Source organism: Lissotriton helveticus, chromosome 12 (genome assembly GCF_964261635.1).
Source record: "Lissotriton helveticus chromosome 12, aLisHel1.1, whole genome shotgun sequence".
In the NCBI taxonomy this organism is placed as follows: Eukaryota; Metazoa; Chordata; class Amphibia; order Caudata; family Salamandridae; genus Lissotriton; species Lissotriton helveticus.
The window spans coordinates 474,745,975-475,034,332 of record NC_136073.1 but is presented as its reverse complement, the minus strand read 5'-3'; the positions used below and the strand labels follow the sequence as shown (position 1 = coordinate 475,034,332).

At 46.2% G+C, this 288,358-nt stretch overlaps 2 protein-coding genes across 4 annotated transcripts; one reads left to right on the top strand and one right to left on the bottom strand.

The window, feature by feature from the left end:
* Nucleotides 1–68,293: 68,293 nt before the first annotated feature.
* On the bottom strand, nt 68,294–129,044 carry CCNE1 (cyclin E1). Its single transcript, XM_078670305.1, has 12 exons — nt 128,242–129,044; nt 127,414–127,496; nt 127,143–127,215; nt 124,450–124,515; nt 113,426–113,577; nt 107,015–107,150; nt 71,339–71,485; nt 71,108–71,203; nt 70,073–70,210; nt 69,884–69,995; nt 69,646–69,803; nt 68,294–68,909 (listed from the first exon to the last, which is right to left on the bottom strand). Exons 2-12 carry the CDS (start codon nt 127,425–127,427, stop codon nt 68,784–68,786), a joined length of 1,218 nt encoding a protein of 405 aa, XP_078526431.1. The 5' UTR covers nt 127,428–127,496; nt 128,242–129,044; the 3' UTR covers nt 68,294–68,783.
* Nucleotides 127,634–270,400, top strand: LOC144799112 (uncharacterized protein F13E9.13, mitochondrial-like). Of its 3 annotated transcripts, none has more exons than XM_078670308.1 (7): nt 127,634–127,642; nt 129,557–129,643; nt 129,727–129,809; nt 165,311–165,491; nt 199,003–199,153; nt 252,929–253,056; nt 269,571–270,400. In XM_078670308.1, exons 2-7 carry the CDS (start codon nt 129,571–129,573, stop codon nt 269,759–269,761), a joined length of 807 nt encoding a protein of 268 aa, XP_078526434.1. In that variant the 5' UTR covers nt 127,634–127,642; nt 129,557–129,570; the 3' UTR covers nt 269,762–270,400. The 3 variants fall into 3 exon arrangements, with proteins under 3 accessions (XP_078526434.1, XP_078526433.1, XP_078526432.1); XM_078670307.1 differs by lacking the exon at nt 127,634–127,642 and adding an exon at nt 129,093–129,167; XM_078670306.1 differs by lacking the exon at nt 127,634–127,642 and having other exon boundaries at nt 129,490–129,643.
* The last annotated feature ends 17,958 nt before the right edge of the window (nt 270,401–288,358 follow it).

Sequence of the window (288,358 nt, the reverse complement as noted above, 5' to 3'; positions counted from 1 at the left end):
CTCTTTATCAGGCAATGTCCCTAAAATCTTGAACTCTCTCCCAATACATATCAGAACCAACCTCTTTATCAAAGCTTCAAGAGACAACTAAAAGAATGTCTCCTCAACCGTCATCTCTATCCCTCTGGGCAATAGCCATTCTATATTACCTTAAACAAACTCCTGCGCTCTGACTGAATGGAATCCTTCACTACATGCTACTGAATTGGATTCCATCTAGAATCTCTTATTATTAATGTACTGCTCACTGTTTAAGACTCTGTTGTATATGTTGCTGTAAAGCGCTCCGATACACCTTGGGTCATGCCAGCGCTACATAAAACTCCTAAAATAAATTACATTAAATAAAATACTTAGTCCGTAAAGTAGAGTTAATCCTCAAACTCTGTGACTCACCCAGAAGTTGATCAGCTAACACACTTAATTCAATTTCTGACTAATCATCCTCCTCCTCCTTCTCCTGTGCTGTTTCAGGAATGGTGTAATTGTGTACTATAGAATGTTGGTTCAGTTTGATCATAGTCAATATCTCCACATTTTGAGGTGAGAAACTGATCCTTCTCACTGTAACAATCAGACCAGCTGCATTGAACATATACTCAGCAGACAAATTGGCTACAGGACAAGCCAGATACTTTATTGCCAGCCTGCTGAGCTCTGGCCATTGGCACATCTTCCCAAATCAATACATCAATGTGGCACAGATGTACTCTTTGGACACGATGTCATGTTGCAGCCTTGTATTACAAGTCAAGCTAGCTCTGGATCAGTCGAAGAGCCAGGTCTTGAGGTCCTTCTTGAACGTATGCAGGGTCGGCGAGCGTCTGATGTTCACATGGCGATCGTTCCAGGTCTGGGCCGCTATGCAGGAGAAGGCTCTTCCGCCAGTTCTGTTTCTGCGGATGTGTGGTACCTCTGCCAGGGTGAGTTCGGTGGAGCGGAGGTCCCTCCTGGGTACGTGGAAGTATACTCTCTTGTTGAGGTAATTGGGCCCAATGTTGTTGAGGAATTTGTAGGCGTGGGTGAGGCGTTTAAAGGTGACCCGCTGCTCCACGGGGAGCCAGTGGAGGTCTCGTAGGTGTTGGGTCATCTGTTAGTGGCGCGGGACCCAAGGATGAGCCTGCCTGCGGCATTCTGGATGGTTTGGATTCTGTGTAGAAGGGTTCGGTTGATTCCAGTGTATAGGGCATTGCCATAGTCGAGTCTGCTGGTAATGAGTGTGTTGATGACAGTCCTTCTGCAGTCAACAGGGATTCATTTGAAGGTCTTGCGGAGGATGAGGAGGCAGTTGAAACTGGTGGAGGCGACGGCGTTGATCTGGGGGTTCATGGGGAGGGTGGAGTCGAGGATGATGCTGAGGTTTTATGCGTGGTCTGTAGGGTAGGGTGGTGTGTCGAGGGCGTGGGCCACCAGGTGTTGTCCCAGGCGGAAGAGCAGGGTCGGAGGACGAGGACTTTGGTCTTCTCTGAGTTGAGCTTCAAACAGCTGTCTTTCATCCAGGCTGCAACGTTCTTCATTCCTTCCTGGTCTGGTGTCTTCTGACTTTTTCATGAGTAAGAGGATGATCTGGGTGTCGTTGGTGTAGGATACAATGCTGCGCCCATGCTGTCCAACGATAGCAGTGAGGGGGTCATGTAGATGTTGAAGAGCGTGGGGCTGAGCGATGATCCTTGGGGTACTCTCACTGAGCACGATGGCTTTTTCAGCATGCTCAGTTCTCACGGTATATTGACTTCCTAGAGGACTCACAGAGATTTTGTTACAACTACATCATTTACCTTTTTTAACATATACAATGTTTTATACTCATTTTTAAAAAAAATTATGTTTTTAAAAAGGCACATTTTAGCATTTATCATTATATTGTCCAGTCAGATGAGGAGTGTGTTTTATGAACCCCAATATAGGCCTAGGAAGTTACATTAGCTTTTACCTACATATGGCCTACCATTGTTTTACATGACGGGTCTGGCAGTTACCTTTTACCTAGTTAGGTGCTACATGACTTGTGTGGCTATCTCCGAAAACGAGCCTCATGTATTATGCATGAGGATTCTCAGTATCACAGCAGGATTACCATCTTCTACATAACTCTGTAAAAAAGGTCACCTCTATCGTCATCCTTGCCCGACATGCTCATAGTACACTTCTAGGTAGAACCCCTGAGGGTACCTTTCGGATATATAAGCACTACATCTTCAATTGGCAAAAGAGAGGAGGAAAAGACTTCCATGCCGAGACGCTGATGCGAGATGCTGAGGTTCCTGCATGCAGCCACTACAGCACGCAGTGGTCTGACATCCCTCACATGGTGTCCTTCTTGAGACCAAGACGGGGTCCTTCGCTCTCACACTTCAGGTAATGGGGACGGCTTTATCGTAAGGGGATTCTTGGCTATACACCTACATCCATGCTAGGTACACTTAGGTACATCTAGGTAGGGTTGCACAGCCAGAGTACCCATTATTACGGTCATATCTAAATGCCTGCATATATTCATGGTTTAGCACTATGGTAGACCTGGGGGGCATTACCCTTTCCCTTTTATAGTGATGTTCTGTACTCCACCACTATTTACTCAGGGAACATACTGCCCTCTCGGTTATCATAGCAGTGTGTGCCTAATCTGATCAACTTCCAGAAATTTTGGAGATCTGTTGCTAAAATTACAGGCTTAATTTCCTCCCAGTTTTCCTTATAATTTAAAGCCTTATTACGCTTGATCGTAGCTTTATACTGTTTAAGCAGTTCACAGTAAACAGGAATAACCTTTGTGAGCTTTTCAGATTGCCGTAGCTTCCTTAGATATTTTTTGCTTTCAGAGTCAAATCATCTGGTCTTTTTTTGTCCTTTGGAACGGGGGGGGGGGGACTGAACTTCTGCAAGGGTTCTTCTGCCAATCTCAAGCCACTGAATTAACCACTGGTTTTATAGCGCCCACATGCTTATTAATCAAGCGATTTATTCAGGTTTTTTTTTGTAGGTCCACCAGCATCTGTGTATGCTGTACACTTATTAGAGTGGTAATGCGCCTATGTAATTCAATGTCCAGTGTCATGACTGCATCGCTTGGTGTCATTCCTAATGAAATTTTCATTCTCAAGTGAAAGTGGTCACCAATTTGGTACACAAGTACTTGGAAAGCCTTTAATTGGGAAATGCTAGGCTTGCTTGCAAATATCATTTATAAGCATAGACGAGTTACTTTAACCAAGGGTCCGACTTGCAGGTATATCTGAGATGAAACTACCATTAGGCAAAAAAAACTCCAGTTCTCGAAAAGTCTATTTTCAAAGCTAGCTTATAATTTTGACACGGGGGAAAAATAGCAGGAGGTAAGCTTGACCACTGTAAGCAATTCTCAAGAGCATACATCTTGATACGGTTTTAGGTGCATGTTAGAATTACTTAGGTTTAGCATCAGGATGCTTAGAACAATGTGAATATGTGGCCAAAATCTAATTCCAGAAATTAGTATGATCTTAAGTGTACGCATTTCCACTCAGATTTATATACACAATTACTAGTTACCATGCTCCTTACTATCTATCTATTATACAGATCTGTGTTGACAGTGCAGCCACTCACTTTTCAAAGGCACCCGCATAACCCTTTTAGCAAGTTGAGTAGCGATCAAAGTAATTAATCCACTTGAGTTGCACCCAGATCCATTTGGGGTTGCTTCAGTATAGATCTGGTTGAAAAACAACTCTCCACCCCCCTTCCCCCAACACCCAAGTTTCCTGAAAACGTAAGATTTTCTATTCTTCTACAATTATTTCCAAGTCGGATTACAAAATACATCTTAGCCCATGTATATTTCATACCAAACGTAGAAGGCTGTTGGGGGAGATGTTATCCTAGTTTATGACGCTTCGCGTGCAGAATTCCTTCTGTTCTATTTCATCAGGATTAATATCTGCAAATCTATTGTGCTCATTCACTGAAAATGTAATTCCTAAGTTTCTTAATTAGAGCCAACTGCTCTTTTGAATTCATTCATATTGCATTATTGTGTTCAAGTACCAGATGTATTGTTTAATGCCAAGGTTTATGGGACAGTTTAAAAAGATACTTATATGCAGATTTGTTTATTTTTTACGGGGGCGGAACCAAACTAATCCCATTAAAGACAGTTCTTAATATGCTTCCTCAATGGTTTTATTAACCGGGAAAATAAGATGACCTCTGTTGTTTTCATTTTGGCATCCACTGGCAAAAAAATACCACTTGTTTAAGGCCACTCTAGGTTATATACTTTAGAGAGTGGCAGGTTTTGAATATCTTAGCAGCCATGTCCAATTGAGTTGTCTCACCTTATTAGCGCTCTTCCTTTTCTTGACAAAATCCAAGTATACTACTTCTTACTTATATGCATTCCCACAGGTTGCTTTTTGTTGAAAAGCGTCCTTTTTTGGTATGGTCACCCACACACTTTTTGATCCAATGCTGATGGTTATGACTTTAAACACCGAAGCCTGCTAACCAGGCCCCAGTGCGCTCTCCCTAAAACTGATGTATATGAATCGGTAACCCCAATTGGAAAGGATGTTAACCCCCTTTAAAGTCCCTAGGTAAGTGGTATGCAGGGGATGGGAGTTAAAGGGGTCACCGGTGCTTGAAGCACTGATAGTGCCACCCTGAGTGACGCAAGTAAACGATGACCCATTTTGGAGTATTGTGAGCATTGCGTAGAGAAGCGTACCCAGCCTCAATGCAGGGGGGGTGGGGTAGCTTGTCCAGGTGTGAGATGGCCGCACGTTGAGATGGCTCTGCCAGCTGGGCTAGCTATCTGGCATTAATCCAAATGACACGGACTGCAGGACTTGGTTGTAAGTCGCACTAATTCATGGCTCACTAAAGTACACAGTGGGACACACTGAATACCCGCGAAGCATGCAGCACTAGCGGCGGAGGAAACGTCAAGAGTGAGACAGCGACTGTTTAGTCAGGCTTGTGAGCAGAGCTAGGACCGCAGGCTGTGGTGATGGGAGGCGGCCATGCTGGTGCAGTACGGGGCATCGGACTCCCAGAATTTGAGTGATGGAGACGTGCAGGCTGCCAGAGCTGTGGTCTCCTCCGTCTCAATTGAGGAGCACATCAGGACCCATGAGGGGTGCATGCAGGTTGCAGGTGAGGGGGTGCACAGTGATGGGATGTGCAATGTGGCATGAGGTGCCTGGGCCTGGCCGGTTCTGATGAATACCTGCACTCCCCTGCTGCTTGGTGGAGTTGACTGCGGGCGGAGAGGAGGGTTGACATCAGATGTGCCGAGGGGGGCACCCAGCTCTTGCATATTCTCCTGGATCACCCAGCATAGAGGCTGTGGCAGCATCACCACTGCTTTGATGTGCTGCAGGAGTTGAGAGTGGTCTGCCTTTGGGACTATGCCTGAGGATGTTTAGCAGCTACCAGAAGTTGGTGGAGCATGTGGCTCTGAGCCCGCCCCCCCACCCCCGGTGTCGGGGCACCCAGGACAACCCGCAAGGTGAAGTGGCGAAAGGGGGAGTGGATCGGCATTCTTTGGTGCCTTCCTGCCTCCCCGATCCTTCTGTTGGAAGTGTCCTGGCCTTATACCCACCTGAGCAGTCACATGGCCTTGGTCTTGGGGGCCATTGCTGCTGATGGAACTCTGTCCTCCCTACACATGGGGAGGGAAGAAGGGATGCCGACCCTGGTGCCTACATGCAGGTGTGAGTCCTTTGGCTTCACTGGCAGTTGGGCTGCTGACTGGGACTCAGTCAGACTGCCCACAAGGGGGTTTTGAAATGTTAGCCCCCCCCCCGCCCGATCTGGCGCTGAGGGAACAAGGTCGAGACCATGCTGATCTTTGCTGCTGCTAGTGCCAAGAGACACCACAGTAGATCAGCCCCACAGGAAAAGGACTCACCATGGGGAAAAAGCGACGGCAAAAATAAATGAAGCTCCAATTTGAGAGCAAGCGTAGAACCAGGCAGGGAGGGCCCTCCATGCATTCTGAGGTATTACCAGAGTGCACTGGTTGCCAGCTGCAGCCCAATGTGGATATAAAGGTGATTCTGGCCAAGGTCCGCTCCTGTTTTAAGGTTATTGACACAAAGTTAGATCTGAAAACTAACCGACTGGAACATGTCATGGAAAGAGTAGACAAACCGGTTAACCGCATTGACCAGCTTGAACAACAGATATCCGACACCGAGTATGGGCAAGCCTTAGTAAGGGAACAACTGTTGAAAATAGACAAGGTTTTGCAGGTTATGAGAGCTAAGAAAGAGGACCTCGAAGCATGCTTGCGTCGAAATAATCTCAGAATCACAGGCCTCCCAGAGTCATCCAACATCAAACAAATGGAGGACTTCATCAAGAACATGCTTCAGAACCTTTTAGGGGATGGACTATCAGCCATGTTTGCAGTAGAGCAGCCACACAGTTCACTTGGGCCCAGGCCCCCCCTGGGGGGCCCCTGCTAGGACAATAGTGGCACTGCTGCTGAATTATCAGGACACAGTACTGCACATAGCCTGAGAGTGGGTGTGATTCAATATCAGGGCAATGCCATTTCTTTCTACCCCAACTTAACTATTTCTGTACAGGCAGCCCATGTAAGTTCCCCCTAGCTAAAAAGATCTTGCAAAAGGCTGAGGTCCCCTATGCAATGATTTATCCAGTGCGCCTGAAGGTGACCTGGGAGGTCACACAGCAATTGTTTAACTACGCTAAAGCTGTATTAATATTTGCCAAACAAGTTGCAGCACACAGGTGCTCCCCTAGATCTTCCCCAGCAAAGCAGCTAATTATATATCGAATGATGATTGATTCCAAGTAACCTGCCATAAGGAAAATGCTTAATTGTATGCTTTGCACTAATGTGTTGTCAACTGTGAGGCTTCGCAATTACGGACTGGCCATATTGTTCTTCGGGCAACCGCCCATTCAGCTGCTACCCAAAACGTTTGTATGTGCTGAATAGTCAGTATGCTTACATGGTATGCTATTAACAGTCTGTCTGTTGTAGCTGATCTCGGCTACTCTGGAAGGGGTATATGATTGGATTCGCTCTGCCCCACGAGATGATCGACTTTGATTTTCATTGTGGGTTATTGGGTTTGCGCACGGCCAAGTTTGGTAGTTGGTGTGGGTGGGGAAGGGTGTTGATTGTTTCAGCATTGGTTGATGCAGATACTAAAATATCTTGGTGCGCTTCTTGTGAGTGGGGAGCAACAGATCACTTACACCATTGCACATCACTGCGACTTGATGCCGTGTTCAATTTCTCACATGGAACACCCGGAGTCTTAATGACCATCGTAAGGCCTGTCAAGTCTTTGCCTATAATCAGCAACACTGAATATACATACATGTATGACTTTGGGAATGGGGCACAGCAGTTGGATTGAGGCAGACACGCTTTCCGGAGCTCGTGTAGAGTCGGAAATTAGCAGCAATATTTGAGCGCAACAATTCTGGTAAATATTTTTGGACTTCACCTCCCAGCATCCAATGTGAAGCACTCATTCAAAGCCGTTCAAACAGGACTCACAATATGGTTAAATGTGCAAAGGTGTAGCTGCATTTGCGCTTAAAGGACTGCAATTATCCCTTTGGGAAAGAAAGACAGACATTCAAAACACGTAAGGGCTGCAGTCCGCTGGTTTTGATTGCTGGATAGCGTGTATGCTGTACCAAATAAAGCGATGGGGAAAGCTCTACTTTGTCGAGTGCTGCCCAACTTGTTGAACAATCCCCAAGGAGCTGGGGGAAAAAATATATATATATATATATATATAAATATATTTTGCAGGAACTACACCTCACGAGGGCTCAGACTCCAGGATTAAATCCAATTGGTTGGTGGAGAAACACTCTGTATTTTAACTAGTCGGGTGGCAATAATCTTCAGAATGGAGTGGCAGGCACACAGGGCTAAGTATGACATGCAGTGCAGGTATGTGATTATCACTGGCAACATCCTGGGACACCCTATCAGAATAGCAGTCTATGGACCGAACACAGATGACCCACAATTTTTAGGTCTCGCATGCGCTGCTCACTCTGCAAGGCTTTTTGTAATCCGGATATTTTAGAAGTGGAGTTGAAGCCACACCCATCATTTTGATTGGCTGACGTCACGGATTATGCTAAATGCTGGGAAGTGATTGAGAATGAGGCTTTTTTGTTACCGCCCTGTCTCCTTCTTAGACAACCCATTCGGACTGTATATTTTACTTGCGGCGTTATACATTCTCCTTTAGGGGTAAGCGCGATTTGTTTTAATTTGCGTAATGGAGACCGCTTGTTTCAGTCGTTTTTGGCAAGGGCAGCCGCGTGTTTATATTGCATCGAGTTTTCACTTAAAGTGAAATTGCGGTGCAAATAAACAATCAGCTGTTTGCCTAATGGCAACAGCTTGTTTTTTGTAATGTGTTCCTAACCTCAGACTGTCTTGCAGCCTTACATATTCCCAGAACCACATGACAGGCCAGCGCTGTTTCGTCTTTTTGGAGGAAAAAGGAAGTGCCAGTTCTCGGCCTGCGATCTGAAGCAAGATTGGGAGATCGGAGACCGCAGCCCGAGCGCCTCGAGTGGCCACCGGAAAGGTACAAGATCACGAGGTCCAGGAGTTCCAAAACAGAGGCCCCTGTGACGTTCACCCTGAGCCCCTCATTCTTTTGTCACTCCGGTAAATAGTTAACTCTGGTGGTCCCGGGTTTTACACCGCTATATCTCCTACCTTTATGAGGAGCTCTCAAGAGTGAATGCGCCTGCTTGAGGTTCTGTCTCTGAAAATTACTTTGCAGGTTAATTTGCCTACTACAGATATCGGTTTAGCCCGCGCCTTGTATTCCGGTGCAAACTGGCTCTGAGGAGTTATGCCTTTGTTGCTGCAAACAATATTTTAGCCAGGAGGCTCCAACTTCCAGTCGTGGTACAGTAGTTCAGGTGGGGAACGCACGTTATGCACTGCTCTGTGTAAGGTGGAGGCAAGTTATAGTTCAGTTTAGATATATCTTATATGATAATTTGTTCGTCCTCCGTCGATATTTGGATTACTTACACAGGTCTGTAGATTTTGGCGCTGTGAATCCGGGTTAGAGTCTCGATGGCAGCGAAAAGTTAGTGATTTTTGGGCAAATCACTTAATCTCCCCGTGCCTACCTTCCCAAAAATGAATCTGTCCTTGTGTAACATAACTGGTGCTCATGTAAAGCGCTCCAGTACCTTCAGGTCGAGTTTGCACTACATAAAACTCCCAAAAAAAAGAGATAGCTTCGTAGGGTTAGCTGGTCCGTAGCAACTAATTGGGGGTGAGCCACCCCCACCCCAGCAAAATAAGTCTCACAACAAATTAATGTTCTACTTCCATCATCAAAATTTAATGGGGCTGAGCTCCTACTACATAATTTTTGGGATACAGTTGTTGCGATAAAATGAGCATTTATTTTCATCTAAGAACTCGCGAAATGTTGATGAAATGGGTGCACAGCTCTAAAAGTCCGACAAGATAGAGGTGACTGAGGGGGGCGTGGCTGGCAGCCGAACATGGCGGCAGCGTAACGTAGGAGCTCCGTGGACGAGGCGACATCCACTATAAATCCGGCACATTAATCCGCCCTGAAACGTTCCCCGACGGGGCCCACCGGGTCTGGGTGGCGACCAATGGAGCGACTTTCAAGGCCGACAGACACCGGAATCAGCAGCGGCGGCGCCCGGCGAGGTGAGGCCTGTGGTAGGAGACTAGCAGCGGACTATCCTGAAACTGTGGCCCGACCGGAAGTGAGGGGTCAGCAGGGACCCAGCACCGGAACCAGTCGCCGACGGAGAAAGACGGAAGTTCGTCGGAGGCGGAGAAAGCAGCGAACTGGCCCAAGGCAGCGGATCCTACACCGGTGAGAGCGCTCCCGCATGCGGAACCGGTGAGGAAAAGGGCTGCTGCAGCGGAGGTGGCAAATATCCGCCGGGCGGCGGGGGAGGCACAGCACACGTGTGTACAGGGGGGTGACCGAGAGGAGAGCCAGTGACTACAGGCAGTGGGGTACAAAGTTGGATAGCCCCGCGCGCCCCTTACATTGGACTCGGAGCCCGGGTGGAAGGCTACGCTGGGACTCACGGCGCACTACTGTGACCGGGCGCACTTTGGGGGCAAGGCACGTCCGGGTGGCGGCAATCCGTCCCTACGCCTGACTCTGGGAGCACGAGAATCGGGCACCCCCACCCGACACCTGAAGAACTGTACGGGTCTTTCCCCCCCCCCCCTTAGACACAGAAAGCGAAACACACGGACCCCGCGCCACATCCGTGAGGGTCCCTGAGGCCATATTCGAATACTAGAAGTCCCGGAATCAGAAGGTAAAGGGGCAATGGACCTCTATGTGGAGGACCTGGTTAAAACCCACCTACAACCCAAGGGCCTCTCACATTTCTTTTCAGTGGAAAGGGCCCACCGAGTGCCAGGTGGGACACCGAAACCGGGGGCTACTCCAAGACCGATCCTGGCACGATTGTTCAATTTTCGCGACCGGGACGTCATCCTCCAGGCAGCGAAGGCATCTCCAGCTATCCGTATCCAAAACTCAACTGTTGCCTTTTTCCCGGACTATACTGCTGAAGTGGTGTGCCGGAGGAAAACCTTCCTGGATGTTAAAAGGCGCTGAGGGCGAAGGGATTGCCGTATTCCATGCTTTTCCCGGCGCGTCTTAGAGTGGTGGCTGAGGACAAGGTCTGGTTTTTCGACACACCGGAGATGGCCCAGGACTGGTTGGAGGGATGGCGACCCGCTGGCCGCCCTCGGCACGCAAATAGGCATGAACGGAATCAGCGAGAAAATGTTCGCGAGGACTCCGGTACATCTGGAAGAGGGGAGATGAATAAGTCACCAACGCCAGAAAGCCGAGGAGCAGAAGGAGGAATTGAATGATAAATCGGAGGTGTCACTCACGTCATTGATTACCAAGAGACTCTGCTGGGTGGACGTTCCTGGACACTGGACCTGGGGGGACCGGAAGAAGGCAGGGATGTCGCCTGCTCCGGAGGATACTCCACCCCAGCGCGCAAGTACAATGTTTAAGGGAAGGGCTATGCACTCTGCTAAGTTGGGGTGGCGGGCAGTTGAATGCCCGTTGAGCAGGGAGGCAGGGAGGGGGGCGGTGGGAAGGGGTTGTTCAAAAGTTACTACAGTTCTATGGTTGGGGTCTACACACGTAACAGAACACACTGATGGTCTAGGCCAGGATCGAGGGAGATATGCCCCGGAATTCCCGCCCAATATGCACTATCGAAGCTACACACTACAACATGCAAGACACGCAAACGCAAACACCTGAGGAGGTGATGCCGAAAACACGAGTGGTTCCACTTCGCCTCATGTCATGGAATGCGAGAGGGCTGGGGGATAAGATCAAGAGGGGTTTGGTGATGAATGCGGTTAGACGGCAGGGGCCAGCCCTGGTGTTACTCCAGGAAACACACCTCTCGGGAAGCACGACCAAGGCCCTTGATAGGAAGGGGTACAAAATGGCGGTACACTCGGAGTTTACTGCAGGATCCAGGGGCACGGTCATTTTAATGAAGAAGTCAACTTCATTCATCACACTGAGCACTAAGACAGACACGCAGGGATGCTTCGCAGCACTCCAAGGACAGTGGGAGGGGAAACTCCTGAACATGGTGTCGGTGTATGCTCCTCCGGCGCTGCACTCGGTTACGCTTCCAGCGTTGGGAGAATTCTTGTTGACCCTGCCCGAGGGAGACATTATCATCGGAGGAGACTTTAATGCAGCGATAGATCCTCTCATGGATAGGTTCCCAATAGTCACCCAAGCGGGAGGCCCCTCGCAGATCCAGAGGTTCATGACCGCCATGGGATTAATCGATCTCTGGCGATATACACACCCCGCCACAAAACAGTATACCTACCATTCCACAGTGCACAATAGCTTATCAAGAATTGACTATTTCTTAGCTCTGGGTAACGGCGTACAACATGTAGACACAGTAGACATCCACCCTAGAGGGATATCAGATCACTTGTGATGTATTTACTATGGGTACTGTATCGATCCCCCTATTTCTGACCCTTGTCTGGTTAATAATTAACTAGCAGCCATTCAACGGCACAAAAACCCGTTATCTGATTAGCCATACAACGGCACAGAAGCCCGTTATCTGATTAGGTCATAGCGCATGCCATCTCATTAGGCGAGCACTATTTCTCCAGCCCCCTAATAGGCATACGGAGTTCTCAAAACAAATCAAACCTACAGCGACCTGGGAAATCCCCGCAGCCATTGTTTTGATTTAGCCGAGAACTTCAGTAAAGAATGTGCGAATGACCAGTTCTTATGACATCCTTATTGACGTATTTATGTCCATCCTTACGTCAATCTCGGCACCTTTCAGGTATAAATAATACCGACATTGCCTTAAGCAAACACACGGTGGTGGTGACAAGATTGGAGCAGCGAGACTTGCCGAGGAGCCCAGCTGACAGCGAAGCCCACAGACGCTGCCCCTCCCTTCTGACGCGCTGAGAGAGAGACGCTGCCTTTTCTCCTGCCGAGAAATCCAGCCCGGCGCTTCCAGCCGCCCTCGCAGGCAGCTGGGATATCAAGCCCTGAGATAGAGATACCACCCCTCCAGCCTTCTAAATCCCAGGTACAGAACTGAATAACCCCTTGCAGAGAATTCTTGAAGCAGATCCTTGGCAAAGCAAACTTAACTTAAACTGCTACTTATCTACTCCCTCCCACGTATTAGGCTTAGGTCAGGTACACTGGGGTAGGCGTAGTTAGAAGCACCAGTTGAGTACGATTAGTCAATGTATATATGTATGTATCTATTTTATCCATTTTAAAGTATCATATGGCTAAGAAACCATATCAATGCTTTTACAGTATTATTTTATAATTCTGTTTTTACTGTATGCACTTTACTTAACTATAAGTATTGCCATAATAGCGATTCATTTCTCTTGTACGAGAAAAGAGACTGATCAATAAATAACATCTTTTATTGAACACGCCCGTCTCTTCCTTTTCTCTACAAACTGGTGAAACTAAGAATGCACGTACTGACTGAGTAAAATAAGTTGTCTTTTGTTTTCACACGACTCTAGAGATATACTCTTGATTAGGGGAGAGCAAAGTTGTCATGTTCTATGGTTGTCAGAAACTAAATCCCTTCTTGTCTATCCAGGGAGGTTAAACTCCTCCTTGTCTATTCGAGAAAGTTTCTAGTGAACTCTGAGCTAGCTGGCAAACACATAACTTTAAGTCTAATATCGTCAGTAGAAGACCTAGTTAACCTCAGCCCTACGTCTATACTATTGAAGGTATTATTCCAATGCGCAGAGCCTATTGGGATAATAGGAACTACACTACACACTCCCCGGTCACGCTCACACTCATACTCACCACACAGGAAAAATCACGTAGGCGAGTCTTCCCATTGCACGCATCATATCTCAAAATACCCAAGTTCCGCAAAACACTTCGAACAACAACATCACACTACTTTGCAGAAAACACCGAGTCAGTGCAGTCATCAGCCACACTGTGGGAAGCGTATAAGACGGTGCTGAGGGGGCAGGCCACTGCCTCCGTAACGGGCCATAAGAAAGACATACAGCGTGAGATTTCGGAATTGGAACTAGCACTGCACACTGCTACAGTAGAACACGAGGCGAACCCAACACCTGATACGGCACTGGCCCTGCTCCTAAAGCAGCAGCTACTTAGGGAACACGTACAACAACAGACGGTGTCTCAGGTGAGAGATACGGCACACAGTTTACGATGTCGGAGATAAAGCGGGGAAAATGCTGGCATGGCTGGACAGGGGGGGGAGGTAGCACCAGGGGAATTCAACGTATTAACAACGGCCAAGGAACGGTACTCACAAGCCCAGAGGAGATAGTGGAGGCACTAGCAGACCACTTTGAAGAGGTATACACGCCTGACAATATAGTATCAGCGGAATCAGCACGGGTGGCGCTGGGAAACGTCCCACTCCGGACGCTCTCACCGGAAGCGGCTGCGGAGCTGGAGGCGGATATATCAGAAGAAGACATACAAAGGGCGATCCATGACATTAAGCCGGGAAAGGCGTCTGGACCGAATGGTATTCCGATAGAAAGGTACCAGGCAGCGGCGGAGGCACTTGGTGGTCCCATGTTAGCCATGTACCTAGAAAGCCTCGACCGGGGCGTCCTTCCGCTTGATCAAAGGGAGGCGACCATTGTTGCAATCCCCAAGCCTGGGAAAGACCCGGGAGAATGTGCGTCGTATCGACCTATCTCTCTCCTCAACGCAGAGGTTAAAATCTTAGCTAAACTCCTCGCCACCCGGCTAATGGCCTGCCTACCGAACATTATTCACCCTGATCAGTCTGGCTTCATGCCACATAGAAATACCGCCCTCAATTTACGCAGGGTGCATAACGTGTTGGCTAGAGCGGACAAATTGAAGGAAAAGGCGGTGATACTGGCACTCGACGCCAAAATGGCGTTCGATATGGTAGAATGGCAGTACCTGTTCGAAGTCCTCGCACACATGGGGATTGGCCCGAAATTCGTGGCCTGGGTCCGGCTACTATATACTGAGCCAGTGGCGCGGGTGGTGGCAAATGGCCACATATCCCGAGCGTTCCGGCTGGGGAGGGGTACCCGTCAAGGATGCCCCTTGTCGCCATTGCTATTTGCGATCGCGCTGGAACCGCTGGCGACCCGAATACGCTCCACCCCGCTGTTGAAGGGAATCACCTGGTCAGAAGGATGGGAAGACCGCTTGTCGCTGTACGCATACGACATGCTGGTGTACTTGACGGACCCGGAACGGAGTATACCTGCACTACTGACACTATGTGACAAACAGGGGAGAATATCAGGGTATACTTTGAACTGGAGCAAATCTGAAATGTATGTACTACACGGTCCAGATCCCATTCTGGATGCCAACTGCCCTCTTAAACTAGCGGGATCCGCTTTTCGATACCTGGGGATACACGTCACAAGAAACCCAGTGGAATTCTTTCAGAAAAACCTACTACCGCTGCTTGACTGCCTGAAACAGGACGTCAAGTTCTGGGCGGCGCTACCGCTGACACTCTTGGGCAGAGCGGCACTCTACAAGATGGTGTCCTTGCCCCGGTTCTTGTATGTACTGGAAAATACACCGTACCCGGTAGACACGAGATACTTTGGAAAAGTATCCGCCCTGATGGCAGGCCTCATGTGGAATAACCGACCAGCACGGATAGCGCAGGCCAAATTGCAGAGGGGATGGTATGACGGCGGGATTGCTTTACCGAACCTGGAACTTTACTATTGGGCCGCCTAGCTAAAACCCATCAATCAATGGCTACATGTACACCAGGAGGACCCAGCCTATAGGGCGGACAGGGAACAACTAGGCACCACTACTTTACTGGCGCCTTTATACGATCAAGGGAAGATGCGCTCACTCGTGGGGCCCACAAAACTTACTGTGTCGTTGTGGCACAGGGCACAGGCCAAACTGGGGTGGAAGGGGAAACTCACACGACTCACCCCTCTGTGGGACACAAAGGCCCTGGGTACCCTGCGGTGCAGCAAAGGGTTCACATCATGGGACAACATAGGTCTGTCCACAGTGGGAGACCTGTGGGACAAAGATACGGTGATCCCATTCGAACAGCTGCAACAACAATACGAGCTCAGGCCCACAGAGCTATACAGATATATACAAGTACGGCACGCCCTGCTATCGGCCATCCCTAGCGGCACGAAAGTCCCGGAGGCGTCACCCATGGAAGACCGCCTCCTCACAGACTTTATGCAGGAAAAAGCGACATCGCTTACATATCGCAAACTCTTAAATAATTTGATAGATCCCACCCTAAAACTGAAAACCAAATGGGAGGAGCATGTCGGAGAACTAGACGACTCTGAATGGAATGAGGCCCTGGCCTCACCTAAAGAGGTGGGAAGATCAGCAAAAAGATCAGCAGGAATTCTGGAGGCAGGTCATGCGTACTGTATCACAAACACTAGAATTGTCCTTGGTTCCCGACCCACGTCAATGCTTACTTAACGTATGGGGGCCTAACGACCTCTCCAGACACGGACGGCAGTGGGCAGTGATAGGAATGTCAATAGCCAAACGCGACATAGCACAGAAGTGGGGAGCGCCGACTATCCCGACGCTAACACAATGGTGCACAAATATGGACACGATCATGGTAATAGAAAGGTCAGTATACACTGTTAGGGTGTGCCCACGTCAATGGAACAAAATATGGACCCCATGGAATACATTCAGGGGGGACATATGTGAACCATTAGATGAGGAAGAGCAGTTGACGTCAGATGAAGAGGGGGAGGAAGACTGAAGTAGTGAAGAGGGGTGGAGGAGGTAGAGGTTCTAGATTGCGCCTTGGTACAGATAGAGGAGTGGGTGACGGAGGGGCGACAACTCTGTACCAGTAAACACGGTGAGGGACTACTCTAATGTATATGACTGCAGGGGCAGCAAGCCAATTGGTAGGGTGGCTGAGTGCACACACTAGACATAAGGTACCCCACACCGGACTAGAACTATCACAACCGTTGCTTGTATTACCACTAACCGTGTGAAATGACTCCATGTTCATGTTGTTCACGTCTGCATAAGTGTATGATATTGCCGCCGCACCTCCGGGTTGGCGGCTTCTGGGCTGTGTTAAGTCTAATCATGAAAAATACGTGCGATATGATGGCGGCCGGCCCATGAGGTTGTAGGCCAAAAGCTGTGTGACTGTGCAGTAACAAAATAAAGGTCTTTAAAAAAAAAAAAAAAAGATAGCGGTGACTGACTAGTGTTTCTTTGTCTGCCTTTAACTTTCTGATCACCTCCCCCAGGCCCCCCTGCGGCACACCTTCCTTGCTATTCGGCACCTGGTTGGAATTATATGGTGGTGTGATAGCTGAACCAGCCAGAGGCTCAACGTTGGGGAATTGGCTCCGCTTTTTTATTTCCACATTTTTCTATTTCATGAAGTCTCACTAAGTTTGCAACATTCCATTGTTCCAATGTAATCTTAGACCCCATGATGTACAGGGATAGTGCCTCCAGACAACCTTTCCCACAGGCGGCTGCTCAACTAGGCCTACTCATGAGGGGCTGACTTACATGACATTTGGAGAGCCAATAACAGCACTCAGGGAAGGCGCATGAATACATTCTGTACACTTACCTGGTCACATCTGTATTACTGGCTAGTGTGATGTGGTAGCATGGGCAGCATGGTCCTCACACTTTTAGAATTGAAGGTACAGGGTGCTCCGTCCCGGGCATTAAAGTGGCAACTGCCGCCGTGACCATTACAAGACCAGGTATTTTGGGAAGATATTAGGATAGCCATCACCGCATACTTGGAATACAACGATAAGGATCCAGTAACGAGGGCCACCATATGGGAGGCCTTCAAGGTGGTCATCCATGGGGAAGGCATAGCCAAACAGGCCGATATGGGGTAAACTGGTAGAATACGAGGAGGCAGTTCAGCGGGAGATGCACTACAGGGGGCACAAATTATGGATGCACCGCTTCAAGGAGGGTGAACGCCTGAGCAGGTCTCTGTCACGGTTACTGAGAAATCCATGGGTGAGCGACTACATCACTAAATTGTGAGACGAGGAAGCATGTATACACTCCGGCAATGAGACTGTCCAGGCATTAAGGTTATTTGGTTTTGCCTTGCTTTACCACTCACAACAGGATAACCCTCTAGCAAACCTTCCGGACTACTTAGACTCGATCCAGCATCTGGACGAAGGCGACAGGCACCATCTGGATGAGCCATTCACAATAAAGGAGATTATGGGTGGGGGGGGGGGGGTGCTTTGCTGTATGCCGGCAGAAAAGGCACCGGGTATTGAGTGACTCAGGCAGAATTCTATAAAGAATTTGCCCCAATAGTCGCACCCCACTTGTTGGAAGTGTATGTGGAGGCATCGGGTACAGGAGTGCTCCCAGCTTCCGAGAGAGGCCCTCATTGTAATGGTCCTCAAACCAGGTAAGAACTACACCCGCCGACTCATATAGGCCACTCTCCTTAATAAATGCAGACAACAAAATATTTACCAAGCTGCACACCTTGTGCCAACTCCCGCTGCTTCCATCTCTTGTAAGGCTGGATCAAGCTGGATTTACCCCCAGCAGATCCACTCCGCACAATCTTCGTGCCATTCTCATTCCATTGATCCCTCACTAAATGTAGTTTGGTTTTTTATGCCACTAAAGCATTTGAATCCTACGAATGGCTGTGTCTCTTTGCCCTCTTGAAGCACCTGGATCGGAGCCCATCCTACATCATGTCCATCAGACTGCTATATTCCCAGTTCACAACAGCATATTAAAGGGAATGTGTCGGAGCCCTTCGCTGTCACCGGGGCTGCCCATTATAGCTGATCCTCTTTGCAATAGCTATGGAACCCCTTGCAGCCCATCTGCATCAACACCATGCGCAGAGAGGATTGGCCTTCCCCCGCATGTGCTGGTGTCCCTGTACACAGCCGATGTTACTTTATATGCGCGAGTCACATGTCAATTTAGATTCCCTCATTAGGTAATTCAGTAAACTTTAGGGGGGGGAGTGGAGGGTGCCGGGGATGGTCAACTGGGTGAAGTCTATAGTATTTCCCTTGATTAATGACACTCCTATGTCAGGCTCTGAATTCCTTTTGGTGTGGGTCAAGGGCGCAGTCAAATATCTTGGTATTTGGCTCAGCAGAAATATTGAACTGTAGGAGAATAACTATGGTAGATTGCTTGACTGGTCAGAAGAGAAGCTTGCTGGTGGGTTGCGGCTCCCATTGTGAACTACGAGTCGGTTGGCCATTGCCAAAATGATTATCCTACTGAAGTTTTTATACCTATTCCTACATATTCCATTTCACTTATCCCTCAGCTTCGGCAACCAGCTCCACTTGCGCCTCATTTCACTCAAAGGGGCAGGATCACATACCCATATTGCCTGGGAGATGTGGATGCTTCCCTATGAGCAGGGTGGCCTCGGAGATACAGACTTAAATCCCTATTATCACGCCCAGGCTTAATTTGCGCTCCATTAGCTGTTCCCTACCCAGCTTATGGGCGCATATGGCCCCCGAGGGCAATTGGGTGGCATCCTGTCCACCGCAGAGGGCCATGTTCATGACTTGCAAGTGTGCCGGGCGAGAATGAGGCAGTGGTGGTATTTATAACGCTGGAGAGTGCAAGGAGGGTAAACCGCATGTACAGGAGACAGCTGTAACTGCTATTTGCGATGCGCTGTAAGTACTTATGACCGGGAGTGCTACAAGAGAGGGGGCGCACCTCCGGTACACGGAGCAAGTGGAATGTACTTATACCGCGCTACCTGGACTGTGAAACTGTTCCTCACGCTGACGATGTTTAGAAACCACAACAAGCTGAATGCTGCTTGGGGTCGAGTTATCTGCCATCTGAGGTAAGCGCATGACTGCATAGGGACCCTCCACCTCTACCCGGGTTTCTATGGAAGATCTTGCTTCACTAGGGATAAGGTGGGTACCCCGCACGGGAGAGGCCGGACTTCTAATTGGCGCAGCGTTCAGTGCAGGATGCCCCTTAACCTGTTCCCCAGCCTGTGACTCTCATACCAATGTCCAGCGCAACGAGTCTACTACTAGTGGGGATAAAACTCAGCCCTAGTTGTTATGCTGGCCACTCGTTGATTCCTATTGCCTGAAAAAAGCCCATGTCATTTCATGAATGCCTGACCTTAAGATGGCGGAATTAGAGACTGCTCTCTACATTGCCATTATCAGTGCTCCTCGCTCGAGCTTGTGCCTTTGGAGCAACTAATTGCACCCCCATTGCTATTTGCAGGGGCCCCTGGCACATTATAATCACTGTCTCTGTCTGATCTTTCATGGACACGAGCGTGCCCTTCAACACGGTGGAGAGCTGGGAGCAGACCCGAGAGCAGGTGAGAGCCTCGATGCCGCGCACAGCGCGCACCTGCACGCCTAATTACTGAGCTACATCAAGTGAGCTCACAGACTGTCTTCCAAATGTGTCATCCTCACGGCCAGTGCTTCCTGCAGCAACCGGACAGCCCTGCGGGCATCTGCGAGAAATACATTCCTCCTTTTAGGCCTTCTACAGCTGCGCAGCAAGTAGTGCCAGCTGCACCATTTAGGCCTCCTACAGCTGCGCAGCAAGTAGTGCCAGCTGCATCGTTTAGGCCGTTCTTACAGCTGCGCAGCAAGTAGTGCCAGCTGCACCGTTTAGGCCTCCTACAGCTGCGCAGCAAGTAGTGCCAGCTGCATCGTTTAGGCCTTTCTTACAGCTGCGCAGCAAGTAGTGCCAGCTGCACCGTTTAGGCATTTTACAGCTGCGCAGCAAGTAGTGCCAGCTGCATCGTTTAGGCCATCAATCAATCAGATTTACAGCCAGCTGCATTGTCTAGACCTTCTCACAGGTGCACATCTAGTAGTGCCTGCTGCACCTATTGAGCAACTTTCGCCGTGGGGACAGTTCTAATTAAGTCGTGACTCCTGCTGCATCACAGGTGGTCTGAAGATGACGAGGCTGCTGTGCATTTTCTAGCCATTGCTAATTCAATTTGTGATCCACCGTATGCTTTTTGCCCTAACGTTAGTGTCTCATAGGAGATTAAGGTCATATAGTAGTCTGTTGAGAATTTGGGCATACATGGCGGTTGGTACAGAATATGGTTCTATCAGCAGGCTGGGGCTAAGTTCAGTGTTTTCCAATGGACACTGGGTGGTCATTCTTATTCTGTTCTACTTTGTCTTTACTTGCTTTGGGTTGGGTCCCTACTATTTACAAATACTTCCCTTGTAACTTTTTCCTAGTGCTAGGTGGCACCTCATACCCCTAGATGAAGGGCCTAACAAATTCCCACCTCACTTCCCTGACGGCACATTAACTCGGTTATCTCACCATAAACGTTTGGATTATGCGCCGCCTTTTTGCCCTTTTATTTCTCCTCACCACCGCCTTCCCAATAACACCCCTCTCATCTCTCATCCCTCCCCCACCCTTCTTCGCCTCATCTTCTCAACACGGCCACCTCTCGAGTTAAGTCTGGAGCCAATAGCTACAAAATCATTTATCCTCCCGACCAGACTAAAGCTACAATAAAACGACTGAAGCATAACACTATTGAACGTTTCCCGGACTGCCTTTTTGTTGATCAATTTTACAATGGTTGTCTTGGGAGGCTCAAAAACGATTTCATTTTCTTCACTCGCGACACCCCCTCTTGGTCCAACAGTTTTTACAATTCCCTTAACGTCACCTCCTCCTCCTCTATCCCTTATGGGAAACAACTACAAATTTCCCCCTCTGAGTGCTTCAATGGCTACCTCACTATCTCACTCTATAACAACGGTACTGACATGATCCAAGGCAAAGACACATGCCTCTCGCTCTTTGACCACCTCTTCCCCTCCTTACTCCCCTCATCTGCAACCGGGCTTCCCCCCGTCTCTCCTTCTAGCTCCACCCAATACTCCCTTTCTCCCCCGCCGACCCCTCCCCACTCCAATTGGCTGCACTCTCGAGAAGCACAGGTCGGCCCTCTACCCTCCCTGCCCCAACTTACCTCACCTCCCCCCTCACAGTATGTCCCCTCCCACATTACTTCAGCCTTACCACTGGCTAATACGCTCCTCGTCCCATCTGCACTATCACGATACTCCAATCTCCTATCCTCCCCCATAATTCTTCCTATCACCCGCCTTTTTAGTCCACCTCTCCTCCAACCCTCTCCCCCAATTAACTTTCCCTATGTTCCCCTTATCTCTCCTTCCTTCCATCCCTCCTCTCCACCCCTTCATCCCCTCGTCATTCATCCCGTTTTCGCCACATTCCCACTGCATCTCTCTCCACCCTCCTACTCCTCCAGTACTGAAGCACTACCCCCTTTCCCCTCCTAGTAACCCCTTCCATCTCCCTCCCTCGGGCCCAGCAGGACCACTTCCTTTCCTCAACTTCCCTTTCTCTCAACCCCCCTCACCCTGCCAGATGACCGTTCCCTCACTGCCACCTCTCCTAACTGACAGGACCTCCACAACCACTGCACCTCTTTTCCTCCCAAACCTCCTACATTCCCATGACGCCACTCAGGCCTCCCCACTCCTACTTCCCTACCGCCGTGTTCCGCACCTCTCTCCCTCTAAATGTTTCCCCAATTCCTCTCCCTCTTGCAACACCAACAATGACAACTCTCCCTTAACGCCCAATTCACCTACTCCACCTGTGAACCCCACACCCCAACTTACCTCCTGTCCCCCCACCTCTCCCCAACGTACCTCCTGTCCCCCCACCTCTCCCTGCCTTCCACCACCAATTCCACCCCCCACTGTCTCAATAGAGCCACCCAACCTTCCATGCTCTGCCTCATTCCCACTGGAAAATACGCTAGGCTCTCTGATCACCTCCATCTCCCAGCTTACAGCTGCCATTTCACTTCTATGCTCCAAGATCTCCACCCATATATGCACCTCTACTCCCTCCCAACTTCCAATGAGATGCTCCTCGCCCCCTCACTCCATTACAGCCAAGCTCAACCTATCGTCTACAAACGTCGTTAACTCACACAAGCCCTTGAACGCCACCCTTCTTCAACAGACATACCCTAGCAACCCCCCCAGCAACCCCACTATCTACACTATTCCGATCATCACCTCTGTCAGAACAAAGCACCCACCTAAACATTCCCGAGCACCCCCACATAAGTACAACATCCCGATCACCCTTTGGAGCCCAAGTGCCACCGTCACCAAAACAGTCTTGACAGAGCTGCGCTGTATGCTTCACAACTGCAGATCTGCAGTAAAACAAACTTGAAATCTCCGATACCATCACCCTTCACAAACTTGACATGCTCTTCCTCACAGAGACCTGGTTCAAAGATACCTCTCACTCTATGTTTGATCTCCTATTACCCACAGGTTATTCCATATTTAGGAATGACAGAACTGAAAACACGGGGGGAGGTGTTGCAGTCATCTTTAGAAACGCCCTCCAACTTAAGGCTTCTCCAAGCAGTTCCTCCCTCACCTTTGAATGCCTTTCTCTGGAGCTTCAATTGTAACACCGTTCACCGCTCAGATTCCATATCATCTACCGCCCGCCTCATAGTGGCCCTTCGTTCATAGAAGATCTCACTGACTTCATCAGCGACCAATACACACAAAGTGACAATCAGACCTTCGTGGGTGACTTCAATCTCCACTGGGGCGTACAGCAAGACTCCTCTGCGAGCTCTCTGGCCACCTTCCTCTCCACAAACGATCTTATCCAACACTGCATTGAACCAACCCACTCTAAGGGCGCAATCCTGGACCTTGTTATTTCTAAAGCAGGCATACTGTCTACCACTACCCCAATTCATGTAGATTGGTCTGACCACCACCTCATCCCATTCTCTCTCCAACTTTCACACTCTATAACTCTCGGCCAACCCAAGAAGGCCATCTCCTGGTTCCGTGATGCCAAAAATATTGATGTCGGTCCCCTCTGTGAATCAGCTTTGCTATCACTCCCAAAGCTAGACCCGAACATAGCTGTTGACGATCTCACCTCCCAATGCCTCACAGTTCTTGCAGCTGAAATCAATAACGTCGCTCCACTCAAAAGCAAAAGGATCAGGCCCACTCCCTCAGCACCTTGGTTCAACAAATCCCTTTATGAGGAAAGGAAGCAGCTAAGATTCCTGGAGAAGCAATGGAGGCAAGTGCCCTCCACAGACAATTTAGCCATGCTTCGCACAGCAAGATCAAAGTACCACAAGCATATCTTCCTTGAGAAAGCGGCGCATTTCAAAGCCCTCCTTGACTCCGCCAAAAATAGACCCAAAAAACTATTCGATCTCATCAAGATTCCGAGCTGCTCTCCCACATCCTCCGAGGTGGAGGATTCTACTAAGAGCAGCGGATTTCGTTACTTTCTTCAATGAAAAAGTGAAATCACTTGTGGATCAGGTCGCTCATCCTACACCTCCAGAGGAGCGCAAATCCTTAGCCATTTGGCAGAGCTTTGACCCCATATCTGAAGATGCCCTTCTCAAGTGCATACGCGAAACAAAGCCCTCCAACCATTCTCTTGACCCTATCCCCAGTGCCATTGACTTCTATACCCATTCCCTTTCCTATTGGACCACTCTGATCAACCTCTCCCTATGGCAAGGCTCCCTTCCTGTCGCCTTCAAAACTGGGCAGGTCACCCCTCTGCTTAAAAAGCCCACTGCTGATGCGAAGGACCTCAACAACTTCCGCCCCATCACTAACCTTCCCTTTCTTGCGAAGATCACAGAAAGATGTGTAGCAAAACAACTCTCTCGTCATATCAAGGACAATGATCTTCTTGACAATTGTCAGTCCGGCTTCATCCAAAACTGCAGCACTGAAACAGCCCTACTGCAAGTGGTTGATGATGCGCTGAGGATACTCGACTGCTAATTCTCCTTGACCTTTCTGCAGCCTTTGACACTGTCAATCACAACACCCTCCTCAATATCCTTCAACAGAGAATGGGCATGGAGGGCACTGTGCTTAAATGGTTTGCATCCTTCCTCTCTGACAGATCTCAAATGATCAAAATAGCGAATAGTCTCTCTTCTCCTGTGGCGGTGGGTCAAGGTGTTCCCCAAGGCTCTATACTTGCACCCAAAATGTTCAATCTCTACTTAGAACCACTGGGAAACCTCCTAAGCAAATCCGGGATTCACTATCATCTCTATGCAGACGACACCCAACTCTACCTCAAGGTTACCTCCACTCATGATCTCTCCATCCTAAGCTCCACTCTCGACTCCATCCAAAACTGGATGTCAACTCATCAATTGATTCTGAATCCCTCCAAAACTGAATTCCTCCTCTTCTCCTCCTCACTCTCTCCTCCCCCGGTTCAATCATGGATGAGATGAATCTACTAAACAATAAACCCATCATTGTCGACAGCGCAAAATCCCTTGGTGTCATTCTCGACAAAAAACTCATTCTAACTCCCCACATCAATTCTACTGCAAAATCTGCGCGTTACCAACTGCGCCTTCTTTGGGGAATACGACGCTTCTTCCCGGAGCAGGACCTTATAACCCTGGTGCAATCACTGGTCCTCTCCAGACTAGACTTCTGCAATTCTCTTCTTACTGGCCTCCCCAAATCTCACCTGTCCCCACTTAAGTCTGTTTTCCATTCAGCAGCTCGTTTCATTTATGGGGCCAAAAGAAGCGATCACATCACACCGTTGTTATCTACCCTCCGCTGGCTTCCCTTCGAGGCTAGAGCTATCTACAAGACCGCTTGTATCACCCACAAAGCCTTGCACTCCTCCTCTCCTCGCTACCTGGCGAAGAAACAAACTCTGGAGGCTCTAGACCCTCACGCAATGCGGAAAATCTTCTGCTTGAACCTCCCACTTTCAAGAAGGAGAGAACAATGGCCCAATCCTTTTCAGGCAACGCAGTGAGAATCTGGAACTCTTTTCCGCCTCAGCTCCGGACCACCGCCTCCTCCCAGGCCTTTAAAAGGGACCTCAAAGTTCTCCTCCTCCAGAGACACCTCCAAAAGTAATTCACGTCCTCATGTTATTTGGAGGAAGACTTCCCACTACTGAAAATTTCTACCTCACATTACCATGGAAGTGCCTTCCCCGTGTATTCTTGTGGTTGGTGTGTCTGCCTGTTTGTAGTGTTCTCCATGTACTTGTGTTTGGTGCCCTTTTGTAACATGCACACACCACTTTGCCCTGGTAACACACGGTTTGCTACCTCTCACATGTTCTACCTTTGTTACCTGCACAAGTGCCACCTTTGCCTACGTAACGCTTTTTGTGCATGAGTGTCTAGCACCTTTTGCAGTATTATACCTCAAATGATACTGGTTTTCTCTTGTAACCGCACACTTGTCACTTTTTCCTCTTGTGCACTTTTTACTACCTCATGTATTTTTGGTTGCTCACAATTTTTACTACCTCATGTATTTTGTTTGCTCACAATTGTCACTATTACCTTATGTAACGTAACGTATGCTTTTGTAATTTGTTAATGTGTAATGTTTCTCATTATGTTTAATTTCTGTTCCTATTGTGAAGCGCTCTGACGCCTTCGGGTAAAGTCCGCGCTATATAAAAATGCATAAATGAATAAATAAAAAATGGGATAGCATAAACACGGTGGCTTGCACAGTGTGGGCATGGGATGCTCTCCGCCACAGGGCTAGACTGGACCATCTTTTTGCTCCTTCAGTGCCCATCATTGAACACCCCGCACTGCCAAATAAATCGGACCCTGGTACTTGCACTATACTGCACAAAATTCGATTTTAGTCCATAGGTATACTAATCCCCTAATGACACCATCTCTGCACAGGAAGCCCTTCAAAACAGCGCCGCTAATTTTCTTGACACCTTTACATATTTCAAAGGGCGCACATCAGCCTGCACATTATTTGCAGGATTCCCTGACCCTCACCCACCTAACATTTCAAGTGCTGGAGAGGTTTCTCACATCCCCCTCGCCCTGGAAACTTATCACGAGACTGTATGCTGACATGCAACATACCAATCCAGTGCCCATGCCCAACATTAAGGCAACGTGGGATGCAGACTTTACACCCACATTTACAGGCGTTCAATGGCAGTACTACTGCACGCAGTCACCCGCACTATCCCCAAACTACCATCTTTGACTCACTTCAAATGTTTGCACTTTATGCATCATACCCTGGTGAGGAAGTCAAAATGGGGAGGGACTCTAGATTTGGCAGGTGCTACACCCGACGCAGACTTCCTCCACTTCTCTTGGACATGCCCAAGAATTTCCACATAATGGGAGATTTTTGATAGACTGGGTAATACACTAGGGCTCCCGCTAGAGTGTTCTTCCCTAGTAGCGCTACTGGGATTTGAGAGAGCGGTGCTTTTGTTGCTGCTAACTAAAGGTAGGGTGACCATGATATTGAGGGGGGGGGGGGGGGGGGAGAATTGAGCCTTGCCCCGGGTGGCGGACTGGCTTAAAGATGCTGCCTATTGCAAGGAAGTTTGCTGCCTACAAGGAACTCATGCGAGTACAATCATGACAAAAGATATATAGGCTCCATTTGAGGACTATCTGCGTAGTCGGATGCCTGCTGAGCCAGGAGATGGCGGGTTGGAATCATTTTAATCATACTGAGCTATAGAGTACTGGTCCTTGGGACTAACGAAAAGACCATACCACTGGGAAGATCGCGCACCCTCAAATATCTAAGAGGGTTGCTCTCATTTGCTGTTGCCAGGTTCAATTTGTGCGCCTGTCCTGTTTGTTATGTATTATATTTGTTATTAATGTTCTTGTACACCTAAGGGACTTCTCCCGACAGTGGAGTGGACCGGCATGCTGTTTTTTTAAGCGATGGGCATACTATACGCTCATACATGTATATTGGATGCATTTGCTGTTTGACCAGGTTACTATAAGATTGTGTACAGAGAAGGTCTTTAAAAGTGATGTACATATTGTATGCTTCTACATGGGTATTGGAAGCATAGGGAACAACGCATTGCAATGCTTGCTGTCTGACCAGGTTACTATAAGATTGTCTATGAAGTCAACAAATTAAAAAATAAAACAGCATCACTGCACAATACTCAACGTTTCCTAATTACTTATTAGGGTTTTTGTACTGATAACCCAATCTGACTTTACTTGTCCTTGCTGGGTTGGATCCTAGTAAGATTATTCAGATTATACCCGTTGAATTAAACTTTGAAAGGGGATGCCTTTATTAGTAGCATCTCCATTCACTGAAGACTGATTAGCTCCAACACCAAATACATTAACAGGATTACCAGGCGTTCTACTGGAGTTACCTACTCTTGATAACCAGTGTGGAGCGGATTTACTGCGTTTCCTACTCAAATGATTAGGGGTTTTTTGCTTTCTTTTTATTAATTGCTGTATCTTTTCCCATTGTAATCAGGTAGTTGGCCCAGGGCTTTACCAACTTGATTATTAGTCTCCCCCAATGAGCCAGAATCCTTTTAAAAAATACATAATCAGCTATGTTTTTTTTCTTTACAGGGGAGGGGGCAGGGGGGGGGGGGAAGAGAGAAGATATATGCATATATGAAGTAGCCATACATTTATTAAAGAAATAGGAATCCCTATGATTTTTCACCATTAATAACTTGACAAATCTCCGCACATTCTCCCTTCTACACAGGCTAATGATGTACACTTTGTGGCGATTGGTCAAAGGCGTGCTGAGATAAAGCGGGGGGACCCACTATATGTTTTTCCACCAATGCATTTTTCATAGACTTGTATCTTGTGTAACACGAAAACAGCTGAACCGATTTTCTTGAAATGTGGTAGGATTAGACATAGTAGGCAGATTATTCTTTTGAATACTACAGGTAAGTATTTTTTAAGTTTCAAAACATTTAAACCTAGTAATATCTGTAGCCACGGTATTTTCGCTGGACTACCAGGGTACATAGTGATGATAGGTTATTATGTGATTGGCTAAGGACTGCATTTGCAAAAAAGTTAAAGATAACTATGTTTTAGGTACACTTTGCCTGTGTTCTGTATTTCACCCTTAGATGTAGTTATGTATTAGGTTTGATATTTTTACATTAACTATTACCACGGTAGAGAAAAATATTTATAAGAGTCTATATATTTATTTTAAACTAGGTAAAGAAAAGTAAAGTTCTTTCTCAGGAGCACTGTTGTACCAAAAGGTAAAACATGCAAAAAACCAAACACGGTACTACCCTTCATTTTACAAATAGTGTATTTTTCATTTTTACACTTACATTTTCAGTAGTCTACAGCGCACCGGAGTAATACATACAAATTGTTAAACTACAAAAAACTGCGCAGTCCTCCCTATACTACTATAAAAATATATAGAAAATGATAAACACATTTCTCTACCTTAAGTGGTAAAAGGTAGGGAACAATAATAGCTACTACATACCTAGAACGAAAACACTAACCCAGAACACAAAATATGTGCTGAAAACTACATGGCTGCCTTTTACCTCTGGTAAACAGCCATTAGCCAACCACATACTGCCTTAAATGCACAAACTTACCACAGCACAATATATAACAAGGCACTTTAACAAATTGACTTTAAAACTACTTACACTATTCATACACAATACAAAAAAACACATTTACACTAATATTGCCACATTACATCCGTTAGAACACGTACACAGTGTTTCAATTACCACACCCACACACTGTATGCTATTACAATGTACATCACTCCATTGTATTCCACTGTAAGCCAATCCACTACTGTACAAAATCGACAAAATGGCACCACACTGTACGGCAGCAATGCATTTCCACTCTACATCACCCCACTGTAGGATTAAATTCTACCCCACTACACTATCTTTTTCATAACATTACACCTCACTCTACACTACTAGTCTACACCATTACTCTGTCACTCCAGTGTATGCTATTCCACTCTGCCACTCGTTTAAACCACTCAAATATAAGCCACTGTACTGTACCTCACTCCATGCCAGTCCACTCCAACTATATAACTCCACTGTAAAGCACTTAACACTATTCCACTGTATGCGGTTCAACTTTATCACTATGCTACTACAGTATACACCAATACTCTACACTATTTTTACTGTATGCTTTTCCACTCTAATATATGCTATTCCACTGTACCCCACAACACTGCACGCTAGTCTAGCCTACTACACTCCGTTCTACAGAGTTCCACTATATGCCTCTCAACTCGGTCACTACTGTACACCAGCAGGTCAACGTTATTCCACTATACTTTTTCCTGAGCACGGATTCAAATAAAGGTCCAATCTCAGAAATCCACAAAGCTAAGCTTTTTACCCCCTTTTTATTTTGGAAGTATTCAACTGCATTCAAAACAGAGTTGCCTCATCCTGGACTCTATGCCACCATGTCCGATACAAATTACACAGTAGTAACCAATATCCAACTCTTGTTTCGTCGTGGCAGGGATTCCACCAATGACATTCTCAAGGCCTTATTCTTAACAATCAATTTCATCCAAAATACAGCACTGCTCATTAAAATACTGACGTGGGGGCGTGGCCAAGATGGCGGAGTGAGCGGACGTGTCTCGCCACAGCTCATGCCAACGGCCTGATTTTAGCACCGGTTCCGGTGCCTTTTCCGACCGAAGTCGGTGCCCAAGCCTGTCGGAACCGTCCCAGCAGTAGAGCGGACCCGGTGGGGGCGTCTGATGGAGCCGCGAATGGCGGCGGCGGTCTGAAGCGGCCCGGAGGCGCGAGGTGCCCCTCCCCCCTCCTGCCTGGAAACGAGGCCGGCGTGGTGCAGCGGCCGCGGCCGGGCAGAGCGGCCCTGACGCGGCGCCTCTGCGTGGCCTGAGGCGGGACTCGCCCGCGTACATCTGGAGGCTGCCCCGGGACCCGCGACACCAGCGGGAGGCGCCTGAAGTCGGGCGGAGGCCGATAGCCGGTCCGACAGGCGGAGGGGGCACACGAAGACACCGCGAGGCGCGGACGACGACGGAGGCTGACAACAGAGAGAAAGGAGGTGAGAGCGGATCCTGGGCGCCGCGGGCGGCACTGTGACTGGTCCTGGACGACTGTGGCGGCGGACCTCTCGGCAGGCACACCGGCCCAGAGTCAGTCAAACCCTGCATGCCTGCCTCTCGTCGAATTGACTAGCCCACGCCTGAGGCCTAGAAGGAAGGTGTCCCCACCCCCCACTAGCAGAGACTGTACAAAGAGGACTGCTTGCTAGCGGCTAGCGTGGCCGCGATCCCGGGGACACCCAGGCCCACGTCCCTCCCTGCAAAGTAAGTGGCATCTGTCGAGGGACAGCGTTAGGGGTCCCTCCCAGATACAAGAGGTGTCCACATCCAAGGCTGCCGTGCCCCCCCTGGTCCTAGGGAGCTGAAGACGGCCGTCGTAGAGGCCGCAGAACCCGACCGAGCTACGCGGTATCCATACCACGTGGCCTACAATACCACCCGACGGCACATCCGCACAGAGTCCGGCGGCTCGCAGAACGCCGTCTGTGGCGTGCAGTGACAGTGAGCGTGGGCCCTCAGACACGGACATTTCCATACCCCGAAGCCCCCGACTCCCGCAGCTTGGACACTGCGAAAGGCGTAGTACATCCCGTTGGGCGAAGGGTGAGAGGGGCGCGCTGCAACACAAGTCCAGGATCTACAGTGGGGCGCTCGTGCAGGGGGGGCCTGGAGTGCACATTGGCTGCGGTGGGGCCCATCGCCCGTTTGCAAGCTCACTGAGACGCACGACCGGTCGCCCTGAAGGAGGCCACAGGATTAGGAGTAATCGGCCCGCCGGGGAAGAGGGATGTCCACGGGCAGGCCACCCCGAGGCAAAACAGTGAAGGAGATGTTTGCTAAGTCTCACTCCCCTCCGCAGAAGGACGCCATGGCCCCGGCGCCGAAAAAAGCAGAACGGGCCCCAGACGAGGGCACGCAGCCCATAACGAAGGCCTTCTTAGAGTCCCTCTTTGCCTCCCTGCGTGATGATATCCAGACCTTCAAGACTGAGTTCACCAGTGAGATTCGGGAGGTGCGGCGCGAAATGGATGGCATAGGAGAACGGGTGGCGGACCTGGAGGCCAAGGGCGACGAACGGGAGACAGAACTCTCAGCTCAGCAACAGGAGATTCTCCGACTGCACGACCATCATGTGGATCTGCAACTCCACCTGGAAGACCTAGAAAGTCGCTCCAGGCGACATAACATCCGCATTCGCAATGTTGCCACGTCTGATGCCACTCAGGATGTATTTCCCTATGCCAGGGAGCTCTTCAACCTCGTGCTGGGGAGGCCGCTGGACTCTTCCCTGCAGCTTGATAGGGCCCACAGGACTGGCCCACCCCGCGCGGCAACGGCGCCTCCTCCCGACATCTTAGTGTGCGTTCAAGACTACCGCACCAAGGAGGAAATACTACAGAGGGCACGCCAGAAGCACCCGGTAACGTTTCAGGGCACCTCGCCGCTGCTGTTTCAGGATCTGGCGGCGCTCACGTTACACAAGCGCCGGCTCTTCAAGCCGGTCACCTCCTTCCTACAACAGAAGGGCATTCCGTACAGTTGGGGCCACCCCTTTCGCCTCGTCTTCAGACTAGAGAATAAGCAGTACCAGCTCCGATCGGTCACTGAAGCTTGCTCTCTGCTTGGTATAGAAGCGTCGAAAGAGGATGCGGAGGCCCAGGGGTCGACGCCAGAGACCGCAGGGAGGAGGCCGCAATGGAGCCAACAGCGACGGCGGAAGCGAGTCAAGAAGCCGCCGGCGACGGAGATCGCAGCAGGACAACGCGCCGTGGTGGATGCAGTAGCCACGGACAGCGGCACCGGCCCCACGGGATGAAAGTCTCAAGACATCGATTGATTTGAATGTCTGCTCTGGCCACCAGGCCATTGGCGGGAGGAAGACTCCCGGACAGACTAGTAAGACTACCTTATTTTACTCCTTTTTTCCTTTTCGTCCTTGGCTGAGAGACAATGACACTTTTCAGGAAAGACATTGACAGTTTGCAGTTGGGGGGGAGGGGGGTTGGGGATGGGGTGAGTTCCTAGGGGTTGGGCAGTGGGAGGGAGGGGGGGGGGGATTGTGGTCCATGGTCAGCTGGCAGTGTGGTGTGTCGGCCCCTCTGGGGGAGGGATGGCGGCAATGCGATGAGGTGGGTGAGTCTGCCGGACGGGGCGCTCTGGGCACAGCGCTAATGGCTATTTGTCAGACTCTTTCTCCCTAGATGGCACCGGATGACTTTGTTGTTCTCACTCTGAATGTGAGAGGGCTGAATAACCCGGTGAAACGCAAAGCAGTACTCTTGCTCCTAGAGCAATCTAAGGCAGACATCTGCCTCTTGCAAGAGAAGCACCTCCTGGCTAGGGACTGCCACCGCCTCCACTCTAGCAAGTTCCCGGTGCAATTTTTTTCCTCCTGCACGGAGAAAAAAGCCGGGGTGGTAATCCTGGTGGCACGCACATTCAAGGGTAAGGGAATGGGTAAGATGGCAGAAATTAGGGGACGATTGCTGGTTTACAGATTCACACTGGGAGACCTGAACTACACGATTGGCTCGATCTACGGGCCAAATGAAGGCCAGGAGAAGTTCCTGCACACTGCACTTACAGAAGCGACTGACACAATAGACCGTCACATTCTGCTTGGGGGTGATTTGAATTTAGTCCTAGATAATTCACTGGACCGATCCTGCCAGCGCGCTAGCCAGGTGGGTGCTTTGTCAGCGTCGGGATTGGCCCACTTGAAAGACCTTGGGCTTGTGGATGCTTGGCGCGAGCTTCACCCAGGTGAAACTGACTGCACGCACTTCTCAGCAGCGCGCAGAACATATGCACGCTTAGATTACCTGCTTGTCTCCACAGCGGCGCATTCGCTGGTCACCAGTGCAGAAATCGGTACAGCGTCCCTCCATGATCACGCCCCAGTCACAGTCACTCTGGCAGGGCCGAAGGCACCGCGTGTGGGCAGGGTATGGCGGCTCAGGGACTCGTTGCTATACAAGAAAGACGCGGTCACCAGAATTCAGGGAGCTATAAAGGACTATCTGTCCCATAACAGTAACGGGGACACCGCACTGGCTACTCAATGGGCTGCACTCAAAGCCGTGCTAAGGGGTGAATTTATATCGATTTCGTCTGCAGAGAACGTGGAGCGCCAAGCCAAGAGGGACGAGCTCACCCAAAAGACCAGGGAGCTAGAGCAAATTCACAGGAGGACGGGAGCCCCGAGGATCTGGCGTCAATTAAGAGCTGCCCGTCAACAGTTGGCGGCATTGGACATTGACAGAGCCGAGTACGCAGCTTTACGGCTGAAGCACGCATACTACACCGGGGGGGATAGATGCGGGCGTCTACTAGCACATAAGTTATGAACGGTTGCTCAGAAACGTGAGGTTAAGGAACTGAAAAGAAACAATGGTACAAGTATCACCGGAGATCGAGCAATAGCAGGGGCCTTTAGCGACTTCTATGCTACTCTATACGGAGCTGCCCCACCCAACTCGGAGGCGGAAACAGCCTTTCTCGAGGGGATCCCGTTACCGGCCCTAACCCAGGAGCAAATAGATGGCTTGGAGAAAGACATGCGCCCGGAGGTTATCTCGGCGATTTCCCGGCTCAAACTCGGGAAGGCGCCGGGGCCGGATGGCTTCCCGGCGTGCTTCTACAAAACCTTTTGTATTCAGCTCGCTCCGCTGCTGGCCAGACTCTTTACCTCGTTCGCGGAAGACAGGGCGATCTCCCGGGACCTACTTGAGGCCTCCATTGCAGTTATACCCAAGCCGGACAAAGACCACACTGACAGTGGGGCGTACAGGCCCATCTCCCTTTTAAATGTCGACCTTAAACTCTATACAGGGATCCTTGCCTCCAGACTGGGCCCCTGCATGGGAGGTCTCATTCAGCCAGACCAGTCGGGCTTCATCCCGGAGCGCCAGACCTCCGATAACACCAAACAGGCCCTCCATCTCATTGAGAAAGCATCCCGCACACAGGGCGAATACATGATGCTGGCCATCGATGCAGAGAAGGCCTTTGACAGGGTGCACTGGCCCTATCTTGAGAAGGTGCTGCTGAAGGCGGGAATGGGACCCAAGTTCCGGATCAGAGTGCTGAACTGCTATAAATTTCCCTCTGCCACGGTCCGGGTTAATCGCTTGTCCTCCCCCCGCTTCCAGATTGAAAGAGGCACCAGGCAGGGGTGCCCACTATCCCCTCTCATTTGCCCTCTACATGGAGCCGCTGGCACAGCTAATCCGAACTGACCCGGAAGTTAAAGGCATTACATTTGGGGGGACGTCCATGTTATAAGTCTCTACGCTGACGACGTTTTGTCGTCACTTGCGGAGCCCCGGAGCTCTCTCCCTGCCTGCATGGCCGACCGTGACAGGTTTGGCAGTGTCGGGCTTTAAGGTCAACATGACGAAGTCAGTGGCCCTCGATCTATCCCTGACCATGAACACGCGTGCCGAGTTACAGGTCCAATTTCCTCTGCAGTGGGCTACGGAAGCGGTTCCATATCTGGGCATCAGACTGGCGGCCTCCTTCAGACCACGGTAGAAGTCAACTATACCCACCTACGACATAAGGTTAGACAGGAGCTGGGACAATGGAAACACTATCCGCGGTCCTGGTTAGGCAGGGTAGCGGCGATCAAGATGACGATTCTTCCCCAGATTCTTTACATTTTTCGCACTATACCTCTCGCTCCTCCTAGAGGTTGGATTAAATTGATGCAGTCAGAGCTTTCTCAATTTATTTGGAACGGGAGGAAGCCGCATCTGAAAGCTCAGATAGCGATGCTTGCCCCCGAACAAGGAGGGATCGGGATTCCGAATCTAGCCTCCTACTTCCAAGCGGCACAATTACGCTTCATGGCGGAATGGGTCCAATGGGAGTCCGGGAAGCATTGGTTATTCTAGGACAAGGCGGTGGCAGGGCGCACACTGCAAGAGATCCCGTTTATGCGCAAGATACACAGGCCCCACAACCTGTACGCGTCACACATCACGCGAGTCCCGCTGGAGATTTGGGATCAGGTTGGAGTGGAGCTTGGTCTCACCACCATCCCTTCACCTCTCACCCCCCTCCTTGATAACCCTGACTTCCACCCGGGGCTGGATGGGAAGGCCTTCGAACGATGGAAGTCTGCTGGTTGTCGCTCCCTTTGCCAGGTGTATGGTCCCGAAGGGATAGTCCCCTTTCCACAACTACGCCAGGACTTCGGCCTCCCGGAGTCCGAGCGACTCCACTACTTCCAAATCAGGCACTGGGCCCTTAGCAAGACGGTGAGAGCGGAAGTGGCTAGGCGGCTGGCGGATTTCGAATACTGGCTGATCACGTGCAAGTCAGACAAGCAGCTAATCTCGGACCTATACAAAATGCTCACACACAAGTACAAGTACACCTACAGCGCGAGAAGGGCTCGATGGGAGAGAGAGGTGGGGAGGTCCTTTACACATAAGGAGTGGGAAGGAATATACTATAGAGCACGACACTCGGCGTACCATATGGGGCTCACTGACACTCTCACAAAGGTGGTGACATACTGGTACTATACCCCAGAACGGCTATATCAAATGGACAGTAGCAAGGACCCCTTGTACTGGCGGGGTTGTGGACAACTGGGCACTCTCACGCACACACTATGGGAATGTAGACTTCTGCAGGACTACTGGTGTCAAGTTCTGTATGACGTAGATAAACATTTTGATACCGAAATTCCACGCTTCCCTTCCTACGTCATTCTGGGGCTCCCGAATGCACTGACCTACCCATTAAGATCACGAAGGGGCGCCTGATAGCTATAGCTCTGGGTTCGGCGCTACAAAACATCATAGCACACTGGCACACGACCCTTATCCCCACATATCAGGGTTGGCTCCACAGACTGTGGATGGTCCTGGGTATGGAAAGACTTTCTTTGTATAAGGCAGGGGAGGGGGCAAAGTATGCTGAGCTTTGGCAGCCGTTTCTGGCCCTCCTGTCCTCGGAGTTCATAGAGGTCACCTGCCCGAGGTATTTAAGATTGTTGAGGCTGACAGACTGCCCTGGAGGAGAAGGGCACCAAACCCGCCCTCCGGATGGGAGAGTGACGATGTACCACCAGCTGAACTGAGACTGTGGACCGCGGGGGAGGGTAATGGGGTATGGGGGGGGTTTGGACTGTTGGGGTTGGGGTATGGGGCGGTGGGGTTTTGGGCACGGGAGGGATAGATTGGTTAAGGCAGGGGGGGTTGGGGATGATTGTTCAAGAGTGTGTTGACAAACTGCACAACCATGTAATAAGGGCGGGCTATATTACACGCCAGCGACAGTGGGTGCGGGTCGGCGGAAGAAGCTAGAGCGGCCTTGAATAGCACTGCAATGTTTGAAACGCGGCCAGCCCGTGTTGGGTTGTAGGCGGCTTGCTGTGTATAATCACGATCTTCTACATGCTGCATAGTCCTGACCCCTCTGATGTTAACGAAACCCAGCCCTTATTGAAACGATTGGCAATCGCTCTTGATTGTTGGTGCCTGTACTTTGTGGACTTACTCAATAAAAATATTTAATACTAAAATACTGACGTATAGTCACATCCAACGTAATAGTGAACTGTAGCATGTACTGGTAAATGCAAAGATAGCAGACTGAGTACTCCTCCGCAACCCTTTGTACCGGCGTTCTAGTGCATTCTATCTGCCATGGTGTCAAAGTCAAGAATGAAAGAACAAACTCTGTTGAATGCAGTTGTCAAAATTTAACACAGTCTAAATAAAAAAGGACTTCTAGGAGATTGGACATTTATCCGAGTATCAGTGCTCAGGAAATTGTAAGTTTATAAGCGATTTATTCCTGATTTGAAGGCTTTGGTGGCTGCTTTCATTACTTTGAAGCACTGATCAGAATTGTTTTTTGAGATTCAGGGTACAACAATTTTTTTTTACAAAGCAATACAACCATGCCGCTTATCTGTTTTGGTTATTCCACTCTACACCACTCCACTGTATGCCACTACAGTCTACCCCAGAGTATTCCACTGAACACCACTCCACACAATCAGTCTGCTATTTCACTGTACCTCCCTCCACCGTATGACAATTTTACTTTTTCTAACCAAACCAAATTTAAAATAAACAAATTCTTCAGTTCTAATTAGAACGTCAATTTATAATTTACGCACCACCTTTACATAACTTTATTTAGCTACAAACCAAAAAGTTAAACAAAAATGTAAATTTCTAAACATACTTTTAATTTACGCAACACCTACAAATTATTTTAACTCTAACATCTTCATAGACAGTGTTTTCAACTAGGTATCCTCTGTAGGTGGGAGCTTCCTATATAGGTCAGGGGCATTTGCCGGCCATATTATTGGAGGATAATCGTGGCTCTAATAGGTATGAGAATTCAGCGATGGTTTTTATGAGGGTAAGAAGCCACTCCTCAACAACTTGCTAAATCTACAAAACAGGGTGAGCCTTCATACATTTTTGCTATTCCTGCAAGTGTCTGCGTCCTATTAACTTGTGCTGGAGCTGTACCCTCAGGGGGGCTAAACCAGAAACCCATCAGTTCCTGGCTCATCTTGTGATGTACAGGAGGGTAAGCCTTTTCTCTCATCAAGCCTCCCTACCCCTAGTCTACCACACACTGTCTGGGGAAGAAGTGTGTCTGATCCAAGTAGGATTCAGTTGAAGAAGACGTGTACCTATGCTGCAGTGTCTTTTTTTTTGTAAATATATTTTTATTGCAGGAAACAGATATAATCACAGTATTGGCACCTGGAAAGTGATCTAAATCAGTGCCGTCGGCATTGATACAAACTCTATACACGGCCATTCAGCCCACAACCCAGGGGTCAGGCGGCGTGAGCCAGTCTTTTGCAGTGTATATACCCCCCCGTTCTGGTAGGATATCTCAGGTGGTAGAAATAAATCTCTTCTGCTTTGCCAAAACATCCCAAACGAAGTGCTCTCCCTCCTTTAAACTGTCGCACCCCCCCCCCAGAGGATTGAATTGTCATTCACCATGGTGTATAACTAATGCTTGATGGAAGCGAATGATGCTCCCTTTCCTCTAACCCCCACCCTCCTCCCCTCTCGTCATCGGTAGTCTATCTTGTGGTCGAATAGCATGAGATAGAAGACGTAGTTCTCTTTATTGGGTACAATCCAGCAACAGCATGTTATTGGGAACCAGGCTGTCCCTCATCTGTACTGTCTGAGTCAGTATGTGTGTTATGGTTGCGCAGGGCCTGCACTAATGTCTCCCAGGCTTGCGCCGCCTCTAGGGCCCGCTCATCTCGTCGCCGCCTCGCCTGTTGGAATCTCAAAGTGCTCTCACTCCCCGCCCACTTGAGAAGTTCATTGCGCCACTTAGTGCCTGTTGGACCAACTCGCGCCTTCCAGTGTCTGGTGATTTCACGTTTGGCCAGAAGCAATCCTAAAAATCAATAAATTTACTAGTAATTTTATTTTTAGGGGTATGTGGAAACCAGTGTAGAATCCCTACAGCCGCATCCATCTGCAACGATCTTCCAGTCACTTCGGTCAGCGTGTCTCCCACAATCAACCAATAGGAGGTCAGCACAGAACAGGACCACAACATGTGAAAAAGGTCCGCTCTGGCTGTCCTGCATCTAGGACAGGCTGCCGTCTCCAGGTCAAAATATTTCTGTAACTTCTCCGGGGTCAGATAGGCTCCATGCAATATATAGAAGTGGACCAGTTGGAATCGAGCACTACGCGTTCCCTTCCAGGCCCTCTGCAGTAGCTGGGACCACGTGGGTTCCGGAATTTCCTTCCCTATGTCAGCCTCCCATCGGGCTTTAAGGACCGCTAGGGGGGTCAATCTCTCTCGTCAATCATTCTGGAATATAAGCATGACACTGCTTTAATCGTCCCCGCGGACATCATGACATTGACATGCCGCCGACAGCTGTGGTTCCTCGTGACCAGTTTGCCACTGTGCCTGGAGTGCCCTTGTGACCGCCGCGTGGAGCAAAAAGTCGCCTCGAGGGACGTCGTAGCGGTCCAGTAGCGCCTGGAAGGGCAGCAACTCTCCGTCCTCGTAGAGGTCACCTACTGTCTGTACACCTACCTCTTCCCAAACACCCAGCCGAGACCAGTCTCCGCCATGGGGCAATGCAGTAAGCATTCCCAGCGGGATCTCCGGGGCATAGTAGGCGGGGTAGTGCCACCATCTTTAATAGTGCTATTCGTCCCGCCACTGAGAGGGGTAGGGTGGACCAAAAGGACATGCTACCCTTGAGCGCCCGGATGCCTCTGGAGATGTTACCCTCGAGTACGTCAACAGGGCGATGGTAAACATGCACCCCCAGGTACCTAAAACAGCCGGCTCCCATCTGATCTCTCTGTGAGTGTCCGGCTGGGGGCTATCCCCGTGGACTGGAAATAGGCAGGTCTTAGCCCAGTTCACTCGGAGTCCCGACACCTCACCAAAAGTCGTGAGCACTGAATCCGCTCCGGTCAAGGCCGTTCTAGCGTCTTCGAGGAAAAGCAGTAGGTCGTCAGCATATAGGGAAATGTACTGGTGGCCCGTCGGAGAATTCAACCCTCTGTAGTGGGCCCCCGTACGGATCGAGATAGCCAGCGGCTCCACTGCAAGGGCGAATAGCAACGGGGAGAGCGAGCAGCCTTGCCTCGTTCTACGGGGTATTGCTGAGAAATCATCGGGCCCGACTTCACCCTAGCTACCGCCGAGGTGTACAGCACCGTGGTCCATCTCAGGAATCCCTCACCTAGGCCAAACCGCTCAAGGACCCTGTGAAGATAAATCCATTCTAGGCTGTCGAAGGCTTTCTCCAGGTCTATCGAGAGGATCGGGAGCATTTGTGTGATCACCCTCTAAAAGTCTAAATAAGCGTCGGATGTTCATCGTAGTGTTGCGCTTGGGGATAAAGCCCGCCTGGTCGGTATGTACTAGAGAGCTCATGTGTTCCAGCAATCGTGCGGCCAGTATGCTGCTCAGGATCTTATAGTCGACCGTGAGCATTGAGAGCGGTCTATAAGAGGCTGGGTCCGCTCCCTCTCGATCTGGTTTGAGTAGAGGTATCACCAGGGCCTCTCGCATCGAGCCCGGTAGTCGTCCCAAAGTCTTCGCCTCTTTGTAAACCCGCAGGAGTTTGGGGGCCAGGATGTCTATGTATGTGGAATAAAACTCCACAGGGAGGCCGTCAAGGCCCGGCGTTTTATTCCGTGCCATTTTTTTAATTGCACTTCTGATCTCTCCCAGCTCCACATCTCGTCCTAGGTCTTTCGCCTGTGTCGATTCCAGAGTGGGGATCGGCAGATCGCTCAGGAAGGCGTCCGTCGGGGTAGCATCCGGCGGTAACCGACTGCGATACAGCATCTTGTAGTAACTCCAGAAACAATTAAGAATCTCGGGTTGAGTATAGACCTCTTCATTCTCTACAGTCCTCATTGCCACAGTGGGCGAGGTTCGTCTCGTTGTGTTAGCAAGCCAAGCCAGCAGCGTACCCGATCTGTCGCCCTCAGCCAACGATCTAGTCAGGTAAGCTTTGTGGTCATAGCTGCGTAGTCGCTCAACCTCTACAGCCACCGCCTCCTTTGCCGCCAGGGTCTGCTTCAATTTTTTCCGGAAGGCCTACTATCCGAATGTTATTTCTCCTGTTGCGCCCTTCCGCGTCCTCCGCCCGCTTCTCCAGTGCTTCTATGCGTGATAGAGCGTCCTTCATTGTTGCGTCCAAAGCTTTTTGCGCTGGTTCCAGGTGTCGCACCGAGCCCTCCACCTCCTTCACTCTGTCGGAGAGCTTACCATGATCCGCTCGGAGCAGTCCCAAGCCCGTCGCAACTTGAGCAATGTCCTCTCGGAGGGCTGATCTAGTCTCAGTGATCGCCAGCAGGATTTTATCAAGTTGTTCCGGGATTTGTGGATTCCCTGGTCCTTCTATGTGTAGGCGCTCTTCGTTGTCAGGCGGTTCCGCGTCAGATGCGGTCTGGGCGCCTCCTTTAGGCCCTCTTGTTTTTCCCATGGTTTTCAGGGTCTGCAGGAGGGTCACAGCAGGAGCGGGGGACGATCAATCCGGGGGTCGACTTCAACGTGGCGTAGCCTCCAGAAACGTCGCCGCTCAACAGCCTGTTCCCTCGTGACCCCCAGCAACCCCCCGAGAAGAGCAGGTCCCCAGGTGGTGGTCAAGGCGACTGCCTGCCGGTAGGCCAGTCCAGGACCAAAGACGGTGGGTCAGGAGCTCCTCGCTTCTCCAAAGCTCTGGTCAGACGTGTGCTCTCAGCCTCAGCAGTGGGGGCAGGAAAGCCCCGGATGGGCGTGGGGAAAGTCCGGGGAGCAGCGTGCCTCCAATGCGCTCCAGGTCGTCTCCTCGTCGCTCGGCTTCCCCGTGTGTCTTTGCAGCCGTGGGACGATGGGGCCGCACCACAGAGCTCAGCAGCGACCTCCCTTCAGCAAGTCTGGGGCCAGCGCTGGAGTGACGGGCCGCTTCGCCAGGCACTTCACTGCAGTGAATGAGCCGCTACTCCCTCTCCCCCCGCAGCTCCGCCGCCTTGATTTGTGGTCGCGGATCAGGGTCTTCCGCGGCCGGATATCGGGCGTCCACAGTCCCCCCAGCGGTCGCTCCTCACTCAAGCATGACGCCATTCGTTTCGGCCTCACCGCGGGGGGTGGTGAGGGCGCCTCACAGTTTCCCCCCCGCTTCCCCAGAGCAGCTCGTTCACCCCCAAGCCGGGAGTTAGGCCAGTGTCGCGGGCCGCTGCGGCAGCCTCTGCCCGGTAATGAGCAGGGCGCCCCGCTCCTCCCCCACTCCGCTCCTCACCAGCGTCTCCCAGACGCAGGCCGGGTCCTCCCCGCCCGGCCGCCGGACGTAGTCAGCCCCCCTCGGGGGTCGCCAGGGGACAGGCCGCGGGGTGTCTCCCCAGTGGGGGAAGGATCGCTTGGCTCGCTGGGGGTGTCGGGGCGTCCGTCTCTCCTGAGTCTCCGGCCGTCTTCAGCTCCGAGGCGGTGAAAGGGAAGCGGCGCCATCTTGGGCTCCGTCTCGCAATCCTCTCTCTTAGTCGTTTCCCCGGTCCCGAGGCCGCCGCGGGCCTCTAATCGCAGTAAGAGGTGTCCGGGTCACCCAGAGATTCCTTTTCAGGGTTCGGGTCTCTCAGGGAACTCCCGAGAGCAGGATTAATGAAGGCTCGGCCGCGGAGCAGAGACGCTAGTCGACCTCAGCCATCGGCGCTCAATCCACGACCCCCCTATGCTGCAGTGTCTTATCTTCATTTTTGTTTGACTTTCACTCATTTTGGATGTCTGCACACTCTCCTGTTTCTGCCAAGTGTCGCAGTGAGAGTTCTTCCACCAAATGCACAAGCCCTGCAAGTACAGTACAAGTACAGTAAGCTTTTTCATTTGTTTTGTGGATGCTGCGCAGTGACCATACATGTACCGTGCGTCTCTTCATTTACCAGTTGTGCTGTGCTGACTCTCAGAGCAGTGTGTCATCTCGTGTACATTTTATCGCGAGTCAGGCAAACTATGTACTTTCAAATCTTTGCTTTTGCCAATGCTTACTTCTAGTGTGCAGCGCTCTATTCAACTGTCAATTTGAAACTCAACCCCTTCCATGCTTATGACGAGCTGAGCTCGTCATGAGTTGCGCCGCTCGCATGCTCATGACGAGCTCAGCTCGTCATGTAACGCGTTTTTTCCAAAAAAGCCGCACAGCGCGAAAATCGCGGCTGCACGCATGCGGTTAAGAGACTTTGCTCGTGCTCAACTCGGAGCAGCTCAAGGGTCCTGTTCAGTCTGGTATCTTATTCATCTAATCAACGATCTTCTTTGTGACGCATCAGCTGCACCTCTGCACTATAGCGTTTTGGTGCACTGTTGCCTTGAGCTTCCCGGCGGGGCGTCAATTTACGTGTCGCCATTTTGCTGAAGACGAGATGGTTTTACCTTTGACTTGTTTCACATGACCATTTGCCAACCCCTCTAATTTTGTCTGCGTAATGAACAGGGGTTCTGCCCATATTACCCTCCCATACCTGGGCAAGGAACATCGAATGGATGAGAAAATAGAACAAAAAGGTATTGAGGGATAAATTAAGCAAACGCTACTTCGCAACAGGAAACAATTTATTAACCTTTTTTTTATGTACTCTTTTTTAACAATAAATGATTATAATTTTCACGAAGGACAAAATATTGGATCAAAAGACCAGGGCGGAAGAACCAGACTATATACAGTAATCAAAAAAGAAGTAATTACAATATATACAAATATACAACTATGTACCCTAAACAAAGAAAAACAGGGGGGTAAAGCAAACACTGTTAGTTATCTGTCGACGCAGTCGCGTTTCCGCCAGTTGTTTCTTCTGGCTTCATCAGGACAAGGGTACTGCAAAATGGTAGTGTACGTGACCCCCCCAACAGGGAGTGCCAAGGCACCACCCTGAGGGGTATAAACAACTTCTTCCCACAGGGAAAAGGGTTCACGTTTTCCTTCAAAAGTATCCAAAAGAGGGGGAAGATTATATCGTTCGTGTGTGGAGCACCACAATTAGTTACACGCCCTCACTAAGGAGTCACCGGGATTACCTCTGGTGATATGGTTTCCCCTAGTCACACGCGGTAAACGGGGACCTTCAATCTGAGTTTACAAAGGCTCCGCCGACCGTTCGTCAACCGCTTTTTTTCCGAGCAAGATGAAACATTATTGGAAGCAGCATGTTCCTGTCATCTGCAGTATTTCCTTGTAAGAGATGAATTTTGCGGTTGCATGGACATTTCAATATTTTGAGAATACGCTTGACTGAGTTTACTTTCATCTTCTGTTTCACATTCAAATCACAATGTGATTGGTAACTATTTTGGATGCCTGTTTCCACAAAGACTATGGAATTAAGACGCTACGCAGTTTACGTCTTTTTAGCTCCAGGATTTCAAGAATGTGCAACTATCATATTTTCGTTGTCATGATGGGGAAAGCCACTTTTCTTCTCGAGTACAATCCACGATCGTCAAATTGAAATATAGTTTTCCTGAATTTCTTCAGTTTTCATTGCGCTGTACCATACTGCCATCTTCTGGGCCAAGTTGGATTTTTTTTTGCTCACTTATATGCGTTTTAATATGGGGAAATATGTATAATCTTTTACTCAGATTAACATTATTAGATGTGCTTCTTTCTGATGTGTTGTAACTATGTTTACCACTGTTTTACTCCAATTTTTTGTTCTACAAGAACAAAAGTTGTCCACACACAGACCTCTCTATTTTTGTTTTTATCCTATGTAGGGTGTGCGCATTTCCACTTCCTCCTTGGAGCTATGCAAGGGTGCAAGTCCCTGTGCATTGAGTTTATGGGTTCCTACCCAAACGCCGTCAAACTATACTAAGGTTTTAGTCCTTTAGCTTTAACAAGGGTTTATAACCCTATATTCCATTCTTAGTTTGGAATATGTTATGAGCACACATCTATTTATGCCCATAATTTATTTGTCTCTTGTCCTCTCCGTGAGGTGCGTTTTTCCTCTCCAATGTTATGTGCATTTCAAGTGACCTCCACTAGAAGTGTTGCATGGACGTGTGTCCCGCACCTTTTAAGTACCCTATCTAGATCTCTCCGGAGTGATAGATTTTTATTTGGTTTTGTGCAAGGTACTTAAATTCTTATGCAGTGCACTAGTTTCCCATTGCCACATGGGGTCTGTTTCCTGGGTGTTGTCCCTTCTGTACTGTGCACAACATTTACCCATGTATACATTATTTACCCTAAAGGGTGTATAGTTTTAATTACCATAGTACATGGGCTGTTCTACTCTGGGCGTTCTTATTTATGATATTATAGTTCTGTTTTCTTACACTGTAGCCCGGTTGTTTTTTCAATTTGTTATGTATTCTTCAATTCAGATGGGGAAGTTTGAGTTTATTCACTCCTATTCTTCTGTCGTCTTGATTTCTCCTGATGTGAGTTGTCTCTTTGCTTACTTACCTGGCCAGTGGGTTTGCGGAGGGCTGCCGTTGATGGTTTCTCCTTCTATTCTTTGGTTTTTTCTTTTTGGGAAAGGATGATGTGTGTTCTACTATTTTATTCTTCTTTGTTGTTCATTTCCACTTTTTCTTCTAACATTTAACAAAGGAGGCTATGTTGTATGTTTCTTTCCGCTTCTATTGCGTTCTTGTCCTGATCACACCATCACTGGTGTTCTACTTTATTATTACTATTCTTTCCTCTCTTGCGTTCTTGTTTTAGTCACATTTTCACTTGTATTCTACTTTTCCTCTGGTTTTTCATTTTTCCTTGTTCCTCTAGTCTGCGTCCATTTCTTCTCTTTTGAACATTGTGTTCCTAATATGGGCGCTCCTTTTTGTTTTCATTTGGAGCAAAGGAGGATATGTAGTATCCTGGGTTGCTATTATTTATGCTGTGCCAGTGAAACCCTGCTTGAGTGATGTAAGATGGAATGTTGGGAGTGGGAACTCAGTTGGAGAAGGGCTGAGTGCCTAGCTGGGTGCTCCTGGTGGAGCTAATATCTACTGTACAACTATGCTGTAACCAACCTGAATAAATCCTCATGAAATACTACTACCAGCGTGGACTTGGTTACTACACACTAGCTGAGACAGCCGTTTTTTCTGAGAGCCCCCAACTTTGAGCACTATTATCTGGCAGCCTGTAGAAGACTGACCCTTTGGCATGGTCACCCCACCTTTTGCCTGGCATTTGATGTAATTTCTACTGAAGTGCACTGGGTCCCTGCTAACTAGGTCCCCAGTGCCAGATCTTTCACCAACCTGCACAATTGATTCCCCCAATTGCCAATATCTTTAGCACTCTGCAAGTCCCTAGTAAATGGTAACCCCGGTACCTAGGGCATGAGGTACTAAATAGGGTCCCCAAGGGCAGTAGTTCAAATTGTGCCACCTAAACAGACCCCTCGCCAAACACATGCAAGACTGACAGCAGGCTGAATGTTTTGGTACAGACAACAGTAAAAACAAGAGATGGCACTCATTCCTGGTTATGAACAAAAGGTGGAATGCATACCAACATTTTGTATCCATCAAAATAAGCTCAAGGCAAGTTTTGGCCATGCTGAATAGCGCTCCTACGTGTGTCTTTATACACCAATAATACCACTGGAGCCATGTCAGGGGCTCCAACCTAGGATCCAAGTAATCCAACATTTAAGCTTCCCTCTTCTCATAAGTTCAACTGGTGCCACTGTGGCTGTACTCCAACACAGAGGTAAATGTTTTCCTCACGATTCAACGTGAAGACGATATAACCAATGCATTTCGGGGACTGAACTGCCCTTCAATGGGAAATAAAACACGAACAAATGAGAACCAAGAGTTGCCAGCGAAAACTGTAAACCAAGCTTGTCGAAAATGGGACCACATTAATCCAAAATTAATACAAAAATAATGTCGCCAATATACACTGTGCGGTCAAAACATGCTTTTTCGCTAACATCCATAGGAAATTAAAATGGTGACTATGTTGGTCTTCACCTTTCAAAAAATATATACACCAAGTTCTCTCACTCATCCCAGGGTGCCATGTCCTCTTACACTGCATGTAATATTTGTAAGTTACCCATACAGCAGACCATAAAGCTCTAATGCAGGGTGCATTAGATTATATGCGAGGAAACATCTGCCTGAACAGATATACCCCCTGTGCTGGGTAGTCCCATTACAACCAGTGAGCAGGGAAGCCCTTTTAAAACATGTGCTGAACACTGGTGAAAATAAATTCCTGAGCTACATGAGGGATTCATTAAAAAGAGGGATGCTTGTTATCAAACACCTTGTATTAAAAAAGCAACACAGATTCCTCCAGGGTGAGGGCATTTGCTCTCAGGTCAGAAACATAGCCTGCTCGGGAACAAGGTGCTCCTACCCACTCCCACAGGATGACCAGCTGATTAGCATTCCCAGGCAGAGAAGACAGCAAGACTAAGAAAAACTAGGCACTTTAGGATACCACTGCACTTGTCGCTCAAAACGAGAGTTGAAGCAGGCCAAAGTGTGCCCCAAGCCCTCAAGAGACCGAGACCTCTGTAGTTTTACCCCTCCTGAACACCAGACATCGCCTGCAGCCACTGTGCACAGGGCTCCTCCACCACGACTACGCCCGGTAAGACAAATCTGACATTCAAGGTCACCTTTGCCCCATGGAGAAGGACCCAAGGTGTCCCTACGTCCCAGAGAATCATGAGGCCCAAGTTCCCCATTGGCTCAGCATGACTAGCCTCCATCATAGCCTGCAGACTCTATGCAAGAAGTTACCTGATCAGATTCATTCTGGTGCCTAAACATATATATATATATATATATATATATATATATATATATAATGATGTGTTCTTTTCATAAATTGGTGTGGAATATGGCTGCACAACCACATTACTCCCTAGAAGAGCACCTTGGGAATGCCAGAGCAAGCCCCTATCCACTCATAATGGAATACATGGACTCTGCACTATACATCTCATTTTGATATATCATAAATAGCCAGCTTCCTACAGAGCCCATTAGCAGTCTTGTTGGCTGGTGTGCCGCTTTGGGGGCGGTATGGGTCCCTCAACTCTACCGTATTGGGCGACAGCCTCCTTCGCCATACCCGTGCTAAGTTCCACCTCCCCAAGAACCTATCCCCCCCACCCTCCACCCTCCACCCTCCACAAGTGGCACTCCCTTAAGAGGAGTGCTTCATCTTATGTGATGCATATACCCATACGCCGAGCAAATCCACCGCTGGGCTTTTCAACCGGGTTGGGGGGGGATTTTAGATCACCACTCTAGTGGCTGGCTGTAGGTGTGGGAAGAGACTGGTATTTCCACTCTTCTTTTTGGGGACGGACACCTATTGATGTTCTAGGTGCTGAACAAACATGCACTCCTTGAGGGACAGTTTTTCTACGCCTCCAAAAAAGAAGCAATAACTGATGCTTGGGCAACACAGGGTGAAGAAACGGTCACCTCAACTTAACCAGACCCAGCACACAATGGGCTTGTGGGTGCGGACTCATTACATGGCCTCCATATGTGTCCACATATGGAGGCAGCATGTAAGCATGGATTGCGAGCTGAATGTATGCCCCATAGGTGTACGATCTCTATATAACCCAAAGGAAAGTCTGGGGCTGAAGATTAAGGATGAGACAATTAGCCTGTTACAGTTGAACTGTCGCTCTTTAAAGAAGGATACATTTGAAATCTTTGATCTTTTAATTGACCACCAGCCAGACGCACTCTTTTTAAACGGAGACCTGGTTGGATGGAGAGTCTGCACCTGAAATTCTGGAAGCACTCCCCCACGAATATGGTATGCTGAGATTAGAACGCGGCATACAACGAGGGTGGTATTGCTCTGGTGCATAAACTGGAGGTCTTATGCACCCGGGAAGCAGTGGACATTAATAACATTGAAGCAGGCTTCTTCTCAATTAAAACCTTGCCCAACCTGACCATAAATGGGCATTTGATTTACAGCCCACCGGGGGGGGGGGGGGCATCGCAATTCATGGATAGCCTGTTGGAGGTGGTCGCGCAACCGGCCCTACGCTACAACAGGCTCCTAATTTTAGGGGACCTTAACTTGCACTTGAAGGAGGAAGGTAATAGAGAAACTCAAGGGATGATTGCCGCGCTGGAGTTACTCAAGCTGAAACTCCAGTCTCTAATGCCGACCCATCAGGCAGGCCACCTTCTTGATCCTATTTTTGCTAATTCGGAGGATGGGGAGGTTCAGCTCCCGATTAGGGCACCATGGCCAGACCATTATTTGATTCAGTTCTCTATACTAGGCCTTCCTAAAAGCCCCGTGCAAGTTAGGCCGGTGGCACATAAACGCAGGCAATGTGGGAAACTCAATCAGGCAGACTTGGAGCTTGCCTTGAGGCTAGGTTGTCCCTCGTTGAGAGGGAACCTAGATGAAGCTTGGAAGGAATAGGAGGACTGGTTGACCAGGGCCCTAGATAGTGTCGCGCCGTGGATGAATAACGTCCCAGTGAGATGCACTGAGACTATTTATCTGTCCTTTCCAACGGGAGTGGATGAGATACCCTTCGGACAAGCCGGAGAAACAAGGCTAGGGGTAGATAAGTGCCTTAACCAGTTTGTGGTTCCTGACCTGCCAGAACTGTGGAAAATAGCCCGTAGTATTCAGTTGGACTCACAAACCGACGCGGCTCAACCTAAGATCTTTAAGAACCAGTTGGAACTTCTCATAAGTCATATAGGACGTCTGGCAGAGCTATCCTTTCAGGCAAGCTATGTGCCTCAAGATTGGAAGACAGCGCAGGTTTCCCAATAAAGAAAAAGGCCAACCTTGATCTGTTCCATTTGGATCATTTTCGCCCTATTTCGCTCTTACCTTTCTGTGCTAGAGTGGTGGAGAAAATTGTTAATGCCCAGCTGGGTAAACATATGGAGGAGGGCCAATTTCTCCACCACTCGCAGTCAGGCTTTAGAGCCAACCACCCCACGGAATCTGCTCTCTTCTCCACAGAACTGCTCCGCAGGAAAGTAGACGAAGGGCGGACGGCCGCTTTGCTGCTGCTAGACCTTAGTGCGGCATTCGATACCGTCTCACATCCCTTATTACTCGCCCGCCTCAGGGAGGCAGGGGTTGTAGGGCCGGTTCATGATTGGCTGTGCTCGTTCCTTGCGGACAGAAGGTTTCAAGTACACTGTCCCTCCCTTCAAATCGGAGGTACGTTCCTTAAAGCAAAGGGTTCCTCAGGGCTCTATTTTGAGCCCTACTTTATTCAATCTCTATATGGAACCCTTGCGAAGATTGTAGAAGCCTATGGGGTGGAGATTGTGTCCTACGCTGACGACGCACAGGTGGTGACTTTATCCCAACCCCCGGAAGAGGCGGCGGCTAATTTCTCCACCTGTCATGGGGAACTGGCAGGTTGGATGAACAACTACCTGCGCCTCAACGGGAACAAAACAGAGCTTTTAATGTTGGGAAAAGCGCCGTCCATCTGGTCTTCAGCGTGGTGGCTGCCCGAATTAGGGCCCACTCCCATCCCCTCTGAGCAGGTGAAAAACCTGGGAGTACGACTGGACGTTAATATGTCCTTTGAACACCTTATCAGAGTGGTTGCAGGTTACGGCCCAACCCGAATCTTTCGTGAACTTGAAACCCTAACCAGACGCCTATTTTGGAACAAGGGGCGCCCTCGGGTAGCGTTGAAAACCCTCTATGCTGCGGCGGAAGCTGGTGGATTGGCAGTCCCTAACCAGGAATTGTATTATTTAGCGGCACAACTGCAATGGGTCACCTACTGGCTAAGTGGTAGGAACTTAAATGATCTGGCCACGATGGATTCAGTGATGACTGACACAAATACATGCTCTGTTCCATCCTCTAGCCAAGGGCCGCTGCCCCGACCAAATACACTTAGCAGTGGCGAGGCAATGCTTTGTGAGGAGCCTTAAAATCACGCGTTCTATAAAACCCTATGCCCCAAATCTGCCACTCTTGGGTACCCCCTGGGAGGGAGGAACACTGACGGAGACCGCACTGACCTGCTGGACGTCTGTGGACCTTGAGGGCTTGGGTGACCTGTACGAGGAGGGTGCTCTTCTCTCCTTCGAAACCCTGGCAGCCAATACGGACTTGCCGCCAGGACAATTCTTGGTCCACGCAAAACTCCTTTACGTACCGACAAGGGCCTGGGGCGACCTCTCTGGGGAGCTGCCCACGCACCTACAGGTGCAATATCTGCATGTAATGGGAAACGGTTCCCATGTAGTGCACTGGCTTGCCCAAGCACTGCACTACCACACGCAATTTTCGTCCCAAAACTGAGAGACAAGAGGAAGGCGGATAGGGGTCACGACTGGTCCGATAAGCAGTGGGCAATGGTATTAGCTGGGGCGGGCAATGTTCTGCGAAACTCACGGTTTAGGTTAATCAAATATTATATAGTGCACTGGGCATATTTGACTCCGGATAAACTGAATTGCTATTTCGGCCTCACCACCTCGGCATGCCCCAGGTGTAGACTATTGGGTGCGAATCTGTTGCATGTCCTCTGGGGGTGCCCTCCCCTCTGTAGCTACTGGGTAGCGATATCGGCCTCATTGTCAGCAGCGACGGGGGGCTCCCTGCCACACACGTGGGAAGCCTGTCTTCTGGGACTATTTCAGCGAACTAAACAAACGAAAGTTCAGGAGCGATTCTGGGATCTGGGACTGATAACAGCGAAGCGCCTCATTACCAAACGCTGGAAGAATAGTGCCCCTCCCCAAGCGATAGACTGGCGCAATTCCTTTAACTGGGCCGGGGCGGAGAGTGTGGCGCTACATAGAGAAGAAACAGCAGGGCTTCGCATGTACCCTATAGCACAGGACTGGGACGCCGCCCTGTCCGCACATCGCCAATCGTGTCAGCAACTGGGCATTACTTAGACGCCCAACTGACGTTGATCACTCTGTTGCCAGCGACTTCCCTGCGAACCGCACCTTGCTCCCCCCCAGAGCCCCTTCTCCCTTTCCCCCCTCCCTGCTGTCCTCCCCACTGCCCTTGTTCTTGCTCCGTCCCCCACCCCTCTGCACTGACCTTCCCCCCCCCCCCACCCCCGACACTTTTCCGATATGCAATTCCGGTCAACCCCTGTGTTGGTATAACACCGGACAAACTTGCTTCCACCGCCTCAAACCGCCTTTCCTTAGAGTGGTGCATGTACACGTATATTCTGCTCATTTGTGGGTATTTGGTCTCCTGTTTCTAGGTCTCTATGATTTGTTAAATATGGTCACTCATTGTTTTATTGAGTTTAGAAGTAAGATTTGAATATGTAACATACCAAGGGTACACGTGTGAAACTTTGCAATTACCTGTCTGATGTAACGAGTGCTCTCACGATGCCACTCTGGAGAAGAGATATGTAGAAGCCGGTAATGGTTCCTGTGGATTAGCGACCGCTGTTGCTTCTGTTATCTGTTGTACTATGGACAGTATCTGTAACTATTGCCAAGTGGACTAATTTGATTTGTTATTAAGACAGATATGACTGTTTCTTTTACGATATGCACTTCCAGGAGAACAGACATGACACACGTTCAGTTGAATTCCTAAGTCACTGTACAAGCAGTCTAATGGCTTGATGTCTGCATTTTGTAACAATAAAAATATTCAAACAAAAAAAAAAAAAGAGTGGTTGCAGGCAAGTGCTATGGCATTCTAAAAAGTTTGCGTAAAACCTTGGACCTACTCCCCATGGCGGGGAGGAAAACGCTAATTCATACCCTTGTTACTCCCCACCAAGACTATGGGAACTCACTGTACATTGGCTTGAGCAAAAAAGGAGTGCATCAACTTCAGTGCGTGCAAAATGCGGCCGCTAGGTTGGCACTGAATCTTCCCCGGAAGTCATCCGGGAGTTGTGCTTTAGCCACCTTACACTGGCTCCCTGTCCGCGAACGTGTTATGTGCAAAACTATGTACCTGACACAGCGCATCGCACAGGGGAAGGGTCCTATCTACCTACAAAATCTGCTGACCATGTATCACCCTAGGAGGCTACTGAGATCCCTAGGTAGTATGCTCTTTAGGGTTCCGCGCATTTATAAAGCAAGGAAGGACGGTCGCTCTTTTAGATACCTGGCAAGTAAACAATGGAATGCTCTTCTGATCGAGCTCCGTATGGAACCGTCCGAGATGAGGTTTAGTCAGAAACTGAAGACGTACCCATTTCCTAAATAGTTGAGGTTTCTGATTTTCCTTGGCCCTTCTGTTCTCTCTATCCGACACTTCTTGTAGCTTTCTTGGTCTGTATCCACAGCGCAGGGACACACTGTACTAGGTGTAGCCAGGCGCTTTATAAGGAGTAGTTTGTCCTGTAACTCCAGTTCTGTAGTAGGGGTATCTCTGTTATAGTCATAATCTAGTGAATAGTCCCGCCCATGTGCGAGGACCCGGGCAATCAAAAATAATCTCTTAAGTTGTCAGAAAATTGCAGAACTGCAAAGACACTTAAGAGAAAATTTAAAGACAAATAATGCAGCCTATATCCACAGGCTACACTGTCCAGTACTTCAACTAGAAAATTCCACCAAAAATCCACAAACAGCAAAGCCTGTCCAGATTTCCCTTGCTTTAACCACTTCCACGCTAATGACAAAGCCAGCTCGTCATGGGAGTTACCTGCCCTGCGCTCATGACGAGCTGGCTTTGTCATGTAAAGTGGGATTTATGTGCTTTCAGCGCACAGCGGGAAAACGCGGTAGCACTGTAGTGGTTAGATGCAAAAACCCCTCAGAATGATAGAGAGGAAGGCATGGACAGACAAGCCCCATAGGCTGCCATTATGTGGCTTAAATAGGATACTGTGCCTTTAAGAGAACCTTCCAGAACTTTCTCCCAGTATCCCAGAATGCATAGCAGGTCCAACTTACTTTGTTCTTTTTGAAGGCGTAACACGCCAGATCGGTCGCATTCCTTACGGAACATTTCTCTCCACCGGGAAGGCGCCTATAACAGATACCCCTACTATAGAACTGGAGTTACAGGACAGAAACTACTCCTTCTGTAGTACGGGATCTGTGTATAGTCATAATCTAGTGAATAGAATGGCAAGCCCATCCCCACACCAAGCGGCGGTGGAGAAAAGAAAACCAACATCACTATTGTGCGAACAGATTTCGCAGCGAAGCCTGTCCAACCTGAGCGTCTGCCCTGGCATCAGTGTCCAGGCAGAAATGCTTAGCAAAGGTATGAACCGACTTCCAAGTGGCCGCCTTGCAGATTTCTGCAATCGGAACATTACGGAGCAAGGCTGTCGTGGCAGCTTTGCCCCTGGTGGAATGAGCCTTAGGCTTACCTCCTAAGGTCTTATTAGCTTTTTGGTAACATAGCTGTATGCAGGACACAATCCACCTAGAGATAGACTGCTTAGAGGTCGCAAGACCCGTCCTGACAGATCCATAATTGATTAACAATTGGTCAGACCTACGAATATCTTTGGTCTTATCCAGATAAAATGTCAATACCCTCCTAACATCCAGGGAACGTAACGATCTTTCCACTGGAGACGAAGGATTCTGAAAAAACATAGGCAAAGTTATGGTCTGGTTAACATGAAAATCAGAAATAACCTTGGGAAGAAATTTAGGGTGAGTACGCATAACAACCTTAGCAGCATGAAATACAGTATAAGGTTCTTGGCAACAACGCCTGAATTTCACTCACCCTGCGGGCCGATGCAATGGCCAAGAGGAACGCCGCCTTCCAGGACAGGTGCTGCAACGAAGCCTTATGAATAGGTTCAAAAGGCTCCTTCATCAATCTGGACAGCACCACATTCAATTCCCATGAAGGCGAAGGAAGCTTGACAGGAGGGAACACTTTCTTCAAGCCTTCCAAAAAATCTTTGATCACAGGGATCTGGAAGAAGGAAGTCTGCGAAGGGCATTTCCTGTAGGCAGTCAAAGCAGCAAGATGAACCTTAATAGAATGGACATTAAAGCCAGACTGCGCCAACTGAAGATAAGTAAGGATGACATCTTCCTTACATGTCGTCCGGTCATAGTTCTTGGACTTGCACCAGATACAAAACCTCTTCCACTTGTACGCATAAGAAGTCCTAGTGGAGGGTCTCTTAGACTCCTTCAGTATGTCCATACAATCTGCAGGAAGATTCAAATGGCCATATTGCACTCTCTCAGGAGCCATGCTGCCAAACTCAAAGACGAGCGGTTGGGGTGCAACATCAGCCCCCCGAACTTCGAGAGAAGGTCCGGCCTGCACGGCAGCCGGATGTGAGGAAGGGGAGACCGGTGAAGCAGGTCCGTGAACCACCACTGTCTGGGCCATTCCGGGGCAATCAGTATCATCCGCGCCCTGGACTGGGACAGCTTGATGAGAACCGTCGGAATCAGGGGAATGGGTGGAAAAGCGTACAGAAAGCTGTTCGACCAGTTGATCCATAACGCATTCCCCAGTGTCCCCGGCTGGTAGTACCTGGAGGCGAAGTCTCGGCATTTGCTGTTTTCGGCGGTGGCGAACAGATCTACGTCCGGAGTCCCCCACCTTGCGAAGACTTCTCCTAGTACTTAGTCGTTTATGACCCATTCGTGGTTTTCCTGAATCAGTCTGCTCAGTGCGTCTGCCCGAACATTCTGCACACCTGGCAGATGGGTAGCCGTTATCGTCGGTCCTCGAGCCAGAAGCCAGTGCCAGATCGCCTGCGCCTCCTGCGACAGGGTGCGTGATCTCGAGCCCCCCTGCTTGTTGAGGTAATACATCGTGGTCGTATTGTCCGTCTGTACAAGCAGAGAGTTGGTCTGGAAGGACGGGTGAAAGGCCTTCAGTGCCAAGTGAACAGCTCTGAGTTCCAGGAAATTTATGTGGTACGTGCACTCCGTCGGGGACCACGTCCCTTGAATTTGCAGGTCTCCGGAGTGCGCTCACCAGCCCAGGAGAGAAGCATCCGTCACGATAGTCTGAGTGGGAATGTCCTAGTGGAAGGGAACCCCTCTGAGGAGATTCTCCGCTGAACACCACTTCAGAGACTGAAGAGCATGCAGAGAGTCGTATCTTGTCGTCCCAAGATCCTCTCTTCTGATCCCACTGATCCTCCAAGCACTCCTGCAGCGGTCTCATGTGCAGCCGCGCATGTGGCGTCAGGAAGATGCAAGAGGCCATCGATCCCAGTAGAGAAGACACCATCCTCACTGTCGTGGACGGAGAGGTCATAAGAGCCTGAGCCTTCCGAAGCAGTGATAACCGTCGCTCCTCCGAAGGAGACACGCTTGCTGACAGCATATCGATGGAGGCTCCCAAGTACTGAATGCACTGGACCGGAGTCGGAACAGACTTGGACATGTTGATGTGCAACCCCAGCTTGTTCATTAGAACGCACGTCTTCTGGAAGTGTGCTTGCGCTTCCGTGAAGGAGGAGGCCTTGATCAACTAGTCGTCCAGGTACGGATAGACAAACACCCTGTTCTTCCTTAGGTGTGCGGCTACCACTGCCATGCACTTTGAGAATGTCCTCGGCGCAGACTTCAGTCCGAAGGGCAGTACTGTGTATTGATAGTGATTGGCGCCGACTTGGAACCGCAGGAACTTCCTGTGTTTGTGTGCAATGGGCACATGGAAGTACGCACCCTGGAGGTCTATGGCACACAGCCAGTCTCCCCGTTGCAGCCGAGGATAAATCTGATGCGACAGCATGCAAAACTTTTCTCTGCGAATCCACTTGTTTGCTTGTCGCAAATCCAGAATGGGCCTGAACTCGTTCTTGTCCTTTTTGCGAACCAGAAAGAACCTCGAGTACAGACCTCTTCCTCTTTGAGACAGAGGTACATCTTCTAGCGCCCTTTTCCTTAACAGGATATCGGCCTCCGCCTGGAGCTCGAGCAGTTGATACTGTGAGCTGACCGGAGGAATCGATGGAGGCGGGCTGGTGAACCCAAGACTGTATCCATTGCAAACAATACTCAGCACCCACTTGTCCTGAGTAATTTTTCTCCACTCTGCCAGAAAAGATTGAATGCTTCCCCCCCACCGGAGCGGGTAACAGTCGCAGGGGAAGTAAGTGCTCAGGGCCTAGACCCGGCCTGGCCTTTAGTCGCTGGGGTCGACTGATGGCCGCCTCTGCCCCTCTGGCGCTTTTGGAACGGTCTTCTGAACTGCTGCTGTTGCTGCTGCTGTTGCCCAGAAGACTGGCCACGTCCTCTGCCTTGACCACCGAATCGACGTTGGAACGGACAGTACGACTTCTGTCTCCTTGGGTTTCTCCAAACCCACCGCTGTGAGAGTTTCGGCCTCCGCTTTCATGCGGGCCATTTCATAGTCAGCGTGCTTCCCGAACAGGGTCTCGCCAGAGAATGGAAGATTGGCAACCCTTTGTTGAGCGTCCGGTTTCAGAGACGTGAGATGGAGCCATGCATGTCTCCGCTGGTTAATTCCGTGGCAGAAACCATGTGCCGCCAGCAGTGAAGAGTCGGCTGCAGCGCTGATGACTTGATTCGCCACCAACATCCCTTCATTCAGCACCTCTTGAAAGTCTTCCCGCTTGTCCCGCGGTAGAAGTTCCACAAACTGTTGAAGGGATTCCCAAAGGGCTCTGTCATACCGACCCAAGAAGGCAGTGGCACTAGCAGCCTTCATTGAGGTCGCTGAAGTCCCACAAACTCTCCTCCCAGATGAATCCAACCACCTGGATTCCTTATCTGGTGGAACCGTGGAGGAAGGCGTGGTGGCATGCTGTTTGCGCGCCGCCGTCACAATCACCGAATCGGGAGGGGGTTCCACCCTCAGAAAGGCCGGGTCCGAGTCCGGAGCCCGGTACTTCTTCTGTAGTCTAGAGGGTGCCGCCTTAGTCACCGCTGGGGTGAGAAAAAGATCCATGGCTGGTTCTTCCAGACCCGGCACCAGTGGCAATAACGGCCGAGACAAATGCTTCTGGTGTAGCGTCTCGAAGATGACTGATGTCTTGGGAGTGGGCACAGTCAAAGTAATGCCCAATTTCGCCACACCATGTAACAGTACGTCCTGGAATGACACCAAATCGTCAATCGGTGAAACCCTCGTATCTGGTGAATCCGACATGGTCGGGGAGTAGTCCCTGGTCCCTGACGACCTGGTCCGGGAGCAAGACCTGTGCCTCCTGTGGCGCCGTCTAGATCGTGTGGAGGACCTGTGGCGCGAACATTCCCTTCTTCTGGAACGGGAGCGCGACCTCCCCGCGCTTGGGCGCTCCACCGGTTTCCGTGGAGGCGTCTTCCGTGGCCTATCCTGGGGTTTCGGAGTAGGAGTCCCCTTAGGAGGTGTCGGAAGCAGAGGCAGGGACACCGACCTCGGTGGCCTGACAGGAGGCCTCTCCGGCAAAGGCGCTGGCCCATGAGGTGGGACCGGCGGCGGAGGTTGCCCCGTAGGTGGAAGTGGAGGATTAACCGGAGGAGCCTCCTTCGGCAGAGGTGGAGGAGTTGCAGGCCTTGGCGGTGTATATACACCACAGAGTACAACGAGCCCGGTGACTTCTTCGGGGGAGGGGCCCGAGACCCAGACCCTCCAGAGCGTGAGCAACGCCTCCGACGTCCTTCACCAGGTCCAGCGTGACTTTTCGCGCCAGAATCCCTCCTGCGCCGCTTAGGGGAGGTTGAGATCCTCGGGGACGCTGATCTCTTCCTGCTAGACGTCGAGCGTCGTTTTTCAGGCGTGGAGCGGCGATCCCTCAACTCTGGTGTCGAACGCCATCTCCGCGACGTCGAGTGCTTCTTCCTCGACGACGACCGGTCAGACCTCGACGGCGAGCGTCGACTCTTCCTCCTCGTCAACCGTTTCCTCACAGTCCTCGACGGCGATCTGGTCGACGGCGACCGGCGGTGTCGCTTCTACGGCGAGCGCCGGTGTCTCCTTCGCCGACGGCGATGCCTCGACGTCGGCGGCGATCTCGACAACGGCCTACCCATGCCTCTCGACGTCGATCTTCCACGCTGTCTCGACCCGGGGCCCCGGGGAGAAGGGGAACACACAGTCGTCATCCCTCTCGGAGACCGGGACCTTTTGCTGGTCTTCCTGCCTCTGGAGAGCCCCCCAGAGGCCTCAGCAGGGGCAGAGGGAGCCTTCCCAGACCCACCTGCAGCCGCCTCTCTTCTAGGCCTTGGAGCCTAATTCTCAGCCTTTCCCTCAGGGTCCTTGTAGAAAAGGTCTGGCAGATGTCACAATCTTCAGGGACATGCTCTTCAGGGAGGCAAAGAATGCAGACGTCGTGTGGATCAGTCTTGGCCTTCATCCTTCCACATGCTGGGCACTTGTCGAATAAAGCAGGCATTTTAGATCCCTAAAAGCCTGAACAAACACACAGAAGTGAGAAGGAAACACCAAGAATCAATTGAGAACACTTTTAAATCCAAAAAGTGTACAAAAACTCCAATAAACCCTTGAAAAAGGGAGAGCTCAATGCACCAGGGTCCTGTAAGCAGGAGCCGGAAAAAAGAACTGAAAGTAAGTTGGACCTGCTATGCATTCTGGGATACTGGGAGTAAGTTCTGGAAGGTTCTCCTAAAGGCACAGTATCCTATTTAAGCCACATAATGGCAGCCTATGGGGCTTGTCTGTCCATGCCTTCCTCTCTATCATTCTGAGGGGTTTTTGCATTTAAAGCAAGGGAAATCTGGACAGGCTTTGCTATTTGTGGTGGAATTTTCTAGTTGAAGTACTGGACAGTGTAGCCTGTCGATATAGGCTGCATTATTTGTCTTTACATTTTCTCTTCAGTGTCTTTGCAGTTCTGCAATTTTCTGACAATTTAAGAGATTATTATGGCTCACTAGAGCTCTTACATCACACCCAGCGTTCACTTCAACCCCTGTGAGAACGGTGCCTAGCAAAATTCAACTGGATCACCTTATCACCAATAGCTCTTCCTGGGAGATAGAGGTCACTGGGACTTTGTTACAGCAGGAGGTGTAAGCATAGAGCAGCTGCTAGATTTCTAGACGTGGCCCTGATCTTGAATGAGAAGCAGTACAGCATGCTTGAAGTCATCTACACCGTCCCCTCCAAACCCAGACCATGGATGGCTGATGTTCAGTTGGACCACTGCAGAGGCGACAGCACTTCACCACGGAGGCATCAAGGGGGTCCATCGCTGCCTAGTGTTGGCGGGGGGGGGGGGAGGCTGCTTTTCTGGCCGATTACCCCACTACTGAGATGATCCTCAGATGATGCACCCATTAATAGTAATACATGCCATACACCAATCACAGCTGCCCCCCTTACCTTCCCTGGATGGCATGCAAGCCAACTCACGGACATAAAAACACAGAATTACCTCATGTTCTGCTCCTTCGCCCCTTACTTCCTTCCTACCACTCTTCTTCCAGGCACTTATCCTCTTTGCCCATTGCGCCTCCTCCCCATGCCGTGACCTCTTTACATCGTCTGCATGGCTATTTATGTCACCACTTACACATGCATCTGATTGCAGTATTTCATCTTATGGAAAATGTAATTAAAGAAAGTAGTTTTTAAAATAAAAAAATGCAGCTTCAGAAATCTTAACAGTCAGGCCCTAATAAACCCTACTCTTAACACTGTATGCGTGCAAGTTTTGCTTTGCAGTAAAATTAGAATTGCACTCTATTCCCCTCAAAAGGCTGCAGAACTCGGGGTGCATGTCATTCTGTAATGAAAATCTGGTGCCTTAACCCTGTCAGTCGTCACCTAACCCAGGGGTTTTTTAGCAAGGTCACTAACCATAAAAATAAGCTTGGGGCTCATCAGGGGCACGCTAAAAACTTTTTTTTAATGACAATATCACGGAGGGAATGACCCTGTTGGATTTTTATATAACCATTGATCCCTATAGGTGTAAAAATGCAAAAGGGCGGTAACACAATATTTTAACTTTTTTATTGAAGTTTTAAATGGACATAAAGTAGTAAATAGAGCCCATGTAGCCACGGTGCTATTTTAAATCTGAATAGCAGGTTGTTCCTAGGGGGAAGGGTGGTTGGGAGGGGGGCGCTGTTAATGTGTTTTATAGTGGAAAGATGTTAAGTAATCGCACAGTTAATAAAGAAATGAAAATGAAATGGCTTTGCCGTATTCCAGGTGCAGACCAACATCACCCCATGAGATCGGAACAATTAAGAACTCAAGCACTTTCAAACAGAAAGTGTTAAGAGTGTCATGTTATTACTGAGTGCATCACAGCTCAACATAGGCAACAAATGTCAGATTTTCTTCACTGAATGGTAATATTGGGAACCTAACTAAAGGCTGATGTGGGATGTTTGCATCTACAAATAAAACTTCTTTAAGCTCATCTCCTTAAGAGCAGCTCATCCTGATGTTCTTGTGCAGAATGCTACCTTCTTGGGCACCGTGCACCTCTGGCTATGTACTGAGCTTAGGATTTGCAACTGCTTCTGAAAATTCATACAATGTGTATCTCACATGGTCTATTGACAATATGGAAAACGGTTAGCTCAACCACACCAATACTGCCTCAAAACATCTTAGAATGTGTTAATTTAATACATGCATTTAGGTAATTATTTACCCCCTCACTGTTAAACATATGAACTCTTCAAAAGTTAACAAACCTCCTAAAACCCAGAAGCACATAATTACGTTTTTGAAACCACCACCCCAAAACTGGGCAGCGGATAACCGAATAAGTCAGTACAGTAAAACTATGTGCTGCACCACAAAGATCAACGATTCTGGACAATAATGCACTGCACACAACGATCCATTAAAAACTCATAACCGGCTACAACTGTCAATATATAAATCCTAAGTCATGTGTTACTATACTCCAACCCTTCAGACCATTCACTCTCCAATACAACAAAAGTGAACACTTGATTGAGTAACCAGGATTCCAGAACCGTACAGGTGCCCATATTTCACAAGTCATTCTAAAACTTTTTACTGTACACATGCACCTTTTACACCCAAGTTAAACAATCTATTGCCAATGCACAGATATAAGTTAGGATCCTTGGCTCAGTGCATTCCACCACTGCCTCAGAATTTCTGATTTGTGGAAGTCTGCATCCACCAAAAGGGCTTTGCTGAAGGACTAAAAAGCATCTGAAAAGTCTACACAAAAAGGGTTACCAAGGTTGCAAAACAAATGGAATATGCTACTTACCAGTATGCATCTGTTCTTGGCATAGAGGGCTGCAGAGTGGTACATTTATGAATAGATCGCCATCTGGTGTTGGGCTCGGATGATTGCACTTTGTTTTTCTTCTGGAGAAGTCTTTGTCGTCATAGGTGACTCCTCCTCTCGGTGTTAGTGCGCATGGGCATCGGCTCCATCCTTAGATTGTTTTGCCATAGTAGGGTTAGATGGAGTAGTGTAGTATAGTACATAAAGATATGCCCATGTAAATGTATCTAAATAAGAATGTTGGGACAGACACAGGTTTCCGGGGAGGCAGGGAGGGCATGTACCACTCTGCAGCCCTCTATGCCAAGAACAGATGCATACTGGTAAGTAGCATATTCCGTTCGAGGCATATGGGCTGCAGATGGTACATTTATGAATAGATTGTAAAGCAGTTACCTCCCTAGCGGTGGTCACCAGTGTCTGTCGCAACTGTTTGAAATAGAGTTTTTAATACAGCTTGGCCCACTCTGGCTTGTTGTGCAGCCTGTACATCAACACAGTAGTGCTTTGTGAATGTATGTGGTGTAGACCAAGTTGCTGCTCTACATATGTCATCTAGGGGAATGTTCCCTAAGAATGCCATAGATGCTCCTAGTTTTCTTGTGGAATGAGCTCTAGGAGGAACAGTTAATGTTCTCTTTGCTTTAATGTAACATATTTGTATACATCTTACAATCCATCTTGCGATGCCTGCTTTAGAGATAGGATTGCCCTTATGTGTTGGGGAAAATGCTACAAATAGTTGTTGAGTTTTCCTGAAGTTGTGTGTTCTTTCTATGTAGTACAGAATGGCTCTTTTGACATCTAGTGTATGTAGAGCCCTTTCTGCCACCGTCTGTGGTTTTGGAAAGAAGACTGGTAGTTCCACTGGCTGATTGATGTGGAATGCTGAAATTACTTTAGGCAAGAACTTTGGGTTTGTTCTAAGAACCACTTTATTCTGGTGTAACTGTAGGAATGGTTCTTGTATTGTCAATGCCTGTAATTCACTTACTCTCCTGAGTGAGGTAATGGCTATAAGGAAGGCCACCTTCCATGTAAGGAATTGTATTTCGCACCTATGCATAGGTTCGAAGGGTGGCCCCATTAGTCTGGTGAGTACTACGTTGAGGTTCCAGACTGGGGAAGGTGGTAATCTTGGTGGAATGACTCTTTTAAGACCTTCCATGAATGCTTTTATCGCTGGTACTCTGAACAGTGATATGCGCTGCCTGTTTTGTAGGTATGCTGCTATAGCTGCTAGATGTACTCTGATAGATGTGTACGCTAGATTACATTGCTGTAAGTGTAATAAGTAGCAAATAATCTCCCTTGTTGATACGTCCAGAGGGTTGATATTGTTATTAGTACAGTGTATAGCAAACCTCTTCCACTTAGCTGCATAGCATGCTCTGGTGGTTGGACGTCTCGCTTGTTTAATTATCTCCATGCAATTTGGGGGGAGATCTAAGTATCCAAATTCTAGGATTTCAGGAGCCAGATCGCTAAGTTCAATTGAGTTGGATCTGGGTGCATTATTTCTCCATGGTTCTGTGTAAGGTGCATGGGTAGAATTCGTAGCTTTTGATGTGGCACTTGTGAGAGTTGCAAGAGCGTGGTGAACCACGGCTGTCTTGCCCGCGTGGGTGCTACTAGTATCATGGTCATTGAATGTTGTTGCAGCTTCCTGACCACTAATGGGATTAGTGGGAGAGGGGGAAAAGCGTATGCAAATTTGTTGGACCAATTTATCCATAACGCATTGCCCTGCGACAGGTGATGTGGGTACCTGGACGCGAAGCTTTGGCATTTTGCGTTCTGATGAGTGGCAAAGAGGTCTATCTCTGGTTGTCCCCATCTTTGGAAGAATGGCTGCAGTATTTGTTGGTGCAGTTCCCATTCGTGTATTTGTTCCAACTGTCTGCTTAAGATGTCTGCTATCTGGTTTTGGACTCCTGGTAGGTGTTCGGCTAACAGATAGATGTTTTGAGGAATGGCCCATCTCCAAATTTCCTGTGCTAGTCTGGATAATTGGAGAGAGTGCGTCCCCCCCTGTTTTTGAATATAATACATTGCTGTCATGTTGTCTGTTCTGATCAGGACTGCTTTGTTGGTAACATGTATCTGGAAGGCTTTCAATGCTAGAAACACTGCCAGTAGTTCTAGATAGTTGATGTGCAGTGTTCTTTCCTGCACACTCCATCTTCCTTGTACTGTGTACTTGTCCATATGTGCTCCCCATCCGGTGAGCGATGCGTCTGCTGTTATTGTCACCTGTGGAATTGGCTCTAGGAACGACCGCCCCTTGGTAATGTTTGTTCTGTTCCACCACTTCAGAGAGCGGTGTGTGCGGTCGTCTACCAACACCAGATCCGTAATCTGCCCTTGAGCCTGATTCCACTGTGTCGCTAAGCATTCTTGTAGCGGACGCATTTGTAGTTTGGCATATGGTATTAGCAGTATGCAGGATGACATCATGCCTAATAGCTGCATGAACACTCTTGCTGTTAGTGAGTGTTGTGGCTGAAATCTTTGAATGATTGTAAGCATTGTTTGTATCCTGACTGGGTTGGGGTACACTTTGGCTTTTTCTGTGTCTATAGTAGCCCCCAGATATTGTTGAACCTTGTTTGGTTGTAGGTGTGACTTTGTGTAGTTCACCGTGAACCCTAGCTGGTGTAGTAGCTGAATTGTCTTTTGTGTGTTTTGCAGACACTCCTCTTGGGACCTGGCTTTTATTAGCCAGTCGTCCAAGTATGGGAAGACATGAATTTGTTGTCTTCTTAGGTGAGCTGCTACCACTGCCAGGCATTTTATGAACACCCTTGGTGCCGTTGTGACACCAAATGGAAGGACTTTGAACTGATAATGTTGTCCTTCTACCACAAACCTGAGGTATTTCCTGTGGGCTTTGTGAATAGGGATATGAAAGTAAGCGTCTTTTAGATCCAGTGTAGAAAGAAAGTCCCCTTTCTTCAGTGAAGGAAGTACTTGTTGGAGCGTGACCATGTGGAAATGTTCCGAATTTATGTATGCGTTGAGAGGTCTTAGGTCCAGTATTGGCCTTAGAGACCCGTCCTTTTTGGGAATTAGGAAGTATAGGGAGTATACTCCTGTTCCTTGTTGGTGCTGTGGAACCTTCTCTATGGCATGCTTTTCTAGCAGTGATATTACTTCTTGTTTTAATAGTGTCAGGTGATCTTGTTTCATTGGACGCTGTTTGGTGGGGGATGTTTGGTGGGGTAGCTGTGAGTTCTAGGCAATAACCATGTTGGATAATTTGTCTTACCCACTTGTCTGATGTGATGTTTTCCCAGACAGGTAGGAACTGTGATAGGCGTCCCCCGACCGGTGTTATATGGTCTGGGGGAAGCTCTATGAAGTCACTGTTTTGGGGTTGGAGAGTTGCGGTTGTTGTTCCCGCGACCTCTACCCTTGTTGTTGTTACCCCTGTATCCACCTCTAGAATTACCTCTGGGTGATGTAGGTGTAAAAGAGGTTTGCTGCTGGTTTGTACCTGTATTTTTGGATCCTCCTCTATAGGTGGATCTACGAAAGGAACCTCTTTGTGTCGGCTGTTGCAATGCTCCCATTGATTTAGCCGTTTCTGTATCCTTCTTCATCTTTTCTAGGGCCTCATCTGTCCCTGTGCCGAAAAGTGTTTTCCCATCAAAAGGTTGGTTCAGTAACGATGTTTGTACCTCTTGTTTGAACCCTGATACTCTGAGCCATGCATGTCTCCTTAACATGATGCTTGTCGACCTTGCCGCAGTTTCTGCCGCGTCTAGGGCGCACTTTATTGAAGTGTTAGTAATTAACTTCCCTTCTTGTATAAGTTGATCTGCCCTCTTTTGATGTTCTTTAGGGAGATGTGTGATGAGTTTTTCTAACTCATCATAATGCGCTCTGTCATACCTTGCAAGTAGTGCTTGCGTATTAGCTATGCGCCAACTGTTTGCCGCTTGAGATGCTACTCTTGCCAGAGGCATCTATTAGTTTAGACTCTTTGTCAGGAGGTGGAGCTTCTCCTGTAGATAAAGAGTTTGCTCTCTTGCAAGCGTTTGTGACCACTAGTGAGTCTAGAGGAATTTGCCCCTTAATGTATATTGCGTCTTTTGGAGCTGCCCTATATTTTTTATCAATTCTTGGGTTCAATACCCTAGCCCTCACTGGGTCTTTGAATATCTCTGATGTATGACTGAGAAGGCCCTTAAGCATTGGTAGTGTTCCTGATGTTCTTTGTGCAGTAGGTAGTGTTTCTAATAAGAAGTCCTGTACTTGAGGTTCTGTATGTAGGTCTACCTTACGAAATGTTGCTGCTCTAGTAATTAGTTGTGCAAACCCAGTATTGTCATCAGGAGGTGAAGGTTTTGAGGGATATGACTCTGGGTCGGTATCATTACCTGACCCCACATTATACTCTTCCCATGGGTCTGCCTCCTCTGGGATTGTGTCCTCATCATCCCCAGGATGTCCCCCCTCCCCTGTGTCACTCTCTCCATCTGTTGTAGGTGTAGATGGGCGTGTGGGAGGAATATCTGGCCTATTGTGAGGAAGAGGAGAAGATGGTGTGTGAGGTTTGGGAGAAGGGGGAGGAGTTGTATTCGTCCCCATTGTTCTCTTCTTCGGATGAGTCTTGTCGTCCGAATGTTCATGTTTCCTCTTTTTAGGTAGTTCTGTGGCTACCTTGCCAGTCTTTGGGTCAATAAACAAAGTCTTTTGTTTAGGATCCGTTCCGTGTTCCTGTGTCGGTACCGCAGTTTTCGGTTCCGAAAGGTGTTTTTTCTTTTGAATGTCCATTTGTATTTTCGGTGCCGAAGTTGTTCGGATCCGATTTCTTCGGTATCGAAGATGTCCCCGGTGTCGAGGGTGTTTTCGGCGCCGAAGCGTGCTTCGGTGTCGACATGGACTGCTTCGACTTCGAGCTTTCCTTGACTTGGTGCTTCGGTGTCGATATGGTCCGTTTATCGGAACCGGAACCACTATGATGGGGGACCGAGTGTTTTGGTTTCTGTTTCGTTGCCGGGCTCGAAGGCGGGGCGTTGGAAACTTTTTTCGGTTGTCTGACCGGGCTCGAGGGCGGGGTCGATACCGTGTGGGGTCTGTTTTTCGGTAAAGGGACGTCGTCACTCACGGTTTGTTGGACGTCGATTTCCTCGACGTCGGACTCGTCCGCTTCTGACCCCGCCTCGTCGGCCTCTTCTTCCTCGTCCTCTGGTTGCTGGTCCTCAAACAGCTCCGGGATTGCTTGTGACTGCATTCTCGATACCTCGTGTCTTCGGGCTCGACTGTTTCTAATCGTCGATTTTGACGAGAACGCTGCACAGGCCTCAGTCCCTGGATTCGTGTTCAGGGGACAAGCAGAGGTTGCACACCTCGTGTAGGTCCTGGTGTGGGAACTTAGCACCACACGTTGGACATTTTTTGAATGGAGTCCTTTCCATGGACCCCGGGCTGGACTACGTCGAGTTTCTCGTAGTCGTCGTCCTTCGAACCGCGTCGGTATGGAGTGAAGTCGCGTTCGGTAACGATACCGTCGATTTGGAAAGGAACACGCGCCGGTTATAACCTTCTTTGTTGAAGTCGGTCCGGAGCGCTTCGATCCTCATCCGAACCCGATGGCGGAAAAAAACAATCTAAGGATGGAGCCGATGCCCATGCGCACTAACACCGAGAGGAGGAGTCACCTATGACGACAAAGACTTCTCCAGAAGAAAAACAAAGTGCAATCATCCGAGCCCAACACCAGATGGCGATCTATTCATAAATGTACCATCTGCAGCCCATATGCCTCGAACACACAATTAAAGATTAACACTACATTGTTTTTTTCTCTCTCCAGGTAACTGGTGCAAGATTTACTGACCATTGACCTATGCCGTACATACCAGGACCAAAAACACTTTGCAGTTTGCAAACGTTTGCGCTTGAACTACTTTGTTTCCTATCTCCAGATTAACTTCAGTACTTATATTGAGGCCGCAGGCCTAAAGCCATGGTGATAATCATTGTAGGCAGCCTCAGAGGCAATCCAATTCAACCGCCAACTCCCGTTAACATCCTACATTTTCATTCATTTACTCTGTGGATGCAATGTGCGTGAAAGAAGGAGTATTGTGCACAGCACGCACAATTACAGAAAATGAGATTGCCAACAAGGCTAGAATTAAAACTTGAAGACCAAATTTTATTTAAAAACATAGCAGCACTTACAGAAAAGTTTAAAACAAGGGTTGAAAACCAATGCTTCGGTTAAAAAAAAAAAATACATGTCAACCACAGTTGTCTTGTGCCTCCAGAGTCAGTTGGGTGGACACTCACTGATGAAACTGTTACCAATGGGTGTTGCTTAGAGACACCCGAATGGTACATTTTGTTATCGGCTTTTAATAGTTAATCGAATCAAGTATCACCTGCCATAGCAGCATTGTGAACGCTTCAGTGTTCCATAAAAGGCTGGTGTACTAGATCAATTGACGCCGAAGGTTTCTTTAAACACTTCAATAAAAGCCTCCCCTTCCCAAAGTGTTCTTGCAGTTCATTTAAGCTTATTAAAAATCTCACTTGCAGCATTCAAGAAAGGATCATTTTTGATCAAGAAAGGAGGAATTCCAACATAGTCCACGATGTGGCCTGCAGCACCTTTTTAACAACTTTCACGCTACTTCCAGCATCCCGAGTCTCCGTTTTTTGTCACTTTGTGGCGGTGTAAGTATACCAGAAGGGACAGGAGTAGTCCTATTTGCTTCAGCCAATATGGCCTGTTTTGCTTGAGCTTTGTCCTGTGAAAGAGTAATACTGAATTATCACAACAACAAAAAATACTTTCAAAACTCCAAGTTCTAAACTTGGAAACGTTCTACAAACACCACAAACCTAACCAACTAACAAATGCCAAGCTTCCTGTAATCTAACACAAGCCTAGCCACGTTGCCAGGTAACAAAACATGTTGGCAATAGTTACCAGGTATCATAACTAAGAAACCTACTGGGCCCCTTTATTAACGCAAAACACACAAGATGGACGGAATATTGCACAATGGCAAAACATTCACCCCCAGTCACAGATCTGGGTTTAATCCATCGTTATTTTGCTCACCAAGCCACCCCAGTTCATAACGATTGATTAAACCCAGATCTGTGATTGGGGGTGAATGTTTTGCCATTGTGCAACATTCCGTCCATCAATTGTTTGTCTTTTTTAATGCCATCATTCAATGAAGCTTCACATTAATTAAGTCAATAAAAGACTGCTGTCTTTTTGAAAGGGGTGGGTTCTACTGCACTGCAAGTCTTGCAAGCGACCCATTAAAGATAAAACAGAAAGCATGCACCTAATCTGGTTACCAAACATAAATCTCACTCACTCCCACGTACACACCATTGCAAACTTAAGGCAATGTTACAAAAACATCTGTGATAGACAAATATGCTTTACTGAATAACTTGGCCCCACCCAATCAAAAGTTAAGAAAGCTAGTCAAACATATTGAAATGAAAAATTACATCACGCCATACCAGCAAATCCAAGCTGTTTATATGAGTCTGTATGTTGTGAATATCTTCAGAGGCTACATCACGGAAATTACGAAGTGGCGCGCATCCAGCTTCTTTTATAGTGAGGGCAAAAGGACTCATCCACTTTGTGCACTCCGCCAACTCGTTCCAGCTATAGCCTGTAAACCGACAACTTGTTGAGGGAGGGCAAAAAACTTCTGTACTCTATACCATATAGACCACCATGCCCAACACTTACCAGAAACTTTGGCCACTAATTCCATGGAAGAAAAGTAGTACAAAGCAGAAGCAGCAAGGGCACCATACGTGAACTCCAAACACCCAAGATCCAGCACACAAATGTCCAAAAGCTAACAGAAAAAAAAAAAATTAGCATCTGCAAAGTCCCCAAAATATATACTTTAAACACCTATTAAAGCATACCCACCTCGGTTATTTGCACAAAGATCTGCTGTGGATATTGTGGCAATAGCACTTCGCAGGCCTCTTCTTTTAAATATGCTACCTGCATATAAATGTTCAACCAGGACACCATTGTCAGAGGACTTAAACTCCACCCTAGGCTCTAAAGGAAAGGGGGGAAAACAATACAAGTTTTACCATTCATTTGTTTTCCACATTATTCTCTGCGAACTTGCCAGTTTGTTAGAGATGGGGGATTTTTAAAGCAGGCAAACAAGTTACCAAAAATGTCCACATTAAGGTATGCCACACAGAAAAGCAGCATCCAATTAGAAGGCAGCCGTCCAATGCCACAAGTCACTTGGCACCACTCTTGCCATCTCTTCCAGGAGCTGTGCTCCCTGGTTTCCAGCACTGCTCGGCCAGGCTGTTAACCCCTTCGGCGCTGATGACGAGCTCAGCTCGTCATCAGTTGCGCCGCTCGCACGCTGATGACGAGCTGAGCTTGTCATCTAACACGGCTTTTTGAAAAAAGCCGCGTAGCGCGAAAATCGCCGCAGCGCGCCTGCGGTTGAGAGAGCCTAGCCAGAGCAGTTTGCAACGTCTTTCTGACGTAGCAACAGCAGGCAATAACTTCACTACTGCTCTGAGTCATAGCAGTTAACGGTTTTGAATCCAGCTTTTCATACTGGAGGCCCTCTACTAGAGGAATGCATAACCCAAATAAATCATCCAATAATGGATCAACTGGCAGTTCTTTTAATGTTCAATGAGAATACTCAACACATCATGATTAACGAAGGAAGGTACCATACTATTAAATTGTTCGTCATTTGCAAATGTAAACCGAGGATAGGCTTTACTCAATTAAAAATCTAATTCAATACTTTGAAGTATTTCCTACAATAATTAGCACACGTTCGTTTTATTAATCCTTTTATGGTAGGAAAACCGAATAAAGCGGAGGATTATTAATCCTGCCATAAGCATAATTTTTTGTAATACTTCTTTGGGATGCAAAAAGTGTTAGGACGTCAATTAAAATGTAATATGCAGCTACCTTCAAAATAATTAGTTCCATCTGCAGAATGTCATCATCTGTACATGCACCGTCCGTAACATATGCAAACTGGAAAAGTTTTGGTGGATATATTTCCTGTAACAAAGCCATAATATATAAATTTTTACCATCACAAAATTAACAAGCAGGACAATTTCAAAAAGGATATTCAAGAAGTCTCAGATGAGAATCTAGAGCCCATTTCAATCAATCTAGTTCCTAAGAATTTACCTCTAGCTTTGCAGCGATGAATAGAGCTGAAATTCCAATCAGCTGTAACCTTGTTTTGAGAACGTCCTGTTCTGTTGACATGAACCGATCAAAGAAGTCTTGTGCCAAGTAAAAAGTTTCTCTGTGTAACTTGTACACCTCACATACCTGCAAAATAAATTAGACACGTTCTACTGAGCTGTGAGCAAAGCAGGTACCACAGTAATACCAGTTATTTATAGCTTTAATTCTCAACTGAATCATGGGAACTGAATAGTCCTGTGCTCGTGCAGGGTCCTGGATCACTTACACAGAGAACACGCGTCACATTCGCATCTCTTTAGAAAAGCCATATTTTTTCAATTGAAATAATTTATTTAGCAGCTTGCAAAAAAGGCAATTTTGACAAATCCAATATATTTATTCAATAAATGGAATATACACATATATATATATATATATATACACACATATATACATATATAGATATATATATATATACATACACACATATATATACACATATATAAACACACACATATATATATTATACATAATAAATAAGTCTGTAATGTAGGTGACTAGGAAATAAAATCTCACAAATTTATTTTAAAGGAAATTAAAGTAAAAACAGGAGTGGCCACATGGGCTGCAGCTATGCAAGGCTGAAAAACAGACAGCGACGCCCAGCCCTCCATTATTCCATCATGTCCCGTAAGTGGCAGTTACTCTGGTTTTTAGGTCTCGCCTGGTGTTAGCAGCGCGCATGCACTGCTCTCACCAATGCAAGGGCTTCTTGGAATTAATATGGATCCCAAAGCTTTCAGAGGCTGACTTGAAGCCCTACCCATCTTTTTCATTCGCTGGCGTCATCCTCCATGCTAAACACTGGCTCACGATTAAAAGGAGGCTTTAGTCCCTCCTGGTTACCACCCCGTCCACTTTTAGCCCCGCCCACCGGGACTGGATGCTTAACTTGCAGCGTGTTACTATCTCTTTTAATTAGAAGGTGAGGACTTTGTCATTCCGGCTGGAACGCGGCGCACGTTGTTTACATTGTCATTCCGGCTTGTTATTAATTTTAGCTTTAAATCAGAGCATGGCGCCAACTTGAGGGACACCGCGCTCAGTTTATTTTATACCGGGTGCCCGCACTCAATTAAATATTGCTCCTGTGGGGGATCATTTTGAATGCTAATGAGCTGCAGTATGTTGCCATAACTCTTAACAACAAAAGTGATGACATGGTTTACACGACCACATGGCAGTGGTGCACTGATATCCATGCACAGCCCATGGGCCTCCCACCAGAGGCATGAGAAACCCACACATGTCCATTTGCTCTGACTATACCCGCACCTGCTCCCCGTGTAGCTCGCTCTGCCAACCTCTGAAACAATGCCACGCTCTGGGGGCTCCCGCACCATCTTGATTTATTCTTTCCCCTCGCAGCTTCCTGTCCAGATGGCTTTATTTGGGTGGGTAAGGGAAGGGGCTTGTCGGAGCATGTGTTGCTTCAACGCCGGGCTAGCTCCAGCAAGGTGCAGCATCAGATGCAAAAAGCACAGCTGAGAGCATTCGTTTGGGAACCACCATTGGGGCCGATCTCAGACGCTAATGTGATCAGTGAAGCTAGTCATGTAGCGATTGTCCGCATACTTTTGCAGCTGAAGTTAAGGCGCACCTTCATGAGAGGATGGGTAAAGAAGCAGGCATACTGCTGCCACTATTTCCTCTCATTAGTAGCAGATGACTATTTCGCTATCATTCTCGGCGAGCAAGCTGCATCAACCATGAAGCGCCTAGTCGAACCAGCCTGAGGAGGAAACGTTCCGCATTTCAGGTAAAGGCCCCAGTAATAATGTTCCTAGACATGGCTACCTCGTTCATTTTCCAATATAGTGTCAGCCCTCCCACAATGCCTGCTCGCAATAATGTATACACTCGAGAATCATTTAAATAAAACTCAAAGAAACCAAAGCGAATATAACCCAGTTAAGTCCAAAATGATTGCTGCTAGTAAGAACAATGAAAAAACACTAATATTAGTGATGTTTTATTTGTTTTTCAAATATTAAGGCTCAGAGCTTTCAACTGCAGTTATTTTTAAACAGTGATGATGAAAAACTTAGCCAATAACGCTATAACACACAAAAACAAAGAAATGCTTGTATTCGGAGACGTAATTTACAGACTGACCACAGTTCTGTAGAACTGATGCACTGCCGACCACACTATCTTCCCGGCGCAAATTTAAATCTCTCATCCAAACGGAGGCCTCTCAAAGTACATGAATGCAAATCACTATAATCTTTATATTTCAAAACGAGCGCATCTTGTACGACCCGTACAAATGTGCTTTATACATCAAATAAAGCACGTTAGGACCACTAGGTTGCAGGAAACTGACATTTCATATAATTGCAGTAAATAAATAAAAAGAATCAAAAAAAGGTATTAAAAAAACCTCAACTGCAATACACACTAGTACAGAGGTCTTCAAACTTTTGATGCCGAGACCCCCTTGTAAAACTTTTAGGCGTAAGGACCCCCTTCCGACAAAAGATTCTAGAAACTGGTACTCATCATAAACAACTATCGACAACCATAAATGCGCTGGTTAGACCTCATCACATCCATCCATCCATCCATCCATCCATCCATCCATCCTTTCATCCATCCATCCATCCATCCTTCCATACATCCATCCTTTACCCATCCAGCAGTCCATCCACCCGTCCATCCACCCATCCATGCAACCTTTCATCCATGCACCCTTTCATTATTCCATCCTTCATCCACCCACTTTCATCCATCCACCCATCATTAATCCCCCCACCTTTTCACATCCATCCATGCAACCTTTTATCCACCCATCCTTCATCCATCCTCACTTTCATCCTTCCATCCATACATCCATCTTTCATCCATCCACCCATCATTCATCCATGCAACCGTTTATCCATCCTTCATCCATCCCTTTCATCCATCCATCCACCCTTTCATCCTCCCATCCATCCATCCACCCTTTCATCCATCCATCCATCCTTTCATTATTCCATCCATACATCCATCCATCCACCCTTTCATCCATACAGCCATCCTTCATCCCCCACATTTTCACACATCCATCCATGCATCCATCATTCCTCCATGCAACCTTCTATCCATACATCTATCCACCCTTTCATCCATCCATTCACCCATCATTCATCCACCAACCTTTTCACACATCCATCCATCCCTCATTCATCCATGCAACCTTTTATCCATCCATACATCCATCCTTCATCCATCCATCCATCTACCCTTTCATCCTTCCATCCATACATCCTCCATCCACCCACCTTTTCACATCCATCCATCCTTCATCCATCCACCCTTTCATCTTTACATCCACCCTTTCATCTTTACATCCATCCACTCCTCATTCATCCACCCACCTTTTCACACATCCATCCACCCTTCATCCATACATCCATCCACTCATCATTCATCCACCCACCTTTTCACTCATCCATCCGTCCTTCATCCTTCCATCCATACATCCATGCACCCACCCTTTCATCCTTCCATCAAAACATCTTTCACCCATCCACTCATCATTCATCCACTCCACCTACCTTTTCACACATCCATCCATCCTTTCATCCATCCATCCTTCACCCCCACCTTTTCACACATCCATACATGCATCCATCATTTCACCATGCAACCTTTTATCCATCCATACATCCATCCATCCTTCATCCACCCTTTCATCCATCCATTCACCCATCATTCATCCACCCACTTTTTCACACATCCATCCCTCGTTCATCCATGCAACCTTTTATCCATCCATACATACATACATCCTTCATCCATCTACCCTTCCATCCTTCCATCCATCCATACTCCATCCACCCACCTTTTCACACATCCATCCTTCTTCCTTCCTTCCATCCATTCATCCTTAATGCATGCACCCTTTCATCAATCCATGCACCCATCATTCATCCACCCACCTTTTCTGTGCCTCTCATGGGAGGTGGTCATTATCTCTGCGTCTTCCTCTCTCATGGGAGGACATCTCTGTGCCTCCCTGCTTTTTGGGGGGGGGGGGCAGACAGGCTCCAACAACATCTCATGGTGAAGAACCGACTCAGGCACATTTCTCCCGCACAGGCGCCAGGTAGGAGGGCTCCTGGGACTTGAACCAACGATTGTAATGTCCTTCTGCTGTTTATAAAGCGCTCCGACACCTACGGGTTAAGCTAGCGCTATATAAAATGTTAAAAATAAAAAGAACCCCCACAGCTCCAGGTGCGCAACGTCCACTGAATTCAAAGGGCTACAGCCTCCTCCCCCAGCCCCCCTCACCCCTCCCTTGTATGTGAGCCCGGGGCTGAAACGCTTCAGGGACACACAAAAAGGCACACCAGAGTACTTGACAGGTCTTTAAAAGAACTTTTACTTGTTAGAGGCTTTGATGTTTTTCACCCCTTAGGCCTCTGCCGTGAGCACTGTCAATCATCCCGACCTGCGACCCCCTCCCAGGACTCTACGACCCCCCCTGGGGGTCGAGCCCCACAGATTGAAGACCTCTGCACTAGTAGGATCTTACTCAATTGTTAAATATTGCTCCTGTGTGGAATCTATTACTTTAACATTGGCAACGAGTGGGAGGCAGTTGAAGGTTGGTGAGCAACACAGGCCCAGATCTGCACTTATTGGATCAGTGTGGTGTCTAAGCCATGCAAAGGGGAAGGCGGGGTGCAGCAGTCACCATGGTTTGTTGACGCCTGTGGTGGAATTAGCATGGCGGGGTCTCAATCAGTGAGTCTGAGTGAACTGAGCTACACTGGTGACGCGATTACAAAGAGCGACGCTCAGAGACCGAGCCAAATACACTACCGGAAGGAGTGCAGCAAAGGGACACATCCTGGGCGTACTCACCCACAGACACAAAGAGGCAGGCTGTGCCTCACTAGATGCCGGGGTAGATTGCTGTCGGTGCTTCTGAATGCTGGGGCACCCCATGAATCCAGGGCACTGGTAGAGTGATGCTCACCGTACACCCAGTGCTGCAGAGAGGGCTGGTGGAAGTCCGGGAGTCTCTGGATGCCGATAGGTGCAGGAGTTTGTATTCGCCATTAACTGATTCCCCCCACCACTTCCTTATCTCCACTCCTCCATCTGATCCTCCGCACAGCTATTTCCCCCTTATCTGCACACCAGCCCTTCTCATGATGCCTTCTCCTTCCTCCTTGACTTTCTCCACCCTCCAGCTCCATTCCTCGCACCCATCTCCAGATTCTCTACTCCTCCGCCAAGCCCCTTCCTTCCCCCAACCAGCCCTTTCCACATGCTTTCAGAGACATGAGGAAGGAGGGGGAGCAGCGTCCTTGCTGTCATGGAGGGGCACCCCAGGCCTTTGCAGCCTCTTTATCCTTCAAGAAATGGCGAACTCTGACTGGCTCTATGAGGTAAGGCAGAGGGGCTGGGGAGGCGGCAGGGGCTGCAGAGGTCCCAGCATTGCATGAGAGGGAGAGAAGGGGCGAGGTGGGGGAGAGAAAGAGTACAGCAGATGGGAAACCAGCGGAAGAGGTTTGAATGTGGTAGCGAAAGAACGCGAGATGGTCATAGAGCAGGAGAAACAGAGGCAGCCGAGGGAACGGAGATATGAAGAGTGGTGGGCGAAAGCCAGAGAGATACAATAACACCTAAAATAAAAAAATAAAAGCACAAGGGCCAGGAGGAAAGTCTATAAAAGAGCAGCAGACAGGAAGAGAGGAGAGAAGAGAGCACGGGACAGAGTTACAATTGGGGAGGGAGGCGAGCAGACAGCGCAATGGTAAGAGTAACAAGCATTTGCAATGCAATAGGTCTCGCATTTACGCGCGTTTCAGCCATTGACATTGCAAATGACAATGCCTTTTATTTTTGTTTTTAAAACATAAATAAAAGGCAGCCATCTACAATGCCAATAGCTTAAACTCACCTAAAGGGGAGACCTATTGCATTGTAAATGCTTGTTCTTTCCAGCTGCTGAGGACGGGAACTGGAATCACAGAGCTTACCCTTTTCCCCCTCTTGAAAGTCTTGCCAAACCTTCTTTAAACCGGTGTTACTCAACACCAAGTACTTGGGAGTACTTTTCTGGTATTTTGCGACCCAAAAACCAGCTCAGTGAAGTGCCCTTCGTGTGTGTAACATGGAGAAGCCGGCCCCCCAATGTCTTGGGGTGTGCCGACCCCGGCCGGATATTCATCTTGTGACACCCCCCCCCCTCTTTTCTTCACAGACTATGTACTGGGGGCCTACCCTAGAATCCGATGAACCGCAGGAGAAGGATGACTAGGACGACGGTCCCTTTAACTGGCTGCACTTTGGTGAGGAGGAGGAGCCCACACAGACGTCAAATACGCCAGCTAACAGCACCCAGGTGTGCTTGTACACCGGAGGCGTAGGAGTCGGAGCAGAGTTGAGAGAGGATTCGAACGGAGAAGCAACCAAAGAGGCAGAGAGGAGGAGTGACCCGTCGGCGGTGCGGGAGCCAGGAGGCCATCGGCATCACGAGCCGCCCAGCCGCACGCCAGGAGGTGTGTAGCTAAACGAGGTACGGAGCCATATCACGGGCTGGGTAGATAAGAGGTGTAGACCCGTCCCCTGACCAGCAGACCCTTGCTCCGTTCACTCCCCGTTCCCTCACAGCCCCATGTATAGAGCACGAGCGGTGATTCCCTCACTCCCTTCCCTGGTACCACTGTATCCCAGTTGGACGTGACACTGATACTTGCCTCTCTTTCCTTCTCTCCTGAGCGGCGTTCCTGGAGACACCACGGAGACGGATGAGCCTCCGCCCGGCAGGAGTCCCCGAAGGCGAGCTCCGGAGGAAGAATCAAGACCGCGGAGACGAACCCAGAGGAGTCGATCGCCCAGGAGATATCCCTTGCGCCAAACCTGCACAGATATTCTGTTCAGACAAATAAAACCCTTAACCACAAAAACCCGCCTCCTGCCTTTGCCTGCCCCTCCCGCTACAGTGTGGTAGAAAAAGGTCAAACAGATGCTCCTTACCTGTGAAGGCTGTCTACGGATTCCCACATGCCCGACAAGTTGAAACACTACAGGGCCGTATCCAGGAACACTCTGAAGGATGGATAGAAGATGCACCTTCATAGATGGAGTTTGATGCTTATTTTTAAAATAGTTTTAAGTAGGAACCAACACTTGTGAATGGTGAAGCAGAATAGGCGCAGGTCTTGAGATAAATAGAAGTGGAAAAAGACAGACATGTGCAATAATTCAGTGAAGTAATAAAGCAGGAGAATGAGGTCTTCAGAGGGTGTAAGGAGGTGTGAGCGGCTCCACAGATGTCTGACTTGGGGAGTCTAAAATTGGATTTAGGGAGTACCCGGTCATCTCCGCTTCCTCCGAGTGCCTATGATCTGCAAGGTGCCTAGGAACGTTCCAGAGCTCTGCTTCTTCCGTGGCTTGCCCAGTTCACCGCAAATCTCAGGCCCAGTTCACCGCCATGATGCTGGATACAGATGTCCCGACTGCCCGACCAACATCGGATTGTGCGAGGATCCCCCACCGGATAAAATTGCTATTGGTGTGTTGATCCCACACCGACACATGGTGAGACCTGCATCCCCTGCGCTGCCTTGTCACAGCTCAGCGCCTCATAACCGGCATTGCTCCGGCTCTCCCCAACAAGCCTCAGCTTATTTGACTGAGTTAGGACTCACGAGATCGGCGGACTGGTTTCCAAGCGGAGATTGCAGGCTGAGCTTCGAAACTCGGCACCAGCACCTAGCGAGGCCTTCCTCGCCAAGCCCTGAAAAGCCTTAGCTGTTTTGGCAATCGAATTGTTTAAATCAAGAGAAGACTTTCTGGGAGTGCTGATTTTAAATTGGGATATATATATATATATATATATATATATATATATATATATATATATATATATATATATATATATATATATATATATATATATATATATATATATATATATATATTACCTACTGGCGGTCGCCAGTAGGTATATATAGTTAGGATTTTTTCTCTATGGGTTTTTTGAAAATTCTATGTCTAATAACTTTGGCGTTTGTGGACGGAATTGGCTGAAATTTTCAGGAAAATGGCACATTTTGTTTCTGAGCAGCCCTTGAAAATTTGGGGGGGGTTCGTCAAGGGGGGGCCGAGAAAAAAGGGGGGTCCCAAAACGTGTTTTTAACATTGAGTTTTCCATAGGGCGGTTGGCCTCACTTTTAGCCCGAACGGCTGAATGGATTTGCACGAAACTTGGCAAAATTGTAGGGACTGGTAGCCCGATGTGCCTTTTGTAGGTCTCAATATATGTGCTCCAGTGGATTTTGAGAAATTAACGTTTAAAAAAAGATATATATCTGTAACAGCGGACCGGGCAGCGTCCTAGGACGCGTACTTTTCGCGCAACGGAGCTTTGTGAAGCGAAGCTGATTGGTTCTCCGGCGTCTGTCAACATTCCAAACAGTCCGTAGCGGCCGCCATCTTGTCTCTCGGTAGGATCGAGAGACAAGAGGAGGCCAAAGCGAAGGGGCAAATGACCATAAGGGGGAATAGTAGATCCTCGCTGACCCCCTAGGTTTGATGTGGAGGTTTTAAAAGGGCCCCGCGGGGCAAAAAAAAATAATAATAATAATAATCGAACACCTGAATGGATTTGCACGAAACTTGGCAAAATATTAGGGACTGGTAGCCCGATGTGCCTTTGCTAGGTCTCAATATATGTGCTCCAGTGGATTTTGAGAAATTAACGTTCAAAAAAAGATATATATCTGTAACAGCGCTCCGCGTACTTTTCGCGTTACGGAGCTTTGCGAAGCTGATTGGTTCTCCGGCGTCTGTCAACATTCCAAACAGTCCGTAGCGGCCGCCATCTTGTCTCTCGGTAGGATTGAGAGACAAGAGGAGGCCAAAGCGAAGGGGGAAATGACCATAAGGGGTCATAGTAGATCCTTCCTGACCTCTTAGGTTTGATGTACCATTTTGCCAAGTTTGGTGTAATTCCGTTCAGCCATTCAGGCTGTAGACGTATGTAAATGTCCTATGGAAAATTGCATGGGGAAAACACATTTGAAAGTGTTGAAATTTAGAACCAATTAAAATGTTACTTTGGTTTTGTATTTGTGTGTGATGAAAGTTAATTGGTTATGTATATATGTCAAATGAGAGGAAACCACAGCCATTTTGTGATACTACTGTCTGAGGTACATTTGTGAGGAATTTTTGGTGGTGAATTTCTGGTGTTTGATTTACACAGTACTAACACTTCTGCTACTTTTAAAAAGGTGAGTTGTTAATTTGTAAGGGGAACTATGTTGTACACTTGAAGATAATTTGAAAAATGTTTTCTGTTATTTATTTGCAGTCCTTCTGTTATACTAAATAGTTGATGAAGTTAGTTTTATATTATGTATTACTAAAAACGATAAATGAAAGTGATTATTTTTTTCTGCAATTTACAGCAAGCAATTTCAAAATAAAATGGCTCACAATGAAGAGACCGTGGCAATTTCTTTTGAATTGTCCACTACATTGATTGAAATTGAGAGCACCAATAATGAAATATTGTCACAAGGAGGACATGACTTGTATGATTCCATTAGATTGATTGAAATGGACAGCACCAAGAATGAAATATTGTCACAAGGAGATGACTTGAATGATTCCACTACATTGATTGAAATTGAGAGCACCAATAATGAAATATTGTCACAAGGAGGAGATGGCTTGTATGATTCCATTAGATTGATTGAAATGGACAGGACCAATAATGAAATATTGTCACAAGGAGGAGATGACTTGAATGATTCCACTACATTGATTGAAATTGAGAGCACCAATAATGAAATATTGTCACGAGGAGATGACTTGAATGATTCCACTACATTGATTGAAATGGACAGCACCAATAATGAAATATTGTCAGAAGGAGGAGATGACTTGAATGATTTTTTTGATCAATCTCTTGATGGCGAATTTATCGAGTGTTTGGAGACCATAGAGTTACAAGAATCATCATTGCAGACTTTTAATGAGGAGATTCCAGATGAGATGATTGAAGAGGAAATTACTGATGAGGACATGTTACTAGTTGTTTCAAATGTAGAAAATTTTGAAGAATAAATTTATATTTAGAAATCAAAAATTGTTTGAGACATTATTTATTTTTATTTTTAATTTATGAGGTTGTAGCGAAGTGATTGTAGTATAAAATGAGACTTATAGTATAGAGTGCAACATTTTTATGTTACATGGTAAGTTTACTCATATTTACTTCCCTTCTGCCACTATATTATCTCCAATGTGTATTTGACATGTCTTCTTCATCTCCGGCCTCCTTTCTCTCACTGTGTGTCTCCGATGCATCTTATCGCTGGTATTTTGTGTAATTACAGAAGAGAGTAAAATAAAATAGTTCGGAACGTGAAAAGGGGGCAAAGTAGAGTACTCCTCACCCCCTAGGCCTTTTTAGGCGGTCCCAAAAGGATCAGTTTCTGCTTTCCTGAGAGATTATGGTATGAGTTCCATATACCACAATAACTTGCATTACAACATGCAAGATATCTATCTCCTATTACCAACTTTTGGAGATATTCGCGCTAAGCGCGAATATCTCCAAAAAGTAACACCTGCCCTGAGCAGTTCTTAGCCATGTTATCCAATGGGAGGTGGATAACATGGCTAAGAGTATTAGCTCGGTAATGCATGAATATCGCTGAGTTTTTAGCGATATTCATGCATTGCGGCCGTTTATTATCGCATTTGCGATAAACCTTGATAATAGTAAGGTTTATCTTCGATAATTTCTGACGATGCTTAGTGGTAAAAAATTGGTTGGTAAGCATCGTTAGCGATAAATATCGCTTAACTTTGGTAATATGCCCCAACGTCTGTTAACGTTCGATTCGAAGGAAATGAGGAAGTGTTGAAAAACATTGTCTGCGCCATCTTGCCTTTTTTGAAATGCCACACTTTTGTCGTGCACGGCAGCCATTTTAGATGTCTTGACCAGACCCACTCTCTGCACGCTGTCGATTCGTAGCATGGCTCCTCACCCTCGCAAGCATCTTCCCCAGGCACTGGTCACCCCCGCTCTCTGTCTTATGCATGGGCAATAAACCTCCCCCCATCTGCGCTGCTCTTCCCTGAGAATCACACTGTGCCCGCCCGACACCTCCCTTTCGCCCTATTCACTACCGCACCCTGTGACACTCCTCTTCCTCTGTGTCCGATTGTCCAGGCTATCAGCTAGCCCTGCAGATGTAGTTTATGGCCCCAGCTGTAAAGAATCACCCCTCTTCAAAGGAGTTATAGTAGATCAAGGCCCACACCCGATGAGATCCGTCACACCACACGTGTTCCTACTATCTGAAAACTATCCTGTATTGTGATTGGGGAGGGGACCGAGCCTGAAGCGGAAGATTCCAGGAATGACTCTTTGTACATCAAAGTTTTTACAATTATGTGTCACATAAAAAATATATAGCACTCCAACAAAGTAGTAGGAATATAAAACTTTAATAACATATAAATATATACAACAAAACAAAAACAGTAATAGATTTATTGAAATTGACAGCACCAATAATGAAATATTCTTGTCAGTAGCGGTCTGTTGTGCGAATAGTTCCAAGGCAGCAGAACGCGCTGAAATCTGGATGTCACGAAGGTGATGTCTAGCAAGTTGCCGCCCAGCAAATAACGGCGTGGGGCGCCGCGGGGGTGAGTGAGTCCAGTAGGCACCACAGCTATTCTTACCGGCATTGCAGAATTACTGCTGGGGACAATGCCTGTGCTGGAGCAGGGTCACAGCAGAAACAAAAAGGATTCTGTTGAAGATGTTGTTGGTTTTCAATTTGAAAACAGTTCTGGTGTCAACTGCTATGCTAATGTAGTGGTTAATGTTTTGTTTTCTCTAGAAAATGTAAAAGAGGGGGAGGCAGTCCAAAGTTCCGTTAAAAGGGCAAAGGAAAGGATCGGTGGTTTGAACTATCAGTCAAAAAGGGGAGGGGGTGCAACAATTTTTCCTACCGGGTCACACTGTGCTTTCACCGGAAGTGAGGTCTGCAGGATTCTAGTAATTCAAAGTGAGGCTGGCGCCGACGTCCCGCGGATACAGTTTCGTCACTCCACGGGTGATCATGGCAGTCATTCCCCATCGGGGGTGGGAGACTCCCGCGGCTCCTCTAGAATCTTCAAGGTCGTGGAGGACTACGGTGGTGGAGTCAACCAGTGACCGGGCCATTTCTTTATGCTGGGCCCGCTCTTGCCAGGTCGACCGCCATTTTGAGAGTTCGGTAGCTACTGGCGATCGCGGGGTCAAATGAACGGACGGGCTCCACCCTGCCGGGCGAGACGTTGCAGCATGGCCACAGTGGAAGAACTCTTTTCCGGGCGCCTGGACCGCTGAGGGTGCAGCTGGGAAGCCTACACTGGGGAGGCGGGAGAGGCCTGTTCGCACCGTCTCTCCCTCCCAGTGCACCCCACGGCGTCTCGCTTGAGATTTGTTATGGCCGGACCAGGCGATGAGGACGAGGGGGGGGTCGGAGGCATGTGCAAGACATCCCCCCCCAGTGTTGTCGCAGCCATTATAAAAGAAAGAAGTGTCCCGTCCGTCTTCGGGCCGGGCTTCCGGTGGATGTCGGCCGGACGCCCCTGGCTCTGGCCCCATGAACGGGTTTCTTGGTTTATCGGCTGCAGCCGGATTCCGTCGGCCTCGGCCCCCCGACCGTTGGTGGCCGGACCGGAAGAGCATGTGGCGGGACTACCTGCAACTCTCAAGGGCCACCGCGGCCGGACTGGGAGAGAGAGGGGAGGGTCGAGGAGACATTCCCCCCCCCCTGCAACTGTTCAGCGTTGTAAAGGCAATCCCCTGGCCGGGTCCCGTTGGTCTCTGCCTCTCCTCCGGCTACACCCTACGTTAGGATCTCCTGGCCGAGGCGTGGCAGCAGGACCTGCCTTATATGGGCTGCTCCCGGCTGGGCGTAGCCGGAACCCTGCCCCACCTTGGAAGTTTCCAGAGTGGGGGCGGATGTTCTACTGACTTGCATTTTCCCTAGTCTATCGATTTTTTTGGCGTGGCAGGCGGTGGGACAGCGAGGGGTGATTTGGTTTCTCTTACTGTTTTTCTGGTCTCTCACCACTGGCATATTTTAACGTTTTCTTGTTTCTAGGACATTAATAGGTTTTATCATTACGTTATGTTATCGTTTCTTTGTTCGTTGTTTAATAAAAGTTCATGTTCATCAGTGGCCTACTGATTTTCGTTTTCCTATTCTTTTCTTTCCAGGTTGTTTCATGCTAAAGTTTCTGTTAACAGGATACAGTGATCACTTCGTTATTATTGCATATGTCCTTTTCACTAGGGGTGCTCTCTGGTCGGGCCAGATGACGTATGTCTAGTAAATGGTCCGGGTGAAACAGGTGCATCAATCAGTGGGGATAGGCATGATAGATTACAACGGGGGAGAAAGGTCCGCATTACGTACCCTTTCACTACTTGCAAAGATTTTCCTACGTTTATTTGCAAACAGGGAATACCTCCAAAAAGAACTAATTCCCAAACAGTCAATGTTCGGACAATCAATCAATCAATGAGGAATGAAATAGGTACGACGTGTTAAAGGCTTGCGTTACCTACCCTTCACTATCTGCAAAGGGAGAGAGAATATTCCTATTCTTCCTCGTTTGCAGGTAGAGAAGATCCTTAAGAGAATTAACATCGAACAATTCAATGCTCGATTGAAACAATCAACAAGGGGTACTGTGAACACAAATGAACGCCGCTTATGTACATACGCATTGCTATTTTCAACAGGTTGTTCCTAATGTTTCTATTTTAGCGAGGTCAAAAAGAGATCCCATTAGTGGCCTACTGATTTTGCTCGATTCCTTTTGTTTTTTTACACGATTTTTCGCTATCTGCAAAGACTAAACAGAGTATTGCGACTCTGTGCTTGTTTGTAAATAGAGAATGAACCAAAGAGAACAATCAATCAAATGGAGAGAGAAGCAGGCACGACGGATTACAAAGGGGGAAAGGGCTGCGTTAACTACCCTTCACTATCTGCAAAGAGAGAGTACTCCTAATAGAAATGAGGGGTGGGGGGCAGCAATCAAAGCAGATCAGTGTGCATAAACACGAAAAAAAAAATTCTTACCACGTACTTGACATTCGACAGCTTATGATATTTGCTATTAAAAAACCATTGAAATTCACTGAAAAAACCATAGGTTATAGACCATATATAGTTAGGAATTAGCATTTACAAAACCTTGAAAATTCACTGAAAAAACCATAGGTTATAGACCATATATAGTTAGGAATTAGCATTTAAAAAACCTTATTTTACTCACACAAAACCATTGAAATTCCATATATAGTTAGTTGCACTAACTATATATTGCGCACCCGCAATCCACTGCTGATGATGTCACATATTACATCATTCATGACATGGTCAGTGACATCACTGATGACATCACTGATGACATCTCAAATGACATCACTGATGACATCTCATTTGACATCAATGACCACATCACTGATGATATCATTCATGTGACAATACAATGCATCTCCTCACATTTTAATATAACCTCTGTTTCACCCAGTGTTAAAAACAGAGTATAATTTTTGAAACCATTGACACACCAATACTAGTTACTACATACGTACTCACTGATTCCTACGTCTACACACACATTCACTCATTCACCCATACAATCATTCATACATACAATCACTCATGTTTACAACACAATCATATGCACTCATACACCTATACAGACACTCACACTCTGCCACTCATCCATGGAGTTACTCACACACCTAGTCAGTCCTGTAAAGAATCAATCACACTTCCATTTTCTACTCTATACAGTTAAACATAGAGCACCTTACGTTTTCAACCATATACTAACACATACTTACTCTCTTATACAATCATTGATACAAGTACACATTGATCTGTACAGAGTCACACACCTCCCATCCAGCCACACACACACTCAGTCTCCCATGCAAATACTTGGGCAATCAATCAATAACCCATATAGTTACTCATATAGCTACTGATCAACACATGCAGCAGTTTACAGAACAACAGACATAATGATGCACAAATTAAGACAGTTTAGTCACTAACCCATGCACTCAGTGAGACACATTTAATCACTCACTCATACATTCAGTCATGCACCTACTAAATCCTTCGTCCAGACACTTATACATCCACTCATTCTTCAATATGTAAGACATATTTTAACTTTACAGAAACAGTCACTGGATGTTGTCATCAGTGATGTCACTGACCATGTCATGAATGATGTAATATGTGACATCATCAGCAGTGGATTGCGGGTGCGCAATATATAGTTAGTGCAACTAACTATATATGGAATTTCAATGGTTTTGTGTGAGTAAAATAAGGTTTTTTAAATGCTAATTCCTAACTATATATGGTCTATAACCTATGGTTTTTTCAGTGAATTTTCAAGGTTTTGTAAATGCTAATTCCTAACTATATATGGTCTATAACCTATGGTTTTTTCAGTGAATATATATATATATATAGTGGCAGGCCAGGGGGAATTCCAGGAGCGAAACAATACTGACTTTAATGGACTAGTTACAACTACACCGAAATTGCGTGACCCAATCTAGTCGTACAAAATGGTGCCAAATCCTAGATTGACGACTTCGAGGCCCCTCAAGATGGACGCGTTGCCATTAGAACAACAACACCACTTTTTCAACAGAAACACTCCTGATCTATTTTTCCTTTGAATTCTAAACTGCTCCCTTCCTTTAGCCTGGAGCTCCACCTTGTGGCCTAATCCTGAACTTCGTCCCCCTTTATTTAATTTTATCCTACATGTCCGGTTAATTTTTCGATCTGCCCCTCATATGCTTTTTATGGTTTTACTTTTGATGCTTCTAACAAGCGCCAGTTACAATATGTCTTATATGTTGTGTGTTTTTTTTCCTCCACCCTTTAGTTATCTTTCACTGCCTATCTTGTAGTGATTTTTGTGTCAACCTCGATACAACCTCCTATTCAATTGCCTTCCTAGCCCCCTTTTTTACACTATGGCCCATGACCTCCCTTTGTGTATTTGTGCTATGATTATTTGATTTGCTGGACTGTTTTTAACAATGCACCCAACTTGAGAATATGTGCAGTTTGATGACCCGGTACTTTTGTTCCTGAGCCTAGCGATCCTCACCTTGTGTAGCTTTGCGGGGATTAATTGTTTGCTTTGCTGGGGATATTTCAACATTGCTTTCATTTTGCTCCCCCCATATGTAGCGGTGATGGGATTTGTTTTGATGCACTTTATTCTGCTCACTTCCTTCGTACTTCACTTAACTCATATTCTCTTGACTCCTGCCCCTTTCTTTCATATCATCTCACTTTCCCTTTCTTTGTTCTTTTCCTCTGCCGAATTCTCCCCTTACCCTTTACCAATACTGCGTCCTTCCACTCTTCCCTTCCCAAGTCTCTCCCCCCACAGCCTCAACCCACTGCCTCTCCCTTGACTACGCACGCGATTATCTGACTCTCCTCTCCCCTACTTTTCCTTTGCCTATTATGCCTCCTCAATATCAATTCCCCCTCCCAGGATCGCTCCCTATCTAAACATGGTCCCAACTCCTGGTCCATCCCGTACCCCCCCAATCTTTCTAAACACGCTAGAAAAAAACTCAAACACAACCTCCTTATTCGAAATCCGGAAACACTTATTGTTGACAACTATTACAGCCCTACTGCCCCCATTAAAACGAATTACATCTTCTACTCCAAACTCTCCTCTAAATGGAAAAGAATCTTCACACAACATCTCCCAGTCACTAAAACCTCCAAAATACCCCATGGCGACAAACTTTCCACCATGCCATCTCCAACCTTTTGTGGGGAAATCAACATCTCCATTTTCAAAACTGGTAACATCCTCATGCAAGCGTCCGTACCCCATCTGAACACCTTCAAACTCCATTTCAGATCCTTGGCCATCCAACTTTCCAATTCCACCAACAGCCCCCCCATACCCTCCACCTCCTCTCTACCCACCGACCCTGCCCCACCAGCCCACCTCTTCCGCCCCTGACCTTTCAACATCCAATGACACTATGCATCAGTTGTCACCTATCCCCTCTTTCCGCACTAGGACCTCCACTCTCACCTTGATCCTCCCCTCAACCCCTCACTCCCAATCCCCTTGCTCCCAACCAGCCCACCCATTCCCCTACCTATTACTCCACCCTCCTGGCCCTCTTTCTCAGTCTCCCCTTCCATTCCTCCTCCAACCCCCCCTCACTCCTCCTCTCCCAACTCATCCTCACTCACGCAGAATCTCAATACTCCTCACCCAGATTCCCCTTCCATTCCTCCTCCATCCCCCCTCATTCCTCCCCTCCCAATTCAGCCTCACACCCTCTGAATCACACTACCCCCACACCCTTCTCCCAACTCATCCTCTCCATCCCTGAACTATACTCTTCCCATTAGCTCCCCCTCACTCCTACACCATTCCGCAACTGTACCTCCTTGCTATCCCCAAACTTCTCTTCCACAGAGGTCTCATCTCCCCTCTACCCCGACATGCCACTCCTTCTCCCTTTTAACTACAGCCCTCCCTGCTCTCCTGCCTGCCTCGGCTCTTCCCCTCCTCAGAACAGGCCTCCTGCCTGCATCTGCTCACTGCCTCCTCAGAGCAGACACCCTCTGAAGCTAACTCCGAACCCCATTTGTCCTCCTCCCCCCACACTCTATTTACTCCCTCACTCTTATCTCAAACTCCCTTCGCAACATCGAACTTAACATCTCCACTCTTAACAGAGATCTTTCTCGTCTTAGGAACGATTTCCTCAACCTCAAATCCAGCGATCCTCGTCCCCGAAGAAACACCTCTAGCCCCGGCCTAATAAACCCCACCACCTCCAAACCGTGGAAAACGACTCCCTTGCTTTGCCGGGCTCAAAGACCACTCCGCACTACTTGCACCCTCTCTCACCGGGAGATCTCCGACCTTCAAAATTCCTACCCTCCATACTCCTCAACCATGAACACACCTCCCCCCTTCTCAAGCATCCCCGTCATATTGGGGACTAGTCTTATTCCTCTTTCACCTGTCTCACCTAGACCCCCTCATCTCACCTCCATCCATGCCCTCCCATCTACTAATCCCACTCCCAAACCCCCTCACCTGCATGCTTGTTAACTGCCGCTCCGCTGCCCGACATGCCATAGAAATCTCTGAAACCATCCTTAGCGAATCCATCGACATTGCGTTCCTTACAGAAACCTGGCTTAATGACCACTCTACAAGCATTCTTGACATACTCTCACCCCCGGGCTACTCCATCATTAGGAAAGATAGACCCATCCGAAAAGGCGGTGGTGTAGCGATCATCTTAAAAGAAGAATTACAGCTCTCCCTTTTCAATAACGACGAATATGCCTCCTTTGAATACCTCATAGCCGAACTCAAAATACAGGGTTCTCCCCCCATCCGCCTTCACAATATATATAATCCGCCTGGAAATCACTACCCATTGAGCTATCTAACCTTCTTACCCAATCCTCAATTTCCAAATCTAAAAACATCTTCCTGGGAGACTAATTTCCATTGGAATGATATTAAAGATCCCTCAATCTCCCTCCTCTCTGACCTTCTCGAAATTAATGACCTCAATCAAATCTGTCAGTCGCCAACCCATTCCAAAGGAGCCACCCTTGACGCTATCATAACCAGCAAAGATATAGCCCTCCTATCTAACATCATTCCCATTGACTGGTCCGACCATCACCTTATCCTGTTCACCATAACCACCTCTGCCTCCCCCCCCCCCTCCTTCCAAAACTATTAAACCCATGAAACTGATCAGAAATCTCTGTCTTATCCCTCCCGACTTACTTGATTCCAAACTTCATGCCCAGCTTTGCTATCCCACCCTCCCTTAACACGAATGAACTAACCGAATATAACAAAGCGGTCACTGCTACCCTTGACCTTCTTGCCCCTCTCAAACTCAAAAAGCAAAGAAATATCCCCTCCAAATCGTGGTTTGACAGACCTTAATAATGGAAAGACGTAGACCCAGACTGAAAGATTATGGAGACAGCACCCCTCTCCTAACCTGACCCGCCTCAGACTTGCTAGATCGTCCTATAAAAAACACATCTTTAGACAAAAAACCTCCTTCAGATCACAACTAGATCGAGCTCAAAATAGGCCAAGAGAACTATTCAACATTGTGCGCAATAAAACTACTTCCGCCCCCCCCCCCGTCCCATTGGCCTCGACGACTAGATGTGCAGAAATAGCTCTTTTTTTCCAGACAAAATTAAACTTATTGAGCAATCCTTCTCTACTGTGATCCCTCCCACCAATCCAAACATCTCTTAATATCCCACCCTCCACCATAACTCCCCCTACACCCACTATTGCCCATCAAAACTCTGATCTCCCTCACCCCCCCCTTGCCCTCCAATTTCCTTGACTCTAAATCATCCTAACTCTTACTAAAAATAATGCCACGTGGCTTAACTTCCAACCAGTCACTGAAAGAGACGTCTTTAACATCATTTCCAAACTCAAGCCTTCCTCCCACACCAAAGACCCTCTCCCCTCCAAACTTGTCCAAAACCTCAAACACATCATCACCCCTTACTGGACCTCTATTATCAACAGCTCCCTTGCCACCGGCTGTGTCCACTTCATTGCAACTAGGCCAAATCACCCCCCATTATCAAAAACCCTTTGGCAGACCCAAACGACCTCAACCTTCGTCCCATCTCCAACCTTCCCCTTCTTTCTAAAGCCCTGGAAAAATGTGTCCTTCAACTAGATAGACACATTGAACACTTCAACTTACTAGACCCCCTCCAATCTGGCTTTAGGAAAGGATGCAGCACTGAAACCGCCATGCTAAACATTGACGACATCCACCACTCACTTGACAATGGTGAATCTAGCCTGCTGATCCTCCTTGATCTCTCTGCAGCGTTTGATACTGTTAACCACTCTGCTCTACTAAATGTTCTTAGAGATCGATTCGGCCTGAATGGTACGACACACAAATGGTTTGTCTCATACCTACAACACCGTTCTCAACAAATCAAAATCCAAAATTGCCTATCTAACCCTACCTCCATCTCCTTAGGAGTTCCGCAAGGATCCATCCTCTCTCCCACTCTTTAACCTTTTCATGGAACCCCTCACACTCATTCTTAAACAAGCCGGGATCAACTACCATTTTTACGCTGACGACACCCAACTCTATTATAAGATTAAAACTCATGCTGACATCCTTCAACTCAACAACACTCTCATCAAGATCCAATCCTGGTTCCACAGTACACCTCAAACTCAACCCTAAACAAGCATTGGAAATGCAATAGGTCTCGCATTAGGAAAGTTTGAGCAATTGGTATTGTAAAAGACACTATGTGTTGGTTTTGAAAATAGCAAAAGTAATAGCTTTGCCAGTTACAATGTCAATAGTTTTAACTTTTGCAAATGTGACACCTATAGCATTTGTAATGCAATGTGTGTTGTATTTAAGTAACTTAGATGTATTGATATTGCAAACAACAATGGCTTAATTTTGTAAATAATTAAAACTTAAATAAAATGTATTGTAATTTATAATGGCAATAGCTTAAACGTTTGTAAATAACTTGTGAAGATTATGTTCAGTGTATTTTATTGTGACGAAAATCCAAGAACATTGCATTTGCACCTACACACAGCCACACACACACACACAGATGTGGTGGGGGTGGATGTGGGGGTGGATGTGGGGGTGGATGTGGGGGTGGAAGTGAAGGCGGTGGGTGTGGTGGAGGTGGATGCGGTGGTGGATGAGGTGGTGGTGGTGGAGGTGATGCATGTGGCGGTGGATGTGATGGTGGATGTGGAGGTGATGGTGGATGTGGAGGTGATGGTGGATGCGGTGGTGGATGCGGCGGTGGATGCGGCGGTGGATGCGGCGGTGGATGCTAAAAGATATGCCGCAGAGGATCGGCAAGAGCCGAAAAAGGGAGATAAAGGGGCCACACCAGCAAGTTCAAACACACAACAGCTGATGTTTAAATGTAAATAAACGAGGAGCAAAACGAAGATGAAAGGGAGAGATTCAGAATGTGAAACAACGGCAGCGGAGAGTGAGAGGCAGACAGAGGGAGGTGGCGTGGGAGAAAGAGGGAGTGAGAAGGTTAACCAGGAGACCAAAAGGCGGCCGGGCTGTACAATGCGGTCACGTTTTGAAGGCATGAGTTTGGCCTGGGCTGGAAGCAATGAGCATGGCAAGCAGGGAGGGGCTGGAGAGGTGAGGGCACAGAGAACAAGCATTTGCAATGCAATAGGTCTCGGATTTACGCGAGTTTAAGCTATTGGCATTGTAAACTGCAATGCCTTTTATTTATGTTTTAAAATGCAAAACAAAAATAAAAGGCATTGTGTTTTGCAATGTCAATAGCTCAAACTGGCGTATGAGAAGAATGGTCCTGTGCTAAGTTATCCAGGATGGTATGGGGAAATGGTTGAGAAGAAGTTTGTGAGTCCCAAGGAGACTAGATGCCAATCTAGTATTAGATATTACGTGGCCTGAAAGACTATGATGCTATTAAAATAAAACAAGAACAGAGAAGCAGCACAACTTTAATTGTCCTCAGTAATAATATGCAACTAACAGCCATTGACAAAGCCAATAGTCCTGGCTTGTTGTAGGTGTAATGTTACTTGTTGTATCATATATGTGGATGCTATAACAGAAGCAACAAAATAGCAGTAGTGTGGCACACTATGCTAAGTAAAGATGTTTAGCCCTTTATTAGATTGGCTATGGCCATTTGAGAGACCTCCCCCCAGTTTCTTCATCTTACTAGTTAGAAGTGGGCAGAACATCCGAGTAGGAGGGAACAGTGCCGAACACAAAAACGCAGCACAGAAGTGGCCAGAACAGGGCAGCGCAAAACTGGATAGAACAGAACAGCGCCCAAAAGAAAAAGCCAGCAGAGACGTGGGCAGAACAGGGCAGCACAGAACAATGCAAAATAGAGCAGGGCAGCATATAACTGAACAGAACATTGGAAAATAGAACAGGGCAGAACAGAATAGTACACAGAGCACGGCAGAAGGGAGCAGAGCAGAACAGGAAAGCACAGTGAAGACCAGCAGAGAGCAGAGCGGAATAGAACAACGAACAAACGGGAGAGCTAGCATTGGGAACAGAAAGGAGGAGACGCGGTTTGTGAAGAAAGAAATGAAAAGGGAAATGGGGAAAGTGAAGGACAGAGACGGGACAATAAAGAAGTGAGAGGAAGGGAGTCAGTGCGTTGAACTGCGAAAACAAAAGAAAATAGTGAATAAAAGAACCTCGTTAGACGGCAAATCTATTTTGGAAAGACAATGCGCATATTATGGACAGGGGATGCGAATATAAACAGAAGCTGCTGCATCTTTGACAAACCAAAACACAGTAATTCTTGGTAATAAACAGTGAAAGAACAGAGCCAAGTCAGAGTGAAGGCCTCTTATGAAGCCGATACCACAAAGTGCTCCGAGATTGTGCACATAATAACAGATGTTATTATACACGAATCAACGGATTCACCTGAACAAACGCAAACACACTCAGGAGGCCCCAGCAGACTCAACGTGTGACCTGAGGGTACACTGAAATCTCTGCAGCAGGATCATTAATCCGATTAGGTTTTTTTTATGCAGAGTTTTATATAGTGCGAACTAGACCCGAACCGAATCAGGTATCAGAGCGCTTTACATGGTCTCCTTTTTAGGTGTTTTAAGAACCTGATGTGTAACCCTTAAATGTCCTGCACTCTGAGGGGAGGTATAGCGCGGGTTACAGTGGGGAGGCATTTTGTGGGATTACCGAGAGAAAGAGCCCTTCATCCGTTCCTAGAGTTCCTTCTTCACCGGTAAAATGAAAGGAGGAGCCTGAGGTAAATGAAGCTAGACCGGAATATGTAAGATTGTTTATGTAGAGCCGAGGAGGGCTGCTCTGTAGCATAACGAGAGTCTTTGGAGAGAGGATGTGTTCACACGAGGAGATAGCTCTTGCTGCTGACTATTGAAATATGTTATTAATACCCAAAGGAGAGGGAGAGAGGTGTGGCGCCGCGGCCAGGGTGACTGCCGCTGGAATCTGGGGATCACTGTTCGATCCCCGGTGCCGGCGGCAGGTTAGCCCAGCACCATGCGACTCTGGGCAATAGCTTGCTTAATCTTCCCGACGGCCCCCAGCGCCTAGAGACCCTAACGGGTGATTGTGCGCTATACAAATGTGGATTATTATTATTATAAAATCAGACACTTATTTCATCAACATTTAAAGGATGAAAGGCAGAGCGACCCTGTCAGTATTTGAACCCATTGTGAACAGGGGTTATCAGATGTGTATGTCTGCAAGACCATTGGGAGACTATTACACAAAGTGCCTCAAAAAGGCAGCAGAGTCTAAGACAAGTCAGTCACGTGTCAAGAACAATATTAGCTAACATCTAAGCCCATCATTAGCAACCAAAAGTCCGCACACACGCATTTTGGGGCAAATTGTAAGTTTTTCCTTTCTTGAATTCTTGCCCCTTCACTTTAATGCCCTTTTTTCACAGTGAAATCTATAGTTCATCTAAAGTTCTCTCCCTCCAGACCCACAAGCTTTCTGCTACATTCTGCTGGTCTATTTTAGGGACTCAGATTATCATTTAAAGTTCACACTAAGGTGCGAGTTGACCAAATGCAAATAAATATTGAAAAAATATATAAATTGACTACACTCGAGCAGCAAGGTACAGTGCTGCGCGAAAGTGAAAGGATTGCTCACAAAGGGGTCTCAGTCCACAGAAGAGGCATCCCACTGAGGCATTTCTTTGCTCGGATGCGTTGCTGACGGGAGCTTCCTCCCAAGCAGTGTAAAAATCCTGGAGGCTAGCGGTCACTAGTGTGCAGGTTCCAACACCATGTGAAAGGAAGGCCAGCACAAAAGTAAGGTCCATTACATTAGTAACATTTAAAATACACACTGCACACAGGGCAAAGTAGGCTTGCATCCGGGTTCTTTCATTACAGGGCCAAATGGTACTTACGTCATTAGCATAAATAGATGCTGCGACCAGGCGGATGTCTAAGCACCCAGGACCCTTACCGGTGGTAAACTCCAAGCTTCTTTTGCAGATCACAGATATATGCACATTTCTCACGAGCTTATGTCGAATATCTGCAAGAGATAGGCTCTCCTGGATCTATGTTGGGCACCCTCTACCACAGCTTCAGTGTTTGCTCGTACAGATAGTACCAGGCTTTGAAGCGCCCTAATGATTGGTTCCTGCTCCTTACAATAAAAGATATTGAACGCAGCCCTGGGCATTCAATGTGTCCGTGGACATAGTGAAATAACAGCAGTGACTGGGCCACTATAAAAAAAATTATATAATAAGACACAAAGGGCAGCAAGGTTTGCCGTTTAACCCCTCGTGGGCAATGTTTGATCCAGACGATCGACGCCAGGCCATCTGGCAAAGTTTACAAGACATTACAGGTGCCTCTCCCAATTCTTGGTACATGTTTGCAATACTTTCACAGTTAGAATAAATACTAACGCATCCATAATGTAGGTTTCAAGATTGCAGCCTTGTTATCGCCAGAGACGGAGGCATAGCATATATAGACAGCTGTTTGTATGTCACAGTTGCATGCTGCCTGGAATGGTTTGTTTCCATCTGTGCTCATGGCATGTTTATTCTAATTGAGGCGACGCTGAAAATGTCTGGAGCTCGTGAAACAGCACTGCCAATGTGAGCGACTAACATTTGTGATGGTGGTGTAATGGAGGGTTCATTGCCAGTGCATGGAAAACACGTGTGGTGAGACTCAGCGTTACTACTAGGCATGGGCGCCGGTAAACTCCACTCCACTGCAGTTGGCAGAGTTCTTGCTGAATTGCGGAGTGGAAAAACTCTGCGCCTGTTCTCCGGGTTATGAAACCTTCTAAAGTTTGCAGAAAGTTTCCCCCAGAGTCTGGCGCGGGAGGGCAGCACTCCGGGGGATGGTGATTCTCATGTCCCAGGACTGACTGCTGTTCTGTCCCGGGGACTCGGCTCTGCTGTGAGATTCCGGGACGTTGCTGCTCTGCCCTCCACGCGGCTCTTTCCATTAAGGAAGGCCGTCACTTCCTCCAGCCCTGTCAGCCAGCTCCCTGCTGTTACAGCCCCACCCCTCGCTGTTAATCTGCTGTAACTGCTGCGGACTGATCGCTGGACAATAAATCAGGCACTTTGTACATGAAAAACAAATAAATTACCCTACAAATCCAATGGACTCTGGAAAATGTGACACATCTGTGTCGGATTTATGAAATGCTAGAAAAGGGAGTTAAAGTTAATAACCCTGCGACGGTGACAGTTTCAGAGGACTAAGAATGCTGGGAGCTAAGCACTGAATCCAGCAGGCCACTCAACTCCTTGTCCGTCCCGATAACAGCCAACCGCTGATGCTGGGAATTCATGTCAGCCGCTCCGAGAGGACCCTGCACACAGCAAGACGGGGGACACTTAGGGTGCTCTCGGGCACCGCCTACACACTGTAGCTAAACACAGCCAGAGCCGAGGGATGGACTGAGGCACCGACGCCCTCGTTCCCTTCCCCAGCCCCAGAGGCCTCTGCACGCAGTGACAGAGTGGGGCATTTACAGGTACTGCCATACTGCGCCTCTCGTTCCGTCGTCCTAAGCCCACACCAGACACTTCAAGGCACCCGCGGACCCCAGGTGCAACCGAACGCACGAGTGGGGGTGCGGGGAGGGGGTTCGGCAGGGTCGCAAGCACGCAATGCACCCCTCATTCCTGCCACTCACTACATAGCCACAGGCAGAGGGGGGGGTCGGCTTTTCCTGTATTGTTATACACCCACGAACGGCACCTAACAATAGGGGTGCAGGGACAGGCAGGCGCAGACCACGGGAGAGACCTGGAGTGCGCCGGGGGGGGGGGGAGAGAAAGAGAGGGGGGGAACAATACACAGCGGCTCGGACTCCGCAGAATGAGCGAGGAATAAGGGAGCGTAACTGGCAGTCTCCGCGCACAGGCCCCCACTCAAACCTGAACGTGTATTGTTCTTCGAGCATTTGCTCACACACAGCTTGGAAAGCGCTGGGAAGGCTGCCCGGCGCCATCTCTCCACGCGCAGGCGATGGCACCGCAAGGATGCTGCGGGCGAGTGAGGCCTCTCCGAGGTCATTACAGTCCCCATACATGGGAAGAAAATAAACAGACAACGGGAGGGGGGGAATTAAACAACAAGGGTCAGGGGCCTGGCAGGGTTCAACAGTCAAAGAGCCGAGTCACAAAAACATAACATGTAAAGGAGAGGCTTTAGAGTGGACCAGGACCGAGCTGGCACAGACTGACGAAAAAACATCCGTGTAAAAAAAAAAGAAGAAAAAAAAAAAAGGAAACACCCACAATGGCCCACCTTTGAATGACGAAACAAAGGGGCGGGGCTTAAAAAACCACAGAAACGCCCACGAATCGCTCCCAGAATGATTACCACATCTCTCTTCCAATGGCTAGCCTCCATTTACGGAGCTAGCCAATGAAAGAGAGGTGGGTTAAAGCCCCACTGTAGAAGACATAAAATCTCGGACTCCGCCCACTTTGTGGGACGCTAGTCCGAGACCTAAAAACAAGACGGAGGGCATTGCTGTGGGGAGGGGGGGGGGAGAAATGCGACACGGGGAGAGCAGCGAGTGTGAAGCAGCAGGGGCCTTTGAAGTGAAGCCAAGCTTCACTTCAAAGGAGTGGGAGGAGTGCTGCTGGGGAAAAGATGGCGATTTGATGATGTGCACGCGCATTTTAGGTCAATGCGCTTGCTCATTGACCTAAAAGCGCACGGGCACAGCATCAAATCGCCAGTGTAGGTAAACCTTGTTTAAGCCTCTATAGTCTCGCTCAATGCGCATGCGCATTGAGAGGCGAGACCTAAAAAACTGAAATCATTCATTTTTCCCCTAAAAATAACCAGCTCCCCATTGAGAAGTGGATCTCTGACCTTAACGCCCTCAACTGCTCCTTATCTTTGTCCTCCTCAGTCAAATCACTAGGGATCTCCCTGGACAACCTCCTAACCCTCAAGGTACACATCAATAATTCTGCCAAAGGAGCCCTCTTCACTCTCCGCCACCTTAAGAAAATCAAGCCCTTCATCCCGATCGATGATTTCAAACTAGCAGTCCAATCCCTTGTTCTCTCGCATCGACTATGGCAATGCCATGCTCACCGGAATTCCCAAGATCCACCTAGCACCTCTTAAATCTGTGCTTAAGCTGGCAGCTAGGCTTACCTCAGACTGCAACCGATTCGACCACTTATCCCCTGCCCTTAAAACCCTTAAATGGCTCCCCATTGAAGGTAGATCCATTTACAAAACGGCCTGCATTACACACAAAATTCTCCATCAGAATACACCGACCTACCTCGCTAGCAAACTCACTAAAGCTGGTTGCTCCAGCTCCTTGAGAAGTACCAACACCCTCCTTATTATCCCCCCCCCTTCTAAAAAAGAAAACCACCCAGTCTGAGCCTTTTCTGGCAACGCTCCTTGCATTTGGAATGCCCTTCCAACTGACCTTCGCTGCAACCCTTCCTACTCGTTTAAAAAAAGAACTCAAACTACATCTCCTCAACAAATACTGGGGACCCTAATCCATATCTGTTCTCTTCCACTGGCTACATCTGTCCGACCCTAGTGGCATTCCCCTCCCTTGTTTTTCGCCTTACTCGCCCTTTCTCCTCGTCACTTCCCCCTCCCTGTTTACCACCTTCACTCCTCCTTGCTCCCCCCTTCCCTTGTCCACCCTCAGCCCGCATCCCCTTCAACCCCCTCCCATTTCTGCCCCTCCCGCTTCTCTTCCTTACCAACCTAACGGACCACTAACCTTCCTATCCTGACCCCGCAATTTTCCGCTTTTTTTTCAATTTGTGCCTTTTGATACGTTTGATTTATCACATCTTACACATTTTGTTGTGCTTATTTCCCATATTTATCTTTTTGAAATCTGTCAGACGGAGACCTTTATGTTGTATATTTACATTGATGCTATGTATGTCCCCTGTTTTATTGACCTTTGTCTCTAAAATGTAAAGAGCTCCGATAAACCCGGGTCCAGCCAGCGCTATATAAAACCTCTAAAATAAATAAATATGGAGAGGAGGGCTGTGCGCCCGCACACTAAAATGAGAATACATACATATTTAATTAAGCGCCGGCAGATTATAATTCAGGGATAAATATTTCCCTTATTAGGTTATTCTATTTGATTGATAAAGATGATTATGGATTAATTGATCAGAACAGGACTACAGCGCAGTGTACAATTAGCACTTTTTGCATAGGACTGAACAGTAAATGGACGGGTGAGACGAAGCGAGGTGAAGTTTGGCCGATTGGATATCAGAAACTTTAGCAAGGCTGGAAGACAAGAAGTGGCCGCAGAAAATATACTGGGATTTTATTGAATTGGATATAGCTGATTAGAATAAAGATAGTTTGCGGCAAAATGATCCGAATGAGACTGCTAGGCAAGGCAATAGAAAGCGGCAGCATAAAAGAAACTGACATGACAGGATTCGACATAGCGGACCGGATAGAGAAAATCTGAGGGTAGATTGGAGCGTAGTGCGCAATCTGATTTTTTTCGACTGTTTCTGGTCTTTGGAAATCTGATTGGTTATGGGTAGATTGGAACACAATGATTGGTGGGGTAAATACCAGAAACTAATGCGGGGCCAGGAAGAGAACGGATGGCCGCCTGGTTTAAGATACCGTAATTTGATTGAAGGAGGCAATGCAGACCTGAACGCACCGACAAATGTAAGTCACAGAAGCCATTTACTTAGATTTTGAGGAGAATAAAGAGTCTAAGATTGTCTCTTTACGTCTTTATCTTTTTGGTCATTAGATTAAGAAATTCAAGAGTAATATGTGGATTGGAAAGGAAGATTAAACATAACGACTGAGAAAGAAGATTGTTTGAAACTTGTTTCTGGAAGAATACGTCTAATTACACATGGTTTGTACCACCACCACGTATAATTTGTAGTAAATTAATACCCATGGAGGATCACGGGTGATTGACCACAACACAAATTCTTCTCAATTATAGTTTTAAAGAGCAGTAAGGAAAACATTGAAAAAAATTGTTGTAAGGGCCACGCTGAACTCACAAAGTGTGAAGAGAAACGGGGAGAACAGAAATATAAACTGAATGATACGCCACAATAGGTGGGTGTTGGTTTACAACAACAAGGGAATCAAGAAGGATAGGGATAAAAAGAATAGATGGTTAATGGTTGACAAGAGTGATTGATCTGAAATATAGGTATGTCCTATACAATACACATTGCGTTTGATTTGGAGTGTATTCGAATTCGTTAATGAGGACAATTTTGTGGAAGTAACTGATCGTTATTATCCTGGGCTATCAACTATAGAATGGATTTAGGCAGATCATTGTACAATAATGTATTTGAATAGCTTCTGATAGATAAGAGTTATGTAGTTAAATTGTTAAGTAGTCATAATAGTAATATTGATTTGTACATTTATATTTTTGCAGCCCTGATGACGTCCAGCAAAGGGACGAAACGCGTTGGCTGTCAAGATCTTTGCTTAGTAGCTGTCAAGACATTTGTATAATGAATATGTATTGTTGAATACATTGTGATTGACTGTCAAAATCATTGTACAGGGTAGATGAGTACATGTTTGGAAGCATATTGAAATAAAAAATGAAATAAGTGGACTTTAAATTCACAAACTGGCCTGGAGACTGTTCTTGGGACTTCTGTAATTAAAACATTTACATAGTATATAGATAAGATGCTCCTTTCTCTTTCTTAAATGTGCACCTTCATAGAACTCTAGACTAAGTGCATGAGAGCGAGAGTACCCATCAAGACAAACTGAAAGAACAGAGGCATCAGGGGAAGGGGAATTCCCTGAGCCTCCTTTTACCATCTCAAAGTATCCTCCAAGGATAGATTCAAGGAGAGAGACTCGCATGAAGAATAGCTCCAGCCCTAGTTGACTTTGAGGAAAGATACAGTGGCCACTGATTTGCCATCAAAGAACCAATATTCGGTGCCTGTTTGCTAGAAAGAAGTGTACCATTTGACAGAAGTAAACATAAACTTTATTTTCCACAGACTTCTGAATAGAAGGTGAAGCCTCAGAAGCTGCTGCCCATGATATCAGATTCAGAGTAATCAAGCTCACTATTTCCAGGCCAGCAACACCAGCACTGGAAAAACCAAATTCTCCATCACCAGTACGTCATGTGGACTTTTCACCTACTAGACCTCCACTTGCAGAAAATCAGCCACCTTCAAGACTGCAAATCACACCAGACAGTTTCTCACGGAGATCCAGAACGGCTCTGCGTCACATTCCATGTAGAGCGCTCAAGGTACCAAACACCCATGCCGTTACAGGCACTCAAAAAGATATCTACTATAGGTGATCATCAAGATGTTATGCCATACATATTCAGGTCCTTCCACGTTTACGGTCTTCATCTAGATCAGGCTTCTCGGTGCATTGGAGATGAAAATTTATTTTCAGAATTCCTAAACTGAGGTTTTAAAAAAATGGCTGAAATGCAAAAATATTTTCAAGTTGATATTTGAGAGATCAATCGTGCAGCATGAGAGACTGGTCACTAATTTCATTACTTTGGTGCCAGGGTGTCTGCAGCTATAGCACTTCTGTATTAACCGAGCATTTATAGTCCTTGCACGCAGGCAAAGCATTTACATTACTGTTAGCAACAATACGTGATGAACTGAAGTGATCTCTGAACTCCCATATAGCAGACAATGTCATCTTGTCTGATGTGGTCACTATGTTAAACTAATAGTAGGGCGGAATGATTTTCATTGCATGCAAGTGCTCTCATTTAAAAAAAGGTTGGAAACCCTTAAAGCACTGGTAAGGGTTCAACTTTAACTGACTTGCCTAAACAATTGTGAAGCCTTTTAGGAGATCCACGGGTGTATGATTGCCATTAAATTATTAGAGCTGCTTCAGGCCCGTACGATCTTGCTGCACATTGCTAGTGTCATGGTCTAGCATAATGACTATCGTAGTCAGTGCTATTAGTCTTAAAGCAAAGGCACAGCAAAGAACGTAACCTTCCCTTCTTGGGAAAACCTTTATTCAGCTCTCATGTTTATAACAAATTGCACAAATGAAAGTGTCAATAGAGAATTTCAAAACCGTAAATTTAGAAAAGATGAAGTATTAGAGGAAGCAGTCCTACGGGTCCTTTGGCCATAGATATTATGATCAGAGAATTCATGGTCCTCAGTGGATTCAAAGGCAATCTTACTACCAACAATGGCATCCACCCAGAGGGAACGAGGGCAATGTCAAACTACCTCCTCACTCTGCAATTCTAATACCCAATCCAGTGTGCACACGAGAGGGGGCGGAGTTAAGCACATAAACATTTCCTGAAGAATAAAACCATTATACATGGACAAATGGATTCTAGCTATTGAATAAAATGGCCATTGCCTCAGATTCAGGTCACCACCTCCAACAATACTCTAAAAACATTGTTCAAACGCCATCTGAAAAAACTACAAGAGCTAGACATCCTTTTACAAAAACAGATCATGGAAAGAATTCCTCCTCTAATGAACAGATTTGTTCATTCAACTTTTTTATGAAGGGCCCTAGGAACAAGCTTAGGTCCATTCTAGATCTGAAACTTGCAAACAAGAGGATAAAGAGAGAGAGCACTACAGGAAGCAAACACTCCAAAACTACCTACAAATACAATAGGACGGATTTTTTACCGTAGGTGGTCAGGGTTCATTATTTTAAATTCTTGATCATTGTGGTTGTGAATGAATATTACCAGCACACAATGCTTCTGTTCATCAGCCTTAAGTCGACACTAAGGACTCCCAAAACACATGGCTGTAGTCGCAGCTCATCTCAGGACGCGGAAAGTCTTCCATGTCTAAAAGACAGGTTGATCACGGCTACAGGATCACAACAAGCTCCTCAACATTTTTAGCACACAGTGGCTGCTCTCGGCTGGAGGTCAATGAAACAAAATCATCTACCTCAGTACAGTCCCTGTACTATCTCGGAGGTGTATTGGATACTCTTAAGGTAAATGTGTACCCTTCAAAAGAGACTACTTTCCACTTGAAAGGCCACGATCTTCTGAAAACAAAATGCAAGAAAACAAGGCAGACCTAATCTCTTCTGGGCATAACACCTAGCATTTTCCAGGTAACAAATGCCTGTCTTCATACAAGTCTGGAAAGCCAGTGGTTTAAATTCACAGACAAATATGAGAACCAACTCATCCTTTATTTCCATGCAGCCCATTGCTTCCTACAGTGGTGTAGTCCACAGAATCAACTTTGTGCAAAGAATTTCAATGTGGACATTTCAACTCAAAAGACTAACCAACACCTTTGACTGGTTAGAGGATCATATGGTTCCGAATACGGGGACTCAAGGAAAAGTTATAGCATTTTGCTGAACTAAAGGCTGTGTGTTTAGCCCTGAAAGCTTTTTTTCTGCTTCAGATAAAGATTCTCTACTTGTTCAGATGGGCAACAAAACAAAGCTCTAGCAAAGGGGGGGAAATGAGATCCAGAGATCTCTCTGGAAACGTATTCAGCAAGGGGTTGATAATTCCATATATAAATATTGCAGGGATCCGAACTGCTCAAGTTGGATCCCTGAGCAGGACATTTCAGGAAGGTTACCAAGCAGAGTTCAGACACCGCATCCTACATTACCAATATCTTTGGTGACCAAGGCTTTCCTTCATTAGAGCTCTGTACAAAATTAGAGGACAAGAAAAAATAAACCCATGGCAGACATTTTGCCGCCAGATTGTACCAACCGAGGACTAAAGAGAATACCATATGGATAGACTGGCCTAGGAAAGGCTACACCTGTACAGATTTCCCAGATACCCGTGATAATCAAACTGACATACTCTGGGCCAGGGTGATTTTGGTAGCACCAGATTTGCCCCGAAAGTGGTGGTTCACAGACTCACTTGAGAGTTAACACAAGAGGTGGCTGTGCAGACCAGATAGTCACATGTTCAGACGACAAGTTCACAATCAAAACCTCCCATCTTTGAATTTGGTCTAACTCATACAATATTAACACCGGAGTCTCCAGCATGAGTGCATTGACATTCTAAATTAGTCCAACTATCCACAAGAGCTTTGTACTATTTAAAATGGAAGAGATTTGGCACCCAGTATACACAAAATGACTTTAATCCCACTACCTGTTAAGAATAAGCACTATTACATTAGGTTCTTTACTTGGTCAGGCTTATAATTGTCCTTCCTTTAGGCAGCAATAGCTGCAAAATGGACCTTAATGAAATGTTCTTCCAAAGCACCCATGCCCCCCCCCCCGCCCCCCAATCAAGAACTTCCATGAAGATAAAAAAGTTCTTGTGCAACCTCTTCAACTTCCACGGAAAGTCGATTTCCTTGTAGCTTTAACACAATCGCACATGGTTCGTGAAATCCAGGCATTGGGCTCCCACGAACACTGGACAGTGTTCCAACAAAGTAGCCAAGTGGACTCAGGGTTTCATACCCAAGGTAATCTCTGGTTTTCATGTAAATCTATTTCTCTTAAGACTTCCTTTCAGAATAAAGATACCCCAACTACAAGATCTTATGAGTCTTTTGGCTAAACCAGTTACATAAAACTAAACACTAAGCAGACATACACCATCTTGATTCAGTCTAGAGCAGATGCCCAAATAGGACAGAACACAATGCGCATATAATTTTTCCGCCCTACCACTGCTTGTTTTTAGTGTTTGTATTCCTGTTCTATTCAGTGCTAAGGATTATCAATGAAGATCCTGTGATAGAATGGTTGCTACCTATAATCCTAGTAGTTCAGGGGAATCACCATCGACATAAGCAAGCCAACTTCCTTCTCAGTGGACAGAAGTCAGAATTTCTTTTGCATGTTTATATAGCACAAACTCTGTCCCGGGGCATCCGATCACTTGACGAAAGCAGCAGGCTTTTTTTACTAAGATTAATTTATCCAAAATCACAGGATGTTGATCAGAGGCTGGACGTCATAACTAGTTCCAAAGTCAGCAGCTCGAGCCACATCTAGTCCACATACTTTTTTTATAAGCTACTGGAAAACACTGCAGTGTTTTACAGCCTTGCAGGGGCACTGCCTACATGCTCCATTATCCTCCGTTTATCCTCATAGTTTACAATTAAAAAAGTTGTGAAAGGCATGTGACATTAAGTATTATAGCAGGGTGACAAAAGGCATAGGCGCAAACCTGAAACCGGTTTTGAATTGGTAGTTAGAGGCTCACCGCTTGTAAACTGAGTGCTTGGTAAGTGCGAGCAGCCACTCTTATGCTGTAAGGTTGGGAGATCAAGCCCAATACATTAAATATGTAGCAAGCACTCCAAATTAAGCAAACTATATGTTCAGTCCTTCAGGCAACTTCTCCATTCACAGTATACAAACTGAATTCTAACCAGTCAACCACGAGTACCACCATCTGGGCTTCACCCTATGACGTCATCGGGGTTTCAGGAATGGGTCAACGAAAGAATTCCTTGAAAAAACGTATTGCCTGGCTAGAATACGACAAGCTTGGAAACTAAAGAATAAGTTGTGTGAAGGGCTGAAATACAATTTGTTGCTTGATTTGTGGACCTTGCAATCTAATTTTATAGAATTCTTGAAATGTGTTATTTCTTTAAAGTAAACGTAACTGGGCAATACAACCAGTTTTATAGACTGCTAAACAATTTTTCAAATAAGAAAACATGGCTTTACTAAACACGGGTGACATTTTCTTTAAAAACTGTTCCTGGATCCCACACGTGTACAAGAACATTCCGCGCTAACATTTCAATATTGAACTTTAGTTTCATGTTCCACTGATCATGTGACATTGGTCATAACACTGGTTTACCATGCGATATTTCCCGCCCCAGTGAAAGGTTTTCCAGCAGAATATATTATCTGTCTAAAATCTGATATTGCGGCAAATGGCCAGATACCAGACATGGACATGGATTATTAAAACGTGGTTGCAGAAAAAAACGGTCCTTGTCAGATTTTTAGGGTATCCACACTTTATAGGATATAAATGAAGATTAGCTACGTACAAACATTTTGAAAACTGACGCAACACTTGCACATAAAGACAGCACATAGATTATATTGCCAGTGTGCATGATTATATCAGTTTTCTGTTGGTATATACTAGAAAACAGATCCCCTCCGTTCACGATGACAAACCTTTTCATAACATTCCAATGCATTAACACACAAACAAGGTTTTCTGCAAAACTAAACTCTAAGAATCCCCAATCAATACCATCCCAGATACATGGGATGCAAGAGATCGCAATATTTGACAATTCCAACCTGTTTGATGGTTTATGGTCAGTTCCTTCAACTTGCACAGTCTGCTCTTACACCCATGGAGCTTAACCAGACATGCACCAAAAGCTTCAGGCCATCTCCTATTCGGTTCACATTTAAACTTGGCATGTTTGTAGGTGTTGCTGCTGCCATTAACTCAAGGCTCACCTCCATCAACCAGTCCAGGAGAATTGCCCTCATTTTTGGCTGCAGGTGAGGGTGTCGCTGCATAAAGTGTTTATCCCTCACGTAGGTATGTTCTTTGAGCACCATATTCTTCCAAACAACATCTTTGCTTCCAAACCTTAAGAAAAGAAAAAAAATGTATAACCCTGCTGGAAAGTATAGTGTGCAGAATAGCATTGGGTGAATGAGTCTCTCTACAATGCTGGCCAACCAATCGAGATTTAATCAACTAATGTCCAATTCATAATAAATCACCTGAGAATTTACATGAACCAATGAAACCGGTTCCTTGGTAATGGGTAACTGCAGATCCAAGAAAAACGGTGTCCATACTATGTATGGTACAATTTCCTCGAGGACTATTCATGAAAAAATAGAAAAACTTTTGAAAAATATATTCATCTAGGAACAATCTTAAAAATAACAAAGTCAGACGCACCAATCCCATTACTTGTTGCTTGGTTCGAGTGAGGCAAAGAGCAATTAAACTATAAATCAGGCAAGTCCCTGTCTTTAACAAGGAATCACAAAAGCCCAATTTTGTTGCAGACTTGAGCAATTGCTAAGATTAGTGCACAAGATGGAAAGCTTCACAACGGTAATACTAATACTACTACTAATACTACTACCAATACTACCAATACTACCAATACTACCAATACTACCAATACTAATACTAATAATACTAATAATACTAATACTAATAATACTAATAATAGCATCTTATATAGCGCCTGATTACACTAGGAAACAGTGTTCCCCGCGCTGTGTGAACAAAGGACTGGGCAGCTACTGGGAGAGGGGGGAATAGGAGAATGGAAGGCAAAGAGGGGGAACTCATAGCTTCGGGAGCAGATAGGTTTTTAGATTGACTGAAGATCTTCTCTGATGGCTCCATCCTGAGTTCAATGGGTAGAGAGTTCCATTGTTAACTGGCCAGGTATTTGGAGGACCGACCGCCCATACGTGCCCGGTAAATTCTGGGCACTTGGAAAAGCATACAGCCTAGAGATCTTAAATGGCGTTTGGGTTGATACTTGGTCAATAATTTTTGGAGATATTGGTCCTTTCGCTTGGGCAATGCGGTGAGTCAGGCACATTGTTTTAAATACAATACACTCTCGTATGGGCAGCCAATGAAGGGTGGCTAAGGTGCGTTTCCCGGATGACTTTCTAGACCAGCTAAGTGCCAATCTAGCAGCTGCGTTCTGCACGCATTGTAGACGCTAAAGACTTTTTTTTGCTCAGACCCATATACAGTGAATTACTGTAGTCAAGATGGGGGGTTACGAGGGCATGGATCAGAGTTTTCCTACTAGTTGCAGGGAGAGAGTCCAGAGTCTTACGTAGAGTCTTGAGGATGCCGTAGCATTTGCCTGCAATCCCTCTAGTGTGGTGTTCAAAGGACAGAGTTGTCTAATCTGACCTCCAAGTTTTTCACCTGCTCGGAGGGCTTTGGAATGGCGCAGAGTTCTAATGGCCACCATGCAGACGACCAGATGGATGGAGTCTTCCCCCGACATGAGAAGCTCTGTTTTATTCTCATTGAGGCACAGACAGTTGGTATTCATCCATCCAGCTAGATCACTAAGACATACCGAAAAGCTAGCCGAGGCTTCCTCGGGCGGCCGAGAGAGTGTCACTATCAGCTGAGTGTCATCCGCGTATGACACTCTCGACCCCGTACGCCTAAACTATCTTGGCCAGGGGTGCCATATAAAGATTGAATAGTGTAGGGCTCAGGATTGAGCCCTGCGGTACCCCGTGCCTGAGTGATCGTACTTCCAATTTAAATGGTGGGCAATGGACTTGAAATTGCCTATTTGCCAAGAACGCGTGCATCCATTCGTGAGCCAGGCCCTCAATTCCAACCTAGCCAAGACGCGAGAGTAGTAGGGGGTGTGAGACGGTATCGAATGCCGCGCTCAGATCTAACAAAAGGAGCGCAGCTGTCAGCCCCTCATCTACTCTACTTCTTAATAGCTCTGTGGAAAAGAGAAGAGCTGATTCTGTAGAGTGATACACTCTAAACCCCGACTGCGTGGGGTGGAGATAATGACCCTCTTCTAAGTGTTTTATCAGCTGGGCATTAACTATCTTTTCCACCACCTTAGCGCAGAAGCGATATAGGACGATAGTTGTCCAGCTGGGTTACACGGAGGTTATCCTTTTTCTTGATAGGGATAACCTGCGCTGTTTTTCAGTCTTGTGGTACGTGGCTCGTCTGAAAGGACAATTTAGCCATATGGCTTATATGATTTACAAGAAGTTCAGCCTGATTTCTGAAGATCTTGGGGCGAGCTATGTCTTTAGGGGAGCCAGATTGGATACTAAGAATGATTCTCAGCAGCTCAGTGTTATCTGGCACTGTAAACTGGTTGAGGTGACAAATATTTGTCTGCTCAGCGGTAGTGGCATGGTCTGAATGAACCATCCGTGACCTCTGGATAGGTTTTGTAGATATTCTCAACTTTTTGTACGAAGAAGACCGCAATCGCTTCACAAGTTGCTATAGAGTGAATATCTGGGGCTATAGTCCTCTCCGATGAGGTGAGTTCCTTGTATATGACAAAGAGTTCCTTAGTAGAATTATCAGCTGATTCATTTCTTTTATTTAGAAAGTTTCTTTTGGCTATTCTAATCCTCCTATGGTAATTAATGCTATTTTTATATTGGAGCTTGGCTGTTTCTTCATATTTACTGCGCAAGATGCGCTCTAGCTTTTTGCACTTTGATAGCTTTTAAGTCAGCGTCAAACCATTGTGCCGATTTAGAGCCTCTTACTGGCGCCTTGGTAGTCCATGGTGCAGCTGCGTCCAGCGCTCTCGTTAGCCAACTCTCATAATCCGTCCAGGCTTCCTCAACACTTTCTTTCAATGGGGGGCTACCTGCCTTCAGGGCAAGCTCTAAATCAGCTTGCTTAAGTTTCCCCCATTGCCTGCGCTTGGATGCCATCGGCTTGGTTCGTAGGGGTTGTTTAGGCCCTCCTGGGATAGTAAACTTGATCAGAAAGTGGTCCGACCATAGTACCTGGATAGGAGGTTGAACCGCCACTCCCTCCCAGTTAGCAAAGATCGGATCAAGGAGGTGACCCGCCTTATGGGTGGAACTCAGGAATTGTAGTTTGAGATTAAACATTTCTAGGGATGCAAGTAATCCTCGGGCTTCTCTATTATTTTCATCTTCAAGATGGAGGCTTAGGTCCCCTAGGATAATAGCTTATTGTCCCCTAGGATAATAGCTTATTGTATCGCAAAGCTGATTGAGCAATTACCTCTGTCAGACTGTCTATAAAATTTGTAGACCCTCCAGGCGGGCGGTAAATTAGATAGCCATTAAAGGTTATATTAGGCCTGTATTTAATCGCAAAGAAAGCAGCTTCACTATCCTTGATCGTAACAGCTTCCAGGGTGCATGTCAATTCGAGTTTATGAATAATAGCAATACCCCCTCCCCTGTGTCTCGGTCCAATTTTAGTATACCATAATCTTGGGGTAGAGCCTCCAGAATATCTGGGGTGGACTCATCTAGCTACGTCTCGGTCAGGAAAAGAACTTCTGGTTTTATTAAAAGGTCAAATATTTCGAATTTATGTTTCCTAAGCGATCGACAATTGATCTGCAACATAATCAGAGACTTCATCTTGTATTAAAGTTCATTTCTGTTCTTGGGGTTGTAAGGGCAAGTCCTACAGCTCAGGGGCATCATTTCAGCTTTCAATGAACGCCTGCATGCTTTCATGGTAGGTGGACAGAGGCGTTCTAGCTGGTCTTTGGAGTATGTAATCACTTTAAGGGAGTCTGAAGGAATTTGAGCAGGGGTTTGTGCCCCTGGCCCCGTCCGGCCACAGACTGGCTTGCCTCTGGCGCGCCCGCTGCGCGGACGGGAGAGGGCGTTCATTTTATAGCGTCTAGGCCCAAATCGCCCAAACACTAGAGCGCTGTCCTCGTCCTCCCCCAAGATGGCACCCAAAGTCTGCGCCTGGAGGGGTTGAGGCCGAGGAACAACAGGAGCCCGAAAACTGCGCCGAGGTCACAGGAGATTCTGGAGGTAAGATGCAGCAAGGGGGGCAATAAAAACAGCAATAATGCACTTGTGCGAATTAAAGAAATAATTAGCTCTAGTAAAATAAACAGAGCTAAGTTTTTAAAAATGAAAGCCCTAAACTCCCGGCTTCCGCCTAAAGAGTCCTAGTTCGAAGAGGTCAAATAACCGGTCTAAATATATATCAAAGTGGAAAGGGATCTGCACACAGGTGAATCAATGGGACCCATGACATCACATGGATAGGTTAGCTGGATCATCACCCACTAGTACCACCATTGGCATGCTTCATCATTGGATCCTCACCCACTGCACCGAGTGGGTGGGCTCAGCATGGTTTTTAAGGGGAGCTCTTACTAAAACAATTGTGCAAGTTAAAAAAGCCTTCAGGGTCCCAATTCCTGTTTATTAATAAGGTCCTTTAGCTGGGATAAAAACAGTGTGATATTCAAAGTGGGCAATGACCCCAACGCCTATAGCTCAGTAAGATAGTCATGCAAGTGTATTCTTTAAAATAGCAGTACTTTTTATGCATCCAAGATGTAGCACCATTGTCACCCTTTAAGTGATCTGCAAAATATCTGCAGTCCGGGATGGTTCTCTTATTGCACTTTAAAAGATTCACGACACTTCTTGCATGCTTAGAGTAACTGTGGCAAACAAAAGCATGCACGTTTTTGTGGGCAAAGAAACAATGAATATCCAGCCACTCATGGCTGTACGTGCTATTAAGGGCATACAAAGCTGGATTAGGAAATTAGGTCTATGAACGCAATAATTGTGTTACCACAAAAGTGTATTAATAGAATACTAAATGGCTTTCTATAGTATGAGAAACGGAAAAGATGAATTTGAGTGCAATGGAACATTAACCCCTGGTAAGTGACTTTCGGAATTGTCTGTTAAAGTCTTCACATCAAAATTGTAGTAGTGTTTAGTAGCACATATGGCCTCAGTTTTAACAATTTTGTTTTTTGGAGGGAAAAAAGGATTTGCTTTCTCAACCAGGTAACAGACCCATACTACAAGTCCAGGATACAGAAAGGTACTCTGCAGGGAGAGTTAGGCTTATCAGAAAGCCAAGTCTAGTGCATGAAGGATATGCAAGCAGAACTAGGATTGTTCTAGTTTCCAAAGCATCGAAAAACTATAGCAATCGGTCGGCAAAGGAGGGGGGTATAACACAACAGTGGGGTGAGAAAAAATAAGTCCAGTCGATATCATGCCGGGTAGGAAGGGAAAAGGTTGTAAGTGTGCTATTCCTCGCTTATTAGGCAATCTAGGTGGAGCCCAGCAGGTCCCTCAAAATTGGGGCCCTCTGAGACGAGCATCACCGGGAGGGGTGACTCCTGGGTAGCACCCAGGAAAAGTGACAGTAGCTGGTTCCAAAATGGGTCTCTAGGACGTCGGCAAAGACCCATGGCTTCATCCCTATTGAGCGCAGACGCCTCAGACCAACGGGTCACTGCAGCCCCCCAGGTCATGCTGTTATGGGTGGCACGGTTTACCAGCAGTCAAAAGTGCGCTTGGCCATGGCGAAGGCCTAATCAGTGAAACGGGCTGCTGTTTTATACTTTTACACTTTTATATGCTTGGGGGGGCCTGCCTCCCAGGTGTCTTTGGGCAGGCGATTTACTTCTCCTTCCTTATTGTGTATTGGACTAGTTTCCCTCGCTATAGTAGTTGGCGCAATTCTGTTTGAGTATTTAAATTAATTGGTGCTATCATTACCATACTTCTGATTACAACTACCGCACGTGCTTCTAACAAAAAACTATAGAATCTACTGATAACTATAAAATCTCAGTTAGGAAAGGCTGGTTAAATGAAAGGCAGAGGAAGAAATGTTGAACCCTGTTTCAAGGTAATCTGTTGTACTACGAATAGCAATCTGAGTTCCTGCTAGGTGGATGGCTAGTATACCACTCAGATTCTTAGCGGGCATTTATACACACTTCAAACTTTATTTTATAAACTCTCAGATTATACATTATGAACTCAGGAGTACCAGTCATGGGTTACAGCAATTACTTCTATTCAGTCCAGTTACAAAAATAATCTGACCTATTGATAAAGGGGGTAGTCCAAGTGGGCATTCATAAAAACATAACTATGGGTTCCAACCATCACTTTTAGAGTACAGCAATGCCTGAACTGTTTCACTGAATTTCTACATAAAAGTGAGCATCAAAGTAGGTTTTAATAAATATGAACAGAAAGGCTTTAGCATTTTTAGTTTAGTCTCCGGATACGTCAATATATCAACGATTCACTAACGTCACACTGGTATACAAGCTGGAGGAAATGCAGTAACTACTTTGGAGGAGGAAAAAAACTGAAAAGTCATACCCAAGGATCGGCAGAGGAGATGCCCTCACTGGAGTGAACCGGTGAATATCAAATGGAGAGAAACCACTCCTGCATTCGCCATCATCTTTTTCAGGAGTAGGAATAAGCAGGTGTGGACTTCTACAAGAGCCTCTCTCACAGGCACAGGAATCCTATACAAAGGAAATAAAGATTTCAAAGCATCTGCATTCCAATTATCCTTTCATGTCAGTAGCATTGAATAAACAGATTTATGGAACGAAGTCTGGCAAACCCCTCAGTCATGAAAAAGGGTAAGGTCTTAAATAAGACCAGTATGGTAGAACTTTAGTTTGGAATTAATTAGAGATTGGACAGTTATTTGAATGTATGAATTATCACTAAATATATATAAAAAAGCGCCATCCCACAACTAAAGAGACTTTACTACCAAAACCTGGTGCAACCACATTACAGGTCTGACAGAAAACACCACGAGAGCTCTAAATTGTGGCAACCTCCTAAAATCAATTTTACTAAATTAAACATTGCAATCATTATCTACATCAAACTGACCTGCACAGCAGGCTTGCAATCAAAAGTAAGATGTAAATATCCATGTCCACATTTACAGGCAGCATAGCAAATCAATCTACAGCACACAACTCGCATGCAATTAGAAAGGTACTGAAATGAAGGGTTTAGTGTAGGAAAAATGACTGCAACTGACTAATCAGTGCTTTGAACAAAGTTCTGTAGCAGTGAGGGAGAACCAATGATACGGCAGGATTAATTTGGATGCAAAGTTATTTTAAAAATAAAAATTCCCGTTTAGCAGAATAAAGGATTTCATTGCACAGATCATATTCCTCAAATTGAGATCCTGAAATTGAATAGAACGCTTTGGAATTAAACCACTACAGAGATTTAGTTTAATAAAATATTAAGAATGCAAGACAACAGGCCAATCTTTATTCTTGAGGGATTAAAGTCATGGAATCCTGGCCAATCATGGCCCTGTGAAAATAATGTAGAACCTCCTTAGCCTTTTCTACGATTTGACAGGTATTGTATCATGGGTGCTGGTAAAACTTTAATAAGAGGGCCACAAACCCAAAAAATGGATTCTTACAATTAGGGCAATATTTCGTTTTGCCAAACCAGGACTTGAATGTTTAATTCTTAAATGAGGTGGTAAGTCGTCTCCAAAATTGTGTCAAATGTTTTACAAGACAGCACATTAATGGACTGACTACATAGCATAATTTGAATCTTTAACATTGAAACTAAAGTCAAAAAGAGTTTGGACATTAGTTCTAGTTAGTTTATAATATACACTGCCAACGCTTTCAGCAAAGCTGCAAACCGTGATCTGCAATTTTTCATAGACTACCAAAACAGAAAGCGAGCGCATACTAATAATTTGAGATTTTAGTAACTTTAGACAAGACATGAAAATGGTGGATATTTGAGGGGGGCGTGGCCAAGAGCCGAGCATGGCGGACGCTTGTTGAATTAGCTCCGGCCTCTGCCCGGTTAAACTAGCATAATATCCTGCTATCCAGACGGCCCGCCCGGGCGTGCATAAGGTGGAGATAGCGGTGGGCAGACCGGTCAGAGTCCAGTGCCCGGCAAAACAGCTTACACGACGACGAAGCGTCTGCGGCGGGAGAGGCCTGTTGCCAGCCCGGAAGCCGCGACCTTGAGTGCAGTGTGGGCCCGCAGAGAGATTGACCTGCCAGGGGACGCCGAGTTGTAGAGAGGCAGAGCCTCTGGAGGATCGCCTACAGAGGTGGGAGGGTGCCAACGCTGACCCCCAGAACACTGCCGGAACACCAGGCGTGCACCGCCGGAAAGCCACTGAGCTGCCCTGCCGAGCGAGGCCCGGCGGGGACCGGGGGACGGCAGCCGTGCCTGCGGCGTAGTGGAGTGAGAAGAGCCTAGACGGGGTCAACTTGCAGCAGAGCGACGGAGCACAGCGAAGGCCGAACTTTTGAGGTCCACGCTATAACCGGTCCTCACGGCGGCCCAGGAGGTGAGGACTGAGGGCCGTTGCAGCGGCGCGCATTACCGCCGGGGATACAGAGGCGCGTGTGGCCGGCCGACGCTGCAGGAGAGCTGCGTCGGCAGAATAAGGCGGCTACCGAGTGGTACCACGCCCTTGCTGACCACCTGAGGGGGGCAGAGCGGATATAGCCGAGAAAAAAACTGAATCGCCTGAAGAGGACTCAGTCCCTGTGTTTTCTGCCCGGAGGCCGGCATCTAGAAGCCCCCCCCCCCTCCCCCCTGGAGATACAACTGGTGCCGGAGGCCGTGTGGCTGACGCCGGGAATACTGTCGGACATTGGGCCTGGTGAGGTAGGAGTGGCTCTCGACGCGGCTGCAGAGCCCCACAGGTCTGCGGGCGGTGAAGACACGCTGCCGCATAAGCCGCAGGGCGCCAGACGGAGGGACATTGGCCTTCCTGATTAAGAGGGGTGGACTCCATTGAGGTGCGGAGGGCCCGCACGGACACGAGCGTAGAGAGGACGGCGGGGGTACGCGGGGCCGGCCGTGCCCGCCCCGGGCGGCGCCTGCACAAGAGACAAGAAGTAGTATAACGATTTTGACTGGGTGCGGTGTAGCTGGCCACTGCTGGGACTCAGGCCGGAGTTACTGTGACGAGCTCAATATCGCCATAGGCGCGCCAAGAGCGGCTTGAAGATACCACACCACTCCGCCCACGCACGGAACATCAGCGGTAGGTGAGCCGGGATCGGCGCAAGCGGGATATCTGTGGCACGACCTGCTGATTACTGAAACGTGGTCCCCGGGGGCATAAGCACCGCCATCCTGTCGTCGAGAAACATGGGCAGGAACAGGGCCAAGATACCGGACAGGGGCACTGAACTGACGCAGCAATCCACGGGATCAGACGACCCTCTGGCCTCTTCCAATGTTGAGATGGTGCCTCCAACGGGCCTGACCTCACAAGAGGCTAAACTGGACCTTATCCTGACGGAGATACGTGCTTCCAGGGAAGCGATGGAAACACGCATGGACCAGATGGCAACTGGTATGTCTCTACTGCGCGCGGATCATAACAAGTTGGCGGAGAGGGTCACGGAACATAAATTGGCCCTGGACGATCTGATTCCGCAGCAGACAGAGCAATCCACGAAAATGGAAAACATGGAGAAGCAGCTGAAACTCATGGGAGAGGATGGACGACGCGGAAGGGCGCGCGTGCCGCAATAATGTGCGAATCCTAGGCATTCCGGAGCGAAGTGAGGGGAGGAATCCGACGCAGTTCGTGGAGGATTGGCTGAAGAAACTGGCAGGACCGCAGGAGCTTACGCCCCTCTACAGCGTGGAGAGGGCGCACAGGATACCAGGTAGGCCGCCTAGGGCCGGAGCGGCACCCCGTCCTCTAATAGCTCGCCTGCTCAACTACAAAGATAGAGATATAGTCGAGAGTGGCACGGGAGAAGGCGCCCATACGCTTTGAGGACAAAACTACATCGATCTACCCAGACTTCACCCCGACGGTGCAAAGAGCCAGGGCTACGTTTCTGAATGTGAAGAGACGCTTACGGGACAGGAACCTGAAATACGCTTTGCTGTTCCCAGCCCGCCTGAAAATTATTCACCACAACAAATCGCTTTTCTTTGACACGGCCACAGAGGCGGTGGACTGGATGGAGGTGACATTGTTTTTAATAGCGATTTGCTTTTTTAATTGTTTATTCATGTATGAATTGTGTGTGCACCATTGACCTATTGGTAGGGTGCTGACAAAAACCGTAAACATTCTGTTTTTTACATTTTTTGCACTGTGGTACTGTATTTGACATTTGTCTTTGTATATTTTAAAATAAATTGTGTATAACTCTGATTTTATTGTTGGCTTATTATGTATTAATGTCTGGAGTGGATATAAATGCAAAGATCTCTTGAGCTATGGTAGTATAGTTGAGGATAATTGTATCCTTGTTTTATAGGCAATAATAGGGACTGTTCTGATTTCCTGTTTCTTCTCTCTCCTCGTCCCGTCATTGGATATGTGAGGAGACCTCCCTTTTTAAATACTTACAGGAAACGCATTTGAATAGGGATGAAGGTGCGAAAATGCTCAAGAAATGGAAGGGGCAACTGTTTGCTACTACTTACTCGGTGTTCTCTCGGGGGGCGGCAATATGGGTCAGGAACTCAGTCCCCTTTAAGGTGTTGGAAGAGAGGCTGGACCCGGAGGGCAGGTATGTGCTTCTTAGGGGATTGTTGGATGGCTCCCCTGTTGTGCTTGGCTGTGTGTATGCGCCAAATGTGGGTCAGGGAGGTTTTTTAACCGCGCTTAACAGAGCGATAGCTGACTGGTCGGGGCATGTGTGGATTATTGGCGGGGGCTTTAATGCAGTTCTGGACGTATCTCTGGACAGGTCACACCCACCACTGCAGGCTACTGAAAGCAGGAGGCAGGCAGAAGCGCTTTCTCAATGGGCAGCGGGTTGGCGGATATCTGGAGGTGCATGCATTTGACGGATAGGGAGTACACCTTCTTTTCCCCTCCCCATGGTTTACACACGAGAATAGATCACATGTTTTGCAACACAGAATTGCTGGGGGAGATGGTAGTCTCGGAACACATGGGTAAGACCTTTTCGGATCACAATCCAGTTTAAGTCACGCTGAGATGGGGCAGGATACCCACGCCGATACCGACATGGCGTATGTCCCCGGAACTGCTGGAGGATACTGTTTTCAAAGCCACTATGGCAGACTGCATCGCACAACACTTCCGCATAAATGATTGCACGGCTAGCACGCGCCAAATTGAGTGGGATGCCTTTAAGGTGTATATAAGGGGGGAAGCAATGAACACGCGATCGGGTATGAGGCGTATGGTTATGGAGAAGCTCAGCGATGTAGAGGGCCGTTTGGCCATGCTAGAGAGGGAGGCTGCGGGAACGATTTTGCCTTTTACACCATTGCAGGAGGCGCACATTCACCACGCTGAGCTGTTGCAGGAACTGTGTCCCCTGGATTACAGGGAATATACCTGTAGACAACATACTCACGCGGACAAATCTGGGCCCCTGCTAGCTCGATTACTGCGAGATGCCCCGGCCCCAACTCCGGTGTTAGAACCAATTGTAAACCCACTACATACGATGATGTACCTGATGGGCTCAGGGAGCAATTTAACAAAATGGATTACGAGTGGTGTCCGCGCAGGGAGGGCGATATCATTGCAGCCTCTGCGTGAAGTGTGGGAGAGGGAGGCAGGCCGGGTGTTTCGGGATAAGGAGTGGGAGCGTGTTCTTAAGTTTCCCAAGAGAGTTTCGAGGAACCCCAAGTTTAAATTCATTCAACTTATGATCCTAAACCGCGCATACCTCACGCCTCACCGTCTACATGTAATGTTCCCTGCCACGCCAGACTCCTGCCCCCGGTGTGGAATGGAGGACGCTGGGTTAATACATATGCTATGGGATTGCCCGAAATTGGGATTTTTTTGGGCAACCATTCACGCCACATTACACAGAGCGTCCCCTAACAGACAATACGACACTATATCCTCTAGCCTGCTGGGGCTGGGACCCACTGAACGTAGGAAAAGTGTGGCCACGAGGTTCATCGATTTGGCGCTGCTGCTGCCCAAGCGTACTATTACCATGTGGTGGAAATCGAGCAGGCCACCTGACCCAGACGTGTGGAATGCAGACGTGGTGAGGTGGGGTAGGGCCGAAGGTATGGCACTACAGACCGAAGAACGAAAAGGCTTGAGAAGGGTTCCCATATCACTCGAATGGAACACTACTGATATCCTTTGAAATGGCTGATGCGGACACTGCCACCGGGAGCGCGTCTGTGGATGATTGAAATGGATTGGATTGAATGCTTTAGAAACACCGCTTATTCGGACTCCCTTGTGCTCCCTTGTGCTTCCGAATGACAAGGGTTAGCAGCTCATGCATAGACACAGGTGCACTGTATAGGAAGACATTCAGCCACGGCTGAATTGAGGACTGTAGGGACCTAAGGGGCTTTGTGACAGGGATATGGTGAAATTAAGGGACGGTTGAAGACTGTATTGCCATGTATAGATTACACACTGCTTCGATAGAAGTGTCCGGGGAGGGAAGATGGGTGGGGGTGGGGGTGGGGGGGGGGGGGGGGGGGGGGAGTTGGGTGGGGAAAGTTGGGGGTTGAGAGCAATTATGACAAAGAGAAAAGTAACTCGAGCTACTACAGTATTGCTGAAATGTATCACTGGAACATATGTCACACTGAGCTGCACTGTAATGTAATATCTGTTCACTGTTATCCTGCAAATAAAAAAAAAATTTTAAAAAAAAGAATGGTGGATATTTGTTCATGGGAGACTCCCATTTACCCAACTTGACAAAAAGTGTTTTTAACCAAAAGCTAGCCTACCTTGGTGGTGGTCTTTCGATTAGGATAAAGAGGAATGTTCTAGATCCTAGATGACAATTCTCATTTTTAACCCCTTCAATGCTGATGACGAGCTCAGCTCGTCATCAGCTACGACGCTCGTATGCTGATGACTAGCTGAGCTCGTCATGTAACGCGGTTTTTTGAAATTTCCAGCATACAGCGGGAAAATGCACCGCATCGATGCGGTTAAGTGTTTAGGTTATGTCACGTGAATGACAGGCTTTAAAAACATTTGGGATAAACAACTTGTTTTTTGCTAACATACATTTTGTTCTGAAACACACCCTCCTTAAACGAGAGAGGGTTTTTTTGTAGTACAAGAAGGAGCCCTCTAGTCCTTACGAAATACAATCAAAATAAAAGAGTGCACTTTCCTTGCGAGAGGAGCAAGTGGGAAAAATCACAGTAAATTCTTTAGAAAGCCCACTCACCAACCAGTTGGTGACATGCTTCATCATCGGGTCCCACCAGGAAGGTTTAATTCACCCTCAGTTCCCGGACGGTTACAAGGCCCAGGGGTTAGTCTGAGGCACTGGCTCGGGGATCCGTTTCTGCTGTCATGACAGGTTTTTCCAGGCAGTGGAGCAAGCAATCTTGGTGAGCTGATGGATCCACAACCCTAATGTTGGTGCCATGAACCTCTTAAATTCCAAGCGAACCAGAGAGGGAAGCACCCTTCCTTCTTTCTACAATATACTATTCTGCTGCGGTTAGCTATGCATATTCCCCGAATACAGATCCCCAGAGTGGTGATGGAATATATGTCGCAGGTTTTCTGCCCCGCGCTTTCTTACATAAGAGACTGGCGGTGCATGATATTACGCTGGTTTGATCGCCAATACTTCTCACCTACGGTTGGGAAGAAGGCAGGTGTAGCAATAATTGTGGTGACACTTTGCAGGTAGAGTTCCCCACGCACAAGCAGAAATTCCCAGCTGCCTTTTATCCCTTCGTATAGCAATGGGGTCCTACACATTGACTCTCGCCACTAGCTACACCCCCAATGACGGTCAGGAACACTTCCATCTTAGAAGCTGCGAGTCAGGTAATGGCAAGCATAGATGCAGACATTCTCCTCTGAGATCTTAATTTAGTAATGGATACCGCCCTGGACCTGTCTGAACAGAGGGTGGGACAAACTGGTACATTTTCACCGCAGGGTGACTCAACTTTCTGAATATGAACCCAGACATTTGGAGCAAGCGCAATCAGAAAAAAAAACTTTCTGCAGCCTACCAATCCTATGTACGGATAGATTTTTTCACGGCAACCCACGGATTAGTGGCCTCTATCAAGGATGCCGGCATGGGAGTAGTTTCACCATCAGATCTCTCACCCATATATACATATTATACTCTATGTGCCTAATCTCCCCCAACAGGGTTGGACATGGTACCTGAATCTCAAACTTCTTAAACATGCAACAGTAGTAAAGGAAATTACAGCAATTGTGGCCTTTCTGGAGACAAGTGATATCCAGTGGTGCTTCTGTGGGGCGCGCTAAAAGCAGTGCTGCAAGGTCATTTCATTGCAACCGCAGCTTATTTTAACCGTGAGAAGCAGGATAAACTGGCTACTTGAGAAATGCTAGTTATTATTAATTAAATGTATAATGCGCACAGCTACCCTAGACAGGGTTTCCCGGCGCAGGCATGTCCACTGCTGCAGACTGAGTAAATGACAAACTAATTACTGAGAGAAAAACCAGGTCTTAAGTTCTCGCCGAAACTTAAGATAGAGAGATTCCGGTTTAATGGAACTGGGGAGGGAATTCCATAGTCTGGGACCAAGAAATGAAAAGGTTGCGACCACCCATTCTAGTAAATCTACAACTGGGTGTTACATAATTACCTTGAGTTGATGAGCGTAAGGACCGGGAAGGGACATAAGGATGGATGAGCTCCTGAAGATAGAGTGGAGTGCTCCCTTGTTTGATTGTAAAGACAAAACAAAGGGTCTTAAATTTGTTGCGGCTGTCAATGCGGAGCCAATGCAGGTCCCGAAGGAAGTGAGAGATGGATGTTTTCCTTGGGATGCGACATAGGAGGCGGGCTGCAGAATTCTGGACCACCTGGAGCTTCTTCAGTACCTCCTGACTTCCACCCACATAAAGAACGTTTCCGTAGTCCATGCGAGAGGTGGCAAGTGCCTGGACTAGAGTTATTTTAGTGGAGTCTGAAAGCATCCAGATGATTTTCAGCAACCACCTTAAGATGGTAAAACAGATGGCAGCCACGATAACCACCTGTTGCCGCATTGAGAGATTGTTATCAATAATAAACCAAAGATTACGAACTTTGGTAGCGGGTTGAGGAAGAGGACCCCATTTACTGGGGCCAAGTTGGGGGACCCCAGAGATGCTTGTGTTTGCCTAAAATAACAACCTCGGCCTTGTCTCAGTTTAGTTTCAACAGATTAGAACACATCCACTCAGACACCCGCTGTAAACCAAGCTGAAGGGAAGATATAGAACCGGCCTTAGTGGAGGACAGGGAGAAGATAATTTGAGTGTCATCAGCTTACGATTAAAGGGATAGACCCGAGTCCTTCAAAATAGACGCCAGGGGTCTCACATAGATGTTAAAGAGCACAGGGCTCAAAGTGGAACCCTGGGGAACTCTGTATGCAGATGACCGGATGGTATAAGCGGATTTGGAAGAAAAGACCTGGAATGTGCGGTCACTGAGAAAGGAGGCCAACCAAGTTAGGGCGGGGCCCTCAACTCCTGCCGACTGGAGGGACTTTAAAAAGGAAGGTATGTGACAGTGTCAAATGCGGCGCTCAAATCAAGTAGAATGAGCGCCGTAGTCTCCCCTCGATCCAGGCAGGAGCGCAGATTCTCAGTGACCCCCAGCAAAGTGGACTCTGTAGAGAAATGAGTTCTAAAGCCTGATTGGGAAGGGTGTTGAAAGCTGGCAGCTAACAGGCTTTCCAAAACTTTGCAAAGCACCAGCAACAGAGATTGGATGGAAATTTGACGTAATCGTGGGTCAGCTCCGGGCTTTTTTAGCAAAGGAACAACCATTCCACGCTTCCAATCCAGAGGGGCGCATGATTGTCGTAAGGAGGCGTTTAGAAGTGCTTTAAGAACTCCAAGGGCATCTGGTGAAAGCTGTTGCAGGATGTTAACAGGTAGAAGGTCTAAAGGAGAGCCAGACTTTACCCTAGCTAGACAGTCAGAAAAAGTTCTATCATCGAAAGGGGACCATGTGGAGATCTTGGCTGCCGAGGAATGATGCCTCCCACAGGTCATGTCAGACAGGAGACTCTCCAAAATCACAGGAATGGAGGATTTTAATGAGCTATATATCGTCTCAACTTTGGTAATGAAATAATTTGATATTATTGCATTGTTAGAAGAGCTACATAAACAAAATGGGCACCCATCGGACAAGTTGTCAACTCACCGCCGCGAGAAAGGAGCTTAAAGCCATCTACATAGATAGGAAAGAATGTGCCCTCCTATGGACCAAACAAATACTACATAGAAGGGGAGAAAACAGGGTGCTTATTAGCTCAAAGACTTAGTGCACAGGCCAGCAGACAGAGTGAGACACATTGAGGGAATATCGGGGCGACAGGCTAGCCCAGGACAAACATTGTACAAGCATTTTGCAGATTTTATGCAGACCTGTACTATGCTGAAATCTTACCAGTGGATCTCACTACATACACATAAGAGCCCCCACTAGAACAACTGGACCTGCAACATAGTCTTGGTCTAGAGCAGTGATACGGCCCAGGTGCTGCATTCGGTACTCTTGACCTTTACATGCGGCCCCATGATAAACAGCCACACTGGGCTGCTTTTCACTGAACTCCGCACTAACATTTAAAAAACGGTACATATACAAGTAAGCCTTTATTTAAGCTAGGAATGGATAAGCACCAAATCAACCCGCAGCACATGTAACAGCCAACTTTGTTATTTCATCTCAATATAAAATGTCTAACTCAGACTTCCCCCTCCAAAATAACTAGCACTGCAGGATTTCATAGCTATCCTACTAAACAGAGGACACTTTCAGTCATGTCTAGGCTCCCATTACTGGCCCATACAACTACAAACTAAATGGTGGTTGGTAAGCAGTACTACCTGATTAGAGTTGGGTTGAATTGCATTTACCTGGAGGTTCAACCATTTGTCTGTATGTTTTTGATAAAACTGGTGGGTTGTCTTGGTTCTTAAAGCTGGATATGATTCAGTCCAACTGCAGGTTTGGGAAATCTTGAAAACTAATGACCAAGTTAAGTCTGCAAAGACTCATTTCCACTCAGGTCAGAAATTAAATCAAGATTTGCTCTTGATATACAAGAGTATAAATTAATCTGCTCCGCCTAGCAGATTCATTAAGGTCTCTAGAGGACAAAAAGGGCTTTGTAGCAAAAGACTGCTGCACCTAGAAGAACAAAAGTTTAAATCCCCCCTTTCACAACACTAAATAGTCCCTGGAGGAGTAAATACACTACCTCGCAGCTAAGCACCCCCGCCCTACTCCTGAAGTGTGCACCAAAACTGAAAGTACACATCACTCATGGCACAATACTACATGAAGCATCCATTATCTTTGGGCAAGAATTTACCAACTACACCTCTTCAGTAAGTGTAGAGAACAAAGAAAAGAATATACCTGTTCATACTGCTTCTTCCTGGACATCTCTATTTGAGCCACCTCTTCATCTGGGTCCTGCAAGTGCTAATTGGGAGAAAACAATAATTAGAAAAACAGTGGTGCATGCCGAGATGGCCAGGCACTGCCAGCAGCAGGTGCTACTTTTGCGCAGATGAAAAAGGCAAGGAAAATATAATTGGCTAGCTGTAAAGCACAAGTTGTTCAAAGAATATGGACTTGCAGAGCAAATTCGTGGATACAAGATAGTTGGTTGCAGTACAAATTTAACTGGGGTATATAGAACATGACATATCCCAAGAAGGAACACCAGAGCAGCTGTAACCAAAAGGACATCCAGGAATGGTAATTTCAAATTTGCCTAATAGTACTGCCAAACACTGGCTGCAGGGAACAGATGGTTTAGAGCAGAGTGAGTTTAAGCAGGTAGCATGACAGCAGTTGCAGTGCAGAACAAAGTTAGCATTGGGTTGGGGAAAAGAGGCACTTCACATAGCCACAAAAGGCCTCCATGTGAAGCGATCTATGCAGAGGGTCCGAAAAAAGGCCTGGCACATAGTGCCAAAAATGCACTAGGTCCCTATGAGGGCGCAGATACCCTAGAGCAGTGTTTCTTAACCCCTTCGGGGCTGATGACGAGCTCAGCTCGCCATGGGCGTAACCTGCCCTACGCTGATGACGAGCTGAGCTCGTCGTGTAACGCGGGTTTTTTAAAAAATGCAGCGCGCAGCGGGAAAACCGCTAGCCGCATGCGGTTAAACTGTGGTCCGCGGACCCCCAGGAGTCCTTGACATTCCCATGGGGTCCGCAGGCAGCAGTTTTAAAAAGCACTGCAAAGTTTCTTGTATAATTAGCAGTTTTCAAGCAACAATAAACGTATCAAGATCACACCAGTGATTAATGTACCTTCTGGAGAGAGGAGAGTTTTGTCCAGTGGCAGCTTTAACTTATCTAATTTAGCACATAGGGTTAATGTGTACTGCAAAGAACATGTACCATGCATTTAAAAAAATATGGTATTTTATGTGCATAGGTCAGTGGGTTACTGCTTTTGTCAGTAACTTATTTTTCCTCCCAGATTAATTTACCATGATGCATAGTATGGTCTTAATTTACTATTCATTATCAGCTAAAAAAAATGTAAGGTAATGATAAATGTGTTTGGAGACTGCACCTTTGTTTCCCAAAAACTTTTGGGGAGAGCCTTTCAAAGCCCCCTTGGTAGTGGCCAGGCTCACTCACTGCACTTGGTATGCACTGTATGGGCACTTGTCTGAAAACATTATCTAGGGCTGATTTTGGTTTTCAGTCTGGCCCTGGCAAAGGGCAGGAGCCTCGTACTGCAAAATAAAACCAGCCATTTAAAAGTTAAGTCACTGGGATGCAGCAACAATCTTCCGATTAAATTTTGTTTTTTTTTAAGTTTCAATATAAAATATTAAGAGGGATATTTACAACAGAAGTGGAGAAGCGTGTCATTAGCCTCCTTGGCTTAACGACACGCTCCGCCACTACTGAAACACAGGGCTGCACCATATTTACAAGAATATGGTGCAGCCCTGCGTTTGCGCTACACTTAATAGGATTTGCCAATGTAGGCACCCTTGCACCATAGTGCAAGGATGTCTGCGTGCACGGGAAGATTGTTTATGTACAGGAAGGTCCTCCTTCCTGCACATAAACCGTCTTGAAATGCTGTTTTGTCACTTTATGTGTTCTGCGTAATGCAGCACACGTGAAGTTACAAATTTTAATTTTTTTAAAGATTGTGTATGTGCAGGAAGGGTCACCTTCCTGAACATAAACAATTCATGGCGTTTTGCTTTTTCATGTGTACTGCATAAGGCAGCACACATGGAAAAAGTAAAATCGAAGAGAAATAAAGCATTTCTCCTCGTTTTGCCAAGTTAAGAACAAGTGTATCCTGGTTTTAATTTTGGCGCAGCCTCCTATTTACGTTGCACTTGTAAATAGGAGGCAGCGTCAAAATCAATGGGTGTTGCAGTGGAACGCCCACCGCAACAGCCAATGCCCACCTCTTTCACTTAAGTATTGCATGAAAGGGGGGCTTTATTTGCAAGGCAATGTTAAGCCACGGTAAGTGGCTCAACGCTGCCTTGTAAATAAGGTGAAGCCCCTATCGCCACAGGAACATCGCAAAAAGTGACGTTCCCATGGGGATAAAATATACCCCTAAAATCCCTGGTAATTAGAGTTTCTTTTGTGTGCACGTGTGTTTTGTTTGAATTACTGTTTTTTGTTTGAAGTGTAATCCTACAAATTGTTTGGGGGTCCCCGGCTTCCAGTGGTGACTCAGTGGGGGTCCACAGGAGTCAAGAAAGTTTGAGAACCACTGCCCTAGAGCAAAGTGCTTCCACCATCATCAGCTGAGAAAAGCGGTGCAGAGTAGAGGAAATTGAAACAATTGGCACCCAAGAGGGCTCATAGTTGGGAACAGGTAAAAGGACAGACTCGGCGGGCCTCATGAGGGCTTGGCACAGAGGACTCAGACTACATGGGCCAGGAGCGAATCTGTCAAGTTGGACTCAGTCTTTGGGCCGATGGTCGCAATGGATTGGCTTGTAGCACCCAGAGGATGCAGGGAACACTCAGCAGGGTGATCCAAGAAGGGGGTAGAGCTATGCCATGCTCTTAACACTGCAGAGAAGTGAGGGCATTATAGCATAACTCACGATTGCCACATCTGCCTTCCTCTTTCTGGATCGAAAGCTGCAGTCTGTTTTCATGTTGCCCCCTTCCGGAGACCTGTGGCACAAAAAAAAGTTTTAAATAATCAACACTGTATAACTAGATTTCTTCTAGGCACTCCAGAAAGGTACTATAGAGGGCGCATGGTCGAGGTTACACTGACAGGCAGGGAAATGTGGTCTTTCTGTATGCCATCATGCTGTGGGACGGCAGCTGGTACAGTTGGCATTAAGATACTGGAAAAGGTTCCCTTACCTGCCATTGGGCATTCTCGGTCAGAGGCTGGTTCAGAATGTGGCGGCAGGTCGTATATGGAGGTCCACGGAGAGAACGACAACCTTGAGAGGATACAAAAATATATATATTATCTTGTCGGAAGTGGGTGGTTCTGAGCCGCCATCTATCTTTCCGCGTCCCGGGAAAATCCGTAGCCCCAGCAGGGTGGAGGGGCTTAGCTACCATGGCTCCTGCACCCCTACACACGGTGACCGCAGGACCCGGAAGGTCTATGGAGGGCGCGCTCTGTGGGGCTTCAGTAATGAAGGAAAGGCGAGAGCTCCCGCCAGCTCCGAAGATGGCGCGGAGGGGGAGGGAGCTGGGAAGGCGCGCTTTCTGCTGAGACCGGCTATAGCGCCCGGCAAAAGGGAACACCCAATTCTACACTACAGCACTTGTTAGGGGGCAGAAGACACTAACAGGCCAACCAAGAAAACTTGGTACGAACCGTCCCCACCACTCGCAGCAAAAGTGTTCGACAAAAATTGGGGTACTCCAAGAAAGGGGGAGGGGGGCACGGTAACAAACACATTACACTAAATATACGTCACCAAAATCCGTACACACACCTATGCTGATATGAAAGGATTTGGGAGGTAATTCAACTCTATGAGGAGGTGTGCAAAACGGCCAGTATCGTATTAGGGTTTCACTTTATTTTATTCTTGGGGGGCGAGCTGATCTAGAACATTCTAAGACCTATTTGATAGGATAATTAACACTACAATGCCCACCGACTGGAGCTCTTAGGACAGTATCTGTAATATTGAATGTCCTTCCACTGAATGTGGTTGGGGAAAGACTTACCTGTAGTGCAGTTAGTTGTTCGTCCTCTTTAAGTTGGGGTTTCTGTCTGCCCGACACCCCCGCCCAACCACTGGTGCTGGAGATCCGGTATCGTGGCAGACAGGGCTGGAAACTTCTACCGTCTCCCAGTCTGGAGGGCAAAATGGACTATAGTTCCCTGTGGTGGGGCGGCGTGGCTTAGTCTAGAGTTGGCCGGGTGATAGCCTCGGTAGGTGTTTGCTCCAACCGGGCCTGGTGAGCTGCTACTCCACGGTACTTTTGCTGGAGGCGAGAGAAAGTCCCGTTTCTTTTTCTTAAGAGGGTGGAATGTGCCTTCCAGACCAGTTACAGTGGCTGCAAAAGTGTCCTGGTTTGTACAGGGCTAGGATGCTTTGTTGGGGTTTACTTCTCTTACTGTATAATGAGGGAGAGAATCCTGTACAATGCCGTGTCTTCCGCACAGTGTAGTTTGCAGGTGGATACGGTGTCCTGTGGGAATGATTCTGTTGCTTACGGCGGGGGAAGGGTGCCCTTGTTGGTGGTGTTTCTCCGGCTTGTCTCGGAGCTCCTGCAGGACACCCTCGCTGGTCGCAGGGTAGGGCTGGACTGAAGCGGCGGGCGCGCCACCTCCTGTCTTTATAGCGCGTCGGGCGGGGGCCGCGTCCAGCGGGGCTCGCCGGTCCGGGGAGCCGCCCGCCCTGCACCCCCGGGAGCCCCGAGACTGGGGGCACCCTATCCGAGGGTACGACGGCCCCCCGGGCCCGTTTTCAGTCCGGTTAACCGAACAGCGAAGGACTTCCGGGAGCAGAGGAGGGAGGAGAATCGTCCCGGAGGGGGCGTGTCCGCGAGACGGGAGGAGGGGCCAGAGGACGTGGGCGTGTTTTCAGGGGCAGGTTCGAAGGGGGCTGGTTCTCCGTGGCGCGGTCTGCCCTCCTTCTGCGTGTAAAGTAAACAAGCAGAGGGAGAATATGGGATGATTCAGTCCTCTGAACCCTGATTTATTTTATTTATTTATTTTTTAAATTAATTAATTAATTAATTTAATTATTTATTGCGTTTTTATATAGCGCGGACTTTACCCGAAGGTGTCAGAGCGCAATGTGTGATGGTGGATGATTGGGAGCATGGGTGTGAGATGTAGAGTTTAGGTTACATCACTTTTCTGCACTGTGCAGTTTTTAAGAGATTGTAATTTAAATATACACTTAAATTTCCGAAGGAGGTAATGATTGACCAGGCTGTCTGTGAAAACCCGAGCTGCCCAAAGGACAAAGTCCACGCTCCCATTAACAGTTAATGCTATTTCTTTCCCATCTTTCTTTCCCTCTCGGTCTAGGAGTTTTTGCAGCCATGAATTTCTTCCAGCTCTTCGGAAAGGCTAAGCCTGCTGTCATTGGCATGGTGCACGCGCAGGCACTACCAGGTAAGGGTTCTTCCTAATACAAACTAATAGATCTCAGTAGCACCTTTTACCTTGTTAATCATTTTGAAATGTATGGCTTGCAGGGTCACCTGGCAGTCGTTTGCCCATGTCCCGTATTGTGGAAAACGCTTGTGAGGAAGCTGAAATTTATAAGAATGCTGGAGTTGTAAGTACCACTGCAAACAATTTTTTTAGTGCCCTAATGGCCAGCCATTTGATATACGTTTTTTTCGTATGTTCGTTGCATGAATACATATCTAAGTCCATTGCTGCGGAATTCTAAACTTTGGCAAGCTGTTTTCCTTTCATTGCATTTGAGAACTTAAACCTGGTCACCAGTTCGCATTTGCCCAGTGTCTTTGGAAGTTGCCCATCAGTTACTCTTCACATTTATTGGAGTCAGTTTGTATGATTCTGAGGTGGGTGTTGTGGAGCAGATGTGCATGCTTAATGGCCACAAACCTATACGACTCGACTGTAAAGCTTTTGTGGAAGAGATTTAAAAAAAAGTTATGCTCTAGATGCTGCTTCTATTTTCTGTGCACTTTTCTTCTTCTCTAATGCACATTTTTCACTCGTCATGCGATTATAAAGGAGGCTGCTCAAGTATGAGCTTCTGGAAAGTGAGCCTCCCCTTGATTTCCTAAGGACAATGGAAGGATTATTCTTTTTTGATGTGCTGGTCAGTTTCTTCAGTTGAATTCCAAAAAGTGGATGTTGCTCCTCAGACATCTTCATCTTCTGTACCTCATTGTAGTTGTCTGCTGAAGTAAAACTCAAACAGTTCCTGCCTCTGTGTTTTAATTTTTTGATCCCTTTTTCTCGGTGCCTGGGGTTGTTCTTGCTCTGGCTGCATTTTTCTATCTTTAGTGGGAAATTTTCCTCATCACGATTCTAGAGTAACCACTATTTAAGATTTTTAGTCATTCATTTCAAAGAATGCGGTCAATCACAAATGTAATATTGTTTTGCCCTTCTGGAGAGTCAGATTTTCAAAAGCTCTTGTTTAGCTTACCTCTTCATCGTTCTCCTGCTGTCTTTTTCAACTGTGCCTTAAGGACCAACTTCTAGTCTGTCCTCTTAGTTTAGACTTTTGTGTATTTTTAGATGAGGTCTGGAAAAAACTATCCTGTTTTTTACCATTGAAGAAGCTAGATAAACCTCAGGTTAAGCTGATTACCGTTTACTTGACTTCCCTAACTTTGAAAATAAGAAATGGGAAAAATACATCATTGAGTCTTATCTGAAAAGTGTTAGTGTATTGACCGCTGTTAAGAATACAATTAATGTACATTTGCTTCTCACTATTTAGAGCAGCCTTGCAGGGTCTTCTCCAGCCTGGCTACCCATTAAAGACTACGCCACGCAGAGAGTTTATTATTACACGTCTTTATTCGTCTGCGTGTAACTGCAAACTCAATATTCTAAACCAGCCTTCTTTACTTTCTGCACTAGCATTTACGTCACAGTTCTACAGAGTCCATCAGGAGTCAAAAGAGTTCCACCATTTCTAACTCGCAAGACATTACATCTCCCCTCTGTTAAATAAAAAAATGCTTTTTTAAACAAAATATTTGGATAGATGACTAGACATATACAATTAAATCTCTTCAATTAATCCTTTTGGCGCTTTAACTGTTCAACCAGATCTTGTTCTTGGAGACTAGGAACTGTCATCACCAGTGTCCAGGATTTGCGTCAACGGTGTAGAGGCAACAGCAGCCACTGATGTTGCAGACCCAGTCTCTCCTTCAGTTAGATTTGATGAACAATAAGTACCTAAAACGAGAAGGGTGTCCGGTAATAGACTTCTGAGGGTGCTGGGCAGTCACTATGTATCCCTTGGTAGACACCACTTAAAATGGTTCTGCATCAAATGGAGAATCCGATTTTCTTTGCATATGTTTTCATCTTCTGTTTGTTCAACAAGTCATTCTCCTGAGTTGCTTTCCCATCTATCTTTCTCTGATTGTTCCATTAACGTAACGTGGTGTTCATTGCTCTCCTGAACATCAATGTTACAGGACTTCCACCTGTGGTCGAGTGTGGTGTTGATCGATAAGCTCCCAAGGTAGAATTCAACACAGTTTTCAAATCGAGCTTCTCAAGAGTAGGACACTGCACTGCTTTCTTTAGTGTACTCATAAAACGCTCAACAAGTCTGATGGCCTGTGTAGGAAGGTGGATATCTGACTATATGGTTACCCCCACTTTTTGCCTCGTGTTTTGCTGGTTCTCGACTTAGTTGGCCTGGGACCCTGCTATTCAGGGCCCCAGTCTATCTGCTTTCTCTATGAAATGGACTCCATGTACTTTAGGTACATACCAGATTGGTTACTGGGTCACCCTTGTGAGCCCCTGTATAGTGTACCATAGGTACCCAGGGTATAGGTGCACACTAGGCCTACCAGGGGTTGCAGCATGTATTGTGCCACACCTGGTTTGCCTTCTAAACTGACACCACAGGTCCGTTCACATAGCCTGGGTAAGGTGGTGTAATCACCCCTTACGTAGATATAGTATACCTATATCTATATATACATATAGACACATATACACCTATAAATCACTCCTATGGCAGGCCTTGACAGTCCTGGAGGCAGAGTCCTTGGTATTATGTGGGAGGGTGCCCTAGCATGAGCTGAGCCCCTCTGCACCTTCCGGAACCATCTTCTTATAGCTGTTCTATGATATAGCCATACCATATACTCTTAAGTGCATTATAATCCTCGCGTTTAATGCTAACTTTGGTTTGGCTTTATCAAAACATGTCATGTAAGGTGTCAAACACTTTGGAATACTACCCCCCCCCCTTGCCTGTCATGGCGGCGGGGGTAGCATTCCACCCTTCTAGAGGGAGAAGACATGTAGTTACTGGTTTACCCTGTTAAAGTTAAACAGAGCCTCAGCATCACAAAATGGATGCTGCTGCCACAGACACGAGTCTGACCTCCTGTTTCTGGATGAAACTCCAGCAGGGGAGGCCTGGACAATAGGTTTCCTGTCCAAGGAGGTGCTGGCACCACCCCAGACAGGCTTTTGTGTATTGGGGCAGGGAGGGCTGCATTCAGTGAATGCTTTCTAGACACTGCCTGGGGCACACTAGGTGCTCAATGCATTTCCCAGTTCAAACCGGTTGCTGGGGCACTCTTCCCCAGCTCTGGTACGAAACTGGACAAAGGGAAAGGGGTGTAACCACCCCCTTCTCAGGTCCACCCATAGGAGGGACCTTATGGGTAGTCCAGCCCCTAAACTTAGTATAAGTATAGGAACCCAGTCACTAGGACTTTAGATTACCCTGGACGAAACTTTGAAACATATATCCTGGACCTTCGACTTCCATTTCGACTGGAAGATGAAGACATCTCCCTTGTTGTCAAGGAGTGACCACCCTGTTTAAACAGGCACCAACAGCAACTTTGCCTGTCTGCATTTTCGAGGCTCCCGCCGGATCCCGAAGAATCTGCGACACAGGACACGGATTTCCAGACATCTCTGACCCGACCTTCGCTCACAGCAAAGCTGACACCCGTGGCGGACACGAGAGACGTGGGACCGGAACTTCTGGGCATCCTGCAGTTTGCAAGCTGCACTCACGACACGCAGTAACTCAAAGTCGTGCATTGGGGTGCTTGAAGCCCCGGACCCGAGCGCCATTTGCACCGAAGCTCAGAGGCCCCCACTCCATGAGTGACCCGTGGGCCCCGCTTTTGAATTTCAGCTCGACGTGCCTTCGTGGTTCCTTGTCCGTTGGCTAGATAGCCCCCCGAAGACTTTCTTGTGAATCTAACTTGCTTTTCTGGTTGCTCCAGGCTTGCTTCAACTTCCCTACAAAGGAGAAGTTCCTCAGATCTTGCTGGTCTGCACTGAAGCCAATCTCAACATCCTGCGTGGGTTGCGTTTGCCAAGGCTTGTTGGGTCCAGTCCGGATACCGACACTGCAGTCAACTAGATCCTTCGTGGGACAGCTCGAATCCAGCTCCTGGTCGTTGTCGACACCTCCTGGTTCTCGTGGCTGAAGAGACAAACTTCACATCTTCACCTGAAATCACCCGACATCTGGTGGCATCTTTCTATCGCCACCCTGATCACTGGCAAGTGATCCAGACTCTGTTGCTTCTGCGTTCAGGTTCTACAGATCTTCGGTCCACTCTTGGATACACCCGGACACTTTTCCTCTGTTCGCCTGCAGCACTTCTTTGCAGCTCTCCATTGAAAACGACAACGAAACTCGACACGAAAAGACACCTATGCACCCGGCTTCCCTGGGTGAGGTAACATGAGTACTCCGGTGCTCCCGTGGGTCTTGACTCTCGAAGTGTCCTAGTTTAAAAGGGTTCCATCGTAGTCCATCCGGAGTGTCCTTAAATTGTAAATTTGTAACTTGTTTTTTTCCCATAGAAAGTCAAAGGTAACCCGCAGCTGTGTTTAGACACTGCACGCGTCTCCCTTGGGCCACCTACTTCCTAACCTTTGGTTGTTTAGAGTAGCCCCAGCGATTTCACAGGCCCCAGGCCTGCTGTCTAATTCTCTTGTGGTTCTTATACCACTATTTTAGCATATGGTTTGTGAGACCCCTAGGGCATAACGTATACTGTGCAACTTATCGAATGCTAATTGTGTAACTTGTATTGTACTTTTACCTCTGACCTCATAAAGAGTGCAGAGGGGTTGTGTTTAGAATAAATACATATATATTTGATATATACCTTGTGTGGTGTCCTTTCATTTGTACTCAAGGGATTATGATTGGTAAAACAACTTGCTTAAGACGCTCTCACAAGTCTTAGCCTGATGACTGCTGGTCCATGCTACCACTAGGATAGCTTTCTATAAGGTTGACTTTACAACCACCATCAATAAGGGTTGATTAAACTGGTGCAAGGTGCCCTCTAGAACTAGTGGACATCATATGCCAGGCTAACTTCTCACAGCCTGCGGCCACAAAGGTGTGCACTTCTGATGCTTTATATTCATATGCTCCAAGAAATCTTTAACCTCTGTCTGTTGAAGGGGGAGATATTATAAGACTTCACTACTGCTGGAACACCCCATGTTGCAAAGATGCCATCTAGTCTTTCAGTGACTCGTTCTTGAGTAGTAGATACAATATCTTAAATTAATGGAAATCATGAGTATTCATCCATCATCACCAGCAGGTGATGTCCATTGTTGAGTGGACAGAAAAAGTCAATGACAATTTCCTCCCATGCATGCTTTGGGAGATCTGACATGTTCAAGGTGTGGTGAGTAGTTTTTGTAGAAAGACAGTTGCATAGATGAAAGACCTTTAATTCCTTTTCAAACTTGTCATCAAGATAAGGAAACCAGACATGTTCTCAGAGAGCTTGTTTTGTGGCAACGATTACATGTTGTCCTTCATGGGTCATTTGAATTATTTTCTGTCTAAGTCTCTCCGTAATCACAATTCTCGACCCTCGCAGTATAACTCCTTCCTGAGTTATGGACAGTTCATCCATGACATTTTTATATTTTTGAGATTCACCATCACTGGTGAGTGGTTGAGTGTGTTGGTTCCAGGACTGATGTGTAATTATATCCTTCCACTTTAACACATCACTATCATGGCTTGTGGCAGTGATAATCTGGGCCAACGAAATGGCAGCTGCTTTGTTTAACTTTTTTTCAATGAAGTTAATATAGGCATCAGCCATCTTGGATGCAGTACCATAACATTGTTGTATAGCCACTCTGGAAAAGTAGTCAGCAGGGTTCTTATCTTTACCTGGACGATGCACAATGGTATAATTATACTCTTGTAACCGTAGTCATTATCGTTCAATGCGAGAAAGCATTTTGGCCCGTGGCTTGCCAAATCTAGTCAGTAAAGCTTGATAATCAGTTACCAGCATAAAAGGTTTTCCATACAGAAATACATGGAAATATTCACAAGCCCATACCACGGTTAAGCTTTCTTTTTTAAGTTTTGAGTAAGCACGTTTTGTTTGGGCCAAACTTCTACTTGCATATGCCACAATATGCCTTCTGGCATTCAGGTTTCCGCTGTGCTGTGCAAGTATAGCGCTTAACCCAACGTGGTTTGTGTTGACAACAACTTCTGTATGAAGCTTCGGATTGAAGTATGCTATTTCAGTAGCATTCTCAAAAGCTTGTTTAATTCTTTTAAAGCTTCTCTCACAGTCATGTGACCAATGAAATGAAACATTATTTTTTGTCAAGTCTCTCAAGAGAGCACTTACAGAGGCAAAGTCTTGTATGTATCTGAAACAGTAGCTGCCCATGCAAAGAAATGAATGCACCATAGAAACATCTTGTTTGGGATCAGCGTTTTTACTTTATCAGGATGTGGTATCATACACCCATCAGAAAAATATGGGCAAAGAATTTTAGCTCACACTTGTCTGCATTCAGTCAAACCGGCGTCAGCAAGTACACAACATACCTGTGTAAGAGCTTTATCGTGTTGTTTTGTGTAGCTCGGATAACCAATATGTCATTACTGTGATTGAACTCATTCATGACAGGCTGTATGATATGCGAATGAAGTGTTGAAACAGTTCTGCAGCAGACGACACACCAAAACGTAGTCTTTTGTATTGAAACAGACTAACATGTGTAGAAAAGGTTGTAATGTACATGCAATCTTCTTTAAGTTCTAACAAATGATAACCTTTATTTGAAACAAGAGTGAGAGAAGACCTTTGTACCATTTACTTGAGTTATCATGTCAGCAATGTGAGGACCTGGATTGCCTTGTTTGCCTGATGCATGGCAATGCATATGCGTACGCCTCCTTCACTGTCTTTTTTTAGGCACTTCTACCATGGTAGAAACCAATGACGCTGGACCACTTGAACGCTCAATAATACCATGGTTAAGTAAGACTTCAAGGTGTTTTCTAACAGCTTCTTACACATGAAAAGGAATTTGTCTATCTCTCTGAGCAACAGGACGGATGTCCTCATTAATATGTAGGTTTACGTTCATCGTCTTAATATTTTGCAAACCATGAAATAACGTAGGGAACTGACTGGTGAGCATTCATGTTGTAATTCACGGAAATCAGTCACATATGAGCGGCTGTGTTGAAACTGAGTAGACAAGCACTTGACACTGTGCCTTGAAGCACGTGGATGGGTTCTTGTTCCTTTGTTTTCTTGGGTTTTATTGTCACTGCAAATTAACCTTGCCTTTTTAAGGTTGTCGATGCAGTACATGTATACACTTTGGTATTCAATGGCGTAAGTTGCTGCAATCAAAATAGTTCATTGTATTTCTCCTCAAGCATAATGTTTATCGATGCACTACTGTTGATAGTGAAAGGTATCGAAAAACTATTTACTTTCAGTGTACTTTTCGGAACAGTGTTTTTGAATGACTTTGGTGCTTTGACATGTCGACCTTTCTTTGACTGACATTTTTCTTCACAAGCAAACAAACCAACATGCATCGACATGGCAAATCATTTACATCACTTCCACTTGATACTGATACAGAAGAACTGTTTGACAATGATTTAGATGACGATCAACTTCTTTCAGTGTCTATTTGTCTTAACTGATGTCACCACTTGGCCTTGTGGGTGTGTGTTGAATGTTGCTTCTGGAACATTCTGGTGGCCATTTTATCTTCGTGCTGTGATGCACGTACTTTTTCCTTCACTTTTCAAACTTTCACCAAATGGTTCTTTTTCCCCCCCAGCCTTTACATATCTGTCCAAGAGCGGGACATTTACATTTGTGTGGAATGGAAAATCCACAACTAAAACACAACTTCTTTTAATGTGTAGACATTTCTCTGTGTTCTGTAGTCTTTTGTTTTGGCTTACTTTTCACATTCATGATGGATTCATTCTGGGCACCTTCGGCCTCCATGTCAGCAGCTTGTCTATCAGCACGCTGTTCAGCTCTGGCAGCCGTTAACACTTACTCCAGACTAAGAATTTCTCTCAGAATTCAACGTCTAAGTGAATCTGACAAACATCTGTAATAACTCTCAGATGCAAAGCTTCTTCATCATTAAATTAATTGAACTTACAATGTCCGATGGTTGTGTTGAGTTTGTCCACAAATTCATCAATGGTTTCACCAAATTTCTGACATTCTTGGTTGAAGATGTATAGTTCGTAATCAACATTTGACATTGGATCAAACTTGAAATTCAGCACTTCTTTAATCTGATGATATGTACTTCTTCATCAGTTTGCGTCTTTTTTTATTACCTCATTTACACCATCACCAGCAAGATTTTTGAAATACTTGGTAAGCTTTTTTGTTATCAGACTCGTCAAATGCATCAATGAAATCATCAAATGTCTCTATCCTAGTAGTCCATCTAGCACCAATGTTTTACTTTTTGAAGATATTGAGCAGTGGTTTCAGGATAGCAGCAGCGTTGTAGCCATTTCTAGGAGTGGTTGACATTGAGGGTGGAGCTCTCGCCGGCTTCATTGGCTGTGCATCTTGATCCTTTTTGTGTGAGCCATCTCTAAGGCCTTGGGACGTATTGGCCTCTGGATCATCCATGATGATTTTTAGAAAAGCTGCCTCAGTCTTTGCCCCCATTGGAAAAGCAGTGTTTCACTATCCCAAAGATATCTGCTACTGCTCTGATTGTCGCCTACTGCTATTTTCCTGTCCTGACCTCCTTCACGGCCCTTCATTTGGCTTGACAAGACTCACCAGCTTCGTAAGCACAACCCCTGTGCTCTGCCTGTGTTGCAGAGCCTGGCACTGAGGTCATTCTGACTTACTTTACTCAGATTCTGGTGAGTAAAGAAGTGTTTTTTTCTGCGGCGCGCTTTTGCACACTCATTGTTTTCACCTCTTTCTAATTGTAATGTTATCCTGAAATTGGTGATTGTCAATAGCTGCTCTTTGAAAATCTGTTGGTATCTGCCTTCAGCAGTAACTCTCCAGATTACATATGACTATATATTGCATAGCAGCGCGGTACCTTTTCTGTATGGTCTAACCAGGTAGTTCTCGTTCACCGATATGTAGATTTCTTTGCAATGCTTTTGTTGTTTTCAACTTCTTTACAGCATCAGTTCTGTACTTTGACTGCAACACATGTGGCATGCACAAGCAGTTTGCTTAGATCACAGCCATGCTTCCACCCATCATTATTGCCATCTCTCTCTCTGATTTTACAGAAATTCATATATATATTCAGTTGTTTCTTCCTTCATATGAGGATGCAGTTACACCCATAACAGAGAGTAAGAACTCCTAAAACCACTCCACTGTTCAGACCCAATTTGGGTAAGTTATCAACTGTAATGGACTTTTAATTTATGTTGCACGTGTCTTGTGGTGTTTTTTATGTGTACAAGTGACATACTTTGGCACAAAGCATGCAATTGATGTAAACAAATAAACATGTGTTTGGTGTAACAAAATAAGCACATGTTTCATGATTTGCAAATCAGAATCAACATTGTAAATAATGATTTGGAAATACTGAATTATATTTTTACTGTTGTACTATGTGTCTTTGAACTACAGGTCATCGCTAAATAAATCACAAATCAATACCGAAACCAAGGTATGTGTGATTGGGAGAAAATCAATGAACCCATATATTAAAATTCCAATCACTAAGTAGAGATTAGGTTGATATTGTTCCTGATGAATAGCTACTAGATCATTGTTATAGTTCAAGTTCAAGAATTTATATAGCGCACTACTCACCCAGAGGGTCTCAAGGCGCTTGGGGATGGGGTTCATTATTTATTGAATAGCCAGGTTTTAAGTTCTTTTCTGAAGGAGATGTGGTTCTGTGTAAGGCGAAGGTGGGTGGGGAGTGAGTTCCAGGTCTTGGCTGCCAGGTAGGAGAAGGATCTACCTCCCATGGTGGATCTTTGGATGCGCGGAATTGCGGCGAGGCCTTGATTGGAGGATCTTAATTGGCGGGTCGGTGAGTAGGAGGATAGTCGAGTGTTGAGGCATTTGGGCCCTAGCTTGTAGAGGGCCTTGTGTGCGTGGGTGAGGAGACGGAATGTTATTCTCTTGTTGACGGGGAGCCAGTGGAGGTCTTTCAGGTGGCCGGTAATGTGATTTTGGCGAGGGATGTCCAAGATGAGTCTTGCTGATGCGTTTTGGATACGTTGGAGTTTTTTCAGTAATTTGGCTGTGATTCCGACGTAGAGGGTGTTTCCGTAGTCCAGTCGACTCGTGACTAGTGCGTGGGTGACGGTTTTTCTTGTCTCGGAGGGGATCCAACGGAAGATTTTTTTGAGCAAACGAAGTACGTTGAAGCAGGAGGATGAGACGGCGTTGACTTGTCTGGTCATCGAGAGTGAGGAATCTAGGATGAAGCCCAGGTTGCGTGCGTGATCTGTGGGTTTGGGTGCTGTGCCCAGAGCCGAAGGCCACCATGAGTCGTCCCATGCAGAGGGGGAAGATCCTAGGATGAGCACCTCCGTTTTGTCTGAGTTAAGTTTTAGGCGGCTGTATTTCATCCAGTCGGCTACTTCTTTCATACCTTCGTGAAGATTGGTTTTGGCGGAGTTAGGGTCTTTGGTGAGGGAAAGGATCAGTTGGGTGTCGTCAGCGTAGGAGATGATGTTAAGGTTGTGTTGACGCGCGATGGATGCGAGTGGGCTCATGTAAACGATGAAGAGGGTGGGACTGAGTGATGATCCTTGTGGTACACCGCAAATGACTTCGGTAGCCTCTGATTTGAATGGGGGAAGTCGTACTTTCTGGGTTCTTCCGGCGAGGAACGAGACGATCCAGTCCAACGCTCTTCCTTGGATTCCGATGTTGTTGAGGCGTTGTATGAGGGTGTTATGACAGACTGTGTCGAAGGCGGCGGAGAGGTCGAGTAGAATGAGGGCCACTGTTTCTCCGTTGTCCAGTAGTGTTCGGATGTCGTCTGTGGCTGCGATGAGGGCGGTTACGGTGCTGTGTTTGGCTCGGAAGCCGTTCTGTGAGGGATCGAGGGAGTTATTGGCTTCGAGGAAGGCGGCGAGTTGGCTATTGACGGCTTTTTCGATGACTTTTGCCGGGAAAGGGAGGAGGGATATTGGGCGGTAGTTTTTGAGTTCAGAGGGGTCTGCTGTGGGTTTCTTCAGGAGGGCGCTGACTTCGGCATGTTTCCAGCTTTCTGGGAAGGTAGCAGAGTTGAAGGAACAGTTGATAACATCACGGAGGTGGGGTGCGATGATGGAGTCTGCTTTGTTGAAGATGTGATGGGGACATGGGTCGGTTGGCGAGCCAGAGTGGATGGAATTCATTAGGCGGATGGTATCTTCGGTGGTCATTGGGTTCCATGCGTTGAGAATGTTAGAGGGCGGTATAGGTTCTGAGGGGGGTGGAGAGGATTGTTTGTTAGTGTTGTTTTCGAAGCTGTTATGTATGTCGGCAATTTTGTTGTAGAAGAAGGAGGATAATGAATCGCAGAGGGCTTGGGAGGGAGTGATGTCGTTTGAGGCTGCGGTGGGGTTGGTAAATTCTTTGACGATATTGAATAGTTCCTTGCTGTTATGGGCATTGTTGTCGAGTCGATTCTTGAAAGCTGATTTCTTGGTGGATCGAATCAGCTGGTGGTATCTTCGGTGGTCATTGGGTTCCATGCGTTGAGAATGTTAGAGGGCGGTATAGGTTCTGAGGGGGGTGGAGAGGATTGTTTGTTAGTGTTGTTTTCGAAGCTGTTATGTATGTCGGCAATTTTGTTGTAGAAGAAGGAGGATAATGAATCGCAGAGGGCTTGGGAGGGAGTGATGTCGTTTGAGGCTGCGGTGGGGTTGGTAAATTCTTTGACGATATTGAATAGTTCCTTGCTGTTATGGGCATTGTTGTCGAGTCGATTCTTGAAAGCTGATTTCTTGGTGGATCGAATCAGCTGGTGGTGTATGCGGGTGGCTGCCTTGAGGGTGGACATGTTGTCGGTGGTTGGGTTTTTCTCCATGTTTTCTCGAGAGTACGGCAAAGTTTCTTGGATTTTTTGAGGTCATCGTTGAACCAGGGGGCCTTTTTGCTGTCTTGTTTGGTGTGATGGTTTTTCAAGGGTGCTAATTCGTCCGCGCTGTGAGTGATCCATTGTTTGAATTTGATGGCAGTTTGGTTAGGGTCCGATGAGAGGGCGGGTGGGTTTTGGTTGAGCGATGTGAGGAGTTGGTCGGTGGTGATTTTGTTCCATTTTCTTCGGGGAAAAGGTTGTGGGGGGTTGTGGGTCGAGGTGGTTTTGTAGCTGAAATGAACACAACTGTGGTCTGTCCAATGGAGAGCTGTGGTGCGAACGAAGGAGATGTGTTTGCTGGAAGTGAAGATTGGGTCTAGCGTATGTCCTGCTATGTGGGTGGGGGTGTCAACAAGTTGTTTGAGTCCGAAATTGGCTAGGTTGTCCAGTAGGGTGGTGGTGTTGCTGTTGTTGTTCTTTTCCAGGTGGAAGTTGAAGTCTCCTAGTAGGATGTAGTTCTCGGAGGCGAGGGCATGTGGACTGATGAAGTCAGTGATGTCCTCACTGAATTGTTTACGTGTTCCTGGAGGCCTGTAGATGAGAGTGCCTCTGAGTGTGGTTCTGGGGTCAGTGTGGACCTGGAAGTGGAGGTGTTCGGCGGTGTTAAGGTTAACGTCGGAGCTGGTCGTGATTTTGATGGTGTTTTTATGGACGATGGCGATGCCACCTACTGTTTGGACGGGGCGGTCTTTACGGATGATCTTGTAGTTGTCCGGGATGGCTATGGCGATGTCGGGTGTTGATGATGCATTCATCCATGTGTGGTAAATAAATAATTAATTACCGGTACTATTTTTGAATACATTAATGAAAACAGATAGCTCAATAAATAAGAGGCAGGATCCGGGGTATCTGAGTTGAACAGGCTTTAATCAGGCATAAGGGAAGGGACAGGATCGGAACAGCCTGAAATAGAATGGCACGAGTGGCAGCTGCAACGTCTCATTAACAGTACATGTTATATATAGTAAAACATTATAATTGCATTACATACAGTAGGCGTAACAAGTGACAAACGTAAGATAAGAACACATGGGCGTGAAAAGAAGGCGTGCACAGGGCGTGCACGTGAACATGTGATGAGAACGTCACAGAAGTGTCATAAATGGGTGGATACATGGAGGGGGCTACCTGGGCAGCTGGAACCTTTAACCTAGTGGTGCGCGCAAACGGGCCATGACGTGTATCTGGGGAGAGCTGGGGGCTCTGACTTCTGTGCTAGAAGAGGAGACTAAAGTCTGCGATGTCAGGACGACATGTACCTATAGCGTATCTGGTATCTTGTGTTTGGAGTACATGTTGATAGAATCTAAAAGTTATCAGAGCAAAGGCTACTTGACACTAAGACTGGTGCATGCATATATTCTACATGTATTGCGTGTGCTATGAATCTTCTATGGATATTAATACAGTAATTCACTTGCATGGAGACAGGAAGACTAGACTATAACTGGAGATGTTTATGCGGTTTGTTAGCTTAGGAATGTGAAAACGGAGAGCTGAACTGATAACTAGAGGCATAACATATTCTTGGCAGACAGGCAGGCAGAGCCAGGCCGGGCACCGCGCTGCGCGGCAGGAAGTAAGCGAAGGGTCAGGGATGCGGGAGGGGCTGCATCGCTCCTCGGAGTGGTTTCAGGAGACTGGAGCTTGAATCTGGTGTCCGGGCCCTTTGAGGCCTAGTAACGGGGATAATTCGATAAATTAACGTGCACAATGTAATACGTGGGCAACATAGGCCTATTACTCGTTGCTTTCACGGGGACTGGAAACTGGCATACTAACGTTGGGCACAACTATAATTGCGTCTTTAATCGATCATAGGGGGATATATGCATATCGATCATGCACATATAACATAGGATGGGGAACACGTAGGCACACATAACAAGGCAAAATTCAATTTTCCTCATTCCCTCCTTGTGCCCTACGTTTCCATCAGGAAACATCAATATTCATGATACCATCTATCTGTTCATAGAGCATCATTTGCTCGTCTCGAATTGTCTTGGAACGGGACTTAGGACTAGGAATACAAGAGGTAGCACACAAGCCGCAAATCGCAGGGCCACATTGTAAACAGAGACAGCAACTGAATATGATCATTACTGCTATACCCAGGAATGACAATACTTTCCATCCCCAGGCAGATATTATATTCCAGAGCCAACCGGACCATGTCCAGGTGCCTGGATTCTGGTGTAACTGATGGGCAATTTTATGAAGTCTGGTTATAGCTGAATAGACAGACGGTGCGTTATTAGGAATGAAAATGCAGCAACTAGATCCGATGACTCTACAAGCTCCGCCCCTATCGGCCAGTATGACGTCAAGGACGAGACGATTTTGAAGCACGACAAATCTCATAGCAGATTGTTCTTCAGTTAAGTTACCTAGAGCGGAAGTAGTCTCATTCACTACTGCTTCAAGGGTTCTGGTTAGCCTACGTATTAGCTTACTATTCTGGACAGGACCTATAAAGAAAAAGAAACCTTTATTGAAGTCTTGATACTGTTCTAAGGCAGTTTCAGTCTGATCGACAATTGGGGACTCGATCTCCCTCCTATGTCTGACGTGTACTAGATGTGTGTTCCTGTGATAATCGGATGGGGCTAGGAAAACTGGTGGCAGTAGGAAGGCAATGTAACATGTTCCATCCCAATCTAGGGGCAGACGTACATAGGCGGTCTGACCACATACAAACTAAGAATGACGTGAGGCTTTGAAAATAGATTTCCCACTGTCACCATACTCGACCACAGTAGTACAATCACTGTGTCCTAGGTGTACTGAACCATTCTTTCTGACACATAATTCGCCTTTCACTGGTAGAACTGTAATAGCAGGCAAATCTGGAGTAGTCTCGGACTGAACATTCAAAACCATGAAATTCGAGGAATAATTACCTAGATCATATACTTCATTTTCTAGATCTAACCCTGTTCTATGGGAAAGACCTTCCTTGTCTGGGAAACATGTTCTATTCAGAAGGGACATATCATTTGAGGATGACGTTAACGTGGACCATGCTCCACACGAACCATTGTGTGAAAACGGATAGGGAAAGAGTGGCAGAACTCCCTTCGGTGTCTGAAAAGGGGGGAGTCGACCACACACCCAACAATTTGTGGCATTGCTAGTCTGGTGTGAATAGTGTAACATACGGATAAAAGTATTATTGCGCATGGCAAGACGATAGGATAACTCGTGAGGAGGCAGTTCACTAAATGTGTGCTCTACTGTAACATTAGAGGGAAAATGTACATGAGAAACAGTAGGAGGAAAATATATATGTAAAACATAACTTATGCCTGTAATCGTAAGACTCAGAAATAATAAAATTAAAAGAGTAACAATGCATCGACTTCGAAGATTCTTTTGATAACGTATTCTTTTAGAGTTTTGACTAACTCTCTCACTATGTTGGTCTATCTCATACATGTCAGGAACCTGTCTAACCGTTTCACCCGAGAGGGACTTAGACAATTAAACTGGCTGACTTACTAGACCTTAATTTTTCTTTATACTCCTGCTGCGGAGTTTTCTCTAACAGGGGAAGTTTAGAGTCAGTATCTGGACAGTCCTTGAGAACGGGGCAGTCTTTGAAAACAGTTTTTGGACGAAGTCCATGAAATCGCTTCACGTGACTGGAATGCAACCAGCCTTTTCTTCCTTCAATCTTGATTGCAGTCCTTGTTGTTAGCAGGACGAGTTTTGGCTCTTTCCATCGGGGCTTCAGCGGACTTGAACGATCAAAATTACGAACCAGAACGAAGTCGCCTGGTATGACCTCGTGCGGTTTCACTTGAGTGTTGTTGGGAAAAGCAGCGGCGACCTGTGAACGACAAGAGAGTAGTGCAGACATCAAGGAAGCCAGGTAATCTGTCAGCATATTACTGTCAACATCAGTTATTGTACGTGGTCTAGGTGTACCCCACATGTATGGGGGACGACCGAACACTACCTCATAAGGAGACAGACCTGAACGGGAGTGAGCGACCATTCTCATGTAAAAAAGGGCGACTGGCAGTGCTACCAACCAATCTACGCCTTTCTCTGCGCATACTTTGGCAATGCGGATTTTCAGAGTCTGATTATGTCTCTCTACGAGACCAGCTGCTTCGGGATGTCGTACACAGTGGAACTTCCACTGGTACCCTAACAGAAGGGATACTTGTTTCATAAGTTCGGATGAGAATGGCTGGCCGTTATCTGAATACACGACCCTAGGTAAACCATAGCGGGGAAAATACTCACGAACCAACTGCCTGGCAGTGGTCGCGGCAGTGTAATCTGGGACTGGATATGCTTCTGTCCATCTGGACAAAGCGCATACAACTACGAGGACATACTTGAAACCTCGACATCGATCCATCTGAATATAATCCATCTGGAGAACTTCAAAAGGGTGGTCAGGAGGATGGAATCCACCTTGTTCCACCGGGACACCTTTACCTGGATTGAACTGACAACAGATCATGCAGGTACGCACTTTCTGTTTGGCTGCGGCTCGTAAATGCTTGTTAAACCAGAGATTCTGAATACTGTCTAACATGGCTTTTTCTCCTAAGTGTGCTGGACTATGTGCGGTGTTAATAATGACTTGAACCATAGAGTCGGGGAGAAACCATGTGGCTTTTCCCTTCGTCAACCATCCTTGATCTGTCTGGACCCCTCCTTGTTCAGACCATTTCTTGATTTCATCTGGGGTAGCATGTGACTGTATATCTAGTACGTCTTGTGTAGGGTCCTTAACTGTCATACAAGTCGTCTGAACGGGAATGTCTGTCTGTGTCGTGTTAACTGGAATGTCTGGAGTCTGGGCTGTAAGCTTGGCTGTTCGATCTGCCAGGTCGTTACCCTGGGAAATGATGTCAGTAACTTTCGTATGTGCCTTGCATTTCATGATAGCGATAGCTGTCGGTAAATGTATTGCATCTAACAGAGCTTGAATGAGGGGGCCATGCTGAATCTTGGTTCCATGAGAAGTCATGAAACCTCTCTCTTGCCAGAGCACTCCAAAGTCGTGTACGACTCCGAATGCATAACGTGAATCTGTGTATATGTTTACTTTCAGGTTCTTGGCTCGTATGCAGGCTTGGGTCAGAGCGACGAGCTCTGCTGCTTGAGCAGACAGGGTGTCAATACGATGTGTTTCTATAACTTCAGTTTCAGTAGTCACTGCATACGCGGCTACTAGTTCTCCTGTACTTGACCTCATACATGAACCATCCACATAAAGTGTCAGGTCGGGATCAGGTAATGCAATGTCTGTCAAGTCTTGTCTTGGCTTTGTCATGGTGTTAACAACTTCCACACAGTCATGTGTGGCAGGATTTGAAGTAACTGAGGGTAACAGTGTAGCTGGATTTAAAATGTTGCAGCGTCTGATTTCTATGTGTGGCTGAAACAATGTCAGTTCATATCCTGTTAAACGTGCAATTGTCAAGTGCTGAGTCTGTGTTCGGTTTAAAAGAACTTCCACGGAGTGTGGAACTTGTACTGTCAGGGAGTGTCCTAACACTATGGAATCACTCTGTCTGATAGCTAGAGCTGTGGCTGCAACAGACTTGAGGCACGCAGGCAGAGCCTGGGCCACCGGATCTAATGTGCTAGAAAAATAAGCACAGGGCTTGTATTGTCCTGCTTGATCTTGTGTGAGAACAGATAATGCAGTACCATCACGTTCAGTGACAAAAAGTGTAAAAGGCTTACTGTAGTTCGGTGTCGCTAATACAGGTGCATTACATAAAGCTTTCTTTAACTCATTGAAAACAAGTGTATGTTCTTGGGTCCAAGGGAGGACAGTCAATGTGGCTGCCTCCTGTGTCTTTAACTGTATCAGTGGCTTGGCTAGATATGCGTACTGAGGAATCCATTGTCTGCAATAAGAAGTGAGGCCGATAAAAGCTCGTACCTCCTTCTGAGTCTTGGGCTGTGGAAGATGTGCTATTAACTGGATACGATCAGGTGTCAACTGCCTACCCCTCTTGGACAGTAAGTGTCCAAGGTAGACCACTTGCTGGACACAGAATTGCAATTTCGAAGGGGACACCTTGTGCCCCATCTCGGCCAGGAAATACAAGACTGTAAGTGACGCACGTTCGCAGTCTCGTTCAGAACGGGCTGTGATCAATAGATCATCGACATACTGGAGCAGAGCAGTGTCAGTTGGCATGTGAATATTGTCTAGTTGTCTTTTAAGTGCTTGACTGTAAATGCTAGGACTTTCTGTGAAACCTTGAGGAGCTCGTGTGAATTTATGGCTTCTTCCATTTAAACAGAATCCGAAAAGAAACTGGCTGTCTGGATGAATGGGGACACTAAAGAATGCGTTCTTGAGATCAATAACAGTAAAGAACGTAGCTTCAGAATCAATGGCAGTCAATAGGGAAGAAATATCTGGAACCACTGGGTACTGGGGTATGATACATTTATTAAGTTCTCGAAGGTCAATCACTAATCGATAAACTGGAGGTGCATTGGGATCAGTACGTTTTAGAATCGGGATGATAGGAGAATTACATACATTGGAGTCAGTTTCTACAACTACTCCTTGAGCAATGAGCTCGTCAATAATTTTTGATAAGGCTGCTACAGCCTCAGGTGGCAATTTGTACTGTCGGATTCGTGGTAATACAACCCCTTGTTTCAGAGTAACACGATAGGGTGTAATGTGCATACAACCTACATCAGTTGGACCCTGCGCCCATAAATGCTGAGGTACATTCAATAATCTTGGATCAAAATCACGTAATACATAATGACCTTTAAAATCTCTTAAAAACAATCATACTCCTTCAGGGGAACAGCATATAACTGCTCCTAATTCTTTCAGGGTCTTGATGCCTAGTAAATTTTCTGGACATGATTTCGTAAGTAACAAGTCTGTAGTTCGGGACAATGGACCAACTTCTAGGGAAACTGGTTTCGATATTTCATTAACAATAGGCTTTCCTGAAAATCCAAGGGAAACATTTCTAGAGCCTGAGAGTGGAGCCCCTGGAACCTCGTCATGACTGATGGTAGTCCTACTTGCCCCTGTATCAATCAGAAACTTTCTGTCTTTCCCTAATACTTGACTGTGTACATAGGGATCCTCTTGATCTACAGGAATCTCGATGAGAGGCAAGCCAACCTCCCTCTCTAGGCTGTTTCATGAATACTGCTGATAGTCTGGATATTCTGACTGTGCATACTGGTACATCTGCTGTGTACGTGTTGTGTGGCAGCTATAGGCTGCGGTACAGTAACTGTCTGTTGTGCATTCTGCGGTGGCTGAGAATTCTGCGGAACTTGTTCTTGTCTAGGAGGACGTGGTCTCTCTTTTGTTTTACCTGTAGCTATGTTGTGTTTCAGAACTGCACATTCGTTTATATAATGACCTGGCTGTTTACAGTAATTGCATGTCCCTTTAACGGGAGCTGCAGGATGACTAGCTTGATTCGTACCCCTCTTCTGACTGTCTGGTGGAACAGACTGTGCAACTAGTACTTTCATTTTCGTGTCTTTCATACGTCTCCTCTCATGTTCCTGCTCTTCCCTGATTCTGTTTTGGTGATACTGGAGCATCTGGAGCATTTGTGACGGAGTATTAGCTTGCCAGGTACTTTCGACTTTCAGTACTCGATTTTTAACTTGTGGTAGAGAATTCTCAACTAGTTTGGTAACAAAAAGATGTGGATACGATTCACTACTTGTTTTCAGACCACTATTTATAATGAAACATTTCTCAAATCTAGAATAAAAATCACTAGTGTCTTCGTCTTGTTTCTGTTTGCAGGCTGAGATGGCATCCCAGTCTTCCTTTTTCGTGGCTAGTAATCTCGGCAAGACTTGTATTAACAATTCGGGCAATGCTTTAGCTTTTTCCCCAAGACCGGTACCTGGAACTCGTGTATTATCTTCAGTCTCTAATGCGGTCCAATCTATCTTTTTCTCTCCCACCTCCCATTCCTTTTCTTTGAGTTTTTCATATATGCCCGCAGGCAACAGGACCTTTAACATTTTGATGATATCAGGATACGTGTATTCTCCCATACGGAGCATGTCCTTTAATTCACGGTGGAACCCTGCTGGATCTTTATCGTGACAGGGTATTAACTTTTTCATTTCTAGTAGTTCTATTTTCGTAATAGGGGTGTAAACAAATACTCGTTCTAGATCACCCCCCTCTCCCTTAACTGGATGTACTTCTCGCAACGGATTCTGTCTGTCTATGTAGAATGATTTTCTTACTGGGGGTGGGACAGGGGCAAAATGTGGATTCAGGAACGTTCTGTATTTGTGGCGCTGTTCTAAAATGACACTAATTAATTCGGTACCTAGACCTTTCCATCTGTTTAGGAGTAACTCGTTTAGTACATCATGTAAAGGACCTGGATCAGAATGCTGATCCTCATACAATGTAATGAGGTGCTGGATCATATACGTACCCACCAGACGCTGCTCGGCTGGGGGCAGTTTCAGAAACGTTTGGGCCACTATTTCGTCTGGAAACGTGGCAGAATCACTAGTCCATCGGACTGCTGATCGGGCTAGTTCTTGTTCATGCATGGTACTAAGCTCACTATAACCTATTCGTAGTTTCAGAATTTTATCGGTGGCCTGGAATACTTGTTCAAGAGAACACTGTTCTGGTACGGGAGGAGGAAAAACTTTCTTGTAATCTAGACGTGAATGTCTGTCGGAAAATCTAGTTCTACCTACATACGCTATTCTGGCGGGATTCTCGCTGTCTACCTCTTCACTTGAAGAGTCATTCTCTTTCTCGGTTGCTCTTTTTGCTTCCTCCTTCTGGTGTATACTTATAATTTCCTTACGAATTTTCCTGTACATACTTTCTATACTACCTTGTGACTTGTGTTTTCCCTCGGCTATATTGTCACTCCACCTAGTCAGGCCGTTCATCTCGTCTTTGTCTTTATCTGGATAATCTTGTTCTCTTATTAAACAGTTAACCAAGAACTGTAAAATCATATCTTGAATCTCGACTTTTCTGTGTGCCATAGCTTCGTGAATACTTCCTGGATTCTCTCCTGTTCGGATAAAATGATATATTCTGTCTAGATGTTCCTTCATCTCGGGCAGGGTGGCCAAAAAGTTGGCAACCCGTCTTAAACGTACTGAATATAATATCATGTGATCTTCGCCTGGAACTGGATCATATATGCAGTCAGTAAGAAGTCGCTTGAGGTCTGCGTATGTAGCCACTTTTGGCGTGCGCTGTAACGCTGCTTCTCGCGGCGTCAGTCGTCTTACTTGAGGCGGGGTGATAGGAGCACCTCCCCCCGCACCTCCTGAACTGGAATCGTCGGTTAATACTGTACGTGCTGGTAAAGTGACTGGCAAAACGGGCATACCTAATGTGGGCTGGTCCGGGGGTACTGGCACATTAACGTGGTCCCCGGGACCAGTGGCTGGAGGAACAGGAATTACATTATTAACAGGGTGCTGAGGGTGAACAGGCGGAATAGGATTTGCATATTCTGGGACTGTATCGTCCAAGTAGGACGAAAGAAAAATTTCAGCTGCAGTCGGTTTATGACGTAGCTTAATCGGGACCAATGGTGGCGGTAAATTACAGGGTGCTTCCGGAGTTGCCTTCGGCAAGCCCTCGGCAAGAAGAGGATACATACCTTTAATAAGGGCATTTCTCTGTCTATCCGACTGTTCTGCTCTAACTCGTTCACCTTCTTCGATTAATTCCCTTTCTTGGGCTTTTTCTGAGGATTCCCTACTTAACTCTGCTTTTCTGAATTCTTTTTCGGTTCTTCTATGAGATTCTTTGCGCCATAACTCGATGGCATCTTTCTGAGACTGTCTAGCTTTCTTTTTCCATAATGCTTCTTCTACTCGCATGATGCACTCGGCATCCCATGTACCTGATACAGGCCATCTATATTTCTCTTCAAGATGTTTGGTGTAATCCACCCATAAGTCTAGATATAATATGGCATCTAAGCCATGCTTGTGGTACATAAAATGTCCAGGACTGTCCCTAGGAGGGACAGGAACTGATTCTTCGAGTAACCCTTTTCTGGTTTTTATCTGACGTAACTTTGAAAACAGAGGCATGTCTGATTTGTACTTGAACTAAACACAATACACAATAATCACAGTAAAGAAATGGCAAACAAAACACTCATACCACGACATAGAAATACATTAATAACAGTTCGAACAGAATACTACCTGATACACTGAAAACATAACACTTGAATTTCTCGAGAACGGACTTACTAGAATTACTTGATGCACTGCTAAAACAGTACAGAACATACCGGTCTCATAAAGAGACACGTCTTACCGTATCCACCTAGATGGACACGTCGGACTGGATCTGTGTACCCAAACCCATCGGACCAGGGACAAACTAATGAACCTGTCTAGATACTTCCCCCGCAACGGTACTCACCGGGAAGCAGAAACTGAAGGCCTCGGACTGGACTGGACTGCTACGACGTCTGGTTACTACGCATGCGCTTCGAACTTCGGTGCTTCGGTTACAGGTGGGCCTCCGGATACCTCGGACCTTGCTCTCTCGGCTTGGGCTCTGGTCGGGACGAACCGCATTCCTCACCGCCTCGTCTGGATGCCGGACCGCAGTCTCCGTCTCCTCCGTGGGCCTGAGGGAGACTTGATGAAGCAGAAATATCTGCACGTGCACGATAGAGTTCCGTCACGGCTGTAGAAGGGTCAGGGGGCCTGCGTTACATCGCCGGCGCGTGGGGAAGGGGCTCGTCCCTGTTCGGGCGCCATTATGTGGTAAATAAATAATTAATTACCGGTACTATTTTTGAATACATTAATGAAAACAGATAGCTCAATAAATAAGAGGCAGGATCCGGGGTATCTGAGTTGAACAGGCTTTAATCAGGCATAAGGGAAGGGACAGGATCGGAACAGCCTGAAATAGAATGGCACGAGTGGCAGCTGCAACGTCTCATTAACAGTACATGGTATATATAGTAAAACATTATAATTGCATTACATACAGTAGGCGTAACAAGTGACAAACGTAAGATAAGAACACATGGGCGTGAAAAGAAGGCGTGCACAGGGCGTGCACGTGAACATGTGATGAGAACGTCACAGAAGTGTCATAAATGGGTGGATACATGGAGGGGGCTACCTGGGCAGCTGGAACCTTTAACCTAGTGGTGCGCGCAAACGGGCCATGACGTGTATCTGGGGAGAGCTGGGGGCTCTGACTTCTGTGCTAGAAGAGGAGACTAAAGTCTGCGATGTCAGGACGACATGTACCTATAGCATATCTGGTATCTTGTGTTTGGAGTACATGTTGATAGAATCTAAAAGTTATCAGAGCAAAGGCTACTTGACACTAAGACTGGTGCATGCATATATTCTACATGTATTGCGTGTGCTATGAATCTTCTATGGATATTAATACAGTAATTCACTTGCATGGAGACAGGAAGACTAGACTATAACTGGAGATGTTTATGCGGTTCGTTAGCTTAGGAATGTGAAAACGGAGAGCTGAACTGATAACTAGAGGCATAACATATTCTTGGCAGACAGGCAGGCAGAGCCAGGCCGGGCACCGCGCTGCGCGGCAGGAAGTAAGCGAAGGGTCAGGGATGCGGGAGGGGCTGCATCGCTCCTCGGAGTGGTTTCAGGAGACTGGAGCTTGAATCTGGTGTCCGGGCCCTTTGAGGCCTAGTAACGGGGATAATTCGATAAATTAACGTGCACAATGTAAAACGTGGGCAACATAGGCCTAATACTCGTTGCTTTCACGGGGACTGGAAACTGGCATACTAACGTTGGGCACAACTATAATTGCGTCTTTAATCGATCATAGGGGGATATATGCATATCGATCATGCACATATAACATAGGATGGGGAACACGTAGGCACACATAACAAGGCAAAATTCAATTTTCCTCACATGTTTCAGTGAGGAAGGCGACGTCTGGTGATATAACGTCAAGTAGATCCCAGAGTTCGGTGGCGTGTCTGTGGACCGAGCGGGTGTTCAGCAGGATGCACTTCAGGTGGTTAGGGTCGCATCTGTGTTTGGGGTTAGTGGTTGTGGTAAGCGTCTTGATGCAGGTGAAATTGCAGGAGTGGCATGCGAAGGGCCCATGGGTACGTCCTGGGGCAGCTTCGAAGCATTGGGGAGTACGTCCGGGGTTAAGGGCTAGGAGGGTAGCTGCATCATACGTGATGCGGCCGGTGTGCGTGTTTCGGGGGTCTGGCGCTGGGCGCGGTCCAGGCGTGGACGGGCGTAGACGGGCTTACCTTTGGCGCACCTTTGGCGCGACCGCTGCGCGTGTACGCTGCGCGTTGGTTCATCAGACATAAATGGAGAGTGGAGGGGGCGGAGCGTGGGAGGGGCAGCTGGGAGGCGGGAGCGAGGTGGAGGGACGGTCTGGGACGGCACAACAAACAAAATGGACGCAACAATAACAAATGCTGCAAGGCAGGGCGAGATTGGGGCACAGGCAGTGGGAACAATGGAGCGCTATGGGGGAGATTAGAGTTTCTACAGCAATGCCTAGCGGTTGAAAGCGCACAGTCCAAGCGCTACGATATATGGCAGCAATCGAGATCAAAAGCACTCCCAGATGCACTCTGCACTAACTATTCGACAGACAAGCAGTCGAGACGCACTCAGCGAATAAATATGTCACAAGCAGTACAGTATTTCACAAGCAATACAGAGCTCAGAAGTGCGCGGCAGAATAGCTGTTGCTAGCGGTTGAAAGCGACAAACAAGCAGTTGAGACGCACTCAGCGATTAAATATGTCACAAGCAGTACAATATTTCACAAGCAATGCGGAGCTCAGAAGTGCGCGACAGAATAGCTGTTGCTAGCGGTTGATAGCGCAGTGTCCGAGTCAAGCGCTACGATACCAGGTGTGGAGGAGGTGAGGGGAGCGACCGCTTCTGTGCAGGACAGGATGGTCATGGTGATGTTGTTATGACTAGATGGAAGCTAGAAACAGGTTGACCTATAGCTATCTAAGATAACCAAAGTCTAATAGATAGCACCACACTTTTTTAATATAGGTAAGACAACTTGTTCATTAAAGTTTTTCCTGAGAAGTTCCTCTTTCCCTATTTTTAACCTCACACCTTCACACCTCAACACCATTCTATTCCTTAAGCACCCACACCTGCACTTCACCTAATAGCGGACAAGAAGATCTCCGGCAAAGAGCTCCCATTGAGGGTGCCCGTCGGGCATTGCAGGGCCTACCCGACGAGGAGCAAACGCCCATTAATGAAGCATGACACTTATCCAGGTGTGTGAGGGTATTTGATTCTTGCAGGGTCACATCCACTGCACACCCTACAAAATAGTTGTTGACCCACATAGACACACATTCTTCTTTAGGAACTGCATACCCCACATACATTTATTAGATTATTTGGAGCAGGTATGTGGGACCTTGATGCGCTCTAAGTTGCTCCCTTTGTTAGAAAAAAGTTGTTAGGGTACCACACATACAATGGCAAAAGCAGCAGTTTAGCTTTTATACTGCAAGGGTTATATTCTGTTTGAATTTGTAGAGAGCATTGCTATCCGAAAGTTTGCCAACACGTAGATGGTTGAGAAGGAAATGATCAGTGTACCACTGTCAATTTGACAATAAAGACAAGACACTAGCACACCCAAGGGTGGTAACAACACAGAACAAGTTATAGTGATAGAATTGAATATATTCCAGGGATTATACTACCATAGATCACATCTACATGCTATGGGCTTAATTGCCTTTCCAGAATGTTTAAGATGACGGGGGATTTTTTTCTACACGTTGTGGTTTTGTTCTTTTATTAATTTCTTCTTGTACCCAACCATGACTGCCTAGAGGGAAATCCAAACGGCTCCACTGACATATGGCATTTGTTAGAGGAGAAATGTACCTTCCAAGACACAAAATGATTCTCCACTCCTTGGAGTGATAGTAGCACAAAGGTACATTGCCCAGAAATGGAGAAATGACTATTTCCCAGCTTTAGCCACACGGAGAAAGGCTATCACTTGGCAAATTACCATAGAGCAGTCTGTCTATAGAGCAGGTGGTGGTCCAAACAAATTGGAAAATATTATGGCAACCATGGAGGGATGGATAAAGAGAAAGCTTCACTTTATGGGTTGTCACCTTTTTTTCTTTCACATTTATTGTTGCGCATTGGGATGCCCGTGTACAGGGCCATGGAAAACAGCTATGTGACTTTCATTGCCATAAACTTGCTTGATATGGAAACACATGGTCTCCAAAGCAAACACATCCATTTTAAGCTATTTGTATCAAAATCGATATGTGTACTTTTGCTGTTCTTCTTGAATTAGTACTATTTGAATTATTGTAAAATGAAAGTAAAAAGATTTTAGGATACAAGTCCGGACAGTAAATACAAGCACCCTAGAGGCACTGCCAGTGGTAGGAGTATCTTTTGAGAGGGTAGCAATTGACAAGTGGGTTTTGTCAGTGTTTAATTTGTTAGTTTAGGTGGAGGCACAATGATCACACACCTGACACCAGAATATACTCACAAAATCAGTATTCTGGACAATACACTTGTAAAGAACAGGATTTCCAGAATGTTAGAAAAACTCCAGAGCTCTATCAAAGCATACTTGGGTAAGTAGACATCAACAGAATCCACATGAAAGCCTAGTTGTGTTATTTCCTAAGCATCCACGTGAAAGCCTAGTTGTGTTATTTCCTAAGCAAGGCACAACAGAATTTAGATTTTGTGTGTACTACCGGAGTCTTAATAAGGTCACCAAGACCAATCACGCCTTATCTTAAGAGCAGATTACTTTGTATAAAAGTTTGGTGCTGCAACACTCTTGCACACCTTTGAGCTGACCATTTGACATTCAAATGCGCCTTTTTTCAGTTCTGGATCTTGTTGTTTGGGTGAAAAATGCACTTGTCACCCTACAAGGTTTGCGACTGGTTCTGTCACCGGATTATAGAGTTTTTTTGTTTTATTACTATTTTAATAATGTAGTGGACTTCGGATCTAGTTGGCGGAGTCAGATATACAAGGTTCTGAAGTTTATGCATAGAGCTTAGCTCACGATTAAAGCAAGTACATACCAAATCGGGCAGAGTGCACTGGCCTATCTTTGTCACCAGGCGGGTAATTGTGATTTTCTTTATATTTATTAGGTGCAATAATGCCTTACAACAAATCAAGTTTAACCCCTTCCATGCTTATGACAGAACGGTTCCGTCATGAGCGACGGTTGAGCTGTGCTCATGACAGAACCGTTCCGTCATCGTTCCATTGGCTCAATGGAACGTTCAGCACAGCGCAGGAATCTGCGCCGCGCTGAAGCGGTTAAGACACACTCAAATAAAAAAATACATCAAAATATGTAAACATATACAACTTAACACAAAACCTCCTCGGATCTCTACAGCCGCGCAATATTGTATGTCAAAAATGTGAAGGATTAGAAGATTATAGTCTCATCAAATCCTTAGCTAGGAGGAGATCCCTTTCAGGACGAAAACCCTCACCCACCATAGGTGGCATGCTTCATCATATGGGTTTCTCCTCCCAGTGGGGAACCTAGTCCACTGTGTCACCTCGCGAACAAATGCACCACAGTTGTGCTAAAATCCGGAAAGATATGGACGTTGAATCATTTCAGCAATTGTAACACTACGAATGTAGTATATAGATTGAGCTGTGAGTGTGGCCTTGAGTATATCGGCCTAACGACACGCAAAATCAAGCTCCGGATCCAAGAACACCTGAGTACAATACGACAGGGCAGATTGACTACAAAGTTAGTGCAACATTGTCATCGCAATAAACACTCCTTTACTTGGGTGGTTCTGGAAAGAGTGGTGGGTGAGGCTCAGTCTATGGAAAAGCGCCTGGTAACAAAAGAAGCACGCTGGATATACCAGGAACGAAGCGAACAGCAAGGATTAAATGAATTACTGGAATGAAACAAGTTACGCTGATATAGGTGTTCCCTGGCTCAGCAATCTAAGGTCCGATAGTACACACATACCATATGAAATATACCCAGTCGACGTTTTCCTTTATCCTAGATGCTGTAAGGTGTCCACGTGAACTAATACACCCTATACTAACAGCTGGAAGTAACTTACATGAGTGGTGAAAGTTGTAAATGTCCTGAACCCTTAATAAATTTGCTCACCTCATGAAAACAATTGTTTATTGAGTTATCTAGAAATATATAATGGGCTGGGTGTGTGATAATTAATATGATATAACATCTATTATAATTAAGGGACATCATGTTTGCATTTACACATAGTATAGTCATGTGCCCTCTAACGCTATGCCAGACCGTTCCAAGATGGCCGCCTCCCTTTTCAAGAGAACGCCCGTTATACTTCGTGCACGACTTTTGTCATTAGGAGCATGCTTGATCCTGACGTGCCCCTCCCGACACAGAAAACGTGACAACTGTTGGTCTGTAAACTAAACAGTATGCGATTTGTAAATATGAGTATAAGCCCGCACTCGATGGCTATTCTGGCCACGTGATTGACTGGACCTGCCAGAGGTGAGCAAAGCACATGATTGTTTGGCCCAATTAGAGCCGACCGGTGCTGACGCCGGTAAAGTAAATAGACCGCGCGTCACTCGCTCGGCGCTCCGGTGCCGAGAAGACGCCGAACGAATTCCCTCCACTGGTAAACGCGGTGTACACGGAGAGTAGAACCCAGATACGGTGAGACTAGAATGGCCGTCTCTAACGTGCGCCCGTACGGCGCCCCCCTTCTCTTTTTTCTTTTTTCATTTTGTCTCCACTAGATAAAAATAGAAGGGAGGAAAGACCATACTTACCGCTTGGAAGTGGGTCCAGGATTTTATATAGCCATATTGGTAACGGTATGAAAGCTAAAGGTGCCTCCCAGGTAATCATAATTACTGTCTATTACAAGGTGCAATGCATGGATGCAATGTAGTGCTAACTCCGCAGTAAAACTACAGGCAGCCTTTTACATATACATATATGTTTATCTTGATTTACAGCATTTAAAGCACAGTACCGCTGGCAGTGGCACCCTAAATTTCGCTTGCCCTGAAGAAATTGCCTGATAAAATACCTAAGGCAATGAAACATGTCGGCTGTGAGCTGAGTACGAATTGATAGGTAGTATTCGTACCTCTCTTTTTATATATATATGTTTACTGTTGGCAACAAGAAAATATGAGTAAAAAGGTTTTTGTATCTTGTTGCACAGTAGTCTGTGTGTTATATGTTGAACGTTGTTAGTCCTTGTCACATATAATTTTTTGCGTACACTGCACCATTCACTGTTTTCCTTTTTCCTTTGGGTTTCGGACACGTTTACGTTAAGCTATTTGACACCGATGATGAGAACAGGGCCACCCTGGTGAGTACCAACCAGGGGTCCCATTGGTGGTGCGCCCGTGAGGTGTCATCTAGCTATTCACACTTTTTTCAAATGTTGTCCTTCTAGTGGATGTTTGTACTGTGTTGTTTGGTTACATGTTTATCAGAGACTGGCTATCTTTTATCTATGGCAATAGACTGGAACAGGGTAATAATCTCTATAATTAGAGGTATAATCTCTATAATTAGAGGTATGATTGGAATGATCACTCGACAATCTATAGTTGTTCACAGTTCTACATTGATTTTTTGCCTTTAGGACTGGGTCAATTTGTGATTATTGCTTGACTGAGTGGAGGGCGACCTAGTCCTTTATGTCCCTCTTGACTCCTATTAAGTGGATCTATAATACTGTAAACTTATGTTCTAATTTTTAACAGTACATTTAGGATTAGTTGGCTTGAGTTCTATTACAAAGTGTTATGCTCTCTAGCGAGTATGCTACTGAAATACATTGGCAATGTAACCAGGGGGAGTCCTGAGGCAAATGAACTTCCAAATCAAACAGTTCTCTAAGTTAGAATCGCGTTTTCACTCCAAAGATTTGAAATATGATTGTGTTTCTGGAAGCCATAGATTATTCACAGAAAGTAATAGATTATTTAAAATATCTCTGTTTCTGACATCATGCTGTGTAATAATCTACATCTATTATGTTTTTTAAGTAAACAGCAGAACAATAGTATAACTTTGATAACAAAAGCCTTGTACTAAAAATTTAAGGTGGGCCAGTATAAACATAGGTACCATTTTTGTAGTGTTGAACAAGTAAATATATGCAGCATGCATCAGTCGGTCAAAAGAAATATCTCCGTCAGAAATGGCCCCAAGACAGTGTAAGGTGTTTACTGGTTCTGATGGGGGTCCTAAGGCAAAGGGCCATTCAAAGGTAAGTGAACCCACTTGATTGAGACCCAAAAGCAAGATTTCCATTGTTCCATCATTGAGACAGAAAAAGTCTTTATCCACATTTTTATAGTCTACCGACACAGGGAAATTGAGTTTTGGCACAGACCATGCAATTGATGTAAACAAATAAACATGGTTTGGTGTAACAAAATAAGCACATGTTTCACGATTTGCAAATCAGAATCAACATTGTAAATAATGATTTAGAAATACTGAATTATATTTTTACTGTTGTACTATGTGTCTTTGAACTACAGGTCATCGCTAAATAAATCACAAATCAATACCGAAACCAAGGTATGTGTGATTGGGAGAAAATCAATGAACCCATATATTAAAATTCCAATCACTAAGTAGAGATTAGGTTGATATTGGTCCTGATGAATAGCTACTACTACTACCGACACAGGGAAATTGAGTTTATCTGAACCGTAACTAGGGTCTAAAAGAAAATGCATAGTCATTGATATTAATCTGAGAGTTGACCAGGATCAGCCACAATCCACATTAAAAGAATCACATAGACATTAAATAAAATGGGTGATAGTGCAGAGCCCCAGAGGAAATATATTCTTTGCTGATGTAAATTACCCCAATTAAGCCTACTAATGGTGGTTATTCAGAGGCAAACAAATCCAATTCATGGCATTGCAGAGCACACCTAACATTTGATCCAAGTAACACAACAGGACCCTGGTTCGTGGTGTCAAAGGAAGCCAAGAGATATAAAACATAGCGGCAAACTGTAATTCCAACAGTTACTTCGTAAAATCTATGGCTATTATTTCACTGCTTCTAAGGGAAACCTTTATTGAAATTCTGAGAATGGACTGCTGTTTTCTTGGTAACTCTGAAACTGCCTATTATTTCGGCCAGAGCTGGTAAAGTGGAACTAGGCCTATAATGTACTGGTTGTGTAGAATAGAAGTTGTCCCTTTTTAGGAAGGGAGTCACCACTGCCTTTTTCAGGTAATTTTAAAAAGCTTCTTTGGAAAAATGCAAATATTAGACACACTAGATATATTACCCAAGAGATGAGAGAATAATATCATGTTGCGATCCTGTTGTGTGCACAGAGGCTACTTTCAGACTAAACAAATGAAGCTATGCAAGGCGGCCAGGCAAACAGATGCGTCAAAAAGAGTTTTCACATAATATCACATAGGACCTGGTGCTCATGGGTAAGGAAAGGCCACCTAACAACCCTAAAAACAAGCATTTACAATGCAACGGTTTCGCATTTGACAAAGTTAGAGCTATTGACATTGTAAATGACGAAGCCATTTATTTATCTGTTTTCAAAACCAACACATAAATAAACAATTTGTCATTTACAATGCCAATAGCTCTAACTTTGTCAAAGGCGAAACCGTTGCATTGTAAATGCTTGTTTTTATTGTACCCAGCAACTGCCTTTGACTTCTCTAAACCATCATTGATTTGGTTTTTTAACAAAATTCACAATTTTTGCACTGTACAAGCACTTACATTTCTTAGTCTCATTGCAGGGAGTCACCATGGGGTTTATGTTAAGCTGGCACCTTAGTCGTATGGCCGGTATTAACTCTAGTCATGCCATGTGCACCGGAATCAATTTTTCCGGTGGCCAATGCATTTATGCAGCTATCATGAAACTGTTCACATGCCTAAACAAGATATTTTAGGATTGTCGATGTATATAAATGTATTGATTTTATATAGAGAAATATGCACACATACATATATATTTTTATACATTTAACTATATTTACGAATGGGTGCAAAAATATTTTTATATTTATATACGTTCATTTAACTTTCACATGGATTTTTAACATTGTTCATTTGGAAATTGCATGTATTTCAATCTAGAATGTTTACCAGCCACAATGAGGTCACCATTGGAACCTGCTCACAATACCCCGATGCTAAATGTTGGTTTATTTACTTTGCATACTCACCTGCTGAGAGAACAGAGACCTTTCTTATTTCTATGTTTAACACTATTCACAATCACGTGCTTATGGTGCAGCTCTTTAAATGGTCCGCTATAGTTTCGAACGTTGTTATGTGATCAAGCCACCACCTTGGTGGTGAAACGCGTTATGGCCGACTAACAATAAACGCTGAAGATTTGCACTAAACCTGGGTTCGTGTCTGCTTGCCTGCTGCACGCTGTTACATCGCACAAGAAAAGGCTTTCCCGAGCAGTGTTTGGGATATACAACTGGCGAGGCTTCGACCAGTATCACACGAACCCCCAAGCTGATTGAGGTGACTGGTAACGGAAGCCTGTCTTCGAGCCACGGCACGGAGCTTTTTTGAATCCGGGAGGATTACACCAGTCTACCCCCCACCGAAGAAATAAAGGCACCTGGAACGCTCGCTTTGCCTCGGGGCACCGGAGGGTGTACGAGATTCTCAGCAGGACGGGAAAGGTAGGACCTGTAATCGATTGTGGGGAGTTTGGAGTGCAGAGGGAGCCCGACGACGGAGAGGATCTATACCTTTCAGTTTGGGTGGTGCCTTCACTTATTGCAAGCGTTACAAAGGAAATGTCGGCAGACACATTAAAGGACCGAGAGGCGGCAGCTGTGGGACTGTTTGTTAACATAGCCCAGGTTCGAGACCGCACTGAGCCACAAGGGCAAACAAACTTGAAACCTGACGATAGTTTAAGAAATAAAATGAGGACATTAGAAAAGTTGATGCGCGGAGAGCAAGCCAAATGGTGGGAGCACCGGTCTCTTCAAAGCTATTTGGATGCGGGGAGAGTCCCGAGGAGGCTACGCATACTACTGGCTCCCAGTTACGAACAACCTAACCCAGATCTAATGAGAGAGTGGGCTCAGAAAAATCTTGACTCATCGAGAGAACTGGTCATACTACTGGTAAAATACGCTGAAATAGATCGCATAGAATTGCAGAAAAAGGTGGTGGCATTAACTGATGAGATTGCGCAAATGGGAACACCAGAGAAAACTATACGCTGAAATTACCACCTGCCTGAGAAAAGAAGAAGAAAAAATCAAAGTACGGAAGGCTTTTAAGTTTCAGCGCGACCTCGTAGATTATGAGTGCGGGCGCATTTTCACTTTTGCACGCAAGTTCGATAACATCAAATCGGGCAAAGCCACAAACGGAAATAGAAACAAATCTAAAGCTGCCACCGCAAACACATCTAACCAAGAGGAATCTACATACTCTGATATCAGCTCGGCCATGGAGAGTGAAAACGAAGGCAATGAAGCGACATCTTCATCCATCGACCCTAAAGCTGTACCTTCCCCAGGCGACGAGATTGTTTTTTAGCCAAGGAACGGATAGCGACCCTAAGACCAAGAAACCGACAAATCGCCAACGGAGAAACTACAAACGCGGCCAGAGGCGCAAAGCAAGGAAACGCGCCCTCAAACTTAAGCAACAACAAGAAAGGACGGGGACAGGGCCGATGGAATCACCGTTAACATCAGAAATTACCAGACCTGAATCCTTGTGCAGTAAAGACAATGCAAATGAAAAAGAAAGACAAACAAGTCAGGTCCCGGGCCGGCCAGCCAATCACAGCGCAGCCCGGGGAATGACGTCACGGGGGTGTCCCGGGCCGGCAGCCAATGACAGCGCGGCCCGGGACAAAGGGGCGGGACTTTAAAAAGTCCCAGAAACGCCCCCGAATCGCGTTTTCACCAGAAAGCGTGATTGACAGCCTCTGTCTCCCAATGGCTAGCCTCCATTTATGGAGCTAGCCAATGGGAGACAGAGGCGGAACCAAAGTCGATATGTAGGATCATGAGGTTTCGCCGTGGGCGGAGCAACTGCTACGCAGTTGCAACGCCCAGGGCGAAACCTAAAAACGAATGGTTCCACAATTCAAAGTTTCAAAGTTGCCATGAGCACTCACGTTTGTTACAGAAATAACACCATCCAAATTCAATAATCTTTTATACATTCATGTTCCAGTCTCCTTATTGAACCCACATTCTCCTTATGATCCTTAAGGCCACGCTTCTTGAACTCAGTACAAATCAAATTTTCTTGAGCTCAACACAGCCAGTAAAAGTCACCTTTTCTTGACATCAACACAGCCAACACGTGTTTCTTTGTTATGGCAAATTCAACTCCGATTTCAACTGGCCTAGAAACAAATGCATCACAAATCAAATATTTCATAACTGAAAGCTGACGGTACCATCATCCACGAACAAAAAGTGCAAAGGACATGAGAATACATTGAACAAACAAATCAAGCCCATAATAAATCCAAACAGTAAGATCATAAGAATACACACACCTACATGAGCCACATGTGTCATATACAACTCATTAGTCTCTACGAAAGAGTGATAAGCATGCTACATAGGCACTATAATGACAGACCTCAAAGTGCATTCCCATCCAATCATGCCAACCAAATCTAACAGACACCCAAGTGATCAGAGCCTACAGAAGAAACAGTTAATTGCTACAAAATATATTGGTGGCACCATCAAACGTAACCTATAAGTTTGCTTTTTTAAGAAATCATTCAGCAAAGGAGAAACACTGAATTTGAAAAATGTGTGTCATCAATGCCTTCTTTATAGGATTTATGTTGATTCTCTACAAATTTTAAACAATTCCTCAGTTACTGGCTGTCATTGTGATCTCTTAAAGGTATCTCTTCGCATCCGAAGTTGAGCACTATAGATGCAGAAGCTACAGTCCAAGTAGTTTTCGATTGGGGATTGCAAAGAGACACAGTTAAGGATATTACCAACATTTCACATAGAACAATTGGACAACAAGTGCTCTGCCCACTGCCTTGGCACCCAAGAAGAAGTCAGGGTAATGGATTTAGAGTACCCACAGATCTTTCAGTGCTGAAGTAGGCCCTGGGTAAAGCTCCTGTTCTCCAGGAAGTAATTTACGTTTGGCTCTTCATAGTACAAACAAATGCCCCAGACTTGGGAAAGGGTATTGTGGTTGCGCTAAGTAGTCATTGTCTTCTGCCTCGAGATGTAAACTCACTGATGATTGACAAAACAGATTATGCCTTTGACTGGGCATTGAAGAGATTCTGTCCCTATTTGTTGGAGTTTACGTTCACTGTCCTGACTTATCACATCTGGGATGGCTGATTGTCAAGAAAGATTACTACCTGAAATTGCTTTAGTGGTCAATTTCCCTGCAAGATTTAGATTACACCTTACGGCGTAAGGCAGTGATGTCACACAGAGTGGACCTTTCATGATAAACAGAGAACTTTGAAAAGTGCCTCTCTAACTGGGTCAAATGAAGAGACATTTATGTTAATATGAACTTTCATGGGGGACTAAATGGGTATTTAAGTCAACATATAAGGGAAACAAAGAAAAACTTTATTGTTCCATAAAAGGTTAGTCTGATAAAATCCCTTTAACTATGTTTTGTAACACAATTCTGCTCTTACTCAACAGGAGGGCTTGATCGTGGAAAACATGCATGATGTTCCTTACTCGCTTTCCATTGGCCCAGAAGTTACAGCGACTATGGCAGTAACTTGTTCAGCTGTGAGGCGAGCGTGTCCCTGTCTGCCACTAGGCATACAAATTCTGTCATGTGCAAATCAACAGGCAATGGCAGTCGCTCTAGCAACAGGTAATATATTTTCTTTACATGAGTACACAATTTCATTTCACCCCTTGTAAACATTTTAGCCCACAATCTACCCTCACTATCACCTCTGCAGTAACATTTTGAAGTACTGGAGAAACTCTTCTGGTCTCTTCTATATACTGGGTCTAAAGCTATTTTGCCCCATTCTTGTCATTCCGTGGCTGTATTAAGCGCTCTTTAATCATTGGATATGTAGCTTTCTGCTACACAAATAAGTCCTTTCCTATTGGTATACAGACATTTATGGTTCCACTTAAAGCTTCTCATGTAGATTGTCTTATAGTATAAGACTCCACCTCTCTGTCCTCTTTTTCCTCTTCTGCCCTCACTTGCCCAAAGTGATTGCCCTCCTACGACTCTTACTTGCATGCACCACATCTCTCTACTCATCATATTCACATTATCCACATAGAGCCTAATTAGGATGTCGGTCAGAGTTGCCTCCAGCCGACACCGTTTCAGGGAAGCAACCGCCGACCTTAGGGCTGTGCTTCTGACAACCCTATTAGGATGTGACTGCACATGGTGTGGTCGTAAACTTCCATTCTTCAATGGGAGCTTGTACGGCGGGCTGGAACTGCTTGCAGCACAAGCTCCAGTTGGTAAATGGAAGTTTGTACACATCCCTGCACCGTCTGGCAGGCACCTCACGGTGCTTGCCATACGGTGCAGGGTTGTTGAGGGGGGAATCATAGGTGCCCCCCATGCCCAAATGCGGAGGGCCAGGGGGGAAGAGAGTCCTGCTAGGGGCCCACAAAGTCAGTTTCCGACAGCCAATTCACGTCGGAAAGGCCGACATAGAGTGGCTGTGGGAAACCAACATCATAACCCTGACAGCCGAAACACCGTCCTTAAGGGATTATGGGGCAGTTCCGACAGACCGATGGGCTCCTTGAGCCCAGCAGAACCGATTTGGATTCCCCTGCCAGTTTAAACTCCGACCGCCTCATCCTAATGAGTTTAAACCTACCATGTCAGTTGGAAAGCCTCCCACCAGCAGTCGTAGGCTTTCTGACCGACCCCGTAATTAGGCCCATAATGTGTTATCTGCATAATTGGAGCATTTTTGTGGGTCCGACTAGGGATACTTTTGGGAGCGAAGGCATGAGTTCATCGTGGAACCAACTAATACCACTTTGTTGTCTAAGGGAATGAAAGGAGTCAAGCGCATGAGGCAATGTTGGGATCACTGATCCAATTAGGGCATTGAGTGTGATTCCTGAATTAATTATGATTTACCCTACGATGCTAGGGAAGTGAAAGGTAGTAAGCTGCATTTGAAGATGGGGAATATCGGTACGGTTTTAGAGATGTTTGGGTAAACATGAGGCTACTTTTGCTTCAGTGGTTGACGGAAATGTTTCTAGGCTGTGGTGTTGACCTTGTTTATGAGATTAGAGCAGCTTGTTGTTGACATCAAAGTAGTAGTAAAGTAAAGTAAAGTAAAGTCCACTTTTGTAAAGCGCACAATCACCCGTAAGGGTCTCTAGGCGCTGGGGGCCGTCGGGAAGATTAAGCGAGCTATTGCCCAGAGTCACATGGTGCTGGGCTAACCTGCCGCGGAGCCAGGGATCGAACCGTGGTCCCCAGATTCCAGCGTCAGTCGCCCTGGTCGAGGCACCACACCTCAGTGATTGTAATATCATGTCAGCTGTTCCCACGGCATTCGTTGACGAAGTTTGTAGTTTTAAGAATATGTAATTGATTATGTATGATGGTAAATGATCATGAGGGAGGACTTCTAGATTAATAATGGCACCATGTTTCTACTGTGGTAGTTAAGTAGCAAAACTGACATTTCATTGAGTATTTCAGACTTGCTTCAGTCGAACTGCTTGCAGCATATTCCAAAATTCATGTAAACTACTTTTGCTTCTGGCACCTCCCCATGTTTTCATTTTGGACTTCTTCGGGTGTTTGTTGCTTGCAGTGTCAATGCATTGTAAAGACACCACATGTTGAGCTATAGCACACATTTATATTGTTTGTCATGTCTGGGTATGAAGGTTACAGAGGTAACATTGCCTCTTTTTAGTGACATATTTTGCTAGTATTGCCATTTTTAGATTATAATTATGCATGGGAGCCACAGGAAGAATATGTGGTTGTAGTAACAATAATTTAGAAAGCATCAATGTATTTCATTTATTTATTAATTTCCAGTTGTCTATAGAGTGAAAGGACTCAAATCGGTGGAAGAACGCTTTGCATGGAACCGTTATGATACATAACAAACAAAAGATATAGTGTATAGTCATTTCATGGTCATTAACACACTTAACTTAGTAAATGTTTCAGAAAGAGACTTTGCAGTTGTATATGAAAGACAGTTTGTGTGAAACATTCCTTGGCCGACAAGCAAGCCAGAAAACTGTAAGGTGTTTATCAACATGCATATGTGATCAAAATCCATGCCTAAAGGAATACTTTCCTTTCAAACTCCTCAGTCTTTGTGGCATACTGCATTCCAATAACTTTGAGAGATATTCTGGACAGAGAAATCAACAGAAAAGAGCCATTTATAGTTGCTCACTTCCTCCATATTGTGGCTGTTCTCACCTTAGGAGCTTCGTAAATAAACCTCCCCAGTGCTGCGCTGTCCATTATCCAGTGCTGAACTGGACGTCCAGCGGTCGCACGCAGCACTGGGGAGGTAGTGCCCGTGACGACCGTTGGCCGACGGCAGCACTTAAAGGGTTAAAGTCCATTGAATTGCCATTTTTTGTGTTTACGGTTTCATTTGGAGTAGCTGGAGAGACTGAAGTTTGGGTGATGTGTGTTCAGTCTGTGGTCCTTAGGTACTGTGATAGTCTAGACATGTCGAATAATGCCCCCCTCATGCTGTTGATCTTCTTTGAAGTATGGGGGCGCATCATATGGTACTTGTCACATATACTCAGTTTTTTTAGGTTTCGCCCTGGCCGTAGCACAGCGTAAGCAGTGCTCCGCCCAGGGCGAAATCTTATGTCCTACATATGGGGCTTTGGTCCCGCCTCTGTCTTCCATTGGCTAGCTCCATAAATGGAGGCTAGCCATTGGAAGAGATTGGCTGTCAATCACTCTTTCCCTTCAGAACGCGATTCGGGGGCGTTTCTGGGTCTTTTTTTAAGTCCCGCCCCTTTTTTCGTCATGCATACCCTCCCTCTCGTTTTTATTCTATGCACTGCAGTGCATAAGTTGTAAAAACTACACACAGCCCCAAATGCTCCTCTTAACGTTTATATGTGTTTATTTTTCTTGAGGCATTATTAGAACCTAGACTGAGCCAAATAACGTTATACGTTTTGCTTGCCTCTGCCAAACCACAAGGCTCCTTAATGGCCAATTGAAATCTGTCTCTACCCCTCGGCGTCCCCCATTGGTTACATCGGCGGCAGGAGGCGGGCCCAGTGACGTATGCCCCGCTGCTAGGGCTGGGCTTCCCGGCGGCTGTAGTAGCGAAGGAGGCGGGGGCTGGCTGGGAGCGAGCCCGGTGTTCCATTGAACCAGCTCCAGAGGAGGTGGGCGGGGCCTCGCTCTCCACTCAGGGCTGCTCGCTCGACTAAGACCCGCTCAATAACAGAGAGCGGAGGAGGAATTGGAGAATGCGAAGCTCCTCCCAGTGGCACGTGCTGTCACACTTGGAGGACTCCTCCCCCGTCTCGGTGTTGTAGCTCGGCCGTGACATTCCAGGGAGACGCCCGGGGGATGGGCAGAGGGCGGCGCGAGAGCTTGGGCTTCCGGACCCCGGGAACCGATGATGAGTCTGGACCAGGGAGGGACCGACAGTGGCACTCAGACTCAGAGAGGTAATGTTTTCCTACGAGGCATGTGAAACCCAGCACCTTGGCAACGTCAGGCAACTCACGCCTTGTAACTCGACATCAGCATCTCGGCAACCTATCCCCGACATAAACCTCCCACACCTTCTTCCCTGACCTCGGCCACCATGCATCGCCTCACAAGACATAGGTTTCCAGGTATCTTTCATCCTTTTCACCAACATTACTAACAAGGTAACTTGGTCCCTGACATCCGCTACTCGACACCTGCTGCCATCTCTACCTGCCCCCTTCTGGTCCCATCGTCGGCATCAGCTACTCGACAGGCAACTTGAGTCTCTCTCCCCGATCCCAACCTTCTCGCTTTTACTTCGGTTTTCTGACTTCTGCCCATGCATCAACATGCCAACCTTATGAGTGCATCGCAAGGAAATGCAGTGTTAAAACATTGACATCCGTTTGACACACTTTATCTCCAAAATATATATTGTAATATGTAAATGTAGTGGAGGGTCCTAAAAAGTGTTGAAGTTCAATGTATTTTACATACATTCTTTTACTTTGCTCATTGCGAAATCCATAATTCTGATTTTTTTTTACAGCTTGGAATGATTAGATATTATGGTGGGCAGGTGTTTATTTTGGGTAGTGCAGATAAGTAGTTTAAGTATTTTATACGTTTTATTTAAACTTTGTGAGATCTATTTGCGTGGTATTTTTGCGAAACATGGGTGAATTTCGCTGTACTATCTTGGTACATAGTGATGACAAATCCTTAGCTGATTGGCTAATGACTTCCTTTACAAAAGTTAAAGGCAAGCATGTTGTTTTTCGGTACACTTTGGTGTGTTCTGCGTTACGCCATCTGATATAGATAAGTATTTGGTTAGGTATTTTTGCCCTACCTATTACCACTTTAGAAAAGTGGTAATAGGTAGTGCAGAATATTTATACGTTTTTTCCCGGGTTTTTTTATTGAACAGTTTTTTTTCAGTTATAATTTAGACACACCATGACACAGCTTATGCCTACAACCACCGGCCGGCAGCGAATCAAATGGAAAAATGTGACTACAACCCAGAGGCCGGCAGCGAGTCTTTGAAGAGAAAGTTCAAACCTGTGAAAAGCAGTGTGTAGGGAATGTGATATAGCCTTATGTATTTAACATTAGAAACAAAAACACCCAAAGAAAGGCACCCCCCACCCAGCCCATCACCCTTATTCTCCTCGGCACCACCATGTGTCATACTCTATGTCCCAGGTATCTAGCCGGGTTGTATCTGAGCACAGACACAACAGTTGCTCCACAATGTGGTTATGTGGTGACTTACTGATCGTTATGTATTAGGCGCAGGATTCGTAAAAAATGGGGACAGGTCATCTCCATAAATTCTTTTGCTAGGATAGTGATAAATGGTGCCCATAACTCTGTGCAAGTTTCAGCCCTGTTGTCAAGCATCATTGACATGCGCTCCATGGCCAATGCAATCCATAATTCCTTAGGCAATCAATTTTTTTTAAAGAAATGGGTAGTGCTGTACCACAAATGAATTTTCTAAGGTCACAATTTTTGTTTCGAAATTTCTCTATATTTTTGTAGCACTTTACGAGGAACGGTGTATTTTTTAAAAAAAAGTAGCGCAGTCATTTTTAAGTCTCAGCCTGCGATGGCTGCGCTTGCGCAGTCTCGCTGGCGAGATTTAATGAGATAGGGAGAACATCAATAGCGAGGTTAAGCCCGCCCCTCTTCTCCATTGGCTGGCCTCCTAAACGGTGGCCAGCCATTGGAGAAGAGGTCCTAGTGACCTTCTTCTTTCTCTTTAAGCCCCGTTCTTTTCAGATTGGGTTCCTTGACTTAATGCTGAAGTAAAAGATTTCTTATCTTCTTTATGGGTCCAGATGGCCCCATAAAGAAGATAAGGAACCTTTTACCCCAGCAGGAAGTCGGGCGCCCAGCCTGAAAAGGACGGGCTAAAAGAGAAAACGCGCGTTACGGCGAGCGCTTGTTTGCATCCTGAAATGAGTTAAAGTAACGTGGCCTTTGTTTGTAAGAACTAAGACAGACTCTATACTTGTTAGAATAGCTACGCTTCACAAAAGGGTAAATGCATACGCAGATATTCTCTATGGTTTGTGTGCGTGTGCACTTTAGAACAATTATTTACGATGGAATCAACACCAATGAGTTAGCCATAACTCATACATTAGGTTTCCGCAGTTTATCGAATGTGTTCATGCAGTATAAAAAAACATTTCCAAAACAGACCTCCAGTCGTGGAAATTCCGGGCTCTGGTCTACTCTCCCAAGTGAGGAACAGCAGATACCGATCCATAACCTTGGCAAAAACTGCACTTCCGCCCAGCTGCGAGCAGCAACAGCGAGGGCGGACAACGCAGCCAGGACCACTTTTGTTTGGAAAAAAAGTCCGTATTGCAGGAAGCTTTGATCTTGTAACCTATTAATTTACATCAAAAAATGACTGTAAAATGTCAGCTGTGCTTATAAACATAAATCACTAAACGCAGGTAATAAAAATGTGTTTTGCAGTAAAAGTGTGCAGCCACATCTGCATAAAATATGTATTAATGAAAATTAATTGCATCCAAATAAACGTTCATCCTAGAGAAAAATCGGTGACGCATGAAACTATAAGAGTACATTTTCAAAAAAATTATAGCTCAAACATGGCTTCTTGCGTGTTAGACCATCCACGAACCGTACGTTAACAGCGCTCCACCTCTGTGTGTTTTTGTGCGTTGACCAAATTGCTCCGTCAGCGAGTGTTATTTTTATTGCATAATTTCTAGTTCCGGATTAGGTCAGTTTCTGTTAAAGGATCGCATGCTGTTTCCGGCCGGAGTAGTTTTTGCGTGACACCCCACTCACATTGAGCCTAAAGAACCGAAGCATGTAAGGATGGCCGGGGTCACTAGAACTGCACAGGTAGGTTTCATATCGGGCTGCATGCGCTTTTCCAGCACACCGGCCTTTTGTGTCAGTCTCCCATGTCGCCTGTCCCCACCCCTGTTGTGCCTGTCTCTCACTCATTCTCAGTTGATTGATTGCTTCTTCATTTGAAATAAACGACTATTGTCAATCCCAGAAAGAACAGTTTTAATAACATAAAGCTTAAGCTGATAAAGACCTATGGCGCTAAGCCATGCCTACATATTAAATTTCCTCTACGGCACAGGCTCAATTTCTGATTTGTGTGCATGTGTCACCTTATTATTGAAAGTTTATTAAATTATTGGCATTTGCCTGTGCCTTCAAACCCATCCCCCAACTCTGCGCTCCCCTTCCCGTTTATGTATATTACTATTTCAGCAATTCACTGACTTTGGACATGCCCCCCCCCACCTTCGTTGCTTCTCTTCTGAGTTTTCCACCCTCCTTCATCCCACGTGTCTGTCTTAGATTCCCACATAGTTTCAAGTGATGTCCCACTTAGTCTTCAGTTTTGTAAAAAATCCAACTTGTTTGATCGCTTTTGGCAAGTTCAGCATCAACGCCATCCCTTATCAGCACCTGTGACCCATAGGCATCTACGCTCAATGTGACAAGGTTGTGGGTATGGTTTTAATTATTCTAAAACATTGCTTGAATTTAACGTGCTCAGTTAACATGACAGCCTAATCAACCTGCCACGACATTCATTATACACCGATGGAAATAATTCAAGGCCTCTTCCTTGAGTCAATTGAGGAGACTATTATTTTATTCCGGATGTTATTATTTTAGTGTTCTATAAAGCTCAGTCATCATGATCATTTCTTGTTTAATGTTATCCTTATTATAAATACGTATGTAAGTAGGTGTTTCTTCTTTGTAATATCATATCTTCCTTAAAAATGTGTATTTAACCTTATTAGTACAGCCCTAATATGTCAGATCTCACCATGACGAGTGTGTTGGTTTCACTACTGAATCCTATAAAATGTGCCCTTTTTGGAGAGGTGTCAGTCTGTGTGTGTGTGTGTGTGTGTGTGTGTGTGTGTGTGTGTGTGTGTGTGGCTCTGTGTGTGTGTGTCGCTCTGTGTGTGTCTGGCTCTGTGTGTGTGTCTGGCTCTGTGTGTGTGTGGCTCTGTGTGTGTGTGGCTCTGTGTGTGTGTGTGTGGCTCTGTGTGTGTGTGTGGCTGTGTGTGTGTGTGGCTCTGTTTGTGGCTCTGTGTGTGGCTCTGTGTGTGTGTGTGGCTCTGTGTGGCTCTGTGTGAGTGGCTCTGTGTGTGTGTGGCTCTGTGTGTGTGTGTGGCTCTGTGTGTGTGTGTGTGTGGCTCTGTGTGTGTGTGGGTCTGTGTGTGTGTGTGTGGCTCTGTGTGTGTGTGTGGCTCTGTGTGTGTGTGTGGCTCTGTGTGTGTGTGTGGCTCTGTGTGAGTGTGTGGCTCTGTGTGTGTGTGTGGCTCTGTGTGTGTGTATGTGTGGCTCTGTGTGTGTGTGTGTGTGTGTGGCTCTGTGTGTGTGTGTGGCTCTGTGTGTGTGGCTCTTTGTGTGTGTGTGGCTCTGTGTGTGTGTGTGTGTGGCTCTGTGTGTGTGTGGCTCTGTGTGGGTGTGGCTCTGTGTGGGTGTGGCTGTGTGTGTGTGGCTCTGTGTGTGTGTGGCTCTATGTGTGCGTGTGGCTCTGTGTGTGTGCGTGTGGCTCTGTGTGTGTGTGTGTGGCTCTGTGTGTGTGTGTGGCTCTGTGTGTGTGTGTGGCTCTGTGTGTGTGTGTGTGTGTGTGGCTCTCTGTGTGTGTGTGGCTCTGTGTGTGTGTGTGTGTGTGTGTGTCTCTCTGTGTGTGTGTGTGTTTGGCTCTGTGTGTGTGTGTGTGTGGCTCTCTGTGTGTGTGTGTGGCTCTCTGTGTGTGTGGGTGCAAATGCAATAGGTCTCGCATTTGCGAGAGATTAAGCTATTGGCATTGTAAATGACAATGCCATTTATTTATCTGTTTTCAAAACCAACACATAAATAAAAATATTGTCATCTACAATGCCATTAGCTCTAACTTTTGCAAAGGCGAAACTTTGCATTGTAAATGCTTGTTTGCAAATGGTGTTCAGAATAAGATTGACTGATTCCCAGGTTGTCCCCATAACTTTCTGCAGGAACCTTATGGCATTAAATACATTGTTCAAGCAGTGTTATTTCTTTTAATTAACAAAAGACAATGACTTTTATTAATATCAACCAGGCATACTCGGTAACATAAAGAAATTCCATGGCACAGACCTCACAGCTTTTTATCTTAGTATATACATTTCTACTTCCTTCCATACTTAGTTCAGGGTGCACATGGAAAAACAGCTTTGCAGTTAAGCAACAATTTAACCTATATCCAAGAGAAAAGCCTTCTTTCTCGAGGGCAGTGGGCATTTGTAAATGACTATTTGAAGTCTCTGTTGAGTGTTCAGGAACTCATAGAGAAGTTCAGGTTCTCTGCGACCTCAAGCCCTGTGATCGATTTAGTGGTTAGAGAGTCAATCAATCAATCATATCATTTGTAAAGCGCAATACTCACCCGTGAGGGTCTCAAGGCGCTGGGGTGGGGAATGCTGCTACTGCTCGAAAAGCCAGGTCTTGAGGAGTCGCGGTCAGAGCTCCTTGTGTTGGCTCTGTGTATGGACTGTCTCTATTGGGTGTCTTGAGGCTTCAGTTTGTTGCATTTCCTAGTTGTTGCTTCTGCTTTGTTAACATTGCAGAAAACCGAGACGCTTAGTTAGATACTTGAGCATGGAAACTCAGTGTTACCTATGCTACTCCCATGGCTTTTGCTAAGGCTCGTTAAAACCGAAGATAAGAATGTGTGTGGGTGAGTGTCTAATTCTCTGCCACGAATCCCCAAATTTGTGTGTTTCTCTCTCTGCCCTGTGCCTGCATGTCTGTGTACCAATGCATTTAAGGAGAGAGGAATTTGGTGTTATCAGACCTTGTTGATAGTCAATATTTCTAATCCTTCTTAGTATGGTCATTTTTGCTAAGCATGTCTTGCATGAGCATTTTATTAATCGTTTTGTTATGGTCATTGTTGCCAACAGTGCTGTACGGTAATTGACATAAATTGGGTAATTGGCATAACTATAAATGATACTTTCCTCAGTTAAGCATAACTGATAAATTTCAGTGGCTGTTATGGTTTAAACAGTAGTTTTCTACGGTCTGTAGATATAAATTTACAAATAGTAAATTCATTCTTACCTATTTGCACTTACCTTTTGAATATTTTGGTAGCACAATGTTTCTGTACTCGATATATTGGCATACAACGTAGGTACAGACATAATACCCTGGAGTAGTGCAGTAGGCACAAAAAGGATGGACTAGAACGCAGCAAGAGTAATTACCAGTGACTGAGACTCTTGCAAGCATTCTGTTCAACACATTTTATTGTTTTAATGTGATGCCCTAAGTGTGATGGGTATGCCAAGATGTCGGCCCTGTCTACACTAAGCCATAAGATTGAGGTTGCAACTCACTGATAATGCCCAACTAGGCTCTAGCCAATATGGGGTTGATTGTGTTCTCTTTCAGAGGAGATGCAGCCTGGCATTGGGCTACTGTTCCATTGGACCAGGGGGAGAACGAATTTGCATATTAGTGCTCTCTGCCTGTAGTGGTGCAGTGGGCTAAAAAACGATCAACTGAAAAATGGCTCAAATATTGCCAGTGGCTTAGACTTTTGAGAACACTTCACCTATTACTGTTTTGTTAGCTGTTTTACTGTGACACCCTAGGTGAGTCTGCTATGTCCAGGCATGGATCCCATACTCACCTTGCCATTGGCTTTCCCCAGATGGAAGAATGCTTATCATATAGAGAAACGAACGATTTAGCAAAGGCCGTAGGTCTTGTATTGACAAGACATTGTCATAGTTAATTTTTAAAATGTTATATTGTAAGCGTAAGCCACAAAACTAAAAAAGAAGAAAAAAGAAAACATTCTAGGAATATGGTTCCATAAAAATGTGAAATTAAGAAAAATGAACCACAGCATATACTTTTAATAGAACTGTAGGTTGCTTACTCGCAGGCAGGTATAATTAGAACTTGTATGCAAGCTTTTTTTTCGGTTCAATGCACATCAAATGAAAATAGGATGCTTATTGCCTCCCCAAAAATACTATTGGCTGATTTTGTTAATGTGTTTATTGGTATTTATAGATTGTGCAGCACAAATTATGCATATTTCAACCAGTATAACAATACAGTATCCGTGCGACTGCTAAACAAAGTCACCTGCTCAGTGGTGATCAGCTAAAATGTAAATAAGTGTATGTGCATAATGGTTTTCCGTGTACATTGCCGCCTACACCGTATAGCTAGTAAGCTTCCCAGAGTTCAGAAGTCATAAAGCTGGACAGGTGTGGGCGAAAGTGGCCGAGCTGTTCATATAGGCTCGACACTGGTTGTAGCTAGGTCCATCTATAACCAAGTCAACTGATAACAACAACGTAACTGGGGTCACCTAGCGGCCATTCCCACACCATGCCTGCATAAGCGCATTTAGGTGATGTCTAGGAATGGGTAGCAGTGCTTGTAATCGGAGCTGTCGGAACCCTGTTTTAGCACCAGCAGGAATTACTATCCTCATCCCTCCTCCCTCACAAAGGCTGCCAGAATGGATGCCCAATCATCCACGATTGGATTACGTTGTAGACCTCTCCTTTCCTTTTCTCTTAGTGCAGATTCTGCCACCAGTGCCCAGGGCTCAACCTCTGTCTTCCACTTACAGTGGGAGCGGTTCCCCGGGGACGTCCAATGCATGGTGATGATCCACCTGGCGAGAACCAGGGCCAATCTCAACAATCTAGCTCCTTCTCCTTTTGCCTTTGAGGCGAGAGACAGTCCTAAAAGACCTACACCTATCTTCCAGAGTTCTGTCTTGTCTAGTGTGCATTCTAGATCTGCTGTCACGTCCTGCAAGTACTGTCTTATCCCTAAGCCTAGGTCATATGTATGAAGTAGGTGTCTAGTTCACTGCATCTATGACTTTTTTGTCAGCTGTGTCTTGTATCCTTTTGCGCCAGTGTGGGGTAAGATATGTCATGTGAACGTAATTAAACTGGGTGTAGCGGAATCTGGTGTTGCATGATGTGGTATGGACCGCTCTTTGTTGTGGAAGATCCGGTTCAGTGCAGTCTACCACTGTCGTCTGAGCAGTGATCAATCTCTCTGGATCAGAAGAAGAGGCAGTTAATAGAGGCAGGAAACAGAATGTAAACGCAATTTGTATTACTTCGTGTGTCGGTGGTTCGGTCTGTCCTGGATGCTATAGTGCATGTATTGCCCAGAGGACCGCCACATCCGTTAGGAATTGTGAGGTGGTGTAGGAGAGTAGGGTCTGCTTTCCTATGGTCACCCCAATTTTTGCTTTTTGCTTCACTGGTTTTCGACTTAATGTGGCTGTGGGCCTGCTAATCAGACCCACAGCCTGCTGTTCTCTCTCTAAATTCATATACATGTACTTTAGGTACATCACCAATTTGGTACTGGACACCTTATCAGCCCCTGTACTGTGCACTATAGGTACCCAGGGCATAGGTGCATCCAAGGCCTACCAGGGGCTGCAGCATAGCTTTTGCCACCCCTGGCTGGCCATTCAAACAGACACAACTGGCTGATCACTCATCTGGGGTAAGGTGGTGTAATCACCCCTTGCTTAGATATAGTATATCTATATCTAAACCTATATCTGGACACATATACCCCTATCAGTCACTCCTATGGCAGGCCTCGACAATCCTGGAGGCAGAGTGCTTGGTTTTATGTGAGGTGGTGCTCTGGCATGAGCTGAGCCTGTCTGCAGCTTTCGGATCAATGTCCTTATAGCTGTTCCAGGATATTGCCATACCATATACTCTTAAGGGCATTATAATCCTCGCGGTTATTGCTAACTTTGGTTTGGCTTTATCAAAACATGTCGTGTAAGGTGTTATACAGTTTGGAATACTACCCCCTCGCCAGTTCTGGCGACGGGGGTAGCATTCCACCCTTCTAGAGGGAGAAGACATGTTACTTTACTTAAACGCAGTTAAATCTAACCAAAGCCTCAGCATCAAAAAATGGATGCTGCTGCCACAGACACGGGTCTGGCCTCCTGCTGCTGACCGAAACTCCGGCAGGGGAGGCCTGGACAAAAGGTTTCCTGTCACAGGGAGGTGTTACACCACCCCAGACAGGAGATAGTGGATTGAGGCAGGCAGGGCGAGTGAAACTAGACTCTGCCTGGGGCGCACAAGGCCCCCCATGCATAGCCCAGTTCAAACCGGTGCTGGGACACTCCAGTCCCAGCTCTGGCGCGAAACTGGACAAAGGGAAAGGGGTGTAACCACCCCCTTCCTGGGTCCGACCCATAGGAGGGACCTAGCAGGTAATCCAGCCCCTTGATTTTGAATAAAGGTAGGAGCTGTGCCATGGAGCATCAGATTATCCTGACTGAAACTTTGATACAAAACTCTGGACCCTTCGACATCCTACTCGACGTAGAAGACTGAAGAATCTCCCTTGTGGTCAAGGAGTGACCACCCTGTGCAAACAGGCACCAACCAGCGCTCAACGGTTTGCTTTGTTGCAGTTCCCGCCGGAACTCGAGCGACAGAGATCGACAAGACCCAGCTCCCCTGACTTCTAACAGCCCGATCCACAGTCCCAGCGAATCTGAGACCCGTGGAGGCGACGTGAAGCGTGGGGCCGGCCATCTTGAAAAGACTGCAAGGTGCTGACCGTGCAGCTCCCGAGGCTCCCTCGAAGCTGTGCATTGGGGTTTGAGAAGCCCCAGCCCGAGCAGCTTGTGCACCGAAGATCTCCCCTACACACTCACCGTGTGCTGCGTGGGGCCCTTTTGCATTTTCCTGCTCGACGCGTTGGTCCGGTCACTTGCCTGTTGGCTAGTGGCCCCAGTACCGACGAACCTTTGAATCCACTCTGCTAGTCTGGTTGCTCCAGACTGGCCCTCGCTCCCCTGAAAAGGAGCCACCGCTCAGACCTTGCTGGTCCGAATAAGAAGCAATCTCCAAATCCTGCGTGGGTTGCCTTTGCCAAGGCCTGTTGGCTCCGATCCGGAAGCCGACACCGCCAACAGCGAGAGCCTTTGTGGGTGAGTCCGTGTTCTACTCCAGGTCATCGTCAATGCCCCAGAGTCCACGTGGCAGCGGAGACAAGCTTCACGACAACTGCCTGATTGCGCCCGACATCTCTTTGTTCCTTCCTGGTTCCATCCTGGTCACTGGCTAGTGACCCATACTCTGTCCCCTCTGCTTTCAGGTACTCTACATCTCCGATCCACCCTTGGATCACACCGGACTCTTCTCTTCTGCCCGCCTGCAGCATCTTCATCTCCAGGCTCCATAGATCTCCACGACTAAACCCGACTAACTTTGGCACCTATGTACCCGCTTCCTGTGGATGAGGTAACGATCTAACACCGGTGCTCCTGTAGGGGTTTACACCTCTAGTGTCCTAGTTTAAAGTGGTTTAATTCTATTCCAGTCGGATGACTTCCAAAACTGTAACTTTATAACTTTTACGTGCCATTGACTTTGCATTGGTGCATGCGTGTGCTTTAGGCACTGCACCCGTGTCCCGCGGGCCTCTCCCGACTTCATCACTGCTAGTCCAGAGTAGTCCCAGCGATTCACAAGGCCCTAGGCCCTACCATTGTTCGAGAGGTGGTTCTTATACCACTATTTTAGTATATGGTTAGAGTGGCCACCGGGCTTTTTCCAAAATTGTGCAATTTTTGAATGTTTTACTGTGCTTTTGTTTAAACGCTTGTGCCTCTGCACTCATGTTATGTTATGTTATGTTATGTTATGTAATAGGTGTTTGTATAGCGCACGGCTGCCCCAGCCAAGGGGCGTCCCGGCGCTAGCTGTCTGTGTCTCAAGGAGACTGCTGAAGATGTAGACTGTAGATGTCACAACATAACTAACAGAAAAGGTGAGTTTTTAAGGCTTTTCTGAAGGATAGAAGATCCTTCATCTCACGAATCTGGGCTGGAAGTCCATTCCAGAGCTTGGCCGCTAGGTATCTAAATGAGGGCCACCCATTCGACTTAATTTAATACGTGGGATAGTGGCCAGGTTCTGTCCCTCCGACCGAAAAGTGCGTTGAGGGACGTAGGAAGATAGGAGTGGACAAAGCATGGGGGGGAAGCAAGTTTCTGAATTTTAAAAGTGAGGCATAAGGTTTTAAAATGGATCCTCTTTTCTACAGGGAGCCAGTGTAGACTCTTAAGAGTAGAGGTGACAGATTTATGACGGGGAAGACCCGTCAGAGCTCTTGCGGCGGCATTTTGAACTCGCTGTAGTCTGGCTTTTTCGGCTACGTTAGTTCCCAGCAGCAAGGAGTTAGCGTAGTCCAACCTCGAAAGAATTGCTGATTGCACCACCACTTGGCAGGTATGATGGTCAAAATATTTTAGGATAGGCCGTAGGTTACGTAAAATGCCAAAACATGTGGCAGCCACCTTTTTAGTATGAAAGGTAAAGTTCAGGGCAGAGTCCACCCATACTCCTAGGTTTTTTACCACATTTTTGGGTACAGGTGGTTGATCCAGAGTCTCAGGCCACCAGTTAGTTCCCGAGGCCATAGTATCTTTACCTAGCAGCAAGACCTCCGTCTTGCTGGCATTGAGTTGGAGGTAATTTGATGACATCCAGCTGGTGATATCTGCGAGAGTCCGTTTAAAATTCTGCGCACTCAGGCCGCTCTCGTTTTTTAGTGCTACCACCAGCTGGGTATCGTCGGCATAGGACACCAGTGAGAGCCCGCGCTTCCTGGCTACCTCTGCCAGAGGAAGGACATGAACGTTGAACAGGGTGGGGCTGAGAGCAGACCCCTGAGGTACTCCCTGTTCAACGGGACATTCCTTAGAGAGAAAAGGTGGAATAGAGACCCTAAAAGATCTATCCGGAAAGCCTTGAACCAGCTAAGGGCCTGGCCAAAGACCCCTACTTCCTCTAGTCTTGACAACAGCACCTTGTGGGAAACTGTATCAAAGGCAGCACTGAGATCTAAAAGAATCAGTGCTGCCGTTCCTAGTCTAGTCTAGTATAGTCCGGAGATGTTCAAGGACACTCAGGAGGGCAGTTTCGGTGCTGTGTCCGGCCCGGAAGCCATGTTGAGAACTGTCTAGAATGGAATTAGACACCAGAAAATTGGTCAAGATGGAGTTAACATGAGCTTCCGCCACTTTGGCTGGCCAAGGAAGTAGAGAAATTGGCCTGAAGTTTTCAGGAAGGTTAGGGTCGAGTGTGGGTTTCTTTATAATAGGAGAGACCCATGCTTGTTTCCAGCTGGCGGGAATATTGGCCATGAGAAAAGAGGAGTTAATAATGTCTCTAAGTGGGCCTAGAGTTATCTCGCCGGTTTCTCTGAAAAGTTCAGGTTTCAGGGGATCTGCAGGGGAGCCAGATTTGATTTTGTTACATAAAGTCAGAAAGTTTTCATGACTAATTGCCGGGATGATAGAGAGTTTGGGCCTGTTAGGGTCTGCTATGGGAATGAATTGGGAAGTGGTCGGAAAGGAGTTGTAAATTTTCTTAATTTTGTCCATAAAAAAGGTGGCCAGGTTATCGCATAGTGCAGGTGAGGTGTTAGGGTTATTTACAGTTTTTTTAGCACTAAGCTCTTTCAGAATTCTAAAAATAGTTTTTGAAGCGTTCTGGCTATTATGGATTTCAGTAGCATAATGTGCTGCTCTAATTCTACATATATTGCGGTGATAGCTTTTTTGTAGCTGGATATACAAGGTCTTGGATGTGGGATCATAGTTCCTTCTCCATCTACATTCTGCTATTTTTAACTCCTTTCTTTGTAAAATAAGCTCGTCGTTCAACCATGGGCTGGATTCATGGGATCGTGGCTTAGTCCATTTTGCTGGAATCAGCGTGTCTAGAGCTTTGTTGATCCAGTCACAAAGACTGTCATACCCTGTATTAGGATATTCATTAAACATAGGGGGTCTGCTATGAGGAGGGCGTGGAGTTCCTCGAGACAAAGCTTCTTCCATGGTCTTTTCCTGACCTGCAGAGCAGGGTTAATATGTGAGTTGCTCCCAATAGATAGTTCCATAATCACTAGGTAGTGATCTGTCCAGGTCATGGGAATAGGCGGTTCTACATTCATATTGGTAAGGTTGGAAAAAATTGGGTCTAGGAGATGCTTACCGCTATGCGTGGGCCCACTCACTAGTTGGCAGAGCTGTAAGGCAGCTAAGTCAGCCATCAAGGTAGTAATCTTATTGTCGGTGGTGGTATCAAAATGGATGTTTAAGTCTCCGATGATCGAAAAATTGGCGGTTCGATGACCAGAGAGCATGCATTCTCTAGGAGAGATATTATGAAGTTTGCGTCGGCGCCTGGAGGTCTATAGATCAAAAGTCCCGCAAGGGTAAGTTGGGGGTTAATTTTGATATTGTATCGGGCGCATTCGCAGTCTTCAATTTCCAACCTAGAGAAGGTGCAGGAAAGATGGGATTTAGCCATCATCGCTATCCCGCCACCCCTGGTGTGTCTATTTAAGGTGTACATCGTATAGACCTTAGGGGTAGCTAGGTTTACAATTGAGTCCATTTCATCCTTCAGCCACGTTTCTGTTAAAAATAGAATGTCTAAGGTGTAATTAGACAGTAAGTCGTGGATTTCGAGATAATGTTTTTGCAAGGACCTGACATTCAGTTGGCCTAGCCTAAAGTGTTGCAAGGGGGCTTTGATGCAAGACGATGATAATAAAGGTGTAGGTAAGGAGAAACCACAGGGACACACCAGATGGGTTTTGGTATGTGAAAGGTTGAGTTTAGTACAGCCATCTTTCAGACGATTGAACGCTAGCAAATCGTTTTTAGAGCACTTATATTCACCTTTCTTGGTTTCTCCAGGGGCCTGGGCGAGGGGCGACATACAGGCGCGGATGGGCGCAGACGGGCAGGACTGTGGCGCGACTCCGGCGCAGGTCTGGGGCGTCCGCTGCACGCGTTCGCTGCGCGAAGGCATATCCGTTTCTTTTATGTGCTGTGGACTAGAGCGCTGCAACTTCAAACTTCCACCAAGATGGCGGCCGCAGTGCTCCGGGTCCGTGTGACTCAGCACCAAAATCGGCCGAGCACCGGGAGAACCAGCAGCAAATGCGGGGCACGGGGTCAGCTACTGTCTGGAGGTCTGGGGTAGGTGGAATCAAGTGCAATATTTTCCTCGAAGTAAAGTGCAAGTTTAAGTAATCTAAAAATGCGGCGATTTTACAAAGAGGAATGTGAAAACGAAATTCTAGGTGCAATATTCCTCTGAAAGAGTGCAAATTAAGTATTCTAAAATGCGGCGTTTTACATAAAGAGTACAGAGGATTATTCTAGTAATAAATACATATATTTTTATAATATATAACTTGTGTGGTGTCCTTTCATTTGATATTACAGGATTGCATATGGTAAAACAGCTGGCTTTACATGCCCTCTTAAGTTAAGCCTAAGACTGCTTAGGTCTATGCTACCCCTAGGATAGCTTGTCTATAAGGTTGACTTTACACCCAACACCATAAGGGTTGTTTGGACTGATACAAGGTGATCACTAGAATAGTGAACATCATACATCAGGCCAACCTCTCACAGGTGGGTAACCCGGAATATATTAGGAGCACCTTTTGCGGTCTTAGTCTGCCCTCGTTACAACAGTCGCCAACCATAAGTAGGTCTGTGTCTGCAGGTGTTCAGGGGCTTAATCTCTGTGCTGTGAGGTGTCTGCCCTGGGAAGTTGGGAGGCCCACCATTGGTAACGCTGGGAATTATGGCCTATTGAATTCCCCCCAGCAGCGTAGGGTTATTGGGAATAGTTTAGGGAGTGGATCTGATGGGGCAACACTTCCAAGAAGAGGAATATCAGTGTCCTCTGCATGTTAGTGTTGCTGTAACATCCCAATTCTTCTCGATATACTACGCCGAGTCATGGCACCAGCCATTGCAGCCTTTCTGCCAGATCAGAGAGTATGAGACATTCACCTTGATTCCAGGAAGGGGCCCACATTCCAGTCATGTGCGACTTTCACCTGCTAGACGGTTGGCTTCTTGCTTTCCCCTGGCCACAAATGCCCACTGGCACATGAGGGCTTTCTCCAGTGGTGTCCGCACAAGCAATGGTTCTAGCATGGAGGTGACCTCATGACTGATTTGTGGTTTTCCAGAATGCTGCGCTGTCGCTTCCCGGGTGGAGTGTGTAGGAGAACCTTTCTAGCGGGATGTCCTTCCAACCTTCTCTGGCCATGGCCGTGGTTGTGACAGATACCTCCATTCTGAGGTGGTGTACTCATCTGGAGTAATTAGAGATAGGCCTTTGGTCTCCAGTGGAGCAGAGTCTCCACATCAGTCTACTTGAACTGAGGATGATTCACCTAGTGTTCAAGGCATTTCTCCCATCCCTTTGCGTTGGTCACTTCAGATCTTGACAGACGACTGGAATGTGGTATCTGACCAACTGGATGAGAAACTGATATTAGCACGATAGTGAGGGCGTTGTAAGCAGTCATCGACGTCATAGGGACATCACTGCCGGCGTTGAACAGAGCTTATGCTCCCTACCTTTAAGAATGAACTATGGAGAAATGTTTTCTGGACTAGTCTGGAACCTGGGGGAAGAATCTCAGGTAGATATAGTATCCACCCAAAATATTGTTACCGAAGGTATGTAACTTTCTTGTCAGGTCTCTAGAGTCATCACTGGTTATTCCATAAGGATAGTTGGTTTTAAATTCTAATAAAAGATACATCAAAGGGTAACAGTTTACTGTGCTACTCTTCAAAGGGAAATGTATCTCGTCTGTTTGCTTATCACAGATTTGTATTTAAGTGTCGGTATAGGAGTTTTTAGATGCATGAAACCTCTCTGGTCCAAGTCATTCCCCACAACTCACCCAAAATGGCCAGAAAAGCCCATTGACACGTGACAGTCTGTAGCTATGGCTTTTTAGGGGACGTGGGGCAAAGTCCAGTGACTGTGCAGAGACTACAGAAGTTCAGTAGTACAAAGGCTAATCAGAGTGGGACTATAAACAGTTCTGAGTCCTGCACACCAGAATCCCTGGGTGAAGGAACACTGTAGTAATCCAAGGAAAAGTAGGCTTTAAAGATGATTTATTGTACAGCACAGCATCAAATCCTAGCACAACAAAGTCCAGGTTATAACTGACAAACAGTACAGAATGCTGTGTGAAGAAAGCTCTGTTAAGAATACAGAACATAAGAGGAAACATAATAAGGCACCTGCAGTTAAAGGGACAGGATAAATATACATGACACAGTAGCTAGCTATGTAGAATATAACACATCTCCCTCATTAACAAGAAAACAAAATTATTAATCATACAAAATCCTGTAAAGTAGAAGGTCTTCTTCTGACACGCATATCATCTTTGACTCTTGATGCTACTGAGTCAGAAAAAGAATTTGAACCAGACTTGTCGAAGGAATTGTCACATTGGTCAGAATATTTCTGATACTGGACGCATGCATCATTCTGTGTAGGACATTTTGCAACCTTGCTCAAATTCCAGACCTTGCCATCCTGAGTGATGATAGAGTTACGGAAAACTCTTTTAACTTGAATTGGTCTACCATACTTACTCATACCCTTGCTAACCATGAAAGGTTTCAAAATCCTGACCCAATCACCCACACACACACTATATTCCCTTGTCTTCCACCTCTTGTTGTACCACACAGCTGACTTACTTTGTTTACAACTAACTCTATTCGCCACACTTTGGATATCAACCTCATCCTCTCTCAAATTTTTACATCTTTCCTTGAACCACCAGGGGCAAATATTAGACGCAGGATCCCTACCTTTAAGTAATTTGAAAGGACTAACCTCCGTGGTGGTATGGGGAGTTATCCGATAGGTCCAAAGCTTCTCCCTAAGCACATTCAACCAATTGCCTTTCTCCTTAATGGCATCAGCAACAAAGCTCTTCAATACACGGTTAAAGCGTTCAACCTGTCCGTTCTCATGTGGTTCATAAAGGGAAGTCTTAATATGTCTAATATTGCAAGTTTGCAAGAAAGACTTCATTTCAGATGAGACTTACTGTACACCATTGTCCGACACCAGCACAGAAGGACAACCTTCCCTTGCAAAAACTTCCTTAAAGAAGGCAATAACCACTTCAGAAGTCACCTTAGATACAAATTTCACCTCTGGCCATTTGGAATGATAATCAATCATAACTAAAGCAAAACGTGAAGCTTCTGGTAAAATGTGAAAAGGGCCTGAAATATCAAAAGCTATTTTATTCCAAGGTAACTCAGGCCACTTCACAGTTTTAAGGAGTGGAATATACAATTTTAACATTTTATCCTTGGTACAACATTCGCTACATTCTCTAACTGTGCGGTCAATATATCTGTGAATGCCAGCGTGTTAGGGGAGGAGAAGCCGCAGACCGCACGCTGGGCGAAGCCCTTTGATGTGCTGTGCGGCCGTGAATGCGCGTGCTTGTTTACTCACGTGATTCACGTGAACTTAAAGAAAACCGCACAAACGAAACCCTTGGTTTCACGATTTTTTTGAGCACTTGAATGCTCGCTCCCTCAATGCGCTTGCACGCATTGATAGGTCACGAGACCTAAAAATCATTCCTGACACTGGTTTTATTGGGCCAGCCCTTAAAAAGATAGCTTTTTAACATTACCAATTTCTCATCTTCACTTTGACATTTCATCCAAAACTGTTCAGTGATATCTTGATACTGAGGAGAAACCACGTCAGACAAGCTTAACACAAAATCAAATTCACTAATACTGTTGACTTTGTCTTCTTGAATACTACAAGGAAGACGTGATAAGCAGTCAGCAGTAACATTTTTTTTTCCAGGTATGTATTCCACAGTAAAATTATATTCCTGTAACCTTGATGCCAAACGTGCAATCCTTGCTGTGGAGTTCCAACCTCCACCAACTGATAAAATATGTACAAGTGGCTTGTGATCGGTTCTCAGTATAAACTTGCTTCCCCATATATAAATCCTGTAATGTTCAATGGCCCAGACACATGAAAGTAATTCTCGTTCGATAACAGCATACCTGCGCTCTGTCTCATTCAAGGTTCTAGATGAAAAAGCCACATTCCATTTCATGACACCATCCGTCTGAGATAGAACACAACCCAAACCATATAAACTTGCATCAGTGGTGATAATACATTTTTATCCCACTCTAAAAGGTTTCAAGGTTGGGGAATTGACAATATCGTGCTTAATCTCAGTAAAAGCCTTATCCTGCTCAGCTTCCCAAACAAATTCATTACTTTGTCTCAATAATTTTCTTAAAGGTTCCATATTTGTAGCAAAATTGACTACAAACTTGCTGTAGTATTCACACATGCCCGAAAAAGACAGTAGCTGTTCCTTATTGTTTGGAGCTGGAGCACTGAGAATAGCTTCAACATTGGATCTCTTGGGAATCAAACCTTCCCCAGATAACGTGTGTCCCAGGTACTCAACAGATTTTCTAAAAAGTTTGCATTTGTGTGCTTTTAGAGTGAGACCATACTTTTCCAATCTGCTACACACCTCATCCAAGTGTGAAGTATGTTCCACCTCATTTTTGGAGAAAATCAAGATGTCATCCTGAAAACACTTTACGAACAAATCTAAGTCTCTGAAAATTTGAAACATAACCCGTTGAAAAACGGAGGCTGCCGATGCCAACCCAAAAGGCATTCTTTTGTATTGGAAAAGGCCCATGGGAGTGATGAAAGCCGTATACTTTTTGGAATCTTCAGTAAGCTCAATTTGATGATACGCAGATCTAAGATCCAACGTGGAGAAGATCTGCGCGCCATCAAATAGAGAAACAATCTCATTAATGTTTGGAAGTGGGTGACAATCAATAATAATGTTGGAATTGAGAACCCTCAAATCAATGCAAACTCTCAATTTTTGATCGGGTTTGCGCACTAAAACTATGGGCGAAACCCATTCTGACGATTCAATGGGTTCTATAATGTTGTCCTTCAGTAAATCATTCAACATTTCCTTTAACTCCTCTCTGACATTTAAAGGAACCCCTCTTAGTTTCTGTTTAACCGTAAGGGCACCTTCCTTAAGCACAATCCTATGTGAAAAGTTTTCTAATTTCCCTAATCGCTCACAGAAGACTTTGTTAAACTTGTTGCTCCAAAATGAAATATCATTTTTACTTCCATCGCTAAAACAAATAGAATTTATCATTTCCTGCTCACTACAAAGAGAGATAGGATCCTTGGCTCGTGGATTTAGTTTGATACCAAGTTCCCATTGGTCATGCCAACCAAGAACATTGACCCCCTTCACAGCAATGTATAATTTGATACGGGCTGATCTACCTCTAAAACTTAGCATTACATTTAAAAATCCTTCAATGTCAATTTTGTACCCATTGAAACCTTCTGCAAAAATGTCAGCAGGTCGTAAGGTAGAAATGTCACACACGGTTTGTAATTTCTCATTAAAATATTCCTTAGTAATTATGGTCCATGGAAACCCGGAATCCACCATAAGTTCAATGTCAATAGTAAAAACTTGAAAAATACATTTCGGAGATTTCCTACTTGTTAAAACTATACACCCTCTTTGGATAATGGAAACCACATACCCATGGTCAAGGTCTTGTTTACCTTCATCAACAGTACTAATGGAAGATACTTTTGTAGGGGTAAAAGTACTAGACGGTGTATGTGTCTGTCCTGCGCGTGACTGGACATTAAAACGTTTTTCTCTTTCTCTACACACATTACTAAAGTGTCCAACTCTTCCACAAATATTACAAGTTTTGTTCAGAGCGGGACAACCTTGAAAAGAAGCAATGTGTGACTTGTTTCCACACCTATAACATGACATAGAACCACTGGAAAAATCTGTTCTTCTGTTAATAGGACTATAAGAGGTCTTCGCTTTCACTTGAGTAGGAATAAAACTTTTGGACTTAACTAGACATACTTCTTCTTCAGCATTATTTTTGCTAGTGTTTGAGCTTTGTTTAACCACAATGTCCATCCATTTTTCAGACATCTCAGTGGATTTTGCAATAGCAATGGTTTCTTCCAAATTAGGGTCAACTATACACCACAATTTATCCTGAACTTTCTTGTTCTTGACATGAACAATGATCTGGTCACGGATCATTTCATCAGACATAGCTCCAAAATTACAATGTAAAGTTAGAGCTCTTAAAGCCGTGAGGAAATCATCAAAAGATTCTTCTTGTTTATGTGCCCTAGTGTAAAATTTAAAACGATTCAAAGCAATATTAGCCGTGGGCTTAAACCTTTTCTCCAATCTACCAAGGGCTTCAGTATAAACATTCATAGTATCACCACTACCAGTGGGCACCGATAATTGGGGTAAAGTTCTGAAAATCTCTTGTCCTTCAGAACCTAAACAATGTAGTAAAATGCTTTTTTTTCTCTCAGCTCCCATACGTTCCCCATCTATAGCTCTCATATAGTTGAAAAATTCCTCCTTCCACCTTGACCAAGGCATAGGAGGATCACCTTTGACTTGTAAAAATTTAGCAGGAGGATCAAATTGCATTATGATAGAGAGAAAATTGACTTAAATAAGCACTATATAATACAAAAAGAAGAGTTCTCAACAGCATGCACACACTGAAAGAATGAATAAAATTCCAAATGGCATTTGTAAATGAACTGAAAAGGAAAACAAAACAATAGTCAATGTTCCTTGAATTGAAGTAAGAAAAAGATTTTTTTTAGGATCTTCCAAGAAGAATAAACAGTCAAAGTACTTGTAAAATGAAGTAATATAATACCAAGGTCTTTAAAAGAAACTGGCTGGTCTTGAATATAGTGTAACAAAAACTGTATCAAAATGAACCCCAATAAATGAACGTACTATAGGCTGCACGGGGTGAAGCGCTGCTTAAAAGGAAATCAAAACACTGCTTCAATTTAAGTTGTTCGCGTTAAAACACGAACATTTTGACGAGCTGGTTGCTAGGATACAGAAATCAACAAAATGGAGGCACGTTGCGTGACGCGCGTCACGTGTTGGTCGTCGCCTACGCGATGACGTTCTGATGACGTTTCCTGAAGGTAAACACAGCTCGCACTGCGCAGCGCCCCGCGTCTCCTGCAAGCTCCGGTGATGGCGTCTCTCAGCTCGTGGCAATGGTGCTTCGTCTACACAGAGGGAACAGAATGCTTTCCCTTTCCCTCGCTCCTCGAATCAGCAGAACGAGGGCACACAGTGGAAGACGACGCTGGATCAGCTGTTGCCAGGCATCAGGATGACGAGTGGTTGTCAAGCAGGTAAGATGCTATGACGAGTAGAATGAAATAGCGGTGCAGCGGCCAGCAATATTTAAAAGATGCAGACGGTGAATATAAGTTCAAAGCAATCCAAAAGTGTTTCCACCAATTGAGAAAAAATTCGTAGGTGATACTTCCTGGTGGAGAGACAGCACGAAAAGTTCTCTCAAAGAATGAGGAGGTAGAAAATAATAAAAATAATCCAAAATGAACCAAAACTGCAGTAATGGGTCCAAACTCCACTCCTGTGCTGGGAATGGCTGGAGTAGGGTTGTCCTCGTCGCCAAATTTTGTAGTAATCCAAGGAAAAGTAGGCTTTAAAGATGATTTATTGTACAGCACAGCATCAAATCCTAGCACAACAAAGATTAATTGTGGAACCTCCTGAGGCTCAGCCGGGAGTAGAATTGTTGTGTTATCGATTTTAAGATCACTGAACTGCTTTTTTTAAAACTTCACTTACTCGCTTCCTGAAACCAGACACTCTTGGGCAGGGCTCTTTGTTTCACAGCGGATTAAGCGCTGTAAAAGGAATTCTCCTGACAATATCACCGCCATTCTCCTCGCTAAGGCAAGGGACACGCCCACTTACGAGGCCACGCCCCCCGTCACAGATATAAAGCGCGCTGAATACAAGCGACGCTTGATTAATTGTGGAACCTCCTAAAGCTCAGCCGGGAGTAGAATTGTTGTGTTATCGATTTTAAGATCACTGAACTGCTTTTTTAAAACTTCACTTACTCGCTTCCTGGCACCAGACACTCTTGGGCAGGGCTCTTTGTTTCACAGCGGATTAAGCGCTGTAAAGGGAATTCTCCTGACAATATCACCGCCATTCTCCTCGCTAAGGCAAGGGACACGCCCACTTACGAGGCCACGCCCCCCGTCACAGATATAAAGCGCGCTGAATACAAGCGACGCTTGATTAATTGTGGAACCTCCTGAGGCTCAGCCGGGAGTAGAATTGTTGTGTTATCGATTTTAAGATCACTGAACTGCTTTTTTAAAACTTCACTTACACTTACAATATCACCGCCATTCTCCTCGCTAAGGCAAGGGACACGCCCACTTACGAGGCCACGCCCCCCGTCACAGATATAAAGCGCGCTGAATACAAGCGACGCTTGATTAATTGATGAACCTCCTGAGGCTCAGCCGGGAGTAGAATTGTTGTGTTATCGATTTTAAGATCACTGAACTGCTTTTTTAAAACTTCACTTACTCGCTTCCTGGCACCAGACACTCTTGGGCAGGGCTCTTTGTTTCACAGCGGATTAAGCGCTGTAAAGGGAATTCTCCTGACAATATCACCGCCATTCTCCTCGCTAAGGCAAGGGACACGCCCACTTACGAGGCCACGCCCCCGACACAGATATAAAGCGCGCTGAATACAAGCGACGCTTGATTAATTGTGGAACCTCCTGAGGCTCAGCCGGGAGTAGAATTGTTGTGTTATCGATTTTAAGATCACTGAACTGCTTTTTTAAAACTTCACTTACTCGCTTCCTGGCACCAGACACTCTTGGGCAGGGCTCTTTGTTTCACAGCGGATTAAGCGCTGTAAAGGGAATTCTCCTGACAATATCACCGCCATTCTCCTCGCTAAGGCAAGGGACACGCCCACTTACGAGGCCACACCCCCTCCCCGCCTGCCGCCTCATCCCCCCCTATAAACATGTGCATTCACCGGAAGCGCAGCGGACGAGCGCAGCGGGCGCGACGATTGCGCGCCGAAGGCGCGCAAAAGGCAAGCTCGTCTGCGCTCGTCCGCGCCGAGGACGGGCCTAGGGCCACCCCCCCTATATCACCTCCTCCCGGGCGCACTCACAACTCGGTGTTACTGACTTATACTGCTGCTCAACTTCTAAGCATCAGATCGAGTTTAGATGAAGTTCACATTCGGCCTTACTTTATCTACACCAACCTCGATATACAACCACTCAACTGTCCCATGTGCACCCAAAACATCCCTGTTTCCACCATAACCTCTCGCCCACAGGTATCAGCAGCATTAATAAATGTACGGTCTCTGCCAAAACATAAATACGAAATCGCTGATTTCATTGACTCACAGAGTCTAGACATATTATTTGTTACTGAGACTTGGGGAGACGAATCTTCTGGTCCTGATTTCAAAGAGGCTACGCCCAGCAACTATTGTGTCCACAAGCTTGACAGACCAAAAAGGAAAGGAGGTGGTATAGCTATCATATACAAAGATCAATTTAAAATTGCCACTACAGAGTTAAAGGACGTTGAGTGCGAGGCACTCCTCTTCAACATAACCCTCTCAAATAGATCATCATTTAAAGGCATTTTAATCTACCGCCCTCCAGGACCTAGATCCAAATTCCTTCTGTCTCTAGACACCATCATTGAGGTCTCAGTAGGATCACCCCATTTCACCATCCTGGGGGACTTCAATTTCCATCTTGAAGTCGCAGATGATCCGGATACTGTCACCCTAATCAATGATCTAGAGGCAGCTGGTCTTCCTCAATTAGTTAAAGAGCCCACTCATAAAGCAGGACACACTCTGGACGGACTATTTACCAGTAACTTAAAGATTGCCATCACCAAGGTCATCCCTCTAGTCTGGACAGATCACGCGGCCGTATGTTTTTCCATTCCAACAATCTCCAACAATCCTCTGTCCACACCTTCTATACCCATAAATTTCAGAGATTGGAAAAACATAAATCTGGACCTTCTCGCACAAACAATGCGAGATAGCCACACGCCGAATGAACAAAATCCCGTGATAGCCTCCGATTCTTACCTTAACAAACTAAAGACAGCCTGCAATGTGCTAGCACCTAGCAAAACTTCTCACAGAAATAGGAAAGTTCCATCGGCTCCCTGGTTCACCGAGCCTCTCCGACTGCAGAGACAATACTGCAGGAACCTTGAAAGGCAGTGGCGTCGCCACTTCACTCCCGGTGGAAAGATCATATACAAAAACGCTCTATCACATTACAAAAAACTTATAACAGCAGAGAAAACCATCTATTACACCAACCAAATCAATCAGGCTAAAAACAGTACAGGCAAACTATTTCAGGTAGTTAACTACCTATCCAACCCCCTTGCTCCTCGCCCAGAAGGATCACAGGCTCTCACAGATGCCTTGGCCAATTTTTTCGAAGATAAAGTTAGAACTATCTTCACTACCTTCTCTCCCGATCCATCACTCACCTTCACTCGGCAAAAGACCACTGAAACTGATCCAGTTTTTCCAGCTTTCCAGGCCACCACACAGGAACTTGTCCAACCCTTAATAGCCCAAACCAAATCTGGCTCACCATTCGATCCTTGTCCTCCGGGCGTTTGCAATCTTATCTCTGAAGCCATTGCACCGTCACTATCCTCAATCTGCAATGCAATGTTTGCCACGGGCGTCTACCCTTCTGTATGGAAGGAGGCTACCATCAAACCTCTTTTGAAAAAACCTACCTTAGACCCCCTTCTTCCTGCTAGCTACAGGCCCATCGCATGTCTCCCGTTCCCTGCTAAGATTTTCGAAAAAATCATGAACATCCAGCTGTCAACCTACATACATAACAACAACTTGTTGGACGATACCCAATTTGGGTTTCGACAGGGCCACGGAACAGAGACTGCGCTCCTAAAAGCAGCGGATGAGATTAGGTCCACTATGGACAATGGAGGTTCAGCAATTCTGATACTCCTAGATCTCTCCGCAGCATTCGACACGGTCGATCACGTCACTCTGATCGACCGTGTCGCGGACATAGGAATAAAGGACAAGGCTAAAGATCTTCTTGCCTCATTCCTATCTAACCGTCCACAAACAGTGAAGATGGGCAATTATACCTCCCAGACGTTCTCCCTACCCTGTGGAGTACCGCAGGGATCCTCGCTAAGCCCGACACTTTTCAATATATATGTGTCGGACTTGGCGAGGGTCATAAAATCTCATGGAATCTCACTGACGACATATGCTGACGACACCCAATTAGTGTTGTCCGTATACGATGACGGCGCCTCTGTAGCAGCCAATTTCCAAAATGGAATGAATGCAATAAGCTCCTGGATGTCATCCAACTGTTTAAAACTGAATTCTGATAAAACAGAAGTGATGACATTCGGGAGGCTGCATCCCACATGGTCTCCGCAATGGTGGCCTGCTCAAATGGGACAACCTCCAGAACCTGTGAGCAAGGTACGAAACCTAGGCGTTATCTTTGATACAAAGATGTCCTTCCATCATCACGCCAATGCAGTGGTTTCCTCCTCCTTTTATACTCTAAAAAAGATTAAAAAACTAATTCCTTATCTCCCCCCATCAGCAGGCAAAACCTTAGTCAGCACACTAGTCTTTTCAAAAATAGACTATTGTAATGCCCTCCTATTGAACGCACAACAGAGGGTTCTTAACAGACTGCAAACGGTGCAAAATGTTGCAGCCAGGACACTGCTATCCATCCCTAAGTTTGCACCTACTTCCACTTACATCAAACAACTGCACTGGTTACCAGTGAGAAGTAGAATTAAATTCAAGGCTCTTTGTATAGCATACAAAGCTATCTACAACCAAGGCCCTCTATTTCTAAAACAAGCGTTTCAGCCACTCGAACACCTCAGAACTCTACGCTCATCCACAGCTCACCTACTCAGAGTCCCCCGAACACGAAGAGCCAATTGGGGAGATAAACGTTTTTCTGTTGCTACAGCCAGGTTGTGGAACATGCTCCCCCTCCACATCAAAACCGCGCCCACACTCCTCAACTTCAGGAAACAACTAAAAACATGGTTATTCTCAGCATGATTACTCCCTTGATCCATTGGAAGTTCTGCAACTCAGCGCCGAGACACCGTGAAGGTATTTGCGCGCTCTAAAAATTGCTCAAATAAATAAATAAAGTCCAGGTTATAACTGACAAACAGTACAGAATGCTGTGTGAAGAAAGCTCTGTTAAGAATACAGAACATAAGAGGAAACATAATAAGGCACCTGCAGTTAAAGGGACAGGATAAATATACATGACACAGTAGCTAGCTATGTAGAATATAACAAACACCATATTTCCTAGACCTTTAAACGTGAAGCCGGCAGTCAAAGTTGATGTTATGCTTTTCAAGGGATTTCCATAAGTTTGGGGGCACGGGCTTAACAACCTTCTTCATCAAAGGTGACCTTGGGTTTCAAATGTGAGAACTGCTTGATGGATTTAGTTTTGGTGAACAGGACCGAAACAGGACAACCTCCCCCAGCTACCTCTCTATCCTCATTCCAAGGGACAAAGCTGAGGTAATACTCAGGCAATTTTTAAGTCACTTGGAGGCAACTAGAAGGCGTCACACGTTTCCCTGCAGCACAGACAAGGTCAGGTAAAGGAGTTCAGTCTTGACACCTGCAGATGAGTTTGTGTGATGTCCTCAAGCACCTGAGTGAGCTGGCCCCGTGCTGAACAGTCCCACAATGGTTCTTACATATCCGCTGAGTACGACTGGGCTAGGCGGATCCCGTTTGGCAAACACGTCTCCTGAAAAGGAGCAGCCCAATATCTTCCACGCCCAAGTGGCATTCTTCCTCACACAAGAAAGGCACAGCCTTTCTCTCTACACAGGAGTGCAACTCTGCTTTGAAATGGAAATAAATCCAAATGGAGCTAAGCAGGGCACAAGTTGAGGGTACATGCAGGTAGACGGCGTCTACCCCTTCTTTTCACAGGGTGGATGCAGTCTCCCCTGCCAAAAGGTTGGGTTCCAAAGAAATATGCCAAACTTTACCTGGTGTCATTTTCAGACATTGGGACACATTCAGTAGTGCCTGCACGTTGTCTGCTTTCATTCCGAGCAGCAACCTGCAGTCGAGGGGGCAATGTTATTTTAAATTCAAAGTCGGCCCGAAACAAAGGCAGAGGTTAGGGGGGCATTAGGCCTCCTTTTGATTAAGTATCCTGGTTTGGAGCTATCTGGAGCATCACACCTAGCAGCAAATACAATGACAGGGAACCGAAGGTACTTATGAGAGACTTGCTTTTGACTTTGTTCCATTCCTGTATATAAGTGCATGCAGGGTAAGAATGTCAGATGTGTTGGTCTGTCCCAGTATTTACACAAATTACAATTTAAATATCACTATTTTTTATTTCTTTTATAGAACTGCTCTTCCTATTCCAGGATGTCGGAGCACTTTACATCACATCTACACATTATACATTGACAGTAAACCATGTGTGTGTAAATCAATGAACAGGAAGTGTTACTAAGACAGCAAGGGATATGGGGAGTCACATGTCCTTCATAGCTCAGTCTGCTAAATTAGAAATATTTCAATATACGAACTGCAAGTAACAAAAGGATCTCTGTGTTAAAAGTAATCACCCACTTACCCGTCTGCATAAAATAAAACTCTGTAATCTGCGTGTCACATGATGTGCTTTGCGAGAGACATATTAACTCTCTGTGCTAGTTTGATTCAAAACTTGGACTAGACAAAACACAGATCACTCCAGCAAGTGCATCAACCCCCAGAGTTATCTTACCATTATTATTTGAGATTTACTGGGCACACAAAAATCTATGCAGCAGGGGCTTTAACCATATAAGATATTTTAAAATGCAGACTTTGAAACCAATTAAGCAGAACAGATTTACTGCCATGTTTCTCCCTGTTGCCAATTTCTTTGTGGCAGAGTTAAAAACAAAATGTATAAGTTGAGGCCCAGATTTTGCTTTGGGGTTGTGTCTCTTTCTTTGGCACAATTCCAAGCTAAATCTCATTTGTTAAATATTTTAATGCTCTCAAATGTACTTTCGATAGACCTGCTAAACATATGTGTGAGGTCTTAAGATCTGAAGTCACTTCTTCTGATTTCACTTCCTGTGAGATCATGGGTTGTGATGAAACTTTCTGTGATGCCACGTGCAATGTCACGCTCCGTGATGTCATGCGCTGTGTTGTCATGCGCCCTTATGTCACTGGCATACTGTGTACCTTGGTTAGACCCCCACTTCTTTTTTTAGGACTTGTTCCCTGGAGAAAAGTACTGGAACAGTTTACTTGTCAAGAAGGCTATATTTATGACGAGAGCTGAACAATCATCTCTCCTACAACCTTCAAACCCTGGGGGCTCCTCAAATCATAGAAGACATGGGCAATGCATGATCAGCTGATGCCAGGACCATGGACAACAGGAGCCTCTTCTGGACTGGTTCTACCAAACCTGGGTACAATGTATGTTGAGTCCCAGAAAAGTGTCCACACCTCTCAGAAATGTAAAGTAAGGTAGGAAAAGCGAGGGAAGTTAAGGGCACACTGCTTGGCAGAACGATTATGGAAACTACAGTGACTGATATCCTGACACCCTTCCACAAAAGGGTATTTGTGCAAAATATTGAGTCCAAAATAATATGTGAACAAAATATCATGACAAAAATATCAAGGACAAGAATGTTGTGAAGGAAAGTTTCTATAGGTACGTAAAGTTTTACTATACTTAACTCCTCGTATATCTACCTTGACAGTATTTAAATATATCTTCAAGGTACGTAGATGTGGAGTTAAGAATAGTAAATCTTTACTTACCTATTTGCACTTACCTTCTCGATAGTTTGATCCTCAATAGTTTTGACACAATATTCTGATAGTAATCCCACTAAAGCACTGTATCCCTTTACAGGGGCTAGGATGGAGCGGAATGCAAAAGAGTGAACTCCAAGATTAGCAGAGACTTAGACTGCCGCGGACTTAGCCCTCCATCATCGTAGATTGCCAAAAATATATGGAGCCAAAAAGCACCCCACCAAGTACTCTAATTGACATTTAGACTTCACACCAAGAGATAAACAGATGTGCGCATACACTGTGGGTGCTACATATATGGAAGAAAAAATCCCCATCTAAGAGAGACTAGCAGAATTTTACATAGGACAGGAAACTTTACTTGGTGGAGAAAGTACATAAAAAGCAATGTCCCTTCAATCTAGGTCATGCTGTCACCACTGCAGGTTCTACAAAGCATGGGTTGAAATAGCAGTAACTAATCTCTAAAAGAGGGGTAACATAGGATGCCACCTTGCCCTCAGAACACCGCTGTCATGTCTCACAGTGTTCAACAAGGAGGACATGCTCATTATTGTCATTCTCACAGAGGGTAAAACAACAAAAACATGCCAGACACTTTGTAGGAAACAACACCACACGGCCCTACTGAGCCATGTTGGGCACTTACACTCCTAACACACTTTTTAAAGTGAAGATTCTAATGTTGTTCATATGTTGACACAACATATGAAATAAAACACATATGTGCATGACTGGGCTTTTCTGAAATATTAATCTAAAACCTGTCATCTGATATAGCCTAATCAGATGTATAAAAGTTGAGCCTGCAGTATCTTTTTGGAATCAATCAAATGTACTTTCTTTAATAGAAGTTAGAAATATAGTTTACACATTGTCTCTAATAAACATTATTTTAACTCTTCATTGATAGGTCTGGATTTCATCCGTGCAGAGGGCTTTATCTTCTCCCATGTTGCAGATGAAGGCCTTGTCAATGCCTGTGCTGGTGACCTTCTCAGATATCGCAGACATATTGGAGCAGAACATGTACAGATTTTTGCCGATATTAAAAAGAAACATAGGTAAGTTATTTTTCTATCCCCGCGTCATGCTACAGAATGTGTTGGTCAGCCACCAGCCTAAATCCAAAGAAAAAGTCCCAATAGTGTTAGTTTAAGAACAATTGAAAATATTAAGCATTGGAGAAAGGTTCACCCAAATTACCTCATCACTCACTACTTGGATTAACATTGTTTTCTCTTGGACATTGGTGGTCAGAAGTAGAGTTAAAATAGTAAATCAACCCTGTGCGTGTAAGAATAGTAAATCAGCTCAGTGCAAATAAAGGTCAAGTCAAATCTTAATGTTCAATAGGGACACAACATTGATTAGCATTAAGCAGTCTTAGAAAGTTTTTCTATGTTGTTTAACTTACTGTTGGGGTCGCTGCTGAAGTTCTAGGTTTCTTGCTGATGCCAACATCCAAAAACATTCAGAGCTATTCTGACCATGTTAATAGTTCTGTGTTCACTTGTGACGGTGGACCAAATAATTATTCACAGATGCTTTAGTCCTAGCACTGGCGTGGTGGACATTAGAAAGGAGCTCACACCTTGCAGGGCTCACTCTCAGTCTTACATTCACAACCACATTCGGGGGCACTGGTGCTGTTTTCACTATTGAGTACCATGCATCATTCTGTGGACAACAGAGAGAGTGTTGCCTACTAAATGGACGTAGGATTCCCATTTGGACGCATCTTTAATGCACTATATTACACCAAACCACAGGACTCATGGTAGGTGTGGCATACACCACAGTTGTAGAAGGTTCTCACATTCTGCGCACTAAAGATAATATCACGCTTGACATCTTGGCAAAGGTAATAAAGGACACTGACCATGCAGCAAAGTTTCAAACTCTCTCACTACAGGGGCAAGTTACAATCAGAGGCTGTGACCTCCTCTGAGTGTGGGGACTAGGCTCAAGGTTATAGCAAATAGAAGGCAGTGCTTTTCCTGCTATGCTTGCAGAACAGAAACAACTGTCCCTGCCAATATTAGAACTGCTCCAACCCACCTGAAAGCTAGAAAGGATCTGAAGACCTGCGTCATTAGAGAATATCATATCTCTACACAAAGTGAGTCACCATCCTGTAACTATTTTGCCTTTTGTAAATAATCCTGTATTATTATATCCCTAGTATTATTCCATGATACTCTCTTGCATTATCTGTGCTTCTCATATACCCAGGCATGCATGCATACAGCAAACATAAAGACAAAAGTGCTTCTCACCTTGCCATATCACCAGAGTAGCTTCTATTAACCTAGTAGTTTTGTGACCATTTTGACTACCTTATTATTGGCATAGACTTATATCCTGACCTTTCTCTATAACATCCTCTGATTGTGATCATTGTTGACCATCTATGGTACAGCGGAAAATGTGTGGTGCCTCCCCCAGACCTCACTAAAATTAAATCAGCATGACAAGCCCGCAAAACATATCTTAAAAGTTGTCTGACTGTTATCTTGATATAACACCAGAGCCTACAATAAAAGCAATGAAAGCAGGGCATTCTTCCAAACTACTAAAACTGCTTCAACCCTCTTACTCTACTTATAGTTACCCACTAAATCAAAACATTCATTGACATCAATTACATTTCCATAAACAAAATCTGCACAATAAGACATAATATTGACTTCCCAACAGTCACTTTGATAATTCGCATGTTCCTCCAAAGGGCACTCATTCGCCATTGAGGCCCTAGCCTGTTTCACCAGCATTATTTCCCCTTTCAGGGCTGTAATGATAATCTCCCCTCCGCCAACATTGGATTCCCTCCTACAGAACTGCTGTCCTCACCACAGGCTCCCTGATCTCCAGTGTGGTGAAACTAGATGCTTGGTTGTTGAGACCAACCAAACAATAAATTCCTAGCTTTGATTATCGCACCGGCTGTAGCATCGTGCTACCAATAATGACGCTACACAGTATTCAGGGTTCACGAGCTCTTTAATGTGCTTCTTCTCTGTTCCCCGTCCCTACTCTAACTGCCCCTTTCCTATCGCCGCTCCTCCTCTTCCTATCTCCCTCTAGCTCCACCCACTAACAACTAGACTGCACACAATCTTACATCTCCCCCTTTGTTAGTAAAATTAGAAAATAAAGTCTGACTTGGTTATAGCTCTTCGATTAGCCGCACAGGTCGTCGAATGTCTCGTCTGGGTCGTAGGACCACACCTCCTTCAGAATCGGCTTCAGCATGAGTCCCGTCTCTCTGTACTGCAGCTGCACTGCCAGATTCCTCTGTGTCCAGTCTCTCAGTCACTTTGTGGAGGCCATCCTTGACAGTGGGGCTGCACCGTTGAAAATGCGACACATTCCTGGTAATTCTCCGGTTCTCTGATTCAGCTGTTAGCATTGTACCCTTCTGTTGAGTGATTATTAGGGGTTCAGCTCTGAACTGGCAATCCGTCTTTCTCTGCTGTTCCTGCTTGACCAGAACACAGTCCCCTTCTTGCAGAGATGAAGATCTGACCCTCCTCCTAGTGTCAGCGTAGGATTTCATTTTGTTCTTGCGCCCTAGGTCAGCCACCACTAGCTCCTCATGTGTTCTTGTCGGCGACACTGGTCGCAGGGCCCCTTCCCACATAGGTATCTGTGTTCTGATTGGTCGTCCTAACATGAGAGTGGCAGGACATTTTCCTGTAGTGGCATGAGGTGTCGTTCGATATGCTCTCAAAACTTCATTGAGAGCCACTTGTAAGTCCTTCTTATCGCTGGTGGCCTGCTGGAAAGTCTTCTTCAAGGTTGCCATAAATCGCTCCTCCATGCCATTGTACTGAGGCCATAGGGGAGTGATCTTGCGATGCCTGAAATGTAGGTGTTTCGCAAATGCTCCAAATTCGTGCCCATTAAAGGGGGACCGTTATCCGTCTTGAGTTCTTTGGGAACACCCCAGGCAGCAAACACTTCATCCAACACCGCGATAGTGTTGGTGGCACTGGTGGAGGATACAAACTGGGCTATTGGAAATCTGGAGTACTCGTCCATTATCACTAAGACATATTTGCCCGATTGAAGGGGTCCATAAAAGTCCATGGCAAGCTCTTGCCATACACCACTAGGAAGCCTTGACATCTGTAAATGTGCTGGAGGATCTCCTTGGTTGACTAGTTGGCACTGGGGGCAGTCTTTTAGAGTGAGCTCCACCATCTGGTCAAGTAGCGGGAACCATACTCGCTCTCTGAGCGCTCTTTTTGTAGCGACCACTCCACGTTGACCCTCATGGGCTAAGTTAATGACACCCTGGTGAAGTTGCATGGGGATAACGATCCGCTGGTCTCTCAGTAGGAGCCCCTCTGAGGTAGCAGATAATTCTTCGCTCACATGTCTGAAGGCCTGCATCTCTTGGCGGATGCGTGGATCGCACACTTCCTCTTCACTGTCATGACGCCATTGATTGGTCCGTAATCGGCGCATCACCTTTTGAAGGATGTCGTCTTGAGCGGTGGCCTCACATATTGCTTCCAAAGGAACCGCCGGTGGTCTGGCTTGGTCCACTACGAAATGTATGTACTCTTCTGCCACACATGGACATGACGCCCGTGATGCTTGAGGGTGTCTTGACATGTAATCAGCCGGATTCGCTGATTTACCTGGTTTGTGCACCATTGTATAAGTGTACTCTTGTAAGCGCAAACCCCAGCGCTCAATTCGAGGTGGCATTTTGGCTCTGGGATTTCCGAAAATGGTCACTAGCGATTGATGGTCGGTTACTAGAGTGAAGTGCTTGCCTTATATAAAAATGTGGAAGTGCTCGCATGCCCACACAACCGCAAGGCTTTCCTTTTTTGGTTGGGAATAAGCTTTCTCAGTGTCCGATAAGCTTCTGCTGGCATAGGCCACAATGTGTCTCTGGTCTGTCTCTTTGTCGAACTGAGCCAGTATAGCACCCAGTCCGACCGGGCTAGCGTCAACAGTGATCTCGGTACTTCTCGTGGGACTGAAGTATGCCAGGTTGTCCGCTGACTCAACAGCATGTTTGATTTCCCGGAAAGCCTGCTCACATTGGGGAGTCCAAATAAATGGCTGTCCTTGTTTGGTAAGAACCCGTAACGGGTGACTGATGGTGGCATAGTCCTTTATGTACCGAGCACAATAGCTTGCCATGCCCAGAAAAGATCGAATGTCACTCACATCTTGTGGACTCTTGGTGTCATTTAAGGCGATCACCTTTTCAGGATCAGGCTTCATCACAGCCCCAGAAAACACATGGCCAAAGAATTTCAGAGTGGATTGATGAAACTCACACTTGTCTTTGTTGAGGGTGAGGTTGGCCTCCAGAAGAGCATGGCACACCCGGTCTAGTGCTTTGTCGTGTTCTTGGACATTCGACCCATAGACTAGGATGTCATCACTATAATTTAGTGTATTTGGTATATGATGTATGGTCTGACGGATGGCTTCTTGAAAGATCTCTGCAGCAGATGAAATGCCAAAACTAAGTCGTTTGTAGCGGAACAGCCCTAGATGAGTGGCGAATGTTGTTATATATCGCGACTTCTCAGGCAGTTCCAACTGGTGGTATCCTTTATTCAAGTCTAATTTGGAGAAGACTCTAGCGCCATTTAATGATGAAATCATGTCACTCAAATGGGGTCCTGGATGACGCTCCCTTTCGATGGCTGTGTTAAGAAGCCTCATGTCCACGCACAGGCGCACCTTTTCGGGTGTGCCCTTCTTTGGCACGATGACAACTGGTGACACCCACGGTGTTGGCCCTTCAGTCTTCTCGATAATGTCCGTTCGTAATAACTCTTGAATTTCATCTTCCACGGCTTGTTGAAGGTGGAAGGGCACTCGTCTGTGATGTTGTGCGACGGGACGTATTCGTTCATTTATGTGCAGCCAGATCTGACACTTTTTCATTTTCCCAAGTCCGGTGAATAGCTTAGGGAACTTGTGTATGATGTCCGGATCATCGCTTACTCTGTATAGAATTTCGACCAGCCGAAGTCGCTCCGCGGTAGGTAGACTGAGGAGACAGTCAGCTTCAGGCCCTTCAATTACATGTATGTATGCCTGCACAGAGGTGGTTTTGTGCTTGAGTGTAGTTGCAAATTTCCCTAAGCAAGGGAGAGGTTTCTTTGACATCCATGTGAAGACTCTGACATAGGCTGGGCTCAAGGCGGGTGGCGGTTTCATATTCTTGTATTCAGTCACAGGGATGTAGTTCAGTGATGCCCCACTATCCAGTACAAACTTGGTTGCATGAGTTCCCATACTTATGTTGAGTCTAGGGTATTTTTTTAGTTGGTCTGGATCAGCTACCATGCAGACATACTCATCAGTGTACACCGATTCCCGAGATGCTGACCTTGATCCTCGAGATGAAGTCCTCATCCTGGGATCATCACCCTCCGCCTGGGACGACTCCTGGTGGCCCCCGGCCCTCGGCACCGCCCCCAAACCTACAGACCACGCACGCAACCTGGGCTTCATCCTGGACTCCTCCCTGTCAATGACCAGACAAGTCAACGCCGTTTCTTCCTCATGCTTCAACACCCTGCGCATGCTCCGTAAGATCTTCAGATGGATCCCCACTGAAACCAGGAAGACCGTCACCCAGGCACTCGTCACCAGCCGACTGGACTACGGGAACGCCCTCTACGCCGGAACTACAGCCAAACTCCAGAGAAGACTCCAACGAATCCAGAACGCCTCCGCACGACTCATCCTGGACATCCCCCGACACAGCCACATCACCGGACACCTGAGAGAACTGCACTGGCTCCCCGTCAGCAAGAGAATCACGTTCAGACTCCTCACCCACGCACACAAGGCCCTACACGACCTGGGACCCAAGTACCTCAACGACCGAATGACCTTCTACACGCCAGTGGCGTCACTAGGGTTGGTGTCACCCGGTGCGGGTAACTAATGGTGTCACCCCCTCACGACTTACCACATGGACCTCCAGTGTTGAAACAATTGAACAATAGATTTAGCCGTATTTGTGGGTCATAACATGATCACTCTTTCACAATGATTTGGAATAATTTAGAGCAATCCGTATTCAAGCCATATCTGGTAACCAGAATGATGAAACCCCACCCCCCACTCCAGATACCTTTAAACATTACATCTTTGCAAATCAAGATTGCTACTCTTCTTTTGTGCGATGTATAGGATGTAAAGTGTTGATGATATCCCCATTGCTATGCAATCCCAGTCTCTGATCCAGTTGAAGGTGGTTCTCCTGCAAATATGTTCTGTCTGTTTTATGCCTGTCCAAACAGGCAAGAACATACCCAGCCCTGCCTCATCTTCCATTTCGTGCATTTTTAGCCACTCTAAATGCTTTCACAATTGGCCTTAATGAGTAGTGTGATTGATTAGATCCATTGTGAGCCACTGCGAGTTAGTGAGACCTGAAAGCTCTACGTGAAACCAGAGAACACACCTCAGACACCACCCACCCACACTGACTTCCCCAGGTGCCAATGAAAGACCCTCTCCAAACGACACAGTAATACAACCACAAATAATAAGACATTGTTAAGAAAAAACAATAAAAACAGTGCCTACACAGGATGAGAGCACTCATGTCCCATCACAAAAGCACAGGGTTGACATGGTACTATTGGAGATGTATGTCTACCCTTGATGCCACCAGTACTACAGAGCAGTGATTACAACAATCTGCATAAAATGAAGACATATTGCAAAAATAATAAAAGATGCATCATCGATGAAACAGCCCCTCCAAAAGATCATCTTTGCCAAAGGACAGACCATCCCAAGGATTAGCACGACAGCAACATTTCAGGAGCACCCCAGAATTGCTTATTACCCAAAAACAAAAGTAGTCTTAATGGGGCACAACTGTCCATTCAATTTAGTGTATGGGCAAAATCAATCACTTGACACTGAGGCCGGAGAATGGACCAACATCTCACAGACAGGTACGGGAGAACCCAAGGTGCGCCAGACAGCCGTCGAGTAAAATGGCCACACTGTATTCAGGCTCTTGCTGTTGGAGGCCACAATCTGTCAGTAGAACACCGCTGAAACCTGCTTGAGAATTGAGAGAAGTCCTGCCTGCCCTGGTGAGCCTTACTGTTACCAGTTTTTGGACTGAGTTATGCACCGAGGGGTATTATGCAGGTGAGGGGAGCGCTGAACGCTCTGAATAAGAAAATGCTGCCCAGCTACAGACTGGAGCCTAGCCTGGCCGGCAGGGTTGTATTTGAGAGCGCCGCTGGTGAGCAGCCGTGCAGCACGGGTGTTCGGAAGCACAAAGTGACGGGACACCGTGCAACGAGGCGCTGCAGGCCCAGGGCGCTTAGAAAGGGGGCAGTGGAATTTACGGTGGAACAAGCAGGGTATGAGGTCGAGAAGAGATAGATGGTGCGACAGTGGGGAGCAGTGCACTGCACCAAGAGATGCAGTCTGGGAAAGGGTAGGAGCAAGGGCACCAGGACAAAGTAGGAAATGTAGGAGCAGTGCAGTGTGGGAAAGGGGAGAGGTTCTGATGCAGAAGAGGATGTGGGCATCTTAGTAAGGGGGCTGCAGTGCTTTGCAGCGTAGCAGATGTGAGGGGCAGTTGCTTCTTTCGGAGGTTGCAGTGCTACACAGGGGTGCAATGCAGCCAGTCGATGGCCTCAAGGGCCATGCAGCGCAGTACGGGTGTATCTGCTGTGCATCCAGGAGGCACAGTTGAGCAGTAAAGTGAAGCAGAAGGATCGTGTACAGTACAGCATGGGGGAGGTTGTTCGGTGCTTCGAAGTTGCTGGGAAGCAGCAGCTCGAAATGCACTGCAGCAGTGGAGTGATGGTGCTTTACAGCAAGGGTGAGGGTTGTAGGTAGTTCAGTGCAACAAAGGGAAGTTTCAATCGATTGGGGTGCAGAGGAAGCGGGCTGGGTGCAGTGCACAAGAGGCAACTGCTGCATTGCAGCAAAAAGCACAATGCAGTAAATCATAAAGAAAAGCAGTGCCGCAGAGGAGGATGTGTATGGGGCAGCACGGCCGGGGGTGTAGTGCTGCATGGGAGAGGCCTGCACTGCATTAAATGGACGGTGTCCGGTGCATTGATGGGGTGCAGTGTAGCAACGATGGCCTGCAGAGTAATGAGAGGGGGGGAGGGCATTGCAATAGTAGAGTGCAGTGCGGCAAGGGAAGCGAAGTGCAGTGAGTGACAGATGTGTATAGTGTAGTAAGGGCGAAGGGTGGAGTTCATCAAAGAGGATGGTACATGGTGCAAAAGCAAGTCCACACTGGAGCAGAGCAGAAAGATAGAGTGATGCAGCGGGGCCTTGGGCAGCCGGGGCACAGCAGTCCAGTGTGTTAATGGACAATACAGAGATGGGTGCAGTGTTGTCAGCAAGGGGCTGCTGAGCAAGTACCCCACTGGAAACATCGCTGCAACGAAGGAGAGTGCAGAAATTAGAAGTAATGCAGTGCAGCAAGAGCGTGCAGGCAGGCAAAAGGAAGGGGGTACAGTGCAGAGAAAAGGATGGGGTGCAGTGCAGTGGGGTTTTGGGGAAGGCTGTCATAACAGCACAATGCATAGCAAGAATGGGAGCCAAGGGAGAAAGGCTACGACAGATCAAGTGCATTGGGTGCAGTGCCGCACGGCGAGGAAGTGCATTGCAGTAGTTGTGATGCAGTGCTATAAAGAAGATGGAGAGCAGTGCAGCTAGCTAGGGCTTAAACAGATGGAGATGATTGGGAGCAGCACAGCACCGCGAGGACGAGTAATGCAGCTATTGTAATGCAGTGCAATGAAGAAGACGGCGAGCAGTACAGTTGCAGAGAAGGGGTTTTCTTGGGTGCATTACAGCGCCACGAGGTCACGCACTGCAGCAATGGAAACGCAGTGCTTTAAGGGAGATGCTGAGCAGTGCAGTACTGCAAATTGCCTCGTGACGCAATGAAAGAAGATTGGACATAAGCATACATAAACTGATCGCAGTATCTGAGTGTACATTTAACATAATCGGTCGTCACGAAATAGTGATGAGCTATCTAGAGGACTTAATAGGCGTGGTACACTGATATGTTATTTTGTTTGTCTGAATGATGAGCACTATTCAAGGGATTAGGATTTTTTTAAAGTTTTAAATCTTTGTAATATTACCGATTATTGTAGGCGATTAATACATTTGTATCTGTTAATTATTATATGTAAACCTTGTATGGCTTTGCCTGAATATTTTTAAAAAAAAAGGCTTTATGACCATGATTGGACAGGCGCATCCTACTGTTGTTGACCCCGGGGCTGAGCCATGCAGCCAGAGTGACAGAGTCGATGGGAGAGTGGACAACCAAGATATAAAAGACTAGGTGGTACTGTGCAAGAGTGTTGTTGGTGAATGCTGCTGCGGCTGTTGGGCCTAACGACTGTGGCTGATCTAGCACCGGCGGCGCTAGAAAAAGAGCGTCCCAAAAGACTGATAAGGAGGTCCCATACTCCGATCCACTAATTGCCGAGATTTTGAGCGGGCTGGAACGTGTGAACCAGATGTACGACATCTCCCGTAGGAGCCAGCGGGGCCTACTTTTGCAGAAGGACTTGAAGCAGCAAGTGTCTGGGCCCTCTGATTCGCCAGTGGTGGGCCTGCCTTGTGCTGGAGTGTGAGGAGGCCAACGAGCACAGACCTGCCGGCAGCCGCAGGGTCCAGTGACATCTTACCTTTTCTCTAGACTCTCCACTGTGGTGGTGGTTGGGCCCCTACCGCAGGGGTTCCATAGCTGCCAAGGTTTAAGATTGCTTATGTGTGACATTTTCATAATTTCAGTTTAATTATGAGTGACATTCAGTGATTATGAGTGACATTTTATCGTGAGCAGAAATCGAGCAATGAAGAAGAGGGAAACAAATAAATACCCGAAATTACACCCATTTGAGCAACAAGAAACTCAAAGAAGATCTTAAAACGTCTGCAAACCACTAGAAATGGAAGGGCGCTAAAGGGAGTTTGTTCAGGCTCTCCATGTGGGACCTCTATTAGTTAATGCACTGACCAGAAGGCCACAGAAATGAATACAGTGGAGAATAGTGACTTGTCAATGTTAAGTGCTACAATGTCCCAGTCTGTGACATAAAGCACTGTGAACATCCAAGTAGGGCTTTTTAAAAGGACACACATCCCAGCTGAGCTGGTACCTACCTTACAAAAAGAATAAATGTGAGTCATCAGGAAGCATTTCTTTGTGTAACTTTCCTTTAAAAGCACCATAACCATTTTAGGGACACATCACAGCTCAGCTTGTAACTTTTACAACAAAAAAAAAAAGAATACATTTGTGTTGTCGGGAACCTTCATGTGATTCCAGAGTGTCCAAACAGGACGTGAGAGGCTGCAAAACGGATCTCATCAGCTGTCTATCATAAATGTACTAGTGAGTCAGAGAACAGTCTGAGTCAGCTGACTTGTGGACTCACTCTCGAGCCGCCGCAGACGACAGGCAGCAGGAATTGAGAGACAGTGTCGACGAGGCTGAGACAGAGAGGCACGCTCATGGCGGTGGCCACAACCAGGCGACCTCAGGCTGGCTATTATTTCGACAATAGTAGTTGGGTACTACAGTTTAGCTCGCGGCGCCGCACTAGCCAGTCACAGAGCTTGCCCCGGCCGCAGCATCACGTCACCAGGCACACAGCGCAGCCAACAGACTGTCACAGAGCTAGGCCAACTCTCTGCTGAAGTAGGCAGGAGCACATTTTATGATGTTAATAACATGGCCAACGGATAGTAAATAAACCTCACACACACTCCAGACCAGGCACTTACTTCTGTGCAGCGAGTAAGACGAGACGACTGACTCGTAAGCTTCGCTGCAATTCGGTTATGGGGGCGCTCTCTCCGTTATGTACGCAGCCGCAGCGCCCGATGCAGCCAGGCCTCAGTCTCAGGTTGATAAAGCGCCGGCGCTACCAGCCATCTGCATGATGATTGTGAGAATGTGAGTCTCACCGGCGGGTGACACGCAGTGAACACGATGCTGACACTAGTGACTGCAGACTTGACTTAGTCACCGTTCTGTTCTGCAAATCGGCCAGGCCCAGCAGCACTCCCCTGCCGAGACTCTCAGTCTAAGCACGTGGTGGTGACGCGCATGAGAGGAATACACTGCGGGGGCTGGCCCAGGGCCGTCATTGGTAGCGCTCTAAGATTGACGGCCCTGGGACCCACAAACTAGGTACGCCACTGCGCATCACCACTATGCTAGTAGGTGGTGCGTGCGTCGGTGCGTGGCGTGCACTACAGTATTTGTTGACAAGCAAGCAGAGCAGAGGCTAGGCTGCAGAGCTGTTTTAAACACACAGCATAACCAGATTGGTGTCACCCCTAAAATGGTGTCACCCGGTGCGGTCCGCACCCCCCGCACCCCCCTAGTGACGCCACTGCTACACGCCCACGCGCCAGCTACGATCTACCAGCCACGCACTCGCCACCGTACCTCGCATCCGCAGAACCACCGCCGGAGGAAGTTCCTTCTCCTACCTGGCAGCCAAGACCTGGAATTCCCTCCCCACTCACCTTCGACGCACCCAAGACCATCTCTCCTTCAGGAAGCAACTCAAGACCTGGCTGTTCGAGCAGTAGCACACCCCTTCCCCCAGCGCCTTGAGACCCTCCCGGGTGAGTAGCGCGCTATATAAATGCAATGATTGATTGATTGCTTCTCTCCCATTGGGACCTGCGGGACTCTCTGCTGGAGTGTGAAGAAACAGAGGATGACTCCGGCCGATCCTGGACTGTCTTCACATGATGCCGCCTTGTGTCAGGGCGCGATGATCTCGTTGTTTCTCTCATTCTTTCTTTGCGATATTCGCCACACATGGCCTCAAAGTGGTTTTCTCTCCCGCATTTTAGACACTGCTGACTAAATGCTGGACACACATCAGTGTGCGGAAAGTCGTATCCGCACCGATAACACTTTCGTGGGCGATCCCGTTTCTTGTCTCCACGGCCAGACTCATGGCGTCTGCTCCCAGTGTAATGTTAGTGGGACGATGGCCTGGATGTCCGGCGTCGATCTCGAGAGTGTCTGCGAGTGTCTTTAGCTTGTACTCGGTATGCTTGTTCCCGTCGCTCACCATGCCCCGTCTCCATTCGTCTGGCATGCTCCTCTGCTTGATCATGTATCCGGGTCATCTCTTCAATCTCATCAAGGTTATGACTTTTCCGTAGTAGCCGCCTTCTGAGAGTTTCTGATTGGCAAGCATCAATTATTCGCAATCTTATGGCGTCTTCCGTAGAAAACAGACTTTATGAGATCGGTCTGAGGGGGACGGTGCTTAGCTGGTTTAGATCGTTTCTAGCTGGCCGTCGACAAACGGTCTGGGCCTCATCCAGTTCGGCTGAGATGCCGCCTTTGGGAGTCGGAGTCCCGCAGGGCTCGGTGCTGAGCCCGACTCTATTTAACATCTTTATGACCCCTCTGGCGGCATTGGCTGAATCTTTCGGGGCCCAGATCGTATCCTATGCCGACGATACCCAGCTCCTCTTTACCTGCAGTAAAGGAGAGGATTTTGATGGAGAGAGTATCCGTGAGTGCCTTGGGGCTGTTTTTAAATGGTTCCAGCTGAACAGCCTCATGTGCAACTCAGATAAATCGGAGGTACTCTTCTTCGGTGTCAATCCGATCCAGATTGGCAGGAATGGTGGCCCGCCGATATGTCTCCTCCAGCTCGCTCGTCTCAGTCGGCTAAGAACTTGGGGATCAAGATAGACAATGGTCTGACTTTAAGATCTCAGATCCTTGCCCTTACTGGCACCTGCTTTGCCCTCCTCAGGATGCTTCGGAAGTTTCTTCCTCTGCTCTCTGAGGACCACAGGAGGACGACGGTACAGGCCTTAATTGGCTCAAGATTGGACTATTCCAACGTCCTATACCTTGGCCTGCCGGAGTACCTCTTGCAACGGCTGCAGGTGGTCCAGAATACGGCTGCCCGAGCCATTTTTGGCCTTCACAGGCGGGCCAGAGCCTCCGGCCTTTTGCAGTCTCTCCATTGGCTGCCTATCCGGAAGCGGATAGTTTTTAAGGCCCTGACCCTGGCCCATAAGGCTCTCCACGCATCTGGGGCTAAATATTTGCAAAGGAGGCTCGCCTTTTACCATCCGGCACGATCTCTGAGATCAGAATCGATGTTTCTTGCCTTGGTCCCTCGTGTGAAGAAGGCCCGCACTGGAGGTCGCTCCTTTAGGCTACGGGCTCCACAGCTTTGGAACACTATGCCTCTGGCATTGCGCAGCACTTCGAACCTGCTGGCCTTCAGGAAGGGCCTTAAAACCTGGCTCTTTGCCCTTTAGACTCCCCTTCTTTTAACTGATTCCGTCTTTTATCTTTGTGTTGTGTTTGTCTTTCTCAGGTTGTCAATAAAGCGCCGGGACACTCTTTCTGAGTAGCCGTGCGCTATAAAAGACAATTAACATTAACATTAACATTAACAAAACGTATCAAACTCACAGTACTGAGACACTCGTCGTAGTCTCATTATAAACGTACTCATCAGTTCCTCCTTTTCTTGACGGGCTTGGTGAAACATGTATCTTTCATAGTCCACATTTCTCTTATGTAAAAATCTTTTGTTCAAAGCATCTCGCACCTTGACATATGATCCTGTTTCGGCAGTCGGCAATTCTTTGATGAGCTTACTGACTTCTTTCCCGACTAGATTGCGTAAAGCAATTAACTTTTCTTCCTCATCCGTGACTTTTGATCCCTTCATGTAGTCCTCGAAATCCTCAAACCACGCTTGCCATCTGGGCCCCATGCCCCCTCCAGCTATTAGGGCCAGTGGTTCCGGAGGACGCAGATATGAAACACCAGTTGCAATGGGCAGGTTTGCCGCCGCATCCGCCGCGTTCCGTTGCGGTGACGTCGTCATCTCTAATTTACGTCTTGGTCTCCTTGCCTTTGCTCGTGCTTGCATGTTACTCTCGCGTTTGTTTGTGCTTATCTTCTATTTTCCTTGCATTTGCTTGTGATTATTTTCTTTGTTTGTTGCCTTTGCTCGTGCTTGTTTTCTGCTTTCCTTTTGCAAGCGCCAGTGCTTGTTTTCCTCTTGTATTTTCCTTTGCTTGTGCTGGTTTTCTTTTCTTTGCATTTACCTTTGCTTGTGCTTGTTGTCTGCTTTCTGTTGCAGTTGCCTGTGCTTGTTTATCTCTTGTAGTTGTCTTTGCTTGTGCTTGCTATCAAGATTGGAGGTTGCCGGACTCCAAAATGGCCGCTTCTAGGCCTCGAAAGGGGATTGGTGGGGACAGCCTAACTTCCAGATGGCCACCGTACTCGAAATCTCGTTTTCCGCGAGATTTTGGCTCCCTCCACTATACTCCGGTCACCGGCAGACTTCAGGCACTCATCGGGCAGATGAAGTACACGCTGGGTGCTGGGGCCTTCGCTCTCCACCGCTTCCCTTCGCGCAGGATCTCCTTCCAACAGGTAGGACCGGGGTGAGCTCCCGACGTCGCTACCGCGCCTACAATTCTTCACGCATCTGGGGTAGGCACCCGATGCTAGCGCTCGGCAGCGCTTCCTCCGCTGGGTCACTTCAGCGCTCGACCGCGCTTTGCTCACTGGGCTTCCACGACCGGCTGGTCACGAATGTGGTGTATTCACCGCTGGCCTCTTCTTTTTCGGCGGCGGTTTCTGCCCGGCACACGTGTCGTCTTCTTCAGTGTGCTGCTCGGGACGGGTACTTATCTCCAGGGGTTTAGGGGTGGTAAACTTCACCATCCCACCCTCGTCGCCAGCTGTAGCATCGTGCTACCAATAATGACGCTACACAGTATTCAGGGTTCACGAGCTCTTTAATGTGCTTCTTCTCTGTTCCCCGTCCCAACTCTAACTGCCCCTTTCCTGTCGCCGCTCCTCCTCTTCCTATCTCCCCCTAGCTCCACCCACTAACAACTAGACTGCACACAATCTTACACCGGCTTTAGGTGATAATGGATCTAGTGCTAGGTAAAATAAAATATGTGTGTAGACCATATTTGAATATGCCACAACACCTGCTGGACTGGTTGCAAAACTGCTGTATGAATCTGCTTTCCTCTTGATGTGGCTGAAACACTGAAATCAGCTGTCATAAGCAATTGCATGTTTTCACTGCTACAGTCAGGCCACACAGGGTAGGCCTAGAGCCATGTTTCCAATAAAGCCAGCTAAAATATATATAGTCCAGCAAAAGGCAAAAAATCCAGAGTGATCATGCAGAAAAGGCAGATTTCTTACAAAAATGTAATAAGACAAAAATAGTCCCTCGAAAAGCACAGTTTTAAGATCCAAACAGACCCAGGCTCAATCAAAACAAGTCAATCATATATATGCAAATTCAGCTAAGAAGTGCAGGAGGAGCACAGGCAAAAGAGTGAAACAAAAAAGCAAAGCTGAAGAACTAATTGGTGAGGGCGCCTGCCAGCCCAGCCTCTCCTGGTCTCTGGTGAGGTGAAGATGGACCCACCCTTGGCTCTGGCTTTGCGTGGGCTTGGCCCAAGAATACTTGCTGCAGATGCGCAGGGCTCCTTTTAACCCCGTTGTTGCTGGTCCTAGCAGAGGTCAATAACCTTCTCTCCCTATTCTTTTGCTGTGATAACTGCTCTCCCGTTCAGCATCCTGCACTGTAGGAGTTCAGGGGGACTTCCGAGTCTTGATGTCCTCCCACAGTCCCACCGAGTAACTTTCAATCCAGAATCACCCATTTTAAAAATGACTCAGGGCTGCATTTTAGATCATTGTTTGTTTGCTCTCTCTGCTGCTACAGAAAAAGACTGACCCTATTACCTAATTGCTAAAAGGAATGAAAGTTCAACACAACCTGGGTGTCCACTAGGCAATTCGGGCATACACTCCTCTAATGCAAAGCTTTCCACTTGGCATTTTTTCTGAGTGGGGACACCCTTGCACATTCTATAGGACACCTTTGTTTATTGTAACACAATAATTAAGAGGATAGCCCACTTTTTGTTCAAGGCCTGAGGTAGGCTTCTAATCGTGCCTTTAAGGGTCTTATTGAGCCTCTCAAGAATTAAGTGTCTTATTGAGCCTCTCAAGAATTAAGGGTCTTATTGAGCCTCTCAAGAAATCCCATTGGTTTGTGGATGGTAAGTGGTTGAGAACTTGTAACTCCACACTCCTTCCAAATTGACCGCATATATGCAGACATGAAGTTTGTGCCCCTGTCTGACGCAACTTCTTTGGGGAGACCAACTCGGATAAAAATCCCCACCAGGGGCTTTGGCAATGCAGGTGCAGTCGCGGTTTAAGAGGGATTGGCTCTGGATACCTAGTAGCATGGTCCACAGAACCAGGATGAATGTGTTGCCTGAAATAGTCTGGGGATCCATTGGCCTAACAATGTCGATGGCCACCCTCTCAAAGGATGGGAATTAAGCCTCCTCCCTTAAGGGGAGTTTAAGCCTCTGTCCCGTCTTTCCACCACTAGCCTAGCAGGTCACACAAGACCTGCAGAACGTATCTGAGGAAATCTTGATCCTGGTCCAATAAAAGTGTGGGACAAGGCTTGCAAAGGTCTTGGCTTGGCCCAGGTGTCCTGCTAGGGGATTTTCGTGAGCCAGCTCCAGTGGGAAGGCCCTGTAGCATTGGGGTACAACCATGGCCCTTGTTGTCCCATGAACAGGAACCTTGGACTTACTGTAAAGGAGGCTGTCCTCCCAGTAAATATGGTGACTACTAGAGGCATCACCTGCTGCTTGGGCTTCAGTCCATTGTTTCAGTCCCTCAAGGGTTGGACACACTCTGTGCATTCCAGAACTCCTCCATGGTGGGCCCTCCTTCTACTTCAATCAATCAATCAATCACTGCATTTCATAGCGCGCTACATACCCGTGAGGGTCTCAAGGTGCTGGGGGAGGGGGGGGGGCTGCTACTGATCGAAGAGCCAGGTCTTGAGGAGTCTTCTAAAGGCCAGCAGGTCCTGGGTCTGTCGTAGGCTGGCAGGGAGAGCGTTCCAGGTCTTGGCGACGAGGTATGAGAAGGATCTGCCGCCGGCGGTGGTTTTCCGGATACGAGGAACTGAGGCGAGGGCGAGGCTGGCAGAGCGGAGGCTGCGGGTGGGGGTGTGGAAGCTGAGTCGGTCGTTGCGATATGTAGGGCCGGTGTTGTGTAGCGTTTTGTGTGTGTGGATGAGGAGTTTGAAGGTGATCCTCTTGTTGACGGGGAGCCAGTGTAGGCCTCTCAGATGGGGTGTGATGTGGCTGCGTCGGAGGACGTCGAGGATCAGTCGTGCCGAGGCGTTCTGAATTCGTTGTAGTCGTCTCAGGAGCTTGGTTGTTGTTCCTGAGTAGAGGGCGTTCCCGTAGTCGAGTCTGCTGGTGACGAGGGCCTGGGTGACGGTTTTTCTCGTGTCGGCGGGGATCCATTTGAAGATCCTGCGGAGCATTCGGAGGGTGTTGAAGCATGACGCGGAGACGTCGTTGACTTGCTTGGTCATGGAGAGGGCGGAGTCGAGGATGAGCCCCAGGTTCAGTGGGTTCCAGGGCAGTGCCTAGCGATGTGGGCCACCAGGAGTCGTCCCAGGCTGATGGGGTGGGTCCGAGGATGAGGACCTCCATCTTGTCTGAGTTCAGCTTCAGTCTGCTGTCCTTCATCCAGTCGGCGACGGCCTTCATTCCTTTGTGGAGATTGGCTTTGGCGGTTTGGGGGTCTTCGGTGAGGGAAATGATCAGCTGGGTGTCGTCGGCGTAGGAGATGATGTTGAGGTTATGTTGTCGTGCGACGTGGGCGAGCGGTGGCATGTAGATATTGAACAGCGTCGGGCTGAGGGAGGATCCCTGAGGGACGCCGCAGATGATCTCGGTGGTTTTTGAGCGGAAGGGTGGGAGGCGGACGCTCTGGGTTCTGCCGGAGAGGAAGGATGTGGTCCAGGCCAGGGCCTTCTCTTGGATTCCGGCGTCATGGAGGCGTGCTGCTAAGGTGCGGTGGCAGACCGTGTCGAAGGCTGCTGATAGGTCCAGGAGGATGAGGGCGGCTGTTTCTCCCTTGTCCATAGGATCCTGATGTCGTCGGTGGCGGCGATGAGGGCGGCCTCGGTGCTGTGGTCTACTTGCCATCCAGCAATGACAGGCAGATCACCAAGGGGAGCAGTGCCCTCATGAGTGGGCTCTGGGGCGGCCAGCGCAGGTGCCATATCCACCTCACTGAGCTTACACTCAGGGGCTGCTTACCCATGCCCTGTGCCTTTTGTTTTTAGCAGCTGGCTGGACCATTCTTCCAGGCTACAGCCCTTATTGACTCCCACCCTGGGCAGCCATGAACCTTGTCGTAGCACAGATCCAATCAGGTAATCCTAACATCTTCACATGATCCTTGAGCTCCACTTCCTTCCAGGTAGGGTGCTCAAGGTCATTAGCTAACAAACAGTCCACAGGCATGGCAGGGCGCACAGCAACCTTCAGAAGACCTGAACCCCTGCCTCTCAAATGTAAACAGGGTCACATGATAGTGACCATCTCTGTTGTCACCCACCACAACCTGGTGGAATGTATTTGAAATTACCTGTCCTGGGGAAACCATCTGACTCCTCACCATAGTCACTGGCTTCTGTATCCCTCAGAGCCTCTACGCCTTGCCCATTGATGGGGCCCATTGCCTATACTTTGCAGTGTTAGAGGGCACATGGATCTTAGAAACTATCTCACTGTCACCCAGGGACAATAAGGTAACTTCACTACCCCCCCCATTAACTGGATCAAACTCCTCCCCAGCACTACACTCACCACTCTTGGAACCTTTCCTACAGTGGGAGGCTGTCCTCTTTTTGGACACTTGGGTTCCCCCTTGTAGTATCTATACTTGCAGCACTCCTAGAATTTAATGGGCTTGGGCTACTGACTTTTGTCAGGATGGTTTTTATTCTGGTAGCCAGATTGAAAATGAGAACCAGACCCTTTCGATTGTGAGTTGTTTTGAACTCCTGCTCCTCCATCTGGTGGGAACTTTGACAACCCCTTTGGGAGTCCCCTCATATGCTTTCTTGGACACTATGGTGCTGACCCAGTTGTCTGTCTCCTCAGCAGGCTTCGTGGGATCAGTAAGCTTACTATCCACTAGGTGTTGGCTAAGCTCTGTAAAACAAATTTCAATCGTGTGTTTCTTTCAAAATAAGTTGTATAGCCCTGAATAATCATCTACGTTGCTGGCCCTCACCCAGCCCTTCAGTGCATTACCAGCATAGCCTAAGCAGTCAATCCTGCTCTGTGTGGATATCTTGTGACTAGCTCTGAACCTCTGTTGGTATTTCTCAGGTGTCAGCCCAAACGTACTGTTCAGGAGGGCCTTCATAACAGTGTAGCATTTCTTGTCCCCCAACAAAATACTGGTCAGGAGGGCCTTCATAGCAGTGTAGCATGTCTTGTCCCCCAACTCTAGTGTAAGACGAGTGTCTCTCCCCATCATGGATATGTACCTCCATAGACTACAGCCCATAACTCCTCTGGGTCCTTGTGCACTCTTAGAGCCAGTTCATAGGCTGCAAATCACTTTTCCACAGTATCCCCCACCACACAGCTAGGCCTCATTAGGTATTCTGACTCTTGACTCATGTGAAGACACTGCGGGTATGCTGCCACCATTACTGTTGCTGGACCCTACTTCCAGGGCTCTTACATCCAGCTTTATGAGGCTCAACTCATGGAAGAGCTTCTTTTCTTCCAGAGCTAACCTCCTCTCATCTAGAGCCAGCTCTATCCCCAGCTTAGCAAGCTCCAACTTTAGGTTTCTTTCCTTTCACCTGTCTGCCATCTTCTCTGGGAACATGTTCCTAGAGGAGACACTGCTCCCCCTTTTCTGGGAACTACCACTGCTCCTGGCAAATTGGTGGCCCCCTCTACAGGCAGGTCCAGAGCTACATCAGACTCTAGAACCAGCTCATCCTCCTCGGGAATGTCCTTCTCCTCACCTAGATTGTAATCCCCCGCAACCTGGGACTCTGCACAGGTCCTCAAGGCTTTCTGCAGCTCCACTTTTTGAGTGAGGCGTCTCCTAGAAACCTGAACATCTTTGCAAAAAATATTTATCTGAGCCATAGTGTTAGACTCTAACCTGGTCAGATCAAACTCCAAAACTTCAGGTGCAGTTTCAGGGTTAGCTTCTTCAGATCGAGAAACTATTTAGCTTAAACATATAGATTATATTTGTATGAATAAAACGAGAGCAAAACCACAAAAATCCAATAAGTAGAACAAGAATTATGAATTTTGAAAGAATAAACCAAAAACAGTGCTCAGAAGTCGCAGTGGTAAAAGGTTACTTGAGGTCTCACTAGACTGGGGTAAATCCAAAGTTTAGGCCAACCTCAATCGAGCACGGGTTGGATACAGTTCCAAACAAGTCCCACTGAAGTTTAACCTTCTCAAGTCCAGCCAGAGTCCCGATTCCTGGAGAGATGCTCGCCGGTAGCAAGAAGGGCATCGCTAGCAATGATCCTGAGAGCGCGAAGGGTCGGCCGGGCATTGCGGATGGCAGACGGGGCCTTGCGGTTATGGGTGGTGATCCTTGATGTGTGACGAGACAATGTTGCAGCGGCTCCTGCTGATCCTTTGAGCGAACGGCGCACTTCCGGAGCAAATAGGCCCTTTTGCGGTCGCGATTAGTCCCAAATCTTGATTTCAAGAGTCAAAAATCCACTTCCAAGGGCCTAGGACTACAGAGTTGCCTTTTTGGGGTGTTGGGCGAGTTGAAGATCGGCCCAGGAGCTGTATGCAATGAGTTGGAAGTCTTTGATTTCCCTGAGATGTCAGAAGAACAGGAGTCAAGCCCGCAAGCCCTAAGAGAGCACTTGGGAGAAGGCAGAGTCCAGCAGAGTCAGATTGCTGCAGGCAGCAGGGCAACAAACAGAAAATTAGGCTTTCCAGATCAGCAGTCCATTTGAGTCCTTTAAGCAGCACAGCAGTTCCTTTGGCAGAGCTTCATTTCCAGATCCAAACGTTTCTGATTTTTGGGTTCAGAGACCCAGTACTTATACCCAAAAGTGCCTTTGATGTAGGAAGTGATTCGGAAGCAGCCCCCTGAAGTGCAAAAGTATCCCTTTCAAACCAGTCCTGTCTGCCAGCTTATCTGTGGAGGGTATTCAGTCCTTTGTGTGGGGACAGGACGCAGCCTGTTCAAGTGAAGTGTTAGCCCCTCCCTACCATCCTGCCCAAGCAGAGCCATCAGAATCCAGATGTATGTAGATGGGTGTCCCAAGGGAGCGGGGGTACCAGGGTCTTCCCGTAAGACAGTCTGACTGACAGGGGGTTTAGGAGTAAACAGAAACACTGGCTCCTTGAGTAAGGGTTTAAGTGAGGGTTTTATTGGGATATAAGTCTTTCTTTGCAATGCAGCTGCTCGGTCCCTGGAATGAGCAGCGGGATCAGAGGGAATGATATCCTGCTCCAGCTTGCTGTATTCCCCCAGGGATGGCAACGGGTACTAGTGGGCTCCGGTATGGGGACGTCTCTCCCCCTGCTCTCCTCAGCTCCGGTGCAGGAAAGAAAGAAAAACCGGATCAGGTGACTGGTAGGACCACTGTGCTTTTAGTCAGGACCGGGGGTGAGGGGAACCAGTGATAGTGCTGCTTACGCCTTCTATGTACAGTCCGTGAGGGAAGAGTGCACGTGAAGGGAAAGGATGGGGTAGCTTTACAGGGGGGCTTTACAAAATTTATACACGGGGCTGATTCTTCCGCCCCACCCAGCCCGCCACACGCCCCATACCTCTTGAAGCCACACTCCTCCCGTGGGAACGTGGCGGATCGCAGCGTGGAAACGTTGGCCTCCTGGCTTCTGGCTCCCAGTCTCTTCTTCCTCCTCCGTATCTTCACGGTCTCGTCGTTCTCCTGCTCCGACTCCTGCTCCAGTCTCCTCCTGGGAAACGCCGTCCGTCGCCTCTCTCCTACTTCCGCCTTTTGACGTTCCGATGCTGCTGAGGGGCGTGGTCTCTTCCTCGTTTTCCGGGTAGTTAAAGGGGCCGCGTGAGTGGTTATCAGCCAGCCAGCTCGACTCCGGCTCTTCCGTCGAAGTGCATTCTGGTAGCTGTTGGGACAAGGGGCAAGGTGAGAGGGGGGTGGCGGACCACCAGTCCGTTGTTGTATTCGTGTCCTGTCCGCCCACCCTGTCACATACCTCCCCCCCTGGCTTCTCCCGCTCGGGGAGAGGAAACACGCGGGAAAGGAAGTCCGCATTACCGTTGTCCTTCCCCCTTCGATGGTTCACAGAAAACGAGTAGGGCTGTAAAGACAGGAACCACCGTAACACTCGGGGGTTCTGGCTGCTATTCTAGTGTATCCACTTCAGGGGGGCATGGTCCGTATGAAGGATGAATGGTTTTCCCTCTAGGTAGTACCGCAATTTCTCTATTGCCCACTTGATGGCCAGGGCTTCTCTTTCAATGGTGGAATATCTACACTCCCTGGGAAAGAGTTTTCTACTCACATACAATACTGGGTGTTCTATCCCTTCCTCGTCTACCCGGGACAACACTGCTCCAATCCCCACATTGGAGGCGTCTGTGGCTAATACAAAGGGCTTTGTATAGTCGGGGGACACCAGGACTGGGGCTATGGTCATCGTACTTTTTAAGAGCTGAAAGGCATTCAGGGAGTCTTGGGAGGGGTGAGTGAATTCACAGAGCTTGGTGTCCTTTCTGAGAAGGTTGGTTAGGGGTGCAGCTACCTCGGCAAAGCTGTGTATGAACCTACGGTAGTATCCCACCATTCCTAGGAAGGCCCTGAGATCCCTTTTGTTAGCAGGAAAGGGAACCTTAGCTATCGCTCGGATTTTCTCGTTTTGGGGAGCTATGGTGCCCTCCCCCAAGACGTATCCCAGGTAGTTTACGCTGTTGAAGGCGGCTCTGGACTTTTTGCCGTTGATGTGTAACCCCGCCCTTCGTAGAGCGGTGAGTATGACTCGCAGATGGCGCAGATGTTCGTCCCAGTCTGGGCTATAAATGACGATATCGTCCAGGTATGCCGAGCTGAACGAGACGTATGGTTGCAACACCTGGTTCATAAGGCGTTGAAAAGTTGCCGGGGCCCCATGGAGTCCAAAGGGGAGGACCGTGAACTCGTATAGTCTGTCATCCGTAACGAAGGCCGTTTTCTTCCTGTCCTCCTCACGAAGAGGCACCTGCCAATACCCCTTCGTGAGGTCTATGGTGGTGATGTATCTGGCGTCACCTATTTTCTCGATCAACTCGTCCACGCGAGGGATAGGGTAGGTATCAAAGTGGGACACCGCGTTCAGGGCCCTAAAGTCCATACAGAAGCGTTTGGAACCGTCTGGCTTGGGTATCATAACTATTGGGGACGACCAGTGGCTCTGGGAGGGTCGGATTACCCCCAACTTAAGCATGTCTTGGACCTCCCTCCTCACCGCTTCTCTTCGGGCCGCGGGTATCCTGTAGGGTCGTTGTTTTACCACCTTCCCCGGAAGGGTTTCGATGTGGTGTTCGACTAGGCTGGTTCTCCCAGGTATGTCCGAAAACACGTCGGAGAAGGGCTCCAGGACGTTTGCCAGCTCTGTTTTCTCCTGGGATGTCAACCCCTGGTTTACTACCAACTGATCCAAGGTTGGGGAGCTGGGGGCTGTTGATGGGGTGACAAAATGACCGGCCAGCGGTAAGGGCCCCAACCATTCTTTCAAGAGGTTGATGTGGTATGTTTGGGTTTTTGTGGATGACAGGCGTAGTCTATAGTTGGTCTGGCCTATGGCGTCAATAACCTGGAAAGGGCCTTGCCACTCGTTTTTGGTTGTGTTGCTTATGGATGGCAGCAGCACCAGAGCCCACTTTCCTACGTCGATTCTTCTCAGCCTCTTCCCCTTATCATAAGTCTTTTTATATCTCTCTCGTTGTTGTTCCAGAGTGGAGTGCGCCAGTTCCCGTAGCTTCCCCAGTTTTGTTCTTAGCTGGGTGGTGTATTCCAGCATGCTCTTCCTTTCTTGGGATTCTTCGTTTTCCCACATGTCCTTCGTCATCTCTAGGAGGGACCTGGGAAGTCTTCCGTATAATAGTTCGAAGGACCAACATCCCATGCTACTCTGCTTCTGGGCCCTTATGACGTACAGGGTGAGGGGTAGTAGCCGATCCCAGGTGGGTCCTTCTACGCTCAGCATTTTCTTTAGGGTTGTCTTGAGAGTCTGGTTGTACCTCTCAACGAGGCCGTCTGTCTGGGGGTGGTACACCGAGGTCTTCAGATGCCTGATGTCTGGAGTGGTACATACTTCCTTCATTAGTTTGGAGGTGAAGGGGGTCCCTTGGTCAGTAAGCACCTCTTTGGGAAAGCCCACGCGCGAGAACAGTTCTACAAATTTCTCGGCTATTGCAGAAGTTGTGGTGGTCCGTAAAGGAAAGGCCTCCACAAACCGGGTGGCGTAGTCGACGATAACGAGGGCGTATAGGTGTCCTTGCGCCGTCTTCGGCAGGGGTCCTATTATGTCCATGCCGACCCTTTCGAATGGAACTCCTATGATGGGCATCCTTTGTAGGGGCGCAGCACTGGGTCGATGGGTGTTTCTTCTTTGGCATACCTCACATTTTGCACAGAAGTCCTGAACCTCCCGATATATCCCAGGCCAAAAAAAATGTCGAAGAATACTTTCCGTGGTTTTTTTCTTTGCCTGCATGGCCTGCGGTCAAATGGGCATGAGCGAAGAAGAGTACTTGTTCCCGGAAGGAGCGGGGCACCACCAATTGTAGTCCTCCATCGTGCTGGGCCTGGCGGTAAAGCAGTTCGTTCTTAACCAGGAACCGGGGATACGTCTGGGGGTTGACCCCATCAGAGGCATGGGCGCTTTCCCATGCATTGAAGAGGGTCCTGTCTTCTCCCTGAGCAAAGCAGCAGCACCAGAGCCCACTTTCCTACGTCGATTCTTCTCAGCCTCTTCCCCTTATCATAAGTCTTTTTATATCTCTCTTTTTGTTGTTCCAGAGTGGAGTGCGCCAGTTCCCGTAGCTTCCCCAGTTTTGTTCTTAGCTGGGTGGTGTATTCCAGCATGCTCTTCCTTTCTTGGGATTCTTCGTTTTCCCACATGTCCTTCGTCATCTCTAGGAGGGACCTGGGAAGTCTTCCGTATAATAGTTCGAAGGACGAACATCCCATGCTACTCTGCTTCTGGGCCCTTATGACGTACAGGGCGAGGGGTAGTAGCCGATCCCAGGTGGGTCCTTCTACGCTCAGCATTTTCTTTAGGGTTGTCTTGAGAGTCTGGTTGTACCTCTCAACGAGGCCGTCTGTCTGGGGGTGGTACACCGAGGTCTTCAGATGCCTGATGTCTAGAGTGGTACATACTTCCTTCATTAGTTTGGAGGTGAAGGGGGTCCCTTGGTCAGTAAGCACCTCTTTGGGAAAGCCCACGTGCGAGAACAGTTCTACAAATTTCTCGGCTATTGCAGAAGTTGTGGTGGTCCGTAAAGGAAAGGCCTCCACAAACCGGGTGGCGTAGTCGACGATAACGAGGGCGTATAGGTGTCCTTGCGCCGTCTTCGGCAGGGGTCCTATTATGTCCATGCTGACCCTTTCGAATGGAACTCCTATGATGGGCATCCTTTGTAGGGGCGCAGCACTGGGTCGATGGGTGTTTTTTCTTTGGCATACCTCACATTTTGCACAGAAGTCCTGAACCTCCCGATATATCCCAGGCCAAAAAAAATTTCGAAGAATACTTTCCGTGGTTTTTTCTTTGCCTGCATGGCCTGCGGTCAAATGGGCATGAGCGAAGAAGAGTACTTGTTCCCGGAAGGAGCGGGGCACCACCAATTGTAGTCCTCCATCATGCTCGGCCTGGCGGTAAAGCAGTTCGTTCTTAACCAGGAACCGGGGATACGTCTGGGGGTTGACCCCATCAGAGGCGTGGGCGCTTTCCCATGAATTGAAGAGGGTCCTGTCTTCTCCCTGAGCAAAGCGAAAGCTCCTATCAATCACCCAGGGTTCTGGAGATAGATATGTGGGCAGGGCCCCTCCCTGTACAGGTTTGGACAGGGTCTCCCTAAAGAGGGAAAGGAATTCGGGATTGTCTGTCCCCAGAATCATGTCCTCAGGAAGCAAATCCACCACCCCCACCCGGACCGTACAGGGTTCTCTATCTGGTAGGACTATGGTGATGGACGCTACAGGGTAGGGCTTCACATCCCCGTGTACGCAGCGGATATATACCTGGGTCTGGGGGTTAATCTGGTCGGGACTGACAAAGAGCGCCTGGATCACCGACTGTCGGCACCCTGAATCCAGTAAAGCCCTTACCCTAAAACCATTCATCCTCATACTCACATAGAATGTGCTGCCCATTTCCGCTGAGTACATCACCGTTTTCGGGAGATAGACGACCTCCATAGACTCCTCCTGGGCTCTTTTTCGGGGGCACATTTTCGCTATGTGGCCCCATTCCCCACATTCGAAACACTGGGGTCCTTTGGTCATGGGTGACATCATTCCTGTCGGTCGAAATAGTTTGGGAACCTCGTTTCCTGCTTAGTGTCTCTTTTCTACTTTTAGGGGAGGTAGGGTTTTGTGGGTCTTTTCGTGTTCCCAAGGGCTGGTCTTGGACTGAGCCCGAGCATAGTGAGATGCCATTTCTATGGCCTGGTCTACAGTAATCCCAGCATGTTGGCGCAACCAGCGTTGGGTGGCATAGGGCAGAGCTTCCATGAATTGCTCTAAATACACTTTATTCAGTATCTCTTCCTTGCTGCAGACATCTGGGCGTAGCCACTTGTCCGCGGCCATCCGTAATCTGAAGAATAGGGTCTTCGGGTTCTCACCTGTGACCCCTCATTCCTTCCGAAAGCGTACGCGGCAAGCCTCTTGATCCAGTCCCAGATGGTCTAGGATAACCCCCTTAATGATGGCATAGGTTGTGTTCCCTAGAGGATTAGCGGCCTGATATGTGATTGGGCTTCTCCGGTAAGGAGGGGAGCCAGAAAGAATGGCCACTTGTCTTCGGGCCACCCCATAGCACGGGTGGCCCTTTCAAAGTTTAGGAGGAAAGCATCGGGGTCCTCACCGTGCACATACTTTTGCAGGGCTACGCCGGTAGGATGGGGGTTGTGCAGACGCACTTCTCCGGGGATGACCTGGGTGGGAGGCGGCACATTCCTAAGGCTTTCAATCTGGGCCGTGATGGTAGACTTGAAAAGTTCTCTATCCGCCTGCGCGGAGGTGAGTTGGTGTTCTACGGCCCACCCCAATTTTTCCTGGCCTTGGATTATGTGCTCAATCAGGGCCTCCATCTTTAGGTTGCGGATGGATGGTGGAGATGATCCCACTTCTGACACCAGTTGTCCCAAGGGAGCCAGGGAACCAGGCTCTTCCCGTAAGACAGTCTGACTGACAGGGGGTTTAAGAGTAAACAGAAACACTGGCTCCTTGAGTAAGAGTTTAAGTGAGGGTTTTATTGGGATATAAGTCTTTCTTTGCAATGCAGCTGCTCGGTCCCTGGAATGAGCAGCGGGATCAGAGGGAATGATAGCCTGCTCCAGCTTGCTGTATTCTCCCAGGGATGGCAACGGGTACTGGTGGGCTCCGGTATGGGGACGTCTCTCCCCCTGCTCTTCTCAGCTCCGGTGCAGGAAAGAAAGAAAAACCAGATCAGGTGACTGGTAGGACCACTGTGCTTTTAGTCAGGACCGGGGGTGAGGGGAATCAGTGATAGTGCTTCTTACGCCTTCTATGTACAGTCCGTGAGGGAAGAGTGCACGTGAAGGGGAAGGATGGGGTAGCTTTACAGGGGGGCTTTACAAAATGTATACACGGGCTGATTCTTCCGACCCACCCAGCCCGCCACACGCCCCGTACCTCTTGAAGCCACGCTCCTCCCGTGGGAACGTGGCGGGGCGCAGCGTGGAAACGTTGGCCTCCTGGCTTCTGGATCCCAGTCTCTTCTTCCTCCTCCGTATCCTCACGGTCTCCTCGTTCTCCTGCTCCGACTCCTGCTCCAGTCTCCTCCTGGGAAACGCCGTCCGTCGCCTCTCTCCTACTTCCGCCTTTTGACGTTCCGACGCTGCTGAGGGGCGTGGTCTCTTCCTCGTTGTCCGGGTAGTTAAAGGGGCCACGTGAGTGGTTATCAGCCGGCCATCTCGACTCCGGCTCTTCCATCCAAGTGCATTCTGGTAGCTGTTGGGACAAGGGGCAAGGTGAGAGGGGGGTGGCGGACCACCAGTCCGTTGTTGTATTCGTGGCCTGTCCGCCCACCCTGTCACAATGGGTATTCAGACTCACCTAGCCATCCTGTGTTTGTGGCTGTCTGAAGGGAACGCACAACGTGTAGCTGTCACCCAGACGTGTATTGGAGGCAGACTGCAAAACACACAAAGCAGTAAGTACAAAGAAATGTCCCATTTCTAAAAGTGGCATTTCTAAAACAGTAAAGTTAAATCCAACTCCACCAGTACGGAGGACTTATCAATAGCATTTCAAACATATGAAACATGAAAAAGCTACTCCTCTCTCATTAGGAATTACAGTTTAAAAGTGTTTTAAGGAATTCTCAATGCTAATCTATGAAAGGAGTAAATGAAATAGGCTGTTTGTCACTACCAGGACATGCAAAACACAAAAGTACATGTCCTAACTTTTACTTACATAGCACCCTGCCCTTAGGTCTACCTAGGGCCTACCTCAGGAGTGACTTAAGTGTAATACAAGACAGTTTAAGGCTAGTAGTTTTAAATGTCAAGTCGCAGTGACAGTAGACTTCACACTCAGGCCTGAGACCGGTTTGAAGGGCTACTTCCGTGGAAGGTACAATGTTCACTGCATCCCACTAGTAGCCTTTAACTTACAGGTCCTGGGTATATGGTATACCACTTTACAAGGGTCTTTCAAGTAAATTAAATATGTCAATCAGGTATGCACCAATTACACACATGTTTAGGGAATAAGAACATGCACTTTAGCACTGATTAGCAGTGGTAAAGTGCACAGAGTCCTAAGGCCAACAAAAAGATTCATCAATACATTGAAGCACAAAGAAAAATGATTGGGGGAAGATCCCCCTAAAGCTGGCAGGTCAAACAGTGCCATATCAAACTACCTGATTCTTTAAAAACTATGATTCTCATTGCAATCATTCATATACTTGTCGAACATTAAAAAGTGAAATCCACAATATAAATAACCATCATAATTGTTCCTTAGTCATGATATTTTTTATCAAAATCAAGAAACTATCATTATTGCGAAACAACCCAAGAAGTGTGCACTATATCCCTAGAAAAACGGAACCACAAGAAAACATTAGCAAACAAATAAAAAATAAATGCCTTGTGTGAGTATGTAACTAACAACTTACATATATCCAGTGGGTCTTTGAATCCTAATCGTGTATTGTTTGTTTGTTACTTTATGCTGTCAATGACGTTTTGACCCTTTCCGTGTTGCAAGGGTCTTACCAGTACTCTAGGGATGTAGAGACATCTCAAAGGTTCACCCCCCAGGTCAAAATATGTGGGGTTTGTCCTAGTTATTTTCCAGTGGCACTAGGGAGGTGCTTACCAAAGTGAATACGATACGTGTACTTATTCAGGGGTATATGGTACTACCCCTGAGTTTCTGCCTGCTACTAAGGCTTGTCTTGAAGGTGCAGTGTGCTGCCTCAGCTCTACCATTGCACACAGTGTCAGGTAAACTCAAGTGTCCGTCATAGTGGACCCAATGGAAATGGCAATATCTTTTTTATAAAGTGCTAGCTCACAGTGTGGTCTGCTGTCAATAGTCTACAACTGTATACAACAATCATATCAACTGGGATTACAGGCTCAATTAACCCTCCTCTCAATATCACAGTGCAGGAACAATGATCGTCACTGTCCATGGGGTAATTCCCTCATAGACAGGGACGGTAAAATAGATATGGTCGTTTTCAATGGGACCATTATAGAACTTATTTTTTGACAGACATACTCTATTTGAGGAAGAAGCAGCAGCTGGAGGAAACAAGAAGCAATTGAAACAGTGCATTCAGATGATACTAGCCTATCCACAGACATTCCTATTGCAGCTGAAGGGTCAGACAATATAAATTTGCCAGACAACGCCCTAATTACAAATGGCTTGTTAAATTGTGAGCCAGTCGCAAACAGTTGATTGCGCTTAGATCACAATTACAAGTTTTCTTTTTTGGGGAAAATCTTCGTATTTGAATTGTAATCAAACAAAACAGATTACATTGTAGCAGTACAAGTAGGCAGAATGAGAAGCAACAGCAGTACATATTACAGTGAGAGGGACCATTGGCAAAAATGTCTAACAAATCAATAATATCAAAAGAAAAATACGAAAGAGATCGAGTGGTGGGGGGCCCAGTAGTCAACCTCCATTCACAGCGGTAGAGCAAAAGAGCCTCATTCCATACCGGTAGTCCGAGATCGTGTTCACCCATCTCCAAACCCATACCCATTTGAAAGCTCAGGCCAGTCACAGCCTTACTTTCGAAAACTACTCAAGGAGGTTCCTCCAGGGTTGAGATCATTCCCTGCGTCGTGGCAGCAGGTGAAGGAGCTCTAGAGGGGGGCCCTTCCTCCATAATATGCCTGCAGGGGTCCAACCTGGGGCAGACCAACAGTAAAGCCTCCCAAGCAGACTGAATCAGCACTTTTATTACTCCCCTAACCATCTCTCTTCAAATCGCCTCCCACTCTCATTCCGCCCAGTTTACCAATTCCAACCCTATTTATAAACATCTGGGCAGCAAGTCGATTTCCAGCTCATAGTTAGTTGCCTATTGGCGAGAATTAGTGCCAAGTTCGTAAATCTATCTGTCACCTTCAGAGCCAAACCAAGCTTGTGCAGGCTTAGCAGATACATTGGGCAGTACAACAACATGTGGAAAAAAAATGGCATCCTCCTCATAGACAAAAGACAACTCGGTGCTGCGTTGAGGAACATGGCATGTATTCGCTGAGGTGGGGGGGAGGAGGGGAGACGAGATCGGCCCGGTGCAAGTAACAGAACTGCATGAGAATGAAGCAAGCCTTCAAGATACCCTGGGGGTGATCTCCAGAGCACCCCTCCAAACTGAATCAGAGGTAGGCATCCCCAAGTCGTCCTCTCTATGCAGACAGAGACGCCTTAGGTCCAATTGCTCCCCATTCAGCAAAGCTTTGTATAGGAGTGTGACCCCCCCCCCCCAAGTCTGTTCCGTGATGAGAAAGAGGTGACTTAAGTATTCATGCTGTGGCAGTTCCACAACTCACCAGTCCCACTATTAGCATATCTCATGCACAAGTGCTCTATGGAGCAAAAAGCGGCCCACTGGGAGGTCATATGTCTCCTGTAGATCTGAGAAGGGACAAACCTCACCCTCCACAAATATATCACCTAATATAGTGATTTCCATCGTCATCCACCTGTGAAGCCCCAACTATCCCCCAGGTCGCTGCCAATGCCGGGCTGCCAACAATGGAAGCTTTCTCGTGTATGATAATTCAGTGTGCGTCCTGTGAAGTGCCCTAGGCCAAACAAAGTGTGCCGTTCCAATCAAGACATTCAGGGCGAGCCCCACTCATGAGTGTCCACACCATCCCACAGGTGGGACCTCCAGTGAGCCACCCACTGCAGTTATGCCGATTGATAGTAAAGCTTGAGATCGGGTGCACCTTGGCCACTCTCTGTCGTCAGCAAGTGCAACTTCTGAAGTGCCACACGGCGTTGCAATGTGCCCCAATATACCGCTTGCAGGATACCATCCAGTTCTCGAAAGAACCATTGCGGCAGTTCCAAGGGGAGGGCCGCCAACAAATAAAGGAGGCGAGGCAGCACAACCATTTTCGAAAGAGACGCCTAGCCACTCACTGACAGCGGTAGTGTGGTGCAGAATGACACTGAATATTGCAAGTAGGCAAAATCACAACAGAAATGTCCTTCGTATAGCAAATCTGCTGAGCGGTAGATGGCCACCCCCGAATACCGGATGGTGCTCGATTCCCACCACAGTATTGGAGCAGTTGGGATAAGTCTGCACTGTTGTCGTTACCTCAGAGGGAGTAGACACAACACTTGTCCCAGTTTATATGACATTGTAATACTTTAGCTGTCTGCAATGAGTGCTGGTTAGGTCATGATTTATTCATGTCTCGTTACAAACCATAATATTAATAATAAAATGCACGGTGCAACTGAAAAGCTTTTTAATTAAAACAAAACTAGTAAAACTCCACCTCACTTTTAATTGACAAATGTTTTTGCATTTTTATGCTTTGCTTTTATTTTTGTGGGTTAGGCTTGCAATAGAAAAATAACCACCACACTTACTTGCCGAGGATAGACCTACTGGCTTTGCCAATGCTTATTTTAAACAAGCATTTGCAATGCAATAGGTCTCTTATTTACGCGAGTTTGAGCTATTAAAATTGCAAATTACAATGCCTTTTATTTTTGTTTTTAAACCATAAATAAAAGGCAGTGTCCTTTACAATGCCAATAGCCTAAACTTGTTCTTACTGTCATGTGCAGCGCGCTGACGTCACAATAACTGCTGTTACTTTAATTGGTGCTTGGATGGGGGGGGACATATCTGTGCACTCCACCCAACCCCTCGAGCACCGATCTGTGCGTGAGCAATACATCCCAAGAGGATCCTGCTGGGTGATCAATCTTCTAAACACTATGAACGTTTTTAGGGCTGCCCCCTGTGTACAGCTTATTACTCCTCGCTCCTACAGGGTCAGCCTGGCCTATCGGCAGCTCATTCTCATTGGTCCATTGGTTCATTTAATCTGCTGTGGAGGGTAAAGTTAGTCCTTGATGCCAACAAACCTTCCTTATTGAAGGGTCTAAAACCATACTGCTTGACTGCGAGTGCCCAAGTGGACGAGATCTATGTGCAGATCTGCTTCCTGTTTCACAGGAAGTGACCCAATCAAAATGGAAAGAAACGTCCTACAATAGGTTAATTGAAAACCAAAAAATATTGCTGTCTAGAAAAAGGCTGAGGCTGCTTTAGTTACCCTTTTGTATTTTAGCCATGGAGTTGCCATCAAGTGTGATGTGTGGGTCACTGTAATCCCAGGCGCTTCTTAACAGGCGTGTGCGCTGTCAGTAGAGTCAATCACTGCTCCTCCTCTCGCGACCTCCTTCTCACAGACTTGTGGGCTCTCAGCCTCGTTGTGTTTCTGATGGGCCCGGAATGCTGGTAGAGCCTAGCACTTCCTGTCATTAGCGAAGCTCCCACGTTTACTTCCCGCCATAGCCTAAGGCACATGGGATACAACGGAGCCCTCTTTAGTCGCATGGTTTGTATACTTCCTTCTTTGTCTTGGTCCCAGTTCCTACTTACCACGTCAGTCTGATGTGGTTCCTCCGCTTGTCCCTATGTATTTATTTATTTATTTTTCACATTTTTAAAGCGCACTGTTACCAGACAGTGTCCTGGCGCTGACTGACCCCTCCTTAGCCTGACCTGAAACTTATTGTTTAAAGAGCCATGTTTTCAGGGCCCTTCGAAAGAACATCAGATCCGGTGCCAGTCTGAGGACCATAGGCAGGGCGTTCCAGGCTTTCGCTGCTCCCAAGGAGAAACTCCTTCTCCCCCAACGGGCTTTCCTGACTCTTGGAACCACAATCATCCCCTGGTCGGCTGATCTAAGTGATCTTATTGGTTTGTACCACTGGAAGAGCTGGCTCAGACAATGGGGCCTACTCCTTTGAGTGCCTTAAATACTACACAGAGCGCTTTGAATGTAATTCTTTTGCGCACAGGTAGCCAGTGTAATTTCACCATATCCTGGGCGACCGAGGCAAATTTCGGTATACCCGTAATCAGGCGGGCTGCCGCGTTCTGCAGGATTTAAAGTTTGTTAAGCAGCTCTTGTTGAGCATTAAGCAGCAAGCTGTTGCAGTAATCCATTCAAAAAGGGGGTGGTGATGGACAGAGTATCTGAGTTAATCAGAATACTCCTACCCAGTCAACAGATCAGGGCTTGATCCATCACCGTTTTTTAGCTCACTGCACCATCCCAGTTCAGAACCTGGCTATATGCAAATTAGTCTGTCCCTGGCCCAGTGCATCAAGGGAACAGGGCAGACCAAACTACCAAGCCAATTCTTTACTGGAAAGGAAACAAGCTTCCGGGGACCGGTTTCTGGCATTACAGCCGTCTTCGGCCCGGCTTGCTTGAATCCTGATGGTGCAGTGAGCAAGGGACTCGCATCTAAGCATACCCTTCCACGCTTGTGGTGGCCAAAACGATTCAAAAAGGGGGTGGTGATGGACAGAGTATCTGAGTTAATCAGAACACTCCTACCCAGTCAACAGATCAGGGCTTGATCCATCACCGTTTTTTAGCTCACTGCACCATCCCAGTTTAGAACCTGGCTATATGCAAATTAGTCTGTCCCTGGCCCAGTGCATCATGGGAACAGGGCAGACCAAACTACCAAGCCAATTCTTTACTGGAAAGGAAACAAGCTTCCGGGGACCGGTTTCTGGCATTACAGCCGTCTTCGGCCCGGCTTGCTTGAATCCTGATGGTGCAGTGAGCAAGGGACTCACATCTGAGCATACCCTTCCACGCTTGTGGTGGCCAAAACGATTCAAAAAGGGGGTGGTGATGGACAGAGTATCTGAGTTAATCAGAACACTCCTACCCAGTCAACAGATCAGGGCTTGATCCATCACCGTTTTTTAGCTCACTGCACCATCCCAGTTCAGAACCTGGCTATATGCAAATTAGTCTGTCCCTGGCCCAGTGCATCATGGGAACAGGGCAGACCAAACTACCAAGCCAATTCTTTACTGGAAAGGAAACAAGCTTCCGGGGACCGGTTTCTGGCATTACAGCCGTGTTCTGTTATGCCAGAAACCGGTCCCCGGAAGCTTGTTTCCTTTCCAGTGAAGAATTGGCTTGGTAGTTTGGTCTGCCCTGTTCCCATGATGCACTGGGCCAGGGACAGACTAATTTGCATATAGCCAGGTTCTGAACTGGGATGGTGCAGTGAGCTAAAAAACGGTGATGGATCAAGCCCGGATCTGTTGACTGGGTAGGAGTGTTCTGATTAACTCAGATACTCTGTCCATCACCACCCCCTTTTTGAAATTATTTTGGCCACCATAAGTGTGGAAGGGTATGCTCAGACATGAGTCCCTTGCTCACTGCACCATCAGGATTCAAGCAAGCCGGGCCGAAGACGGCTGTAATGCCAGAAACCGGTCCCCGGAAGCTTGTTTCCTTTCCAGTGAAGAATTGGCTTGGTAGTTTGGTCTGCCCTGTTCCCATGATGCACTGGGCCAGGGACAGACTAATTTGCATATAGCCAGGTTCTGAACTGGGATGGTGCAGTGAGCTAAAAAACGGTGATGGATCAAGCCCTGATCTGTTGACTGGGTAGGAGTGTTCTGATTAACTCAGATACTCTGTCCATCACCACCCCCTTTTTGAAATTATTTTGGCCACCATAAGTGTGGAAGGGTATGCTCAGACATGAGTCCCTTGCTCACTGCACCATCAGGATTCAAGCAAGCCGGGCCGAAGACGGCTGTAATGCCAGAAACCGGTCCCCGGAAGCTTGTTTCCTTTCCAGTGAAGAATTGGCTTGGTAGTTTGGTCTGCCCTGTTCCCATGATGCACTGGGCCAGGGACAGACTAATTTGCATATAGCCAGGTTCTGAACTGGGATGGTGCAGTGAGCTAAAAAACGGTGATGGATCAAGCCCGGATCTGTTGACTGGGTAGGAGTGTTCTGATTAACTCAGATACTCTGTCCATCACCACCCCCTTTTTGAAATTATTTTGGCCACCATAAGTGTGGAAGGGTATGCTCAGACATGAGTCCCTTGCTCACTGCACCATCAGGATTCAAGCAAGCCGGGCCGAAGACGGCTGTAATGCCAGAAACCGGTCCCCGGAAGCTTGTTTCCTTTCCAGTGAAGAATTGGCTTGGTAGTTTGGTCTGCCCTGTTCCCATGATGCACTGGGCCAGGGACAGACTAATTTGCATATAGCCAGGTTCTGAACTGGGATGGTGCAGTGAGCTAAAAAACGGTGATGGATCAAGCCCTGATCTGTTGACTGGGTAGGAGTGTTCTGATTAACTCAGATACTCTGTCCATCACCACCCCCTTTTTGAAATTATTTTGGCCACCATAAGTGTGGAAGGGTATGCTCAGACATGAGTCCCTTGCTCACTGCACCATCAGGATTCAAGCAAGCCGGGCCGAAGACGGCTGTAATGCCAGAAACCGGTCCCCGGAAGCTTGTTTCCTTTCCAGTGAAGAATTGGCTTGGTAGTTTGGTCTGCCCTGTTCCCATGATGCACTGGGCCAGGGACAGACTAATTTGCATATAGCCAGGTTCTGAACTGGGATGGTGCAGTGAGCTAAAAAACGGTGATGGATCAAGCCCTGATCTGTTGACTGGGTAGGAGTGTTCTGATTAACTCAGATACTCTGTCCATCACCACCCCCTTTTTGAAATTATTTTGGCCACCATAAGTGTGGAAGGGTATGCTCAGACATGAGTCCCTTGCTCACTGCACCATCAGGATTCAAGCAAGCCGGCCGAAGACGGCTGTAATGCCAGAAACCGGTCCCCGGAAGCTTGTTTCCTTTCCAGTGAAGAATTGGCTTGGTAGTTTGGTCTGCCCTGTTCCCATGATGCACTGGGCCAGGGACAGACTAATTTGCATATAGCCAGGTTCTGAACTGGGATGGTGCAGTGAGCTAAAAAACGGTGATGGATCAAGCCCTGATCTGTTGACTGGGTAGGAGTGTTCTGATTAACTCAGATACTCTGTCCATCACCACCCCCTTTTTGAAATTATTTTGGCCACCATAAGTGTGGAAGGGTATGCTCAGACATGAGTCCCTTGCTCACTGCACCATCAGGATTCAAGCAAGCCGGGCCGAAGACGGCTGTAATGCCAGAAACCGGTCCCCGGAAGCTTGTTTCCTTTCCAGTGAAGAATTGGCTTGGTAGTTTGGTCTGCCCTGTTCCCATGATGCACTGGGCCAGGGACAGACTAATTTGCATATAGCCATGTTCTGAACTGGGATGGTGCAGTGAGCTAAAAAACGGTGATGGATCAAGCCCTGATCTGTTGACTGGGTAGGAGTGTTCTGATTAACTCAGATACTCTGTCCATCACCACCCCCTTTTTGAAATTATTTTGTTGCAGTAATCCAAGCGGGACATAATCAGTCCCGTCACCACTGTCTTCCTGCACTCTTCTGGGAGAAAAGGCAAGACTTTGCGTACTGTTTCCAGAACGTAGTGGGTAGCAGAGGACAGCGCTTTTACTTGAGGCCTGAATGACAATGTATCATCCATCAGGATCCCAAGGTTTTTGACCTTAGCAACTGGGGAGGGAGGGACACCCATTTCCTCCGGCCACCACCTTGGGGTCCAGAAATTCTCTCTGGCCCCAAACAAGAGAACTTCTGTCTTTGATGAATTCAGCTTTAGGCAGTTCTCTGCCATCCAGCTGCTGACCGCACGAATGCAGTCTTTAAACCTGTTGGCCGTGCCTTCCTCTCCCCCTGGTAGCAGCGACACCAGAATCTGCGTGTCGTCCGCATTTGGGGGCACATTATGATGGAGGATTTTCCGCATCCTCCGGGCCAGCGGATAGAAAGCCGGCCCCGCGGATGCGGAAAATCCTCTGCGGACTCACCAAAGACCCACCGCCACATTAGGATGGCTGGTGGGTCCTGGTTTCAGTCCGCCGCTCTAACAGCTCTAACATGGCTGGCGGTGTCTATCAGACACCGCCAGCTATATTAGGATGGTGTAAAATGTATGCTTTTCCGCGGCTACTTTTCCGCCGTGGAAGAGCATACGGACCTTTACTTCGGGGGCCCGTTGCGGGCCCCCTGGGTGAAGGGGGGTGGGGGGTGCACATGGGGGGTACCTATGGTACCCCCCTGCATTTGCGTGAACAAAGCAGCAGGCACCGCGCGGTGCCTGCCGCTTTGTGCACGCAAATGCGGTGCATGCATTTTTAACATTGCGGCGGGTGCAGCTTGAAGCTGCACCCGCCGCAATGTTAAAGATAGAGGATGTGACCGCCACCCTGGCGGTCACATCCTAATCTGCACGGAGGGAACGCCGCAGCCCATGCGGATGATCCCTCCTACTCTGGGGTCCGTCCGCGATCCTAATGACCCCCATGATGTTAAGTTAAATCCAAATGATCTAATAACTGGGGCCAGAGTGGAGACATATATGTTAAAAAGAGTCGGACTCAGGGATGACCCCTGAGGGACCCTACAAGGGTCCCTCAGGGGACAAAGCGGGCTACTGAGCTGTGTGCTTGATCTCGCTCTTGTAGATGATGGTACTCTTTATGGTACCACGGTGAGTCATAGGACCACCCTATCACTATTCCTATATTATGCCCACTAGTTTCTTAATCAATGTTGCAGTAAACACCTAAGCGTCCTGGGTAGCAGCTGATGTCGGTAACTGAACCGCAACTAAACTTGTTTTACAATGTGTTTACACACATCTTTACTGTTTCACACGCAATTCAATTCACTTTTGCATATCCCTTTCATGTTTACCTAAGACATTTACTCGTCCTTTGCAAACAGACACACATTTCACACTATCTTTAGACATTCCAGTCCGCACATACCGCTACCTTTTATTACTCCTACAAAATAACTATCTTTTATTGCCTTGTACTGTATTTAAACACAGAGGGGCAACATATCCGCACCTGTGGGAGCAAGGTTAGTAAGGGGTGGGGATACAGTTAAAAACAACTGTAAACGTAAGTTTAAGCACAAGCCCCTGTAGAGGATGCCGTAGCCTATTTAGCTACCAAACTATCTATCTGTGTGTCTGTATCTGTGTGTCTGTGTATCTCTGTGTGTCTCAGTCTGTGTGTGTGTGTCTCAGTTGCTATGTGTGCATGTCTGTCTCTGTGTGTGCGTCTCTCTTTATGTATACACCTCTGTCTCTGTGTGTACGTTTCTGTGTCTGTGTGCATGTCTCTGTCTTGTGTGCATATCTATGTCTGCTTGTGTTTTTTGCTGTGTGCGCGTTGTTTGTATCTGTGTCTGTGTGTGCGTCTCTATGTGCGTGTTTCTGTCTCTCAGTGCACATCTCTGCCTCGGTGTGTGCGTCTCCATCTGCGTGTATTTTTTTGTGTGCGCATCTCTATCTCTGTGTGTGCGTCTCTATATGTGCATTTGTCACTGTAAGTACGTCTCTTCTGTGTGTGTACATCTTTGTTTCTATGTGTGTCTCTGTCTGGGGGGATCTCTATACGTGTGTCAGTCTCTATGTGTGTGTGACTGTCTGTGCGTCTCTGTGTGTATGTTTCTATGTGCGTGTCTGTCTCTCTGTGTGCGTTTGGGTGTGTTTGTCTCTATGTGTGTATCGGTGCATGTGTCTCTCTGTATGTTTGTCTCTGTGTATATGTCTACTGTTAGCCTCACTTGCAATGTAAACATGGCATGGGAACGCTATAATACACATACTTACTCCACAGATACATACAAACCACACACACCGTGCACAAACCAGCAAACATATCCAGCTAAATATAAACAATGCCAAATGCTCTAACTCTAACTAATGCAAGACCTGTTGCATTGCAAATGCTTGTTTGTCTTGAGATTACATGGATCTGAACTTCAAATACAATGTTCCATAGCAAGGTTGGGGTCACCATCCTCGAGTATTTTCAGCTAAATGAGAGCGCTGTGGATGACAACGCCACACTCTGCGAGGCCTACAAGGCCAACATTCATGGCATCTGTAATAAAAAAAAAGCATCCACATCTGCATGTTATTTCCCAAAAGCTAGGGAATCTGCTGTAATTTTCCCATCCGATAAACTCCAAACCCATTAGTGTCAGGTTGTATCTTTTCAAAAATGATCGCATTAAAATACTAGGCCACTTTTTAAATGAGGATCTAAACCTCGGTATCGGAATGCAAGACAAATGCAGGCCCAGGCAAGTATGAGGTGAAGGTTTTTGAAGAGCCGTCTTTTTCAGAGGTTTCAAAATAAAGCATGTGCCTCACAAAACATTGAAGTTGAGGGTGCAGTTCCCATTCCAGAAGAATTTATTTTTAAAACGTAAGCAATCTATGTTAGTCGCCTGTAAATAATAATAATAATAATAATAATAATAATCCACATTTGTAAAGCGCACAATCACCCGTTAGGGTCTCTAGGCGCTGGGGGCCGTCGGGAAGATTAAGCAAGCTATTGCCCAGAGTCACATGGTGCTGGACTAATCTGCCGCCGGAGCCGGGGATCGAACCGTGAGATCCCCAGCTCCGGAGTCAGTCGCCCTGGCCGCGGCGCCACACCTCTTCCCTTAGGGCCTTAAAGAATATATCTTCAAAAGTAGGTAGGTTATCTGATGAAATCAAAAACTACTATAAGGCAGTATGTCATACCATTGATGAAGGCTTTCAGTCTTTCTGTAGCAACATGGAGGCCATAACTGAAGTTGTGACAACTTTATGCACAACCATGCAAAAAGAAGGTAAATCACAAAGACCCAGACATTGCCAACTGACTGGACGTATAGAGTGGTTTAATTATTCTATTAATCATCTTCAAATGCTACATTTGTATTGCCAAGATGCACAGTAGACTTGCAGGTTGAAATGGGCCATTACAGTTGTGATATGGCATGTGGTTTAGTTCAATTCACCACTGTACTTTAAGTTTAACTAACTTCACAAGTTTCTGAAAGGAAATGACACAACCTTCCGAAAGTGAAGTCGCAAGCCAAAGTAGCATAGATGTTCAGGAGAGATGCAGTGTGCTTCATATAGTGTTCCTCATCTGCTGTGAGGTCTTTTGTCACAAAAGGAAGGTGACACTATTAAATAGTTTATTTTTGTTATTAGTGTAATTGTTATTTATTGTTATAGGGATTTACATTTATTTTGTATTATACTTTGATAAAATTACCAGCACTGGCCCTAATATTTGTATTAATTTATTACGTTTGTGAAGACACACAAATGTTTTATTTTAATTCAAAAAGTTTCATTATTTTGATGTCTTTTTTTATTGCAATATTTTTATCATATTTATTATTGAAATACTGTGTATTTTATAGGCTTACATTTGTTTTCTTTTTTTTAAAAATTCTTCATCATATGTTTCGGTATATAAGACAATAAATTAAAAATACAAATAATAAAATATTAGGAGACACTCCAACTACTGAGAATACAACACAGTGTTAATGATTCTCAAAGAATATTTTTAAAAATCAATTTAGAAGAAAATGGGAGAGGATATTGCAAAATGTGCTTTATTCCTTACAACATGAAAAAATTAGTTAGTATGGCTATTTTTTAATGTGATTAAAACATTCAATACTTTTTTCTACTCTGCATGGTTTTACAAACATATCAATGTTACTTTAAATGACATATTCTGTCACATATTTTTCCAGTGTTGTACAACATAAAATATTTATTTGAAAATGCATAGATAATATGAGGTATTCAGGTCAAAAACACTATTTTGTTGCATTTTGCACTCAATTACCACTTTGTTGAACAGCAGGATAAATTTTGTGTGCAAAATGCCGGTTTTGCAACTACTTGTTTATACATAAGGTTAACAAATCATTAATTGTAAATCACTTTTAGGAAAATTTGGTAAAATAGCAATTCACTAATTATTCGGTTCACTTTGCTATTTTAGTGAACATTCCTAAAATATACTTTAAGACAGTCCAACACGTTTTTGTGGTCGCAAAACAGTTTGTGACTGGTTTGCAATACACACATCTTTCATACATCTTCCCATACGTTTTTAACGATCACTTTACCTTTTTCAGTAAATACTCAGCTGTACTCTTGCCAAACTTGAACATATTTTGCCTTACATGCCATAGTATCACCACAATATACCAAGATTAATAATCGGATGAAAAGAATGAGAATCCTATGGAAGTGATATTTGGTATGGTCCAAGAATATTATCAAAATATTGTCTAACAGAAATCATGTCTCCTAAATATCTCTTAACTAAAATCATGTCTCCCAAAAATCGTTTACAAAAATAAAAGAAATATTGCCCTGTGTGAATAAGAGAAATTCTGCACGCAGGGGAAAGATATATTTATAAATTATATTTAGTGCACGATACTTGTCAGACAATATTTTTGCTAATGATATTCTGAAATGCAACTGGGAGTTTTACCAGTATTCTGTAGATGGACACAATTATGTGAAGAGATTCCCAGATTATGTAAAATATTTCCCCATTATGCTAAAGGTATGGGTGCCATCCTGACAAGTCTAACCCACTGTATATCCAACAATGGCTACCATTATGTCAGGAACATCAGTGTGTTAGACATGGGCCCAGTTATGGCAGGAATGCCCACAATTTGCCAAGGATGCCCATCATTATGCCATGGCCTGTCATCAGCTTCTAGAGTAATGGAGACTTTTTTCTGCATACCTGCATTACCCTCTCATACACCTGAGATGCTTCTGCATCACGTTCCACTTTTCTAGACCCACTTCACACCCCAAAGTAGGACGTGTTGCTCGGGCCAGTTCCTTGAAAGGGATGTAGTCATCCCTTAGGAGGAACAAACCTTAGCAACCACCAGTGTAATGGGCAACAGCCCTTCACAAGCCTTAGCAGGCACAAATACAAGTGGTGGGAGGCCTCCATTAAATTAGTTCAAAGTCTACAGACTGACAAAGTTTGGAACGTTTAAGGGCAGGCTGTCTTAACACCAGGGAGTCTATCTTCCTGAATTGCAAATCAGGATGTAATTGCAGTAAAATACACAAAATTATAAATGAAAAAATAGTGTAGAGAAAGTACCTTAAAATGAAACAGCTATGCAAGCACAAATCTAACATGCAAACACAAAATGAGATGCCTTAAATCCCTCCCCTTTAATTTTCTGATTAATGCAGATATCATACTGTGCGTCACATCACTCATAAACACTACTTCCGACGTTGATTAAAATAAGTGAAGGTGTCACTCCATAATTAGTGTACCACAGACGTTTTTGAACTGCACCAACTTAAAATTGACAAAGCCAGGGGGTCTCAAACAAAGATCAAGGACAAAGAGAGAGTTAAGACTAGAAATGAGCCTGACGCACTTCACACCTTGGAATCAGAAAACATTATTGAATTACCAGACCATGCAGAGGCAGTTTTCACAAAGAAGAATAGCGCTGTCCTGAAAGCTAACTGAAACTCAACTGTATTGAAGTGAAAATATGGATGAGAGTAAAAGGAGCCCTGGAAAATGCTATAACACCGCCCATGTTTTGCACCAAGCGAGTGAGACCTAAGATGACGATCTTCAAGGGCGTTTTGGGTTTGAGAGTTCTCCCTCTCTACGGTAACCCCCATCCAAGACGGTTTACTGTGCAAATGGTGCCATTCTGATTTTATAACACAACCTTCTAATTACAGTGGCATAAAGCTATAGATTTCAAAGAAACTCAGAATATTTCAAAAGTTCAGGCTCTGATACAGTACCCAGAAGCATTATGCCACAAGAGCAGAAAATTAAATATATGTCCATAAGAAAAATGATCAGATACACTACCAGACTGACCAAACAATACGTCACAAAGCGTGGCAAAGAGAGTGACACAGGAGATACCAAACTTCAAGCAGCTTTGCAACCACACAAACACTTTGAGCACCATTGCAACATACAGGCCTGAATTCTGGGGCAAGTTTCATGTTCCTTTGTGCATGTCACGTTATACCAGCATGGCGACATTCCCACATCGGCATTGCCTTCTTTCCTAGGCAGGTTTGGTTCCAGCCAAAGATAGGCACACTAGTCCGCTGCCACTTAATGTCATTCACAAAAACTTCACTTAGTTTTTTTTATTGCTGGAGATCATTTCTGAATTATCTGTACCTTTCACCATATAACTTGGCGAGGGAACCCATGCTTCTACATCTTCAGTGGCCCACTGCCTTCAACATCCCAGCCACCAGGTTTGCCACACCACATACATTTATGTCCTTCACTGTGGGTTTTTTCAGACCCCACAACTTTTCAAACTGTGGCCTTTCACTTGTTAAAAGCATTGTTAACTTTCATCTTCCTGTGTAATAGTCTAGCTGATAGATCATCTTAATGTTGATTTTACATTGCTCACAATCTTCTAGCTCAGTGTTTCCAAAATTTTGAATGGCACAACCACGTTTTCATATAGTAAACATTTTCCTGCTCCCTGCATTTTCTATATTACCAAGTTGATTATGACTTGCATGATCAGGCTCAATCAGTCTTTTACCAAGGCCACTGGGTTCCTGAGCTGCCGCCGGTCCTTCTGATTAGAGCAGCTATAGTTCCAGCAGGCCCATACCAGTGCTCATAATTAGGGCTCCCGGTTTTGTGATATTTATTTTTTTAAGATTTCCTTCTGTATTTAGCCATATTTCTTTTTTGCCCATCTTATTGGTATTTATCCATATTTATTTTGTGTTTTGAGAATAAATAGTCATAAAATGGTATATTTCTACATTTATTTACCTCTCACACATGCCCTTATTTATTTATTTATTTTTAACAAACTTTGTTGAATTTTTTCATAAGATCATATTCATCCAATTGGCACCCGTACCAATACATTAGCGTACCTTTGCAGTTATCATTTGCGATTGTTACACTTGCCCTTATAAGTGGATGCCTGTCACGTTTTAGCAAATAAAGAAGCCACATATAACATAAAACAACACCCGTACATATTAGCATTATATTCAAAATATATGATAACATATATCTTTATTTAAGGAAATCTCATCCTGTTTTTTTTTTTAACTCACTATGCTATCTATCGCTTTGCCTGGAGTTAATGAAAGACAGCATAGAGAGTCTCTCATAAGAAGCACAATTTTCTCAATGTTTCCGCTTTTAAAAATAAATACGAACAGGAAGCGCAATGTTTTCTCTGTATTTATCTGTAAAAATCTGTAAAAACTGTAAACTGGGAGCCTTACTCATAACATAGTTTGGCATATGGTCTAATCATTTGTTAGATACCAAACCTAATTTAAGCTGTAACTCATGAATAGATGACGGTGAGTTACTTTACAGTGGCCCTTTTTCCAAAGAGCTCTTCAACATATGAAGGAACTCCCCAACCCCAGCTCCAACACCAACGACATTCCACCCTCGCAAGACCTGTGCGACTCCCTAGCCACCTTCTTCCATCGTAAAATCGCTGACATCCACCACAGCTTCAACGTCACGACCGCCCCAACAACCACCGAGAGCTCCATCCCCACGGACACCATCCGCACCGACCCCCTGCTCGCCTGGATCAACATAAACAACAACAACACCATCAAAATCATGAACACCATCCACTCCGGATCTCCGTCAAACCCATGCCCACGCCACATCTTCAACAAAGCCAGCACCACCATCGCACCCCATCTCCGGATAGCCATCAACATCTCCTTCAAGACAGCAACCTTCCCGGAGAGCTGGAAGCACGCCGAGATCAACGCCTTACTCAAGAAACCCAAGGCTGACCCCCAAGGACCTCGAGAACTTCCGGCCCATCTCCCTGCTCCCGTTTCTGGTGAAGGTCTTCGAGAACAGACAACTGACACGCTACCTCAAGGAGAACCGCATCCTGGACCTATCCCAGTCCGGGTTCCGCAGCAACCACAGCACCGAAACTTCCCTCATTGCCGCCACGAATGACATTAGGGCCCTGCTGGAGAACAGAGAAACTGCGGCCCTCATCCTCCTCGACTTGTCACCCGCCTTCGACACTGTCTGCTACTGCACCCTACTCACACGCCTCCACGACGCTGGGATCCAAGACAAGGCTCTGGACTTGACCACCTCCTTCCTCTCCGGCAGAACCCAGAGCGTCCGCCTCCCCCTTTCCGTTCCGAAGCCATCGAGATGATCAGCGGCGTACCCCAGGGCTCTTCCCTCAGCCCAACACTGTTTAACATCTACGGATGTACGTTGTTACAACGCAGGTTGTAACAACGCATACCTTTACCACGCGGCCGCTACAACGGAAGTCGTTACCACGACTTGCGTTGGAGGGTGCGGATTTAGGATTTTTATAATTTTATATTCCAACACCAGTCCCCGTGGATACTAGGGAAGGTGTTGGAATATACATTTATAAAATTCCTTATCCCACAGCGCCCTCCAGCGCAAGTCGTGGTAACGACTTGCGTTGTAACGGCCGCGTGGTAAAGGTACCGCGTTGTAAAAAATTTGTGGTAAACGTTGTTTACCACATCTACATGGCACCGCTCGCTCACGTCACCCGACTGCCTGACCTCAACATCATCTCCTACGCCGACGACACCCAACTGATCCTCTCCCTAACCAAGGACCACCACACCGCCAAAACCAACCTCCACAAAGGAATGAAAGCCGTCGCGGAGTGGATGAAGAACAGCCGACTGAAGCTAAACTCGGACAATATGGAAGTCCTCATCCTCAGCTCCACCCCCTCAGCCTGGGACGATTCCTGGTGGCCGACCGCACTGGGAACAGCCCCAACACCCACCAACCACGCACCAACCTAGGGTTCATCTGAGACTCTACTCTCTACATGACAAAGCAGGTCAACACCGTCTTGTCCTCCTGCTTCAACACCCTCCGCATGCTCCATAATATCTACAGGTGGATCCCCACTTAAACAAGATGAACTGTCACCCAGGCCCTTGTCAGCAGCAGACTACGGAAACGCCTTCTACGCAGGAGCCTCGGCCAAACTCCTGAAACGACTCCAGCACATTCAAAACGCCTTTGCTCGTCTGATCCTCGACAACCCTCGCTGCATCCACATCACACCCCACCTGCGAGACCTGCACTGGCTCCCCGTCAACCAGAGGATCACCTTCAAGCTCCTCACCCAGGCACACAAGGCACTTCACAACACCGGACCAACATACCTCAACAGACAACTCCGCTTCTACACCCCCAACCTCCATGCTCCGCTCCACTCTGCCGCCCTTGCCCTCGCCACAGTCCCTCGCAATTGAAGAGCGACCTCCGGCGGCAGATCGGTCTCCCACCTCACCGGCAAGACCTGGAAGACCCTCCCCACCCTCCTACAGCACACCCAGGACCTGCTAACCTTCAGAAGACTCCTCAAGACCTGGCTATTCGAGCAGTAGCAGCATCCCCCCCAGCACCTTGAGACCCTCACGGGTGAGTAGTGCGCTTTACAAATGTCCTGATTGATTGATTGATTTCCTTACCTCAGATACATGTCAGATGTCAAAGAAGGGCATGAGGTGCTCCTTCCTATTAACGTTGAAATGAACACATACAATCCTTATGTAACGTGATATATGTTTTAACAGTCCTTTAATTATTTGGCTTTTCCCTCATTCCAAAATATATATGCTGTAAACATGTGAAAACAAAATGTACTGATACTCTATACCAGGTGTCTCCAACCAGTCGATCGCGAGCTACCAGTAGCTCACAGAAACCTTCAGAGTAGCTCCCAGCGCTGAGTTCATTGTTAATTAACAACTGCAATAAATAAGTGTTGTGTTTTCCTTTTAAAGTTAAGGAAAGGCTATGTTTATTTCACATTATTGTGAGGCTGCAGATAGCCAAGCCTAATAATGAGCAGTGCCTCACTCAGATTTGTGGCCCATGTGGGTCACTGAGGTTCAGAACTGAAGCGCTGGGGTATTTAAATCTTAAATAAAAGTTGTTCTCAACCCAACAATGTTGGAGCATGAGAACAAAATGATATTTCTGAATGCTTTTAAATGAATGAAAATTAAAATGAAGAGTTAACTTAATCATCAAGTTAGCTCTTCATTTTATTTTTCTCCCTTTTTAAGGTGTCACATTTACAAACAGCAGGCATCTTGCTCCTTGTGACTGGTAGACACAGTGCCATATTTATAACCGAAAACTACAGTCGTTTTTTTTTTTTTAAATGGGAGAAATTTAAAGTGCAGAAACATTTTTCCATGAAACATTGTCTTAATGTTTTTTTCTACTTTAATATAAGTCAATTGAGTCCTAATATTTCATGAAGCATGTTTTCTCACTTTAAATTCCACACATTTAAACAAATGACTGTATTTTTCTATTTAAATTATGGCACCATGTCTGCAGGCCACTGGGAGTAACATGCCTGCTGTGTGTAAAGAGACTTTGCCATAGGTGGAAATTAAAATGTTGCGGGCAGGCATCTTTCTCCCAGTGGCTGTAGATACTCTGCCGTATTTATAACTGAAAAAACTACTATCTGTTTTTAAATGGGAGAAATTAAAATTGTAGAAAAATGTTCCATCAAGTTGTGAAAAATGTTCCTTATTACAAACGTTTTTGTAGAACATTTTTCTGCATGTTACGTTTCTCCCATTAAAAAAAATGATTATATGTTTGTGTTGTACATGCAGCAGTGCTACATATGGCGAATGGTATGTTCTGAACCGCAAGTACATAAGACACAGGCTCTCAATCACTCATACACATATATCCCATTTATTCACACACACGTTCATTCATCCACACAGACCATGCACTTACTGATGCACATGGCAGCCCTACCATAGTACCCCTAGTTACAAAAATGTTTTCAATGGCTTAGGTTTAAAGCCAATGAAGCTTGACGAGGGGGTTTCTGGTAACAATGTAGGAGTAACTTAGCCTCCATGTGCTCATAACAATTTTTTACTGATAATAAATAGCTCTCATTACAGAAAAGGTTGGAGACCCTTGCTCTATACTGTTGTCTCGTTTCAGATAAAATGTATCACATAGATTGCACCAGTACCTGTGCAATGTTAAAACTTTAATGATTACATAGATTCCACTAATACATTTTTGGCACAATATTTGGACCGAACCACCAGTGAAGAATTACATTTTTGCACTGGTCAGCTAATGTTTCTTGTTTATTAACAGCTTGATATCATGCCTAAAAGGCAATACAATTAATACACACGCATAATACAAACAAGCATTTACAATGCAACGGTCTCGCCTTTGCAAAAGTTAGAGCTATTGGCATTGTAAATGACAACATTTTTATTTATTTATTTATTTTTTATTTTAGTAGTTTTGTATAGCGCTGGCTGGACCCAAGGGTATCAGAGCGCTTCACAACATATATAGCAAATGACATAATGAGCAGACTGAAACTCAAACATACATAATCTGTTGGTAGAATGATTGTATCCAGAAGCTATTTTGGTCCGCAGCCTTGATGTCAGACTTGGAATTTTGTTAAAGCTGGAGTGACAGATCGGGGCAGTCCAGGGTCTCTCAGGTCCCTCGAGTACGGTCGAGGAAGAAGTCTTTGAGGAGCCTCTTGAATTTTGAAAATGAGGAGATTATTCTGATGTGGAGAGGAATGGAGTTCCAGATTTTGGGAGCGTTGCCAGCAAAAGATTTAGCTGTAGTTCTGAGCTTGCGCGATTTGGGCGGGATGAGCAGTAGAGAGCTGGAGCTCCTTAGGTTTCTGGACTGGCCTGCCCTATTGAGTTTGGCGGCCAGGTATTCTGGTTTACCTGTGTGCAGGGCTTTGTGCGTGATGCAGGCTGTTCTGAAACTGGCTCGTAACTCCACTGGGAGCCATCTGAGTTCTTTGAGGGCTGGAGAGATGTGCTCAAATTTCTTAATTCCAGAGACCATTCTTGCTGCTGCGTTGAGTGTCGTCTTTAGGGGGGCAAGGTGGGATTTTGCTGTCCCTGTCAGGGTCGCAATTCCATAGTCTATTCTGGAGAGGACTAGAGCCTGGGTGGCCTGTTGAAGGTCTTTGGGTGGAAGGAAGGGTTTTATTTTGTATAGTAGTTTAAGGTTGAGAAAAGCACCTTTAGCAGATTTTGAGATGTGTTTCTTCATGTCGAGTTTTGGATCTAGGGTGATCCCAAGAGATTTCACCGAGTCTGCTAGGGAAAGGTTACCATTTAGGGCATGGATGGCTTTGAGCCATTCTTTGATTTGAGAGTTATCATCTTTGTTGGAAATAAGTAGTATTTCTGTTTTGTCTTGGTTCAATTTCAAGTGATTGGTTGAGAGCCAGTCTTGTATCTCCTTGAGCGTGTTGTTTAGTCTCTGGATGTCCTCAATAGAGGTCGTTTCCAGATACAGCTGCGTGTCGTCCGCATATAGGTGAAAGGGGATGTTGGATTTTCTGAGTAGAGAGGTGAGGGGTTCGATATAGATGTTGAAGAGCTGTGGGGAGAGAACAGACCCTTGAGGAACACCTCTGATGACCGGGTGTAGGTCAGATTCGAAGTTTTTGATTTTTATTCTCTGTGATCGGTTGTGAAGAAAGGAGGAGAACTATTGGAGGACTGTCTCTTGCAGACCAGCTCTTTCTTGAAGGACCCTTAGCAGTAGATTGTGGTTGACTGTATCGAATGCAGCCGATAGGTCAAGGAGGATGAGAAGGCAGCATTGATCCGAGTCGAGTGATTTGCGTAGGTCGTCTATGACGTTGAGGATTGCAGATTCAGTGCTGCATCCCTTTCTGAATCCTGATTGGAGGGGATCTAGAAGCTTGATGTTTTCAAGGTGAAGGGTTAGCTGAGGGAGGACACATCTTTCCATTATTTTGGCCAAAAAAGGAAGGTTCGAGACCGGTCTGAAATTATTTAAATCTTCTGTGTCTAGACCTGGCTTCTTTAATAGTGGTGTGACTTGTCCTACCTTAAGGCAGTCTGGAACGGATCCAGAGTTCAAAGAGCTATTGATGATCTTGCACCATATTGGAGCTAGGACTTGCTTTAGGTGTTTGGTCAGAAGAGGCGGTAGCTGGTCCAGGGAGTGTGCTGAGGGCTGGCTTTGGAGATTAGATTGACTATCTCTGCTTCCTGGATGAGAGTGAATGATGACCACTCTTGTGGAGATTTTATGGAGGCGTTGACAAGGTTTTTGGGCGTATTGATCTCATTGACGGAGGTGGGGGTTGAGCCCAATGCTAGGTCTATCTTGGCGATTTTGTCGTTAAAGAAGGTTGCGAAGCTGTCGCATCGAGCTCTGGATGCTTGAGTTAAGGGGGGAGTAGGTTTGGAGGTCTGATTCTTGATGATGTTGAAAACCTCTTTAGGCCGTTTTTTTTGCGTTATCTAGTGCAGAACGGAAGAAATCTGACTTTTTATTCTTGATATGATTTTTGTACATCCTGCGGGCTGCTTGGAGTTGGTCACGGTGGAGGGTTGAGGGATCATTCCTCCATGTTCTTTCAGCAGCTCTTAGTTGGTTTTGAAAACAGATAAATAAATGGCATTGTGATTTATAATGCCAATAGCTTAATCTCTCGCGAATGCGAGACCAATTGCATTTGCAATGCAATAGTTGTGTATTTACTCGAGTTTGAGCTATTGACATTGCAAATAACAATGCGTTTTATTTATGTTTCAAACACACACACACACACAGCCACACTCACACAGAGCCACACACACTGAGCCACACACACACGCAGAGCCACACACACAGAGCTACACACACACACACACACAGAGCCACACACACACAGAGCCACACACACAGAGCTACACACACAGCCACACACACACAGAGCCCCACACACACAGAGCCAGACACACACACACAACACCAAGCCACCACCTTTCTTTCTGTGACTGTCGCACTCTAATTTTCTGGTGGAAGGGCTTTCTCAAACAGTAATCTAGCCATGTTTAACTTTTTTTCCAAGAAACAAAGTTCTAGTTAGATTCTGTGGCGGGGCTTGTGTGGAGCGTCACTGCGCGACAATGGGGGGGGGCGCAGCATACTACGTGAAATAAAAACAGGACTAGGCAGTCCACGCGGATATTGCCCCCTAATAAACAAGTCAATTCGGATAAGGAGTGTTGATAGTGCAACAGATCATTGTGGTGCTGTTTTTACAGAATATAAAATGGTGTTAAATTCAAAATCTTACTCATGTTTTAGTTTTGCAGTTACAATGTTTCACATTTCTCTGGGGGAAATGTCAGCTGTCCATTTACAAATGGTGTTCAATGGTTCAGCTTGGGGGTGAGCAAGAAAAAAATTGATTGGGTAATTAAAAGTGCAAGCGATATAATCAATAAACACTATCAGACACCGACAGCCAGCCACGAGAGGGAAATTAAATCAGTAACCATCACACATCAATAACCGGCTACAAACAGCAGCTGAAACCAGGCTAACGCCTGTACCAATACAGCGGATGTCCAAAGCCTTGTCTGCCAGCAAACGGCCCAGTGGTGACCATTTGTAACTGGGAATTTTCAAGAAAGGAAAGAGCTCGTCTGATTATGTTATTTAAAATGTATAAACTGTTGATTTGGCCCGATTTGCAATTTGGCACGTTGCTGCAATTTCTAATTTTGATGTCGTCATCCCAAGACGTGTCCTGTAGCCAGAGTTTTACATCACTTTTCGGAAAAGGAAAATGACAGATTCCCTGGATGAAGTAAGGGGCACGGCTACCACTGGTGCAGCGGGTGCAGTGGCACCGGGGCCCATTGAACCTGGATAATATCTGTATATACTACCCCAAGCGCAGTCTAAATGGACATATTGTGAAGGCTTCTTGTGGGGTAAGGGTCGTGTCTCTGTCCTCAGAGCATTTATTGCGGACCTGATGTCTCTTCGCGCCTGTGTAGTCTCGCTAAAATAGTGTTTTCGAAAGGTCTCTTTTCTCTGAGGTCTCTCTCTGTATCCAGGGTCTGCAGCTGCTTGGGTGCAGTCTCAATAAAAACGTCTCGTCCGTAGCTGGTAGTGCTCCCCCCAGGTTCAGGAGGTCTCCTGCCCCACAGCAGTCTCACGAATACTCTCTTTGGCGTCGCCATATTTTAGAGTTCTTTCTTCCGGCTCTAAGTGTCTGTTCTCCTAGGGACTGCGCATCTTTGCTCCCAGAGGCCGCTCCATGATGTCTCATGGGCTCCCTGAATGTGGTCTCTTTCTCAGGGCCCACTCTCTTCTATCGGGCTCGAGATACGTTTTGTAACCACGCTGCCTCCTGATAGAACCGTTTAGAGGTTTATGTTCCCAGTGATGTCTCTTTTCTGTTGTAGGGTCATTGGCATGGAGGCTTTTCTCAGGGCCTGTTCTTTGAGATGTATGATGTCTCTTCTCCCATGTTCTAGTCACTCTCTAGCGCACTTTGTCTTTAGATGGGATGTCCCTTTTCTCGACGTCTCTTGTTCCAGGCCCAGCCTGGGAGCAGATCTTCGGTTCCAGGAATCCATCACCACAAACAAGCAACAAGAAAAAACAAGCGCTTACTGGTGGCGTAAAAGGTTCATTATCTTCTGTATGGGGCGAAAAAGATGGCTCCATAAAGAAGACTAGAAACCCTTTACTCCACCAGTAAGTCAAGTAAGCCAGTCTGAAAAGGACGGGGCTTAAAAAGAAAGAAGAACGTCACTAGGACCTCTTCTCCAATGGCTGGCCACCGTTTAGCACGAACGGTGACACCAGCCAATAGAAAAGAGGGGTGGGGCTTAACGTCGCTAGTGAAACTCACTCTACATCATTAAATCTCGCCAGCTCGACTGCGCATATGCGCAGTCTTTCGCAGGCCGAGACCTAAAAACACAGATCTTATTTAAAAACTTATACTTTTCCAACAAAATATTTTTTTGTTTCTAATATGCTTTACTCGCCCACATACAAGCATTTAAAATCAGCAAGCAGTTTTAACCACTGTCATGCAATGTGTCAAAACATTTAAAATCTCTCCTATTTCATCATAAAACAACAAACCTTAACCCCCCTACCACAGTCAGCTGATGTAAATACGGTCCCTGCACTCATCAGGCGGTGCAGATGTTGGTGGAAAATTGCACAAGCACAACCTTTGTAATTCAGAAATGTTTGTCATGAAATCCGTGCACAGTGTCCTTTCTACAAGCAGATGCTGTTATGGTACCCCTTGCCTGTAATAATATATTAGCCGGATTTCTGTTTGTGCAGCGCTCATGCCCTCACTGCAGATGTTAGTTTATCGGAGACTGCAAAGGCTGCTGAATTTTTTCTCGCTGATGGGATCATACTGACTGGAGCTGCCACAGGGATTCAAGCAAACCCCGAAGAAGTTAAAGGTAAGAGCTTTGAGAAAGGGAAGGCTGCAGACTAGTGGGCAGTCCTAAGAATATATTTCTAAGAAGCTAAATAATACAGTTGAGTTTTGAGGTTAGAACATTGTTATCATACAACTGTTTTAGAGCAGAAGAAGCACCCTCCAAAAATCCAAATAGCTGGAAGAAGCCAGGAGTTAATTTGATTGATAATTCATTCTCTAAGGCAATTTATATTATTATTATTATTATTATTGTAAACAAAAGAATTTGCAGATGATTGGTCCTGTGGATTTTATATACCGATTCCCCTCCCCTGTGAGGAGGTCTCTTCACAACTTCATTCAATCAATCAATCAGAGTTCTTGTAGAGCGCGCTACTTACCCGTGAGGGTCTCAAGGCGCTGAGGGGAGGAGGGGGGGTGCTGCTACTGCTCGAAGAGCCCGGTCTTGAGGAGTCTTCTGAAGGCGAGTATGTCTTGGGTCTGACGTATGTGGGTAGGGAGGGTGTTCCAGGTCTTGGCGGCGAGGTGGGAGAAGGATCTGCTGCCGGAGGTCGTTCGTTGGATGCGGGGGACAGCGGCGGAGCGGAGCTGGCGGGTGAGGGTGTAGAAGTTGAGTCTTCTGTTAAGGTAGGCTGGTCCGGCGTTGTGAAGAGCTTTGTGTACGTGGGTGAGGAGCTTGAAGTTGATCCTCTTTTTGACGGGGATTCAGTGTAGGTCTCTCAGGTGGGGGGTGATGTGGCTGTGGCGGGGGACGTTGACGATCAGCCCGGGCGGAGACGTTTTGGATGCGTTGTAGTCATCATAGGTGTTTGGCTGGGATTCCTGCGTAGAATGCGTTGCCATAGTCCAGTCTGCTGCTGACGAGGGCCTGTGTCACCATTCTTCTTGTTTCGGTCGGGATCCACTTGTAGATCCTGCAGAGCATGCGGAGGGTGTTGTAGCAGGAGGAGGAGACGGCGTTGACCTGCTTAGCCATGTAGAGGGAGGAGTCGAGGATGAATCCTAGGTTGCGTGCATGGTCGGTGGGTGTTGGTGCTGTTCCCAGTGTGGTCGGCCACCAGGAGTCGTCCCAGGCTGAGGGTGTGGGTCCGAGAATGAGTACCTCCGTCTAGTCCTAGTTCAGCTTCAGATGGCTGATCCTCATCCAGTCGGTGACGGCCTTTATTCCCTCGTGGAGGTTGGTTTTGGCGGTGTGTGGGTCCTTGGTGAGGGAAAGGATGAGCTGGACAGATTGTGACTTCCCACCTCCAGTGCATCTCTGGGTGATGACTTGAAGCCTTTTTTCGTGAAGGGTTGATTATGCCATTCTTAATCTGTACACTCTTCCTATCTCAACAGATATTTCAAAGTACTTTACTTCTTCACCTGTCCAAAAACTATTGAGAACATTCTGGAATCATTCAGGTCTTACTAATTTAAAATCATAAAGCGAGCCGACAACATATGGCCATCTCATTTGATTGGATTTACATATTATCATAGAGTAGTTCACAAAAAGTGTCATATATAGTTGTGTAATTTCTCATGCAGTCATTAGTCATGAGCACATCTAGAGTTGGAACTCTTTTTCTTTTCCAGAACTGGTTTCATCACCCGTGAGCTTTGGCTGTGGTCCTTCTGGCTTTGTCTTTTACGTATTTATACTCCTACAGGCTGTTTCTACCCTGAGCTGTGAGCTAATCATAGGTTTCCCTCCAAGCATCCGAGTTCACCTGTAGTTGATACTGTACTGCAGCTTATAGTCTACTTCAACTTTGAGAATTCTACTTGAGGCACATTTCTCTCTCTTTGAAAAACTGACCTTCTCAGTCAACAACCAACTTTCCCTTTCTTCCTGTGTCAAGGCTGTGTTTATTCCTTTATAATGAGGAGGAACATTTGGCGTGGGTCAATTCTGTCATTTATGTTGTATAGTCTTGATACCATCTCTGTGATCAAATCCTAAACCTTTACCACTTACAGTCTGCAAACATTCCTGCTTACCCATATACACTGTCAACACTACTTCCGGGTCCATGAAGGCAGCTACAGCATAACGCGAAACAGTGAGGAATGGAGCGTGAGCCCCCTCGAAGCCTTCCATAGACCCGAAGGAAGTGTTCCAACTCAACACTTCAGGTACATTGAGACCGTAAACAAGAAAAGAAACAGGTTGACAATTTCCCTTCTTTTGTTTCTTGTTTTGAGTTTGCAATAATTATTGTAGACCCCCACCACTCCTGGTCCTGAAGAAAGCCCGTAAGTCTGAATCCCAGCAACAGGGCTGAAACATGTCGGCAATTTTTATTTCACTAAATGCTAGTGCGCTCTGAATTCCTAAATTTTCGATAGAACGCACATCTACAGCATTCCCCAATTAGGGGCTACCCGAATCCAGATTAAATAAAGTTCGAAACCTGGCTGTACGGGTATTTTTAATTCACACTTTGTCCACATTACTGGGTCACTACTGTTTTTAAACCATGGGTAAGATCCTCCTGGTGGAGGCTGCATATCCAAAACGAACCCCATGATTATGCACACACGTGTCTTATAGCGTAGAACAAAGATATACCGCTACCCAGACTCACCCAACACGTGCATGAGGGTTTTTTTACTGGAGACATAACACCCGAGTCTTGCATACCTTGGTTTATGCAGGACAAGTGATCCTTTCCCATTGATTAGTTGTACCCATATACACTGTCAACACTTTCTCATCTGAAGCTCCTTCATCTTTCATTTGACGGCTAATGCACGTGGAATCACAGAAAGGCAGAAAAGCAATGGTAAATAATTCACTACAACAATCACATGAAGTTTAAAAGATGACATACAGTGGAGACTGGAAGGGGGTTGTTATTGGCAAGTGCTGAAGAACAAATATTTGGTTTTCAGCGACAATCCAAAAAAGAGTAATCTTTTTGGGCTTTTGATACATGGGTCATCAATGCAGCCATTCAGTTTTCCCTAAAGCTGCTTCCAAGAAAAGTGAATACCTCACCCCTGATTGTATTGTACAAAACATTTTCAGAGCCACTTATTATATATTTTGGATGCCTATTGTGGGAAAGTTGCTAGTTTCTCTAGCCTTCTCTGCCACACCGAGGATCTTCATTAAAGGTCCCAAAATATGTAGCAGTTTATCCTCTCATACCCGCCAGGAGTGGTCGATCCCTTTCTTTGTATCTTTCAAAAATGTGTGATTTTTCTCATTGATTCCAGGGGTTAGATCCATTTTACCCTTTAAGGATGATCTTGTGCATTCGGCTTTAGGGCATCCCTTACCTCCTTATCTAGGGGTTTCCTTATTCTGCTGTTCACATACCGGGCAGTCTTATGTACTGGTGTCCATTCCAAGGACCGCAGGTGGTAGATATCATCTGGGTTTAGCATGCCTAGAGGTTCCTTGACTCCTTTGCCCCCTCTGAGGGTTACAGTCCACCCTGGGGTTGGTGACGACAACCTCTGGTCACCATGGTCTGCTGGAACCTAGTTCCTCATTTGAGTCAGCCTCCTGCTCCTATTTTTCTGAATCTTCCCCCTCCATCAAGGCCCTCTGGCAGGATTTCATGACCTTCCTGTCCAAGGGTATAACATTGGGGATCCCTGCCCTTCCATTCCTCTTAAGGTGCATCTGTGTCTCTTAAGGAAAGCCTGCCATAGGGGGAGGAGGGAGGGTTTAATGCTTTTGACTTCCGCCTTTCCTTTTCCCTTTAGAGCTCCCTGAGGTTCAGAGGGTCTAAAAGGGCCGAATCTTCCCCCACTAGGTGGTTCGCGCAGCAGCTAGCTGCAAAGGATCAATATCTCTTCTGCTCAGCAACTCCAAGGCCAACTAGACGGCCTTTTCTAAGGATTGGTCTATAGAATCTACACGCTCCTCATCAGTTAGGAGCAAAATTACCACTACACATACTTTCTTCCTTAATTCCCCTCGTCAGGCACTGGCCATGTTGCTTCGGTGACTGTAGCTCTTGCCCAGTAATATAAATATATATATAGAGGAGAATCTTTCCCAAGCTCTCCTGCTTACATTCAGGAGAACTCGATCACTCAAGGATCACTTGGTACAGAGCCATGACGCTAAGGAGAATAGACAATCATGCTTTCATTGTGTGAAAGGCTTTTTTCCCTGTGGAAGATATAAGGCCTGCAACTTTAGTCGAAAGGTGTCAATATATAGTGTACCAGGACTTAAGAATCCCAAACTGATAGAAAAATTTGTGAACTGCAACACCAGCCACACGATATACTGTTTAATATGTCCATGTGGATTACGATATGTCAGTAGCACCATTCATCCGACCAAAATACGGATTCTGGAACATCTCCGAGCTATTGCCTCCAAGGATATGAATTATCTAGTGGCCAGACATTTTGAGAATTACCATGACAGTAACAGGGACCTGTTACGTTAATTTTGTCTGGATCCTGTTCCCACTGACATAAGAGGGGGTACAGGGAGTTAAAGCTCAAAACATTATAAATAAATAGTGGAGAAGAACTGGTGGTACATCTTTAATTCCACAAGATGATGGGGCATTAAAGCTTTGAGATCTGAAGTGGGTTTGCACATCTGTAAATATGTAAATACGAATCTATACAATTACATTTCGGCCACCTTTCTTTTGAGTTGATCTGTATTCTGATTAACATGGTGGAAGGGGTAGATATAATTTTAGGGCAGGCCTGTTGAAGGCAGAATATGGAATGTGTCCTTAACATATAAATTGGTAATAGGTTGTAAATAGATTTAATGATTTAATAAATTGCAATGATCATACTTTGCATTTTGTTTAAATGAAATTTGAAAATGTAAATAGATATATACACATTTACATTCCCATTCAGGGCTAAATTTTTCAGAATTTAATAAATTTGGAGTAAAAGGACTGAAATGACAAGCGTTATTTTGCATGTTTTAAGATGGGCGAAATGGTTGTAACATGGAGGATAGTCCTTTGTTGATTGCGATACCTTGAAACCACCAGTGAACTTGTAATTATATGTAAGTGGCGTGTTCTCGGGCTGCCGCTTTATATTGAGGAAGGTAGTCGCCAAAACGCGTCTTGTTTGTGTGCTGTACCAATACATTTGTTCTAGAAGTCTCCTGTAAGTGCTGGTACTTTGTGTACAACGTAGCTGGTATATATATATATATATATATTGTAAGAATCCTTCAAACCTCCACATGCAGCAGTAACAGCAGCGGCGAGAGAAGAGACAGACCCCACGTAGTCCAGGCAAGATGTTATTTATTTTAAGTGCCTTCCAAAATGTAACGTTTCGAGTACTGGCGTACTCTTGTTCACACACCACATTTCAAAACTTGGAAAGTTCTTTTATCTGCTTGGTGAAAGCCCGCCCATTGGGCCACACCTCCCACACGTGAATCATATGGTTGTGTCTGATACCAGATAGCAACAAATTTAAAGGCATAGTGCATCTATTTACAGTGACTATATACAATGGTTGCATCCAAAGAGAACACACATTGCTTTATGCTGCATGCTTGAATAATTATTGCTGGTACTTCAGATTGGTTACTGTTTGCAAATAAATGACAAACATTCTTGTGAATAGTAAAATAACTGCTTAAATGCATTATTGTTGTTGTACAAAACAAAATAACAATATTCATCATATGCATAAATGCATAGCATATCTCCTATTACCGTAACACCCAATCTGAACCATGAATCCAAAGACAAGCATAAAAAATATTGAACAGATGCAAATCATAGTCATATCAAACTTAATTGCTAATTGTACAGGCACTGCTTATCTGTGAAAGAACCGATTTTTAAAGTACCTATATGTATAGGTGTCATCCGAAGGGTGGCACCTAAGTGTAAAAACACATTCTCGAGTTTTAGTCCTCTGTCATTATATTTAAAAGATATATATATATATATACAATGATGCATTCATATTATTCAAAATATTGTTGCAGAACTATTTACAAGACAATTATGTTTGTGAGAAAAAAGTGCTATAACAATTTTACAGTGACAAAGAAAATCACCACAAAAGAAAAAACCATTTCCAAATATAGTTAAAAGACTGCCCTGCTCAGAAACCTGGACAGCCAGCTCTAAGTTAAGAGACGGGACTATAGCCTTACCTAAAAAAGGTATTTGCTTACAAGAAAAATGTGTATGTACATATTACAAAAATTATGTAGTGTGTCATATTGGAAAAATCTATTATGGGAACTTCAGTTTGCTGAAAAGACATATAGTTTGTGCAGAATATATACAAAGAATTTGATGCACTTACAGAAAATTGTGCATGTCCTCTGTCGCATTCAAACCATTGGGTTGTTTGCTGTCGAGTTTGATGATGTACTGCGTTTCTAAACGGCGTAATAGTTTTTCACGATCACCACCCCGTCTCAACGGAGCAACAGCATCAATGACGAAATATTTAAGGCATGACAGATCCCTGTTGTGCCTGCTGTTGAAGTGGCGTGCTACCGGATATGCCGCATCGTGATTAACTATAGCACGAAGGTGCTGCAATATTCGAACATGCACCTGTGCGCCAGTGCTGCCTACATAGCGCAGGCCGCAGGAGCAAGTAAGGACGTACACCGCAAACTCCGTACGGCAATTGTAATTGCCGTGAATTAATGAATCAGAATCAGAAAAAGGAGTGCGGTAATGGGTGGTATTCTGGCCGAACTTGCACGCTCGACATGAGGCGCATTTGTGAAAGCCTTTACCTCCAAACCAGTTGGTGATCTTCGGCAATTCAGGGCTAGATTGTACTAACTTACTGCGCATGCTGTATGCTCGCCTGAATGTGACCACCGGTTTGTCTGGGGTCCTGTCGCGTAAGACTCCATCTGTTTTTACAATTGCCCAATGCTTGTTAATTATGGATTTTATCTTGCGATGCTGTCTGCTGTACGTGGTTACCAATCTAGTGACATTGGGTGCGCTGTTGTCTTCAGGGGGTTTAGGTACGAACAAAGAGTCCCTTGTTCTTTGTTTGCTCTTTTGCAATGCTGTGGCTAAACAGGTTTTGCTGTAGCCCCTGGCCTCTAGTCTCTCAAGCATTGCCGTCGCCCCCTCCTCAAACTTTTCCTGAGTATTGCATATTCGCTTAAGGCGTAATAGTTCGCCCAGCGGAATGCTCATGATGACATGTCTGGGGTGGCCACTGCTGGCGTGTAAAATACTATTGCCAGCAGTGGACTTTCTATGTAGGGAAGTGATAATCTTGTTGCCCATGATGTTAATAGAGACATCAAGAAAATCAGCCGAAGTTTCGCTGATATTAGAGGTGAAAAACAAATTAAATTGATTCACATTAAGTGCATTCACAAAAATTTTAGCACTCGCCATGTCCCCTTCCCATACACAAAAAATATCATCGATAAAGCGCATCCAATGTTTGACACGTTCAAATCCACAAATGCCTGGTAATTCCTGCTCCTCCCACAGCCCCACGTGCAAGCACGCGTAGCTGGGAGAGAAGCAGGAACCCATGGCTACACCACGTATCTGTTTCCAAATTTCTTTTCCAAACAAAAAATAATTGTTCTCCAAACACCATTGTACCAAATTACAAATCATTTTGTTGTGGCTGTAATACATGCATGATTTGCGCCCCAAAAAATGTCTTATACCCTCAATACCTTTCTTGTGTTCGATACAGGTGTATAAGGACTCAATGTCCAGAGTGATGATGCACCAGTTCTTTTGCCATGCTATGGCCTCTAATTTCAAAAGAAAATCACCTGTATCTTTGATGTAACTGGGTAACGATTGGACATGCTCTTGCAAATAAAAGTCGATGTATCGTGAAATATTTTCGCCCATGCTCTTGATGGCAGAAATGATGGGCCTCCCAGGTGTTGGATTCTGCATTTTGTGCACCTTGGGGATTAGATACATGTGTGGTATCACTGGATGTTCAATTAATAAAAATGCACATTCCGTAGAGGAAATCAGAGTTTCTCTTTTGTAGGACAAAAGCAATTTCTTGATGCTGTCCTTTGCATGTTTATATTGGATACCATTACTCCGTATATAACAATCAACATTGTCCAATTGGCGCTTTGCTTCTGTAATATATTGTTCTTTTTGCCACAAAACAATATTACCTCCTTTGTCAGAGGGACTCACAATGATTTCTTGATTTTTGGACAATTTTGCCATTAAGTTGTTATATTCCCTTGTTTGGAAACTGGACATGTCTTTGTTGGAATGAATTTGTCTGTTGAGTTTCTTTAAATCCTCAATAATGCAGTCATGATAAATATCCACCGCATCTTTGGGCATGACGGGGACAAATTTGCTCTTAGGCTTGAAAGGACTTTCACCTGCTCCCTTTTGGGGAACATCAATTCCACGTAATTCTGTTTGGGTGTCAGCTACCTCCATCTCCGTATTCGGTGCCTCATTGGCACTGTTGAGGTTGCATAGCGTAATGAGGGTTCTTGCATCATGGGCTGGAACTAAAAAAGGGCTGGTGTTTTCTTCAGCCTTCTTATGTGGATCATCTGAATTGTCGCTGGATTTGTTCTTGATTGCATGAAATTTACGTAATTTCAACTTTCTGATGTAAAGGTAAACATCAGCCCTGGTGCTGGTGTAGTCAAATGAGCTTTCAGGACAAAAGTTTAAACCCAATTTCAGAATTTGTTCTTCCGCTGCGGTAAGTGTCACATCCGATAGGTTGACAATTGTACTAGCATCAATCACTAGTTGTTGTTTTTCTTTCTGTACCATTTCTTTTTTGGTGGCTGTGACTCTTTTGGCGCGCTTGCGTCTTGCCCTCCGCCTTGCGTTTTTCCTTTTGCTGCGTTGTGTGACCGCGTCCGCGGGCCTTGAGATTGCAGCTGGGCCTCGACCAAAAAATCCATCTCCTCTCCTAGATCGAGTATGGCATGTGAAGAATTATCCTCCGTCAAACTTGACAAAGACCCGCAGGCGCTGGATGAGCTAGCAAGTGAAGCGGTATCTGTGGATATTGTTTCTTGTATATCCAATGTTGTAGCTGAAACTTGTTGAGTTTGCACTGTTTGGGACTGTGAGCCTAATTTTTGTATTTGCCGCTGCTTTTTTGCTTGGTCGTACTTGCGTGCAAATGTGTAAATTTGTCCGGTCTCGTAGTCGTTAAGATCTCTTGCAAACTTATTTATTTTGCGCACTTTAATTTTGTCCTCATGTTTGTTCAGTCGCTCACTGATATCTTTACGTCCTTTTGCAATCATTGCCTGTAATTCGGCATCCACGAAAGCATCCAAATCCTTATTGATCTGTGCTATTTCATCCAGGAGCACAGCACGGTCAATAACTGCATATTTTATTAGGAGCTTTACTATATTCATTGATGCTATCAAGTTCAGTTCCCCCCATTCTCTTAGCATGTTGGGGTTAGGGTCCAAAAAACTTGGTGCCAGCATGATGCGTAAGCCTCTCGGCACTCGCCCCACTTCTTCATACTTAGACAGAGATTTGTGTTCCCACCACTTTGTAATCTCTGCACGAGACTTTTTTTCCAGTAATTTCAACAGTTTTGTAACATCTTGATTGGCTGTAGTAGCGGCGCTGGTTGGTGCTGGCTTACTGCTGCTGCCTAATCCTCGTGGCACTTTCGCAAACAAAGCGGCAGCTGCCGCCTCACGCTCCGTTTCAGAGCTAGCCGCCATGGCTGCAAGCAGAGCAGTCCGATAGTGTGGTAATGGAAGTTAAATGCGCACTGTAGTTAACTGTGATAAAATAAGGGCCGCTGCTGCGCGCCCTTCGCGTTTTGCACGCCGCCTTTGGACACAAACGCTGCCTCCTCACCTGACGTTGATTAATGAAACGGTGTTCGTCAGCGGGATGACCGGTCAACAGACTAGCCCCTCTCAGTGAAAAACACTCCGTAAATATCTTTGTCAGGGAATTCTCCGCCGCTTTACTCCTCAAGGAATTCACATCGACGTTTGGTTGTTGAAGCAAAGAATCACTTGTCGAGGAGGGGGTACCGTCAGCGGAGACAGCCAGCTTCCGCGTAATATTGTAAGAATCCTTCAAACCTCCACATGCAGCAGTAACAGCAGCGGCGAGAGAAGAGACAGACCCCACGTAGTCCAGGCAAGATGTTATTTATTTTAAGTGCCTTCCAAAATGTAACGTTTCGAGTACTGGCGTACTCTTGTTCACACACCACATTTCAAAACTTGGAAAGTTCTTTTATCTGCTTGGTGAAAGCCCGCCCATTGGGCCACACCTCCCACACGTGAATCATATGGTTGTGTCTGATACCAGATAGCAACAAATTTAAAGGCATAGTGCATCTATTTACAGTGACTATATACAATGGTTGCATCCAAAGAGAACACACATTGCTTTATGCTGCATGCTTGAATAATTATTGCTGGTACTTCAGATTGGTTACTGTTTGCAAATAAATGACAAACATTCTTGTGAATAGTAAAATAACAATATATATATATGAAGGAGAGATCCCAACCTGTCAATGGACGACAGGCAACAGCAGGGTGCAGACCTCAGGACGCCACAACAAACGGCCAAAGTTGCTCACAGACGAATCAACTCAAGTGAGTATGCAGGAAAAACGTTTTATTATTGAATGACGCGTTTCGCTCTACAAGGGAGCTTGTTCATATATATATATTACCTACTGGCGGTCGCCAGTAGGTAGTTATAGTTAGGGTCGTTTTCCATAGGAAATCCGCAACATTCTATTGGGAATAACTTTGGCGGCGAATGAGGGATCTGCCTGTAATTTTCCCTAACTTTGCATCGCTGCGCTCCGCTCCTTCCCTGAAAGTTTCGGGGGGATCCGTCAAGCGGGGGCCGAGATAAAAGGGGGGTCCCAAAACGTGTTTTCCCCATGTTAATTTCCATAGGGCGGTTGGACTCACTTTTAGCCCGAACGGCTGAATGGATTTCCACCAAACTTGGCAAAATTGTAGGGACTGGTACCCCGATGTGCCTTTGCTATGTCTCAAGATATATGCTCCAGTGGTTTTTACGAAAATTAACTTTGAAAAATATATATTGGGCTACATTGGGCTATATATATGTTAGAGCCCAAATATAGCCCAATATAGCCCAATGTAGCCCAATGTAGCCCAAAGATGGCCACCAGAGACAAATAAAACCAAATGTAGCCCAAATATCAGCCAGATGTAGCCCAACTATAGCCCATTGGCAGAATGTCCCAGAGTGTTCTAAAGAACAACTAGAGCGCTAACAGTCTTACTTATGACAAAGGTATGGCACACCTGAAGTCATATTGATTGGAATAAAGTGGTAACACCTAAAACATTTAATTTGCAAAGGAACAAAATGAGGGGGTTCATTTTGCCATAGAAATTATGATTAGGGCTGAAGAAAGAAAAATTAGGGCACATTTTGAGTGACTTATCAAATCCTCTTATATTTCATTAAAATAATTCTGATATGCAGTCTCCCAAGATGGCCACCAGAGACAAAAGAGCCCAAATGTAGCCCAAATATCAGCCAGATGTAGCCCAACTATAGCCCAATGACAGAATGTCCCAGAGTGTTCTAAAGAACAACTAGAACGCTAACAGTCTTACTTATGACAAAAGTATGGCACACCTGAAGTCATCTTGATTGGAATAAAGTGGTAACACTTAATACATTTAATTTGAAAAGGAACAAAATGAGGGGTTTCATTTTGCCATAAAAATGTATATTGTGAATATATATATATATATATATATATATATTCACTGAAAAAACCATAGGTTTCACACCAGTTATAGTTAGGAATTAGCATTTAAAAAACCTATTAAATTCACTGAAAAAAACATAGGTTTCACACCAGTTATAGTTAGGTGGAAATTTTACTTGCATAAAACCATTGAAATTCCCACGTTATAGTTAGTTGGACTCACTATAACTTGCGCGTGCAATGCACTGCTGATGACGTCACATATTACATCACTCATGACATGGTCAGTGACATCACTCATGACATCACTGATGACATCTCAAATGACATCACTGATGACATCATCCAGTGAATATGTATCTTTCTGAAAAATAAATATTTTTTATATATGTATATCTAAAGGTTGATGGAAGAATACATGGGTAAATAAATGTCTAAATGGATGTTTTTTTGTGTAAAATTGATTGGTTAACTGACTTATTAAATGTACCTTAGTGAATACATATATTAGCGAGTAATGTTTAAATATTTAAATATCTGTATCTGTGTCTCACTTTGTGTATAAGTGGCTGCATGGGTTGGTGAGTAGCTACATGAGTGTGTATATGGGTTATTAGTTGTTTTTTTGAGTATCAGTATCAGTGTCTGTATGGTTCGGTGGGGGATATTACTTAGATCACAGATGCATGAATGAGTGACTCACTATTTGTATGTATTTTGAAGACAGCATGTGTGCAAGACTGTATGGGTGGATGATTGTGTGTATGGGTGGGTTAGTGAGTATGTGTTTTTATAATTGATTGTTTAAGAGAGTAAATATGTTTCCGTTTCTGTAGAAGTATGTGTAGTGGTGTGTATATAGCAGTATAATCAAGTAAATGGTTTTTTGATAGTTTATTTGCATGTGTGAATTTGTGTGTGAGTAACTATATGGATGAGTATTAGTGTGTAACAGGATGTATAGGTGTATGAGTACATATGATGAGTAAGTACATACATGAGTGACTATATAGAACTGTTGGTGAATGAGTGGATGTGTATGTAGATGTTGGAATTACCTAATAAGTTGTTGTAATTGGGATTGGTTTCTCCTTTTTTAAGAAAATGTTAGTTTCTATTTTTGAATGTGTGTGTCAAAGGTTATTTTATGCTGATAGGAGGTCTGCCACTTTGTCACAAGGATGTTGTCATCAGTGATGTCATGAGTGATGTCACTGACCATGTCATGAGTGATGTAATATGTGACGTCATCAGCAGTGCATTGCACGCGCAAGTTATAGTGAATCCAACTAACTATAACGTGGGAATTTCAATGGCTTTATGCGAGTAAAATTTCCACCTAACTATAACTGGTGTGAAACCTATGGTTTTTTCAGTGAATATATATATATATATATATAGATATATATAGATTTTGGAAACTCTTACCTAAATAAACTTCGTGCCTAATAGAAACGTTGGACTTGTGTGGTGTTCTCTGTCGTGGCAATCGGCGTGTTGAGAGACTACAGCTGCTGGATATATATATATATATATATTTCTGTATATAGAGTATAAATACACAAACATACAGGGGGGCGAGAGGGATGTGCACCCATACCTCTTTGTTATTACTAAGTCAGTTAACTGTAGAAATATAAGTGAGACCTGCAAATAATGAAAAGCTGTGTCCGGTTGAAGGCCACTTCTCTGCACTGCTCTTGGAGCAACCTCTGGCTGAAGCTGGTGTTGCTGCAAACAGGTGTGACCTCTGGCTTGATACTCATAGCGTGAAAGCCCTCCATTTAATGTTCAGATACCGGGATCTTTACAGTATCTGATTGCCGATTTTATCTCATGTTTCTAAAAAAACAGCACTTGGAATTTCGGGCATAATTTATTTTTTGCCGGTATGTGTTCTCCATCACAAAGGTGACAAAGTATAGCCTATCGCCAACATAATGGTCCGCCCACCAAATTTAGGCTGGCAGATCTTTGTTTTAAATATGGCGGAGTCTACTTCATCTCGGCTGTGATTAAACCCCTCCGTCTGCGCAGTAGAATAAGGGCCACTGGAGACAGACCTCTAATTTTGCCCACCTAAATTTAGATGGGCGGAATTTGAGATCGGATTTTACTGCCTGTCACCGCCAGGAAAACCTTGCTGGTAAAGGGCAATGAAAACTGCTAAATGCTACACTCAGCATGGGAGAGGACTCCCATGGCCAGGGAAGCATTGTCTTATGTATTTTCAAAAAGAAATTTCAGTATTGGGATTATCTTTCTGAAAATAAAAAATAAAACCGTTTGGTGCAGGGCTCTGTCATTTTGACAGCAAAATGCATTGACAGGAACTGCCGTGATGGTGGTTCCTGGCAGTGCTGTATAAATGACCACCGGCTTGGTGGTCATTTATAAGTTTAGCGGGCGGTCCCTCCACCAGGGTGACAGAGTAAGTTACTCTCTTGCCATGGCGGAAAAACAGGCTGTCAATCAGCATATCAGGCCCTGAATCTCAACAATAGAAAAATTTCCATATAGATAATTTGCCCCTACAAGTAAAATATTAGAAACATGGCAGTTTTCGCTAGAAGCGTCCATATTGTTATGGCAGACACCATAATAAAAACAACAAAAATATGTCAGACCAGACAGGAGGCAAACATGATACTAACACTTCTGCACATGTTTAAAATATCGCACTTTCTACTAAAAGATTTAAAAGAACCTGCAAGCAGGCTCACATTGGAAATAGTTCAACGGAATCCGTGATACTGGCAGTACTGGATGACCTACATAAGAAGGCAGATGAAGATATACCCCAGGCCCTGGTATTATTAGATCTATCAGCCGCGTTTGACACGGTCGACCATACTATTTTGGTGGACCGTGTCAGACAGGCTGGCATCCAGGGACTGGCTTTAAAATGGATCAGTTATTTTTTCTAAGATCGTACTCAATCTGTACGACTGGCCTCGTTCACAGCCCCCAAGTTATCTATATCATGTGGTGTTCCACAAGGTTCCTCGCTCTCACCCCATTTATTTAATGTATACCTCCTTCCTTTGTTCTGCACACTGAAGGAAATGAATGTAACAACTTTCAATTATGCTGATGACCTTCAGCTTACCTTCACTATTGACAACTCACCTAACTCAGTGGCTGTATTCCAGACCACCAAGCTATTCATCCGTCAATAGATGGATCAAAATCATCTAAAGCTTAACCCTAGTAAGACGGAATTACTTCTGACAGGCAAAAGTAAGATCTTTTGGGGCCCACAGTACTGGCCGATGGACCTAGGTTCCTCACCAGTACCCTCTACTTCTGTAAAGAGTCTTGGGGTCATTATAGTTAATGATTTATCATTAAAAAACCGAGTAGGTTCAGTGGTCTCCAAATGCTTTCTTCAACTACGAAAGATCAGGAAAATCAGCCGCATGCTTACCCATGTGGCGTTAGTTCAGGTGACGTTGGCTTTGGTATTATCGCACCTGGACTATGCTAATTCAATCTACTTAGGGCTGCCTCACTCTCTTATTAAGAGGCTTCAGATGGTCCAGAATTAGGCGGCCAGGTTAATCCATCAACAACCCAGATGGCAATCGGCCAGACCACTGCTAAAAAAACTTCACTGGCTCCCGAAACCCCAAAGGACAGAATTCAAGACGGGATGTCTGGTTCTCAAATCACTGTACGGCAAGAGCCCTATATTTATTAATACCCTTCTAAATAGATACACTCCTTCCCGTAACCTCCGCTCCATGCATCTCCAGTACTGAGCATTCATGCCTGCAACCGAAAGCGACAAGGTGGACGACTGTTTGCATATTTGGCCTCTAGACTCTGGAGCTCATTTCCCCTGGAGATTCGCTTCTGTACAGACTTACTTCAATTCAGGAAATCACTTAAAGATCGGTTGTTCATAAGCGTGCACGTTTAGCCTCCCTCTGATTTTGGTATGTTTCTAGTAGCGCCATGAAACCCCTGGGTGTACGTGCGCTTTATAAGCAACTTGTAACATAACATTACATAGAAAAGTTCTCAACTCGACAATCTGGTTGAGATGAAATTCTAAAATTAATTTTGAAAAGAAGGTGAGGAGGAGTTCTGCATTCATGATATCTATGCACAGGTACGAAACAGAAACTGCCTTACATTATGTCCCGCCGAATGTCCTGGTAGCTCCTAGAGCTGCGAATTGGACCCTTGAGTCTTAATGCTTATTCCCAATGAGGTACCGCAGTGTATATTACTTTCTTGAAGGCATGTCTCCATTAAGGAGAACGTGTGGCTTTCAAACAGCATGGAACTCTCAATGTGGACCGTAGAGCAGCCACATAGACCACTCAATATGCATTCTGTGGTGTTTCTTCAAAGGCCACTTGTAACCGCACTGTTCCTTTCCCAAGAGGATATACCTACATAGACCGGTGTCTTGATGCAACAATCAGCAGCAATTGTATGCTCTATAAGGGTGCTGTTTACCTACCTATCGATCTATCTATAAATCGGTGTATCATACATCAATCTATATTTCTGTATATCTGCTCGTGTGAATACATAAACAAGCCAGGCAGTGGAGTGAGGTACATTTGTCCTGGACTCATTCATATGTTTCACCTCTCTCCATTCCTGGCTCAACATATATAAAGTCTGTAACAAATGACTTGTATTTTATAATTGAAATTAGAAAGGTATCACTCTGCAGGCTAGGGCAATGCCGCTTGGGGGATTAGGGGGTAGAAATGTATAGTTATTCAAAGTAGACCGTGTAAAATAACCAGTGGTTTTGGAATAACGTAGTTATCTTGACGAGTAGCTCATCCGCAGTCATACTCGTCCACAGCATGAACAACTTTTGAGAGAGGATGCTTGGTTTACCCATTCACAATTTTCTTTACCTTCTAGAGGCAGGGCGTGCTGTGAGTATCCCAGTTCTTGTTGGTTCTGGGGTGACTCTGGAAAACCTCAAAGACTACATCACCGCAGATGCCTTGATCATCGGTTCATACTTCAAAGAAGGTGGTCATTGGAGAGGCAGAGTGGATCCTGAAAGAGTGAAAACCTTCATGGGAAAAGTTAAACAGCTGAGAGCATGAAGTCCTTGGGAGCAGTGTGGTGGAGATGGACTTCTGGAAAAACAGATCTACACAGACTTTGAGACAGAATCGTGCCTCTGGCCAGGCCATAGATAAAAGACCGAAGTCCTAAATCCAGTGGAGCCGGTAATGGAGGTTACCAGTCCCTTCGTTATTCCAGGGTTGTAACTGTGCAGATCTGGGGTCCTTCACCCAGAGACTCCGGCTGCTAAAGTAACTGAAGTCTCCAGGTGAAATACCACGGGCAAATGAGGAATAACTAGAGGAATTGAGACTGGAATTACTTCTTCCCCTAGTAATTCCTTCTTTTTTAGGGATGTTTTCAGAGTCAGGCCCGCAACGGCCAGTAACTTCACCCCTTAGCATGACCAGTACCACCATAATCTAGCTGGGGGTGCAGTGATTGGTTAAACTACTGTGCTCTTGTCATGAGGATGATAGCATGAAGTTGAAAGGTGCTCGTTCGATGGGTCTTTTGCAACCTGATGCACAATGCAGGGTAAAAATAATTTGCATAATGAAAGTCTCAGTGTTTGCACAGCAATCGAGATGAGTATAGTGGCACATCGGCACAGATGGATTCAGAGTGTAGCTGACATATTGTGTTTCAGAAAACAATAAAAAAATGAATGAAATCAATCGCTCATTATTTGTAGTGTTTGTTTATATAGACAGAATGTAAGCATTTTTTTTAGCAAATGCTAATATTGTGGATGCCTGAAAGCCTGCACGCACCTCGGTATTGGGGCATGTTTAATCGAAAATAGGAAAAGGTGAAATCCCTGCTGAAATGCTGGGGCCTAAAGGAATTTGTCTGGTATTAAAGGAAAAATTACAATCAAAAATTGGCAATTGCAGGTGGCAAAGTTCTTAAGGCGGGCAATTGTGAGCATTGGTGGGAAAGAATTTCCATGATATCTTGAAAACGGATTGCTCCCCTGGTGGCCGTGTGTCTTAAAACCCGATTTTATTGTTTACAGATATGCAAATACTTTCGGCTAAAACAAACCGGTCTGTTGAAGGGTGCAGAGCATCGTCACGTTGCAGGCCAGGCCTCTGATTCGGTATGGGCTTGATGTCTGAGGAGTGACATATACTAGCTTTGTTGTGCAGCTGCCACACATTCCTGCATGTGGAGACAGGACATGAAGGGTGTGTGTTGGTACAGACAGCAGACGCTTCCGAGGTGCCTTGTATACACGACATTCCTCAAACCTGCTTGACAACCGGTGTACTTTCTTCCAAATAAAGCTTCACAGGATTGTGCATGGCTGTGAGCTATGCCCGCGAATTCTATTGCACTCTCTCGAACTGTTTATGGAGGCGCCTCTGGAGGAAATATTTGTGTGAAACACACCTATTCTTGCTTCCAACATCTGCAGTGCCTGCCTTGAGCAGTGCATCAGGAGTGACTGAAGCATGAGTAGTTATGCGATTCTTTGTGAATCGGAAACAGAAGACGGACTATCGCACTCCCCAAAGAGCAGTCATGGAATATGTTCTTGTTCGCTTTTTTGGCAAACGCCTAGTGATTGGCTGTGCCTCTACAATGTCATCTTTGATGACAGTTGTTACATTTAAATATCATTCCTGTGAACCACATCTCCCTAGGAGGGCAATAGCAGAATGAGGCCCTGGGGCTCGCATACATATTTCGTATTCTGAATTTTTATTTACAGTACGTATTATTGTGATGTAAGTTATTTTAATCGTTTAAGAGCAGTTTGTATAGCACTTTTATTAAGACTTCATGGATAATTGGGTACTGTTTAAACTTGAATTGTGTAATAAAATTGTCAGTAAGCATTGCGCACGAAAATGCACATCGGTGTATGCATGCCATCAGGGATGGACTTGCATTTTTAGTAGCAAAATAATGAACCCTGGGATCTTGAAATGTTTGTCTCAGCTACCAGAACTAACATTAGGTCAGTGGGCTACTTGCCAAACTAACCTGAAAGGCCTCTGACTGACATGACTAACACAGCAACTGAAATTGGCGGCATCTGTTTGATCCTCAAGACTGTGTTGGTTGTATGGAAGAGTGGGTGTGATGGTAGCGGATTTGGTGACAATTGGCAGATAATTTCAGCTATCCCAATATTGGATTGTGTTTCTTTTTAGTGATGCTGTAGACCAAAACTTTTACATCTCTCTCCACACTGCTCCTGCTGCTTTCTTTTCCTCAACCCCAACTCCACACCTCCTCAACCCCCAAGCCTCACTCCACTATCACCTCATCTGCCTGATTCCTTCACTGCCGTATCCATGCCAACTCTTCCGTGTAGTCATTGAACCTATTTTCTATGCATCCCTCTTACAACAAAGCTACTTTTCCCACCACCACGTTTCATCCATCCAACCACCACTGCGACTCAGGCTCTGTGTATCTTTAACATCTGCTCTTTTGGAGGCATCTCCCATTCACCGCACCCGAGACTTATTTCAGTACCCCTCTGACCCCACAACTCGCCTCTACCACCTTTCATCCTCTGACACAATTTAGCTTTCTCCTCTCCCCTCACGGCACTTTTACTACGGTTTGTTCGCAACTTACCTCCAAGCATCTACCTTCCTCTCCAACTTCAATACAAAGGAATCCCGTTTCCACCATCCTATTTCTACCAAACTCCCCCATCCTGCACCAACGTTTGTGCTTCTGGGGTTGGTGCTTGCAAAGAGGAGAATAGCAATCTCGTGGCTTAGCCCGACTCAACCTCCATAAGGTAGGTGGCTGACAATTTTGAAAGAGTGGGCCATTGCTGAACTGGTCAGGATGAGACACCTTAGGAAAGGTGATAAACTGGAAGAGGACGCACAAGCATGGTCCGCAATGAGTGCCGATGTAAAGGACTTCCTAGGGTAAGAAGTAGAGGAGAGAGATTCGCAAGACACCCCAGAACTGGAAATGGGATAGAGGGGTTGCAGTGTGGCACTTCTGTTGGATGGTTTATGAATTCATAGGTATGTGCAAAGTGATTAGACGCTTAGACACGTGGGGCGGGTTGGAGGGGGGAAGTTGATGAGAAGAGAACACATATTGTTGCAGTAGAGTTGGGATCATCTCAAATCCTGTCAAAATTGATAAATAATGAAGACCATATTTCAAAAGTATCAGATACTGTTATCATATGTAAAATGCCAATAAAGAGTGATTAAAAAAACCATATAGATGTCATAACAACACTAAGCCAAACGTTGAACCAATGGATGCCTTGCTGAACCCTGATGCAGAGCATGAGTAATAAGTTCTGACATCCCTTCAGCCTCCCTCGTATCCACCCACTCAATATCATTACAGATACCTAGAAACCATTGTTTTCAGGCGTGTTAGTGTTAGACCTGGCATCCTTGGCGTGGTTTCCCCTGATTGCTATAGGAACAAAAGGCAATAGAGATCGAACTTTTGTGAGCAGATATGAGCTTTACATGTCTGAGCTAACACGTCATGAACCTCACCACCATATCACCTCTAACTTCCATCCACCACTAAAACCTGGTTCACCTCATTTTGCCCCATCTCCACTATTCTCCTTTACTGGCACCATCTCTCTCAACCCACTCAATCTCTGCATCATCTCGCTCACACGCTACTCCATGCCTCAAGTGACTCTAAACCCTCTCCACCAAACCATTTCCACACTTCTCTTCAACCTCCTCCCCACCCCCTCAATATTTTTTATTAACTACATCATTTCTTTTCATATACAATTCCTACAAATTTTGTTTTTGTGTTTTTGCGCCATCAGCAAAGAAATAGCTACACCCGACAGAACCATTGTGTGTCTGGGGTTGGCCTGCTGTTGCTGTTTCCGCCTAAGAAAGGAGAAGGACTTTACTGTGTGCTGTGTCCCCTGCTTGAAGGAGATCTCCAAGGGCCTGAAGTAAGCTGGCCTCCTGTTCAGAAGTCTCAGGGACACAAAGACTTCACCCCAGCTCCCCTGAACTCTGTTGTTGTGAGTTGCAACCTGCCTTGAGGTGCCTGTGCCAGTTTTGGACCTATGGAGGGTGTTGCTGCTATTTGGGAGCTGGAAGAGAGAAGAAACTAAAAAAACGACAGAAATTGACGCATCGCTCTTTTTGCAGCTGTTTTTCCAAAGCATCTTCATGGCACGAGAAGAATTTCGATGCATCGCAGCGCCGCTGCGAAAACTGTTGTAGCGCTTGTCGTCACTGCAAGAATTGACGCATCGAGGGATCGCGGCTGAAGAGGACCGATGCAGCGCCCGCAACGCCGCCGCATCGATCTCTGACACATCCCGGATTTCCAACCATCATACCTGTGAGACGCATCACCTGTGAGCCGGAACCAGCATGAAGAATCGACGCATCACTCCCCATACAGACCGGAATCAACGCAACCCTTCCTCTGCGTGCAGCGGTACTATCGCATCATCTCCTCAGTGTCTCAGGAGTGTTGCATGTCTTTGTTTTCCGACGCTGCAGCTGTTTGGCTTGGTGAACTTTGACGCAACTACAGGTACTTTGGTGAAAAGTCACGCATCCATAGTTTTCTATGGTACAAGTTCTTGAAACCTATAGGAAGTCATATTTTTAACTGTGTATGGTGGACTTTTGTCGTTTTGGACTTGTTTAGTTTAGATAAAGATATTTTATTTTTCTAAACTGGTGTGGTGTCCTTTTGTGGTGTCTTCACTGTGTTACTGTTTCTGTTGGTACAAATACTTTACACATTGCCTTTGGGATACGCCTGTCTGCTCGTGCCAAGCTACCAAGGGGGTGAGCAGGGCTTATCTAAAGTGTGTGTCCCCCTTACCCTGACTAGAAGCAAGGGTCCCTATTTGTTCAAAGGTACCTACCTCTGCCAACTAAAGACCCCCGTTTCTAACACTTAGCTTAAGTAGTTAAATTCAATAAGATATGACCTGAACATCCAGGGCTAGAAACTGTGATGGTGATGACCGGGATGGAGTTGGACACCCTAAGAACCTCGTTCTCCACTCCCTCGTTACCCCACACCATACCTACGTCCCTTTTTAATGCTCAATTTATATTGTCTGAGCTAACACGTCATGAACCTCACCACCATATCACCTCTAACTTCCATCCACCACTAAAGCCTGCTTCACCTCATTTTGCCCCATCTCCACTGTTCTCCTCCTTTCCTGACACCATCTCTCTCAACCCACTCAGTCTCTGCATCAACTCGCCCACACGCTACTCCATGCCTCAAATGACTACAAACCCTCTCCACCAAACCATTTCCACACTTCTCTTCAACCTCCTCCCCCACCCCCTCAATATTTTTTATTAACTACATCATCTCTTTTCATATACAATTCCTACACTTTTTGAAAACCTGAACTCACAAATGTCCCCTGCCTACACCACCTTCCCATTACCTTTTTGATGCACCCCTTATCATCTACCCCCCACTGCCCCATTGCGCCACCTCTCTCTTGCCCCCAGCTCTTCCACGATCTAGGAAAATACCAAATATGGATTCAGTAGAATGTCAGACACCGTAATTATGAGTTAGGCATAGTGGTAATTACCACGTGCAAGGGTAAATAGCGCATTACTATAATGAATCGTCTGCTCACAAGTAAAAAACATGTTTTATTTTACACATGTGCTAAATACCTCTTATCCGTAGTTCGTGTGCACTATTTAACACATGTAGTATTTAAAATATGCTCTATTTACAACATGCAAAAAATAACACATATGGGTGTATGTGCATCAAAAATCGGTAAAACGAGTCCTTATTAGCGAAAAATAAGGAATCGCTAATAAGGAGTTGCATACCGCGATGCATCAACAGATTCGGTATTTAATACCGAATCGCAAAAATTAGTTAAATATCCGCTAAACACGTTTGCGAGACACCTTTTCAAAGAAGAGCAAATACCGAGGTAGCAAATACCGAATCGGTATTTGCGATTTCGGTAATAGCGAATCCGGAAAAATGAAAAAGTCGCATCGGCAGCAGGCTGATGACATCACAACCAGGAAGCAACACAGCCCATGCTTCATTCAGTGCCCTGAGGAGTTCAGAGGAGGAGGCAGAGCACAGGAGCTGAGGATTGCTAGAGTGAGAACACAATCAAACTCAGAGCAGACTACCAGGATGGAGAAGGATGCACCCCAGAACAAGGAGGCACCAAGGAAGAGAAAACAAAAGTTTTCTGATAAGGAACTCGAACTGCTCGGGGGGGGGGGGTGAGCAGCAAACACGACAAGCTGTTTGGGAGGCTGTCCCAAAAAGTTCCTGAGGCAGAAAAGCGCAAATTGTGGCTGCGCATCAAAGACAGAGTCAACGCTGTAGGAGTCACCCACCGCAGCATAGGCGATTTAAAGAAGAGGTGGTATGACCTCAGGAAGAGGGCAAAGGAGAGGATTGCCGAAAGGGTGAAGGATGCAGCTGGCACCGGAGGGGGAACATCCAACGTGAGTGCAAACACAGCCCTTGAGGTCCTCGTCGAGGCAACAATTGAGCCAGAAGCTGTTGTGGGGGTCACTCAATTGGATACATCCGGCGCAGCAGGAGGAGAAGGTAAGATGCATGCCAGCGCAGATATGCAGCGTGTAGTCCACCCATGGCCATCCCCCCAGGCCAATCACAGTGTATCTGTAGCAGCGCCTAATGCATATCCCCTCACCAGAGTAGTGCATCATGGGAGTTGTAGTCATATCATGAATGAGTGCATGTCTGACTCCTGATGTAATAGAAATGAAACCAGCTGCACATGGCCATATGTCAGTGCAAAATCTCCGTTATGTAGGTTAAATCATGCAACACTGATACAACATGGCAAAATAATAACTATGCACTGTTTCACATACAGATGCATCACCCCTCGACTCAGATGACAGCGGACGCCTCGTCATCTCAGAGACACCAGTGGTGACAGATGTCGAGACCACGCAGGAACCTGAACCCACAACAACACCATCACCACCACCACCACCACCACCACGGCGGACATCACCACCACCACCACCACCACGGCCAACTCCACAGAGCCGCAGGGCAAATGTCCCCTCCCTGCAGGTGATGGAGTCAGAGCAGAGGCCAGCTGACACAAGTGTCCCACGACAGACAGTCGTTGCTCCAATCACCCAAGCAGCAGCACGTGTCCGAGTCAGGCAGCGGGCCAGGCCCCTAGGTAGAGCTGTTGAGAGAGCAGATGATCCAGCACACGGATACGGAGTGGTGGAGACACGGATGCTGCGTGTCCAGCGCCTGCAGGGGAGACCCATGGGTGCTATGAACATCAACATGGTGAAACTGACAAACAAAATAGGCACCATGACCGACGCAATGCGCGAGATGACCACAGCCGTTGCCGAGGGCAACAGAGACATCAAACTGTGCCTCACACATGCTGTAATTGCTGGCCAACAGAGCGAGCGCCGTAGGCATCGCCAGACCATGGTCCGCACCATTGCCACCAATAGAGCCATCACTAAGCTGTGCAACAGCACAGCTGTGCTGTCGCGCAGATCTGTGTCCCTGCAGGTCGATTTGGGCCATTATTGCGGGGATGTCGCAAAGTCCCTGGAGAGAGTGACCACTGCAGTGGAGCATCTGCAGTCTGGGACTTTCAGTGCCAGCAGTTTGGGAGGGGAGGAGGGGAGTGAGGCTGCCTCAAGCGTGAGCAGCGCCTCTGTTCCGGAGGTCAGCGAAAGGAGGCGCAGTGCACGCAGCACCACAGCCACAGAATCACATCGCGGAGATGTGGCCGAGTCACGGGACAGGAGGCTGGGGGTACGGGGCAGGCGCAAATAGCCATGATCCATTGGTTCCCTGGCCATGGTGACGTAACCATGGGCCAACAGTACAGCAACATGTTACACCCGCGATGACAACGGACATGTTTTTATTTGTTTATTTGATTCTGCGTCATGTTGGCGTCCCATACATATGCACCTGAAAGGTACTCATGTGCATTAAACAATAGCAAACATAAACATGCAGTGTTGGCTCTTTCATACCTGTCTCAGAAGTGATGTCTTGTGATGTATGTCCGCCTCCTTTGTCCCTCAGCTGTATTTGGCACGTGTGCCTGTTGGTGTTGGGGGGGGGGGGTTGCTGTGCCCGTAAGTCGTCCTCTCCGTCCACCTCAATTGGTATCCCCCTTCGTGTGGCAATGTTGTGCAGCATGGCGCAGACTGCTATTATCCGGCGGCAGGTAACTGGGTCATACTGCAAGGCACCTCCTGTCTTGTGTAGTATCCGGAAGCGACTCTTGAGGATGCCAAAGGTTCGCTCTACCACATTCCTGGTGCTGATATGTGCTGCGTTGTAGCGCTGCTCCTGAGGTGTTGCAGGGTTGAGGTAGGGAGTGAGTAGATAATCACGCAAGGCGTAGGCGCTGTCACCTGCAGGGAGGGGAGCAAATGGTTAGTTGCATGGATACATTTACATATGTGAGGATCGTGTTCATTTGGAGGCATTTGTATGTACCGAGTAGGTGACCCTCTCCAAATTCCCCGTTGATCAGGCGCCTGTGGATGCCACTGTGCCTGAATATGTATGCGTCGTGGGTGCTTACTGGGAATTGTGATACGATGTCCGTAATGATGTGCTTGGCATTGCACACAACCTGGACGTTGATGGAATGGTATGACTTCCGGTTGCGGTAGATGTATTTGTTGGCTGACGGGGACAGATGGGGACATGGGTGCAGTCCACGCACCCTATCACATGGGGGAATTGTGCCACCTGGTAGAACTCCTGTTTGGTGCGGTTCAACTGCTGTGGGGTTGTGGGGAAGGTGATGTGGTGATGTATCAATGTCAGCATGGCATCTAGGAAATTGTGGAAGACGCGTGATAGTGCGCTTTGAGACACGCCTCCAGCTTCTGCTATGACCCCCTGGAAGCTTCCTGACGCCAGCATGTGCAGGCTGCATAGGACCTGGACATGGGCTGGGATGGCATTGGTCCTACGGGTCTGGTGCTGCAGCAGTGGTTCAAGGTCGGCAATGAGGAGCATGATCATGGCCCTGTTGAGCCTGTACTTGTCATAAATCTGTTCCTTGTCTGGCCCAGCAATGTGATGCGCACCCTGAAGACTCTGTCCTGGATCATCCTCCTGCGCTGTGCAAGGGCGTTGATTCTCCTCCTCCTAACAAGCACGTATGGGGCAGCCATTTTGGAAGAGCTACAGGGTCTCCAGAGCCATATTTGAAGGGTTTCTGAGTGGCTGCACCTGTTTTGGAAATTTTTTTTCTACCTTCCATTAACTTTACCTCCAGTTTGTGATTCCCCTTATTTTGCTCATGCTAAATAGCGATTTTGACCATTTTCGGTATTTGCGACTTTTGATGAATTTCGTAGCGACTCTTTATTAGCGATTCGGTATTTCCGGAGGATGGTTTCTTTCTTGGTATTACCGATTCACTATTATGCGATTCGGTATTTTACCGCGTGAGGTATTTACCGAATCTTTATTTTAAAGGGGTTTTGGGTTGATGCATTGCATTTCCAGGTTTTGCGTTCGGTATCGGCCTGTTTTACCGATTCGCATTTTTACCGGGAGGTATTTTGCTTGATGCATCTGCCAGATGGTAGATAACACTCAAGTACAAATATGAGAGGTTATCAAAACCAATGGTGAATACCACCTTAAAATACCACCATTCAAAAGGAGGTGGGAATAATTCATGAAAGTGTAGGGAATGAAAGAAGAGCTGTGAAACAAAAGAAAAATGTAAAGACTAACCAATAATGCAAAACCAATACAGTACATGTACTGTTTGAGCTGAAAATAATAAAATATATCACACACATGTACCCAGTGCCAAACCTACATTACCAGCCAAGGACAGGTGAAGATCACAGGTTGATTGCAGCAGCTCACGCTTCCATTCTACAGTCCATCAAAATGGATGCTGTGCTGTTAGGCCATTATATCATTCTATGCCTAATCCATGTTATGCTATAACAAACCATGCATCATGAGGATGGAAACCAAGCCACCAATGTATGACCTCAAATGGCACTGCAACACAGAATAAGAGCTTGGATTGACAGAGTAAGGCTAGAACCGCTAAACACTAGACAGCCTACGAGCTAGAGGATACACAAGCTTGATATGGGCACCATTCAAAACATATTTTCACTATTACAGTTACCCTGGCTCACAATATAGGGATCCACTGCCATCCCCATTTCTGAAAATGTTAGAAGCACTAGAATTCTTCCCGACAGGCACCACAACAGATAGTAGGATTGGCCTGTGCCATTTCAACCTGAAGCAAAATACTCTGCTAAGGTATGGATGGTTTGTAGAAAGTGAGTGAGCTGCATAGACAGATCCCCTTTGACACCCACTCAGATAATGCCAAGAAAGCAAACATCTGTGCTAAGCAGATTTGCCTGATATCCTAGGGTCAATTGCCTGCACTCATGTACACGTGGTGAGCTCAAGTAGACAGGAACACGTGTGCTGAAACCATAACATGAAACTTTTTATGTGCAGATGCTGTTTGATGTGAATCTGTGTATATTGAACAGGTGTGTTAGGTACTCTGTACGAAACCAAAATGTTATTAGGTTGATAAAAAAGCATCTTTAGTCATATTGTGGTAACACATCACCCTTAAGGTACTGGGCAGCATTCGCGGCTGGCATGTCTCGTGGGTGGGGGCGGGGGACCAGGCCAGGGGGAGGGGGCTAGTGTGCAGGTGTGAGCGCAAGGTAGCGCACTAAAAAACAAAACAGTTTTGAGGGAAAAAATTACACACTTACCTTATCGTCGTTCCTGCCGCTGCGTCTCTGCTCCTTGCTCGTGCACGTGGCTTGGGACAGGAAGCCAGGAACAACAACAAGGTTCCCTTGACCAATCACAACGCTGCAATGCAGCGTTGTGATTGGTGTTGAACATCCTGGTTGGACGCTCAACCACTGAATGGGCTTGTTCTCCTTGCAGGCTGTAATGCAGCCTGCATGGAGAACTGGGAAAGTGCGCATGACTGGTTTGGGCGGCCCGAGAGGGCCAACCAAACAGTCAAACCACTCCTGCCCTGCTCCACGAGCAGAGAAGCCTCGCCCACCCACCCTCAAACGAAGGAAACATAAAATGATATTTACTAAAAGTTATTCTTTTATATTTCCTTTCCCCTGCTGAAAGCAGTGGGCGACGTTCCTCTGCCATAGCGAAGTAGGCGCCACTGGCGGGCAGACAAATCAACCCTTATCATCAAGATTACGGTAGATTATGTTTGTTGTAGCCGATTCTCTCTACATGTCAGCACTGGCACGAGAGAGCCTCTAGGACATATGCATGGATCAATGTGAATTTGTTGAAACAAGTACATCGGCCACTTTTCACAATGATGACGATTGTCAGCCAAGTCAGCTTTTTAACAATCACATGTACTTCCATTATGACTATTAACTTGGTTGGATTCCTCCGACTTCTAGACCTTCTTTCATTTCTTCCAATTTAGACATGTTGAGGATGTCATAACTGGTTCTTCCCACAGTTTGAGGTGGAGCTGAGGTTGAGAACTACCACCAGTTGCCATGCTTTAGTGTTGTTGTTTTTTGTTGCAGTTTTAAATAGAGCTAACTCGACATGTAGATATCAGAGCGCTTTACATGAGCACCAGATGCATTGCAGACAGACACATTCATTTTAGGCACGGGGAGATTAAGCGATTTGCCCAGAATCACATGATGTTTGAGCCTCCCGCAATACTCAAACCTGATTCCCCAGCTTCAAGGTCGGCTGCGCTAGCTATTAAGCCACACCTTCTCCCCAACATTTAGTGCTTACTAACTCACTTAGGTACATAGATTGTTATGGTTTAGAACCTGTTTTTAATTTTCCTAGCATCATGTGAATATGTTGATTCAGTATTGATAGTGGCCATTATCTCCTTCAGCAAGCATGTTTTTGGTGGCATCCTCGGCATGAGATGGCACATTAGACAGTGATGGTGTCTTACCACCTCTTTGGCCAGGACCTCCCACTATGGATCTGTAAACTCGTAGTTCTTTTCCCTGCCTGACTCCATTATGGAAAGGTTTGCCAGCTTTCTACTTGTGATGACTGAGTGATATCAGAGGATGGCATAGGGTTGTGTTTGTATTGTTTCGAGCTGCTTTGTCCACACAAAATGAATGTATGCACATTCCCACACAGGTGTACTTTTGGTGTGTCATAAGGTTCTTTTGAATGTTGCTCTGGCTGTTTGTTTTCTAAGGAATCATTTCCATACTCTAGGAACTTTCAGTATTTGGTAATGGCCACTTGCTGAAGTTTTGCGCTATTCATTGGGTATTTAGCACATGCCCCAAATAGCACACATTTAGTATTTAACAAATGCTCTAAATAGCGCACATTCAGTATTTAACACATGAGCTAAATAACAAATCTGCAATGTGCGGTAAAAATGTATAACCATTGTCATTGAATAAGTGTGTTATTTACTGAACCCAGTGGTATTGGTATTTATCCTATGAGCAAGTTTGCTGGTATTTACCACTAAACTCATAATCTAGGCCAGAATAAGTAAAATTGATCCTGGTAAGAAATGTTGAATAAACTTACCCATACCAAATCAGAGAGCACAAGAGGATCAACTCCAACATGACACTCAGACTGTTGATCCACAACACATACAGAGACTTGTACTGGGGGAAGGGGGCGCTTTGTTTCAACATCTTCTTTGTTCACTCCCCGCATTCACCATGTGGAGCATGGGCTCTGAGATAGGTGTTGGGAGGGGGGAAAATGACCATTGGGGACAGGCGACCCCCAACAAGATGTATTCGATGAGCAGTGGGTGTATTAAACGTATGCACTTCTAGAAAACCAACCCATCTTCCTTGACAGGTTTGCCAATTTTGACAGGTAAGGGTGGAAATAAATTGGAAACTTAGAGACATATTTATGGTAAAGTAATGCAACACAGGGTAGCAAATTAACCTTGCTGCACTGCTTTGCATTACAGGGAAAGGGCAGGAGTCCACGGTATTTAAAAGAATATGAAGCATTCCTGTCCTTGTCCCTGCACTGGCACAGGATTGTTTTTGTGCAGGAAGGGACATCTTTGTGTGCAAAAACAATCCTGAGAGGCAAATTCCTCTGAAAGAGGAAACACACAGGCGAAATAAAGATATTTCTCCTTGCTACTCCTCATCGAGAGGGGAGTATCTCTTTGACCCATCCCCAGGTTTACAAGTTCTTGTCAAAATCCAAGGGAGATGCGTGGGTACACCAATGCAACTCCAGTGGCACGCTTACCCAGCGATTTGCGCTATGCTTGGTTACTCCAGGTTTTTTGAGCCACTCAGAGCCACGCAAGTGGCTTTGCGAGAGTTCAGAAATCTGTCCTAAGGTTTGCGTCGCTCTTGCACCATGTTGTGGGATGCAAGAGCAACTAAACAGCCTCATAAATAGGCCAGTCAGCATCTTCAACCTGAACTCACCTCTGGTTCACTCTGCATCTTAACTCTCCTGAAGAGGGAGGGACCAGGCTTCTTGGAGAGGGACTGACCTCCTTGTGGTCCAGACCTTTTAGCCCTACCCAGACCTTTTAGCCCTACCCAAGGGTGGATGGAAGAGTTTTGGGTGGGGGGTGGGGCGTGGCGTGAGGATCCTGGGTACCCAGAGCAGGGATAGGTGTAGTTTCTTATTACCTGGGTTCAGTCTTTGTAAATATGCAATTTTATTGTGAGCAAAATGTTTTGTCGCTGTTTTTGGTTATGCTTAAGTCTGTCAGCTGTCTGAGCCTGCCCCAGAGTGAGATATGAAATAATATTCTGTCAAAATGTATGTAATGCTCAAATCATACATAAATATGACATGCTTACCATTCTTACTCTTTTTCTGCTTCTATGATGCCTATAGTAAAGTCAGCTGCGGCCTACAGTGAATATAATGTGACCGTTCAAAACTGTGCTATACAAAAAATAGAAAAACAAGTTGTTACAGGTCATTTATCACAACACAAGTGTCCCCTGTCGTCCCATAAAAAGTGATATTTTTTAAACAACCATACTTAATCTCATTTTTTTTTTTTAAAATAAGAAACGATATGCACGTCAAACGTGTTTGTGTAAAAGTTGGAAAACATAATACATGTATTATATGCTCCTAATTTCAGAAATATGGCTACGGATTTGAAGATGCTTAAATGTTACTATCAATTATGTTTTCTACATTGAGAAACCAGTCATAAACAATAGGCTAGACTCCCCAGCAAGTGATTTGCATGATCTCTTTAATTCAACATGGCAACTGAAGTGTGAGCTATGCGGAGTCCAGATGCCACTACGTCACAGCCTCTTGTTGTGACTGGTAAGGGGGAGAGCAGATGATGGGGGAGGGGAGGAGAGTTAAAGGAGAAACAGGCAGTGGAAACCCAGCCTGTTGGGAGGGGTACTGGCGGGAGCGGTACTGGCTGGGATGGGGGAGGGGTGGCGTGGGAGTCTCCAAAAAGAGGTACAATCTTTGGTAATGATTTGGTACATAACAGTAAATCGTACAAAGGTCATATCTACACACTGTTGAAACGGTGATCTGATGTTCCCATAAATATAAACTTTCTGATTTTTTGGTAAAGTGCTAACTAACTTGCCTCTGCATCGAGGTGCTTTGTCCAGTCAACCAATGGCTGCGGGAATCCGATCACAGGGAAAAGAAAAGAAGTGTGTAACGGCAGCTGCGGACGAAGGGCTGTCAGAAAACTATTAATGGAAAAGCGGCTTTCTTAGCTTCCTTTTAAACAATGGCAAAGTTTGCCCTGGCATCTTCATAAATTGAAATGGGAGCATTCCACAGTGTTCGACCTCCAGGCCTTCGGACTCTTACGTTACGTCACATGTATTCGTAGATTATTCAGATATGAAAAATCGTAAGACTGGTTGTTATTGCACCCGTCCTCTGCAAAACACTGGACCATACAAGTAATTTTTCAGCCCCAGGTAAAGATATAGTATCCCCTTCTTTGTTACCACTATGTCAGAACTTGTACTGTATAAATTATGGACAGAGCGTCATTTTTGCCTGCACACATTATTTTTGCTTTTAAATAATGTATGTAACATTTTATATTAACAAACCTCATCCTACAGGGCTTACAATTCGCAACAAGACTCCATTTGTTTGTACAGAGGCCTTGACTATACTAATATATATGAATAGTACCAGCTCACATAATAATTCATTGTTAGATCAGTCAACCTTAGTGTGTTTTTCCACAGACTTTTTGCCTTTTGCCTTTTGCCTCCTGTTTTTGATGATTCTTTTTGTTGGCCTTAGGACTCTGAGTACTTTACCTCTGCTAACCAGTACTAAAGTGCATGTGCGTCTCCCCAAACATGATGGCTTTGGTGTATACCTGATTGGCATATTTGTTGTACTGCTTAGTCATTTGGAAAGTGGTATTCAATGTACCCAGGGCCTGTACTTCAAAACTACTAGTGGGCTGCGGCACTAATTGTGCCACCCACAGAAGTAGTCTTTCAAACCTGTCTCAGCCCTGCCACTGCAGTACTTGTGTGTGTAGTTTTCTTCCACTTCGATTTGGCAGAGTTCCTATGCACTAAACAAGCAAGGATCCCATATTTTTACATACTCCCCAAAATTCACAAAAACAAATTAGCACCACAAGGACGACCCATCGTCTCGGGCATAAACTCTCTCCTGGAGCCTCTTTCATGCTTTTGTGGTTTTTTCCTGAGACTCTTGGTACAAAACACCTCAACTTACCTTAAGGACACCAAAGACCTGTTAAACTGTATAAAGAGACCAACCTCCTGATAAGCCTGGACATTGAAAGTCTTTACACTAGCCTCCCCCAGGATGAATCAATCACAGTGATCAAGAACATCTTGAACAAGTCCACGTGGGAGAACAATGGAATGTGCCAAACTAGCCCTCAAGGAAAACCTTTTTGAAATTAAAGACACACTCAGATATACAGCACTTCAATGGGGAGCACATAGCCTCTTGTGTGGCTGGGCTCTATGTGTTAGAGTTTGAGAAAAGATACTTCTTCGATTAACCTCAAAATTCACGCACAACGTAAGCACCATGGAAATCACCTTCTTGGATGTCACCATTTTTTATAATAACAACAGACTACAGACAAAGACCTACTACAAACCAACGGCTGAAAACATGTTACTGAAGTTTGACAGTTTTCACCCCAGGGCCCAGAGAGAAAACTTACCTTATGGCCAATTTTTATGACTAAGGGGAAACTGTAGCAGAACAGAAGACTTCCACACACAGGCCAGGGACTTCTCAGAAAGATTAAGGATTTGGAACTACCTGGAAAAGATTATCAGAACCACCAGGAAAAGAGCTCGAAACCAGAATAAAGACGCATTATTGGACACAACCAAAAAAGGGAAAATGAACCACCCCTTATTTGTGTTACTGCCTACAATACCATTTCTAACGAGGTAACCAAACTCATACACAAGCACTTGCGGATCTTAAAAACAGGCAATGTCAATTGGGACAAACCCCTTTTTTATTTTAAAATAGGTAGAAGTCTGAAAGATTAATTGGTCTCAACCCCTCCTACAAAGACTGAATAACAAATCACAGTACTGAATACGTGGGTACTACCGAACATAACCAGACATTATCCTTGGGGTAATTGCAGTGTGTGCCTGCTTACTTACAAAACAAAAACAAAAACCTTAAACTTAGAATCAGACAGAACCTGGGTGTTAAAAAAAACACACAAATTGCAACTGGATTAACTTCATCTACATGATCACATGCTCTTGCCAGTTACGGTATTTAGGGATGAACAGCAGAAATATTAAAACAATGATTTGTGAACACCGCAGCAACATCACATGTAAGCGAAATGCTACCAAGATGACAGATCACTTTCTGAAAACAGGACTCACCAATGACCTCCAGTGGGTGATTATAGAACAGCTCAACTACCAACAAGGTGATCTTCAAAACCTTCTTTTTGAAAAAGAGAAAAGATGGATGTTTCGCCTGTCCACACACTCACAAAGTTTGAATGACGAAATACTGAGGAACTCAGTTAATCTCAAAAGTTAGACTGCCCGAGTATTCCGATACCGTTATTAATAATAATACGTAAAAAAACATCAAGTTGTGGCTTTCGCACCTTGAGCTCCACTACCTACAACACTATAATATCTCCTACATCTTTTTCAGGGAGATTCACCTTTCTGACAGTGGTCATGTGCCTTTAAACATATTTTTGTCTGAGAATGTAGCCATCATGCAGAGAAGAGACTTCATTAAGATTCTTTCCCCTGTATCTGATTAGGAACATCATCAGGGGTGTAGGATCCTGTGCAGACATGAAACATAATCAGCCTGACTCCGTAGTTGCACATATATTATAGATAAAATCATTACCCCACACCAGGATTGTGGTTAAAAATGGGTTAAAACGTCTAGAAGGGGCTTGTCCCTTTGAACCAATAGGACGAGACGCTCTACCACCATGACTTCACTGCACTCCAGATGCAGGTTGACCCCGCCTCACCTCACTGCCAAAATATACACAATGACCGGAGACCCGGCATCTCCAGGATCCCGGAAGGTATGAGGACACAGGTAACCAGGCAGGCGGCAGACCTTGATGCAGTAAGTAGACAGGAGTCTTGAGTGCTACTCGGTGATTAATCTATACTCATAGTAGCTATACAGAGAGTACGGCTGCCATTCCCAACGCACTATGACTAATGTTTAAGCTATTTATTGTACTTTCTCAGATCCGCCGGGATCTATGTTACGCATAATTATAGTAACTTAAGTAGGCTTACCCACTATTATATACACTTATGCTAACTTGTCGACCCGTGACATCGTAGTGCATGTATGGACAAGGACTCATGTTTTTCTGGCTGGAAACATACCTTATGTGATTTATTGTGTGTATGAATACAATAAGATGCTCGTTGCCACTGATTGGGTGACATGCCTGAGCATGCCAAGACTAGACTTTGGGGGCACCCCAGGGGACAATTGATATACACACTCGTGGTTACCCAAAATTTGGGGTAAAACTTATGACTAAAAATGACATCAGTAACCCCGGGCGGAGACCTCCGCTCCGCCCGCGGAGTGTGCGGAGATTTGCCTCCTCCACATTCTGCGGAGAAGGCAAATGCCCACACACTCTGCAGCGAAGCAGAGTTGGCCAGCCCCCGCCTCAACCCCCCCCTATATTAACAATTAATTCTACATGACTTAAAATTAAATTAAAACCACTTACCTGGCATTTGGTGCCCACCTCCTCTTCTCGCAAGAAATGCACATGCGCGGGCGAGCGTGCATGCACAGCTTTCTGAAAGAATTACCCAGACGGCGAGGAATAGGAGGATGGCAGCCAGGGGACACTGCATGCCAGGTAAGGGGTTTTAATTTAATTTTAAGTCATGTAGAATTAATTGTTAATATGGGGGGGGGTGGAGGCGGGTGGCTTAGTGTAGTGGAGCGGAGTTCCATGGAGTTTGTTTGCAACTCCGTGGACCTCCGCGTAGCCCCGCTGCGCCCAGGGTTAGTCATGAGAAGTACAATTGCACATTGTGCACATCAGGCTATTGGATCAAATGACACACAATCACATGACCTGAAAATTAATGGCAGTGGGTTTTGGGTGCAGGGCAATC

Coding starts and splice junctions, on each gene's coding strand:
- CCNE1 (XM_078670305.1), bottom strand. Junction 113,578..124,449: donor GGAAGAAGCAGTATGAACAG/GTATATTCTTTT, acceptor TCCTTTGTATAG/GATTCCTGTGCCTGTGAGAG. Junction 68,910..69,645: donor TAAACAGCTTGGATTTGCTG/GTATGGCGTGAT, acceptor ACTCTTTCACAG/GACAAAGCTCAAGCAAAACA.
- LOC144799112 (XM_078670306.1), top strand. CDS start 129,517: ATGCTATTTCTTTCCCATCTTTCTTTCCCTCTCGGTCTAGGAGTTTTT. Junction 165,492..199,002: donor GGCAGTCGCTCTAGCAACAG/GTAATATATTTT, acceptor CTTCATTGATAG/GTCTGGATTTCATCCGTGCA. Junction 253,057..269,570: donor AAACCCCGAAGAAGTTAAAG/GTAAGAGCTTTG, acceptor TTTACCTTCTAG/AGGCAGGGCGTGCTGTGAGT.